The sequence below is a fragment of the Rutilus rutilus genome (genome assembly GCF_951802725.1).
Source record: "Rutilus rutilus genome assembly, chromosome: 2".
NCBI classification, from domain to species: domain Eukaryota; kingdom Metazoa; phylum Chordata; class Actinopteri; order Cypriniformes; family Leuciscidae; genus Rutilus; species Rutilus rutilus.
This window is the reverse complement of record NC_140210.1, coordinates 17,639,937-17,920,348: the sequence shown is the minus strand read 5'-3', so window position 1 is coordinate 17,920,348 and position 280,412 is coordinate 17,639,937. Positions and strand designations below refer to the sequence as shown.

The following is a 280,412-nucleotide window of genomic DNA, read 5'->3' as shown; positions in this document are numbered from 1 at the left end:
GGGTGCTCGAGCACCTGCCCCTTTGCCCCTTGGTGCCCAAAGTGCCCTTTTGTCAAGGCAAAATTTCCTCTCCTTTTTTTGTAATTAAAGGCCCTTTTGTGGATGCCTGCCCAACCTAACTATTAGTAAAATTAATAAATAATAATTTAGCCGTAAATGAAATGATCAACATGATGACCTTTCACCTGACGAACTCATCCAGAACGATTCCTCACGCTGCACGCACATTCTTTAATTTCGCGCGGCTACGCGCACTACCAGAAGATATCTTAAAATCTGCGGCTGCTGGTAAGTGGCATTTCATTTTCAGCGAAGTGATTTTGATGTTTGTTTACTTATTATTATTATTTTACAAGGACGACGTGAAGAGAGCATGCAGAGATGTTGTTTATATTGCAGTGTGTACTGTAGGCTGTAGAAGTAACTGTTTTCCTGAATGCCATCAAGATTAAAACCGAGACTGATTTCATAACAGGTCAATAAACAAATAGTTAAAATTAAGTCACTTACATTTTAGACGCAATGACTGTTTTTGTTCTGTTTCAGCAGCGAAAATAGTTCCAAACAAATATCACCGCAGAACCATAGCGCATCTCACAGCAACACTTGTTGCATTACTGAATGATTCAGCATTTTGAACGAATCGGTTGAGTCAAAGATTCAATTACCCATTCACAAACTGCCTCATTCTGAATAAATCAGCCGATTGAACGAATCGTTTGAATTAATGACTCAATGACTCGCTCATTAAAACGGTCGCCTGCCGCCTCCTACTGGCGGTTTAGTTTCATAAAGTATCATCTTTTCAACACTCCTTATTTTTGTATATTCAAAAATATTTAAAATAATCTAATTTAATACAGTTATAATTTTTCAATGTAAATTATTTAATGTGATTGGTAACTATAATATAATAACTATAATATATTGATCAAATTTAAGAATTTGAAATGAAAGTTGGAGCATACATTTAATAAAATTAGGGGAAAGATGCCCTTTATAAAAGATACAAAAAATTAGAGATTTCAAACAGTGATGTAATGAAACATTGACATTTTAAGTTTGAAGGGAGAAAAGCCTCTGTTTAGGCTATTAAGGAAATGTAATTTTGCCAAAAGAAGAACTTTTATTGTATATAAATGTTCATTTTAAATCAGCCTACTTCAGTGTGATATGTTACCATACTATCATGCTTAACACTAAGAATTTGAATAATTGTAATGTGACGATCAGATGCAGATATCTAAATCAAAGAATATGGGCGGTTTGCGGATGGATTATTTATTTTTAACAGTGGATTCGGGCAGATTTGGGTGACTCAAAGTGCACCAGATTAATGAATTTATCTTTAAAATGTACAAAATTTTCTTACGGGGGGGCATGCCCCCGGACCCCCCTAGAGGTACCAAGCTCCACCCACAAAAATGATGTGGGAAACACATTAGGCTATATGATGATCTACAAAAAAATACACATTTTATTATCTTATTATTAAAATACATTATTAGGATTTTACCACCTCCGCCTCATTTTAAGACAGGAAAAACACAGCCCCATTTAAAGCCTTGTTCCATGTGCCCCCCTTTTATACATTGAGCACCTGCCCCTCCAGAGGTCTCTGCACGGCCCTGCTCATTTGATTGGCTGAGTGTTCCAGTGAGGTGTTTTAGAGTCAGTGCATTGCTTGGCTACATATAAAGCAGTGGTTTGTTTTCATTGCTAGTGTGTGAGTGTGTGTGTGTGTGTGTGTGTGTGTGTGTGTGTGTGTGTGTGTGTGTGTGTGTGTGTGTGTGTGTGTGTGTGTGTGTGTGTGTGTGTGTGTGTGTGTGTGTGTGTGTATATATATATATATATATATATATATATATATACATATATATATATATATATATATATATATATATATATATATATATAAACCTTACGTTTTGTTAAAGTATACCTTAAGCTGTCATAAGTAAAACATACGCAATGTACAGTAGGTCTACTAATAGCATATCCCAGCAAATGTACTAATACATTTTTTACTAAGGAATATTTCAAAAGTTATAATAGAAAAGTTTGTGAATTTGCCATGCAGAATATGGATAATATAAATATCACCGTATAATCCAATCTTGCTTCTGTATAGGAATATCTTTTAAAGATAACTTATTGTGAAGTATTTTAAAGTGTAGGCTACATCTTTTACTTTGTACTTTTGAAATAAACATTTAGATCTGTAAATCCCATTTTTAAGTTGTGATGTATTGAATACTTTTTCCGGGTCCAAGCATCTACTCTGTTTAAAAAATATATATATATCTCAACAGCCATTTATGAGCATTATTCATTTAAGCTAAGCTTTTAAAAACTCACATCACATTACGTTACAATCACCCTTCAAGTTTTAGATCATTCAAATTATGTAAATGATAACGTTCAATGAATAGGAAAGCCTATTTTCAGACGTATCTACTGTAATCTAGTATCAGACACTGATTTGTCAGGAAATCTTTACTGGGGTACAGCAAAACATTACTGGGGCTCATGCCCCAGAAGAAAAGTGTCTAGCGTCGCCCCTGGTAGGCATTCTATAATGACACTCATACAGTCTAATTCCCTTTTGTGACTGCAACCTAAAAACTTAAAACGTCTCAAGGAGTACATGCTGTCTCCTCGCCTTTAGTTCAAAAACGTGAGCTTGTGATGTCCCATCAGCACTCTACTCCCAGCAGAACTCGGATGTATCCTCTGTTCAAGCAGCCTGTCTGCCTCCAGCCATTACGATGCAATTTTAATGCAGCGCCGTGTTCCTAATGGCTCCAGTCGTGAAAGCAGTTAATTACTGTGATACTGTCTCTCACTCGCACGGTCTCTCTTCCAACAGTCAGGCGGTCTAAAGGGAGACTTAACTGTAAAAGATTTTTACATTTACAATGAATACTCATGCTATATGTGATCCTGTAATGTGGAGCATGAGACGTTCCTGACAAGGGAAAGTAAAGGCGAGGGGAAAGAGAGATGAAATGTTGTTGCGCAATGTAACCATGTAAATACATGGAAACAGCATCACTGTTTCAAACATTACTGTCCCATTGTACTTTGAGATTGTATGTTTGAAAATGGGAAGAAAGAAAGTCATACAAGTTTTTTTTTAGGGGTTGGGGGGACTGTATCCCCAAATTGGGGGACTGTATCCCCAAATGTACACTTTCAACCTGCAACAATTTTTATGAAATCCTCTATATAAAAAGTTAACATTAAATCAAAATTGACGAAACTCAATTGTGTAATTGTTTATAAGGAGCCAAACGTATCAGTGAAGAGACTGAGATGAAAATTTGAATATTTAATTAAATAATTTCCAAACATGCTGAATTAGATTTTCTGGCACAATTAGATAGTAGAAATCTGAAGAAACTAATGTTGCTAATCTTTCTAGAATATTAGCTTCTGTTATTATTTCTCTGTAATGTGAATGTGTTTAGTGTTGTTTGTAAGAGAGCAATATTTCGATGACTAATGTTGTTTCTATGAATGTCTGTTTTATTTTAATCTCTAAAACAGACCATGTGGAAGACAGCAAGGCAGCACTGTGAACTCAAAAGCCTTCACCCACCTGTCACAGCCACAGGACACCATCACCCATTTGTGCCCGTGTGTGTGTGTGTGTGAGACTCCAGGAGGAACACATGAGAGTCACATTAATAAATAATGACATACCTTATGCTCAAAACCACAAGACAATAAAATAATCTGATCTTGGCCTCACTCCAGGTTAAATATGAGCTTCAAATCCACATGTGCAAAGTCTGCAAACATCTGAGCCAGTGCTCTTATCAGGAGCTGCTGTTGTTGACCTGACCTCCAATTTAGTTCTGATTATTGTAGCGCACTACATTTTGCCATCTACTGGTGAATGACTGGCATAAGAATGCTAACACATTTAGCGCAGTGCCAATGTACTATCAATCAAGACAAAAAAGAAATAGTGAATATATGTTGTAGCCTATACAATACAACAAACGATTATTTGATTAAAGAATGACATTTGCAGAAATACATTTTGACAAGAAACTAAAATAGAAAATAACCTTTTCTCTCTACTGCTGTTTTCCACTGCACTTCAAGTTTTGACAACTATGATGCAATGACGCCCTCTGCTGTATATCACCTGGCAGTACATCCCCTTCACCTCAGAACGGAAACTGCTTAGACTTACAAGTCTTACTTTTTTTTTCTTCAAGATTGCTCATTTTATTTATTTATTTATTTTTAAAGTCAGGTACATAAAAAAAGTTAATTGGTCTAAGTTAAATCCAAAATGTAGGACTGATTAGCCCTAACTAATTGCTAATTGGTCAGACTAGTTCTTAAAACGCCGTCTTAACATAGCAGCAATGTTTATGCAACTGGTCCCAGGTCAGTGCAGAATGGATCAGGAAGCTGTGTTGAATGGGCAGTGTTTCAGCAAAATAGTATTTCATTAGTCTGACAAATAAATGTACACATTTAGGTTAGCAGGGGTCTCAAACTTTCTTTCTTTTTTGTCAGCCAAACAAATCCCTTAGACATAAAATATTTACTTGAAGTACCCCCTACGATTTTAAGTTCACATTTCAATAATTTAACAAGACATTTACATTTTCATGGCTCTATGATGTCAGTTAATGGTCACATGACGTGCAAGTAAACCAAAATTATGCTGTGGTTATTTTGTCATATAGCCTATGCTATTTGAAATCTGTATGATATGATATTTTATTTCATATTAAAAATGTCTTCATATTGCTACTGCTTCTTCATATAGACATGCACAAAGACACACAGAACAAACCTGAATTGTTCTATGTACGCAAAAGGCCTATTTCTCTCAAATATTGTTCTCAAATCTGTCTAAATCTGTGTTCGTGAGCAGTTCTCCTTTGCCGAGATAATCCATCCACCTCACAGGTGTGGCATATCAAGATGCTGATTAGACAGCATGATTATTGCACAGGTGTTCCTTAGGCTGGCCACAATAAAAGGCCAATCACACAGCACAATCCCACAGATGTCGCAAGTTTTGAGGGAGCGTGCAATTGGCATGCTGACTGCAGGAATGTCCACCAGAGCTTAATTGAATGTTCATTTCTCTACCACAAGCCGTCTCCAAAGGCGTTTCAGAGAATTTGGCAGTACATCCAACCGGCCTCACAATAAAATTAAATATTTTGGGGATATTTAATTTTATCAATCAATAAATTCCACTAGAAACAAACCTTGTTGTATTATTTTAATTTAACACTGTGAAGCTGCTTTGATACAATCTGTATTGTGAAAAGCGCTATACAAATATACTTTACTTGACTTGACTTGACTTGACTTGACTTGACTTGACTTGACTTGACAACCGCAGACCACGTGTAACCACACCAGCCCAGGACCTCCACATCCACCATCTTCACCTCCAAGATCGTCTGAGACCAGCCACCCGGACAGCTGCTGCAATAATCGGTTTGCATAACCAAAGAATTTCTGCACAAACTGTCAGAAACCGTCTCAGGGAAGCTCATCTGCATGCTCGTCGTCCTCATCGGGGTCTCGACCTGACTGCAGTTCGTCGTCGTAACCGACTTGAGTGGGCAAATGCTCACATTCGATTGCGTCTGGCACTTTGGAGAGGTGTTCTCTTCACGAATGAATCCCGGTTTTCACTGTACAGGGCCGATGGCAGACAGCGTGTATGGCATTGTGTGGGTGAGCGGTTTGCTGATGTCAACGTTGTGGATCGAGTGGCCCATGGTGGCGGTGGGGTTATGGTATGGGCAGGCGTATGTTATGGACAATGAACACAGGTGCATTTTATTGATGGCATTTTGAATGCACAGAGATACTGTGACGAGATCCTGAGGCCCATTGTTGTGCCATTCATCCACGACCATCACCTCATGTTGCAGCATGATAATGCACGGCCCCATGTAGCAAGGATCTGTACACAATTCCTGGAAGCTGAAAACATCCCAGTTCTTGCATGGCCAGCATACTCACTGGACATGTCGCCCATTGAGCATGTTTGGGATGCTCTGGATCGGCGTATACGACAGCGTGTTCCAGGTCCTGCCAATATCCAGCAACTTCACACAGCCATTGAAGAGGAGTGGACCAACATTCCACAGGCCACAATCAACAACCTGATCAACTCTATGTGAAGGAGATGTGTTGCACTGCGTGAGGCAAATGGTGGTAGCACCAGATACGGACACCCCCGGAGCCCCCGAACACCCCCCAATACAGTAAAACTGTACATTTTAGAGTGGCCTTTTATTGTGGCCAGCCTAAGGAACACCTGTGCAATAATCATGCTGTCTAATCAGCATCTTGATATGCCACACTTGTGAGGTGGATGGATTATCTCAGCAAAGGAGAAGTGCTCACTAACACAGATTTAGACAGATTTGTGAACAATATTTGAGATAAATAGGCCGTTTGTGTACATAGAAAAAGTCTTAGATCTTCGAGTTCAGTTCATGAAAAATGGAGACAAAAACAAAAGTGTTGCATTTAGATCCATAAACTGTAAACTTCCATCACCACAAAGGAAGGCCCACCACTCCATTCATTCGATTGGACAATGGAAAAAAAGGCGAAAGACATTGGGCGCTTTTCTGCTCAGAGTTTATATATTTTTTCAACTTCAGGCGCTCAGATTGCTCCTACAAAACGCGAGGCGCAGCAGGCGGCTAAAATGTGAGGCGCCCGGGGTCCATAAACAATTTAAAAAAGGCACCTCTCACTGCAAAAAAATGTCTAATAGGATTCTGCCTTAGGATGCCATCTGGGACAGGGCCTAATTCACCCTTCACCGGGAGTTTGATTGACAGGTTGATTGACCGAATCCGCCATTTTGTCCGACAAAGTAGTCAGGAGAGTTAGTAGATTAAAGTCGGTGGACTTGAACTTTGTGTACACATTGTGTATTGACGTCTTTCTGCGGTTGAAACAACATTCCTTCTGATGTTCATTCATGTTTATTTTATGCTATAAATGAACTAGAAGGAAGAAGTGATCGGTTCACGAGTACCTTTAACTGAGGCGCTACAGCGATCTGTCACGACACCTTAAAGAGCCACAAAATGGTATTTATTGTTTAATTTTTTTATAGAAAAGACAAAATTTGAAAGTTGAGACTTTGTTTCATATTAAAAGTAACCTGCTCTGTCCTGTCCTGTCTGTTGGCGCGTTGTCAGTGTCCTCTCTGCTCCGTATTTATGTAATTTTCACTGCGTGCACATAATGGCCCTGTCCCAAATGGCACACTTCAGATGCACTTTCGGTCTTGTGGACTTACAATGGCATATTGTGATTCCCAACCACCAGAGGGCATCACTAACCCAAATGACCCGGTTTAGGAGATAGTGATAGCTGCAGGTCGTAATGGGTGTGTCGAAAGGTTGGGTCATGTCAAAAGGTAGACAATGCTACAACAGAATTGTACCCCTAACTCTAACCCACACCCTAACAGGCAACACAAAGCATATCACTCTATGTAATTGTACAGGAAACAGGAAACAGTAAACATGAACTATACTGCAGGAAGACTACAGGAAGACTACAGATAAAAATAAACATAAAATCCTGACTCATTAGGTAATGTTTACTTATTGAAATCAAATGATATCCTATTAATTCAATAGAATGTATTGGAAAATGTACATTTATGTATGAAGTAATGTACAATTTATGCATGTCCCATATACAGTATTTACATATTTTTATCTGTAGTCTTCCTGTGTGTGAAGCGGATGCTGGTCATAGACATTGAGAAATAAGATTCATGCGTCACAACTGTTTTCTTACGGTTGCGAATGGACTTAAAAACTATTTTTTCAAAAGCTTTTTATATACAATATATATATATATATATATATATATATATATATATATATATATATATCTATCTATCTATCTATCTATCTATCTATCTATATACACTCACCTCAATGATTATTAGGAACACCTGTTCAATTTCTCATTAATGCAATTATCTAATCAACCAATCACATGGCAGTTGCTTCAATGGGTTTATTTAGAGGTGTGGTCCTGGTCAAGACAATCTCCTGAACTCCAAACTGAATGTCAGAATGGGAAAGAAAGGTGATTTAAGCAATTTTGAGCGTGGCATGGTTGTTGGTGCCAGACGGGCCGGTCTGAGTATTTCACAATCTGCTCAGTTACTGGGATTTTCACGCACAACCATTTCTAGGGTTTACAAAGAATGGTGTGAAAAGGGAAAAACATCCAGTATGCGGCAGTCCTGTGAGCAAAAATGCCTTGTTGATGCTAGAGGTCAGAGGAGAATGGGCCGACTGATTCAAGCTGATAGAAGAGCAACTTTGACTGAAATAACCACTCGTTACAACCGAGGTATGCAGCAAAGCATTTGTGAAGCCACAACACGCACAACCTTGAGGCGGATGGGCTACAACAGCAGAAGACCCCACCGGGTACCACTCATCTCCACTACAAATAGGAAAAAGAGGCTACAATTTGCACGAGCTCACCAAAATTGGACAGTTGAAGACTGGAAAAATGTTGCCTGGTCTGATGAGTCTCGATTTCTGTTGAGACATTCAGATGGTAGAGTCAGAATTTGGCGTAAACAGAATGAGAACATGGATCCATCATGCCTTGTTACCACTGTGCAGGCTGGTGGTGGTGGTGTAATGGTGTGGGGGATGTTTTCTTGGCACACTTTAGGCCCCTTAGTGCCAATTGGCCATCGTTTAAATACCACGGCCTACCTGAGCATTGTTTCTGACCATGTCCATCCCTTTATGACCACCATGTACCCATCCTCTGATGGCTACTTCCAGCAGGATAATGCACCATGTCACAAAGCTCGAATCATTTCAAATTGGTTTCTTGAACATGACAATGAGTTCACTGTACTAAAATGGCCCCCACAGTCAACAGATCTCAACCCAATAGAGCATCTTTGGGATGTGGTGGAACGGGAGCTTCGTGCCCTGGATGTGCATCCCACAAATCTCCATCAACTGCAAGATGCTATCCTATCAATATGGGCCAACATTTCTAAAGAATGCTTTCAGCACCTTGTTGAATCAATGCCACGTAGAATTAAGGCAGTTCTGAAGGCGAAAGGGGGTCAAACACAGTATTAGTCTGGTGTTCCTAATAATCCTTTAGGTGAGTGTATATATATATATATATTATATATATTCTAGTAATGTAACTGTATATATAATCTATGTATATGTATATAAATGTTATAGAATATATTCTATAAAGTAATGTAACTGATTACATTTGATTACTTTTTGATTACTTTTCTAATTTCCAGCACTGGTATGCATTTTTATCACTCACCATGTTGGCAACAGATTGTAGCCTAAAGAACCAATCAAAAGCATCAGAATAGCATCGCTTTACTAAATGGGCTTTAAATGACAGGAAGCATCATGCACATCAAAAACAGGTAAAGCAACAAATTAATATTACGATATTCAACATATCCTAGTTTTTTTATATTTAACCTAGCTTTGTAATCGTTAACATTTTCATAACTAGCTGTATTACAGTTACATTTATTTTGTAATTAAATTGCGTAACTCAGTTACATGTAACTAGTTAGCTACTCCCCAACACTGCATATACATGGAGTGGTGGCTATGATGTCACAAGCAATGGCTATCTGCAATGACGCGTTCTAATACAGAATCTTCACTTTTGTCCATCATAGAGAAAAGGATGGTGTGTGTTGCAATTTGCAAAGTGTTGATTTGGGAGAAAGGAGAGAAAGAGAGTGTTTCAGCAACTGTTACTGAGTTGGAGTTTTGATATCATCTTCTATCAGAGAGAAACATCCTGCAGCAGTACAGTAACTATAGTAGAATTTTTCTACTTAATTAGTACAGCTGGAGCCATTTGCCCTGCAATGAAGTTTATGAGGTTTCAACTACCTGAGCAGTCTGCCTTTAGACAGCGCACAGGCAAGGTTTTCTTTGGCCAGACTGCTGCTTTTGGTCAGAATGGTAGGTTACCTGTGCACCTATCATCCTCCATTGATAGACTGACCACAGCCTTCCAGAAGTAGCCTGGCAAGCCAGACCTACATCAAGATGTTAGGTCTGGCAACTCACCATAGACACGGCTCAATCCGAGGGGCGGGATAAACGGCTGTCTTTCAAATTCCCTCTGCACGCAATACGACAGCGCTTCAACCAACCAGAGCGTTTTCCCAACAGTGGAGCTAACGTTAGTTGATAGATTCAACTTTTGTCATATCTGGCCGGCAAAACTACAAACACATCTTCCTTTTTTAAGAATGACTTAAGTGCCGTTCTTTGCTCTTTTCTCAAAGAAAAACTTAACTCCAAATCCTCCAGAGTCGCGGCCAAAGCCGATTCGAAAGTCTATTTGCCAGCAGCAGCAGCCATTCTTTGTTTTCAAGTAGCAGGGAACCGTCGCAACTCTGTCATCATTATGTTAAGCCCGCCCCGCTTACTCTATACACGATGTGATTGGCCTGACCTAATTTTGGTTTTTCCAGCTCGAAAGTCAACGGAGAGTTGCTAGACTACCCTGGCTGCAAAATAAATTTTGCTGCCGCTAGGGTGCGTCTAGATTTCTAGGCTATTCCAGAAGATGAATTTTGGGAAAGGAAGTAAAAGATTTGGAGCAGCATCACCGTCGTACTTTAAATCCCAGACGTACACCCCAACTGTTGAGCAAACCCCTGCTCATGCTTTTGAGGGTGCTAAGACTGGAGCAAACAGCTTTAGGCAGCCAACTAAAGACCTGTTCATTCCAGCTTGTCAGAGAGAGGAGCCTATGGAAGTAAAGGCTTTGTATTCTCCTCCTCTTGAATTGCCATCTCTGCCGATCATGATCCGCTCCCACAAGCGCTCTGCTTCTGACGCCTTCTGCAGAATGGTACAGTTACACCACAGTCCTGAGCTTAACTAGAGTTAAGGGCATTTTTTAAAAGTAGAGTTCATTCTAATTCATTAAAGCTCTATTTGTGTTCATTTGAAGGGAATGGATACAGATGATATTGTGAAGATGGAACCACCCTATAAGAGACCTAGATGCTTCTTGGCCCCCACTGCAACTCCTCTATGTTATTGTTTATTAAAAGAATGTGCATATTATTAATTTCATGAATTCAAGTTCATTTATTTATGACAGTCTCTAGGTATGTAATGTCTGTGCGTAGCAAAAAAAAAAAATAGAAGAAAAAAAATATTCAGCAAAATTTTAATATATTTTCTTAAACCTTAAAATGCCAAAATATATAATAAAATGTACTTCAAGAGTAAATTTTATTTTCAGTCTTTACATTTGGGGTGAATGCAAAATGTTTTGTTTTTTTATGTTTTTTTGAAAATATAAATGCTTTTTTATTTTACGTAGAAAATGTATCAAAAATATGCATAAGGAGATATTTCAAGTTTATTTGTGCAGCAAATTTCACAATACATATTGTTTCAAAGCAGATTTACAGAAAATGCTTGTTTCAGTGTTACAATTTAGGAAGTAATCTGTTATCAGCCAGAGATAAGTGAATCAAAGTAATGTCCATATGGCAGTAATATACATCTACAATGTAGTGCATGAGTTATGCTTTGAAAGGGCAACAAAGTTTACACTCTTTCACCAGGGACATATACTGCATGTAAATGGCTTACTAAATTATTTTTGCAGGTCAAATTTAGATTTTACCATTGCATTCTATAATAAATGACACGCATACTGTTATGAAGGCCTATTCAATCAGGCTTTGTTGGTACCATGACACTGTTCTTCAACTTTCTTTGTCAGCTCAGCCTTTTGATCCTTATTTTATGGAGCGCATGCACATGAAAGTGTGATATTAGTAGCAAACAGCCAATCACATACCTTTTCACTTCTCGTGGGAGAATAAGCAAGATTATTTTCTCTCTTTTGCCAAATATTAAAAGATTAAAGAATATGAAGTACATAAATGCATTTCTTGCTATATCACTGCAAGTGAAAGTTATATAGTTGATGGTACTGTATACAGAGCTAATTTTTAAAGCTTTATCTACCGATTCCACGATCACAAATTATCTATATATTTATGTTCATTCAAACTAAATATTTAGTAATAATTGTTAAACTAAAATGTATCATGTGTAATGGGTTAGGGGTAGCTATAATAATTATTTAAAACCTATAAAATAATTATAATCATTATTCATCTCTTAAAGCCAGAAAAGTTTGTATTTTGTATATATATACTTTTACTATATAGTGACCTTTAATTTGGAGCAAGAGAAATTGGGGGAGTGACTTTACTGCGTCAGACATTCATCACATCGGTTTGCAATCTCTTACCTAGAACATAACCTGCCATGTGGAGCCGTGGAGCACAAGTTACTATGGCGAGGAACACCACTAAAAGGCGAGCCACTTTCATGGTGCCTCAAACCCAAACTAAACTGAAACATACCTGGCTATCCACCTATATATATATATATATATATATATATATATATATATATATATATATATATATATGTATGTATATGTATATGTATGTGTATATATATGTATATATGTACATACAGTGAAGAAAAGAAGTATTTGAACACCCTGCTATTTTGCAAGTTCTCCCACTTAGAAATCATGGAGGGGTCTGAAATTGTCATCGTAGGTGCATGTCCACTGTGAGAGACATAATCTAAAAAAAAAAATCCAGAAATCACAATGTATGATTTTTTTAACTATTTATTTGTATGATACAGCTGCAAATAAGTATTTGAACACCTGAGAAAATCAATGTTAATATTTGGTACAGTAGCCTTTGTTTGCAATTACAGAGGTCAAACGTTTCCTGTAGTTTTTCACCAGGTTTGCACACACTGCAGGAGGGCTTTTGGCCCACTCCTCCACACAGATCTTCTCTAGATCAGTCAGGTTTCTGGGCTGTCGCTGAGAAACACGGAGTTTGAGCTCCCTCCAAAGATTCTCTATTGGGTTTAGGTCTGGAGACTGGCTAGGCCACGCCAGAACCTTGATATGCTTCTTACAGAGCCACTCCTTGGTTATCCTGACTGTGTGCTTCAGGTCATTGTCATGTTGGAAGTAGGGTTGTGCCGATGGACGATATCATCGTCCATCGTGATGGTGAACCACCATCGTGATGCCACGCCCCCCACCCTGTCAGACCAGCCCAGTCTCACGGCAGTTCGTGTTCGTGTGTACACCAGTGGTTGGGAACCTGGCTCTTAGGCAAAAATCATGTGGCTCGCAAGGTCTCTCACCCTTTACCAACGAACGATAAAAAAATTAAGACGTGCGTGTTCAGTGCTGTTCGCGAGTGTCACGCGTCACCACAGCAATCAACTAACCGCTTACGTTTCTGTGGTAACCTAACAGCTCCTGCACTGGGATTCAAGCAGCCGCTGCTTGTTTAAGGTGATGGCGAAAATAATTTTAGAACAGCACCGAAAATGTAAAAGTAGGCTATATAAACTTGAATATATCCTTTTATTGAAACGGGTGCTTTACTGTTCAAACTTCAAAGAGACATTTCGAAACATTTCACCCGCTGGCCGCTGGTACTTTCACTTTAGCCGCAGAGACCCTTTATGTCCTATAAATGTGTCGTATTGTTGATAATCCGCGCAGATTTCAGTTGACGATTCTGTTTAAAGTTATTAATAATAAAACATGAATGAATGAGAAAGAAAAGAGCAGGATGTGCTTTATATTGAAAAGAAATATTAAAAGCGCGATAAGTCGCGAAAGAGAACTGAATTGTACTGACAGGATGCTGTGCGCGCGCTCCGAGCGCAACACGGACAAGAATATAGTCTTTGTCTTCGGTTGCGAGCCTAAACGGCCAAATAAACATATAAATATTTCAAAATGCTAAGCCGAGTATTCCCCCCCCCCGACGATATCATCGTCCATCGCGATGTTTTACTGTAAACATCGTCAACTGCCAATTTAGGGGACATCGCCCAACCCTAGTTGGAAGACCCAGCCTCGACCCATCTTCAATGCTCTAACTGAGGGAAGGAGGTTGTTCCCCAAAATCTCGCAATACATGGCCCCGGTCATCCTCTCCTTAATACAGTGCAGTCGCCCCGTCCCATGTGCAGAAAAACTCCCCCAAAGCATGATGCTACCACCCCCATGCTTCACAGTAGGGATGGTGTTCTTGGGATGGTACTCATCATTCTTCTTCCTCCAAACACGTTTAGTGGAATTATGACCAAAAAGTTCTATTTGGACCACATGACTTTCTCCCATGACTCCTCTGGATCATCCAAATGGTCATTGGCAAACTTAAGACGGGCCTTGACATGTGCTGGTTTAAGCAGGGGAACCTTCCGTGCCATGCATGATTTCAAACCATGACGTCTTAGTGTATTACCAACAGTAACCTTGGAAACGGTGGTCCCAGCTCTTTTCAGGTCATTGACCAGCTCCTCCCGAGTAGTTCTGGGCTGATTTCTCACCTTTCTTAGGATCACTGAGACCCCACGAGGTGAGATCTTGCATGGAGCCCCAGTCCGAGGGAGATTGACAGTCATGTTTAGCTTCTTCCATTTTCTAATGATTGCTCCAACAGTGGACCTTTTTTCACCAAGCTGCTTGGCAATTTCCCCGTAGCCCTTTCCAGCCTTGTGGAGGTGTACAATTTTGTCTCTAGTGTCTTTGGACAGCTCTTTGGTCTTGGCCATGTTAGTAGTTGGATTCTTACTGATTGTATGAGGTGGACAGGTGTCTTTATGCAGCTAACAACCTCAAACAGGTGCATCTAATTTAGGATAATAAATGGAGTGGAGGTGGACATTTTAAAGGCAGACTAACAGGTCTTTGAGGGTCAGAATTCTAGCTGATAGACAGGTGTTCAAATACTTATTTGCAGCTGTATCATACAAATAAATAGTAAAAAAAATCATATATTGTGATTTCTGGATTTATTTTTTTTAGATTATGTCTCTCAGTGGACATGCACCTACGATGACAATTTCAGACCCCTCCATGATTTCTAAGTGGGAGAACTTGCAAAATAGCAGGGTGTTCAAATACTTATTATTTCCTCACTGTATATATATATATATATATATATATATATATATATATATATATATATATATATATATATATAGGGTGTTCAAATACTTATTTTCCTCACTGTATATATATATATATATATATATATATATATATATATATATATATATATATATACACATACACACACACACACACCCATATATATATATATATATATATATACATCTGTATATACATATGTATGTATATATGTATATATGTGTGTGTATATATATATATATATATAACTCGGATATAGCCTACGTCACAAAAGATGACCGCAACTTCCATTTGTGCCCACTATAATTAATATAATGAATAAAATAAAATGTGCTGTGAATGTGATTGCATAACATATTATTGACTGAATGCATCAACTTGCATATAAATGGGTTAATGTACAATTTACCCTGAAAATGATATATATTTAATATATTGTTAACTGTAGTCTACTGTAGAGAATGGTGTTTTGCGTAGTGCTTGCATCAGACTTGGCCTGAGGATTAGGTATAGGAGTGAATGGTTTCACTGAGTGGGCCTCAAGTACCACTTTGACATTCTTGAAACTGTTATGTCCTGTTCCTAGACCACTAGGGGGCAGTATAAGATGCTGTAAAATTTCAGATGTATAGATTTGACAGTGAACTGGGTGTAGAAGTCAATTTTAATAAGACACATACCCCAATTACATCAGCTTGATATTACACTGCTTCAGCCAATGTCCCTTAACTCTCAACATGAGTCACTATATCTGATTTACATTTATCAAAAATAACGTTACTGCCTGATTGTAGCTGCCTGAAACATAAATATACTACCAGGCCCTAATATAGGCTTTCTCCTCCACTCCTCTCTGCCAGTTTGATCTGCCCAATAATAATAATAATAATAATAATAATAATAACAAGAGTGGAAGATTAATTTACAGTCCTCTGTTTTGGGTCATCAAGTTGTGGGGAAAAAATTATTGTTTTAACTATTTTTGCCCGTACAATTTAAGTCAATGGGGTTCAAAACTGAAACTCACAGATTTTTATTAAATGTAAAACAACAATTATAACAACAACAACAACAAAACCTTCTTTTATGTTCCACAAAATACTGGCTTAGCAGTGTTATTTTAGCATTTAACCTTTAATAAATATATATAGATACATATAATTTTTGTTTAGCTTTAATTTATTTCTATTTCAGTTTTAGTTTTATTCATTTAGTAATGGCAACATTTCTCTGTTTTTCGTCTAATATTTATATTTTATTTTATTTAAATTAACTTTTTTTTTTTTCTTTTTTTTTTTAGTTAACAATAACATTGAGTTTTGGAGGGAGTATGGTGAAAAAGTTTTTGGGTGAACTTTCCCTTTAAGTCCAGTCCACCTTAAAAACAACGACTGCACCGAGGGGAATGAGGGATGGATAATTTGAAGTTCAGCTGCGGCACTGACCCATCTTTAACTCTTTTCTTTTTCTAGTCACAGAGTGATGCATGAGGGCATGACCTCAGATGTTTATCAGACCCAATGGTGAAGCTGCCCACCTCTCCCCGTCAGGTCTAATTTAGTTCCTCTGCAACCTGTATCACAGTTAAAATCAATGGGCCGTTGAGCCATTGTCCCAGGAGACCTGCCGCACACTAAAGCACAAACACAGGCCAAAATGACATTCTTTTACAGTTTAATAACCAAAAATATTCATAAATCAAACAAGTGTGAAATGTAAGAAAAACAGTTGCGTGGACAGCAATTCATATTACAATAAAAAAAATGGTGTGCCTTCCATCTGCACAAGTGAGAAATGCATCCATGATCATGACTACAACATATACATAACAATATGCAACAATATGCATAACATTAAGTAAGATTTCCTCGTGAGGTCAGTCACTCTTTTCACTGATACAGCTCCTAATATTTAAGATGCAAAAGATGACAAATACAAAAAACAGTAGTGTATTCAGTGAGAAGATGTAATGCCGCCTCATGAATATATAAATATTCTTATCCTATATGTGTGTGGGTGTTAAGCCAGAGGTATTTACAATAAAATCAATGGAATTTTCTCATAACGGAATGAAACGGCATCCTTTTTTAAAAACAAACTGTTTACATTTTCCATAAGATTAAATTTAACATCGTATAGAATAAGTATGTGCTCTATGTACACTGTACATGTTCACATGTTTTTGTTTTCTAGATACTGTGGTATCTTCTTATGATATATGTTCCCAATATGTATGGTACCCAAAGCAAATGAAGTATATCTGTGATTAGCCAATCAAACTATAAACTATTAAAATATATTTAACATCAACAAAAAAAACTACTTAACCTCACAAAGGCTCTGCTTTGGCTGAATATGATTATGCTACAAGATCATATTTTAATATATGATGACCTGTCAATAACAGAACACATATAAAGGGACCATGACACTTTTGAAATATGCAATAAAATATAAATAACTCTGACCGATATGATTTTTAGAGATGTAACGTGGATATTACCCCATCCTGTTCGCTCCCAACGAATCAAACCAATGCAACCCTTCCTTTGGAAGCCTTTCATGTACTCATATCGCATAAAATATCATAGCTGCACAAGTATGATAAAATAATGTACATATATTACAGCTTAATGAAGAAATATAATAACAACAGCATGATGTAGAAAAAAGGCATTACAGCAACAATGGTGTTATAGTTTCTAATATCGACTGAATGAAGAGAATCTAATGTGAATATCCTAAATGATATGTGGTGATCTCTGATCTCAACTGTTCCCTTATTTTGATTCTGTTTCTCTTTATATGCAAATCTGTACACTTCTCGTTCTTCGTTTAAAACACTGAAAAGGATCTTGGGATTTAGAAAACTAGATCAAAATACCAAAACTGCTTTCTCCAACTTCTCAAGCTGCACTTTGTACTCAGTATGGGGTTTAAGAGTGTGCCACTAACAAACACACACACACACACACATACGTTTTATCGGGACATTCCATAGAGACAATGATTTTTATACTGTCCAGACTGTATTCTGTCCTCTAACCTACCCATCATAGAAAATGATATGCATTTTCACATTTTCAAAAAATATCACTTAGTATGATTTATAAGCTGTCTCCAAAAGGACAAGGATTTTGGATATTGTTCCCATAATGTAGGGTTTACCAGGACCACACACAACACATGATGCTTTCTCTTTTCATATAAGACAAACCCAGAGATTCACAGGGAGTTATACACACACACCTGACCGAAAACGAGAGGAAAAAATGACCAAACAGGAACAGATACCCTGGAAACCAGACATGCCGTAGTTTTTAAAAACAAACGGGTGCACTGAAGCGATCAAAGGAGTTGGTTTAAAACTCAGTTCGCTTCTGATTCTGCATCTAACAGCACAAACGCACGCACACAAAAACAAACATTTTATCTCACCATCAAAGAAAATGCTCTGGGTATACTGCAGAAAAAATAGATTTTCTTAAATCAATATTTTTGTTTTACACCATCCTTTGAACATTTTAAATTGACTTGGGAAGCAAACCAGTCCAATCTATTTTCTTAAACCCATTGGAAAATAGTTTTTCATTGTTTAATGCATTGTTTAACCATGCTATATTTGGCTACATTTACACTTAAAAAAACCTGAACCATGACATTTATTCCAGATACATTCTCTGAAAGCAAGCCTTGATTTCTTATACAATTTTGCTTTCCAAATCAAGTTATTATGTACGAATGTTCAGATAATTTTACTAAAAAACAGTGACAAAAATACTGTTTAGGAAAATGATTTTGCAGTGCACACAAGGGAGGAAATGTTAGAAAAATCATTAAATGTGTCAAAATAATATCCCAAGACTGCACTTTAAAAGGTCTCTCAAAACCTTTTAACTTGATATTTCCCAGGTATCTGTGGTGCATTGAAAGATGGAAATTGGGATGTAAATTTAAATCGTGATTAATCTGGTATTTTTGCCTCCCCAGCAGAATTTATTTCTATTAAATGGACAGTGACCTAGAATCCAGCTGTAATTGTGGAGATAAAATAGAAACACTATAAATAAAGCATTGTGTAAGCCATGAGGAAAAACCCCACATTAATGATTATTTACAAAGATCTGTTTTAATCTTTTGCTAAAGCCTTCCTTTACTCAGCAGGGGACCAGCTATAGAAATCTCAGTTTGTCTGGTTAACTTCCTCCGCTGAGTAATGGGATGCGTTTCTAAATTCAAAAACTAGAAAGAATGATTCAGAGTTCTGAATATGCATTAGACCTTGTTATGATGTTCTTTCTCTGAGCTTGAAGCAAGTTGGGAATAAGGGCACAGTATAATGAAGGATTGTGTTACTCCCTTGTAGGTATAATTACCATATTCGCATGCAATATTGCTGATATGCTCTAACTGTGGGCAGGTGAATTAAATATAAATAGAAAACATACTCGCTCACAATGGGCTGATAATGTCAAAGTGATCTCCACTCTCAGCATGCGGCCTGATTTCCATCTCTCGTCTTCCTTCCCAATTGTGGTCCTATCCATAGCTTCCTCTCTCTTATCTTTTCTCCTCATACTTTCCATTGTATTTGCCTGTCTAATATAGACACATTTGCTAGATTTAATGTGATTCGATCAGTGCTGTTTGATCAAATCTCAAAATCTCTTTTCTGCTACAGGACTGTTGTTCTGACCTGTTCTGTAAGAAAATCAGCATGCTTAGTGAATACAACTAAATCTAATCAAGAACCGCGGTCACCCTTGATTTCACTGTTAAAACAGTAATAATAATGCTTGATTTTAAAATAGATGGAAGGAAATACACACACACACACACACATACATACATACACAGTACAATCCTTGTCTGGTTCTCTCTCCCGCACTGTTTTTCCCTAGAGACACTTTACTGCACTCCGGCTATTCTTAGACGACAGACCATTTCTACAGAGAAAATATGGCTGTGCACATTACAGTTATGTTTTAATTGACTCTCTCTTAATAATTCTTTATCATTACCACTCTGTTTCTTCTCTTTGATGTATTAAATATTGTAGTTTTAAATCCGGCTATTAATAAAGCCACCAAAGTAACTATCTAGATGTAATAATTATTTGCAAATTGCCGTTCAAAAGTTTGGGATCAGTACGATTTTTTTATATATTTATATATATTTTTTAAAGAAGTCTTTTATTCTCACCAAGACTGCATTAATTTGTTTTGTTTTTTTAAAACACAGTAATATTGTAAATATCCTTACAATTTAAAATAACCGTTTTCTATTTGAATATGTTTTAAAGTGTAATGGCTTCCTCTGCTGAACAATTTTTTTTAAAGAATATGGGTAACCAAAACAGTTGATGGGCCCCATTGACTTCCATGGTATAGAGAGAGTAAATTATGACAGAATTTAAATTTTGGTTGAACTATCCCTTTAATGCATCTTTGCTGAATAAAAGAGAATAAATAAATAAAAAAAATCTTTTTATATAGCTACATATACTATATAGCTATATTTACCATATATAGTACCAGAAGGCATAAAGGAAGACCACAGTTGAGTATTCAGCTGTATGTCAGTAAGTGTGATATTCTCTGCTCTGGTCAGCAGAAGCTCAGATCTGTCTGACTCTGGAAACACTACAACAAGAGCACTGGAGGCTTGTACTGCAGAATGGTCACCATGGAGATGATTGACAGCAGGAGGCATTTCAAAGCTTTACAGCAACCACACAAGCTCCGGCTCGACCCAAACACAACGGCGCCACCTGGAACAAAAACACAAATCCCGATTAGAGAGAATGGATTCGACTTCACAAACGGTCTCTTTGGCGGTGCATTTATGGGATTGATCTTCTCTCTGTCAACACACACTGCTTTTTTTGCTCCCTCTCCCGCTCACATACACTTATATGTAAACATACATCGTCACCCACACACATCCCGAGGCTTGTTTTTTTTACAAACGAAACAATGTGAACTCTCAGCATGTGGCCGAAGGAAATGTCGCCTAAAAACATAATGAGAAATGAAGCCCAGGAGACATCAGGCGGTTGCTATAGCGCGAGGTAATAACAGACGCTGTGATGCAGAGAAGAGCTGTGCTTCTGTCAAAATGATGGAGGCCCTGCATTTACATAATGAACAAACAGCACCGTAAACAAACAGCGGCAGGAGGAACGAGGCAGAATCAAACCGTAACAGAAACCGGAGCTGTTTCTTGCACGTGCGACATGAAGGGAACAGAAGTTGGATGAATAATGTAAATGTGCAGATATTAGAAGAAAGTCAGGCAGATGGACAAACACAAAGCGCTTACCTGCGTCCACTCATTGGTTTGAGGATCGTAGGCTTCCACTGTGTTCAGGTACACCTGCCCATCATAACCACCGACAGCATAAAGACGGTCCCCGAGAAGACACACGCCAACAGCGTCTCTGCTGAGGCTCATGGGAGCTACCGCTGTCCACATGTCCGTCTTCGGGTCGTACCTGAAAGAAGTCGTAAAATAGTAATTATATAGACAGGAGAAATCAGCCATGTTGATTTATAAATATATTCTCTAGATTTATATTTCGCTAGACCTTGCCATCTCTATAATACAAAAAAAGTTATAGCGTCACAGTCCAGCTTAAGTAAGTTCAGTGATGTTTCATTTTTGTTTTAAAAAAGTTATCAATTTAGTTCATTTATATAATATATATATATATATATATAGCTAGCTGCTCTGGAGTAAAGCGTGATGTCATCGTCCAGCTCAGTTCAGTTCTTGTATAATAGAGTCAATGCAGGCAGATCGATATTATTGTTGAATATTAAATTAAATGTTACATTTAATGTCCCCAACTAAGCAAGCCATGCCAATGGCAACAAAGGTGGAAAAATGCGACAGTGGCAAGGAACCAAAACTCCATCAGCATATGGAGTTATGGAGCTCATGTCATATAATTTCCTTTTGTCTCTTTCTATAGTCATCAGTAAAGTACCCATATTAGACTTGCACACAAATACTTTAATATTTCAAATCTTAAATTTAAATATAACAAATCAATCGTAGCTGTGAAGACATCTTCAAATTGAATTGTACAATTAAACCCTGACATGCCATCATTTTCACCACCCCGAATAATTTTGACCCAATAAAGTATAAAAACTTTATTAATCCTACAAGGGGCAATAACAATAGGGCTTAAAACACACATAACAGACTTATCTTAGACATATCCAAACACATAACCATATTAAAACAAATGGACCATATTAAAATATGAATAAATCACAATACGTATTACTTAATATAAAATAAATTATAAAAAGTTGTTGTACTCGTTTAGGAGAAAACAGCGTTGGTGAAAAGTGCTTAAAACGAAGCATGAGAAATGTTATGCGTGAAGAAAAAAAATCAGTTTGGGAATATTTTTATCGTGCGTTATTTACGTGCAGTCTGTTATGTTCTCACATTATTAATAATATGTGAAAATATTTTTAATTGTATTTAGGATACATAAAATGCTAGTTATGAAATAAGAAAAAAAATTGCCATTTTATTTAAAAAATGTCATTTTTACAAAAAAAAAAAAAATATTTCTGTCATTTCCACAACAGAATTCTATTGAATACAATATAAGAGTTCATCTAGCAAAAGTTCACAGTCCACAAGAAAGACCCATACAGCATGCAGTATATGGGGTGAGTTGATAAATATTTGATAATTTTTTCTCAGAAGGATATACTACCATTCAAAATTTGCGTTCAGTATTTTTTTTAATTAAATTATTACATTTATTCAGTAAAATTCAGTTAAAATTATTAACATACCTGCCCCGCCCCAAATCTACGTAGTTCATCTTAGATTGCATAATTGATTGGTGACGAACATGAAGCAGGGCAACAAGCCTAAAACTTTATGTGTAATAATTCGTTCATGATGTTGAATAAAAAAATAATAATTCTAAAGCTACTTTTTGCAATGTATATTTGATGCTTTTTTCATTTAACACAATAATGACTTTAAATGATCTTTTGGGGGTAATTTCAGAGCCAAATTTGATGTGTGATTATATTAATTAATCACCACATCGTGTAAAAATATATTACAAAATGTTTATTTCAAATAAATGGTGTTATTTTGAAATTTCTATTCATCAAATCCTGGAAAACAAGCATCACGGTTTCCACAAAAATATTGAGCACCAATCAGCACATTAGAAATGAGAATCATTTTTGAAGGACCATGTGACACTGAAGACTGGAGTAATGATGCTGAAAATTCACAGGAATAAATTACATTTTAAAATATATAAAAATAAATAGTTATTTTAAATTGTATAAATATTTCACAATTGTACTGTTACTACCATATTGTACTGTTATTACTGTATTTGACTAAATAAATACAGCCTTGGTGAGCATAAGAGACTTCCTTCAAAAACATAAGAAATCTGTTATGAGAAAAACTGTGCAGCTAAACAGGCGAGAAAGATACGCAGGAAGGAAACGTGTGTCTGTTCAGTCTCCTTTATGTCAGAAGTCCCGTCGAGCAAACTTTGACTGACAGAGACTGAGAGCAGTCAGGGTGCAAGAAGTGTTCAGCAGACAGACAGCTCTTTTAAACAAAGATGCAGCAGGGGCAGAGAGACAGACAGATGAGAGAAGACGATGAGCACGAGTCAGTCACACTAAAGACCAAATACATTCTAAGTCAACATAGTGTTTCCAAGACATGGCCAAGAGGAAATCACGCTCAGAGGCCACTAACCACCCAGAAAAATCATCCTGGCAGGCTTAAAAGTACATAAAAAGCAGCTCATAAAATCTAAATGTTGTGGAGCATGGTGTTCCTTCTCCTGGAAAAGAGCTTTTATCTGTTCATTTATTTGGAAACTCACTAGGATAAAACCACCCTTTCTTCACAAGTTCATGCATAAATCACAAGTGGGATTTTACCTACGCTGCTGTTCAAATGGATTCTCTCAATTTTTCATTAATACCCAAGCTCCCGTGTCATGTGGTGCTCAGACAGTGTGATGAAGGAATAAATGGCACTTCACACACGGGCTTCACTCATCATGAACTTGCTGCTGTCCGAATCAATAGACTCAAACACATAACACGCTGGCACATTTCAGAAGTGCAACTTAAGCAACGTGATCAATTACTAGAATGTGTCAAAGACTAGTCTGATGCTAATAAAAACTCTATATAAGAACAATACAATAATAATACATAGTAAATGATGTTCCATCTCTTACGTAGGATCGCATTTAATACTTTCTGTAATCAAGGGATAACCAATGAGGTTCATTCTCACGTGTCACGGCAGCACATCTGAGCTTCCGTTAACCAGATTTACTCAAGGTTCTCACGCGTCAAGTAAGTACGGTTGAGCTTGCATGTACAATATTTGAATATGCATTATCGATTTTGATGGCGTAATTATGACATCCAAACTCAAAAGTAGGACCCAGGCAACATAAGATTTGTTCATATCTATGCCAGTGGTACAGTACATCTCCATATTATTCATTAGAAGGTATGACCTAATGCTTTTTTTTGTCTTTCTAGCTCAAAACAGTGAGAATGAAGCTGTGCTAAAATGGTTGTTTTTATGACACTTTAAGGACATTTTAATGGTCTCTAAATGATACACACAAAAAAAATAACTCTACAGAGATCATGTGGCAATGAATTTCAGAATACGTTATCAGAGTTTGCACATTCCCCGACTTTCAACTATGAAACAATTACAAAGGAAATATCTCATACCCTTCAGTAACCTGCACTACCCTAAGTTTGTACTGTGCTCATTGAGTCAGTTTCTCTTTAGGGACTCATCTGTAGCACTTTGATGTAAACACATTTGTTCTGGGATTGCTATATTGTCTTCTTCATCTTCGCCTTGGGTTTACTAACCACAGTATATGACTGTTTGTAGTGACATATACTGGTATTTGCCACCTACACAAGAATGAGAAACTTCTTGTCTTTCTTTGGAGGTCTGCAAAAATCATAAATATTGAGTTTAAGACTAGCAGAGTTTCTCAACTGGTGAGTTGTGAGACAAAAATAGGTCTCAAGCCTGTGACTAAACCATTTAATTGCCCCAAAAAAAGAACTCCATCTCAGTTGTTGAACTCCATCTCATAGGGCTGCACAATTAGCAATTTTTCTGATAAAAATTGTGATTTAGGGGTCGCTAACCTCTTACAATAACCAAGGCGTAGGTTGATGACGCATAAGTGGAATTATGGACCTTGTCGCATTGCTGATGGATCTAAAAATGTTTATGGATGAGTGAATACAGAGATGTTTTTAACATGACTGTGGTATGAAGCAGGGCGCGATTGCTAATGAGAGACAGATATCAGCGCCACATGCGAGTCCCGCGGATATAAAAGAATAAGGACATTTCATTCTACCGAACTACCCGCAAGTGCTGAATTACTACTCACACAGGTCAGTTTATTAGACGAATGACACTTGTGAGGTAACGCAGCGCTTTTTCACTTGGTCTACACTATCACACTAAACTGCATTTGAGTGTGTTGAAAGTTATAATGTTATTCTATGTGTTAGTTTGTTGGCTATATGAGACTAGCAGTAAGCTAGATCAACATTAGAATAACATACTGATCATATTCTAACATTTCACCATGTTGAGCTATATAACATTGATTTGTTTTATGTACATTTGCTCACCTGTCTAATAAAGTAGATGCAAGAGTGGCCTGAAGTCCAAGTTAGTTGCGGATGTGGAGCTCTCGAAAACGCCACTCTGATATTGATCCTCGTTTTAGTTCTCCTTTTGTCCAAAATATACAGGGTTCGTACACCTTTTCCAAGGTCAAATTCAAGCACTTTTCAAGCACTTGCAAGGTCCATTTTAAAACTTTTTCCAGCACCTTACACCACCGTAAATTACATACAATACATAGTCAAAATTATTATTTAGTGTTTTTATCACATTAAAAGAGATAATGCTATAAACAGCCAAAATTGTGTTTCGTAATAACAGAAGGATCAAATATTTAAGCAAATCACAAGTTTTTTTTTTTTTTTTTTTTAAATGCATCACTGTCTAAGTAGATAATGCCTATGAATAATACTTTTCATTATATTAATGTCCAAATATTGCTTCCCAGATAATGTGATTTTCAGGCTGTAAAACTGAAGTAATTTCAAGGGCTGAAAATATGAAGACATAGGATTTGAACAGAAATATAGGTTTTGGGACACATTCTTGATATAGACAAGGTTTGAACAAAATCTGAGACAGTGCGACCACAACCTGTAATTCCATTTTAACCCAGAAGACTCTGACAGTGCACAGACACCTGCCTGATAAATAGCCTATATTAATTGAAAAAAAAAATTATATAAAAAAAAAAAATTCCTTGCCAAGACATATACTGGAATAGAGCAGTGCAAATATTGCATAAGGCCATCCTCAAGCTTACAGTCGGCTACTTGTATGACACTCCATCTGACACAATTTCTGTTCAGCAATCAGCGATTGTTGTTATGCACTGGGATAACGTTTGCAGGTTTTAATTTGCGGGTAGTTAACGTTACAGTTACTGTGCTATTATGTCTGTTTTGTTACTACCTGTGCTTAAAGACAAGGCTGGTAAGCTCAACAGTATTGACAATTATCGACCAATTGCATTAGCCAGTATCTTGTCTAAAGTACTGGAGAGAATACTGCTAACAAAGTTAGAAATGTATGTTCTTACTACTGACAATCAGTTTGGGTTTAAAAGAAAGCATGGAACCGATTTGTGTATCTATGCTCTTAAAGGAGAACTCCGGTCAATTTTAACATTGAGCTCATTTTTTTGTACATTTGGAGTGCTGTCAATACAGAGAACAACGACAAAAATCGGTGTTGCCTACACCGAGTTATTCTATTTTTAAAATTTGCACCCTGTTGACTTCAATGGGGCAAGTAGTAAACCTGCTTTTAGCCTCTTAACATCCTTGATGTGTCATTACAAGTGCACAGAAAATGTGAGTGATTCCTTCTGAGTGAACACGAGTGAATCTGACTGCAGTAGATGTGAAAGATATGTATAAAAATGATGTTATTTAAGCCAGCGCAAATACCTGTGTTTACATCCTGTTTTCGGTTGAAGTCCAAAGTAGTCGATTGCCGAGTTCACGCGCGTGATCATAGCAACTAAACCTATGCGCGTGAACTCGGCAATCGACTACTTTGGACTTCAACCGAAAAACAGGATGTAAACACAGGTATTTGCGCTGGCTTAAATAACATCATTTTTATACATATCTTTCACATCTTCTGCAGTCAGATTCACTCGTGTTCACTCAGAAGGAATCACTCACATTTTCTGTGCACTTGTAATGACACATCAAGGATGTCAAGAGGCTAAAAGCAGGTTTACTACTTGCCCCATTGAAGTCAACAGGGTGCAAATTTTAAAAATAGAATAACTCGGTGTAGGCAACCCCGATTTTTGTCGTTGTTCTCTGTATTGACAGCACTCCAAATGTACAAAAAAATGAGCTCAATGTTAAAATTGACCGGAGTTCTCCTTTAAAGAGATTGTGTCCAGGTATAATAGCCTGAATTCGCCCATGTTTTGATGTTTTATTGATGCGTCTAAGGCATTTGATAGAATCAATCATGAAAGACTGTTTGTAAAATTGCTTGATAGAGGTGCCCCTAGTGAGAATTTTTGTGTTTTGGTATGCCCATCAAACGTTTCAGGTTAAATGGGACAATGTTGTATCTGCTCCATTTCATGTCAGTAACGGAGTGAGACAAGGAGGAATTATGTCTCCTATTTTATTTAATGTTTATATGGATGAACTGTCAGACCAGTTAAATAGGTTAAAAACTGGCTGTCTTGTGGGCAACACTGTTGTTAATCATCTAATGTATGCAGACGATCTTGTCCTGCTCTGTCCTTACAGCGTTGGGCTGCAGCAGATGCTGAAAGTCTGCTCGCAATATGGCTTTGATTATGATATTAAATATAACACTAAGAAAAGCCACATAATGGTAGTTAGAAGCAATGAGGACAATAAATCAACTTTTCCGACTTTTTATTTGTCAGACAGCCCTCTTGCTGTGTGTGAGGAAGTTAAATACTTAGGTCACGTGATATCTAATGACTGGATGGATGACAAAGACCTATACCGTCAGCGCTGTAAAATTTATGCTCAAGCCAATATGCTCATAAGGAAGTTTTATATGTGTTCTGACTCTGTGAAGTGCTCTTTGTTTAGAACCTACATCACACCGCTATATACTGCTCAATTGTGGTCTAACTATAAGAAAAAGAGTATGCAGCAGCTAAAGGTAGCATACAATGATGCAATGAGGTTGCTGCTCCGTGTCCCTAGGTGGCATAGTGCCAGTCATTTGTTTGTGTCTAATAGAGTGCCAACCTGTGAGGCACTCTTAAGGCAACTGATGTTTGGTTTTATGTGTCGACTGGACAATTCAGTGAACCATATAATCGAAGCCCTAGTCAGTCCTCTAAAAAGCTGTTATAGATACACTTCGAAAAATACACATTATTTTTGTATCTCCTTTTTTATGCTGTATGTTGTGTTATATGGACCTGTGTCTGCGATAAAGCTTTATATATATATATATATATATATATATATATATATATATAACTTTGGCTTTGTTCAATGCATATTCCACAAATGAACGTGCCATAACGGACATGCAATACTAACATTACATTATCACACCAAGTACTCTCAGTCACTAATGGCCCTTTCAGACAGGACGCGCTATGACACCCATTTATTTCAATGGCTTGCGCCGCGTGAGGACGTTTTGTTGCTGCGTCGACCAAAGCGGAGCGCAGCATTGGTGAGCTTGCACGCACACCGCGCAGTCAAAGTTAAAAATAGTTCAACGACGCAACGCTCTGTGACGATTACCCGCGAGACCAATAAAAACGGGGCATCCAAACAAGCGCGGAAATCAAAATGAAAACTCCACCTCTTTTTGCTCTGGCCAGCATAGCGCAAATCGCTTTGTATCTGAAGGGCTACATTTGATTTCTCTATTTAATAAACAAACGATTCAGTCAGATAGTTTTTTTTTTTTGTGAAAGAAATACATTTACAATTTCAAGCAATTTCAAGCATTTAATCCAAAATTTAAGCACTTTTCAAACCCTGAAAACACAACATCAAAATTCAAGCATTTTCAAGGATTTCAAGCACCCGTACGAACCCTGTATATAACATTGATTAGTTTTAAGTACATTTGCTCACCTGTCTAATAAAGTACATGCAAGAGTGGCGTCAAGTCCAAGTTAGTCGCAGACGTGGAGCTCTCAGCATCTCGAAAACGCCACGCTGATATTGATCCTCGTTTTATTTCTCCTTTTGTCCTAAAGTCTGCTTGCCATGATTCATAATATTTGAACGAAACAACAACAGCGTGAGCTGTTTTTTTTTAGACGTAACGCAGTTGTCCACGTCTGTCGCCATGGTTACTGTGACAGTACAAGCAGAAACCAGGGATAACGCGGATATTATGTCATTGACAGACGACAAGTGAACAGGGACAGGCACTTTTTAAAATTGTGAATTTCTCTGAATTTACAAATTCTTGGAAACATTTAGGATAATGGAAGTACACAATTGAAAGAAATATATAACACCGTGCAAGTGGTTTTGGGATATTTTGATACAAAATTATTACATATTGTACCTTTAAAGCTTCTCTTTTGTTGACAACATACGGTTTATAAGAACATTGACCCCCGTTTCTGTCCCTTTGATTTCGGCCCTTTTTACCTTTCGACACAGTCTGACAGTCGAGATGCTAAGCTTGAGGCTGGGGCATCATGTCCACCAATCGCATACAGAAAGCCATTCCACGTCGCTACGCCAACACCGCCTCTGCGTTTGGACATGGGAGCGCAGCTGCTCCATTTGTTGGTGTGAGGATCGAAACACTCCACTGATTTCAGACATGAACTTCCATCCCGGCCACCCACAGCATACAGCCTTAAAAAAGAGAGACAGATGATGAGAATTATAGATTAAACAGACAGACAACAATGGCATACATGGACTCTGTTCAATTAGAAATTTTTCGCTTTCTATGCTTACTTGCTGTTTAAAACTGCAACTCCCACAGTGCTTCGAGGTGTTGCCATGGATGCAACAAAGCTCCATTGGCGAGCTTGAGGGTCCCAACGTTCCACTGTGCTGAGATAACTCCAACCATCATGACCTCCTACTGCATACATGGGGCCTTCTAACACTGCAACACCTACAAACACATGATCACAGATCGTATAAGCTTTCATTTGTCTTTCAAGCAAAATTCAAGTGTGCAATATGCTTGAAAATATCATGAAGGGTCCAATGATTTCTACAATGCGGAAAACATGGATGGATAGAATTTATGGTATAACATGGAATGTCATGAAATTTGGTCAAATTTGTATGAATAAATCAAAAGTAGGGCTATAGTCTTCAAATTGTGATATGGACTAGTATCTGTGAATAGAAAACCACAAAAAGACTGCCAAGTCTCCATGTTCTGCGTGTATTTGTGTGAATGAACGGCACAGTCTCATCTACTATAACATACTCAAGCATGTGTGATGCTCGTGGTGTTTTCAGCGTCTGCAGTCTCACTATATGAGGACATGAACACACAAACTTCATCACCAGAGATGCTGTGGGAGTCACTTCACCAGCATTTCACAATTTAATTTGACAAAACTATTGTCAAATACACATTAAAACTCAAAGATCTTCACTACTGTCACAGAGAGAGGAACTCCGTAATCCCCTCCTCGGGCGGCCAGAGGGCACCTTCGCCCGAGTATTGACTCTCTCCCCTGTATTCACTACAAATCCCAGCAGCCCCGTAATTGATGCTAATCATCAGTTCCAGCTGTAACTCATCAATAAGGCTTTTTAAGCACAGCTCTCGCTGTGCTCAGTGCGAAGTATTGCTTTCCCTGTGAACAATTCTGAGCGTGTTACGACCTTATCTGGACCCTACTTTCGCTGTCTGCCGCCTGCCTGTTATACTCTCTGCCTGGACTCTGTTTTCTGATTGTATCGCCGCCTGCCTCGACCCATTGCCTGTTCCTGGACTCCGATTGTGTGTATATCCTGCTCTGCTGTTTTGCTGGTATTTGACTTTTGCCTGTCTGACCCTGTTTATTAATAAAGCCTGCATATGGATCCCACATCGAGTGACTCATCATTACAACTACAAACTGCCAAACAAAAAGTTCAGTTTAACTTGAAGAAATTATGACAGAAATATCAGTAGAAAAAGTACTAATAACAACAACAAAATAGTTACAGTTTATTAAAACATCACTTTTAAAGAATCACAGCACTTTGTTCACCCCAAATTGAAAGGTATTGGTCAAATTTCAAATTACACATTTATAAATATGAATTAAATTGTTAAAATTTTAGGCATTCATTTGATTACCATCATTTCTGATAACAGATTTTTATTAAATCATAAAACACAGGATCCAGAAAAATAAAAATGGACAGAATTTCTGAAAAAGTAAAACATTTCATAGTAGACTTGTTAAAATTGCACGAATTATTAACAAAGAACCGTAAATTTGGTTAAAAAAAGGATTTTATAGGGCCAAAAATATTGTGTCAAGCAATCAAGAAACATAATTCAAGTGAATGACAATAAAAACTACAATGTCGACACTAAATGCAAATGTTATTCCTCACCTAGGCCATGTCTATGGGTGGACATGGGGGGCATGACACTCCAGCTCTTGCTGCGGGGGTTGTAACATTCCACTGTGTTGAGAGTCTTGAGGCCATCTCGTCCTCCAACCACATACAGGCGGTCGCCAAGAACCGCCACGCCGAACTGCAGCCTTCTTCCACTCATAACAGCCACCTGCCGCCATGTGTCCCTCCGCAAACAATACTGCTCAATACTAGTGGCCCCTTTAAAAACAATTAAAATCATTTATGAAGACATCTGTACATCAGCAGGGCCCATCTGAATTCCCAAACATATACAAGAATTCAGATACCTGCCCTCTTGATATAGAGAACAAAAAATACATTTATAAAGGCAGGGTAGGTGATTTGTTCCTGAAAAATAATGTGTTATGCTGGTTGAAAGTATCTTCACATCCTGATAGCAATCACTAAGTTAAGTGGTCTAAATGTATTTATATATATATATCATCTGTTGGAGGTGTAGGACCATAAAATGTTCATCCAATTATTGTATTCGATCTCTGCCTGTCAACGTATATATGTTCATACCTCCGCATCAGTCACAGAGCACCGCAGCCAAAAAAGCAGCCACCTTTTACAGTTCCTCCTGAACCAAAACAACAAGCTTATGCTGCGTTCACGCCATAACTACTGTAATTTGGAAGAGATGGAAACCCGTGACGTTATACTCGGAGCGGTTCGTGACTCAAATTTATGCGTTTCAATGGCAACACTATTAACGCCGAAATGAATCTGCAGCAGTTGTTTATGCTCTTTAAGTTGTTTATGTCCATTATTATTTGTTATGTTATGTGCCTCGAGACATGAGGAAGTTTAATGCCCTCTCTCAAAGCGCTTTTGTTTGTTCTCTGCTGTACGCGTTCATGTGTTTTGAAGGAGATGTGGCTTTGGAGACGCTCTGAAGGGAGGGTGGGATCTTATGCTTTCAAGGCTACCTCGTTGAGGAAGTTGAGGCATTTTTACTGGGTAAAATAAAATAAGAAACAGGAAGTTTAAAGCCCTGAGGACCAAACTGTGGAAGCAGAAGTCACCATGATTCTATTCTAGACATTTGGCTAGACAATTGGCTAGTTACTATGTAAAATGTACAGTAATTGCATGGAATGAGTAAGATTCAAAAAACTTGTGAACCTAGTTTTACAGACAGCAAAAACTCCCATTTGGTTTCTCCATAAAGAACTTTTTTTTTTTTACATAAGCTGTGAGGTTAATATATTATAATATATGTGTTTAATAGCCAAATTCCTGGCAAAGTGTTTTACATTATATGATTATGTAATTTGCGGTGCTTCATGGACTGCGAAGTTCCAATGGACTTCCTCTGATTTTTAAACAAGTTTTTTGCTTCAAATCCAAGTTTGTAATGTTGTGATTCATCTCAGAGCTGGGTGATCTGGTTAATGCCTTGGAACTCTTTATTGAAAAATATTATGAAATCCCAATGGAGAACATGAATGGAACCAAGTGGGCGGTCACTGTGGCACTCTATACACCACTCATTACAAACTATGAATCATGTGAATCACCTATTGACCATGATTGACCATCTCTATGAATTCAGCCAAGACTATTCACCTTTAGCCTCATTAAACATAATACATACTTCAGGTCTTGCTACTGAAAAATATTTTCTGCAAGTGTGTAACAGATCAGACCGTTCACCATAAAGAGGACACACCACTAATTTAAATACAAACTTCTGTCTCATTTTTGGCCTATTTAAATGTAAAACACTTACTGTTTAAAGCACCATTAATTCAAATTACTCGACTATCCTGTTAAAATGGAAATGTCTCAGCAGTCTACTGCACTAATGGAGAAAATCTGACAGGTAGAGTGAATGAGGGAGAAATGAAGAGGAGGGGTTACCTTGTTATCAGCCCAGATAACATTTAAAACAAAAGAATTGCAGGAACTATAGGAACAACATAAAAATGATATGAAAAGAATACCTTTTGTGGCATCCATGCCACCCACGGCGAAAAGTGCCCCTACGGTGGCCTTGCGTGGACGTGTTCTCGGGCTCTGGAGGAGAGGCCGTCTCTCTGGCAACAAATGATACTTCATGGCCTCCATCACCAGCCGCTGACACTCCACGCTGTCCCTTAGCAATGGATTCGCCTCCATATCGGCTAAAAACTGCATCAAGAAAAGACAATAACTGTATGACCCAAAACCTACAGATTAAACATATTATAAAATCTATTAGAATTATAATCTATTATAAATAGTAAAATCTTTATGTTTAGTGGAGGAGGTTAATACCTTGCTATTCATAACATGCTATTCCAGTTTTGCCATGTACAAACTGAAGGCTATGACAACAAATGTTTATATACAATGTGAGCAAAAAATGTCTTAAAATAAGCTTTATATTATAAAAACAAATGGCTTGTCTGAAGTTTTGAATCAGAAAGGTGATTTAATTCACTATATTAAAAACAATAACAAAGAAAAGCAGGAGCACAAACTAAGTGTTAACTGGTAAAAAGTAAAATGTACAGCAAAATTTGTTCTTTTTCACGTCGTATTGCGGTTAAATGGACAAATACACACAGCATTATGTCAAAATGCCTGTCAAGGCGCAGTCGTTTATGTCTTAAGTGAACATAAACAGCTGAGAAAGAAATCGGATGTGTATCATTATACTGGATCCGTGCGATAGGTCTTAAAGTGACAGCAGCCTAATAGTGCTCTGTTTTCATCAAACAACTAATGAAAAAGAGAAAATTATTCACTGCTCTTGACTGAATAACTTTTGTAGCTTTCACAAGAATTAATCTACATTTAATTTATACAGTGAAGACTATACATAGTCATTTTACTTTTAATTATTCTATTTATGTTCTTATTTTATACCTGACTGTTCACTTTTCTTTAGTAAAGTTTGAACTTTATATTAGTTAGGCTAGTAGTCTTTGCTGTGGTATCACAATCGGACTCAAGAATTGTGAAATTTCACTGGTATCTAAAATGTAGGTGTCATAACAAGCTTATTAATTAGAGTACAAGTTTACGTCATAAGTCTACAAAAAATTACTTTTGGTAACACTTTATAATAAGTATACAGTAATAAAGTACTAACAAATAATTTACAAACTATTAGTTTATAGTTAATTCATAGTTAATATATTAAACCAAATAGTGAGTTTTTTCAAGTAGATAAAATCCCTGGATTTATATCAAATTACATATTACAAATTACCCTTTACAGTCACTGCTCTAAAAAAAAACATAACTTGTTACATGTGGAATTCTAAACGCAAAGACCCAATTAATCATTAATGGATTTTGTTGTTGATTATTTTCAATATCAATCATTAACAATTTTATCAATTAGTTATTGCAACACTAATATTCCCATTAAAGGTGAACTAAGTAACTTTTTTACCTTAACTGAACAGCTTCGGAGTCATTGGAATGGTTATATTACTTATTTCGGGTTGAATGGTGGTCGTTTCGCACCCCCCTGGTGCCCGTGAGCGGAAAACACGCACTTGCAACTTTGAGATGGCGGGCCGCCGGCCGCCGCGTCAGGAAGTCTCGCGTGATATCAGGTCTCGCGATGTAAACAATTGCTTTACGGCCAAAAGAAATCTGCTAAAATGCCGTCATTATTGCGCTCCCTCACGCTGTTCGAACCCGAATGAAGAAGACGTTTTAAAGAATGTCCCATCTGCTTTGATGTCGTTGATTTAATAGCCTCTGGTGTCCGAGAATCGCCTACGAGTTTTTACAACAGTGTTGTCAAATATCTATTCCGAAGCTGTGGGGGGAGCTCTAGAGAGAAACCTGCGAGCAAAAAGCGAGAATACAGCGAAGAAATCCCGAAGTTACTGAGCCCCGCTTTAAAAATAAAGTGTGAAAAAAATGACATCCCAAAATCAAATGCCAAACACTCTGTCTGCCACTGATTGGGCGAAACAGACTCAAGCCTTAAATGCCCTGCCCTAAACTCACGTGATTGGTTATGCTAATGTTGCAAAATGTATTATGCTTATTTTTTACTTGGTTTCCTTGATTTTATCCCTGCATAATAAACTAGGATAAAAAAAATACACTTCAGCTCACTTCAGGGCACCTTGGTGTTTACTGTAAACCCACTGCTGTTCAATTGCTTCTCTAAAAACTGAAATCACATCAGTCATGCTGTCATAAAGACCAAGGAGCTGCTTGCCAACTTCAAGATGTTGATTTATGCTGGAGAAGATTAGTTTTAAGATTAGCTAAAAGCTTTAAACCTTCCAGACAGGAAGGGTATTTATAAGAGTGACCAAGACACCAGTCACAACACTGACAGTTTGGAGAGTTCTTTTGTCTGAAATGAACAAAACATCAGAGATTTGGCATCTGCAAGGGAGTGGTAAGAAGAAAACGTCAGCGTAACCATGATAGAAATGATCATCCAAAATCTACCGATCTTTTGGATTTATCTATCCAAAAAAAAACCCTGACATATAGGAACTCTTTATCCAATTAGGTAGAGTTGGGGCAAATTTGCATTAAAAAATGGTCAAAGATTTCACAAACTTAAGTGCAAAGCTACTCCAGGCATAGAAAAGAATCAAAAAGAATGAAAATCTAAGGCCTTCATCCTCGATAAATGAATAAAACATTTACAAATAAATTATGACAAACGACAAATTATGTTTTCAGATGCTAAATCCATTGTACTTGTAAACACTACCATTCTAAAGATTGGGGTCAGTTGGATTTTACATTTTTGAAAGAAGTCTCTTATGCTCACCAAGGCTGCATTTATTTAACCAAAAATATTTTCATACTGTGAAATATTATTACAATTTAAATAATTTATCTATTTTAATATATTTTCCAATTCCAGTGATGGCAAAGTGTCACAAGGATGAAGACGGACGACAGGATTATAAAACATAAACAAGGTTTTATTAAACTAGAAGGTAGCAAATGTAACAGCATGTGTACAATACGCGAACAATAACCGACAACTAAAGACTGAACACAGAGGAACTAAATACACAGAGGTAACAAACTAAATGATGTGCATCAGTGGTGGAAGATTAGGGTCCATGGAAACAAAGACAAAGAAACATGTGACTGATGATAACAAACTGAAAGTCCATGAAAGTGAAACTAAAGATGAGTTAGTCCAGATATCCGTGACAGAACACCCCCTCCCAGTAGACGCGACCTTGCGCTGTAGTAGCAGAGGTGAAGGAGGGGTGGATGGGGCTTTGGAGGTGTCCGAGGCAATGACACAGTGAAGACAGAAGATGATGAGGGGATGGTGCAATACGGACGACAATACCCAAGCGGCGATGAAGGGCGTCCAACGCCACAGACCCAGAGACAACAGCCCATGGCGGAGTCGAGGGAGGGAGGAGAGAAGTGACTTGGAGGCTGACGTCAACTAGGGGACGACTGACGGAAGCGGGGCCGATGGATCCCAGGGCGCAGACCGATGACTGAGGCGATGCCAGTGTGATGGAGAACTGAGGCGTACCCGAAGGGTGGGAGGAGCCCGCTGCAGCCGTAAGGGTGGATGAACGGAGTGTAGCGGAAGGTCTGCAAGTCTGTGGTGGAGGTGGGTGGTGTGACAACTGACCAAGGGGGAGTCGGTGGGACGAGAGAACCCGGTGGAGCTGTAAGGCCGATGGTATCTGCTGGAGCCGAAGGTATCTGCTGGAGCCGAAGGTGGGAGGAGACAAGGTGGAGCTGACAGGTTGTCCGGCCGAGAGACGGAGCGAGATGATCTGAGGCTGGACATGAGTGCTTGGCATTGCAGGAGATAGTGAAGGGCTGCAAACCTCCAGCAGAGGCAGGGCTGGAGGACTGGCTGAGCAGGGCGGTGACGGAAGGCAGATGAAGGCTAGACAGGGTTGAAGGTAATAATATTGTTCATGCAGGTGTCTCTGAAACAGAGATGGGATAGGGTGGGATAGGGTGGGAGATGATACCTCCACGCTGAAGTCCATCAGCCAGTCCTCAGTCTCTGCCTCACCACAGATGTCGTGGGCTCACACCCCTGGTCAGACGAGGGTGCGAGGGTCGGCACAAAATCCAGGGTTTCAAGAGCGATCGCAGCGAATTTGGCTGTGTAATCCATTTGGTCAGTTATTCTGTCACAAGGATGAAGATGAAGACGGATGACAGGATTATAAAACATAAACAAGGTTTTGGAAGTTTCTTTCTATAACGCACACACAAATAACTGACAACTAAAGACTGAACACAGAGGAACTACACAGAGATAACAAACTAAATGATGTGCAGCAGTGGTGGAAGATTAGGGTCCATGGGAACAGATGAGTGGCGGGAAACAAAGACAAAGAAACATGTGACTGATGACAACAAAAACTGAAAGTCCATGAAATTGAAACTAAAGATGAGTCCAAATAACCGTGACAGAAGAATTTCAGCAGTCAGCAATGAATTTTCAGCAGTCATTGCTCTAGTCTTTACTCCTTGAATGCTAGTGTATTCACCTTATTCCGCCCCGCCCACTTTTACTTCTGTCCAGTACTTCCGTTGTAAACCAACTTCCGGTTTAGCGGACCCTCATTCAATTTCGAGGGGAACTGCAGAGAAATCTCACTGATAAAATGTGCCAAATGTGCTATGTACGTGTGTACCAACAGCACAGCAATGCACTGTTTCTCGGGGTAATTTTTAAACGACTTTTAGGTGTTTATATGACCCGTCTGCCTGTCTGATCGCAGCCCGGCCGATGTGTAGTGTTTAGCCTACATTAGCCACAAACATCTAATGTTGTAATGGTCTCACTACAGGACACATACACATGCTATACCTTGTTTGAAAGCTATGGTCCTCTAGAATTCAGTCGCTGGATTTATTTTACAGCCATTACTTGTGTTAGAGATCAAACCATAAGAAATTGCAGCTAGCAGTTAGCTAAGCTAACGTTACCCTCTTGTTCATCTAGTTGAGGCTCTACTTTCTTTCTACACCAGTTCGTGGCCATTTTTTTCTCATCTGTTGGCTATACACTGCAAATGTATCTGGTGATTAAGCAAACAAACTGTGGTGTAATAATGTTTCAAACTTTACATGTAGTAGTGTTTGTGCACATCTTCATAACTAAGTAATAGCTATTAGAAAGACACAGCTATTAAATAATTTGATTGTGGCATTGTTTCAAAAGCTTCAAGTGAAATGTACTTTAGTACGTTGCAGCAGTTGTTAATAAACATAGGCCAACGCATTTGGCTATAATATTATAGTCTATCTACTTATATCAAGACAGATAACAGATTGGACCAGGGCAAACAAAGCGCTAAGTAGCTAAACCAGGAAGTGAGATTACGCGGATGGCGCCACCCAGTGCTACTTCCGGAATAAGGTGAATATAACATGGAACTCAATGAATGATTATCAATGACTCCAAAGTATTGACAGTTTGTTTAAATTTTTTGTGAAATAAAACAAAAAACAAAATAGTCACTATAAATGGGCAAGTGTCTCCCAATCACCCATTGTTCACTGACCATCTGATTTCTCAGAGGATCAAAAGAATATTCTTTTGGCATTCAAATAACATAATACATTTTTTTCTGATTACCTATAATACAACACATTTCTGACTGGAGATCTTTAAACACCATAGCCACAAAGAGCTACAGAATAGGTTCCAAATTGAACCCTTACCCTCACCCACTTAAAGATACACTTTGATAACCTGACAGTAGTGAATCCTTCCCAGCTTCTCAGACCTTGAGGGGAGGACTCTGGGGACAGAATGAAGAGAGGAAACAAGCTTCTGATGAAACTTCTGACAAAAGGTCCAACCTACATTCCTTTTTTTTTTAAATAGGGAATCCCAGTAGGAGACAGAGCTAGTGTCCCTCTGGGTCTCTAACAGAGTTCAGATACTCTTATATAGGCAACAACTCCTGAGCAAACAAGCTTTTAAGAAGCTAAAACACACACACACACACATACAAAACCTGTTTCCTGCTGCAAGTTCTAAGAAACTCTAAATCATTACCGGCTCATACATAAACACCACACAGGACATTCTTTATTCTTTTTGCTCTTGTGTTTCTCTTTTTCTCGTAATCCTTTTCAAATTACACCTCTCGTGGCCGTTAACGATTGTTTGTTCATCACATTCATCCTCTCATCTGCCCTGTTTATCTCCTCTCTCAGCTCGGCTAGTGAATAGAGAAGGTTTTAATTAGAGGAGCGTCTTGGATAGTCACAATAATAATAGTGGCTTAATGAATTCTGCTGTAGTGATATGGCCCTACAGAGACACTCAATAAGTACAACATACCCTGGGTCCAAACTTAGCTTCTCACCACACCTGCTAAGGGCAAGAGAATTGGGAAAATTTAGCATCCATAATTATTTATTTTTATGTTAGATATAAAAATGTATGGAACAAAATCATTATATATATTTATATATATATGTATATATATTTTATATATATATATATATATATATATATATATATATATATATATATATATGAAGAGTTCAGATGCAAAAACCTCTAAATGCCATTTGAAATTTTCATCTAGAATGATCATTTTTATCAAGCTTGTATATTTAATTTCAATAATTTTACTTAAATGGCAATTAATAGGTCATTTTCATTGCCATTTAAGTGAAATTACTGAACTTAAATATACAAGCTTGATAAAAATGATAATTTTAGGAGGAAATTTCAGATGGCATTTAGAGGTTTTTGCATCTGAACTCTTCATATATATATATATATATATATATATATTATTATTATTATTATTATTATTTTTTTTTTTTTTTTTTTTTTTTTTATGTGACATAATGTGATAAATTCTACGAACTGTATGTGTCATCACACAGAGACAATTTCTTAAGTAGACATTTGTATGTTTTTGATTACAATCGTGCAGGTCAGACAATCATTCTTAGTGATGCACCAAAATTTTGGCAAACAAAAAAACTGAATTTTCTGTTGAGGCTGAAATGGTTTTGGAGGGCTGAAATCATTGACTGAAACAGTAGCGCTTCTCTGATGGTGCGTTTTTACTGTGTCATTGTCTGTGCACAAAATGTGGATAAGCTACAACAGGCAAACATGTCAGCCTGTGTTGATGCTAGGGCTGAGTTAACAATATCAATTTCAAAATTTTAATCGATCTCTTTATTTTGATGAACTGAGATCGTTAGTCTATACTGTTCTCAGCTGAGGCATAAACAAAAATATTGTAGCGTGCATACCATACAATAATCGCAATAAGCTTTTGGCTTTGTTACTTTTGATATAAAACAATTAAAGTAGTTGATGCTCTTTAAGGTGGCGTGATAGATCGCTGTAGCCAGCTCACGCACATAAACGGATAATTTCTTCCTCTTCATTAGTTATAGCACGAAATAAACATGAATGAACATCAGAAGGTATATCAGAAATGTATTGTGTCTAATGTAATCGCTAATAGAATTGTTCCCTAACTTTCGCAACTAACTGAAATAAATCAGTTGTAGTTAAAGTAATAAAATTACTAAACCTGAAATAAAAATACTATAAATGACCAAAGCACATAAAATGACTCAAATTAAATTTATTAAAAAATATAAAAAAAATAGTAATAAATAATAGAACATGAAGAAGTACTAAAATATCACTGGTATATTCATATACATATACATAAACAACATTTATACACATACAGATTTGCAAAAACATTCACATGCATACACTATCAGTCAGTACCATCTCACTGAATCCATAATCACCTCCATCACTGCGCTCAGAGTTTTCTTGTTAGAGCTCCAATATCCCACCCATTCAGCACCACCTCCACCTCCTCAGTCTCTGCTTTCACCTCCCTCCAACTCTCCATTTATCTCCACTCCACCCTTTCTCTTCTCCTCTTTGTGCTAAAAACAAAAGCTAATCATTGCCACCTCTTTCATAAAAGTGCACGTCACATACAGTGAACAATCACATCTGTCATGGAACAAAATCGATCATCTCCACTGAACGTGAATACTGAGGATACGTGTGGAAGAGAAATGAATGTTCTTGAGTTAGGACGGCGGCTTAGAAAGGCCTTTTTTTTTTCTTCACTGGGAAGCACAGAACAACCTGCAATTTACATTTAGATGGAACTGAACGAACTCAGCTCAGCCAGCCACGAGTGGGAGAACGCTCATCTGGAATTTTTTTAATATTTCTCTTTTTTTCACCTTAGAAAAAGGGGGGGGGAGAGAGAAATAGAAAGGTAGAAGGAGAGAAATAGAAAGGTAGAAGGAGAGAAAAAGCGAGAAGAGGGACCCTCGTTCAGTGGAATTCATCATGCATTAAGATGAAAAAAGTGCAAAGCTTTGAATCTTGAAGAGAGAGAAGGCAAGGTCAATTAAACTGTATATCAATTTAAATATCATGTTCTGAGGCCACAGACTGAGCGCTTGACAATAACATTAAAACCCTGCAGTAGGGCTGCACAATCACATACATAACCAAGATTAAAAATTGTGAAAATTGTCTAGTTCTTTGGCATCAAAATATCTATTTACAGTATAATGTGTTTTTAATGACAACCAATGCTATTGCACTTATGAGTAAGTGGTCTAACTCATAAATGTTTGTTTTATTTTACATTTATGCATTTGGCAGAAGTTTTTACCTAAAGCAACTTGCATTCAAGGTATATATTTTTATCAGTTTATGCATTCCCTGGGAATTGAACCCATGACCTTAGTGTTGAAAGTGCCATGCCATGTACAGTAGTTGTACTTCTAATTTATGCTTTACTTCTAATAGCTTTACAACCAAAGCAAAAACCATTTATTTGCAAATTATTTGGATTCACTAGAGCATTTGTAGTTTAAAACATTTAAAACATTCAAACTACAATATGCACTGCCAGAGAGCAATGCAACAAAACTGCAACTCTCCTAATATAATCACAGTGTAAATAAGGCAACATATGAATAACATTGTTGTGCAGTAAATTCTGTTAAAGTTGAGCGGTTAACAACTTTCTTGATTTACAGCAATATATAAAAAGCAATTAAGTAATTCAGGAACACAGTTCTCAGCTTTGAGATATATAGCATAAAGAAGGCATGCTAAATAAAACAATGCTCCATACAACATAACACAAAAAGTATTTCTATTCTATCAATCACAATGAATAATCATGATTATAATATCAAGGTAAATAATCAACACCTATAATTTTTGCCACACAGCCCTGCACTGCAACATTTAAAAAACAAAAAAACATTTAAATTAATTTTAAAGATGTAGAAGGCAACAACAACAAACCATTTCTGTGGAGTGTGTGTACGTGTGTAAGAAGTGAAGAATGTGATAAGAGAAAAAAGACACAACAACATCCTCCTTATCACACTCTCCAGGCTCCAAAAGCATCTCATCATTGAATACACAGCCTCATAGCAGAACAGCACTGACCTTCACACACACATAAAGACCAGAGATACTATAAGGGCCAAATAGCAATGCTCTAAGCAAAGGCATAAATGCAAAGGCTTCTAGCTTACACATTAACACATTTCAAAATGCGTCAGAATGCCACTATGTGAGGGGTTCCATAATAGGAATTGGAGTGATCTGAATTATTGGTAACACTTTGCAATGAGGTTGTTACTTAATGCATTAGTTAACATGAACAAAACCTGAACAACAGCTCTGTTCAGTATTATTTAATCTTTATTAATGTTACCTTGTATATATACTATTGCATCTATTGCTGTGTAACACAGCAATAAACCTTATTGGTTCTTGTGAAAGCTCAAACGTGCTGCGTAACATAAGAATGAACCACATTGGTTCCTGCACGTCAAGCGAACATGCTTGAGCTTCCGTTTATCATAACTGATGTGTAAGTTAACGAATGTTTATATGTGAATAAAAGCCTAAATTATATCTGTTCATCTTTTATAGCGATCGAGTCTTGTCAGAAAATTTGGACTAAACCGCTCCATATGGATTAGTTTTACGATCTCTTTATGAACTTTTTGAAACGTCAAAGTGGTAGTTGCGTAGCTGTCAATGGAGGGGAAGAAAGCTCTCAGATTTCATCAAAAATATCTTTTGCGATTGATAATCTTATCCGAAGATCAAGGAAAGTTTTACAGGTTTGGAACGACATGAGGTTGAGTAATTAATGATTAATTTCCTTTAACTTCAGTTAATGCATTAGTTAACATGAACTAACAATGAACAACACCTCTATACAGCATTACTTTATTAATGTTAACTTGTGCATAGACTAATGCATCTTTACATTAAATGCTTAAATTGTTAATATTTGTTAATGCATTAGTGCATGGAACTTACAATAAACAACACCTCTGTCTTTACAACATTAATTAATCTTGGTTTATGTTCATTTCTACTTTTAGATTTCTTAACATTTAAGGTGCATGCTACTTAAAGCATTATTTACCATGAACTAACAATGAACAACACTTACGCACAGCACTTTATTAAAGTTACTTAAAAACAATAAAGCACTTTTGTGAAGCTCACTGATAAAGTAGAAGCCATTCGAACATCAGTTAATGTGTTTTTAATGTTTGTAGGCTCTTTACTAAAATGATTTATCTTTAATAAAGTATTTATTATGCATTTTTGTAAACCTTATTATCAATTTTGAGAGCCATTCGGGCGGGGGGATACCAAGATGATGGTCACAAAGTGGGCCGACTTGCCTAAAAAAAGGACTTTGACAAAGCTAAAAGGCTGTTTAGAATTCTACTGCCAAACGTCAAGAAGCATGTGAGCATTAATCACCGTGACTGACCGACTTACTGACTGATCACTCAATTAACTGATTAGCTGATAAATGAATAAATGCAGATTAATGATTTTCTGATGTGGCTTCATGGGTCTACTGATCAAGCTGACTGAACAAGTAACAGCCCAGCAGAATAAAAGACTTGCTGACTGATGGATGGATGGATGGATGACTGACCTGTGGTTTAAGCAGGGGTAAGCGGATGTGAGCGAGAAGAACAGGAAGCTGTGACTGACGGGTGGTTACGTCATGGCGGACCCAGCTGAGCAGGGCTGTTACCACGGTTTCCTCTTCTGGAACATTCATGTCATCAGAAGCTAAAAGCTTCTCTACCTCACATGCAGGCAAGAGCAGAAACTCCTGATGCCTCATGACCTCCATGAAGTGCTCCTAGGGAGAGGGAGAGGGAGAGGGAGAGGGAGAGGGAGAGGGAGAGGGAGAGGGAGAGGGAGAGGGAGAGGGAGAGAGAGAGAGAGAGAGAGAGAGAGAGAGAGAGAGAGAGGGGGAGAAAGAGAGTATTTAAATTGGTTGATGGAACCAAGGATGTGGTTGTCACAAAGTAGAGCATCACAGTATGTGTGTGTGTGACTAATGGCCTTTCAGCATAGCAACGTAAAAAAAAAAAAGGTGAATGAGCACTCTCCTATAAGTCGATTTGACAGATGCCATCTACCAAGAGAATAAATGGAAATACAAATTTGAATGGTGGATCAGTGGTACGTGATGTTTAGATCAGGTTCGGGATTGAAAACAATTTTTGCAGTGCAGCCCTGTACAATAACTCAATCAAAATTCTAAACACATGATACAGGCTACATGATGTGTATATATAAAAACACACATACTATATATGCACACATAAAAAAATCATATTAAAAGATTACTACTTTTATTCAGCAAAGGGGCAGTAATAGCATTTATGAAGTTACAAATTGCTATAAATGCTCATTTCTGTTCTTTTTATCAAAACAAAAACAAACAAACGAAGTGTCATGGTTTCCACTCAAATATTAAGCGGCACAACTCTTTTTACCATTGATAATAAATGTTTCTTGAGCATCAAATCGGCATATTAGAACGATTTCTGAAGGATCATGTGACACTGAAGCCTGGAGTAATGATGCTGAAAATTCAGCTTTGCCATCACAGAAATAAATCACGTTAAAATATATTAAAATAGAAAACCATTTTAAATTGCAATAATTTTCACAATATTACTGTTTTACTTCTTTTACTGCAGTCTTGGTAAGCACAAACAACCGCTCACACACACACGCAAACACACACACACACACACACACACACACACACATATGTCGTGTTTTCATGTTTTATGGGGATTTTCCATAGACATAATGATTTTTTACTGTACAAACTGTATATTCTATCCCCCACAGAAAACTCTCTGCATTTCTACATTTTCAAAAAACAAAAAACTTAGTATGATTTATAAGCTGTTTTCCTCATGGGGACCAAAACATGTCCCCACAAGGACAAGGATTTCAGATATTGCCATCTTTGTTGGCATTTTGTCCCCATAACGTAGGATTTACCAGACCACACACACTAAAATGTTTTTTTTTTTTATTGTTAATAATCATAACATTTAATCCAAGCTATTATTGATGTTTTTAGCAACTATATATAACACGGGTATTGTATATTTGTATATATGTGATGTGTATATGCTACTGTAGTAGCATAACGCTACTAGCAATTACACAGCACAGACTAGTAGTTATCAACTGGTTTTGCTTCAGGACCCAGACTTTTCAAGTGTATTCTCTTCCCTTTTAAAAGCTGATAATATTAACAATGCATAATTATATTGTTATTTGCATTTTAGTATTTGAAATTGGCATAGATTTCTCTGCTTTTCCTGTAGAACAGACCTGCTACCCAACATGGACATCCCTGGCATTACAAAGTGGACAAGAGAACTGGACATCATCGCATTGTTGGGGAATGGGGGGATTGAATAAAAACAAGGGAAGGAAAGCCAGATAGGAAACAGAGGCACTGATGGAAAATGTAAAACAAGTTTTCACTGCAGTCTCCATGACAACCCCCCCTGTTGTGAACTGTGGGCGGGCTATTATGGGTTATATTTTCTTGAATGAGTTTCCCTCAGGAGCAGTGAAACATCAAACGCTGAGCGGAAAATTCGCGAAGAGGAACAGTAGCATGTCCAATTAAACACACTCGCCTTGTTCAGGGAACTTTTTCGGCACCAGTGCTTCCACGCCTGTTAAAATGGGCTCAATTGCTCACTCATAAACCCACAAAAACGGGCACAGACAGCCAGATGGACACAGACGCCTATAGATGAATACAAATACACACACTCACTGAGGCAGCCGCCCACATAGATGCAACAGAGAACGCTGAAGGACGAACAAAAAAAATACACAGTGTGTCTGTAACTTTAAGCATATCATATGCTGTTGCGTGCACACGCTCGATAGTGTCCTTTAATTCACTTCCAAGTTTTAACTCGGTGAACTGCGGATGATAAATCCTTCAGTATGCGTTTGGTTGGGAGGCGGAAAAACAAAGAAGAACGAAAGAAAAGTGATAAAAGAAGAAAAATGAGGCTGAGAGAGAGGGGTGCTCATTGAAGATAAAAAAAAACCAAGAGGTTTAGTATCCACTTTCCAGGAGCAGGAACTCCTTTTGACTTTGCCAGCCTATCTTTTGCACTGATTAAGTGAGTGTGTAACTCTTCTCAATGTGTGTGTGCTCACCATGGTGTAGTTGTGTGCCACCTTATGGAGGTCCAGGCAGCCCTGAGCATCTGCAAAGGACCGAATGCCCAGACAGTTGGAGGGATGGAGTTGTTTCATTAGATAACTGCAGCAGGCCTGAACCACCGCAGAGAGCTGCAGAAGACATGAAGCCGACAACAAACTCTCTATAGTGTCCTCTCTCAACTCCAAACACCCTGTAGAAAGAAAGACTGAGATTAGGTGTGTAAATCTGTTGATGAGTGCTTATTGGTTTATTTATTTAGTAAGTATACTACCATTCAAAGGTGTGGAGTTTTTTATTTTATTTTTTTAAAGAATTTAATACTTTAATTAGCAAGGACACATTCATTTGATCAAAAGAGACAGAATATTTTTGTAACATGAATATATTTACTATTTCAAACACTATTTCACAATTTGCTCTTGTTTTGAACATTGGTGATAAGAAATGTTTCTTGAGCACCAAATCTCCATATGTATGATACACTGAAGACTGGAGTAAAGATTCTGAAAATTCAGCTTTGCCATCACAGGAATAAATGACATTTTAAAATATATTACAATAGAAAACAGTTATTTTGAATTATAATAATATGTCACAATATTACTATTTTTACTGTAATTTTCCTCAAATAAATGCAGCCTTGGTGAGCATATAGAATCTTACAGACCCCAAACTTTTAAACAGTGGTGTATCAGCTAATACTGAATATATACTGTATAACAGCTGAAATTGAATATTTAATTGCGCGTGGTAATTTTCCATTTTATAATGTGCATCCTTAGTATGTGTGCATGTGAATATATCTAACCAAACATCTCTTCCAGATAAACACATACCTGTGTAAGCGTACTGGACCAAGACCCATAATGCATCTGGGTCCACACCCTCCATTTTGATCTCGTCTTGCTTTGCCTCTCGGACATCACTGGTGAACATGGCCGCAAAGTAATCGGACACTGATGAGAGAACCAGTCTAAGAGAGAAAGACAGAGAGAGAAACTGAGATGACATTATACTCACTGAGTGTCCACATGTTTTACATGCTCTCGTTTTTTCACAGCATACAGTATGTCTCCAACACAGTAGCTCGTGGCCTGATTGGAGGTAGCTCGCCAAGATGTACTTTTCATCAGAGTGAGCTAATATAATCTGCGTCCCAATTCAGAGACTTCATCCTTCGAAGGCCGCATTCAAAGGCCGATTGCGTCACCATGACACTACGAATCCTGTCCCAATTCGAAGGCTCTTTCAAATGCATTTCCCGGGCAATGAAGTATACAACAGATGGGTCCTTCGTGGCCTAGCCTACCACAGAATTTTGGGGTTTTGGGTTTCAACTTACTCAAATAACAATTGATACAAATGTAAAAATAAAAAGGCAGTTATAATGTCTTACTAAGATGCAATTTTCTATAGTTTATACTCTTTATTGTACAGAAATGGACCACGGTGAACATATTTAGACAGGTTGTGAAGTGAACCCTGTTTTGTTTTCAGACAGTTGAATATAACTTTCAATAAAGTTCAGTACAAACGTCACAGCTGTCACAGTTGCTAGGCGACAAGAACAATCCTCCGTAGGCTAGACCGTCCCATTTACCAAAGCTCGGTCCGAATATCTCTGCCTTCGAAGGCGTGGCGAAGGCGTCCTTCGAAGGACGCAGCCTCTGAATTAGTAATGTCTCGCCCCCTCCAATGTAAATCAAGTATTTATTTGACATATCGGCATTACGTTTTTTTTTATTTAATTTTTTTTATGAGCATGTAATTACAATATAACAGAATAACAACCAACAATAAAAAATAAAAATAAACTATCATGACATTGAAGTTTCAGTCAAGCACATCCTCACGCTTTTACAGCTACAAGGCAGTATTAGCTTCAGGATGAGTAAAGATAGCATTAAAGCAAAGAAAAGGAAACAAAAACATTATTTTCATGAGGAATTTGAGAGTGAGTTTTTCTTTACAAATGTAGGCGAAAGAACAAGTATTACCGGAACACGTATTACCGTTTCAAATTTTAATCATCATTAAAAACGTATTTGATTATTGCGATCTGAAAAACTCACAGTATATATTGTCCAGCATTAAGCAAAGTTAGCAACCTTCTCACGCATACAGGCGCAGCATGAAGCGTAGGTTTCGCTTTGTGTGAAAACATGACGGAAGGCAGATTGCTGAGAGAAATATATGAAAGAATATATGAATGAATGAATTATATGAATGTATCTCAAAGGGGGAACCGACTGTCTTCAAAAAGCCACAAGACCTCACGCTCGTGTGGCAGTACCGACAAGTCTCGGAAATTATATTCGTTTTGTCCCAAGAAGTTGCTAGATTTGTCACGAGGTGCTTTCTTGAAAAAAAAAGTCACTAAACGGGTCTGAAAAGAGTTTACACTGGGGGAAACAGCTCTATTTCTGCTGTTCCATAAGCACTACCTGCCAGTGAGTGGATTTACATTTTCATTCAGCCAACCAATGCAAAAATCGGACCAAATTTGTATTTTTGTAGGTGGAAAATTAGCTAATGTGCATTCTAAAAATCTCAACACTTCAGATAATAAGGTAGCCTATGTAGAATTGTTTGCGTTTATGAATGGTTTATGAAGCAGATAAGCAGATGCCTATAATTTATCATTTTGACTCATCCATTGAAATGGATGAAATGTGAGGTTTATCATTTTATATATTTTTGGTCAAAACTTTATTTGAACATGCAGTACATGTTAGTAGATAACACGTTATGTTGTAAGGCACCCATATGTTAATATTGTAATGTTTATTCAACCCAAAAGTGCATAGCGCTGCTAATTTTATTTGTTGTTTGTTTGGTTTCGACATTCAAACGAAACGACGTTAAAAATGATTTCAGTGTGTAGTATCAGTACTTTCTGAACATTTCCAGCACATTCTAACAATACGTGATAACCGTGATAATTTGAGTCACTTTAATCGTGATATGAAATTTTCATACCGTTTCATCTCTAGTTATGATGCACTATAATAACAACTTTATTAAAAACTACAGTGTAATAAATATGCAAAGTACTGTTTTCCATAAAGAACTGTATTCTGTGATTCTGTTATTTTCTCTAACATTAAAGGGTGACGTGTATAACTCTTTCAGGTGTATATCAGTTTGGATTGTTGTTCGTTTGAGAGTTATGACACAGTATTGTATAAAATGAGTAGCTCTCAGCCACTCTCATTTTTAAAAAGTGAAATAAGTTTGGAGACCCCTGGAAATAGACACTTGTGTTCTGTACGTTACAGTATGATAAAATAAAAAAAAGGGGGAGAGGAGAGAAAATAGACAGAAATGAGAAACAGAGAGAGAGTGAGAGAAAGAGATTACTGTAAGAGACCTGAGGATCTGTTAACTGAAGCATGGTAAAATGAGGATTTCCTATTCAAATCCAGCTCTGCAGACAAAGATATTCACAAGCACACACACTCATTCAAAGCTTGCGGCTTTAAATCTATTAGACTCATAGCCAAAATGCTAATTACTATATCAAAGAACAGAGAGTGTGTGCGTGCTTGTATTACAGCTTGAAAGGAAGGCAAACTCTGTGAGGTTTGTTTTTGTTTGCTTTACGTATTAAGTTACTAAGCAATTTTATTGTTCTGCTTGCATGAATGCTGGTTGTTTAATAAGATTAATAAATATTTGATGAGTTATTTCCATTATATACACATCAAACCAGATTACCAACTGACAACCACTAAACTTTATAAATGCAACATCAACATTCAACTAAAAATGAATAAAATATGATTATAACAGAACACCACTGATATAATCTAGGGCTGCCCTCGACTAAAGATTTTTCTAAATTGTTGACTATAGTAGTCATTAGTCGGCTAATCGCGCGCTTATATTAATAAGCCATAAATCATAATAACGAGCCTTTAATTGCCTATATTACATAGCCTAATCAGCGATCAAACGCACGTATAAAGCTTGCCACAGCGCACCGACAAACGTAATGATTATGAGTGTGTCGTGAAAAAACAGAAGGAGACTGTCTAAACATTTTAATAATTTTGATAATGTTTCCTGTGTTATTGGCTGCAGAGATTAAGTCACGATGCTGACTCGTCATCGCAATATAGCTTGTGGACGCGCCTAGCTGCCTATATGCCCGTTTCATATGGATCACTCATACGGTCACTCATTTACACACCCTCATGTTGTTCCGAACCTGTATGAATTTCTCTCCTCTGTTGAACACAAAAGAAGATATTTTGAAGAATGTTGGTAACTAAACAGTTTCTGGTCCCCGTTGACTTCCATAGTAGGAAAAAAATACTATGGAAGTCAATGGTGCCCCAAAAATGTTTGGTTACCAACATTCTTCAAAATATATTATTTTGTGTTCAACAGAGGAAAGAAATTCAAACAGGTTTGCAACAACATAAGGGTGAGTAAATGATGACAGAATTTTCATCTTTGGGTGAACTATCCCTTTAATTACTCACCCTAATGTAATTCCAACCCCGTAAGATTTTCGTTCATCTTCGGAAAACAAATGAAGATCTTTTTGGTGAAATCTAAGAGCTTTCTGTCACTCCGTTGACAGCAACACAGCTACCACTTTGAGGCTTCATGAAAAAGTTCATAAAGAGATCGTAAAATCCCTAATCCATATAAATTGAGCGGTTTAGTCCAAATATTCTGAAGAGACTCGATCGCTTTATATGTGGAACGGACTTAATTTACAATAGGCTTTTATTTCACATATAAACATGATAAACCGTGAGAGAACCAATGAGATACATTCTCGTGTGTTACGCATCATGTTTGAGCTTCTGAAGGAACCAATGAGGTTTGTTCTCACGAGTCAAGCAGGTTCAGTTGAGATTAGGGCTGGGTACCGAGTTCGATACTTTTTAGGTACCGACCGAATTGCCTCGATACTATCGAGTATCGAAAAATGACTTGTTTTTCGGTACCAGATTTCGATACCTAAGGGGTTAACTCGTCAACGTCAGTGCTCAAACAAATACATATGAAATGCACAACGACACGCCTAAAGTCGCTCACGCACATACACGCAAACTCTACACACACGAGACGCGCGGAACTCTCTGCGCACATACTCAATGAGACGCGAGCACACACACTCACAATACCCTAAAGATGTGGAAAAGTCGATCAAAAGTGTGGCTACATTTCTCCAGGCTCGATGCCAACAGCGCGCGATGCAGTATTTGCGGTAAAATAATTGCTGCAAAGACCGGTGTCGTGCCGAATTTTGACTCCTGCCAAATTATTACCCCCCTAGTATTGGTAGGTTTAGGATTAGTTGTGGGGGTGGGGTTAGGATTAGGATTAGGCAATCAGGTAGGCTACTGACTTCAACGAGGGGGGTAATAATTTGGCAGGGGGTCGAAATTCGGCACAACACCGGTACCGCGACAGATATGATGAAGCCCTTGACAGTGCATGGAGTAAACATAAGAGCAGAAAGTTGCTCCGTCTTTGTCTGGTAAATGAAGAGATACCTTGTTGATCACTCTGATAGTGCTTATATTGCAATTTACTGAATGTACACTGCCGTTCAAAAATGTGTTGGTCAGAATTTTTTTAACAATACCCAGCCTTAGTTGAGATTCTGTTTATGTTCACTGATCAATGTTTCTGTTTCTAAATTAAATCCATTCATTATATAAAGCGATCATGTCTCTTCAGAAAATTTAGACTAAATCGCTCAATTCACATGGATTAGTTTCACTATCTCTTTATGAACTTTTTGAAGCGTCGAAGTGGTAGTTGCGTAGACTTTCAGTGGAGGGACAGAAAGCTCTCAGATTTCTTAAAAAAAAGATCTTCATTTATTCCGAAGATGAACGAAAGTCTTACGGGTTTGGAACGACATGAGGGCGAGAAATTATTGGTTGATTCATTTTCATGTTTGGGTGAACTATCCCTTAAAGTTGTGTAAGTGAAGTGAAGTAATCCTGAAAGATTATTGTGAAAAATATTTGATTCCATCAAACATTTTTGAAAAATGATTGGAGGGATTAGAATGTTATTACTAAGTTACCTGCATTTAAAAATAACGTTTTCAATTTGGAATGGAAAGGGATTTTGTTCCCGATTTCAGTTTTGTGAGGATTTTTATTAGTTATTTTTTTCCAGTCATTTCTAATTGCCATTAGAAATATTCATTAATTTTCTAGTTTCCTTTCTAATTAATATTAATGAAATAAGCCATCATTATGTTGTAATGTCACAAAAAGGCCCTGCCCACAACCCGATCTCAGGAGAAAATGTAATTACTTTACAAATAGGCAATTTTGTATAAATGTATACATCTTAGTTTGTATGGAAACATACAGAAAAAAGGTAAGCTGGTCCACACATAAAACTAACATTCAGTGAAGCATATGCAGATTGTACGAAAACGTATACACATGAGATCATACGAACTGATATGAATTAGGGCTGCGCAATTTTGAAGAACTCGTTAAATAATGTGATATTCGATACGCAATACGATAATGCTTTAAGTGTGTAAAATAAATTTCAATTATTTAAAAACTGAAAATTATATTGCCAACACATTTTCACATTCTTTTTGTGAGAATAATTTTGTTTTACTGTAGCATTACATAAAAAGTAAGTGTCATTTTAACGTCAATGTAAACCAGTGTCTGGGTCGACCTAAAACCTATCTTTTGGAGTATTGATATCGTGCAGTTATCGCAAGCCATTGCAAAATGCATACCACAATATGTACATTTGCGATATTTCGATACATCGTGCAGCCATAATATGAATTCATCGTATTCAAAGTAAAATAATTGCCTCGAGAGGGTGTTGCACCTCACACTTCAAAACTTGCTCCTGCACCACTTTAAGCAACATGCAAACGCAGAGATATGGAAACACATGACGCTGGTAATGATGGACACTCATGCAAGAATTATGATGAAAGAAAAGTAATGAGGCGAGAGAATAAAAGAGAAAGAAAGGGAACACAAATGAGGCTTCAGGAGTGAAAGTACATTAGAGCCTGTGAGACTCATTTAGCAGCAGGAGTAACACTCAGCATTTGCCCGCTGCCACTTTTCCCTAACTAACTGAGCAGACTGCTTTAAAACCTTCCACTTTACACACAATAATCTAGCGGTTCTCTGCTGTTTTTGCTCACATTAAAGTGTCACTGGATAACCGATTCAGCTTTTTTGAATGCTCTTTCTCATAGCAGCCTGAAAGTCAGTGTGCTAAAGCAAGATTTTAGGCAAGCACTTTAGGTTGCAGATGGCGTTCTAGTTAGAAAAAGTACAAAGGCTATTCACTATACAGTGCATGAGTGTGCATTTGTGCATCATTATAAATAAACCACCAGCAAAATCTTCCAGCTGCCTGAGGCAGCCTTGCAATCAGCAGAACTACGCCATCAACAAACATGTGGAAACGACACAAGAAGAGGGTCAAATAATGAAGGACAAAATAGGATGAACAGATTAGAGAAGATTAAAGAAGATTAGAGTGATGGAATGCCAAAGTGCTGCTGTTTAAGGGTGATCCTTCAATTAGAGGAATTTGGTAACACTTTATAATAACGTTCAGTTGTAAGTCATTTATAAGTGGTTAGCTAATGATGAACTAATCATTTACAAAACATTCATAAATGATTAGCAAGTGATATACTAACATTTTATGTATGTTTTGTAGATTCAGTTATAAGTCATTTACATTTGATTAGTTAACGATTAACTAATCATTTACAAAACATGACTATGCGTTTCATGAAGTGCACAGTGGTTAAAGACTCCATGCGTTTCAGAGAAGACAGCTGTCTATACCCTCATCAGTCAGCACTTACACTACAGTGTTCAACACCTGTTATAGATGTGTAAACGCATGAATAAATCATTTACCACACTTTCTGCATCCCCTAATCTAAAGTGTAAACTATTCATCACTTGTAAATGTGTTACACATCATTCGTAGATACGATTCGTTGATCTTATGCCTTATTGATTCTTGAAGGGGTTATCTACGAATGATGTGTAACACATTTACAAGTGATGAATAGTTTTCACTTTAGATTAGGGGATGCAGAAAGTGTTGTAAATGATTTATTCATGCATTTACATATCATTGTGTTGAACACTGTTACTTACCTGTTACAAATGATCTGTACGTGTATACAAGGCATTTACAACACTTTCTGCACCCTCTAATTTCTATACATACATACAAAAAACAAAATTTATTAAACATTTATGAACCGCATATTTATGTTTTGTTAATCATTAACTAATCAATTGTAAATGACTTACAAATGAATATACAAAACATACATACAATAATGAACATATCACTTATATAATCATTCATGAATGCATAGTCATGTTTCGTAAATAATTAGTTAATCATTTACTAATCACTTGTAAATGACTTGTAACAGAATTTACAAAACATACATAAAATGTTAGTACATCACTTGCTAATCATTTATGAATGTTTTGTAAATGATTAGTTCATCATTAACTAACCACTTATAAATGACTTACAACTGAACGTTATTATAAAGTGTAAATCATGTCCGTTTCTATGATTTTGAAGTAGTGCTGTCATAACACATGTGATTAATAAATTTTAAAGCTACAGTATTAATGCATTTATTCAATTTGACAATATAATGGCTACATTTTGTTTCATGTGTTTTCCAAAAACTGTGTGGATCGGAACTGACGCACACAAGTCCCTATAGCAAAGCCTGCATTTAACAGTAAATGATAGAGACAGACCATCTATATGGGTAATTTATTTATAAATCAATAACAAATGGGACGTTTAACAGAGGTAAAGCCATTTGCACTCTTTGCATGGCGGAACTGAATCATCAACAAAGTTCCTCCCACGAGTGAAATACTGTCATGCATAAAGATGTTAATGTGAAAATTATAAGTTAAAAAATGTTGTGAAAGTTGTTTTATTGAATTACAGCAAATTCCGTGATTGCATTTCCTGGTTGTTCTGATGCAGATTGAGAAATACAGAATCTGCCATTTTCTGTACGTGTGAAAATTTTTTATTGCAGAATCTAATTATTACATATAGGCCTATTATTTTAGTTTACTTTGAATCTATTGCATTAACGTGTTAACTAAAAAAAAAAAAAAACATAAAGATAAAGATAAAGATAACATTAAGAACTTTTGTCTCTATAATTACATTTTCATAAATCTGCCAATCTGAAAATATGCCAGATATGTGAGTTTGAGGATCGTGTAATTTCCTGTAAGAATTTTATATCATGATTTATTGGGTGTCATTATTCTAAACCAGTGAGTTTTTGATTCAGAAACAATCGTTTCCTTTTTACAAGTTCAGAATTAACTGACAGCTAGCTAACTTGTGTTATGTAGTACTGTAGTACTGTAAATACAACGTTTTCACATAAAAACGGAAGCATTTTTATTTAAAATAACAATATAAAAATACATATAAAATAAACAAATCTTAGGGTGTGCATAATTTGTGCATGGAGGACAGACCTTTGATGTACTTGATGCACTGAAATGACATACTTAAAAAATATTACAAACTCTCTAAGCTGGATTTAGACCCTAAGAAACTAAGCTGGAAAAACATTTTGGAAAAATGCAAACACAGCATGAGTGGAAATCTGTGGAACGGCGGGGGGGAAGAATACAACAACTGTGTCTGAATCAGTCCATTTTATTTCACTTTAAAAACAGTTAACAGTATAAAATATTCTCAAATGCAACAAAAGGCAAAAACATATAACTTTTGTAATCTATGTTTTGTACGTTCACAATACATTACACAAATACACACACAGATCATTTTATTTCTTTATTGTACTCAAACTAGCCCGAGTCCACCTCTCCATAAATCTAGAAACACTCAGGCCCTGTTTGCATCTGATATTAAGATACGTTTTGGTCGATTGGATCACAAGTAGACAAGGGAGACACATTCCTGTTTACACCTGGTGTTTTATTCTGTCTCTTTTATCCACTTCCAAAGACTTCTGCCCTGATTTCTTCGAGGGTGACATGAACGTTTACACTACGAACGCAATCCGGTCTTAATGCATTTTTGACTACCTCTGGAAATGGTCAAAGTGGACAAGCTCAAAAGATTTTAGAGTCTGTTTACACCTATTTAGCGTCATCCACTTGTGATCCGATCGACCAAAACTCATCTTAATACCAGGTGTAAACAGGGCCTCACATGATAAATGGTTTTTGAACACCTGTCTCTCCCTATCAGCATCACAGGGGAATCATGAATAATATCACCAAAGTCTCATGAATAATATCAAGATCTGATGTATGTGTTCAGTGCAGTCTATCTCTAAAACATGAATGTCACAAACACATGACATCCTCTCAATGTTGAACCCTTAAACTAAACCTTTCCCCTTAAAATTATATACAGGGTTCCTGCAGGTTTCAGTTAGTCAAATTTAAGACCTTTTTAAGACATTTTAAGACCATAAAGATTGAAATTTAAGACCTACACGACGCATTGCCAAAAAAATATTCAAATCAAAGAATTCATTTTATTTCAATGAATTCAGTAATTGAAAAAGCATTAACTTAATTTACAGATAAAGCAATCACATTAGTAACCTTCCAGACCCAACAACGCATGTCAGAGAAAATAACAGAATCAGATTTCTGTTTTTTTTATAGAAAATTGTACTTTGCATATTATAGGCCTATACTGTAAAAAACACATAATTAGTTGATTTTAGTTGATCATAACTAGAGATGAAATGGCATGAATATTTCATTTAATTATTATAGTGCCAAAAAATGATCACTGTTATCACAGAATCCTGTTCAAAAAGTACTAATACTACACAATGAAATCAATTCACCAAGTTTTTTGTCGAAAAACAGCAAATAACAAATAAAATTAGCATCAATACGCACTAACATAAACATTAAAATAATACTATTAAAAATGCTAGCCAGATTTTAAGTGTCTTGCAACATGTTATATACTAACATGTACAAGTTCAAATAGTTGACAAAAAGTCAAGTATCTTTTTTTATAAAAAGATAAACCTCACATATTTCAGACTTTAATTTATCTTTTTTGACTCATTCTTTTTATAAAAAATGATTTAGTGACATTTACAATACACTTTAGCTTATCTTTTATTATTAATAGTAAAATTCGGTCCGATTTTCCCGTGGCGTCTGTCGTTGCTATGCAACTCCACAATGACAAAAAAGTTTTAGTGGCTAATGGATTTCCGCCGCCGAAAAACGCTTGCTGTAGCTCTGTTACAAGATTTATTTACGGAGAAGAGAAAAACACCCGTAGTGTTTGGGTGCACCCGCATCCTTCATGTCTTTTTTCATGTCGCTGTGCCTGGAAAAAAAAACGAGCGCGTCGCTTCAATTATAAGCGCGCTTACCGCGCGCCTACATTTGAATGAGCTTGAGCGCGAAAAAGACGCGATATGTGAACTGCCTCTTGGCTAGCGACTTCGATACTTTTTTGCTACTTTGTAATAACTTTCTGCGGCCAGCGTTTCTGGAAATGAACGAGGGTAAAATCTTTTTTAAGACCTGACTAAATGAAATTTAAGACCGCGGATGAAAATCTGGCTGTTTTTAAGACGTTTTAAGGCCTTAAATTTAAAGTTCAGAATTTAAGACATTTTAAGACTTTTTAAGACCCCGCGGGAACCCTGTATATAATTGTTGTAAGATCTCAAAAAAAGATATTATGTAAAGTTAAATTATGTTTTTGGTCCAAGAAACATTGACTAACATTATAAAGAGAGACCCTTTATGAATTGGTCAAACCTCGGCCAACATTTACATCCTCATTTGCATGTACTGTTATATTTGCAATACAATGCAGTTTACAACAAAGACACACATCTACTCAACTCTTCAACTGCCTGTTAAACCGATCTTGCTTTGAGTTTTGAAAATGTCGATTGGTTTAATTTAGTATTTTGATTTTCAATTTAGTTAGGTAGTTTAAATTGGGCATAAATAGTGATTTTAGGTATAATTTTAGTTTTCATATGTGGTAATCATACCTTGTTCCATCTCTATAACAGACACTCCACATTATCAGAAGCCATACTCAAAATAATACCATCAGAGTTTTGAAAGTCCAAAGTTGTATTTGTCAAATTCAGAAACTGCAATACTTGCTGACAATGAAATGTGCTATAAATGTGCCACTGCTGCTACGTTCAGCAGTAAAATTTAACTACCATCACTCATCTCCAGCCTCTCCAGGGCATTTGTGATTCAGCAGCATGAACTGGATCCACTCAGATCTTGTGTCAGAGGCCCAACACTGGAGAAAAACTTATCATTGGACTTACTAAAGTTTGCGCGATTTAGTTTGAGGACATTTGGTTCAACATTTGGTTTGGTTGTATGAATCATTTGAATCACGTGTACAGTTTTTTTGTTACCTGTGTGCCGGTATCCTGCGGTCTCCGGCGAGAAGGACGACATCACAGAGTTTCCTGGTCCTCAGGTAGGCCTCCATGCGTCTGAAGGTGTGTTCAGCGTGACTGTGTGCCTGGAAATGTTCATCTGACACACACGGCTCCATCGACGCACATGAGGACAAAGTCGCACTGCTGTTAGACGTCCTGAAAACAAATATGCACTGTGTTAGAAAATTCACATTGAAAATCTGAGTCAATCAGAATCAGACTTAATGTGTTCATTACAGTATTTGTTCACATTCGTTTCATTAAGTATTATTAATAAAATATGTTTCATATATTGTAAACAAGGAATTCACCTATTATGACTCTTTTCACAAGATGTAAAATAAGCCTCTGATGTCCCCAGAGTATATATGTGAAGTTTTAGCTCAAAATACCCAACAGATCATTTTTTACAGCATGTTTAAATTGTCATTTTTTGGGGGCTCAGAAAAAAGTGCTGTTTTAGTGTGTGCCCTTTAAATGCAAATTAACTGCTGCTGCACGGCACAGGGGGCGGAGCCTCACGAGCTCGCGCTCAGAACCAGGACAATCTGATCTGATAATATCAGAACAGAAACTCTCAGTTGCGGTGTTCATTTCGACTCGGAGTCTGACAATAATGCCCACAGACTAGAATATATGCTGCATGGAGATAGAACAGGTATAGTTTAGTTTAATTATGGTTATAATTTACTTGTCACCGGCTTTGATCCACTATAAATACAAGCCTGCTGTAGCAGACCCCGTCCGAATGATGACCAAAATATACTGACGAGTTCAGTGAAGTTTATTGTACATCACACAAAAGATGAAGCGTTAAAGGAGCCGTATGTAAGATTGTGGCCAAAACTGGTACTACAATCACTTTCAAATTACTGTAGAGCGGTGTATCCCCTCCCCCTCCCCCCTGACTCGAGGTTGCCAGATAGGCTGCAGGAACTAGCACGAACGTTTGTAGCTGCAGCTGTGGTAACTAGAGCTGAGCTGGAAACACTACTGACTTCGTGATTGGTAGATAGGTGGAGGGTGGCGCTTCAGGCCAAAACACAGAGGGAAGGCAGAGGGACCGGACGCGAGGCAGAGGGACCGGACGCGATCCCAGGAAGAGTGCTCAGAGAATGCGCCTACCAGCTCGCAGATGTCTTTGCAGACATATTTAATATGTCTCTGGCCACATCAACCGTACCGACCTGCTTTAAAACAGCAACTATCATTCCAGTGCCTAAACAAAGCCACATCAGCACCCTGAATGATTACAGACCTGTAGCGCTCACCCCCATTGCTGCAAAGTGCTTTGAGAGGCTGGTGATGAAGCATGTTAAATCTGTCCTTCCCATTAACCTGGACCAGTATGCCTATAGGGAAAATAGGTCCACAGAAGATGCAATCGTTACAGCCCTCCATAAAGCGCTGACACACCTTGACAAGGGGAAGACATACGTGAGACTGCTTTTCATCGATTATAGCTCAGCATTTAATACTATTATTCCTAACCAGCTGGTCACTAAACTTCTTGACTTGGGCCTTAGCAGCAGCCTGTGTATGTGGATAAAGGATTTCCTGACAGATCGCCCACAGACAGTGAGACTGGGCCCATATCAATCTTCAAGCCTGTTCGTCAGCACTGGAGCACCGCAAGGCTGCGTGTTGAGCCCGTTGCTATATTCCATCTACACGTATGACTGCATCTCCACCCACCCCTCGAATACAATGATAAAATTTGCGGATGATACAACTGTGGTGGGAGAAATCTCAAACGACGACGAGAATGCATACAGAGATGAAGTTGACAGACTGACAGGATGGTGCAAAAACAACAATTTGACCATGAATGTTAAGAAAACAAAGGAGATAATAGTGGACTTCAGAAGGTGTAAGGAGGACCCTCAACCCCTCATAATTAATGGTGAGGAAGTGGAAAAGGTATTATGTTTTAAATTCTTGGGGATCATGATCTCAGAGGACCTCAAATGGGAGATAAATACTACCGCTATGGTTAAAAAGGCGCAACAGCGACTTTACTTTTTAAGAACACTTAAAAGGAGCCATTTGCCTGCTGAGCTTCTTATGATTTTTTACCAATGTGCTATCGAGAGTGTCATAACATACGGGATGACTGCATGGTATGCCAATAGCACAGGGAAGGACAGGAACTCTCTTGATCGAGTTATAAGATCTGCTGAAAAAATCATTGGACTTCCCCTGCACCGACTGGATGATATTTTTAAGATCCGCTGCCTCCGCCGAGCACGTAACATTCTACAGGATGAGACACACCCCTCAAACCATCTTTTCTCCCTGCTTCCATCTGGCAGACGGTACCGGGCTCTTAGAGCACGCACTTCTAGGCTGCAGAACAGTTTTATCTCAAGGGCTATCGCAGAACTGAACAATTATGCACCCCTACCTCTCAGTCAGCACAGTTGCACTTTATAGAAATGGACTTTATGCAATGGAACTTAAGTGTAATGTTGGATGCCCTGTTATTTTAACTTTATTTATTGTGCGAATGTGTATATGAATGTGAGCATCGTTTTTTAGAGGATGCACAAGCAAATTTCATTGTATGGTACTACTGCACAATGACAATAAAAATCTATTACTACTACTACTACTACTCTACTACACAACATGAGAACATCAACATCAGTTGAGAGCTGCAACTTCACTTTTTAAATGACAATATCCTGGCCGGACTACTGTTGTCAGTGATATAAGTATTTGAAATGAACATGATTTCTTAATGTCTAGTGACATATCAGGGCCATTTTATGATTAATTGAAATACATTTCTTACATACAGCTCCTTTAATTTTACTCCAGAGAATCACTGTAAGAGCTGAATAAACACAGTAAAAGAAGTGCGCATTAAAGTCTTATCCATAAACTCTCTCTCTCTCTCTCCCTTTCATTATCAACAACATACACAGCGAAGTACACAAAACACTCGTTACAACTAACAGTAAACAAATATATACACACCTTTTCAGTGGGTGCTTAATAAACTGGTAAACCTTACATCTGTAAAATGACTCGATGAGCTGTCATAAAGTGCGCGCTCTCACTTTCATTTCTGCCGTGGTCAGTAACGTTAGGCCTGTCGCTCTGAAGACCGTAAGCTGAATCACGAACAGTACAGAGCCATCCTCGAGTAACAACGAGAGTAAATGAAGACTGCTAAGTTCATTCTTATGCTGCGTTCCAGGCAGGTTTTTGAGCACGTAAATCACGACTCACGACTTTGTAGCGTTCCAGGCCAGTCACGCCAAACTACCTGAGCGCAAGGAATTGTGGTAGCTAGATGTAAACAAACCAGCACGGCGGACCTTACGGGGCTTATGCGCATTTGTAATAATTTCTGTCGCCAAAGGTGCTTACTCCTTGTTTATTTATTATTATTATATTATTATTAATTTGACTGCAACGTTATATTGTCCTAAAGTGTATTCTCATCGTGTACCGCCTGCAGAAATACTGCATCCATAGGGGCTGCCATTGTTGTTTTGTATGGTTTCGCGGGCTATGTGACGTCAGAGCGGGAGTACATCGATCTAGTACGAGTTCACGGGTGGGAAGTCACGGGTTTGACTGCTGTTCCAGTGCACTTTCACGGGTATAAGGTTGGAAAAACACGGGTTACAGGTTGCCTGGAACGCACCATTACATCCAACAACAACACACCTCAATCGCTTAGGAGACATTCTTGTCTACAGCTGCTCAAGCGTCGAACAATGGCGGACTCTGTGTCCAGCTCACTCAGGGCGGGTCTATGCTCAAACTGCAGTGTCAATCAACCGTCGAGGGAGGGGCCTGTGCAATTCTACATCACATTGCATAGAATCTTAGAACAGCTCATTCTGAGACAGTGCTTATGATTTATAGGGATTATAAAAAAAACACTGGGTGGATTTTTATCATTCTAGGGTGGTTTTGCTCACACACTGCCAACACACATTTATGTTCAAACACCATGTAAAAGTGAATTTTGCATAATAGGTGCCCTTTAAAAAGCCCTAATTAAAATATTCAAATTGTAAAAAAATATATTTATATATATATATATATATATATATATAAATAATATATATATATAAATACAATAACAAAATGACAAAAGCTAATTCAAAATATCAATAAAAGTATAATAAAAATATAATAAAAATATGAAAGATTCAAAAAAAAAGTATTTAAACTGGAAATCTAAAATATTGATTGGTCATTTTTGTAATGAATTATTTTTTATTTTGTAACTTTACAGCAGAAATCCCAGAAATATCTAACAATATAATCATTTTAAATATTGTGTTAGACAATAGGGGGCCTTTGAGTAAAAGGTTGAGAACCTTTACAAAAATATTTGAGGACCCCCAAGTCTACCACAGAACAGTAACATATTTCATTTTACAAAAAAATCTAAATCATTTTAAAAGGAGGCATGAGCTTTCCTTGCAAAATTAATGCTACACGCTTAAAATTACACACACATGCACACGATCAATGGATGGATAAATATAGAGGGCTTTAGAGAGCTGTTAGTAATTAGCTTTGATGATAAAGCTGCCATGAAATACACAAAGCAATTTAGCCGGTTCCCAAACGGCTGTCGTCTCTACTGCCTCTCGCTCTCTCCATTTATCACTCGCTTCCTGTCATTCTTGTCTCGCTCTCTCCATTTCTGCAGATTGCCTTGCAATCCCCATTTCCCATGTTCACACTTATTTTCTCTCCTAATGTTGCTCTTGTGAACACATCTCTATAGTAAAAATTCTCTCCACATTTAAGGCCGCTGAGCTTCTGACTCATCCAGGATCCTTGATAATGAATAGTTCTTGCTGTCATTAATCACAATAGCCAGCAAGTGAGCCTGCTGAGAAGACGATAGTAAACTCTAACTGCTCGTTCTTTTCAATGAATCACAAGTTAACAGGCTAACACTCTCAAGCACTGAAATGCAAGTCATTTTCAGTCATATCCGTTACTGAGAACCAGAACTTCAGGTTTGTGAGAATGATATATCAGCTAAATCATTCTAATAACCCGATGTGTGCTCATATTACAGGTGAAATTAAATTCTGGATACACATCCAAAACAGATCTTTGTTGTAATAAAATATACACTACAGAAAATTGTATTAGTTATTGTTTAACACACTTGATTGAAAGATTCCTCAGTTTGGAAGAAAAGCTGTGTGTGGGTGACATGTTAGAACCATAATTAAACTTTGTTTGTTTGTGATGGTGATTGACATGGTGAAATGGTGATTATTTGTGAAATGCATCAATTGATATTGGTATAATGACACAAGTTGAATCCATTTCTAGAGTCTTGGTCATGCTATTGGCAAATATCGGTCCAGGGAAGAGCAACGTGTCCCAGTAATGATCTCTGGGGTTTCAATGTTCTCTGCAGCAGGAGATAAAAGCAGTTAGACTACAACCTTTTATAAGCCAAGACCTCTCAGCCTCACAGATCATGATCAAATGGAAAATCTATTTCATTCAAGCAGAAAGTTCAAAACAGAGCTCATTCACACACACAGCTTTCAATCACACCATTTGAAAAGAAGACAGATGGGGAAATGATGAGAAAGAGTATGAGTATATTTGATCTCTCAGCTCCGAATCTCTAAACGCAATTAAAGACTTGCAGTCAGACGAGAGTCAAAACCTAGTCTATCAAGTACCTTAGGGGAAGGTTGAGAGAGAGGAGGAAGAAAAATTCATGGAGAAGAAGAGGCTTCATGGAGATTTGAGATTTGCTATATGGCAGAGGGCCAGATATTTACATCATTCTTCAAATTTGTCTCTTAAAAGTATCGTATGGTTTCAGAAAATCTGGAACATTGTGATCAAGTTGTATGGACTAATTTTATGGTGCTTTTAGTCCTTTTTGTTCCTGATCACTTCCGTTGTATGGAAAAGAGCAGTGTAGTAGTCAAGACCAGCTCATTTAAGTCCAGGTCGAGACCTGATTCAATCGGATTCAAGACCAAAAGAGGGTCAAGTCAAGACAAGTCACAATTCAGACAGTGTAAACATGCTTTCCTTTGCAGTTAATGAAGCCAGGTTTCGGGTCAGTGTCACGTACAGTGTGCTCTGGTCCAAAGACATAATAGTACAGAACAGATCATATATGTGCAAGATGGCATAAACCACAAAAAAGTTCAGCAGTGTTGTAGTTCTCGAGAATTACTGCAGATGACTGATGTTAATCAAGCAGTTAAAAAAAAGTTCAATCCACCGATTTATGAACCATATGATGACCCGAGCATGAAATAGCATTTCGTTTTAGTTAATCAGTTCATTTGGAGAGGTAAATATGGAGTCCAAAACAAGACGGAAAACTAAGGATGCACAATATATCGGCCACCATATCGGTATCGGCCGATATTATGTTCATTTTTAATGTCATTGTTATCGGCCCAAATAAAATATTAAAGCCGATAATTAATGGATTATTTACTTCAGCTGAGACACTTCAGATGCTGTTCAGACCCTGTTCGTCATGGTTTTGAATTGCTTGAAATATGATTGAAAAAAAGGAAAATACAGGTAAGTGACGTGTAACACAAGTCTGTCATATAGGCTATTTAAAATTATAATGAGAACATCATTATAATTGACCGTTCGCAAAGACCCGCCCCCTTTGGTTACTGTTGCTATGTCCGACAAGCCATGCCGCTCTCACGCCTCACCATGTTCTCACGCAGTGAAAAATACATCGCGGAGCAGAGAGGACACTGACAACGCGCAGACATACAGGACAGACCAGGTTACTTTTGATTTGAAACAAATTTGGTCATTTTTAAAGAAATTTAAACAATTAATAGCCTACCATTTTGTGGCTCTTTAAGGTGTCGTGACAGATCGCTGTGGCGCCTGCAGTTAAAGCTTCTCATGAACCGACCATCTCTTCCTTCTAGTTAATTTACCGCAGAAAAGACGTCAGTACACTCCGTTTTTCAAGTTCAAATCCTCCAATGTTAATCTACTAACTCTCCTGACTGCTTTGTCGGACAAAAATGGTGGATTCTGCGGATGGCGGATTATGATTGGTCAGATCGCCTGTCAATCAAACTCCCTACGAAGGGTCAATTGTGTGCTTGGGACATGGATTTTAAATGGTGAGACTTTTGTTTTTGTAATCAAGCTCTCAAAAATGATATAAAAACTTGGATTTAGAAGTATAAAGAATTATTGGTCAAAATTTTCACATCGGTGCATCTCTAACGAAAACCATGTAAATAGGGTCTTAGACTCATTTCCAGGACCGGTCTCAAGTACTACAACACTGGACGAGAGCAGTAACAGTTTTCTTTAAAATCCCTCATTCACAGAAGAAAGTAATCCATGTGGGTTTGAATTTTTACGTTTGGGTTAACTGTTCCTTTAAGACAGGGATTTTGAAAGTAAGAGAAGCAGACAGGAAGAAGAGTGCAGATGCCGAGACGAACTGCAGAGATTCTCTCTCTTAAGCGCTTTAGTAAGTTATGGGTAGCAGGTTTTCACCCTCTGGCTCTTCTCAATGCCAAAATTATTTAGTCTCAAATGAAAACAGAGACTAGAGGCAACATAAAACACATACACAAATATACTCACAGCAAACACACAGGCAAACGAACAATCCTCCAAACACGACCTACCTAAGTAAACATCACACACACCCCTGCATGAGCGCAAACACACAGGAGAGAGGCAGCAAGTTATCTCAAAAAGCCAGATAAACACCTGCCAGTTCCTGAACATCCCCAGTGGACACTCGTCCATTCATATTTGCACTCTTTTTCTTACTCCCTTTTCACAGAACATTCTCTTTATTTCCTGTCTTCCTCCTCTGTTCTTTCTGTCAAACATTGGGGTGTAACAGTAACTGAAAGTAGTGACACTAACATTCAGTATCCTTTACAGTATCCACAGTAATGATTTTTCAGTAATAAACTTCTTTTTCTAACAAATAAAAGTGTGAAAACGCTACACTGCTGTTTTTATTTCACATAGTTAGAACATGCAGCACTGCCAAGTGCCAACAAAACTAAAGCAATAATTAAACAAGCATTTCTAAAAAAGTTCAAAGTTATGAGTAGCATTTAGCTTGGAAATCTACAATTTCAAAGCAGCCTCTTCAACACTGTTGGAGACACTGCTGTCTTTCACTCTTTACTTTGTTAACTTCATTTTCTACCTTTCAGAATTCCCTTTCTCTCGCCCTTTGGCTCTTTTCCCTAATCACTCAATTTTTTCAGTCTATGCTATTGTTAGTTTCCATTTGGCTACAAGCATAAGGCTCTCTCTCTCTCTCTCTACTCCATCTCCTTCTCATTTTATGAATATTTTAAACCATCATGCTGTCAAAAGATCTGACATTCAGTCCTCCAAAATGAAAAGTTAAAATATGCATATTCATGTCTGATCACTTCAGTTGAGGGTAAAGAGAAGTGAGGTGGTTTCCAGGCGATAATGAGCTCCATTGATATCTGCTGTCATTTCAGAATGGATTTGAGCTGGGATTACGACACCATTTGGAGATCTGGATCAGATTTAAGCCTCTGTAGGCCAATTCTGAAGGGAATGAGGGAATATATCAGATAGAGAGGGCAAAAAAGAGATTTTACATTTTAAAAAGTTCTGGTGAACATTATGAAGCATATCAAACAGCATCTTACAAGACTCCGAGTCTTATTCTACAAATGGATACACATAACCAAACATTAATATATTGACGACTTGTGCAGTTGAGACATGCACATAGAAAGCCATAAAAAAAGGAGAAGGAAAAGGGTGAAAAAAGAGGAACAGGAAAGAGGGGGAGGAAATGGAACTAAAAGGGGAAAATGGTGTCATGTGGGAAATTAAAGACAAGCAGTCCAAAATATCAATTCAACACTTCCAAATCAGCAAACAAGAAACGAGTTTTAACCTGCCTGATAAAGCAGATATAAAAAAAATAATCTTTATAAATCCTTCTGGGGACATTCTGCATCTCTTGATCACTTGACTTTATCCATAAAGCCAGAAGCTCTTTTCTAGCTCTCACAAGAAACTTTTTAAACTTTAAAACAGTTTTCAGGGTTCGAATTGAGGGAGGAATAAGGAGTCCAGGACTACACATTTGAGTTAAAGAAATCTGTTAAATGATTGCCCCTGACATAACATTTGATTGTTTTTCATGTGTTAAATTTTTCATCAGAGAACTGCAAGTTATAGACATGCCCAAGTGTGAAGCATTTTATGTTCCGAAGACGACTGAAAGTCTTAAAGGGTTAGGAATGACATAAGGCTGAGTAAATGATGACAGAACAGCCTAATTTATTAGGTAATAATGTGTACTTTTTTTTTCTACGAAAAAAATTGAGCACCATTTGATCACTGAAAGTGTTCTCCTGCCCAGGCTTTACTCATCCCTCTAGACATAAAAAAAACGTAGCCTACACTATAAATTGAAGACCAAAATAAAACCCATCTTTCTCTAATCACAGACAAAAAAATGGAGAATTTAACCACAAAATAAAGGATTCCTCCCACACTCTCCATTGCTCTATAGTTGACTGTAGAGTAAAATCTACGCATGTCCACATAAATGGAAGTGTGAGCCGGAGGCAAAGAGAAAGGAAGAGCTCTGGTTTGAATGCTCAACAGATATCAGATGCTTTGCCCCACTATCTCAAGATCGTAATTGCAGTTTTCAGTTGGCTAGACGGTTTTCTTCATCTTCCTCTCTCTCTCTCCATCACTCTCTCACTTTCCTGTAAGTCATAAACAGCCCGAGGGCCTGGAGTCATCCTTGAATTCCCAAATAGTCACTACTTATTTGTGCTTCTACTATAACAAACCTTGTGTTTGAAAAAACAAAGATGTGGCAGTAAAAGGCACATGCATATGTGGTTTGTGAACCCATATGACGAGGGCCATTTTCACTAAAGTGCATTTGGAGGATGAAAAAAATAATAATAATTCACACACTACGTTTACATGTGCACCAATAATGTGATTATTTCCAACTTAAGATGTTTACATGACACAAGCAAACCTCTCCCGTTCACAATAAATTTCCATTGTTCTGATTATTCGCTAAGAATTATGGTTATTTTTACCGCCATTATTCACATACCCCACAGCACAAGTGATGGAACTCACATACAGTAGGTGTGTTACTGGCCATTGTTTTAGTCTATTTACGTCAAATTCAAAGCGCATTTCTATTGGCGAAACTTTTTTTTACCTTTTTTCGGTGACACGCCTACATGTCTTCATTCATGTCACACAACATTGTCAACATAAGCTCAGTTTCTTTAGCAACCCAAAAATGTGATGCCTTCTTTACCGCCATGATTGCGAATCTGCGCATGACAACGTCAGAAGCACGTGCACACTTTGATCAGAGTGGAATAAATGCAATTTAAGTGTTTACCTACTGTTTTTTTATTTTATTAAATTTGGCATACGCCACATATTTTACACAGGTTAATGTTTGTCTTGCTGAAAAATCCAGCACTACTGGTCATCATTTTTCTATGCTGGGACAAGCATGGGATACTGATTGCTGGTTTGCTGGTCACCAGCATAGGAAACAGGAGTGGTGGACCGGCTACCAGTTAAATTCTGCTTTAGAACAGCATGACTACGCTGGTCCACCAACTAGACCATTTCCAGCACTATACCAGCTCTAACCAGCATAAACCATCAAAGCAACGGGGAATTCATGTTGGCTTATGCTAGATTTTTCAATTGATTATGAGCTTAATCCCATCAATTTGATCGAAACATTGTTTTTACATGGGGTTAAGTTCAATCCCAATATTGCCTAAATCTTATTATAATTGCATTATGATGGTGCATGTAATTGTGTGCATCTGCATGCATCTGACATTGGAGGTAAATAGCAAGGTAGTGAGAGTCAGTTCTCACAGTTTTCAGATTCAGTCTCTTACGTGTGTGTTTCTGCGGTTATCTCTTCCTGGTATGAACTCTAAGGAGCAGCAGCAATAGGTTCAATCTACCGTCTCCAAGGTGATGAGTGACTAAGTGCCTTTCAGAGCTACACCACACTGACAGACCCACATCCTTTGCTCTCTCATATAAAAAACCCTTGTAAACATACCCACCCACACAGGCTAGTACCAAAGTATGAAGTCAAACAAGGAACAAAGCTGATGGCACATATTTATAGGTCATTAATAAGAGACGACCACAGAATGAATCGTCAAACCCAAGAATGGGTATCAGATCAGGAAGACAGACACCCTTGTATACAAAGGATGTACAGTAACATTCTGCAATCCCATAAAGCATTGTAACGCCTAACATACTGTAGAACTGAAGTCTGTTTTCATCTTTTGAACTCTCGCATAAAAGATTCACAGCTGTTCATCACACTAAGGATCTGTGAGGGAACATTAAGCACAATTGATGTACACATTAGTTCCTTACTGAAACAAAAGTGTTTATTGGACGTTAGCCTACATCATATTCGCTCTACTACACACAAGTGAGCTAATGCATCAAAGGTGAGATAAGAGCTTTTCATGTCACAAAAGGAGTATAAATTTCTTAAAAAAATAAAAAAAAATCTCTTTCTCTCACATCGATAGTTCACCAAACAATGAAAATTCTGTCATTATTTGTGAAACTTCGTGTTGTTCCAAGGCTTACTTTTTTCTGTGGAACAACAAATGAAGAAATTGTCTTTTTCATGAAATAAAACAAAATATGATGACTGATTATTGTAGATGTCAAGCTTCATAATGGATGTAAAACATTATCAAATATAACAAGTCATGTATTGTATTGTAGTGATTGTGTGAGAAACAGATCCCGACAAACTTGACATCTGCCCTTGTCTACTCTTGTATGAAGCGATCATAAGAGATATGGATGTCTAATTAGTGAACAAATTATGTGTTTCAGTCTAATCTTTTCAATGAATCGGTTGATCTAATTCACAAAACTGCTCTGGGCTGCATTCCTCTAAATCATTGTGAGTTAAGTTAATCATAGAGGCCAGTGATGCCAAGTCTACAGGTTTCCCACGAAATTGGGCTACTTTTAAGTTGTTGCTTGTTGGGTTAAAAAAAAAAATTTCCCCGTGGGTTGATTTCTACCCCTGTATGTACTATTTTGGCGCTCCAACACCCCCCAAAACATCCCCCAGACATACAAATTTACAGAGGAAATTTTGGCCGCCCAACGGAGAAAATCGCATTGGGCTATATTTCGGGCTACTTTGACTGGCCATTGGGCTACTTTTGTTGCAAAGACCTGACAACTATGGTAAAGAGACCATTGGTGGCAATGGTTCTACAATCGAATTAATCTTACGATTTTCGGAATCGCATCCCAGGGCTGCATTTCCCAAAAGCACTGTAAGCATATTGGTGCCATTGATTTCTATGATCTAGGCTTACGATACTTTTGGGAAACAGCCCTAAATGATTCATTCATGATTCAAACTGACCGAGTGAATTTAGCTCACTGACTCGATCTGCTGTTAATAACTCACAGGTAAGAAGATTAGCAGTGAATTACAACTTAAATGTGGGTCGTTACTCACAAAATTACTGTATGGCTTCTCAAGGCCTGGAATATATAGCACAGAACAGTTATACTTGTATGGTACTTTTATATCCTTTTTGAGATTTGACATCAGTCACTTATTCATCGTCAGTGCATGAAAAAGATATCAGGACATTCTTCAAAAATAATATTTTTTGATCTGCAGAGGTCTAACAAAGTCTTATAGGTTTGGAACAACACAATGAGTGAGTAAATGACGACAAAATTGGCATGCTTAGGTGAAGTAACACCACACCCAACACATTATAACAGCCATGCAGAACACTTTCGATAAGACATTTGCCAAAATCTATGAAAAATACGACTGCTGTTGTTATTCAACCTCCTAAACAAGAGGTGGGGTGCGGTTCTTCTCATAACTGGTCAAGATTTTTTTATTTTTTGCACCATTTCTAATCATCCTTTTTGCCTTCACTAGATCATTTTAAATGTTCCTGCGGTGTGTCAAATTCATTTTTATACATACAAACATTCAATGCAATGTCTCAGTTAACACGAGGTCATAAAAGCATCATGCTTAATCATTTCTAAATGATTATTTCACTGCAGATTCCCCCAAAAATATCAACTTCATATCAACTGCCCAGTTATATCTGCATTAAATAATTTAGTGCATTGTACTCAACATCATCACGACATTAAGGTGTGAATGTATTTTCTTTTCTTTTCACCAACCTTCACAGCCTAATATAAATAAATTCCACAAATACACTTTACACAAAAAGGACGCACCAAAAGAAAATTCCAAAGATTTCATATTTAAGGAAAAATAAATGCAAGCACATTTTACTGTCTGTCAAATGTTTTTGACATCCAGTTAATTATTTGAATATACCATATGCACTACTTATCACACAGAGAAAGTGTGAGGAAACAAAAAGGAGAGCTCGTGGTAACAGTTTAATCTTAATAGAGAACAGCTGGCGATGCATCTGTTGTGAAGTGGTACCAGTTCGGTACAAGCGCCCTGCTGTGCTCGACACCACACCAGTAATACTTCCCATACCTGCACGAGCTGGAGTCAGACTCCACGTTATTATTGTTCTCCTCGTCTCCAGGGCCAGGGGCGTCTGATACACGCGTGGACTGCTGCTTCTGCGGCTTCTGCTGCTGCTGCTGCTTTTGCTGTTGCTGGAGCGGCTCCAGGCTCTCGCTGGAGCGCGAGTGAGCCGGGAAGACCCAAGGCGCCGGCGGGGAGCTCCGGCACTCCTGCTGGCTCATGGACCGAGGACACGCGGAGGCATTAACCACCACTGTCGCCGCTGAGTGCCCGCTGTTTGGACCAGAATCCGCAAACTTTCGATTGTTGTTGATGTTGGAGGAAGAGTTGCCGTTACTCGAGCCGGCACCGGCAGCAGCGTTGGGGCTATTGCAGCCGCCGAGGGAGGGCTGCTCACCGCCGGATGAGGTCCCCCGGTTGCTACCACCGCTGCTGCTGCTGAAGAGATCTCCCGAAGGCTGGTTACCGGGAGAAGGAGGAGATACAGGGTGGCCGAACCATCGCCAGCGGATGCGCAAGATCTGTTTCACGTCAAAGTCTTTCCTGGGATTCGACATGCCCGAGACTCCGGTAACGGGAGACGCGGGGAAGGAAGGACGAGCCTCGTGATCCGTGATTGTCTTGGTAACGGAGCACGCGAGCGCTGCTGGCGAAGATCACGGAGGCGACGTGTAGAGTGAGGCTGAGACTGAGTACGGAGGGGAAAGGAAAATACACACCTCTCTCTCTCTCTCTCTCTCTCTCTCTCACGGAAGAGTAAAACACTCGTCTGTGCGGTAAACCACATATGGCACTTTTCAATGACCTATACGTACATCAATAGAAAGAAAAAATATTCAAGGTAACATCTGTCAGCCAAATGTCAATTCAATGAACCTTACTGGCATGCCTATTTCATTGGCATGATAAGATCATTATGCGTGATGATGAATTCATAAAATGACATTTGGAGTCTATAGCCTACTGATGTTGGAGAATCAATAGCCTTAAAAGGTGCACTCTATATTATTTTTCTAATTAAAAAGTTTTACAAATAAGTCAATTAAAACCACTTTTGAAAAATATAAATAGTATGGCGTTCTCTCACATGAGATTATTCTTCTTTTTGGAGAGGAATTCACTAACTATTTTGTCAGCCGAACTCCAGATTTGTCTATTTATTTGAAGTAGAGATTTTAAGTTAATATTTCCAACATTTAAAAACACATTTGCATGTTCATGATTCTCCTATGTCGGATCACGGTCATATTACAAGTTACATGCAGGAAAAACAAATAAAATATTTCTAATATATATTTCTAAAAAAAAAAATATATATATATATAGCCTATATATTAGCTTTTCATCAACTCACAAACTCCAATTTGGGAATTATTCTACCCCTATTCTAGAAAAAGCAGTTTTAATTGGAGCAGGTCACCTCATGGGTGGAGCCATGGGTATTTACTGTAGTTTAGAGGCTGCTCATTGCAGAGCCAGTGGGTGGAGCTTGACGTCCAGCTCCCCCTCACTGTATGTAATGGGTGGAGCTAGATGGTCCAACCACACCCATAACCTTATTGCTACATAACTCCACCCATTAGGTCCACAGAGGTGGATCTGGACTAGGTCAAGCTCCACCCATTACATCCAGAGAGGGGGAGCCGTTGTTTGGCTCTGCAGTGAGCACCACTTGATTTGAGGCGTTCACACCATGGCGTAATTACCATAATTTGTGATGACAACACATGACGTTCTACCTACGTTTTTATGGCAACACTATTAACGCCTAAATGAATCTGCAGCGGTCAGGTTGTACAGCTGTCAAGTGGTACAAGAAGGAGCTCTCAGAAAATTCCCAGTTTACCAGTTGTATTTACGAGAGGACGTGAGCGCTTTTTACAAGCTGGAATCTCGTAATTACGGTAATTACGACATGACATAAATGCACCTTTTGTTCGGAATCGCATACTCACCTCTCCATTTTAATAGGTACTTAATTCATGACCATTAAAAAGTAGGTTCTTAATGTGTGTAGTATAATTGTAATCTGGACACATTCGTCATGTTGTCATTGTCCTGTGACCTATCATATTCAGTTGCGCTGTTTCACTGCAATTCACAAATCCTCTCCTATGGCCTCATGGGATGGTAAAGTGTCCATCGGATGAGCACTTCTGAATATGAGCGGAAGTGGTATAGGTCATCTGTCTGGGGACTCGCCCAGTATAGGAAAGTATGCATACTTGGATGCAACCAAGCTGTCTTGCTGCAGATCAAGAAAGAACAGTAAAGGGCTTGATGTACAAAACCGATGGTGCAGTGTACCCTAAAATACCATAAAAAAAAAAAAGTAACACCTCATCTCTGTATGAATGGCAATGTGGGTATTGTATTAGTCATTAAAAAATCCTCATCTAAGGAAATTAATATTTAAGCCTACAATAAGCCTAAAACACTGTACCTTTGCACATCAGCAAAGATTCCAGCAAAACCCCCAGAGTCTCAAGGTAACCTTTATTTTCACCACACTTAAAAAATTAGTACCATGACAAATGCACCACTTTGCTGTTTTTAGCACAAGCATCCCTCTCAAATTTTACACTTGTTGATTCCTTGACCTTTTCTACTTAGAACTCACTTAGTCAATGGAAATACAAACCAGACAACCACTCTACACAATCAATACCACACATTAAGTTCAATATCGCTTACACACACATTTGTCAATACCACAACAGTACACACAGACAAGAAATGCAAAAAGATGATGGGAGAAATTAGGCCTAATGGCAGGAAAATGTGAGAGAAATTAATGCGAACAAGAGAAGCTGAGCTATGAAGTGTGAAAGAGATTTAACAGGTCAATAGATGTTTGTTGTATTTCATTTTAACAGACAACGATGCAAAAGGAGATGTCCATCTGCCACACAGAGATAGTCCATAAACGACTGTATTGTTTTCTAAATACTGTCCCACACATGCTAGAAGAAAGAAAGAAAGAAAGAAAGAAAGAAAGAAAGAAAGAAAGAAAGAAAGAAAGAAAGAAAGAAAGAAAGAAAGAAAGAAAGAAAGAAAGAAAGAAAGAAAAGTTTTGGTTCTGCAGCTTAAGTATTTTCCTTGCCACAAACCTGTCTTTAATTTATGTTCTGTGCAAGAGTGAATGTGATGCCACCACAGCAAACTGCAGTCTGTGAGAGAGAGAGAGAGAGACAGACAAAGGGTAAATCGTTCACAGTAGGATCAGCGGTGAGTTTGGTCTCAATTCTGGCCATGCAAACCACAACAGAGAGCTGGAATTTCTGCCTGCTTTTGTAACATTATTCACAGATGTTGGCTCTAAGGGCGCATTAAATAAACACAGCCAGACCCACGTGCCCCAAGTGCCACTGACAAGCAGCACAACATATACTAGTGGAATGGAGACCAGGATTCTTTCATTTTATCATCATGTCCCAGAAAATTACTGGTTTAGAGCTGATTCATTCTCATCGGGCAACCAAATACAAACCACATAATGCAAAAGAGGCAGATTTTAGAGCATCTTACCCATAATGCTTCCCAAATATAGCCTATGCCTGAAATAAGCGCTGTCCTTAAAAAATCTGCAGTGCATAGGAATAGATCCCCTAAAAATAAAAACAATGGAGGGGGGGAGGGGAGGGGGATCTGTCATTATTTACTCATACTCGTGTTGTTCTACTTTTTTATGGAAGTCTTTCACAGATGTTTTGAAGAATATTTACACAGCTTTTTTCTATACAATTAGAGCATGGCCTCCCTTACGAAAAATAAGTATACTTCAAATTCATTTTATTAAGTATCCTTAAGTAACGTTCAAGTATATTTTTAAGTATACTTTATGTAAGTATATTAATATACTTGTAGTCTACAATGTACTTGTAGTAAACTTGTGTACTATTTCAATACTACTTGGGACTAAATTGGCCCACTTTTTAGTATATACTAAATGTACTATAAGTGTAACAGTAGTAAACTTTAAGTGTACAAGTTCACAACTATGTTTCTCGTTTGTATTGCATCTGTACTACAAGTGAACTTATAGGTATACTAGTAGTTTACAATTTTAATACTTGTAGCACATTTTTTTAGTGAAAGTATACTCTCAGTAAACTACTAGTTTATACACCAAGTATACTTGTGAGTTTTCTTTTAGTGACCATAACATCATACTTAAAGTTTACTATATTATTTTTGCACATCAATTATACTACTATGTTCCTATTTAGGTATTCATTTTTTTTACATGAAATATACCTTTAACTTTATTTAACTCTTTCCATTTTAAAAACAATTTATTGTAGCTTAATGCATCCTTTTTATCAACAATTGAATGTGGGTAAGTTTAATAAAATTTAATTTTTTTATAAAAAAAAGTCTTTGTAAAGTTAATCTTCCCCTGTATAAGCATCAGTAGCCATGAGTCGCATTGGTGTGATGTCAACTCCCCTCTTCGATTGATTGGCTAGAGGAGGAGCTGTCAATCTAGGACCAATGGTGCACTGTAAAAAATGTTACTGCTATTTACTTAAAAAAATTATGGTAACAATATTACACATAATATTTTTGAGTAGTTAAAGCTTGATTGCATTCATGGAATCTACCTGAATAAATCAAGTAAAATGCCCTAATTTATTTAGTCTATGACACACAATTTTTTAGTGAAATGTGCTTTTTTATTTGAAGTATTTTTTATTCTCAAAAATTGTGTGAAGTCAAGTGAATGGATATGCCCTGTTTATATTTAACTTTGAGATATATTGTTTTATAAAAAGACTGTATACTGCTAGAACAGCACAAAATCAAACTTGTTACTGCACTATCATTAGCAGAGTTATTGCTACATGTATATAACAATATGCTTCATAATATTAAATAAATGCAGTTATTCACAACCTAACCATAAGCCCTACTCTTCTGCACAATGGTAACGATCAAAACTTTAACATAATAGAAACTCTTTCAAATGTCAAACATACCTGAACATTAAACATTAACAGATGTTTCCCTTTACTCAAAAACACATGAAATAACACTTAATTTCAAGATTTACTCTCCATTTCCAGCCATGTGCAAAGCATGCTGGGAACAAACAATGGTGTCTCTAAATAAAACCACATAAATGAGCTAATTCTCTTAAAATAAATAGGTAGCCCATTTTCCTTAATTTTATGAGGTTTATCAGTTCCTCAATTCAAGCCTTAAAATTGTGTTTGTTTCCTTAAAAAAAAATAGGAAAATGCATCTCTTGGTGTTATTAGTGAAATTTTCTCAATATTTTCAATAAAACCCTAACCACAATTTTCTTAATAAAATATACATAATATTTTTAATGATCACCTCAATTTTTTTAATGAAAATTACAAGACTCATGATTCATTTTTTACAGTGTGCAGTAAGTGGACCAATGGTGACGCTTAAGCCCAAGCGCAGAACGTGGAAAGAGGAGCGAAGAGAAAAACAGCACAAGCGTACAAAAGAGTAAAATATGAGCAGAAAATGCAAGAGAGCACAAAGTACAGAGTAATAAAACCAATGAAAACATACTTTTTAAGAAAGCATGACCATAAGTTTAAGTTTTGTGCAAAATAACTTTTAATGCGTTTAAAGTTTTTATTCATGCTTGTTATTTCTTGATTCACGCAATATGTGTTTGTGTAATATATTTTTACATGTGTTTTAAAATTTTTGATTCACACTTATTATTTTTGGATCCGTGGTTGCAATACTTTAGGCGGGAAATTGATCCCATACTATCCCTTTAATTATACTTTTAAGTATATCTTGATCAAAATATTGAGTATAGGCCAAATATACTTACACTTTTACTTATACTTCACTGCAAGTCAAGTATACTTGTGCAATTTTAAATATATTTCTGAGAAGACTGAAAGTATACTTTCATATTTTTAGTTTAAAAGAAGTAAACTAATAGCACGCGTGAATAAACGTCTTTTTCGTAAGGGTTGATAAGCAATAAAGCACCTTAAAAGTGATCTATACATGTTATCTTAATCGCATTGTGAACAACTGTGCATGTTTGTTTTGATTTTTTTGGACCTCGTAATTTTTTATCAAAATGTCATAACTTGATCTTCTGGTGACGTATACCACCAGATTCCTCCAAAAATCATTTAATCTGCTTAAACGCCGCCCCTTTCTTGAGGATGGTCACATTTACTGTTGTTTGGTGAATTTTCTCAGTCAATAATAATCCAATTTCAACAAATTTTGTGTGAGGGTGAAGGATCAGTTTCAATTCGGAAGAAAAGATCTGTCACTACAGTAACATCTCATCTCAAATCTCATTCACGCACAATCAATCTTGCTGTGTCACAATCAGTGACATGAGACATGAGTGCCAATGGCATTTGACATTTGGTTTGACTGCATGATCGAAAAACTTTACTTTCTGGCTTCAAAAAGGCTTGGAATATTGCACACTATAGTCATATTTTATTTAGCTTTATATTTCCTGGTCAATATATGCTTTAGTATGAAAAAAAAAAATGCACTATGCATATTCTGCAAAACATCTCCTTTTGTGTTCCAGAGAAGGAAGCAAGGGGTTTACATCAACATGAGAGTGAGAAAATAATGACAGAATTTTAATTATTGGGCGAGCGGTCACTTTAAAGGAATGCATGTGGCAGTTGTGTATGTGGGAGGAGATTAATTCCAAGGAGGAATTTAATGCTGTCCCAGAGTGCTTTGTTCCCTGACAGCAATGCTGCACTCCTGTCAGTTGGAACGGAGACTGCAGTGCGTGAAAACACAGGTCTCAGGCCAGTAGTCATACTAGCTTCGAGGAGAGAGTCAATGGTGACCCTGTGATGGTCAAAGCTTTATTTCACACTGATTCAGGTCTGGAGGAAGCAAGCCTGACAGGAGGGTTAACCTCTGTATGTGTGATCATAAATACGCGTGCACACACACACACTCACATTCATTCATACACCCTGTTGTCACAAAGCTTTATGGCTAGCGCGACTGCACGAAACATCATTGAGTGATTGGAAGGATGATTAAGCAATTTATTCTTTATGGCCCCTACTTATTTTCTCAAGGTTAATCCAATCCGTCTCTCCTTCTCTCCCTCTCCTTCTTTCCACCCCTTGATTTCATTTTTCATCTTTCCTGCATGTAAATCAAAACCGTCCAGCAAATATATCAAACAAATGGGCATATGGAGGAGACGCTGGGGAGACTAATTAAACTATCGCATGATTCAGCATTTCTTGTGTTGTGAAAAGAAGGATTGCTGTAGGACTACAAACCTGCACACATGCAACATACACAGGTGAGATAGGCTACTATGTGCGGTAAACAAAAACACTTTTAACAGTATTTTATATTAAATGAATTTAACCATGATTCATTGTGTGATTCCAGAAGTTTCAAGAACTGTGTTCTTAAAAAGCTATTGATAAAATCTAAAAAGAAATATGATTTTAGTTTACATCCTTGGTTGTGTGTTATTTTTAGCGTTTTAGATGATAATAATTTATTAAATTTACATACTTTTGTTTCCCGGCTCCCTATTTGAGAACCACTGCTGTAGAACATTGTTTCTAATTACTACAAAACATTTTTAAATTGTCACATAAATGTAATGTAAATGTAAACATAATTGTTTTCTGGCAACTCTAAACTTCATTTTTAAAACATTTAAAGTTGATTACATTGTATGTCATGGGAGGAACTGCATTGTTTTCATTTGTTTGTTGCATACAAGCAACATTTGTACAGTAGTGAATGGATATGTGCGGATATAAATGGATGCAATGAATACAGCCACTACAGAGAATATATTACAGTTACGGTATCATACGTTTTATCTATATTTTAGATATATTTATAACATTTCGAAAGTGAATTCAATCAATTGAATATATTTAACCTAGGAGCCAATTCTAGTGTCATGTAGCAGCTTTTGCAGCCTCATCCCTGAATTTTATTTTATTTTTATTTTTTTATGTAATCAAATGTCCATCCTATAAAAGAAACAAAACTGAATCAATTATATTTTCAGCACTGCTTTCATAACATGTCCAATAGATGGTTAAACAGTGAGACTGCAAACGTGTGTATGGACAAAAGACAGAAGGGCTGGGTTTTACAGCAGAGTCCTCATTTTCTGTCTTTCAATTAACACGCACACACACACACACACACACACACAGTAATGTCTGTATTGTCTCATCAGGTTATGCTATACAGATTTCCACACTTCAGTTCAGCTGCATCCATCATTAAAGTCACACACTCAAACACACACACACACACACACACACACACACACACCACCTACTTACACTCACATACCATGTAATCTCATCCCTGAAACCCCAAGCTGAACCGGGCTGAGAGGTTAGAAATCTAATTTCTTTGATTCATGTCTGCAACAGTCGTGGGAGGAAATATGTTTCATTCCTTAAGAGAAAAGAACTACACACATCTGACACACATTTCCCTGAAACTATGGGTATATGTATAGTCATACAACAGTATGAATTACTCACAGCATGACGATAATGTGTGCACATTTCTGTTTAACTAAAAGCCACACATACACACAAACATCTTACTATTCAGAGTGTGTTCGTTTTCAAATAGTATTCTTCCTGCTCTGGTGCATTCATATTTCCTCTGCTGCCAATGGATGAAATTATAAGACAGATCCGGATGCACAGTGCACACACACACACACACACACACACACACACACACACACACACACACTCTATTCACTCCAAACTCATCAGCCAGGCCATATCTCCAGGCCCATTTAGCACATAGCAATGACATTTCCATCCTTCCTTTTACTGATTCTCATATAGGTCTCCTTAAGCTGAGCAGAAAGCAGTGCGGGAATTGAATGCAGATGGAGGTGATACAGGGGCAAGCCAGCAGGGTTTAGATGCCAGAGGAGATGGACGGAGGAATGGATTTAAAAAAAAAGAAAAAGAATTTCCTTCTGAAAAAAACCCATTGCAGGCCCGTGGTTAAGAGAAACGAACACATCTGGCTGGCAGACCACCTCCAGAAACAATATCCCTCTTCTTTTTCTTTATATACTGAAGAGCCTGAAAATCCTCAGGATGTCTGTTGTAACTCAGCCCAGGACGTACATTTAAAGACACACTAAACCAATTCAGCCCTACATGCCGCTGACAAAAATCTACCATGAAATTACCATAGTTTCTTTTAAATACCTTGTTTTTTTTCAGACCTGTACCAAGGTAAAATTATAATATGGTATTCTATCACCATGGTACATTTAAGTGTCATTCAGAGATGTTCCCATGACAATACCATGTTTTTCTGCAAATGTACCATGGTAATACTATGGTATTCCCAGTCAGAGTATCATTATATTATTGCTTTTTGGACATGTTCAATGATACTACCATGGTTTCTGGGCACATACCATGTTTTTAGGCATACCTGTTTGATCATATGGTATTCTACCTAAGAGTTAATACCGTGGTACATGTAATATGGTAATGGGTCAATGACAAATAATTTTTCAGCATCATTACTGCAGTCTTCTGTGTCACATGATCCTTCAGAAATCATTCTAACATGCTGATTTGGTGCTCAAGAAACCTTTCTTATAATCAATATTGAAAACAGTTGTGCTTCTAAATAGTTTTGTGGAAACCGCAATACTTTTCAGAATTCTTTGATTAATAGAGTGTCTAAAAGAACAGCGTTCATTTGAAATAGAAATCTTTTGTCAAATTATACGTAAATGTCTTTACTGCCACCTTTGATCAATTTAATGTGTCTTTGCTGAATAAAATCATTCATTTATTTTCAACTTTTGAACAGTAGCGTTCCATAACACCTTGCTATGCTTGGTATTCATATTCTACCTAAAAATAAATGCCATGGTACATTGAATATGGTAATGCAGACATGTTACCATAGTAACATCATAATATGTGGATATACAGTATGTCTACAAAACCATGATGTTACAGTGGTACATGTCTCATGGAAATATAATGATATTCTTGTAAGGTGTGAACAGTGTGTTTGAGTGTACAAGTATGTGTTTGTGTTTGTGTTTGCTATAGGCATATGTTTTCTAGGAGACAGATTTGTCCTCGATGAGACTCATAATATTTCATAGCTTATTTTTATGGTGTTGATAAACCGTACAGCAGCAAAGCTGAACACACACAGACTGAGACCCTAGAGATAAATGCTGAAGATCAGGAGTTCTTGACACCGTTTGCTTTCCATCAAAGAGGGAATAAACAGAAAGGTCTTAAAATGAAATGAATACACAAGCTTAAAACCTCTAGACCCTAAAGATCTAGAGCATCTTCAAGAGATCATAAAGCACATCCTGAATTATTGAACTCCAACAACGCCTCACTCTCTCTCTCTTTCTCTCTCTCTCTCTCTCTCTCTCTCAAACATAAACAAAGAAATAAATATCCCTGTCCCTAGTCTTGCTTTACTTGAGTCAAGCCCCACTCACTCACACACAAACACACACATCTCCTTTACGAGTCTCCCGAAGGCTTATCGTTTAAGGATCATAAATACTGCTGCAACCTCACACTGTAAATATACAGATCATTTAGGTTTCCCCTCTTCTACCGGCCACGAGGGAAACACACGTGCACATGCAGGAGAGCTAGAACGAGATTGTGAACACCTGGGGTCTGACCTGCATAAACACTGAACACACTGATGCGGCACTACAACGCTGAGCACAAATGATCTGTGTGAGAGAGAGAGAAGAGAGAGAAAGAGGGAGAGACAGTCAGGTAAGTGCTGATTTAGCAGTTCAGTTTCTCTGCTCTCATTTCCATTGCTCACTGTCTTCAACTTACTTGTTCTATTCATCTCTATCTATTGCTCTTTCAGTCTGTATGGCTGCAGATTATTTAAATCCATTCTTATGCATTTCTTTATAGCATATATATTTAGCAAATTTATATATATACAATTTCTGAAAATTCTAATCTAAGATTAACTAAAAAAAGTTATATAATGTTATAATTTATTATAAATTATCATTTAAAAATTAGTGCTGGGCAACGATTAACCGTATCCAATTATCCAATTAGCGATTAACCGTATCCAAAATAAAAGTTTGTGTTTACATATGTGTCTGTACTGTGTTTAGTTATTTTGTATAAATACACACATATGCATGTATATATTTCAGAAAAATGTGTTATTTATATATAAAATATTTATATTTGTATATATATATATATATATTATAAAGATATATACAGTACATACATGTAAATATTTCTTAAATATATAGGCCTACATGCATATGTTTATTTATATATACAAAATAATTATACACAGTACACACATATTATGTAAACGCAAACTTTATTTTGGATACGATTAATCGCGATTAATCATTGCCCAGCACTATTAAAAATGTTAGGATACTACGAGCAGTTTAATATTTTATTGTCAAAGGCCACATATTACTTGCATTTGGTGCACCGCAAGTGTTCATTTTAATGCAGTATCATAAATGTACTTGCACATTAATCAAAATAACTAGAAAAAATTCCTTACATGCTCAAAAGCTAATTATCAAATAGGGCTGTAGCTATCGATTATTTTAGTAATCGAGTATTCTACGGATTATTCCATCGATTAATCGGATAAACTAATGTTAACTAATGAACCTTATTGTTAAGTGTTACCTAAATACATAATAACGAGCAATAATTATTTGTTCAAATAAAGTATCAAAGTAATCATATGGGTTTTATTGAACAACGCTGTTAAAATACTTCATGTAAAATAAATGATGTAAACTAATATAAACATAACTTGTAGCTATATTACGTTTAAAAAAAAATGTCAGCAGAGAGCGCCAACGGCCTGGTTACACTAAGGCATGATCAAATCCTTGTTTAATATTGAAAAAACAAAAATGTATTCAAATGTAAACTTAATCTTTCATATTTGGTCACTTCTATACGATAGAAATGCAACAGTTGCTGTAATTTCTAGAACAAGAACATGTGCACATCGAAACATCCAAACTCAGTGCAAGGGTTAAACTTTTATTTTGAAATCGCGATGAACAACAATTCGCATATATTTCAGAAAGATATTTATGTATTATCCTGTGTTGGAGTAGATTTACAAATTAGTTGCGTTACGAATCTTGTGAAACGGCGCACACTGCGTGCAGATGAACGTTATAAGCCACACAAACTATAAATTGCAATCGAGGATTTTTTTCAATCGAGTAGCCTACTCGACTTTACTCGAGGAATCGTTACAGCCCTATTATCAAACAGCATATCAAACCAAATTAAAGTATTCATAAAACAGTAGCAAGTAACCAGATGTCCTATTACTTTTCTCTGAGACTACGAAGTGCACATTTGATTAACACTTTACTATCCCACAAGGCCACAGGAGTGTTGTTGCAACTGATGCCATAAGTCCCATGAAAAATGACAACATGTCCCATTAAAGTAACAGATGTAGAAAATGTCTAAATAGTTTGGTCAAAAATGTACCTGCTAAATTACTGTAAGACATAATTCAGCAGAAGCTGATTTTATAGTTGATACCTGAATATATAAATCACATCCATGTTCGCACTCAAGTCAAGTTTGTCTTCATCAGGATTAATGACCATAGTTGTAGTCATTCATCCTTGACTGATCCAAATGACTTGCCTCAATAAGGCATACAAAAATATTTTAATAAGGACAGATTTATATCACAATGACCATAGAAATATATACTCTGTGCAATCTAAATTAACTAAAACTATTTCAATTGAGTAAAAAATTAAATCAGTTACTTAAGTATATGAAGTACTTATACTTTAGCCCCATGATAATAGTGTCAGCTGGGACGTCACGTCTCTCTGCTGTGAGTTATATATACAGTACCAGTCAAAAGTTTGGAAACACTACTATTTTTAATGCTTTTGAAAGAAGTCTCTTATGCTCATCAAGCCTGCAGTTAAAAACTAAAAAAAAACTAAAAAAAACAGTAATATTATGAAATATTATTACAATTTAAAATAATGGTTCTCTTTTTTAATATACTTTAAAATGTAATTTATTTTTGTGATGCAAAGCTGAATTTTCATCAGCAAGTACTCCAGTCTTTGGTGTCTTATGATCCTTCAGAAATCATTCTAATATGATGATTTATGATCAATGTTGGAAACAGTTGTGCTGCTTAATATTTTTTTATAACCTGAGATACTTTTTTCAGGATTATTTGATGAATAAAAAGTTAAAAAGAACTGTATTTATTTAGAATAGAAATCTTTTGTAACAATATACACTACCGTTCAAAAGTTTGGGAACAATAACTATTTATTTTTTAAGAAATTAGTACTTTAATTCAACAAGAATGCGTTAAATTGATAAAAGGTGATGGTAACAATTTATATTGTTAGAAATGTTTTTATTTTGAATAAATGCTGTTTTTATGAATAAATGCTGTTAACGTTTTACTCATCAATGAATCCTGAAAAAAGTATTCCAAAAAAATATATTAAACAGCACAACTGTTTCCATCATTGATAATAACTGAGTATCAAATCAATCATCATATTAGAATGATTTCTGAAGGATCATAAGACACCAAAGACTGGAGTACTTGCTGATGAAAATTCAGCTTTGCATCACAAAAATAAATTACATTTTAAAATATATTAAAAAAGAGAACCATTATTTTAAATTGTAATAATATTTCATAATATTACTGGGTTTTTTGGTTTTTTTTTGTTTTTAACTGCAGGCTTGATGAGCATAAGAGACTTCTTGCAAAAGCATTAAAAATAGTAGTGTTTCCAAACTTTTGACTGGTACTGTATATATATATAAAGATAGTATAAGTGTGCAAAAATAGTGTAAAAAAAAACAGTGTCATAGTGTCATCTACAAATCTGACACAAGGCCTTTCGTATGCTCACCGTGTGTGTGTGTGTGTGTGTGTGTGTGTGTGTGTGTGTGTGTGTGTGTGTGTGTGTGTGTGTGTGTGTGTGTGTGTGTGTGTGTGTGTGTGTGTGTGTGTGTGTGTGTGTATTCATGCTCTGCTCCATCTCAATATGTTCACATGCAGAATGCAGTGACAGCGTCAGCACTTTTTCCAAACATACTCAGAAGGTCAAAATTTTGTAGCGCGAGGTCGTCTTACATGACAGTACAGGAGTAATTTTGACAGACACTTACGTAATTCCCACTCGATAACAAGATAAGCTAACTAACATTTACTGGCAAACAAGGGAGGAGAGAGAAAGGAGGGGCGAAATTCAACGGTGTACCAAAAACTTTTGGACTGTGCGTGTGTGTGTGTGTGTGTGCAGACTGAGCCTTAGACCATCTGTGAGTCTGAGAAGCCAATTTTCCGCCCATGGACCTTCACAACCAGCAAAGAGAGAGCTCTGCCAAGAAAAGAAAGATCTTAATGCCAAGAAAATCCCTTTCCTCTTTCAGTCTGCCATTCAGCCTCCATCTGCGCTGACAGGGACTGGTGTGTTTAGACAGCTCCCTGCCATCTTTCATCATCTGTCCCTTGTCTGCGATTCAGTCCACAATCCACTGAGACGTGGCAATTAACAAATGAACACACCAACCACAATATTATGATTCGTAAATCGTAACACTGGAATTACTGAACTCGGTGAGCCTTTACTTAGGTACATGTAAGTAAAACAGGGTTGAATATGAGACAAGGAACTCTAAAACATGCCATATGCTGGATGTGGTGCTGGAAAATGGCTTTCATGTAAAGTCATTTTGACAGAGCATATGTTTTCTTTTTGCTTGTGGTCTTTCTGCCTCAATTTAGTCACACAACAGTTCAATGTGTCGGAGCCTTTTTGCCACCTTTATGATGCAGTATGTGAAGAGAGGACAGGAAATGACACAACAAGAGAAGTGGGTGGTGGATAATAATGGAAACTGAGTAGGACTGCCCGATTTAGCAATTTTTCTGTTAAAAGTGACTGCAAATTAAAATAAAATAAAACCTCCTGGGGCTTCATTTATAAAGATGTGTATAATGATCCTAAATGTGAATGCACGAAATGTTCCTGAATTGATCAAATGTCCATTTGCACAAAAAAGCATCCCTAAATGCATGCCTCTTTGAAAATCACAGTTCATCTCAAATTCAAGCGCAATGTGTACAAGCGCATTAACTAGGCTACATTTTTATAATTGTGTGGTAGACATTTGTTATTATTATTTTCAGGAATTCATTAATACAAATGAATTCATTTTAGTGATTCAATTTTCACAGAGCAGTTATGCTCATGTGCACATATAATTATATTAATACATATTGTGAATGTGATAGCTTATTTATCTTTAGATTTTCATAAACTATGCTGACTTAATTAAATTAGTGCGAGAGTGCCAAAATGTTTGTATGCATGCTCTTTGATTGGCTAAGCCGGCATAAGAACATTTTCACATCAGTTTCTGCCTTTATAAATCCCTATTTATAAAGGGATTTTGCTGCACAATTTGGCCAAAAATGTTGTTATTATTTATTAATATGACTATAAATAATAATAATAATAATAACAACAAGTGAAAGAATCATAAGAAGAATATTAAACTAATATAATGCTGTAAAATTATAAAACTAATCAATTTATTTTCAAACGTTATACCAATGAGCTTTTATTTTGGTAGAAAGCTTCTCTGTTGTTGATAAGTGTTTCTCATTTCAAGTTTGGGAAGACGGTTGGTGCATAGTGTTCCCAAATGCACATTAAAAGGGACACAAACTCACAGCACTGCAGACACAGAGTTCACATGGAGCAGCATTCACTGAGAATGGAGTTACTCTGAGAAACTGAAAACAACTGATCATGCATGAGCTGCTCACGTGTAAATGAACACGGTGATGTTTCACTCTGAAACATGCAGCTCATCGCAGCTTCTAGCCATATGATAACGACTGATTGTGCTTCCCTATGTACAAGCCAGATCTGAACCCACGTTGCTCACAATGAGAACCAAAGCTCAATGTTTTGGAGTACATGCACTTACTGACAAATCAACACTTTTATGTACTAATATGCACTAACCACAAGGCCACAGTTCTGAGAAGGAAAAAAAAAAAGATTTCTTTTTAGACAAAAACCTGACAAGGAAAAAATCCATAAGGATATTTCATAAAGAAAGCCACAGTCCCAGATTACCCTGTGAAATACAATGCAAAGAGGGTCTATTGAGCGACTGTCTGCTTTATTGAACCACCTTTTTGATGACTGAACAAATGCAGAGGGCCAAACACACCAACATTCCCTCACAAAGGTCACCTTAAAGCCTGCTGAATTGATCAGAAAGAGAGAGAGAATGTGTGAGGGAGAGAGAGAATCTGACTCCAGAGGACGAAGTACATGTCAACTACTGCTGCAGTGACCTACTGAATAAAACCACTCAAGCAAATTATGTGTGCATGGGGTAAAAACTGCATTACAAACCACTTTCCACTTCTAAGATGGGAGCGAAACTTTAGGGAACAATACCTTAAAGGGTTAGTTCACCCAAAAATGAAAATTCTGTCAGTAATTACTCACCCTCATGTTGTTCCAAACTCGTAAGACCTTCGTTCATTTTCGGAACACAAATTAAGATATTTTTTCTTAAATCTGAGAGCTGGATCACTCCTCCATAGGCTTCTAAGACACTATAACTTGCTGGCCCAGAAAATGTATTAAAGACATCGTTAATATCGTCACCACGTAGGCTCACTATTGGGCGACGCTGGTCATGTGTGTGATACGTGGTGACGTGCAACACAGACGCGCTGCGCTTAAACACTACGTGAAAAGACTCGAGGCCCAGAGAGAAGGAAATGAAAAGTGGAATAAAGTCGTTATTTTTGTTTGTTTTTGCGCACAAAAAGTATTCTTGTCGCTTGATAAACTTAAGATTGAGCCACTGTAGTCACTTGGACTATATTAACGATGTCTTTAATACATTTTCTGGGCCAGCAAGTTATAATGTCTTAGAAGCCTATGGAGGAGTGGGACTGCTCTCAGATTTCATCAAAAATATCTTAATTTGTGTTCCGAAGATGAATGAAGGTCTTACGGGGTTGGAACAACATGAGGGTGAGTAATTACTGACAGAATTTTCATTTTTGGGTGAACTAACCCTTTAACTTACCAAAATACTAGCATGAACGCTGTATCTAAACAACAAGCACTGAAACAGGCAGTTGCGCCAATTAATGATGCATACATTATCGTTTTGTATATAACATGGTAAAGAGCAGTCCCTGCTGGGCCAGATTAGTCATGAGCTCTCATGGAGGAAAACATGAACCATAATGGCTGCACATCTGTCCAGTGTTAGCGACAGCGGTACTGGAGACAGGGTTAACAGTAAACTAGAAGAGCAGTGCTAGTTTGAGTTATGATACTGTCTGTGGGGTGGGGTGGGGTGGGGGGCAGTATCATAATTCATTTTCATCAAAAGTTTTCATAAGTTTTCATCTTTTGCTTTGTCAATTCTTTCTTTAAACTGCCACAAAGCTTATGCATGCAGTGTGAATGCTGTAACCTGTTAATGTGGGTGACAAAATACATATCCCTTAAAAAGTCATATCTGAAAAATGAATAAATACATTACCGTTCAAAAGAAATCAATACTTTTATTTAGCACGTATTCATTAAATTGATCAAAAGTGACAGTAAAGACATTTATAAAGTTACAAAAGTTGTATTTTTTAAGTTACTATTTAACTTTCTATTCATCAAGGAATCCTGAAAAAAAGTATTGTAATTGTGAAATAAAGAGGTGATGATATAATAATAATAAAACATGTTACTTTGAGCACCAAATTAGAATATCATTTAGAGATCATGAGACACTGAAGACTGGAGTAATGGCATCTTAAATATATTAAAATATATATTATTTTTTAAATAATTGTAAATAATAATTTCACAATATTACTGTTTTTACTGTATTTCTAATCAAATAAATGCAGCCTTAGTGAGAAAGAGACTTCTTTTAAAAATATACGCACCGACCTCAAACTTTGCACATTTCAAGATATTTGGATGACAAATTCAAATACTCAAAACATACAGGCAGATTAAACTGCATTGTGATCACAGACTTATGATTCTTAGAAGCATTCTGAGCTATATTTTTTATTTGATTGTAGAGATGCACCAATGTATTGGCCAATAAAATCTATTATTGTCACTTTTGCCGGTTTAAAAACAGTTGATTATATCCTGTCAATCAAAAGGGTGCGGAAAAACCATAGACTGGAAAAACGTGTCAAACAATAAATGGAGTTTTAACGCTCTTAAATGTGACGTGCTGTAGCGCCTCAAGCGGAAGTGCGGAACGCAAGTCTTTTATTTCACTTTAATTCAAGTTATATCATGAAGGATCCATATCATGTCTCATAATCACTCAATCTGTTTCAGAAAGATGTTAATAAAACATCTTGAGAATAATGTCACTTAACATTGCATTTACCTAAGGAAAGCTATCCGATGTTCACCGTTTGTTAGTTAGCTATAAATAAATAAAAAACACTAGAGGAGCTTATTTACTCTTAATCATTAAAAAATAAATTTGCCATGAAGACAAGTGCTTATAAAAACTACCTTATGTTTAACTGAGATGTATACAAACATTTAATTTTTTTATTTGAGTGCAATTATCTGAAAATAAATAGCAGTTAAATATAAAACCTCTTTATATTATTTGTATTATATAATATTATTTGTAGCTAATGAGATGGTTCCCTGTATAGTTTGCAGCATTTCTGAGATTTTTTTTCCTAAAAAAAAAACAAAAAAAAAACACATAATCAGCTATCGTTATCGGCAGAGAGATTTAGTATCGGTGCATCTCTATTTGATAATACCTTTTTTTTTATGTCCCCACATGCCATTTAGACTTCAAATATTTGTCCATGCACATATTTTTTCATGTTCATGTGTTCTACAATTACAATGATATAATCCAGCAGTCCATCCTTTATATAAACTTCCCAAGCTGAATTCGCCTCAATCCATAATTCATCTGCTATGACTTATTAATGTCTCTTTTCACAGAGAGAGACAGAGAGAAATCAACAAATCTCAGAGCAGAGGATGGATCAAAGAACAGTTTTTGAAAACCCATTGATTAGATTAACACCCTACATATAGCTAAAAGTACGTGAACACCCGAGCACTGTGTCCACATGCTTGACATTTCATTTTAAAAACACTGGCATCGATATGAAGTTCTCTCTTCCTTTGCTGCTACAGCTCCCACTCTTCTGGGAAGGCTTTCCACAATGTTGGAACACGGCAGCTGGGATTTGCTCCCATTCAGACACAGTAAAGTCAGGCACTGATGTTGGGTGATGGGCCTTGGCTTGCAGTCTGCATTCCAATTAATCTCAAAGGTGTTCGGTGAGGTCCAGGTCTGGGCTTTGTGAGGACTAGTCAAGCTTCTACTTCAGATTCAGTAAACCATTTCTGTATACTCGTCTCCACTATAGACAGTAAAAAAACGGCTAACAGACAGCAGACATACGGCTAGTAGTGATAGCAGCGGCAATCCACCTTTCACTCAAGGCCACGTCCTTAATTATACAGAACTTTAAGGCTTAATATAATTTAAACAGATTGTACCAGGCTGTTAAAATATTTTTTTACTGCTGTAAAGTTGGGCATTTTAGCATGGGATTGACTGTCTTTTGGAGCATGTCTCTAGCGGTCAGTCGATGAATTTATGGGCGTCGGAAGAGAAAAAAAAAGTGGGTGGGTCCTCCCCCAGAAAAATGTTACTGGAGTACATACCATTTCATGTATTCTGGTGCCTTTTAATTAAACAAGTAACTAAACTCCACTTCACGTCGGGCGGTTCTTTGCCTCCACGTCATGCATTAAATGCACTATCCGTGGATTATCCCCCCCGTAATACTATGGTCATTTGCCAGCAATGACAACTTAAAGCTGTTATTGATGTTTGCAACGCAATATTTGACTGGAAGGGTACAACGGGCGGTTACTTTCGTCAGTTGCGGCTCGTTGAGAAATATAATGTAGCGATTCAGCGGAAATGGAGTTTAATTTATTAGGGAATTCCTCAAGTGGAATGGATTTGACTCTGAAAAGCGAACAGACAAATACGCTGAATTAGAGACAGTTAAAATGAGTGGGTATAATATCATTGGTCTTAAAAAGTGGGTGGGTCTTGTCCCACCCATATACAATGGTTCCGACGCCCATGGATGAATTGTAGTTTAAAGCCCCATTATGTAGGATTTCCGTTTTGGTCAAACAACGACCCCAAGAGTCGCTGTGGACTACTTGTATTTAACGTTACTGTCGTAAATACCACTCACGCAGCAGTCTCTTCACTCACTGATCCTGAGCCTGATGCCCCTGTATACCGGTCCCTGTTCAGTCGGATAGAAGCTGTAATGAGTGGCAATAAGGTGTGTCCCCTTTAAGAGCTGCGCGCGCCCTGTTTAACTGACTCGGCACAGTCTGTATTGTATGTGCGCCTCGAACACACCGTAAGCGGATTGTTTCTGTTTGATGCTCATTCTTGTCCTATTTTTGTCTATCAAGTAATGCTGTGGACGGTAGAACGTGGTGTGACAGACAGTTACACGAGTTCGATTGGGGAATAAACACAACGCAAATCGTCGGACATCGAACAAGCACAGCTAGCCTCCGAAGATGTCTCCTAATCCATCAACAAGAACGCCAGGTGCTTTTTAGCTCACACCAACGAGTAAAAAGCTTGTCCGAGTGATATACAGTATAAGCAATATACTTACAAGTCCAACAGCATGCAAGGACGTGTTGGGGGAAGTGAGGTAGCCTATGCCGTAAAGCAGTCGAATTTTGTAGTTCTTTTTGTGCGCGGGTGTTACTACCCGAACCCCGAAGTTTAAAAGTACGATTAAAAACTATACAAACCCCATCAGGCTATGGCAGACGCGTCATTCAACCTATTTTAAGTCGATGTACCATCACAAGCGTTTTGGAAATATATTATGAAGGTTGAAAAGTTACTTAGTGTTACTTTAAGTACTTTCGTGTTGGATTCAAGAGAGAGCCCGGATGGGTGCCGCTTGGTCTCCACCTATTGGCGTACCGATGTAGTCAGAGAAGTGACATCAAGTGACATCACTGGGGGAGGGGAATTGTCTATTTTGATTTCATGGTGACTTTAAGCTAAATCCCCAGCACTGATGTGTAAACAAGCTCAAACTAATTTGTTTGTTTACTCACAACGCACATGGATGAAACAGGAGAAAATCATTACAGCTTTAACAAGACGCACAAAAAAGGACAGAAAAATGCTGGGACATGCTGCACATCTCCTTTCTCGTTGTTTCTCTGTTCTAGTGATGGGTCATAGTCAGACACTAATTAAAAATACAACAACGAGGATGGGCGTCAGTAGGTCTATCTTTAGAATGCATCTCTTCCTTTTGACTCCGGCTAGAACCTAAAATGCAACATCTGCCCACAGTGACCCTTCTTATTGACAAATACCCGAGACGTTTTGCCTCTAAAACATCTCTATTTATAACATCTATAAGCTAGAAAAATCTTTCCAATAATCCAGAGCTTAACAAACGGCACAACAGAAGATTTGCCTTATGTCTTATAAGGAATCCATGGATTTAGATTATACGAAAACAGACGGAACCTTTACCCCTTTTTTAGAAACATTTCTGTGAAATTCTAAAATCTATATTTCAACTAAGTGTTGACGTTTCATTACTGACGTAGCCTATGTGCGTGGAGTTGTGCTCCACCACGCGCTGCAATTGTGATAAATTAGTTTGCCTGACATTGTGAGCATATCTGCGCGAGACCGTTTACGATAAATATTATATTAATATATTTTCCAATGATAGCCTACTTTCTTTCCCAGAGCAAAACACTTTAGTTTCCTGTTGGGTAGGCTATATCAACACACTCCACCTCTCTGCACTTCCTTTGTCAGAAGAGCTAACCCAAGCTGGAAATATATGAAACAACTTTTAGTTAGAGAATAGATCTTCCTTCTATCAAAACTATCGGAACTCACAGGCCAGTCTGAACCCCGTGCTTTCCTGATGAATGAGTCCGCACATTAAAAGCGTTTATGGGCTTATTCATTTCCCTTTTACCGCATAACTATCCGCGAACTTGTAGCTGCACGTATTTCTAATGGGCTTCAGATGTCAACCGAAATAACCCCACATCACAACGCGTAAAATAAGTTATCTTACCTGGCGGGTTAATATCGCTTGCTTCGGATGTAATTTGCACATTTAGTAGTTGAACAGAGATCGGATCTTTAAACTCAGGTTATAATCGCGTGATTCACTTTTAGGTGAAAAGGCGTGGAGTTGGAGGAGGCTTTGACTATAGACTTTACTTTATTGTCATTCTCACAACAAGGATGAGGGGAACGAAATAAGAACTCAGGTCTCGGTGTTGACAATGCTAACGTTACTTAAGTGATTAATAAATACTCTTTTTTTTTTTCTTTTTTTTTTTACATTAAAAAAAAACATTTCCTTTATAAACCCTATCATACAAGATATTTCCAATTAAAATAAAATAATTTAAAATAGAGCCCTAAAACTGAAGCAGAGGTAGCCAATTCAAAGTATTGTTTCCCCTTGATATAGCCATGCGCACACACACACACACACACACACACATAAATCTCCACTCTCACTTGAAATCGTGGACTTTCACTAACGTTACATTGTAACTTTACTTAATGGGGAGTTAGTTATTTTATGGGTTTACTTATGTATTATTGTGTGACAGTACAGTTCATAAATAATGTGAAGTTCTCAGGGGGCTTATGACTGTTCATTATCATTCCAATAATTGATCTTCTAGTCTTTACTAAAGATTTTTAGGGGGGAGGGGTTGTGAAAAGACAGTGTCTCCACCTAGTGGGTATTGCACAGATGAGTACGAAGATTGACAGTTGACAAGGTCTATATAGTTTTAATACAGTAGCTTTAAATATTTTATTATAACTGTTGTAAAAAAAGAAAAAAATCCAAATCCTCACACAATAAATTAGGTAGAAAGTGAGAAATTGGTAACATTAAGAATTGTGACTTCTCTGAATTTTTATTTTATTTTAAAAATATTCTTCACATGCATAATACATTCTTAGATGCAGCAGTCAAGATGAAACACCATTAGATAGGTGACAGAGAGAGTATTGTGATCTTGAAAGTAAAGTGAAAGCAAATATGTTATGATTAAAGTCATCCTGCGTGAAACCAAATTACACAGATTTCTCTTATATATGACCTACATATAGTTAGTTCAGTCATAACTCTTGAGTGTCAGATTTAAAACACTTTATTACACCGCTAGCCAAATGGGAGGAAAGGAAATTTTGAGATTTGGTTAGGCCACCTTTTCTAGGACCTTCTAGTGCAGAGAAAGTAGTGCTATCCCTAAGGAAAGCTGCTTGGTTGTTCAGTGTGCTGCCGAATGGTGTCGTCATTTCCTGGATTGTGTACAGGTTTTTGAGGTTGTGGTCAACTAAGTACTTTGACAGATTTTGTATATCTTTTGGAATAAATAAATATTGATAGGTAATTGATACCTGAATTATATGTATTATTATATATTATCTGCATATTTATTACATATTAGCACTCATCTCCATGAAAAGCGTTCTGCAAAAGAGAAAAACTTTACAACACATCTAATTTACAAACATTACCCATCATAAACATCTTAAAGATAATTCATAAATGTCTGTAATAACAAACAGCAAAGTTCTTAATACGTATTGTAAATGAGAAAATTCTCGAAAAAAGGTACAAAATTCAACAAAATCATGCACATCATAGATGTCTATACTGTATGTGTGCTATATTAATCTGTCTATTCTATTTATCTTGTTGAGTTGAGTTGTTCGCTCGTGGGCCAGGGAAAGGTTGTCAAAAACACTTTTAAATGACCTAGCATCGGCACCAAGAGCCACTGCAACTTCATCCCATGCTTTTTACTTTGCCTGCAAGTCTTTTTAAAGTACATTATGTGGATCATAAATAACTTTATGCTTAACAACCTCCATGAGTGTCATCCATTATTGTCGTCTTTTCAGGTGCACTCTGAAGACCACCGCCTGTGACCCCACGTGCTTTTGTTTATGATTGTCAGCATGATGTCATATGCCAATATATGCTACACACATAATTTAATTAATCTGTAACACAAGCTAAATTGGCAGTAATCGGGCAAAAAGTTTGTTTTTGGACATTTGTTTTCTTTTTAAATTGCTGAAGGTCATTTGATTGACTGTTTAAAACACAATAAATATAATCAATGCGCTTTTTGGGAAAAACTGCTGTGTATTTTGGCCACAAACTATGCATTGTCACTTTAAAGGTGCTCTAAGCGATGTCGCATTTTTAGGCCAAAAATGTTTTTGTCTCATACAGCAAACATGTCCTCACTATCCGCTAGCTGCCTACCCCCTGAACACACTAAAAAAACGCGATCTCTGTAGACAGCCCAGGCTCCACAAACTGGCCCAGCCTGGACCATGAAACATAAACAGTGTTCCAGCCAATAACTGACAAGAATGATTTGGGGGTGGGTGTTGGGGGGTTAGTGCGTGTGCACATGAAGAGGGGTGTGGGGAGTGGAGGAGAGAGAAACATGAAGAGGTAAGTTAGCTAGAAAAGCTAGTTTCTCGCGCGAAAAGGAGTGTTTTCACGCACATCAACAACCACAACAAATCATGCGAATTTTCCACTTGAGTTGAAATTTTTCAACTTGCGTGGAAGACACGATTGAGGCGAATATCGAGCGTTCGCGGCAAACGCGTCAACCAATTCGCGTCATTCACACCGCCAGATAAGTATTTCTGATTAAATAAATGTAGCCTTGGTGAGCATTGAGATACTTTTTTCAAAAACATTAAAAACTAGGGTACAATATACTACAATATATCAGCCACCATATCGGTATCGGCCGATATAATGTTTAATGTTACCGTTATGGCTCGAGGCTCGATAAGAAAATTTGGCCAATATATTAAAGCCAATAAATAATGGATTATTTCTTTCAGCTGAGACACTTCAGATGAGCACTGTTCATCATGATGGTTTTGAATTGTTTGAAATATGATTGAAATCACTTTAAAAAAAAGGAAAATAGAGTGTCATAGGCTACATAAAATGATAAGAAGAACATTATAATTGTGTGCTTGGGACATGGTTTTTAATGGCGAGACTTTTGTTTTTGTAATCAGGTTCTCAAAATTTATATAAAAATTTTAATTAAGTTTTATCGGCCAATATATCGGTTATCGGCTTTCAATATAAATATTATCAGGTATTGTATTGGCCAAATTTTTCATATCAGTGCATCCCTATTAAAAACCCAAACTTTTAAGTGGTATAGTGTTAACTGATATTTTGGTGTGACAGCAGACAGCTCAAAGGGTTTAAATGCAGCAGTAGTCCTCTCACTGGATGATGCTGATAAGGTGCTTGGTGCTGAGAACTCTCCTAATCCCAGTGTGGGTCCTGATGAGAACCTTCCTCCTGCCCTGCCATGATAACCAAATATCCCTGTTCAAAAAAGAAAAAAGAAACGACAACCTTAAGGAAATAAAAAATTATAACATGTGAAAAAATAATAATATGTAGATATTTTAATAATAATATGCAAGAGATGACTGGCTATTTGTTTCAAATTACACTTATATAATTCCTAATATTATATTACCATAAATGTGTGTGTTGTATTGTTGTTAAGAAAAGTAGTGAAATATAAGTCACAAATACAGAAAATACTCTTTACATATATATGTGTAATATAAATATATATAAATAAAATAATTAAACACAAAGAGAAACAATTAACTGAAAGGAAGCTACTTGGTGAGTTTGATTATCACCCATTGTTTTTATTTTATTTTTTAAGTGCGTGCATCATTTTAATTATGGCCACTTTAAAATAATGTCAATAAAAACAGTAATTTAGCCCCACTGATGAAGAAGTATGGGTGCATTAAACAAAACAGGTTGGTAAACACTAATATAGCTCTAGATTAATTATTTGAATCCTTGTGAGACAAGCAAATACATTACCTAAAATGTCTTTCTTTCTTTTTCTTTCTTTTTCAAAATTACACAAAACAGGAAGACAAGTAGGAAGTGGTAAAACGTTTCATCTATGTAATCAAGAAAGTGTTGTGGAGACATGCTGAAAATATCTGTAGGTTAAGTACGTAGGATTATTTGAAACTAAATGTGGGACTAGATAAGATAATGGGTGAGATGTGAGAGTGTGTGAGATTTCCAATGTATGGTCAACAAGTTGAGAGGTTGGCAACCTTACAGTGGCGCAGTCATCACCGTCTTTTACCATGACGAGATCAGGTGCTTTCAAACTCTGCATCGTCTTATTTCTCACCTTCATCTTGTGCCTGCCAGAGTTTTTTCGAAGTAAGTAAAAATTGGATAATTTAAACAAAGTAAGATGTTTTGGGGTCCTCGAGCAGGCGTGAGTGTGGGAAATGTGGCAGTGGGGTGGGTATTTGTTAGCATGTGTGTTTCAGAGAAAAGTGTGGTCAGAAAGAAAATGTTTGTATGATTGACAGCATGAGTAAACTTCAGTATTGTCCATGTCTTTTAGGCATTGTTACATTACCTTCTGTATGTCTAAATTTTAGTAGTATTAAACTTTAAAACAGTTGGCTCTCTGTCGCAGGTCATTACACCACTGTGGTCTGGACATGTGCTGTTTTTAAAAACCACTGAGTTTGCACGTGTATGACACGTGTATGTGTGTGAGGTAAAACTTTGGATTCTAACTGTCACAGTAACAATACACATTTGTTTTCACAATGTCTCTAAGCACAAAACTGTTAGGTCGGTATGGTTTGTTAGGTTTCTAACTTTTAGACAGGAAGTGTCATGCACTCTAGCTTCCAAACAGAAACAGAAAACCACGCTGGTGTTTGAGAAAACAGGAAGAACAGCTTGTCAAAACATTACAGTTTACATGATAAAGGAGTCAGATGAAGAGTACAAAAATGAGCAAATGATAATAGCTTACATTTTTGCTGTAGCTTATAAAAATGATTCTGTTGGTGTTTGTAGAGTTTAAGTAATGCTTTATTGTGAATATTGGTGTGTGTGTGTGTGTGATTGGTGTGATTTTCTGTACAGCATCATGGGTAATATAGTATTTCACAAGGAATTCCACAGTTAAACATTATTAAACTCAGCTGAACGATGACATCACTGTTTTTCTGCAGAACTGCTTTATAGATTAAATGAACTAATTTATGATCTTGTTTGATGCCCTTTTTTCTTTTAGAGAAATGAATTCTATTTGCATCTTTGAATCATTTTCCTGTTATCACTGTAAAGCTGCTTTGAAACAATCTGTATTGGATAAAGCGTTATATAAATAATAAGTGGAATGCCACAATAGAGCTATAGACTATAGCACCTTCCGTTTCATGCCGACTTTAAGATTTTTTTTTCCCAGACAACTTTATCCCCGGTTTAACAAGGCTTAAAGGAAAGTTGTTGTAAAAATAAACTAATTGCATTACTATATATATATATATATATAGTATCATTTATAAGTGGTGTGCGATGGTGTTTTAAAATGAAGAGGCAAAGTCCTCACTGTATCAAATGTAAATTTAGGTCTGTTACACTTAATTTTCCTGCTTAAATAAACATTACATAAAAAGAGTGACCAAATACAATTCTATTTTGTATTTTTTGCAATAACTAATGTTCTATTTATTAAAACCAAGTATAAATTTCAAGTTAGTGGAATCAGTGAGTGAAATCAAATTTCAGCGTCTGTTCCAATAAGATAAATTCCCAAGCCTGTTACAGTAAGTGAAATTCCAGAGGAATTCCGCTCCAGAGGAAGCAGTTCCAGAGCCGTCTCTTCCTGTCAGTTCTGGTGTCATCGAAGAGGTGGTCCTTTCCTGGGCCACACACACATCTACATCAGCCCCTGAGCACAGTCCAGTGTCTGCTCCAGCCCCAGAGTACGCTCCAGCATCGGGTTCAGCCCCTGAGTCCGCAAAGCTGACCATGGTGGTCATGGCTATCACACCCCCAAGGCTCCTCCCAAGAATGTTTTTTTGGGGGGGTGGGCGATGTCCCAGAGCCGTCTGCTCTCCCAGACACTGTCACAGAGGCCGTCTCTGAGACACCCGCTCTCCCACACACGGCCATGGAGGCCGACCCTGCACTGCCGGTACCACCCTGGCTCCCTGAACTGCCGGCATCTCCCTGGCTTACTGTATTGCCTGTACCGTCCAGGAGGCTTCCTGTCCCGCCAACGCCACCTTTTGTAATGTGTAGTTTTATATTTCTCCTTTGTTTTTAATTTGATTGGGCTGTTCGCAATGCTTCATGGGATGAGCCGTTAAGTTCACAGTCTGAGTACCTTTGTCTTTTTATCTGATTTTCCGAATCAAAGTTTGTAATGTTGTGATTCACCTTGTAGCTGGTTGGCTTGGTTCATAATGTTTTAACAAAGACTCTTTTTAAATCCTTATGGGAAAACGAATGGAAAAAAATACTTCCAGCAACAGCGCTACTGAAAAAAGGGCACAGTTGCACTCTATTGCTATGATCTCATGTGAGTGACAGGTTGTCCCGCTCTCCCACAGGGAAACACATCATCAGAGAAGAGATGTTGCTGCAAGAGGGAGGGGAAGTTATTTTGACTAAAGATTACAAGGGCACAAATATAAAAAAATGATGTGCACAGATAAATTATTTATAATAAATACAGCAATATTCCATATAAAATAATAATTTTGATTTCATGGTGACTAAGTAAATAAAAAAATAAAAAAAAATCTTAATATGCTATAAAACCAACATGAATACAAAGAAAACTTTAAGAACAATTGGCACATGGGTTCTTAACTCCATTAACTCCATTAACTCACACTTAACTCCATTAACTCACTGAATGTGGGTATTGCACATGACTTAAAATATGAAGTAAGAGAGTTTTCTTCTTCTTTTTTTCTTTTTTTTGGGGGGGTTCACAGATGTATCACCAATTCAGTTTTGCTGTGAGCCTTTTGACCCTTGCAGACCTGAAAATGATGCAAAGCTTTGTGGTCAGGCTGACCCTCCATGTGTGACAGAACTTATAAATGCCAGCAGTCAACACAAACGTGATGAAGGATGGTATCTGTGTAAGGCTGAAATTGATCTGCGGCTTCTCTACAACAATACCTCACAGTCAGGTGGGATAGTTGTTTTATTATTATTTTATTTGTGAAATTGACTGCTGCTTGTTGTTTATTGTCTACAATAAGAACCAATAATAATAACTGTGTGCGTGTTGTACATTTCATAGAAGAGGATGTGATGGTGCTTCTGACAATGAAGGCAGGCAATCTCACTGGATGGAATATTAGCGTATCTGCGTTTCTCAACAACACTGAACTCTACACTGGACCCCAAAATGACCAGAGACTATTCTACTGCTACCTCCCACCAGACAACAGCAAATGTCCAGATCTGAACATGTCCACAGAAGAACCCACACAACAAAACACCAGTCATCCAAGACAAAACACCTCCATTTTAAAAACCACTTCTTCTGCCAAACCAATCACCTCTTCCCTTAAAACAACTACAATATCTTCGCAAGTAACAGCTTCTACACATGAGCTTAAGTGCCAAACGACTAGCAGCAGTTTCCTCTTTTACTACCAGGAGGACCACAATGAAACAGCAAGATCTGCGGCGTTACCAGTTATGCAAACAAAAAAAGGTGAGAAACCGTCAGAAACCGTTATCTTTCACAATGCCATGCTATGCACAACACTGTAACACTTTTTTTCATGTTAAGTAGTTGAATAAACTTTAAAAACTGAATTTGTCATACAAAACGTAAGTTGAATTTTTTACAGTGAAGACAAACGATAATAAACCAGCTTTTAAGAGGCCGATATAATTAAAGTCCATATCCCTTAAAACTTATCTTTGATCACCATATTTAAATGTTGTTTTTTTTCCTTGAAAATAATTCTACATGCCTCAAAATAGCTTGAATGTAACTCTACCCCCTTGCCTCATTTAGTATACACGGTTCTATGAATATGCCCCTATGAATTTGCCCCGCCTCCACTCACTCACACCAGTTCAGAGATCCACTTGTTAATGATCGTTGTTGTGATGATCGTTAATGATGAAGTTGACATGACTGGTTACAAGGTTGTTTGTGACATCAGGAACACCAGCGATTTCAAACCGCGTTTTTGAGACAGTCTTTGATTCACTGCAGTTTTAGGGAGAAAATACTCAGCAATGGTGTTGACTTATGAATTTGCACATGGTTTGTCTTAAAGCATATTAAAAACACCACATGGGTCGGCGCCGATAACCTTGTGGGCAAGTGCGCCGATATGTAGCACCGTTGTGCTTCGGGCGACCCGAGTTCGAGTCCTGGCTCATGGACCTTTCCTGATCCCGTTTCCCCTCTCTCTCCCACCTCACTTCCTGTCTAGTTACTGTCCTATCCTAATAAAAGGCAAAAACGCCAAAACATAGACATATAAACAACATTAAAAGCTTGTTTTTCACCACAGGGGGTACTTTAGAACTACATTTCGTGACACAACAACGGTAGTCTTTTTTTTTTAAATATGGTGGATTTGCTTGACCGCTATGACAGTCGCCGCAAGCGGAGTGATACAAACAGTGAAGCGGTTAGAGTGCTGTTATTGGGTGAATATCGCGTGGCTGAAAAAGGCTCTCAGCCAATTAGATTCGAGAACCAGAAAGAACTGTTGTATATATATATATATATATACACACACACACACACACACACATACATACATACATACATACATATATATATATATATATGTGTGTGTGTGTGTGTGAAGCATATTTATATAAATGCTTTTTCTTTTCTTGAAAAAAAAAAGATTTCTCAGCAAAAAGAGAAAATAGTTGCTTTATACCAAACTTTGGACATTTTAGCACATTTTAAAAATAAAATACAAATAATACAATAATATATATTTCTTTCAGCCATGCTGATTACATCGTATCAAATATGTTTTTACAAATACACAGTGAATCGTTCTCACCCAAGCATCTCTACCTCTCTCATAAATTCCCTCTGAAGGAGAGCTGAGACTCTTTTATCCTGTCTATTGATTCAGGCATGGAAGGAGACAGCAGGACTTCATAATTCAACCTAACTTTTGATAAATATATTATAGCAATACATCAAGCAGTCTATTCAGTGTTTGACATGTCCAAAACCACAAATCCTTTCAGACGGTACATTGCCAGACTCACACGAGGTCATTTGGGTTAATGTAAGTGTAAAATAAACTTGGAGCTTCTGATGTTTAAAGGGATAGTTCACCCAAAAATGAAAATTCTGTCATCATTTACTCACCCTCAAGTTGTTCCAAACCTGTATGAGTTTCTTTGTTCTGCTGAACACAAAGGAAGATATTTGGAAGAATGTTTGTAATCAACAGATCTCGGTCCCCATTGACTTCCATAGTAGGAAAAAAAATATACTATTGTAGTCAAAGGGGACCGAGATCTGTTTGGTTACAAACATTCTTCCAAATATCTTCCTTTGTGTTCAGCAGAACAAAGAAACTCATACAGGTTTGGAACAACTTGAGGGTGAGTAAACATTTTTGGGTGAACTATCCCTTTAAGCATTTATATATTATATGCTGTTTTGTTTTTCATGTTTCATTCAAGTATTATGCTTTGCTGTACTCTTGTTAAAGTTTCTGTTGCTATATACTTCATTTCCTTGTTCCTAGAGGGCTGGGGTGTGATCACTTCAGTGTGGTTGGCACTGGTACTGACTGTGGTTGTGGTAACTCTATTGAGTGTGGGCTGCCTGATCTTCAAGAGCAAACATAGTGAGTATCACTTCTACAAATCAATCAACAGTCCTTTGACACTGGGGTGTTTTTAGTTTGGGATCCATAATGATAATATAATTGACAAAATGAACATCACATTTGATTAATCTATTTGGATCAATCTTGTTTTTGGTCTTTTCACTTTAGGAAAGTCCCAGTTGTTCACAGTTGTGCCGGTTTCAGCCAGCCGACATCAGCTCAGCAAGCCAACAGAAAATTGTGAGTGACACTAACAAGTTTACATAGTCGCAAAGCTTTTCTATGATTGTGCTAATTGCACTTCTCAGGGTAACATGAAACAAAAACGAGAACAGGACAACCACAATAGCGACGTGATCACTGCATCCGAAAACGACTTGTTGTCTCGCTGCCCTATCAGGCAATGACTTTGCAGGCAGCATTTACGCAGGAAGGTTCCTCACAAAACTGATTTCGGACTGACTTCTTAGGCAGTGTTACGGTTTAATGATCTACAGCAAAATAGAGAGAGCTTTGGTGAAAACTAAGTGAATAATTTAATGACCACAATAGTGATTTTTCGCTAGAAATGACATCATAAGTGGAAAATATTGATAAAAAATGTACATTTACATACAAACTGATGACCAACCGCAACTTTCAGACGCCATCTAGCTCAACTGTCACAGAATGGAAAGCACAGGATTGTGGGATATCAAAGGCAGCTAAGGATACATCTATGCTGCCTGAAAAAATAGATCGGATGAAGGTATCTCAGGAGACAGGAAGTGAAACTAACATTGTATTCGGACGTGTCTTGATGCCTTCCTACCTTGGAATGCGTCCTCCAAAGTCGGCACGTATCAGTTTTCGGACGCAGCCAAAGACTGAACCCAAAACAGCGATATAAATACACTGGGACTAAAGAAGATAATTAACAAGACACAGGTGGGGAAATCAAAAATCATTGTAACAAAATAGCACGAACAAAGAAAACAAAGGAAACTGAACCGAGAACCAAAAACTAACTGAAATCGGAAAACTTTTTATGCATTTTGGCCATTTATTTACATGACAATGGCGTTTTGGGGGCCTGAAAAAGCAAGCTTTTGAAAATGGGTATCAAAGTTCAGGGTTTTGAAACCGATGCCTTTACCGCCTCCACGTAAACAGCAAAAACGTATTACATGTTCACGCATGCATATTATGTGTTCGCTGGATATTGACAAGTCCTGTTTGACAAAGTGACATCTCCAACTACTGTCCTGGCATTCATAATGCAGCCTTAATTGTCATTTTTGCAGATCCGTGTGAACGGGGATCATTTTGACAATGTTGTCTTCTGTTTTTAGTACATTGTTGTCGTGTAAACATATCCTTACTGAAAGTCCAACTCAAGCAAAACACAAACACAGATCAGATCAGATGTGACAACTAATTAATTTTCTAATTTTTGCTTTCAGTGATGAGCAATGCCCCTGATGTGTCCATAGCAATGTACAGCATGAGTGGTAAGCAAGTGTTTATCTTGTGATTGTTTGGCTAATGTGTCCTTGTTAAATTTGTGTAAATAAACCATGGCAGTACTATGGTACAGGAATGGTATCAGTGGTATTTGAAATATACTATATATACAAAATAACATTTGATATTTACATGCTCCTCTTAGGAAGAATACCATGATATTACCATTGGCATAGGCCTAATTAAAATAGGGTAATACCATATTTAAAAAAAAAATTCTTGTAAAATAATTATTTGTATTTTTAGTTTTAGTAATAAAGAAATTATGTTAAATAAGTGTTAAAGGTCTTAGTTTATTTACAAGGCACTATAAATGTAGAGATTGCTAATAGACTTATGTGTTCTATTTTTATATAGTTTTATATGATTTACATTTAAAGTCCCCCTGTGGTGAAAATCAAGTTTTTAATGTTTATATGTCTGTGGTGTTTTTAATATGCTTTAAAGTTCCCCTATGATCCCCCTTTTAATGTGCTTTAAAGGGGTGGCATAATGCCCTTCTCACAAGATGTAAAATATGTCTTTGATGTCCCCAGAGTGTGTATGTGAAGTTTTAGCTCAAAATACCCCACATATATGTTTTTTATACAGCATGTTAAAATTGTCACTTTTTGAGGGTGGGCAAAAACGCACCTTTTTGTGTCTGTTCCTTTAAATGCAAATGAGCTGCTGCTCCCAGCACAGAGGGCGGAGCTCCAACAGCTTGTGTCCTTTTACCTCACACAGACATGCACTGAAAATTTCAAAAACGTTTAGCCTTTTATGTTCAAACCGGAGTCGGGCAATGATGGAGAGACTCAAGAAGAAGTGACAACATGTAGAATGCAACAGGACATTTCTGAATAGTTGATGAATTTATGTGGCTTATGTGTAGTTATCTTCTAGTCATTGATTAGCATATTCTGTCTTGATAATCTATAAATCGTGTTCCGGGGGCGGGGTTTATGTAAATTATAGGGTTGGTGATGTCACTAACCCGGGAGGAATGTCGTGTAGTCCCTACCAGCCGTTTGTTGTAGTGCTTAAAAAGCGATTTCTTTAAAAGCAAATATCTTCCTTTGCTTTGAACTTTGAGCATTGTAACTTAGTTTGCAGATGTTGTTTATGCTCAAACAGCAACATTACACACTAGCTAAAGTTAGAAAAGTGAAATCATAATCAACCACCCCTTTAAGACAAAGCATGTGCAAATTCACAAGTCAACACCATTACTGAGTATATTCTCCTTAAAACTGCAGTGAAAAAAAGACAGCCTCAAAAACTGTTTTTTCTGGTGTTTCTGACGTCACAAACTGCCTTGCCTAACCAATCACGTCAACGTGTGATCGTCAACGAGTGGATCTCTGAACTGGTGTGAGTGAGTGGGGACGGGGACAATTTGCATATTCATAGAACCGTGTATACTAAATTAAGCGAGGGTGTATAGTTACATTCAAGCTATTTGGAGCTATAAGGAAAAAAAACGTTTAAAATGTGTCATTTTGGTGATCAAAGGTAAGTTTTAAGTGATATAATTATTGACTACAGGGGGACAATCATTTAGCAGACGCTTTTATCCAAAGCAACTCACAAATGTGGAGAGCAATAGAAGCAATCAAACCAACAACAGGGCAACAATATGCAAGTGCCGTGACCAGTCCGTTAGTACAGCAGTACACGCAGCAAGGTTTTTTTTTTTTATATATATATATATATCATTTATACTTGCTTCATTGTTCGTTATTAAAGGTTGATGTATTTCTGTTTCTCTAATATAGATGATGATGTATTCTTTGAGATCTCTTCAACTGAGAACAGAACCGAAGGTAAACAAACCTCCTGCTCTACTGCACTCTTTTTACCCAGAAGAGATTTGTGCTTTATCAAAATGCTGTAAAGTAACCTTGTATGTTTTTACCAGCACTGACTAACTCCAAACCAACCTAACTCTCAATTTATACTTTCACAGAAAACCTGCTCGGGGTAGCTGACCTTATGTACAAGAGAAGTAAGTGATTGTTTGGATATTTCTTTTTATGCAGAGAGAGGCATAAGTTGTGTCCCAAATGACGCACTATACACTATGCACTCACACTATGTACTCAGCCATGTAGAGTATGACTTTTATACAGTTATGTCACTCAGCATCTGTGTCTGATAGTCCCTCCTCCTCCACTATGTAAATAAAGTTGTGACAGTTGAGTGCATGAAGTGTCCAGGATTCCACACTTCGTTTTTCGGTTAATTAAGGGCATCATCTGGGAATTTAAAGTGGATTTTTTCAGTGTGAACACACTAATTACACTGTTTAAACTACAAAATGGCACAGAATAGTGGATAAGTACGCAAATTGGGACGCACCTATAGGGTACAGTAATTACAACAGAAATGTCCTTGGAGCAATTTAAAGGGATAGTTCACCCAAAAATGAAAATTCTGTCATCATTTACTCACCCTCAAGTTGTTCCAAACCTGTATGAGTTTCTTTGTTCTGCTGAACACAAAGGAAGATATTTGGAAGAATGTTTGTAATCAACAGATCTCGGTCCCCATTGACTACAATAGTAGGAAAAAAATATACTATGGTAGTCAATGGGGACCGAGATCTGTTTGGTTACAAACATTCTTCCAAATATCTTCCTTTATGTTCAGCAGAACAAAGAAACTCATACAGGTTTGGAACAACTTGAGGGTGAGTAAACAATGATAGAATTTTCATTTTTGGGTGAATTATCCCTTTAAGGGACACTAATGATTATAATTCTATCATCATTTACTCCCCTCAAGTTGTTACAAACCCATATGACAGAGAGAGCATATTCTTTTGTGGAAAATCAGTTTTGAGAATGTTCACGTTGCTCATTACCATATAGTCACATATTATAGTGGATGGGGACCAGAAAACGCCAAGTTCCAAAAAGGACATAAAAGCACCATATGCGACTCTTCCAAATCTTCTGAAGCCATATGATAGCTTTGTATGCCATTTTGTGAGCCGAAGTCACCATCTACTTTTATTGCATTCTTCTACAGTATATAACTCCTTTGTTGAGAATGAAACTCATTTAAAATTTCATTTTGGATGGGTTATTCCTTAAAACCTGCAGGAGTATGCTACTGTACAGCCTACATCAATCAAAATGTGTGTGTGTGTGTGTGTGTGTGTGGATGACAACCACATCCAATATATATATGAGGTTGTATACTGTATTGAAGAACTGGTCTCCTTTACAGTGTATTCATGTATTCCTATTAATGGTGGCTATGTGTGTTTATTTTTTTTATAATGGTCTCTCATGTTCTAGGATTGTCACCAATCTTTGAGATTTCAGGTATGAATGAGACATTTAACACATTTACATATTCTTTCAAGAAACACATAAAAAAAACACAGTAGCATTGAATAGCATTAAATACACATATAGACCTATAGAATATGCACATCACATAAACAGCATAACTGAAACAACTGCTTGATTCTTTATATTGTCACAAAATGTAAACTATATTATCACCCAGCAATATTATATTTCAAATTGGATATATAGTACATCCAACCTTATCAGCAGTGATGGGAATAACGGCGTTATAAATAAACGGCGTTACTAACGGCGTTATTTTTTTCAGTAACGAGTAATCAAACTAATTACTGCTTCCTCCATTACAACGCCGTTACCGTTACTGTCAATAAAAATGCGGCGTTACTATAGTTGAGCTCACTGAAGCGGTTTTCATCCGAGTAGGCTCTCTCTCAGCCATAGGAGCTGCAAAAATTTTTTCTCTGGTGTGTGAGTGTTTATGAGGCGCCGGACTGGACAAAAGCGAGGCGAATGTCGCGAGAGCGCTCGACCGTGCGCGAGAGAGACCGAGTGTGTCTGAGAACGCGTTTGACAGTGTGCGGCAGAGACCGAATGTGTCCGAGAACGCGCTCGATAGTGCGCGAGAGAGACCGAGTGTGTCCGAGAACGCGTTTGACAGTGCGCGGCAGAGACCGAATGTGTCCAAGAACGCGCTCGATAGTGCGCGAGATAGACCGAGTGTGTCCGAGAACGCGTTTGACAGTGTGCGGCAGAGACCGAATGTGTCCGAGAACGCGCTCGACATTGCGCGAGAGAGACCGAATGTGTCCGAGAACGCGCTCGACAGTGCGCGAGAGAGACCGAATGTGTCTGAGCATAAATACTTTATTTATAAATAAATTACACATTTTAGCATTAGAATAATATATGTAGCATATTGGTATCATATGCAATGTTTTAATTAGTTTATATAACATAAACTCCAAAATAACCTGCAGGGAACGTTCAAACATATTTGTTTGGCGGTTGTGAACACGTGCGGCAAACATGACTAGAATTTGGCTAAAATAAATAACCTCTGATGATGACGTTCTCTGTAGGTTATAAAAATAAACCCACAAAAGATTAGATTGTATTATTATTATTTATGTTCATACATTGTTCAGTATTATATTGAGAGCACTTTTTGTTAAACTTACTATTGTGAGGAAGAAAAAACTAACTAAAACTAAAAGCTATACAGAATGTCTACCAGTTGTAAAGGTGTGTGAGTTTTATTTTAATTATATGCACTAGTGTATGTGTATGAATATTTTTATAAGGCTACTATTTATTTATTTTTGGTACATTTCTTAAGAAGCATGATTTATTTTTAGACTTATTTGTTGGCCAGTTGTGGACTGTGCAATAAATATTAAAAGTTCCAACCCATCTATTATTTTGTTGTTCCACTATAGTAATGATAATATTTTAATATTTAAGTTAATAGGTGTCTCTCACATTGTCCCACAGCAACATTAAAATAGTGTAGATTAGTGTACAATGTTTAATAATAATAAGATGTTCTATTTAGTGTCCATTTCATTCATTTAACATTTCACATTGGGGGTATCCAAGAAATTTCTTGTATTTAAACTATTTTTTAAGTAACGCAATAGTTACTTTCGCTAGTAATTAGTTACTTTTGTAATGATGTAATTCAGTTACTAACGCAGTTACTTTTTGTGAGAAGTAACTAGTAACTATAACTAATTACTTTTTTTAAGTAACGTTCCCAACACTGCTTATCAGCAATATGTACTGTATAGCAAATCTCAATGCTTGATTGTTTGCAAAATATTAAATATATTTTTGCCCAGCTCGGCTAAATGCAACTACAAGTCATGAAGACAATAAAGCGGTCGTATTCTGCTTTCTTACATTTTCAACTTTCTTTAGTGTGTAATGTTGACGTTTGAGCATGAAAGAGGTCTGCAATGTTACAAAGCACAAGATTCCACTCTAAAAAAGGGAGTTATTCCCGATATGAGTAAGCGGTTTCTGAACTCCCTGAAACGCCTCGTCTCGTTTTCTTCCGGGAACATACGTCACTATATCCCTTTAAATAATTCATGTGCAAAAAAAGGGACAAGGCCTGGATGAGTTTCATCCGAAAGCTTAAAAATGCTGCCTTTGGAGGATGCATTCCAAGGTAGGAAGGCATCAGGGCACGTCCTAATCCAATGTTAGCCTCACTTCTTTAGATACCTTCATCTGATACATTGCATAGATGCATCCTTAGCTGCCTTTATCCCACAATCCTGTGCTTTCCATTCCGTGACAGTTAAGCTAAAAAAAAAAAAAAAAAGCTGCTTTGATTGAAACAATGTGTATTGTGAAAAGACCTTTTTTTTTTTTTCCTATTTATAAAACTGACTTCAAAATTGACTTGATTCCAGATGAAAATGAGGAAGAGGAGCAATGTAATGCCCCAGAAACAAAGGAAGGTAAATATAAATGGATGAGGATGAGTCTAGCTTTTCTCTGTATAATGTGATCATTTATAGTTTGGATATAAAAATGCCTCAAAAGTCCAAACCCTCAAGCATTTCATGTGTTTGGAATATTAAACAGCATTTGTATGCTTTAAATTCAATCTAAGTGGAGACTTTACAAAGCAGATTAATACTTCAAAAAGATGTCCACATTAATTTCCTCATCCATCAGCTGATGTAAAACAGTCTGATGATGGTATACTCTCTTGTCACTACTAGTTCCTATCCAGTATAGCCTGAAACAGTGTTTTACACTCTTTGAATCTTGCATGATGTCTCATCCGGTCACAGTGATGATGACACAAGCTAGTGATCGGTAGATCTTTGATGCCAGTATGGTGCTTGGGGCAAAATAAATTGCACTACAGATGGACTCCTGGCAAGACTAATGTTGTCATGCATAGAATTCTACAAGACACATTTTTGATAAATATTATTTTTACAGAGTTTAAAAAATCAGATCAGCTCCAACATCTGGCAGCACAAGGCAACTGTGAACCATCAAGTAAGTGACGTTTCCAGCCTCTCAATCTTCATTAACCATCAAGAAGCAGAATTATTAATTTGATATATATCTCTTTTTCCATCTCCAGCTTACCTGCATCATCGAAACAACTTTTCTTGTTCCGGTCATTAAGAAAATGGGGAGCTTTAACCCTTTAAATCAACGAGAAACGGCAGAGGCACTTTTTAAAATTGAACGTTTTATTTATTTAAACTAAAGAACATGTGACGTACTGAGAACAGTGAGAACTGGACATTTTCACACGCTAAAAAAACATTACTGTACTTATAATTTCAGTCTTTAGTTTCATATAATTTATATTACTGATTATGTTCTTGGTAAATTTTATTCAAAATAAAAACTGGTAATTGTGTAACTGCTCATTATTTTAAGCGAATGTCGGTTGGACCTCCAAATCTGCTCAGACAATGCAACACATGATTAATAATCTTCATTTTTAGTAAAGTCACTTAAAAAAGAACAAACAACACTTTATATATAAAGTGGACAAGCAGCTTTCTAAATAAGTTAGGAGTTTCAATCTTATTTTATTAATTATGTCTTTGTAAGAGTCTATATATAGACTAGAATTGCACTTTTTTGGTTTAAGCTCTCATATTGAAGCAACATACCTAAACACAAAACACAGAATGAGGGCACTATTCTTTGGATGCTGGTTCAGGGACTGGCTTGACTGTGGTTCTGCTGGTCTGAATATGTGAGACCTGAAGAACAGGCAACAGCAGCTGGAATGCATTATGGATGTAAGTAGTGCTATTACAACCCTGGGGAAACAAGACACAGTGCAGTGATGAAGGGTCGTCATTATCATAACTAGTCATTCTAATCATCATCGTCATCATCAAAACCCCTATAGCCGTCTCCTCATTTGTTAGCTGTGCATTATGAAAATGATCATATTCAGTTTTACCTCCAGCATCACACTGTCCACTAGAGGATTTAGTTCTTCTGCCTTTCTCTGATTCTATAGGGACAAAAAACAGCAGGATATAAATAGTTTTATTTAACAATAACAACACTGACATGCAACAGCATATGCAACCTGTTTTACTTCCATAATGTGATGCATTTCAAAGTGATACAGTGGCCCACAGTGCATCACCACAAAATCACAGGGCAACACTGGGAAATCAAGACTATACAAATTCTTACTAGCATTAAATAACAAAAGATTCTCAATGTGAGTAAAACAACGTGTTATAAATGTAAGTTTATGTGCTGGAAACACATGCAGATACTACTGTCCAATTTTGAAGAGCAACTGCTCCTACTGTGTTGTGACTTAATTCCAGCACAGCAAAGCCAAACAGCTTTTTCAACTAGAAAAAAACAAGACCTGATTGGATCATGAAATATGCCATGTGATTGGAAGGGAGGGGCTGAAAAATAAGAGGGCATCAACTGAAGGAAACCGAACCGAAGTCAAACTGAAAAGGGAAGTCACTTCAGAGGTGGAGGTATTAGTTATAATATTTGAACATTTTTAGCAATAACATCCACTGATAAATAGTTCAAAATAAGACCAGGAACATACGTTAGGGTCAGTCAGACTCACCCCTACAGCCAGTAATGTGTCCGAGAACTTTCGGGCCAGGCATCCGACCTCCTTACACATGGCACTGGTTAACCTGGGGATACAGAACAGTCACTATACAGCTGATAAAAGGACTCGTCCAATACTGTCTGTTGGAAACGGCTGAGGAACTCACCTGACCAGTATACTGGCCTGTTGGCAGGCTGGCTTCTCCAGCTCTTGTCCGTGTAAAATCAGCTCAGCCACTTTGTGTAGCTGTTCTATACTACGAGCGGTCACCTCAGCAAGACTGCCCACTGATGACAGATACACCTTCTACATTCACAAACGTACACATTAAAATAAAGGTTTATACATGTTTTTTGTTTTTTTTAAGAAAGCAATACTTTTCTTCGGCAAGGAAGCATTAAATTGATCAAAAGTGACAGTCAAGACACTTATAATGCTACAAAAGGTTTGTATTTTAAATAAATGCTCTTCAAAATTCTATTCATCATGAAATCCTGAAAAGAAAGATGTATCTACAGTTTACACAAAAATATTAAAGGGATAGCTCACCCAAAAATTTGTTATCATTTACTCACCCTCATGTTGTTACAAACCTGTATGAGATTCTTTCTTCTGTTGAACACAAAAGAAGACATCTTAAAGAATCTTGGTAATCAAACTGTTGATGATAGCCATTGACTTACAAAGTAGGAAAAAAAATGATATTGAAGTCAATGGCTACCGTCAACTGTCTGATGACCAACATTCTTTAAAATATCTTCTTTTGTGTTCAACAGAAGAAAGAAAACATGAGGGTGAGTAAATGATGACAAACAATCTTAGGGGAACTATTTCTTTAAATAGACACTAGTAACTGGAGTTAACTGAAGGCTTTGCCATCACAGGAATAAATGACCAAAATATATTAACCATTATTTCAAATAAATACAGTCTAAGGGCCGGTTCACACAGAATGTGTTTTTGCATTTAAAAACGTGAGACGCAGGTCAGTGGAACAAGAAAAAAAAAGGTCTAAAGACTTTTTAAAAATTGAACTTCTTTAAACGTGAGTGTCGTGAGAAAATGGACATGGCATGAGAATTGGCAGCCTTGCTTATTCTAATCTCACATAATATTTAGGATGGATAGTATGCACATTGTGACGACAGTCTATAAGTAAAACAATGGAAAAATAGTGCAGAACACATTCTGTGTGTACGGAGAATAAGAAACTTATATGCATTCAGGACATATAGTTCAGACACAACGACACATTTCATCATTTTCTCAAAACATTGCTCACCTCAACATCATCCGAGTTTCCGTCTTTTGTATTATTTGTATCGTTTTGTCCTCCTTCTCCCTTTTCTTCTTCTTTTTGTTCCCCCTTTTCTGGATCGGGGCAAGGGGTGGAGCACTCTTCCTTTAATTCCTCTGTTACATTCTTGACAACTTCCCGGGATTGCTCCACTTCTCGCACCCAATCATGAGCTTTTATTCGGGCCTGCAGGGCACACGGTTTGATTAGTATTTGTGAATAACATGTGTGTGTGTGTGTCTGTGTGTCTGTGTGTGTGGCTGTACTTTGCTCAGTTTGTCTGGAGTTGCTGCAACATGGAGCTCAAAGAGTAGCTCAGTAAGAACACTGACAAACTCCTCTCCATCAGCAGCTGAAACACAGATCACATAAATGTTATACCCATGGGCAAAAATGAGGAGGACTGAAATATTTATAGTGCTCTGACTCTGAGTCACCTGTCATATCAAATCAATGTCTGTTCATTGAGATTCGCTAATACTGGGTTTTCCAATACTTGTGGTATGGTGATTTCAACCAGAATTATAAATTATAATAATTTCACAGCTTTAATAATCATGTAGATTACATAACTAATCATTTTAACTCTAAATTTAAAATTTAAAAGTGTGAACTTGACCATTTAACCTGATTAAAATCCATTAATGCAGAAATTGTAATAAAGATTTATCCCTCACAGGATCTTGATTGTGGTCTTGGATTTGTTCACACCAGATTGTGATCTGGATTTGTCTAATTATGTTTTAGCAATTAAAGACTCACAGAGAGGAGTGGAACACTGAATTTGGGAATTAAGATCACCGTTTTCCCCAGAGGCGGCATCAGCTTCCTCCGCCTCACGAGTGATGAAGATCTCTTTAATCGCAATCAGCTCCTTCTTCAGAACTTCCAAATCTTCCTCTTCCAAAGAGGACAAGAACTCCTGCACCTGAAATAGAGAGAAACACAATGAAAAGAGGAAAATATAAGGACTTTTTTTGTATTACACAGCTCATTTCAGCTTAGTAACAGGTACTATATGGGTGAATGTACAGTATGTAGTGAGTGTTACTAACCCTTCCTTCACTCTCATTGGAAAGAATCTCCAGTGCCTCGAGATGAGACAAGCCTTGGTAATCATCAAACAAGATCCCATAGTGGGCGGTTGGTTCTGAAACCATCTGACTGCTCAGTCTCTCTCTCTCCTTTTCCTTTGCTTCTTTTAACATCTGCAGACAGACACAACAAGGACATACATCAGGCTGGCAAACATACTAAAAAAAATATGGCAGGATTTTCCCACAAAACCACTGTTAAAGTCAATAATGCAAGAATCTTCTATGGTATGACAGTTGTAGGACTATATTCACAATATAGCACAGCCTCTGTACTGTACCTTATTGCAAAGTAACAGTAGGCTAGGGTTTTACATCATGTAAGAAATATTTGAAGCATTTGTTGACCATCTTACCTGAGACAGAGACACAGTTCTCTGCATCAGTATTTTAGTCTTTTTAAAGCCTGGATCACTCTCTGCCAAGACAATCATGGTCTTCTTTCCAATGAACTCCAAAGCATCCAGACCTCCTGTTATTACTGACTTTCCCTGCGAGAGGGAGAAAAAAATGGTGCATGAAAATGTGTCCAAGATGGAGGGACAAGAAAGATTCATTCATCTTGGGTGATTCAATCACAAGTTGTCAGCCGAAACTTGTGCTCTCTTAAATGCACCATCAAGTGTAGCTTCTGTGATCATGGTAAGTCATGTTAAAACTAATGAAGTGTGTTATATCCTTGTACTGACTCACAGTGTTCTGAACAGCGCTGCTGATGGTTGACAGTACTCCTCTGTGCACCTCCTCTGAATGAACGTGTTCTGCCATCTCTGTCCCGGAATGCTCGTGGGCCTCTTCTGCCTCCTCACACGATGAGCTCTGACGCATTCGGAGCGCCACACCTGCTTTCTCTTTTACAGAGCTTAACCCTTGACCTAAGAACAATCAAAAGATTGAAGGATATTATTAAACTTTAGGGCTGAATTAACTCTGCAAGGCCTGATGCAAAGAACAAATAATCTGATATTTTGGGCCAAAAGTTTACATTCACACAACTGCGTTTACTATAATACCTACTAAGACGCATTAGGCTAAGATAGTTTTTTTTTGTATTATGTCTCACATTCGCATATAGCAGAAAATAGACTGGGCACGCGACTGTTCCTTACGTGTGATTGGTTGATGTTAAAAAGTGCAATAAACTGCGGAAAACAACTCACTGCGGTTCTTGTGCTGTCTGATACACACACGAAGGGCGCACAGAAAGCCGCCTCTCGGAAATTCAACTGACCCTTCGCAGGGAGTTTGATTGACAGGTGATCTGACCAATCATAATCCGCCAAATCAGCCATTTTTGTCCGACAGTCAGGAGAGTTAGTGGATTAACGGAGGATTTGAACTTGAAAAACAGTGTGTACTGACGTCTTTCCGCAGTTAAAACAACATTCCTTATTATGTTAATTCATGTTTATTTGATGCTATAAATTAGAGATGACTGGTTCACGAGCAGCTTTAAAGGGTTAGTTCACCCAAAAATGAAAATTCTGTCAGTAATTACTCACCCTCATGTTGTTCCAACCCCGTAAGACCTTAGTTCATCTTCGGAACACAAATTAAGATATTTTTGATTAAATCTGAGTGCAGTCTCACTCCTCCATAGGCTTCTAAGACATTATAACTTGCTGGCCCAGAAAATGTATTACAGACATCGTTAATATAGTCCAAGTGACTACAGTGGCTCAATCTTAAGTTTATAAAGCGACGAGAATACTTTTTGTGCGCAAAAACAAACAAAAATAACGACTTTATTTCCTTCTCTCTGGGCCTCCAGTCTTTTCACATAGTGTTTTAGCGCAGCGCGTCTGTGTTGCACGTCACCACGTAGACTCACTATTGCCCGACGCTTGTCATGTGATGCGTGTGACGTACAACACAGACGCGCTGCGCTAAAACACTACGTGAAAAGACTCGAGGCCCAGAGAGAAGGAAATGAAAAGTGGAATAAAGTCGTTATTTTTGTTTGTTTTTGCGCACAAAAAGTATTCTCGTCGCTTGATATACTTAAGATTGAGCCACTGTAGTCACTTGGACTATATTAACGATGTCTTTAATACATTTTCTGGGCCAGCAAGTTATAATGTCTTAGAAGCCTATGGAGGAGTGAGACTGCTCTCAGATTTCATCAAAAATATCTTAATTTGTGTTCCGAAGATGAACGAAGGTCTTACAGGTTTGGAACAACATGAGGGTGAGTAATTACTGACAGAATTTTCATTTTTGGGTGAACTAACCCTTTAACTGAGGCTCTACAGCGATCTGTCAGACACATTAAAGAGCCACAAAACAGTATTAATTGTTTACATTTTTGTTTCATATCAAAAGTAACCTGGTCTGCGCGGTGTCAGTGTCCTCTCTGCTCCGCGATGTATTTTTCACTGCGTGAGAACATGGTGTGGCGTGAGAGCGGTGTGGCTTGTCGGACATAGCAACAGTAACTAAAGGGGGCGGGTCTTTGCAAACGGTCAATTCTCTTTCGCGGCTTATTGCACTTGAATGGTCAAATACACACAGTTATGTCAAAATGCCTGTCTTGGCGAATATTCACATAAACACAGTCGGTTATGCCTTAAGTGAAAGTAAACAGTTGGGAAAGAAATCGGATGCGTGTCAATAGGATCCGTGCGTTAGGTCTTAAAGCGATAGCAGCCTAAAAAAACTATACCTGCTGCTGTCTGTCAAACAACAAAAGAAAAAGAGAAAAATCACTCTTGACTGAATACATTTTTTCTAGCTTCAATATGAATCAATGTATATTTAATACATGTGAAGGCTACGCAGTGTTTTATTTTTACATTTGATTATTCAGGTCTAATGTATTGTATTTGTACTATTGTTTGCAATTTGCCTCTTTGTTTTTTATTTTTAATAACAGAGATAAAATAAAATAACAAAAGAATAACTAATCGTCCACCCCTAGTTTCAGGTATTTCTGTTTACCTGGATGCTCTTGATGTCAGGTTTTCATGTTTATATAACTATATACTGTAATACCAAGTTGAGTTGTTGGTATTTAAACAGTTTTTGTTTGTTTACATTGATGATGATCAAATTTTAGAGAAAATAATAGAATGTGAAACATATATTGGTTATATCATTTTAGGTTTTTAAATATATTTAAATATAATTTCAATCATATTTTACACACTTAAAGCATTATCATATCGTGCAGCCCTTCTCATATGTATAATTTCTTTGCTATTGTGACTGTGTTATCTAACAGTTAACTGTGGAAGGATCTACTGTAAGGTTAACTATGGCAATCTCACTGTAGTGACAGGTTGCTATGGCGACTTACCCACAGTGGATGTAGCAGTGGTCAGAAGTGACTTCCCCCAGGAGCCCCAACTACTCCAGCCTTTCGATTTAGACTCATCCAGGGGCTGATAACATGCATTGGCACAGCCGAAGGATACAGTCACAAAATATACACAAAAAATTGTGTTATGGATTTGCTATCATGGCACAAAATATTACTTTGACCAAACACAGCTCAACACTATTGAATGTACCTCTGTTCCCTCTGCTTCTTCCTGCGTAACATCTGGGTCTAAGCTCACCGACTCCACACATTCAGTCACCTGACCCTCAGGTTTTTCTTCTGATTGGTGTACCTGCTTCTCTTCAGTAGCTTTGGGCGTACCGTGCTCTTCCGCTGCCACATTAATTGGGTCAGGGGTCGATGTGCCTAGTGAAAGTTGTGATAAAGATGGGACCTCATCTGTGTTGACTGCAGCTATGGGGCCAGCTTCATCAGAGGCAGTCGGGTGGAGGGAAGGGGGAGATTTTGCAGTGAGGTCTTCCACGTTCTCATCTTGCGACATGGTGCTCTGATAAAAACAGATCAACAAACAAAGTGTAATGAGAGGCCATGTAAGCAGCTGGCCATGATTACACAAACTAACTTCCGGCTTGACGCTGAGACAGCAGAGCTCTGACTAAGGTGTGCAAAATAACTAGCCTACTATTGATAAGCAGTAGGAGTTTATTGAAGCAAAAGTCATGGTTAATAGTTAAAAATGAGATTTAGACCCTAATCTAAAGTGTGACTATATTTTTTCTTTTTTATCTAATTATGTCAGCAGGTTTGTGTTTTGGTTAGGTCCTGAATTTAGGATTTGGGTTTAGCAACTATCTTCATATCTATATAAAAAGTGCTATATTATTGATATTATTATTATTACTATTATCATTATTATTGTGAAACCAGTATGTATGTGTAGGTGTGTGTGAAAAGAAAAGCATTCACACAGAACTGCATTCACACACAGTACTGTCCCTGAATGGTGCCGCACTGTCAAGCGCCTTTGTTTGATGCGGATTGCGGCGCCATCTAGCGGTTGTTTTTTACACGTACACGCAACATTCAAACATTAGTTTGTAAATATACGTTCAGTAAATGACTAAGCAACATTCAAACATTAGTTTGTACACATACGTTCAGAAAATGAATACACAGACTGCATATAAGGCAGTTTATGAACTTCAGGTTACAAGTTACAGTTTCTATACAAAAATATGCATGCAGATTTATGATGCCTCCAAGGCTCCATTTCTACTAGCTGAAATCAAACGTCTATGTTTGACCATAAATCATTTACTCGTTTCCCTATTATTTGCATTTTTTATTGTCTCTTCTTTATGTAATGAAAGGTCAACTATTTCAAATATTCTGCGAGCACATCAAAAGCGAACGCAAAAGCGAATTTGACTTAAATATCATCCATAAAACAACAACAAACGCGACATCTGGAAGTACTCTATGGAGAAGAGCATAACGCTAAAACGCAAGATACATATATGCAAAATAAACATTTGTAGTACTATTTCTTCTGAAGTAAAGTTAAATTATGGAGTCATCCCTTCTTACCAGTTCTGCTGACAGTCGCGCTCGCGCAACCCTTCCGCTCGAGCTCGCGCCACGTCGGCAGCAGGGTCGCGTGCGGCTGTGACCGGTGACGTCACCTGAACTTTTGGCACTCTGTTGATAGGGAAATAGATAAGAGACAAACTATCACATCTTGCGTTAACATTTTAGTAAAATGTTGTGTAGTACTAACTCCTGTTTGGGACTGACAGAGTGAGGTATTAATCTATTCGATCTCGGCTTTTAAGATGGCGATGCGTTTCAGAGTTGGTTGGGAAAGCTGGGAATGTGAAGTAATGAAGTAAATGAAGTAAAGTAATTTATTTCTGAATCATTAGAAAATTAGAGAAACACATTTTCCTATCACTAAGAAAATACATAAGTCACTGTAAATCTGTTTATAATAATACAAATTAATGAGTAAATTACCGTTCTACCTTAAACTTTTGTGAGTTGTCGTATGACTCACGTGTTGCGGACTGGCTCGTTGGTCTAGGGGTATGATTCTCGCTTAGGGTGCGAGAGGTCCCGGGTTCAAATCCCGGACGAGCCCTCTCTTTTGACAAATGCAACAGGTAGGGAATTATAAACCACACGTTATAGTTTCTATACAAAAATATGCATGCATGCAGTTTAGTGATTCCTCCAATGCTGCATTTCATCTGAAATCATGTTCAAAACATCAATATTTGATTAAATAGTTTATTTTCACTGTCACTTTTGATCAATTTAATGCATGCTTGATGAATAAAAGTGTTCATTTCTCTCTCTTTTTCAATCGTTTGAATGGTATCATGGTTTCCACAAAAATATGAAGCAGCAGCACAACTGTTTTCAACATAGATAATAATAATAAATGTTTCTTGAATGGCAAATTAGCATAGTAGAATGATTTTTGAAGGATCATGTGACACTGAAGACTGGAGTAATATAATCAGGAGTAAATACATTTAATTTGACAATATATTCACATAGAAAATGGCTATTTTAAATTGTAATGTATTTCACAATATTACTGTTTTTGCTGCATTTTTTATTGAATAAAAGCAGCATTGGTGAGCAGAAGAGACTTATTTCAAAAACATTAAACAATTGTAATGTTTCACTGTATATTTTCTCCCTTGTTCGGTGATAGTTTTTTTTTTTTTTTACTTTTAAAATACATGAGGGCTTAAAGTGTTTGTAGTTCATAAACCAATCATAAAATTGTCATAAAATATAGGGGAAAATATATATAATAGTGGTTATTGTTTAGTAGTGTATTTAATATCTTACCAAATCAAAAATAATACAAAAATAAATAAAAAAAATCTGTCAATTAGACAAAGGTCAGATAAACGCTAGTATTAGACCTGACATTTCTGTTCCCCTCACTTCTGAAATGATGGCTACGCCCCTGAAATCAAACACAATGACAACACATTTATACAAAATATTCACCATAAAAAGTTTATTGAATGATACATATTTAAATCTACATAATACAAAAAAAGTGTCTGAACAATTTGTATTTAAATTCACAGTTTGATATAATGACACAGCATAATATTCCCCTTGAACTGTGAAAAATAAAAAGTAAATAAAAAAAAGACAGAAGATTCACATCTTTATAAAAATGTATAATATTTGTTTTGGATTAAAAATACATCGTAATCATGCTTTCTATAAATTGCCCATTCAGTCATATTATTGCTTTAAAAATATACACTATATATATTAATATTTCCATTATCCTATCTGATTAGTTCATTTCTGTGAACTGTTTATTAATTTTATATTACAGTTTATATTAGACCGAGAAACAAACGCTTCGTCCTTTTTCTCTGTAATTCTTTTTTTCGTCTCATTAAGGACTTTTTCCTTTCTTATGTAAGTGCCCCCTTGTTCTTTCCCTCCTTCGAAATGTCAAAAATGTCCTTCAGTTGATAAAAGAAATCAGAAAACTGGTCTATTACAAACTGTTAAACTACTATAAGACAGAGAAAAACAAGGAGATGTAGCCCAAAGCTTCAAACTATTCATAACCCCCCCGTTTATAGATATTTGCCATTTCAAATCTATTTTTAAAGTGCACTGTTTCTGTTTACACATTGCCCTTTACAAACATTTGTTCACGTAAAAATGATTCGCAAAACCTACAAACAGAAAAACAAGAGTAGGCTACACTCCTCCCTGCACGTATCCATGACTGTCTCACGCGTTAAACATATCTCTCACAAACAAATTTTTAGCAGTAAGACAATCTCACCCATAACCTAGATGAACTCACTCTAATAAAATAATGCCCTTTATTGAATGGTTCACATTTATCAAACTTCTCCACCTAAACACCCCTCAGTGAAATAAAGAGTTTACCCTTTTGAGCCTCAGACACTGGACGAAACAAAATATTTAGGATTATATGACTATTCATGATTACAGAAATTATTCAAATATGAATAACGGTGAGATTAAGCAAACAGAAGCATTCTATAAGTCCTTGCAACTAATATGTATGTGTTGGAGGATCAAGCGAGCCTATTCGTGTTTTAAGTCACTATTTTGACCTCTCAAACATAATTAACCTGTATTTTTAGAATGTATGTGGGGTAAAATCATTACTATAATTTCATTACTAAATCTAAAATTGTGCATGTTGCACACAGTACATAGTACTTACGGTAATAAACTACAGTATTAATTCACGATTACAATGAATAAAACATGTCACTGTTTTACTAGGTTAGTAATAGGTCAGGTGCTCGGAAGCTACTTTTGGGACCAAAAACTATTTCTCTGTCAAAACTTAACTCTTAAGAGTCAAAGTATAATGACCGACAGACCCAATCAAATAGTCAATCAGCTTTGGTCCTTTTCATGGAAACATGAAACACACATGCTGAATACATATACAGGATCTGCGTATACACATTTATTTACCAAGTAATATTTAAAAAAAAAAAAACTGAGAAAAATTCACATTGTGCAGGTTTGACCCGAGTTGCAAACTAAAACAACGTTATAAGTGAGGCGGTGTGAAACTGTCTGAGTTGTGTGTGTGACTGGCTACTGACATACTGCATGTGCATTTGCTTGTTTGTGTAGTGCTGTAACTGGCACAACGGGCCCTCTGACCTGCAGAGGGCAAAACAAAACGAGAAAGAGACGTGTATAGAGAGATAAGGGAGAGAGAGAGTGCTTGGTATCAAGAAAAAGACTTAAAGGTGCCTACTGCTTTGAATTTAAATGCCATTCGATTTTGTATTGATAAGGGTCATATCCACAGCACTATCAGCATTTCTCCATATCCATAGTAACGCTGAACCTGGACAATAATTATTTTCCTGTAGTAAGAGCTAACATGGTATAATCCATCAGTTCCACTCTTTCTGCCTATACGCATCGTTTCCAGGACAGGGAGTAGACGGGATACACAAAACGGTCCTTAACATCACGAAGATGAAACTCCTGTTGAGCAACGGCTTAAAAGAAGGTGCGAGTTCTGCTCCGTTCACGTGCTGCAGTACTGAGCTCACACCAGCAGGTGACGCTTCTTGTGCAGAGCGAGGTGATCGGAGCGAGAGAAGGTGCGATCACAGTCAGGGCACTGGAATGGCTTTACTCCCGTGTGCTTCCGAAAGTGACGGGTCAGCTCATCAGAGCGGGCGAACTTCCACGTACAGCCTTCCCACATGCACTTATAGGGCTTCTCTCCTAAACGGCCACACAAAGAGATGGGAAAGAACGTTTAGAAGAGCATTTAATAGTATCAGTGTAAGAGTAAATTAGTATTTTTATCTGTATACGGGTCAATAATAATCTCTAAGATTATTAAAAAATACATGTGTAAGTCTTTGCAACTGTTTTGGTTTCATGCATTTATGAAAAATATTGATATCATTTTCTACAGTTAAAGAATTTTAACCATCAAGTCTAAATAAGTATTTTTTGCGCCTTGAATACAGATGAGTGTAAACAAGTGTAATAGATAATAATAATAAAAATTCAAATATTATATGGATGAATGGATGGACGGATAGATAGATGTGCATATATATTTACCTGTATGCGTACGTCTATGAGCTTTCAGGTGGGAGCTTTTGGTATAAACTTTATTGCAGCCGTTGAAGTCACAGCGATGAATTCGACGCTTCTTCGATGGATCTGGAGATTCTACCTTTCGACGTACAATCACAGAGTGTGTGTTTACCCTGTTAAAGACAAAAAAAAAGAAGAATGTATTTATTAATGGTCTTTGTTTGGAGTGCAGCTCTTTCTTTAACCACCAGGGGTCAGAGTCATAACATTCAGTCGACCTCAAAGCATTGACTATTGTATGTATTGATGACCTTTGCTCTACATTAGATTTTGTTTAATTACAGTATATGATTTTTGGTGCTGTTATGTGCTTCCTTCGTGATTTTTATTAGTAGTGCATGGCTTGCTGAGCCAAGACTCATTGCTACTGCTCACACTTAGGCCTTAACCACATGGCACTTAACCACATAACTCGTTCTGAACCATTTGTGCCTCAGACATGTTGTGCAACTTGTTAAGGAAAGGCTGTGACTGGACATTCTGACTGGAAGACAAAACATTTTTTCGTGCATTTTCTTAACAGAAATACCTCTTACTGTAAGTTCTGCCTAAATACGTCCTGTAATTAAATACATCCTGCTTCTCTCTCTCGTCTCTCCATACACCTTACCCTCCCCGTCGGATTATGCTACATCGTCTACAGTACACCACTTATTCTCCCACTTACTGACATTTGTTCCTAAAAGTAGTTGTTTTTTGGCTCCGTACCCATTATAAAATTATCACTCCACCTTACTCCTCCCTTCCTCTCTCCATCAAGTGCTCTCTCCACCCTTCCTCGTAAACATTGCTCCATTTTCTTTATTTCACCACTTATTTTTCTTTCAGTATGTGTCCATAACTGATGATAACACCACACCCATTAGAAGACATCACACATAAACATCCACCGTAAAAGTGCACTTATACACACACAAAAAAAAAAAAGAGAGAAAAAAAAAACACTGTCTACACAACTCTAAAGCACACGTTGTACACGTTCACGTACAGATACGTTCCCACCCCATGTGGGTTTGAAGAATACTTGGAGACACACTGTCTGAAGTGCATACTTGGGGGATTTTATCAGACCCACAGCAAGAAATATGAGATATAGAAACACACATACTTTCAGGACTGAAAGAGAATTGTAGGCCAAACCCACTATAAATGAGATCCCATTTTTTAAAAGGTCATGTAGTTTCTTCCTGTATTTAAATGCAGAGAAGAAATGTTTATACTTCTACTGTAAAGATAGATAGATAGATAGATAGATAGATAGATAGATAGATAGATAGATAGATAGATAGATAGATAGATAGATAGATAGATAGATAGATAGATAGATAGATAGATAGATAGATAGATAGATAGATAGATAGATAGTGTTTGAGGACTCAGCACTCACTCATTATAACTTGGTGGGCCAGTAATGACGGATGAGGTTATTTCCTGGCTGCTGGGATCCTGAGCGTGTTCAGAGTGGGGCTCAGATTTGATTGGCTTGAGGAGCTCATGGTTGTTTGGGGGATTCTCTGACTTCATTACATGGACTGAAGACAAGACACAAGAGAGAAATCAATCAAACACACAAAAAATATGTAAGGCTATATTAATACAACTGTTACCCATTAAAACTCATGATTGTTTGCTTAAGAATCAAATGTGATTATGCCTGTGTGTGATACTGTATGTCATCCCCTTACACTGTTTGTGGTGAGCAGGATCCTCAGGTGTGATGGGTGAAATCATGATGGAGGGAGGCAGGTGTAGGGAGGAGGGGTAGAGCACAGATACACAGGACTGCAGCATTGGAATTACTGGAATGATGCCAGGATTCGATACAATGGGTGTCAAGACCTGCGTCAACTGTAAACCAGAAAACCCAGACGGATAAATATATGACATCAGATATGTCTGTTAGCCTCTAAGGTTTAGACAAGAAGCCACAAAGACTATTTCATAGTTGTTGATATGCCTTCATTAATTGTTAATACATGGGTCAGTGCATTACAGGGGTCCTCTCTATGATATACAATAAAGTTCAAAAGTTTTGGTTTTTTTAGCAAGGATGCATTAAACTGTTCATAACCTGAAAAAAAAATATCAGTTTCGACAAAAATATTAAGCAGCACAACTGTTTTCAACATAGAAATTAATAAGAAATATTTCTTAAGCACCAAATCACCATAGAATGATTTCTGAAGGATCATGTGACACTGATGATGCTGAAAATTCAGCTTTGCCATCAGGAATGAATTACATTTTGAAATATATTAAAAAAAGAAAACCATTATTAATTAATTGTTCAGCCTTGGTGAGAATAAGAAAAAAATCATTTTAATTATAATGACCCCAATTTTTTTTATTTGTATGCATGTTTTTCTACATAGTCACAACACAAAACCTTTATTTGGTGGATAATAAGCAGTGAAGCAGTTTTGTTTAGATATTAAATAATAATAATAATAACATCTATTTTAAATCAGAAATTAAGAACGTGCTTAGAAGATGTGTATTCAAGTAAATGTATGTATGAATTGTATTTTTTATGTTTTTTTAAACGAGTATCATATCATGTGAACTAGCAAATAAAACGAGACATTTATAGACTGTTTTCATGTATGGTAATACCATGTTTTTTTTACACATGTTGTATTATCATGTAAATAATCAAATAATCATGGCACCAACGGTAAAGCATCACCCCTATTCTTACCGCTGGCATGGAAAGGGACAGTGGTGGGGACAGCTGCCTTGTCTGAGATGACCCGCAAGTGCTTCCTGTTCCAGAGCCGGAGCTGAAGAGAGGATGTGTGACTGGACTGGCGCGCTCATAAAAGGATGGAGGAGTGGCTCTAGGTGATGACGATGCCAGAGATGAGGAAGGCGACGAAACGGAGGATCTTTTGCTGACGGTCAAGTCGACAGGTTCGTTCTGGGAGTAATGGACATCCTGGGACTGAGGGTGCGTGTGAGGGGGGCTCCCGTAGGTGTAGTGCTGATAGCTGGGGAAGAAGGGATGGTACAGCTGGGCTGCGGAATTGACCACGGATGATACGACTCCAAATGCCTCAGATGGGGGTTTAATCTGGTATAATGACTGCGAGAGAAAGAGAAAGAGAGACTTTCAACACGCTGTGAACTTGCTAGCATATTTACACATTCACATGTACATAATTACACAAGCACTCATAAAAAGCAGCTGTGCTGAGCAGCAGTTGAGTCTGGGGACTATAAACTGACAAAAAAGACTACTTTGAATGACTGAGTATGAGCCAAATTCAACTTCCCACCCCATATAAACTCCTAACCTAATAAGAAAGGAATGCATGTCCATCTGCAGTTAGAGAAAAATAGAGAAAATGAGAAAGCAAGCAAGTACGAGATGAGTTTTAGAGATACGTTTTGAATAATATCTTAAAATAATGTACTCATGCAATTCAACAATATCCTTTTAAGTCTCTATAAATGAGTCTCGTGCTATTCCCCAGAATTCAAAGATTGCGTGGGGATTCTGCACTTGGACAAACATTCCGATGTCCCAAGACCAGGGGTGTTCAGATGGCCATGTGCCAGGCAGCCCATTGTGCGTTAGTTGGTAAGGCAGGTTTGTTATTGGAAACGGAAAGAGACGCATTGTTTTCTTTAAAATCACGTAAACCGGATGCAAAGAACTAGACAAGCATCAGGAAGTGAAGAAACGTTTCAGATCAGTTAAAAAAAAAAAAGGTATTTTGGCTAATACACTAAAAAAAAAATGGTTTCTATAGAAACAAGTGTCACTCAGAAATAAGTAAATTTTACACTTTGAATTAAACGTGAAATTTTGAAGTCATTTTCAAGTAGTTTCCTTGTCAAACATACTCCAGTATGTTCCTTTTTAACACTGTAGAAGAGACCTCTATAAAACTTATACCAACCATTTCTTTACAACTAATTTATTTACAGATATTTACCCTAACAACTGTACTCACCATGTCTGTATTTATTGAGTCACACATGAGCATGGCTGCTGCCACTGGAATTCTGGGAAATACAGAAAACAAACAGTAGTATATCAGTTAGTGGCAAAAGAATCCTGCATCAGAGACGTGTCGTGAGCCATCAGGAAATCATTCTTCATTCCAAGCACACGGAAGCAGCGAAGCATGAGAGAAGTGCTGAAACACTAATCACTTAAAAGTACAGGGGAAGTTCAAATGCCCGGGGCAATGAACACTGTTTGTGTGTGGTTGTACATAAGATTGCAACACTATTAGAAAGCTTTTTCCACCTGACCCACTTACCCAGTATGGTCTTGGGGAACAGAGAGGCCACATCATAGAATTGCTACTAAATGCTACAATTTCATCCTTAGATAATGATTCATTCCCTGATCTTACCACATCTTAGGGTGTTTCTTCAACTTCGGGGTCTTTGTTTTGAATGAACTAATTAATAACTTTTTTCCCCTTTTGTGTTAAGTGAGGTTTGCGTTAAAACTGTCCTGGAAGTTGATGTCTTTAGGTATTTTATTGAGATACTAATGTATCAGACCCAGATTTTCAGTCTTGAAATATGATCATTCATCATAAAGATATTAATAATAAACTTTAGCCTAAATACACACTACTGTTCAAAAGTTTGGGGTCAGAAAGATATTAATGTTTTTGGAAGAAATCTCTTATGCTCAACAGTGCTGCTTTTATTTGATCAAAAATACAGTAAAAACGGTAATATGGGGAAATATTATTACAAATTAAAATCACTGGTTTTTATTTTATTATATTTTAAAATGTAATTTATACCTGTAATGGCAAAGCTGAATTTTCAGCAGACGTTACATAGTGTCACATGATCCTTCAGACATTTATTTGCATTTATTTAAAATAGAAATCTTTGAGGTCATTATAAATATCTTTACTGACACTTTTAATACACCCTTTCACTCTCTCTCAAAAAAAGGAGAAATCTTACAGACCCCAAACATTTAAACGGTATAGTGGATATAAATAAATAAATAAATAAATAAATCACATAAATAAAATATAAATTAATGATAACTTGATAAAAAGGTTTAATATTAATATTACTATAATTTGTGAAAATATATCAATTTTACAAGTGAATCAGATAAAATAAACAATTTTACACAACATATTACTGTCTCTCGGTTCATCATTTCCACCACAATCTACAGTTAGTGTATTCAAAGCTGAAAATGGTTGAAATTAAAAAGATAAAGCCATCTCTTAAATGAATCTTAGCAAGACAAAAAAGTCTGTTTTGACTATTTTATTCCAAATATGTTAAAATGTCATTTACACCACAGAATGCTATTAAATAAGATAGGCCTACATGTTTTGAGATGTGATGGAAAAGATAAAAAAAAAAATGATGTGATGCCTGATTTGATGTTGTAAGCTGAAATTAAATGACCTAGTGAGAGTGTGAAAAGTGTATTTTAAGAAAGTTTATTTTGTAAAAGTCCACAGGGTAAAAAGTACCCATAGTAGAAGAGAAATAAAGCTAAGAAGTCTACAATGCACAAAGGAAAGAGATGAAAGGTCTATAGCAACACCAGCACATCAGACATCTTACATATGAGCATGAGTTCTTGTGAACACAAAAGAGACAAATATACTTAGCTGAACTTTCTGTGCGTTTTGTCTGAGCGCACAAAGACCGACACAAAAACGCAGGTGCTAAAGTCTACAGGTATAGGTACTGGCTACCCTTTCTATTTCCAAAAGTTAAAGTAAAATGACCCACAGGACTTGTTTTCATTGGAATTCAGTGGAGTGCGTGGACTCAGTAAGGCAGAAACGGGATGTGGGACACTTCATCAGTGAGCCGTGAGACTGACTTAATGATATGTGAGTGCTTTTACAGTCCAAAGTCAGAGAGAGAGAGAGAGAGAGAGGGGTGAATGTAAAGTCTCTTTTTACAATCATTAACCCAGGGTGGTGCTGGTAACACACATGCACATGCACGCACACACATGCAGAACAATTCGGACAAGGTCTACTGAGTTCAGATACACTCCCAGCAAATTCAGTCTTTCTGAGATTTCAGACACACATATACCTGTAAACAGGTCTACTATTGCAAGAGACAGTGGCGCTCACACAAGCACACAGGCTTGGGAAGCACTCCCAATGGCCCCAGGGTCAGGTGTGGGTTAAGAAAACAACATACAGTAACATACACACAACAGACATACTCATCCAAACCTCAAATCAACAGTATATAGCTAAATAGATACCAAAATAAAAGACAAGACACAAAAGATGAGTTAAACTTAAACGCTAACATCAGTTTGAAAACTTAACTAAGAGGACGATTTTGTAACTAGACACTGTTGTGTTTTAAATGAATAGATCAGCCAATAATGAAAGTTCTGCCATTACTGATTCACTCTCATGTTAAGGCTGTATGGCTTTCTTTCTTCCATTAGACACAGTAGAACAATGTACTGTTCTTTTCCATACAATGAAAGTGAATGGGGACAGATGCTACCAAGCTGCAAAAATGACAAAAAAAGCATTACAGTCCTCTCATATTTCATTTATAATTCCGCATACCGTATGTGACCCTAAAGGACGTCACATATATACCCGCGACCCTACACAGGACAAACGGTTTGAAAAATGGATGGATGGATCGATGGGGGAAAAACTAAAGTTACATATAGGTTTTGCCAAAATAATTGGTTGAACTAACCTCACATTTTTAAAACTGCATGAGCTGAACCATCTTAAGGAATCTGATGTTAGTCAAGCTCCTGTAAGAAAGAACTGTTTGAAAGTTTGGGTTCAGTAAGATTTGTTAAAGTCTCTTATGCTCATCAAAGGTGCATTTATTTGACCAAAACCATAAAAACTATTTAAAATAACGGTTTTCTATATTCCTTTCTTTTCAAATGTAATTTATTCCTGATTGCCAGTCTTCAGTGTCACATGATCCTGAAGAAATCATTCTAATATGCTGATTTGCTGCTCAAGAAAGATTTCTTATTATTATCAATGTTGAAAACAGTTGTGCTGCTTAATATTTTTGTGGAAACCGTGAGACATTTTTTTTTTCAGCATTATTTGATGAAAAGAACATTCAAAAAGAACAGCATTTATTGGAAAAATGTAAAATTTCGACTCAATGCATTTCATTCAATGCAATGAAAAAAAGTATTAATTTCCTTTTTTTTTTAAAGGCATCTTATTGAACCCAAAGTTTTATATGATATACACTTATCAAAGCACTGCTTTTCTTTTCAACTCATCTGCAGAAGCATCAACGCCTGCTAAGCTCATTCTTAGGAAATCTTAAGTCAAACAAACAGTCCTTTTCCAAGAGAAACAGTTTTTATATCGCCATCGTTGTTGAACGAGGACAGTTTTTATGTATGAGTTTTTCTATATGGATTTTGTTATGTTTTTCTCAAAGGGGTGAAGAAGTTCTTTATAAGACAATGATAAAGTGAGGTAGAGAGAGAGCTGTCACAATCACAATGTCCTCCAGGCTTGGCAGAGTTTAAGTGAACCCGTTACACTGCTAACAACAATACACACACACAGATAAACTCACGCAACCGGCAATTAAACTTAACAGACTCATAAAATGCAGAGGTTGATACACGCTCCACTTGATGCAGTTAATACGGTGTGCCAACTTGCGCAAGACTTCATAACACATCAAAAACCAATAATTATAATTCTCTACAACCCATTAAATTAAGTTGTTTAAATACTTAATTTTACTATAATTATAGTTTTTGTAAGTTTATAACCCAATCTGTTTCTACCCTCTGCTCTGTCATATCACATTATCACTTTAACTTCACATTTCCAGTCTCTTTAGAGTTTAGTGTGACTATAAATTATTTTTCTTGACCTCAAATCTACCATGTGTGATACTCTATAAATCACACACGCTCTTCACTCAACATTGCAGACCAGTGAAAAAGTAGGCAAATCCATTAAGGCACACACACACTCAAAACCACAAAACGGCAGTGTTACGCTCTAATGCAGTTTCCTAGTGGTGAGGAATGGTCCAGCTTGCTGACATGGAGAAAATACGAAAACCAAAATTACAAAGTGCAGAATCTAATAGCAAGCCCATGTAAAACCCAAAACCGAACTAAACAGCACTGGTTCAATGCACACAACCCGTCAATAACCACCGCTCTCAGATAACAGATAGCTCTTTCTGCCAGGTGTCTGAGAAATGCTTGCCCTAACAGGGAATGTTCTCAGAACTTTTGGACGTTCTGGCAAGGTTCTCTCAAAGTTATGAACAAACTTTCCTCCAGTAACGTTAACAGAACGCTCTTTCAAAGTTATCTGGTCTTTAAGGGGGCTATATGTAAGATTTTCATGTATTAATAGCTTTTTTTATTGCCAGTGAACAGCTTGTAATGAAACTTAAAAAGCGAGACCTTCCCCAACTTCCTAGGTTGTCTATTAAACTGATTTTTATGTGAAGGACTCTGGCCGCTTTTGCCGGGAAAATCAAAACGATGTGATGTTCACGCGAGCTCCCGAGAGCCTCTCTTCCAGCGTTGCCAAGTTCGCTTGCCAAGTGCCAACACTTGGCAACTAACTCTTGTAAGTTTTCCCGCGTAACTTGGCAACTTTTAAATTGTTGCTGAGGGTTGATCTTTTTCTGCGGGTTAAAGGTTGGCGCTTCAGTCTCTTGTAAGTTGTCGCTAATAACAAGGGTTTCTGAAAAACTGGAATTTAAAGAACATTCAAAAATAATGTTTTTATAACTTAATGGAAATGTGAGCAAAACATTCTTAGAACATTTTTGTAAGCTAGATAAGATCTGAGATTGAAAGAGATCCCAATGTGGAAAACTTTATAGGGCAGGCTTCTATCTGACTGAAAGATTAGATCAGATTAGACTGAAATTTAGACCGAAGACCAAATTTAGCAAGAAGGCCACAGTGTGTCTGTTATTGTTTCCATAGTGAGATTAACACATAGAGGAGCTCTGCTACATGGGGGCCATATTTTCCTTTCTTGCCTTTTCTCAAACTAAAGAAAAAGAGAAAGAGAGAGAGACAGAGAGGAGAGAGAGAGAGAGAGAGAGAGAGAGAGAGAGAGAGAGCATTTTAACAATGGAATGCGGCTCTGAAAACGATCCTCTTTTGTAGTGGATTGTGTGTGTGTGCATTGCGATAACATCAGAGTATTGATCTAAGGAAAGAGTCGTGTAAGTGGGTGGAGTTTCCAGTCATGTGTGTGTTAGTGTGTGTGTGTGTGTGTGTTCACTCCCCCTAGGCAGCCTCCCCTCAAATGCTGAAAACAGGAAAAGAGGCTCCATATGCCAGATGGAATGTCTGACGCAAACCTCAGCCTTGAAACAAAGCTCAGAATACAGTTGACCATGGGACTTGGACTATGAGTTTTATTGTATTTGATTTTTACATCTAAAATGTTACGTCAACCATGCAGTGCAGCTAATCTTCATACAGTCCAAATTGTGGATGCAGGCTGGCCTATTATGAATAGCTGAACATACACACACACTCTAAATATAGCCCATCAAAACCCAAATTAATTACTGCATAAGCCAGAATGGGGCTTGAAGCCATGGTAAATAATATTTTTTACTTTAATAAAGTTGGATGGTACCACATTAAGACCTGTGAATGTATATTCAGCAAAAATCTTGCCAAATGAATTGAGAGTATATTCAAAAATCTATATATAGATCTAATAAAACATATGAATCAAGGTGTCATGACATGTAGGCTACATAAACTGAAGACCTGACAAGTATTAATGCAATACTGTTATTGTTAATATTTAAACTTATTATAAGGAGTCGCAGAGAAATTCTCTTCACTTCCTAACACAGAAATGTGACAAAATAAATGTTTAGTTAAAAAATCCAACTGAGCCATCAACATGATCCTGCACACAAGTTGCTATGGCTGTACAGTGCATTTAATATGCCTGAATATTACATTTGCATACCGCTCTGGCACTGATCATAAATGGACTGAGTGACTGTAAATTGTGTTAATTAATTTTGCTGATACAAGATTAAAGTCCAGCCAAGAACACAGTCTCAGTACAACTACATCAGTGACAGTAGGTACAGCTTGGTCTGAGCAATCAAACAATAAGTGCCAAAAGAGCAATATTATAACTCACAATAATCAAAACAAACAAATGAGATGTCTACATGTCAATGACTTGGCCCTCATTATTTTGAAGTTGTTCAAAAATGCAATTCATTCAATAAAAAAATGTAAATGACTTCTTTGCCGGACAAATTCTCAATTCAAGTAATTTTGACTTTGTGATATTGTTAAAGTAAAAATGTTTAGGCGGTGTTAACTGTCCGAAGATTGTAAAAAGAAAAGTATAGCCTGCTGTAAAATAGAAAGGACCCCTTTCTTGGTCATTAAATATCACATATTTTAACGTTTTACGAATATGTTGTCGGGTCAAATGGAGTAGCCCCACTTAAACTTCTTACTATTAAAGACTTAATGTCAGAATGTTTATAAAACGTTTATTGAATAATGATAAAGTTGTGTACACGCGTTTTTTCAATGGAAAAAACAATGTTTTGATACTTTTTTTACACGACATTTCAGAGTTATTATTATTTTGACAATTTGTGTGTGTGCGTGTGTGTAGAAAATTGTCTAAAAAAATTCTCCATCCAAACATGAAAACAAAGATGACATTTCTGAGAGATTGGCACATATGTAAAACAAAGATTTCTCGTTGCCATCATCTCGGACATCATCCTTATTTCACACATACTCTCTATGATTTCACATTGACCCATTTGTCAGAACTATTGTAGAAAAGTCCACTTTCTATAAAAGGACAGAAGACATGTAGCCTAGGTCTGTTTTACTTATACACACGTGTGTTAGTAGCTAGGCTATTTTGTTTTAATTTATTAAATATTAATTTATTTTAAAAGTAAGAGTTTAAGATGGACTGAAATGTTAGTTTACAACAGCAGGAGCAGGAGAATGCTTTGTTTTTACTTATTTGAAGACAGTTAATGTTATTTAATAAAGATATAGTAACATAGCCTTTACTTACATGTCAGTAAATATTCCTCAAGTTAAAAGTGCGCCGTTATGAAAGACCACAGACGACAGACGACCCGAATCACGATAGCATGAAACACATCCAAATGACACACTTGCATTAAGGCAGAGGCCGAAAACTTTCCAGAGTGTTACGAAACAACTTCTTCTCCAAGCGTTTAAAGTGTCCTGAGTGAATTTAGCGTCTATCACATGATTAAGGCCGGGCGGGAGGGCGCTCGCGGGAGGTGAGGGTGGGGCGCGCTCACGGGCGCGCTCTTGGCTTCAGATACGCTCAGCACGGAGACAGGAGGGGCAGAAGAGAAAGGGCTGGGTGTGAGTGTGTGTGTGTGTGTGTGTGTGTGTGTGTGTGTGTGCCTGCCTCTCCCTCTACGCCCTTTCCTTCCTTCTATGTTTGTCTCTCTCTATCTCTCCTCTTTCCCTTCCTGACAAGACACGCCTCACAGAGTTTCAAAGATCTAACGAGCATGGATAAAGGTCGCCTGGTTCTGCAACAATGAAAGAATACTTACATAATTTATTAATTATACACTCTTTATTGTTAAATGTTTGATCATGTTAATAAAAGGTAAAGAATGCAGGGGGCCAGGTTAGAGGCTCACTCACTCACTCACTCACTCACTCTCATACACACATGCATTTTCATGTTTTATGGGGACTTTTAATAGACAAAATGATTTTTACACTGTACAAACTGTATATTCTATCCCCTACACTAACTCTACACCTAAACCTACCCATCACAGAAAACTTTCTGCATTTTTACATTTTCAAAAAACATAATTTAGTTCATTATAAGCTGTTTTCCTTATTTGGGACCAAAAAAAAATCCACACAAGGACCTTGGATAGTGTGATCTTTGTGGGGACATTTTGTCCCCATAATGTAGGGGTTCACCAGGCCGCACACCGACAGACAGACACACATACACACACACACAAATACTGTATATATAATACCATGATATAGTGAAAGTATATTAACACACATTGAGATTATTGAACCTGTCAGTCAATCAAAGGTGTGTATAGTTATTAAAGATAATAATAATGGACTGGAGTTATGCCAAGTCATCAGCAACAATAGCAAACCTGATGACGCCAGTGCACATAAACCCAACCTGTGTCTATTACCCGTAATAATAAAGCAAACATTTCAGATTACCAGACCTTTGCCAGAATTACTCTCGTCCCCGACACTCTCACCTTCTCACCCACCCACATCTCTCTCTATGTGTTCTTCGCAAATACCTGCCATACCAATACTGCACAACTATGAATTTATTTTCTTTTTTCTTTTGACAGTTAGGGGTGTGGAACTGGAACTGGCAAAACTCCAAGCAAACAAGTTTGTTTGTATGCATGTAACTATTCATTATTGTACAAAAGTCTGTGCTTTTGCCTACTTTCATCTAATTCAAGAGGGTGTGAAATGATTATGAAATCATTGTGTGTGTGCGTGTGTGTGTGTGTGTGTGTGTGTGTGTACTCGTGTCATGAGGAAACAAGCTTATAAATCATACAGGATGGGGGGGGGGGGGTAGTAAGGGCAGATAATATACAGTTTGTACAGTATAAAAACCATTACGTCTATGGAGAAGCTACAGCTATAGGCAGGATTATCATTGATATTTGTGTGACAGCCTGTTTTTCAATTATTAAACAATGGTGAATGGCGTCATTTTGCTTTGTAAACACCTTGGCCAAAATATTTTCAGGTTAATCGAGTTGGGCAAAAATCTGTTATAGAAAAGATGCTCCGGAAACTCTGTGCTTTCATCTGGTTTACACCATCAAATAAATGTAATAAAGTAAAAGTTAAACACTCTTGAATTGAGTTAGCTAATAACTTTACAACTTCTGTGAGCCTAAAATAGAATGCAAAAATATGTTTAGACTGTTATTTTAAGTATGATCTCATAAAGGACATGATGTCATCATAGACTCATTTCTTCCAGCGAATGATCATTTATCTCATGGTGTCATGGAGGATGGAACATTTACACTTATCTTATCTCATTCAGGGCTTTGTGAACAATAAAACTGGCCTCCTCAATAGCCAATAACAATACAATAAAATGCCTTCAACAAGAAAGATTCCAATGATTTTCAATAATCAATAAGTAATTTTTCTGTAGTGTCAATTTACAGAGCTGTTTTCTATGAAGGACTAAAAATGACAGAAGGAAAAATCAATAAATAAATAAAAGTAGAAATAAATAAATAAATGCAGAAATAATAGTGAAAATAAATACATTTTGGTAATATAAATGGCTATTTCTGTATTTTTACATGTATTTATTTATTTATTTATCCAGTTCGGTACTATACGGTTATCCGGACCACACGTGACCACACGTGACCACAACCGCTCTTGGTTGGTCGTATTAGGTGTGTTCGACATCGGCTGCGGCTGGATGCAACCGATCGGCGAGAGTAGCCGCGTGCAGGCGGGGAGGAGCTGCAAACGGAGACGTGAAGTCGGACACTTTCTGGTTCCCGTTGTGACCGCTCTGTCCGCTCACGTGGTGTTTGCATACTTTACCACAGCTGAAGTCAAATATTTGCCAAATAATACACAGATGTTTCAGAGACATTTTCATTCAATACTTTATGTACAGCTTTATACAGCGTCTGTTGAACAAGAATAAAGTTCAACATAAGCTACTATCAATGAAGTAGAGTCTACGTTTTTTAAGCAGTTTTAATTTGATAAACATGACACAATATAACATGACAACGACATGAAAAGAGTTTTCACTGTTATAATAAACTGATTTGAGAGCTTTAGAGGAACTAAAGGTGTTCGAAATAAACACGAAACACACGTGATCGTTGTCATGCGGTGAATCCGGCCAATCGTGGAACAGCAGTGTCGTCATCAGAGCTCCTGCAGCCCAGTGCAGCCGCTCTTGAGAAGCTGCGCTGGCTGAGTTCTCCGGCTACTCTCGAATTGCTCGCGCGGTACTTTGATGGCATACGTCACAGTCACGTGGCGTTGGCGCTGTATCAAGTCGGACAAAATTTCTAACCGGCATGCACTGCTTCAAGTCAGCCGCCGATCGGTCTGCGCAGAGCTGCATGAAGTCGAACAAGCCTATTTTTTTACAGTCTATGGTCGTAACCCCAGTGACGGGTAGGTTTAGGGGCGGGGTTGGGGTAGGTCATCACATGTGGTCCGGATAACCAGGTACCATTTTGACTATTATTTCTGCATTTATTTATTTATTTCTACTTTTATTTTTTTATTTATTAATTTATTTTTCCTTCTGTAATTTTTAGTCCTTCATACTTATCGACCTTCTCAACAATAAAATTATTAATATAACCCTCCAATGCATATAAGGCCCCTTTGGTAGGGTGACCATATTCCAGGTCATGTCCGGCCGGGATTTCGAGATCGCCCAAAATATCCGCGATTCGGCTTTTGCTTTCTCGTCGCCATTCATTTTGTTTACATGTACACCTTTTGATTCAGCAGTACTGAATTAATTCCGATTGGTTAATCTGAATGTAGTGTTTACATGAACGCTAAACAAGTGATCGGTTGATGTGCGTGTAGCATTGCTAAGAAAATTCCTGTGTTTTCGTCTCGATCGGGATCCGTGTGAATCGGAATGCATGACCTGCAAAGCTGGCACGTACGTGTCAGTGTCAAATAACGTAATAATGTAAACATAATGAATGGTGACTATAGAAAGCAAAAGACGAATCCCGGGCATTTTGGGCGATCTCGAAATCCTGGCCAGATATGTCCTGGTTAAACAGGACGTATGGTCACCCTACCTTTGGTGACTTCGAGATGATACTGTATATAATCTTTCTGTCTCCAAAAATCATCAATTGCCTCCTGTGAAATGTCTCCTACTGTGACAGCTGCCATAGGCCTGTTACCGAATGTTGACTGTTTGTCCGAGTGAGTGGAGGGGGCGTGTCTTAGCCATAGGTCAATTAGCATACAGGGGCAGGGAAAAATAAACGTAGAAATGTGGAAATACAGAAATAAATAAATGTAGAAATACAGAAATAAATAAATGTGAAATGTCTCCTACTGTGACTGTTGACTGTTTGTCCGAGTGAGTGGAGGGGGCGTGGCTTAGCCATAGGTCAATTAGCATACAGGCGCAGGGAAAAATAAACGTAGAAATGTGGAAATACAGAAATAAATAAATGTAGAAATGTGGAAATACATAAATAAATAAATGTAGAAATAAATAAATGTAGAAATAAATACATATATAAATATAGGTACTATACGGTTATCCGGACCACATGTGATGACCTACCCCAACACACGTGAATCCACAAGCACATACACGTTTAGCATATATATATACAGTGTGAAACCAAACACCCACATTATTTTCTCTGAAAAACATGCACACAATGGAATGTTCTGTTGAAACTTACAAACCCCCAAGGCTGAGATGATGTTGGAAAAAAAAAAAAAGAAGAAAATGAGATGGTGACAAAAATGCAAATATCTGAAATGTGACCATAAGCCAGTTAACAGTGCAGTTTTTACTTTGTATTATTATGATTGCTGTTTTTTGTTTGATTGTTAATAGTTAAGTCAAATTTATTTGTATAAATATTTCAAAGAGCTTTACAGAAATTGACTGGATTTGTTTTTTAATTAGAAAAGGAAACATAGAAATGGATGAATTGTTGACAATAAAACGAATAGATTCGAAACAACACATTAACAATCAATGGAAAGTTCACAATGTACAGCCAATGAATGTTTTCATGGATTCTTATGTAATTTACGAAGACCACAAGTGATTGGAGAAAATAAGTACAACAGTTGAATCACAATGTGTCAAACAAAAGCTAGTTCTGTCTCCCAAAACAATGGGCAAAAAGTATTTGGCAGTGATGCTTGGTTAAGGGAAATGTTTTTCCTCTTTTGGTTCTCTGCTGTGAGACAATGCAAGATTCACTTTATGCTTAACAAGCTGCTGTATTCTTCTGCACATTCTACAGTTGTGCTGGCAGCAACTATCACTTACTTTCACAGAGCAAGAAAGATTGAAGAATATTATCTATGAATATGACTGCATCATTTTAAATATCATATAACTCAAATAGATGTCGAATAGTGTTTCCCATGAGGAAAACAGCTTATAAATAATACTAAGTGATGTTTTTTTTATAGGGTTATAGGGTTAGGGTTAGAGGATAGAATACAGTTTGTACAGTATACAAATCATTATGTCTATGTAAAGTCCCCATAAAACATGAAACTCAAAATGCATGTGTGTGGTCCTCCCTACAGATAATAAAACCTGCATTTTTTTGAGTGAAAATTGTTTCAAAGTAAAAAAAAAAAATCACTTTTTTTACACTTTTTACACTTTTACACTTGTTACACTTTTTTCAGTGTTTAAACACTTTAGTTTCTGAATGGAAATGTTCAAATAGCATATGTTACCACATATATGTTTGATTTACAGTATAGATAAAACAGATATCAACTGTTCGAATTTAATGAAAGAAATGGATTGGTCTGCACCTCTAACATCAACCCCTTTACAGTGACTTGATTGTTATTCCACAGCAACACATGGCTTATTAAAATGATTAATTGCACCCATTACTGTCACATAAGAGGGTTTGGTGGCAAAGTGATGCCCCCGGGAGAGAACGACATTGTTTAGAGTTTGTTTATAAACCCTGACATGAAACTTACATCTTACGTCTGCATTTTAGTTTGCCTGCAGTGAGAATTTATGCAAATCATTTATGCAACGATTTATGTAATACATATGGAGTTAGATACAAAATGCTTTCAGTTGCCCTCATTTGATTCAGAGATTCAGGTCAGAGTGAGGGAATTAACTCTGGTTGGGTGTGCTGTTTTGTGTAAATATGTAAAAAAAAAAATATATATATATATATAATATTTTCTGACAGTTTCCGTGTTCCAGCAAACATTAACCAAGTGCTTTACAAACTCTCCTCCTGGTTTAACATGTTCTGCAAGTATTCTATAAATTCTGCTGAACTTCTCAACTTTCTGTTCACAGGTTCTCCTTGGGACAGATACAACTTCAGAGGGTCGCTCTTGGCGAAATGCAGGTGAAAAAGTTACATCTGTCACTCACATGCAAGTACATACACAAAAGGTTAAACAGGCCATTATGACAAAGTGAGCATTGGGAATGACAGTTGAAATGTGTTATGTTGAAATATTTCACAAAGACAGCTGTGATTTCATGTATATTGCTACGCGTGGCCAAGACCTGACCAAAACCCATCCCTTAAGCAATACTTACCCTTTAAAAGGTTATTGAAGAGCCTGGACCACACCCAAAACCATTTCTGAAGAATAAGAACCTCCTGGGAAGAGAAGAGGAGGTATCTGTCTATCTCAAGTCAATTGCCTGTGTAAACATGAGCTCCTGCTTAACATATTTTAGGACTGCCTGACACATTCAAATTGATTTGTCACTCAACATGCAGGGATGAAAAGGCATGAGTCATTCCATGAAACCAAATCAACATCAACACCAAAATATGCTTCGATAGAACTGTTTTGATTAATCGCATTTATGAAAACATTAATTTTAATTAGAAAAGGATGATTTATCTCTCTATCCGACTCAAAATAAATTATATAATCAATAAGTGACATCATTTGACATCAATTTCTCCTACCATGTATCACTTTTTTTTAGTATTGCAAATTTTAACAAACATAAGATATAAAGAAAGACAACCTTTCAAACGATAAACAAGTTATAGTTCAATAGTCAGCAAGAAAAGAATATAAAGAAGCCTAATTTATCTATTGAAAATTATTTGCCAGGAGATGTAAAGGAAAGAAAAGAAGAAGAAAAATACAAGCATATTATGAAAGAATATTAAACATGGCACACCATTTATCACTTACTATTTGTTTTTTGTACTTTATTTATTATTTTTCATATTATTGACTCCTCAGTAGGGTAGACTGAGTACAGTAGGCTAGAGACACAATTCTTTTTTCATCACTACAAAAACTAGATGTTGAAACAAAGTGATTTTTCATGTATTTCCTTTGATTGTGTCCTTAAATATCACAAATCAATAATATCTATAAGTAGTTTATATTTTCCACAACACCCCAACACCTATTCCTAGTTCTGAAGCTGGCTAACCGTTTGTTGCAAATGTAATTAACTTTTAAAAATGGCAGTTGTGCAAAATGTTTTATAATTCAAATTCATTCATTCCCTTTGTTTCAGTCAGATACAAATACAACAAAAACAAAAGTGGTCACTCAAAGTTGGGGCATCTGTGGCCACCAGGAGTAAGTTACATTCTATTGTGTCTCAACCGTCCCACGCTGACCTACTCACACATTTCTCTAAATTATGTAATGACCCTCCATGACACAATTGTCATATGTCCGTTTTAAGAGCATACGTTTGCAATGGTATAAATTAGCTTAACAGTTATAAAATTATAATAAGCTGTTTATTGTGGAAGGGACATGGTGAAGTGAACACCTGACCTTGAAGAAAAAAAAAAAAAAAAAAACTTTTGCCGATATCTTCGGAACGTGGAGATCACGTCTTCCAAATTTTTCACTATCAAAGGTCCTGTTTACACCTGTCCACTTCATGAGTTTTCTGTAATCGGATAGCAATCCGACCGTGAAAAGACCATGCAGCCTAATTGCCCACCGAAACCGATTTAAATCCGATAACTCAAACCACTTCAGGAGGGGATCTGGAACGCATTCCAGACGAAACTGAACATGTGGTTGTTGAAACCACATGTGTAAATTTTACTCCCCCCAACAAATGCTAAAAAAAAATAAACGTGTGAGAGCGTGTTGTAGGCTATAAGACATGTTATAGACGGATATGACAGCGCTACTGTACAGCAACACATCAACCCAGATGAGCAGCTGAATCTCTTCATCAAGTCAATGCGCAAATATAGGCTAAGGCAAATTAAACTGAAAGTAGGCCTAAGTCGCAAATGCTCAACACACAACCATCTTTATTTAAAGTATAGAAACTAAATGATCTTATCAGTGTTACTGCACTCTTAGATTTTGAAATTAGCTAATCAATAAAATGCAGCTCACATAGGCTATCTGTTGCTTTCGGTGACGTGAACTCACTTCTTTAACTTAGTAGGCCTAGCCTAAATCAGCATATAGCGCACATGTGACCATGTGTAAATGGAATCGTTTTGATTAATCATATAGCTATCTGATCAGTAAAAACACATTGGCTATACGCATGTGCGGAGCAAATATCACGGCTCATTTATAGAATCCATTTACATTTTGAATATTATTTATGTTGGGTGTGTCTTACTTTCACAGTGGATGATAAAATAAATTTCAAACCTGGGTTTAGAATAACATTTCAGGTAGAATATGCATTGTGTATTTGCATGGCATGCACACACACACGCACACATAGGCTATAGGCTAGGTTTTCCATGTTTTATGGGGACTTCCATAGACATAATGATTTTTATACAAACTGTAACCTATGTTCTATCCCCTAACCCTAAGCATACATCACAGAAAACTTTCAGAATTTTTACATAAAAAAAAAAAAATTCACTTAATATGATTTATAAGCTGTTTTCCTCATGGGGACCAAAATATGTTCAAACAAGGTCAAGGATTTCAGATATTGCCATCTTTGTGGGGACATTTTGTCCCCCTAATGTTCACCAGGACCACACACACACACTTGCATGTGTTTTACAAGGACTTTTCATGGATTATATTTTTTATAGCCCATTGAACTTTAAGTAAAATCTCCTAAACATAAACTCACAGAAATCTTTTGGCATTTTGAATAAAAAAAAAAAAAAACACTATTTTGCATATTTGAAGCTTTTTACGAGAACATGGGAAGTTCCATAAGTTGTGTGTGTCAGCTTAATTGATAGCCTGAAGGACCAGTCATAACATGCCATTCATGTGTCATTATCATGTGTGTACAGTAGCCAATGTGATATTTTACTTCATCTTCTCCAAAACATTTTATCTTTTGCAGTAAATTTAGTTTTATATTTACAATTTCTATTGTTTACAAACAGAGCCGATCAGCCCTATACATACACTACGCAAGTTACGTAGGGCCCCTAAACAAATCGGTGAGAAAATTAAGCGGAACTATCCTTCTGCCACGAAAAGAGAGAGAGAGAGAGAGAAAAACACACCATGAGAGTGAATTGCAAGAACAGCTATCAGGTAGACTTGTGTTCTCTCCTCTCCAAGTTTGATGTCAGCAAAGAACAGTAAAGTTAAGTTGATGTGCATCTAGTCTGTCTGTCTGTCTCACCCAGCTGGGCAATGCACCTTTTGGTATTTGGTATAGGCCTATGTCTTGCTTGCTAATGCCGGCCACTTCCAGGGCTTCTTTGACTTTGTGCCTGACAAAAAAAAAAAAAAATTGCGAGTGAAATATTACGTTTGATAAACTACAAAGGGCAACGGTGTTTGTTTATAAACTGCAGCTCGGAAACCGCGTCGCGCGTTAACATCCGTTCACATGCGCGTGCACGAAATGAAACGCGCACTTTCCAGCAACACATCTGTGGGGACCAATACAATATGGGCGTGATGCCACTCCTCATTAGGCGCACATATTTTAAAACAAGACAATGATTATAGTCTCCAAGTCAGTTTAGTTACAACTCTGCAATAAAGCAAAATGGAAAGCAATATATTTACAATGACTATTGATTTATAGGCTATATTGCATTTAAAATGTTGATTGGCTGGACATACTGGTCAATATGGATGCACATCCTGCAGTAAATAATAACCACCAAGTATTGCTTTTATCATTTAAAACACAGTGACATGCTATGACAAGCCATTTTAGCTTTTATTCATTCACAGGATGCATTTTTTATATCAATAATTAAATTTGTACTATTAAAATGTGAATTCTTGATATTAAGAATGTACTTTTTCTAGTAACAATGTCTATTTCTGATATCAGAAATTACATTTTCATTAGTACTAGTTGAAGGAGGGAGGATTGTAGTGGGAGCACTGGGGTGTCAGGTGTGACTGTGTGGCAATGGCAAATGGTTGACATGGCTCACGGTGTCACGGGTGTGTGCAGGCGGAAGAAGGTGAGGAAGGCAGATCGCTTCAATGCAAGAGTTTAATTCCAAGAGTTTAATTCCAAATTAAACCGGAGTGCTTAATAATTCCTCCCCGGAGTGCTACTAGGGACCGATGACTCTAGGACGGTACCGGGACCTCGGCGGACCAGGGCGGAGCCGGCTGTGCAGGCAGCCAGGGCGGAGAGGACCCCTCGTGCGGTCAATGGCGGAGAGGTATAGCCCCCCTCAATTTACAAAACATACTTTGGCGATATCTATAGAGACATGCCAAACCAAGGAAACAAAATGAATGAATTAGACCTGTAGTGAAGAAAGAACGTTTTGACAGTAATGAGTTATAATCACCTTGGTGATTGATGTGATATAAACAGACAATAAAAAAGGTGTGACTTCCAGAGAAAGTATCAATAGGTTTGTGTGTGTGTGTGTGTGTGTGTGGACTTCAGAGTTTGTCTTTGCCCCTTACATCAGCTCACATGTAGTTCAATTCTCCAATATTTCACTTATTTTTAATATGTTTTAGGGTGTGCATTATCAAAGATTTTTGGCCATATGGTTAAAACATTGTCTTTATTAGTATGCCATTATAGTTGCATTAATTTTAACTCATAAAGCACATCATCGGTTATACTTAGTCTATTTTGAATGAAACAGGGCTGAAAAGTTGTTGCATTAAACATGTTTTGAAAGAGATATGGATTATTGAGCTTTTATCCATTCTAACATGATTTAAATCAAGGCATATTGAAACTGATTGATACCAGAAATAATCTGCTACCTCATTGAATTTATTTCAAGCTATACTATGGAACTCAAAATTGTAATTAATATTATAGGGTCACAATAGCAAATTGTGATTAATAAAGAAAATAAAGGTAAACACAGATTTGTAGGTTCTGACTGAATAATTAAATTTAGCTTATTTTTTAACCAAAAATCATCTAGTGCAGGTTGAAGTATGAATTTCGGTTCTAAGTTAAATTAAGATTCTGTAACTATGTACTAATCATTTGATACAATGCACTTATTGTGTACATACATGTTTTTATATTGTTCTTATATTTTTGAACAAATACTTGCGTGTAATTACATTTGTTATTAACTTCTGCAATATAAATACCTTTCCCTTACAACTTTAACTCTCTGTTTGAACACGCTCCAGTCCCTGACGAGCAAAGAAAGTATCTTGTGGTAAAGCAATCATTCCTGAGGTGTGATTATTGGGAACTGTATCTTCATTGTATGAACGGCATTTATTCTGTTAAAATGAACTCATCAGTCTGCGGGCTATAGCACAAACATTTAATGAAGCTATACATGCGCTGTATACACTTTAGCAAGACAGACGAGAAAGAGTCTTGTATCATCTGGTTGCCATTGCCAATCACAAAAACAGAGCAAAAACAATAGGAAAGGGAAACAGACAGAAATGGTGACTTGGTTGGCTGTTACCCAAAGATTCAAAATGTGGTTCCTGTGGTAAAAATGTGGTCACTTTGTCACCTTGGATCAGTCTGAATCGGCAAATTAAGCTACAGATTCCAATTATGCATGCACGCTGATTTCCAAAAGCAGATTATGCCAGGTTTACTATAAATACGGGCATATGCCTGCATTCTTGAGAATTTTGAGTTACTGTAATAAATACATTTTAAAGCTGTGAAATCAATTAAATATACTGTATGAATTGAGTAAATGCAAGTAAAAAAAAATAAGTAAATCTGAGTAACTGCATCTGGTACATTAACAAATAAAATTGAGTAGAAATAATTTAACATTTAAACATTTACAAAACAATATTTATGAGTAATATTAACTTTTTTTTATTTCCTCTAAACCTTTGTAAAATAGTAGCCTATTCCTACAACCACCAGTATACATGACATTGGCCTTTATTGTCGATGAGTACAGCAATACAGCACATTTTACACTGTTTTTAACATGTATACAATATTGCCTACATTTAAACTCATTTAACAAACATTTTAGAAGTAAAAATGAAACATTTAAACATTCAGGTAGCCTAATTCAAGTGTAATCAATCGGTCTGTTATCCAATATCCACCGGATCAGCGCTGGTTCTCGTGCCGGAGACGGACTCACGCTCTGCGGGTGAACTTCTAACTTCATACCGCTTTCCTGCATTTCACTCATAGCTGAAAGATACTGCGAGCGACTGACTCCATAACCTGCCAATAAACAAACAGTAACAGTTCTGAGGACATTTTATCATCCAAATGAATTATATTCATTATCATTAGGAATAAAGTCGTGTGTTTATGCAAGGTGTTTCAATCACGCGAAATAACAGGCGCGACTCTCCTTTAGATGTCGAATTAAGGCCCCGATCACACCTAACGCGTTTTTTGCAGTGAGAGGCGCCTGTTTTCAATTGGTTTCCTATGGCAGCGAGCGTTCTGCGCGCTGTTTATGCGCCTGCTGCGCCTCGCGTTTTACCGCCCGCTGCGCCTCGCGTTTTTGAAGTTGAAAAAAAAGCAACTCCGAGCAGAAAAAGCGCCCGACGTCATCGCGTTTTTTTTCACTGTCCAATTGAATGAAGTGAGAGGCGGGCCTTCCGTTTTAGTTATAAAAGCTACAGTTGCTTGAACGCCAGGAGAGTGCGATGATGGAGGATAAACTTGTGGTGCTCTCGCAGGTTACCAGGAACTTAACGACTTCACGACCGTAACTACCACAATGTTAACAGAAAGTAAATATATTTAATAAAAGGCTGATTTGACGTTTACTTGACTGACAGGATAGTTGTTTCAGTGGTTGCCTAGCAACATAAAAAACGCAGCGCACTGCTCGTTCTGTGTGATGGTAACGGCGCTGATCCACTTGTCCGACACGACTGTCGCGTGGTGTCGCGACGCCTCCCCACATTGGTACGTTGATGGGGGTTTACCGCTATGGGCGTGGTTTTGACCCAGCGGGAAATGTAGCGTATCAGAACAGAGGACCTGCGAGAGACTTCCCTCCGTCTCCATATGCTCTACTTCTATTGGATAGACGCATCGCGTCTGACGGAATTCATTTGCATAAAGATGGGCATCGGCCAGCTTTTTGACGCGCAGCATTTTTTCAAATGAAGCGCCGCCTTCCCGGAATGCTTTGCGGGCGCGACAAAGTCGCTTGACGTCACCCATAGGAATATAGTGGAGCGCGGCGCGACAGAAGTGTCGCACGGACAAGTGGATCAGCGCCGTAAGGCCCCGATCACACCTAACGCGTTTTTCAGGTTCGAAAACGCGAGGTGCACAGCTTTTACCATCACACAGAACGAGCAGTGCGCTGCGTTTTTTATGTTGCTAGGCAACCACTGAAACAACTATCCTGTCAGTCAAGTAAACGTCAAATCAGCCTTTTATTAAATATATTTACTTTCTGTTAACATTGTGGTAGTTACGGTCGTGAAGTCGTTAAGCTCCTGGTAACCTGCGAGAGCACCTCAAGTTTATCCTCCATCATCGCACTCTCCTGGCGTTCAAGCAACTGTAGCTTTTATCACTAAAACGGAAGGCCCGCCTCTCACTTCATTCAATTGGACAGTGAAAAAAAACGCGATGACGTCGGGTGCTTTTTCTGCTCGGAGTTGCTTTTTTTTCAACTTCAAAAACGCGAGGCGCAGCGGGCGGTAAAACGCGAGGCGCAGCAGGCGCATAAACAGCGCGCAGAACGCTCGCTGCCATAGGAAACCAATTGAAAACAGGCGCCTCTCACTGCAAAAAACGCGTTAGGTGTGATCGGGGCCTAATAAGGCCGTGTGTCCACCAAAGCGTTTTTACTCGCGGCTGGCGTGTTTTTTCAATTGTTTTCAATGGGAGCGCCGCGTTTTTAAAACGCCATGAGCGTAACGAGGCGCTGTCAGTGTGGTATTAGTCCCGCCCCTCCTCCACTGTGATTGGACGGTTGGGTAAAAAGTGACAGTGATGAGCGCTGCGTTTTACCAAAAGTTGAACATTTTTCAACTCTCGGCGACCAGTAAAAAACGCCAAACGCTCAGCGCTTCAGCGTGAAAAAGACGCTCAGCGCCTGGTTACGCTCATGGCGTTTTAAAAACGCGGCGCTCCCATTGAAAACAATTGAAAAAACACGCCAGCCGCGAGTAAAAACGCTTTGGTGGACACACGGCCTTAGGTGTGATCGGGGCCTTACGCCTCTGTATGTTGTTTTGCATTAAATAAAATTATTTAAAGCAACAGTAATGATTTTTTATAGATAAAATAAAATATACACAAACCTGAATTTCACAGAGGAAATGCACCAAATCTGCGACTGAGAAGAGAACTGTAGTTCTGGAGACTGGAGAGTTGTTCAAACAGCGCGTGCTCACTCAACCAATCGTCGAGTTGTCATCATGTCAGAGGGTGAGGGAGGGGTGCATTGTTTAAATTGAGTAAACTTACTCAATTTCTTAAGAGTGTTAAATATATTAATAATATTGATTTGAATTAAGTAATATTTTTGTTTTTTGAAACAGATCAGTTTAATTCAACATTCTCAAATATTTTGAGAGAAATTTCACAAATATATTAAGTGTATTATAAAGAAATAATTGGTTTGTCAAATACTAAATCATTTTATTGAAAAAAAACTTAAATATATCTGTAAATTTTAGATAAAATTAACTGTTGGATTTTTACTCAATTATTTTGGTATGTTTAACTCAAACAATCAAGAAAACGATATTCAGAGATTTTATTAAGTTAATAAAGTTAAATATTTCTGTAATATTTACTAAGCCACAGAATTATTTTTTAGAGTGTAAGCACCTCATTTGGAATATCCACTACTGATTTTATTATTCAGCTCATTTCTGGATGAGTGAATCCTTCAGTTCACTCAAGGCATGAAGGTTACTATGGGCACAAATGTGTACTAAACATAGTGAATCAGTTGATTCAGGGAGGTCTTAAGGTGATCTTTCACTTCAACAATCTCAAAAAGCTGTGTGTGTGTGTGTGTGTGTGTGCGCGTACTGTACATCTACTTAATAAAGGTACAATGGTGGCTCATCCACAATTAAATAACATACAGTGAATTAAATTCAATTTCACATTCATTTGTATAGAACTATTCACAATATTGTTTCAAAGCAGCTTTACAGAAAACTACATTTTAAATTACATTACTATTTAGAGTAATCTGTTATCAGAGGTGACTGTGTCCATGTGTCAGAAATGTACATTTCTAAGATAATACAAATGCAGTTTGCGAACATCATTTATTCATTAAGGCATGAAACAATGATCTCATTAAAGCAATTATTACAAGTTGTGATCGTAATGATTGCAATGTAAAATTTGGCAGTTGTGTTTGTTGATTCAGAGTTGGTGTCATTTCTTCACAGGTCTTGGGGTCATCTAAAGTCTTCCTAAGAGGCTGGATCCAAACCGGAGCTGACGTAATCTGGGATGCCCATCCCGAGGTAGAAACAGAAAGAAAATAGAAAATAATTGGCGTAGCTGCGGTTCATAATATTCAAGCAATAGATCGTCATTCGCAATTGATCAGATATAATTGGAGTGAAAGGTTATGAGATGCATTATGAGATGCTTGGCTAAAGAGATGTCTTTAGTCTAGATTTAAACTGGGAGAGAGTGTCTAAGCCTCAAACATGATCAGGAAGGCTATTCCAGAGTTTAGGAGCCAACACTCTCCCTCCTTTAGTGGACTTAGATGTCCTAGGTACAACCAAGAGTCCAGAGTTTGGAGACCTTAAAGCAGGGTTTCTCAAACACTGTCCTGCACAGTTTAGCTCCAACCCTGATCAAACACACCTAGCTTTGAGTTTCAAGTGATCCTGAAGACATTGATTAGCTTGCTCAAGTGTGTTTGATCAGGGTTGGAGCTAAACTGTGCAGGACCGAGTTTGAGAAACCCTGCCTTAAAGGGACAGTTCACCCAAAAATTAACATTTTGTCATCATTTACTCATCCTCATGTTGTTCCAAACCTGTATGAGTTTCTTTCTTCTGTTGAATGCAAAATAAGATATTTTAAAGAATGTTGGTAATCAAACAGACAGTTGACAGTAGTCATTGACTTCCACAGTAGGAAAAAATACTAAGTCAATGGCTACCGTCAACTGTCTGGTTACCAGCATTCTGCTAAATGTCTTCTTTTGTGTTCAACTTTTGTTGGGTTGGAACCCAGGTTGGAACAACTTGAGGCCGAGTAAATGATGACAGAATGTTCATTTTTGTGTGAACTATCCCTTTAAAGAGCGTGCTGGATTGTAGCGTGATAGAAGATCAGTCAAATACACAGGAGCTGAACCTGGGGCTTTATTGGCCAGTAGCAATACTTTGTAATCAATAACTTAATAGCTAACCAGTTTAGAGATGATAAAATTGGAGTTATATGGTGCTATTTTCTTGACCTGGTAAGAACTCTAGCAGCTGCGTTATCTATTTAAAATAAAGAAATAAGAAATAAAAAAATACACTACCATTGGAAAGTTTGGGGTCAGTTCGTAAGTTTTTTTTTTTTAAGAAATGTATACTTTCATTCAGCAAGGATGCATTAAATTAATGATCAAAAAGTGACAGAATTTTTTTTTTTTACATATTTTAAAATAAATGCTGTTCTTTTCAGCTTTTTCTTCATCAAAAAACAAAACAAACAAAAAACATTGATGATAATAATAAATGTTTCTTGATTTCTGAAGGATCGTGTGACACTGAAGACTGGAGTAATAATGCTGAAAATGCAGTTTTGTCAAATATAAAAAAAACAGTTTAAATTTTTTTTTTTTTATGATAGTATCATAACATGGTTTTGGTGTACATGTTTCAGAAAGTGTTTGGAGGAAGAACATCCCTCTCATGTCTTCACAGGTCCTGTTACTCTTCCAGCTGCAACTCCACCCATGCCTAACTTGCATATAAGAGAAGAAAATGCATGGTGTCATGCAGAAACCTCGAGAATAGCAGTTATATAAACATATGGCATCTGTCCAGTTAAGACAGGTAATTTATTCCGTTTGCACTTGCCTGTCATTTATCTTATCTGTGTTATGTGCTTAAAGGCTTATTCAGTACTAGATTTAGAGGTCTTATCAAAACACAATGTAAGGGCTTTTTTTATACATAACAAGCCAGATAAAAATATAAATCACAGCCAGTATTGATCTGTTCCAGTTTCAGGATTTTCATGGTTGTAACTTGTGACAAGAAATTCTACATTCCAGTAACAAAAAAAACAAAAACAAAACAAAAAACGTGCCAATTTCCAATGAAAATTGTAGAATTTATTTTCAGTTTGAATTCAATAGAGTTCTTCTCAGAGACGGTTTCAGATTCTGCTTTGCCGAGTGAGTCACATCATAGTCACTCAGTTTAGCTGGCTCAACCAAGAGCAACACATTCAACATTCATTAGGTCTCTGTTAACCAAATCATCACTCTGAAAATCATAAATCACTAATGACACAAAGCACTCATTTAAACCGTCATAATGGAATGTACTGAACAAAGACTTCTCAAAAACATTTTGTATCGAAGGTGTCAAATTTTGTAATTGTTGCAAATTATGTTTTCAAATAGTAAAAAAAAAAGAAAGAAAGAAAGCACAGTCTATTGTCTAATTTATCGCAATGGAATGTGTGTGTGCGTGTGTGTGTGTGTGTGTGTGTGTGAATGTATATATATATATATATATATGTGTGTGTGTATGTATAATACATAAATATATACATACATACATAGATTGATATATAGATAGATATATAAGATAAAACTCTAAATAATTAATACAATTTATCCAATGTCTATCCAAGCGCAAACAGGCATTTACTAAATGTAACTTTTGTCTTTGAAATGCGTTTTTACTGAGAAATTTCCCTCAGAACTACTTTTGTCAGATGAGGTTTAGAAACGTTAATCTTGATCAAAACCCATATGCAAAGCAATTTTCTTTTGAATAGAAAAGAATCAAATTAAACTTGATTAACACTCTCTGCTGTGACACCACACCCTGAGATATTTGCATAAACGAGGTGTGGTGCTTAATAACAAGGAATATAGCAACTCATTTAGGCCAACAAACTGAAGCGATGTACACTAACTACATTCCATACAACTCCCACAATCGTTTTACTGTGTACACTTGCACTTTCAGTTTTTGTGACAATATAAGCTCTATACAAAAAGATGACTTAAAGAAGCTTTTAAGAATGAACAACCTATACATTGAGGGAAAAGATTAATGAGGCGTTTCAAGCGGCATGTATGAAAGTGGTGAAATATTTGCATTTGTATGACTTTCATCCGTCTTTTGCCAGGAACCTTTTGTATCAGTGTTGCAGTAGAAACAACAGATGAACATGAACATTTGGGGTTGGAACCAATGAACATCGCATTGCATCAGACACAGGAGAATAGAAAAAAAGAAGGAAAGGGAGAAAGAAAAGGGAGGGATGGGTCACCAAATGGGTCATTTGCCACATTTTCGGATGTGACCTCAATGTCCTGAACCGCCATACAGTGTTTTTCACTACAGGGCCTTCTCAGGATAGGCTGAAATAAGACCAGGGAGGTTTGGGTGTGTCTCTAAGAGCAAAGTTGGTGTGTGTGTGTGTGTGTGTGTGTTGTGTATGTTTTCAGATGCTGTCCTGGGCTACATTTCCTCTGTGCACATGAAGCTTATATAGGCAGGGCAGATTGTTTCCTGACCATCCCATCTGAGTGTACGTGTTCCTCTGCCCTCTGCATGTGCTCCTAAGATAAACTTGTCTAGTAGTTTTTACACTTTTAAAGCAGAAAACATAGAGGTGCTTGCTAAGGCATGTTTTTCTATTACTATCCTCTTAAAACAAGCCCTTTACATTGTTTTTTAAACGCACCCTAAATTATAAAGATTAAATGTTGCTGTATAACACATCATATATACATCAAATCAACCAAGTATGATAAAATATTAAATGTATAGCAGTAATATATTATGTAGAAAAACCCATTTATACTCTGTGTAAAAAATGTGATGTAATATTGTACAGACAAGTTAATTCAATTCAAAATATAGAAGTGTGTATCGGCCCACTTCGAGCACAGCCCATCGCCCCAGTCTTGGTAACACTTTATTTTACAATGTCATTGTTACTTGTAGTTACTAGTAATAACTATAAAGTATGCATAATTACATACAACCAACCCTAAACCAAACCCTAATATTACTCAGTAGTTAAATGTATAATTACAGTGCAAAGACACCAAGTATTACCAAATAAAGTGTAACCGAAATCTTACGCAACCAGAGTAACCGCTGATATGCTGTGCCGTTCCAAACTGCTTACAGACAGTGTGGTGTGGCTGAAGCATGACGGGTGTAGCAAAACCACAAGTTGGCAAAAACTACAAATCACTCTAGTGTTGCCAAGTGGAAGAATAGGTGTGAAAGGTGTACGTGAATGAAAGGTGAGGAGGAAGCAGAACAACGGAACGATAACTATTTCGACACCTCTTTTGCGAAAAGATGTGTTGATAAAAAAAAAAAAAAAAAAAAAAAAACATTTCAGCTATTACACACAGAGCCGATCCTGACCTTCCTGGGGCCCTAAGCAAAATTCCTGACCCGTGAGCCATGTCAACCATTTGCCATTGCCACACAGTCACACCTGACACCCCAGTGCTCCCACTACAATCCTCCCTCCTTCAACTATAGTAGGCTAATGAAAATGTCATTTCTGATATCAGAAATAGACATTGTTGCTAGAAAAAGAACATTCTTAATATCAAGAGTTCACATTTTAATAGTACAAATGTAATTATTAATATAAAAAATGCATCCTGTGAATGAATAAAAGCTAAAATGGCTTGTCATAGCATGTCACTGTGTTTTAAATGATAAAAGCAATACTTGGTGGTTATTATTTACTGCGGGATGTGCATCCATATTGACCAGTATGTCCAGCCAATCAACATTTTAAATGCAATATAGCCTATAAATCAATAGTCACTGTCAATGCTTTCCATTTAGCTTTATGGCAGAGTTGTAACTAAACTGACTTGGAGACTATAATCATTGTCTTGTTTTAAAAAATGTGCGCCTAATGAGGAGTGGCATCACGTCCATATTGTACTGGTCCCCACTCCCCACAGATGTGTTGCTGGAAAGTGCGCGTTTCATTTCGTGCACGCGCGCATGTTAACGCGCGACACGGTTTCCGAGCTGCAGTTTATAAACAAACACCGTTGCCCTTTGTCGTTTATCAAACGTTATATTTCGCTCGCACTTTTTTATTTATTTTTGTCAGGCACAAAGTCACAGAAGCCCTGGAAGTGGCCGGCATTAGCAAGCAAGACAGAAATACCAAAAGGTGCACTGCCCAGCTGGGTGAGACAGACAGACAGACAGACAGACTAGAGAGAGATGCGTCATCAACTTAACTTTACTATTCTTTGCTGACATCAAACGTGGACTGTTTCCGCAATTCACTCCCATGGTGTGTTTTTTTCTCTCTTTTCGTGACACGAGGGATAGTTCCGCTTAATTTTCTCATCGATTTTTTTCAACTTTGATTCCCGCGCTTTGACACGAGGGGGAGTCGGGGCCTTGAGTAATTTGCGGGGCCCTACGTAACTTGCGTAGTGTGCGTATAGAGCTGATCGGCTCTGATTACACAAAACAACAGAGCTAGATTTAAGTGAAATTAAAGATGGGTGAGAAAATGAGTGGGAGGATGTGTGTGTGTGCATTTTGTTCCGAATGTATTGTAGATGGTTAAAACTGAGCTTAACTGGCACTTAGCCTACCTGGAATATTTGGGCACTCACAAACACAGAACATTCAGTTTGTGAAACATGACAGCTGAGGAACAGGCTCTACAGCAGTTGATCAGAGAAAGTCTTTGTTCTAGTTAACATGATTGTGGAAAATAAAGTTATATTGCTACATTTATCATCACACACAAAAGGTTAGTTTAGTCGTAAATCAACTTATAAAACGGCTCAGATAAGTAGCTTCCTCCTATCTAAACACCCACCTGTTATTAAGTAATGTGTGTGTCGGCTGTCGTTTGACTTTGATCATTGGTTTTGAAAGTTGTGGGCTATTACACATCACACAGATTCCAGGGCTTAAGTTAAAACACACTGTATTTGTTCGTGGTTTAAGAAATGTTTAAGAAAAGCACTGATTAATGTTGTGTAGCAGTTAGGCAATCAATAAGACCAACACATGGTGACATCATTCACATCCAAAACAAACACCTGATGAAAGCACTTTCTTAGGTTTTAAGTTATTAATGGCCTATAACAGGATTCGGAAACTTCTTTTGGCTCAGGACTCAAATAAGAGCCAATATACCATATTTGTTAAATCTTCCAATTTATCTTATGTCTACAGACATTTCAATTTATACAGGTTTATATTATTAATCTGTTTACATTTATATTATACAGATTTTTTTTTAATTACAATTAAACACATGAACATCAAAAACAAGCACACAATGATATCCAGGGGTTTGAAGTGAAATCATATCACTTTGGTTTCTGCTTATCCACAATGTTAAAGGAGAACTCCGGTCAATTTTAACATTGAGCTAATTTTTTGGTACATTTGGAGTGCTATCAGTACAGAGAACAACGACAAAAATCGGTGTTGCCTACACCGTGTTATCCTCTTTTTAAAATTTGCACCCTGTTGACTTCAATGGGGCAAGTTTTAAACCTGCTTTTAGCCTCTTAACATCCTTGATGTGTCATTACAAGTGCACAGGTCATGTGAGTGATTCCTTCGGAGGTACTAAACCTATGCGCGTGAACTCGACAATCGATTACTGTGGACTTCAACTGAAAACAGGATGTAAATACAGGTATGTGCGCTGGCTGAATAAACATAATTTTTTATATATTTCTTTCACATCTACTGCAGTCAGATTCACCCGCGTTCACTCCGAAGGAATGACCTGTGCACTTGTAATGACACATCAAGGATGTTAAGAGGCTAAAAGCAGGTTTAAAACTTGCCCCATTGAAGTAAACAGGGTGCAAATTTTAAAAAGAGGATAACACGGTGTAGGCAACACCGATTTTTGTCGTTGTTCTCTGTACTGATAGCACTCCAAATGTACCAAAAAATGAGCTCAATGTTAAAATTTACCGGAGTTCACACTAATCTAAAGTGATCACTGATGTAGCAGTTTATTGTTGACAATTCTGATATAATGTATTACTTGTCAACATCTTAATAATAAAAAGTTCTAAATATATTCATTAGAATTGTATATTCATTCAAACAGTAGAGCATGGCATTAATGAATTCTAAAGTCAATTTGAATAAAAGCACGTCAAAGTGCATAAATGTAAACAAATCCTTAAATAATTTGAATACATATTAATACCATTCAATATGATCATATATATATATATATATATATATATATATATATATATATATATATATATATACACATATACACACACACACACACATACACATAAACACATACATACATACATACATACATACATACATATACACATATACACACATACATACACACGCACACAGTTGCAATCAAAATTATTCACCATGAATTATTTGAAGTATCAAGGCATTTTGGTAAAGATGGTGATGTCTTCGGTGCCGAGACTGAAGCTTGATGACCAATGGACGGATCAGCCATCCCAAAGAATACATCCAAATCCACTGAAGCTTGGATCAGAGATCAGTCGTACAATGTTCTTGAGTGGCCTTCAGATTTTAATGTCATTGTAAAAATTTGGTGGAATTTGAAGAAAGCAGTGGTAACTTGACAACCAAAGATTATCAGTGACCTGGACGCTTTTTCAAGTGAACAATGGAGAAAGATTGCAGCAGAGAGGTGACAGAAACTTCCAAGCTCTTACAGGAAGAATTTATTGGAGGTTATAAAGAATAAAAAAAAATTGGGGTGTTCAATTTTGTACATGAATGCATTTTTTAATCACTCAAATTTGTATGAATAAACCTTTTATAATAGTTTACCAATTCCTGTCTAATTGTTTTCATAAAGTGTTGTTCTCTGCAGCAAAATGTCTTCCAGGTCGAGGGGGTTGAATAATTTTGATTGGAACTATACACAGACATACACAAACTCACCTCTTCAAGTGTCTTACAGGCATTGAAAGAAATCCAGCTTCGCCGAACTGTAAACTTGACCTCACTTTAACAAGTCGAAGCATGTGGAGCATTTAATTTACAGAAAAGCTTCTACAGACGCTTTCCTGAAGAAATGCATCTCAGTATTCACTGTGGATCATTAAAACCAGGTGCAATGTTGTTTAATGAAATGATTCAACAGAACATCCGATTCAAGGTATTACATGGAATTGCTCTTTGGAGCGAGAAACACACAAACAACCGAAATGAAACCAAAGCTGTATATCAAGTAAATCAACGCAACTCACATCAAACTATTTCAAATGTATTTAATGCATATAATAAGAATAATACTCTCAATAAAAACCAATAAAAATAAAGCACTTCATCAAGAATGATGTTTTAACAGTGTCCCTGTCTTTCCAACACGGAGAAAAAAAACGAATGGAATTCTCTAGAAAAGCACAAGAGGTCAAAGGGTAAGCGCATATTGTCACGCGAATGAATCAAGATTATCTGTTTTCTTTCCTCACTCACTCACAACCCTTTTTCCAATGCATTTCCTACTGCCAAAATATATCACGCTAAAACACAGAGGTGACAACTCGTTTAAAACAGACATTGCGTACAGTGTGCTCAGACAAACACACTAATCACAAATAAAAGCACCTGAAGTTTTTTTTAAGTTGAGAAAGTGTTAAAATACTTTCCGCCAAGTAGCTAAAAACGCCATCACTGGAAACCTCAAAGTCCAAATTATCCAAAAGACGTGTAGAAGCTGATGGATACGGAGTTTAGACGTGAAGTTTGTGAGGAATAATGAAAGGAACCGAATGTCGCTTAAATGGTTTTAATCTTATTTAGGCAAATGTGTCAGTCAGGATTTTCTGCTGAGTGCAAGTGATTTCTGGGTAATCTGAGTAAATCCGCAGCATTCGGTCTGAGCCTCAGATGAAAAAAAATATATATAATAAAAATGAAACATTTCTCTGTTTATGGAAGTGCACTCAGATTTTGAAGCTCCTCTTTGGTTTCTGTTAGAACAGAAGATTGTGCAGGTTTAGAGTGTTCAAGAGGGTTTTCTTTTTTTAGTTTATATTGCACTGGAATATAATGGTTGATGGCCACATCCATACATGCTCACACACAAACACAAACAATCACACGAAATAAGAACGGTGCAAAATTACACTGCACAGCAAGAGTGCATTTATAGCCTTTCAGAGGGCTGTTCAGTGCTTTCTTGGGAACTGTCAATCTAATGTATGAATGCCAATCAAATCTGCCATGGAGAGGCTTTGTTGGGGTCATTGCCATGTTAAAAACACAGAAACAACAGCAGGGAGTGTCTAGTAAAAAAAACAGTGATCCAAACCCTCTCTGTCCATAAAGTAAAAGCCAGTCACGAAAGCTGTAAGAGGCATCTCAGCTATTTTGAGCTGTTTAATGCTTTGATCTTTTAGATTGTTTGATCAGTTCTGGCGAGAAAGACCAAGATAAGATCTCCAAGATCATCTCAGTTGAAGGAACGTCAGTGCCCTGAAAACCCTCCACTAAGATGGCTTGTTTAAAGAACGACAGAGCCAATAGGATTATGACATATGTTTACAAGAGGAACTTGATAGCAGAACTGGTGATGACAGTTGAGTGTTTATAAAGACTTGAGTCTGTATCCTCACTGGCAATAGTTATTGGTTGTCGCTTGTGTTGGTGAGGTTGTCCTGCTCAGGAGAGGGGCTGTTTATACCCAGACTCCTGAGGAGATCTCTGAGATTGGATACAGTCTGCTGCTGCTCTGTCTGTTCCTGCTGGAGAGTCTTTACCTCCGACTGTAGCTCTGACTCTCGATTCATCAGGCCGTCCACACGAGTCTCCAGCCACCTGATCTTAGCGTGGGCAACCTGATGGAAGACGATAACGTCAAAGTCAAATGCAATGAAATCAGGAAGAATTTTTGCAGGGAAACTATTCACAGAACATCTGATACTGTGCTTAATTGAAACAGCTGAATAAATGATACTAATGAAAAAAAGATCCATTCCAATTTAAAATCTTGTTAATGCTGAAAATCCAGATAACATGTGAATAAGCCTGTAATCTATCTAAATGCATATGTTAAAAAATGATTCTGCTTGTGTTAAAATGAGCCACCTGTAGCTCCTCTAGGAGGTCTAAGTTTTGCTGTCGGAGGCTTCCATTGGTCTTCTCCAACTGGGCCACTCGCTGTGATTGGCTGAGAGTGGAGGGACCATCCAAGAGCTCGTCCTGAAGAACATGATACTCCACCTCATAGGCCTGCAGCTGCTTACTGATATCCATCTCAGACACCTACATGGAGACAAGTACAAATATACAAGATGAGCATGTCAAAGATGGGCAAGTCAAAGCATGTTTCTTTGTGTGTGTGTGTGACCATGTCAAACTTCAGTTATATGATGAGGGGGGTCTAAATAACTCCATCCAACATCCAAAAACAACAAAATGAAATCATACATCCTGTGTTCATCCCAATTATTTTGTGTTCACAACTGCCATTTTAGAGTCTCATAAATTCCTAAAAGTGTAGGGTGCTCATTCACACTTCCTTGACATCAAACAGAGACATCTTCAATGAAATTGTTATCCTGGTGATCCTATAATGAGTCATGTTTATGGCAGTGGAACTACATGCACAGATACTACTTTTTATATTTATATAATTTAAGAAGAGTAGACATTTTAAATATGAAGCAAATAGATAAATTGTAGCATGTTTAAAAAGATTCTCATTCTAGACTGTCCAATAAATTGAATAGATACAATTAAAATTAAATTGTCATCATTTATCATTATCCTACATCACGGTCTACTTGACAGGAAACGATATTCTTTGGATAAAGGTATACATTTTAGTCTGTTCCTCACACAGCAATCATATGGCTTTGAAAGACGTAATACACAGGTCACCGTCACATTAACCACTTTTACAGATTGTTTCATTTGTATGTGTCTACTACTCTAAAATGTATTTACCAATCCCAAGAAGAACTCCCAAAAATGTAAAAACGTGCTTAATTTTATTGCTGCTGTATCTATTCATTGTGTGTGGTTGGGCATCATTTTAAATATTCAAGAGAAAGAAGAGTGCTCTTGGTAATAGTCTTGCATGAAACACTTTTTCATGCAAGAATCATTTGAGACACACACACACATACACACACATACACACACACACACACACTGAGCAACACCCATACTTTACTAACTCCATCTATTATTTGTGCCGAGTTCATGATGAAACTAGTACTTATACCAAACCACATTTGAAGATGAACACGGACACACCCAAGCACGAGTATGCGTTGATTGTGTAGGGAAAGACACATATATTGGTGTCACCACAAAAGCACAAAAAGAATCCACACCCAAATGTGCCACTGCCTTGTCACTTAGCGAAAGTAAATGCGTATGTGTTGATGTGAGTCGCACGTCTATTTGGAATTCAGGTTAACTCTGACACATATATTACCTGATTGATTGTTTTTTCCATTTGCACAAGGCCCAGATTGGGTAAGGTTGTTTTGATGAACTCGACAATTGACTCTAAATTGTCATGCTGGAGAATCAGAGGCTTGTGGCTACCAAGTAGACTCAAGGCCACCTTGAAGATGACCTCTGATCCCTGAAGGAACAGCATGTCTGGAAGATATAAAATAAATAAATACTGTTCAGTTTACATCAAGGAATCCATTTGAAGGCATCTATGTTCGATTGCAATATGCAAAATTACATTGCAATATAATATATTACAGTTAATATAATATAATATAATATATGCTCACAACTGAAGTTCAATAGTCTATTAGCAGCATGCGTGATAATAAATATATTAGGGACGCACCAATACCAAAAATGTTTACCATAAAAAAAAAAAAAAAAAAATTATATATATATATATATATATATATATATATATATATATATATATATATATATATATATAATTGCTAAACAGTTTTATTAAATTATCTGCATTTATAAACTAACTTAAAGTGAGTGTTAAAGGGCAACGGTAAAATAAAACAGAAAATAAAGCATATACAATTAAATATCCAATATGCAGAGGGCAATTTTTTTGCCTCAACATCATTCATTAAAATTGTTTAATGCACACCTTGCTGTGGATTATTCCTTATATATAGAATATTTAAGTTACTAACTACTACATTTTTTATTTAGTACTGCCCTGAATACGCCATGTTTATTAGTCCCTTGCTTGCATCTCATGACTACACAACTGCACAAAATATACAACATAGTCGTTGATCATCCATTTAATGACAGTAGTAAGAATGTGTATGTGTATGTAAAGTTTTGAATTAGGGCGTTTGTGTAAATTCCATAATTATTTTGTCATGTGGACTATATGTAAACATCTGTTATGTGAAATAGCTTTGCCTAAGACTAAAGGAAAAATCTGCAACTGAAAATCTCCAGTAGATTTGTTGAGAGTTGTGCGTTTGCATTGTATGTGTGTGAAGACAAAAGATTGCAAACAGAAATGCTTACGTGTGTAAGTTAGTGTGTGATGAGTATAAAATGAGAGGTTCCAAGATGGTTCAACTGATTAACCTTGGAAAGAGACACGGGAGTTCGTGTGTCACAAGGTCAATGACATTCAACCTTATAATCACACCACACACAGTGTCACGGAACCATGGTTAGGCAAAACAAAGTTAGCGCCAGTCGCCATGCATCAGCGATTGTGATTATCATGCATAATTAACTTCAGCGTTCCCATAGAAGATAAAAGAGATTGCAAAGTAGGATAAAGAGAGACAATGAATTTTCAGCTCTCTAAAAAATGATAAATGGATTGTCAGTTGAAACCTCAGAATAATTTTATTCAGCAACAAATGTAAAAATTCATATATATAAAAAAACTCTTACTAGTAACACTATGCCATTTGTAGATCAGGTGTTCTCAACTCTGGCCTTTGAGATCCACTTTTCTGATGAGTTTTGCCCCAACCCTAATCAAACACACCTGAACAAGTTAATCAAGGTCTTTAGGATTACTAGAAATTTACAGGCAGGTTAGTTTGATCAAGGTTGAACCTAAACTCTGCAGGAAAGCGAGAACCCCTGATGTAGACAGTAATTTTACTATAGCAAAACAGTTCTAAAACTATATTTTAGATTTTTAAAAATTTTAGATTAAATCTCATTTTTCATACAGCAAATTATACAGAGGGAATAAAAACAAATATACCGTTTTTTTCTGTTCAGATTGCGGTTGCCTTTTCAAATGTAATATATATAAAAATACATCATAAAAACAAATTATTACATGGTTAAAACTGTGATGATGTAAATAAGTAAATAAATAAACAAAGAAATGTGTTAAAGTTGTTAAGTTTGTTAAGTTGTGAAAATCGCAACCGTGATTCCGAACATAACGGCACAATAAGCCGCAAGATTTAAGATATCATCCATGTCTGTAGCACAAACAGTGCAGAGCGTGTTATGCACCAAAGTTTAAGATTTATGGGTTTTGAGAAAGTATGTGCAATAGCAGGCACCACTTAATAACAGAGACAAATAACAAAGAAAGCGAAAAACCCAAATGCAAAAATTCTTCCCCAACCTGTAAAACCACCCCGGCACCCGGTGCCAGCTTGCAACATTTCGTTAATATCTCTGTAGTCAGGGTGTGTTTGTGTACATGCAGATATGTGTGTGCCCCTGAATGTATTTGGTAACGACAAAAGAGAGAATGCGCTGTTGTGTACAGTATGTGTTCCACAGTATCCTACGAGACAACAAAAGTATGGCAAACATGCAGGCCATCTTCATAAACACTTCTGTGGAAATTGAGAGAATCACTATCTGACCTGCCTGCTCATATCTCCTAACATGCTTTCGTTTTTACTTCAGTAAAAGATGCCTTTTATCTCTGGCTGGTGTGGCTTGGTGGTTAAACATCTGAGCTGGTAACAAAACCCTTAGGATTATAGGTTGTATGCAATTAATGAACTACAACCATAGTGCCCTTGAGCAAGGAACTTGTCCAAAGGGACTGTCCCCGTTTTAAACAAATACTTCTGCTAAATGTATAATTGTAAAAAGCACTGTGGTACTGGGTAATCTCAGGAACTCATTTAGATTGGGAAAGCCTGTATTGCGAGTGTGTGCGCGTATGAAAGTGAGGGTGAGGGTGTGCGCATTCACCGAACACTCGCGCCACGAATCCAAGTGGGAAATGTGAGGCAAAGGCAGTGAGGAACCAAGGAGCGGCGTACAGACTGGGGCCGATCTCGTACTGCTCCAGATGAGTGTACAGCTCTCTGTGATAGTCGTGCAACAGACGAGACAGCTGATACATCTGAATCTGAGAAAGAGAGAACACACAAGACAGAAGTCAGCAAGTCTATATATGAATAAAAAACATATCTCTCATCTGATGAACATGCAAAAAAATGTTAACATGAACATGAACATCTCTTACAGTTATCTGATCAAATTCTTCTTACATGCTTAGCTGTGGAATTTTTTTTTTTTTTGGGGGGGGGGGGGGGGGGGGGGTGGGTTATGGACTTCTGATCCTAATTTATTTCATTCATAATTTATTCGACATGTTGTTCCACATCGTATGACTTAGAGACCGAAAAATAATGTACTGCTTGCTACTAACACTGCAGCCACTGTGAAGGAAATAGAGGCCAATGATATGTATGTAGAATTAAAGGCCACTGTTATGACTGCAGTCTTCAGCTCATGTGAGTGTACATCAATGGAAAAAATACCATTTGATAATGTTACTGTACCTGCAGTATGATCATATCAGGTCTGTACTGTTTCCGTAGCCCCATGTCGTACATGAGGAATCTGAGCATGTGGAATGCGTCCTCCTCACTCAAATGGAGCAGCAACACGCCGGCCACAAAACTCAAGCCCTGGCAGTAACCCACCTCTGGGTCCAGTAGAGAATATGCCTTCAGTAGATTATAGAGGGACAGCTGGCCAGCCCCCAGCTGAGCGCTGAAATACGGATGAGTGGGAAATGTACGTCCTGGGAGAGGAAGAAGAATCATTTTTTTCAGTACAGTTTGAGTGAAACAATGCTGCTGCTGTTATTCATGTTGGCAGAGACATATGACCCCCCACATATGATTCGCAGTACTGCATAGAATAAGAGTTATGATCCCATCTCCCTAGAAACAATATACATTCCTATAAGATTAGGTGATTGTAAAGATATACATCTCTCTTTCTTCCTGCTGTCACTGTGCTGAGAGCCAGTGACACCTCCCTTTCTTTGTCTGAGCCTCCCCATTAATCTCTCCATCTTCACATCTGTCCATCTCCGTTAGTGTCTCAACCATTCATTCAGCCTGAGGTTCTGCAGAAGTTGTTCTCTATAATAACTGAAGTACTGATCATTTTGCCAAGAATGGAGACTTTTGTGTAAACTCAAATGACAATTTTTGAAAACATTCCAGGGCAAGAACGAACAAGTTAGTGTGTTTTTGAGACAGAACAGCAGAATAGTTGTTTTTCGGCATGCTAGAGCATAACAGTAAGCAAGCCCAACAATTAACTGTTGAGCCATCTAATCAAATGGACAAGTTTCTATCTTTCTCAAGACATTTCTGAGAGGCAAAACATCTTGAGCAACAGCGAGACACATCCAGTTGACTAGAATAAATCTGATAGATATTCAACAAAGACCTGGATAACTGACGACCTTCAAAGGCAACAAACAACTACAGACTATACAAAAGGTTAACAGTAACTCTGTTCCAAAACCTAGTGAACTGCCTACCAAGACAGGTTAATTTGATCAAACTATTGCAAAAGTTTGGGGTCAGTAAGATCTTTTGATGTTTTTGAAAGAAGTCTATTATGCTCACCAAGGCTGCATTTATTTGATCAAAAATACAGTCAAATATTATACAGTACAATATTATTGCGACTTAAAATAGCTGTTTCTATTTTAATACATTTAAAATGTCATTTATTCCTGTGATGGTAAAGCTTAAATTTTAGCATCATTACTCCAGTCTTCAGTGTCACATGGTCCTTCAGAAATCATTCTGATTTGTTGCTCACAAAACATTTCTTATTATTATCAAAGTTAGAAACAGTTGTGCTGCTTAATATTTGTGTGGAAACCATGATACTTTTTTCAGGATTCTTTGATGAATAGAAAGCATTTATATGAAATAATTTTTTGTAACATTATCAAATGTATTCACTATCACTTGATAAATTTAATGCATCCTTGAACTAAATTTAATGACCCAAAAATGTTTTAACACAGTAGTGTATATTAATATAATAAATAATGAAATAACTACTTTTATAAATAACTACATTTAATTTATTTAATTTTATTTACAATTTAACCCGACATTTGAGAATTCTATATATTTTTTTTTAGAACAGTCAACCTTTTTAACCTGACGGTCCTACTATGTCCAAGACAATATTTGAAGGCTCTCCCTTCTTAAGCTGTTATAATAAAAAAATAAAATAATAATAATAAAAAAATACCCGTTTAATGATGTACATCTTTATTTTAGCATCTAAATAAAGATTATGTTAATATAACTAAATATAAATAATTGTAAGTCTTATTGTGGCCCCACTGTAAGTTTGCGGAGGCCCCTAGTGGATACCGGCTCCCTGGTTGAGAAGCACTGTTTTAAAAAAATACTGAATTGTTAGCATAACAACATGCTAATGTATAATTCTATCAGAATCAGTTGTGGGCCCAGTCTTCTGTGTGCTTCATGAGAGGAGCATTATTTGTGCATCAAGCACAGTTGTTGCCTATCAAGAATGTCCCAAATTGGTCACTCATGAGGTTCCAATTTTAGTTAGATGATGCCTATGTAAGCTGTAGGCAGCAATGCAGTTCACTAGGTTTTGGCACAGACCCACTGTGTTTGTAATACTAACCCAAGTCTATTAGGATGGCATGCTGTTGAGATGTGAGCTGCTTTAGAAGCTCTTTGTAAGGAGCGTTATTGTTAGGAGGTTTGGCGCTGGGCCCCTCCTTCCTCAGCAAATACTGCTCTGAAAGCAACTTCCAGATCTCTCCTCGATGCTGACGAGGAACGCCTGAGAGAGAAAAAAAACAGAGCGAAGAGGAGAAAGAGTTTAATTGATGGAGCTTTGAATGTTCACATGCCTTGAGCAGAACACCACACATTACTGAAGAAAACACTCACAGACTGTGATCTCATCTGACATGTAGATGGACGTCCATTCAATCACTTTAAGAGGACAAAGTCAACATTGACAAGGACTGACGTAAAACGGTAACACGCATCCCCATTCACACGCATCTGATGACATTTACAAACATCACAAATCCAAAAACCAACTACAAGCTTAAAACATGGTTCCTTGTGAAAAGTCTGTCCCACTAGCGTGACCAAAAAGAATTGCAAACACTCGTCGTTTTGTCTCCACCGCAGTATACCATACATAAATCAGTATGATTAATCACTGTGTGAAGAACTACACCAGATCTGTCGTGATAGCATGGTAAACTACGTGTAACATTTTTTGTATGCGAACATTTCACGTAAATGCCACAGTTCCACTGAACTTGAACAGGTGTGTGTGTGCGCGTTAGTGCATGCAAGCTCACCATTCACAATACTGTTCTGCAGAACTACCACTATAAAAAGCTGACTATCAACGAGACAGCTATTTCTATTCTATTTACACAAATCAAACACTCTCACGCACATATTTTGAATACACCATCAAATATGAAAAACAATAATAAACTTTTTTTTTTTCAGGAAAAGTCAATTAAAGGCTTCAAAAAGAGAAATGTACAGTTATCACAATGTACACTTCTCTAAACTGAAAACTGATAAACTGTCTAAAACATCATATTACATACTCCTCACTCAGTTATCGGTTTTAGTTCAGTTAATCCAGGTGTCAAAATATTCATTGAATAGGCCACACCTCAAATCAACTTCAACATTCTTATGTCTCCGTGCGTGTGTGTGTGTATGCATTTTAGTTACCTTGTCCCACAGCTGTGTGGATCTCCTCTGTGTCGAATCTGACCTTTGACCTCCCAGTGGTGCTGAGCATTCTCTCCCAGACCAGAGTGACATCTTTCAGACATGGAGTGATCTCTTCATAGTCCAGCTTCAGTCGTCTGCACTGCAGATCACTCTCTGATGCTGTACACACATCGAATAAAAGGTTAAGAAACTGAATTATGTGCAGAATAAAGATAGTCGAGCTAAAGAATAGCACATTAACAACCGCATGACAGCATAGAGCATTTAATTGAATTACTTTTTCAGTACCATCAGAAAATGTCTAATAAGGGGAGAACTTCCACTCTCAGTAAACTTCCGACTTTTGAACTGGTTGCAGTTCCACTCTGGTTCCATATGAGGGCGCTCACAGGACGAGTGCAGAATGAATGGAGGTCTATGGAGCTATACCCCTCAAAATCAACTTTTCTCAGGATATACTTTTTTGTCTAGTAATTTGAATGTTGTATTCGAAAGGAGATGCAAAGAAATAACACATTGCTGGGTGTTAGATTTTTTTATTTGCTTTAAAAAGTCTTTTAAAATGTCAATGACGTCATACACATCGTACGACCAGAGATACTGCTTTACGGCAATCCTTCAGTCACTTTGGTGCTTTCGCGCTCTGCACTTTCTTTTCTCTCGAGGCATCGACAACACAGCGGACACAGGTAAATACACGTGCTAGACGAGTTTTTGTTTTGTTGTTTTAAAAGATCACACCGAAAATACACACACACGATGCCATCGAGCGGTATCTCTGGTCGTAATCAGTCCTTCACTGACCAATCAGCGTTCATTAGCAGAATGCTAGCGTGTTATGGGCAACAACAACTCAACCTGTAAGAAATCGAAAGGACACAAGTACTCGTTCATTCAACTTTCGACCTATAACCCATGTTGAACTTGCAAAACCTACTATCGAATCTGAGTTTTCTCAACGGCAATCGGGTGAAAGAGACAAATTTAGCAGTCTAGCCCCATAGACTCCCATTCATTCTGCACTCATGGGCGATCGCCCCCAGTGGAACTCTGGTGGAACTACAACCAAAATTCAGTACAATAGGGCTTAATAGGGAGTGGCCAGGCTCTCGTAGACGGGCTCTGGTACCATTTATGGACTCTGATGTGATAAACTAAGCTTAAGTCACATTGCCCAAAATTAACAAGAAAATTAATTGGAAACATTTATATCTAAAACCAATAGGATTTGTTGCTATTATGAAATTATTATTTATGAGATACATTACATTTTTATTGCCATAATCAAGCTGTTTATTTCTCCATCAAAAATTAAAAATTGGTTTTACATATTGGTTATCGAACACAAACATATATACTACGGTTTAAAAGTTTGGGGTCTGTAAGATTTGATAATATTTTTGAAGTCTGTTATGCTCAGTATTTTTGTGCTTAATATTTTTTGTTTAAACTGATACTTTAAAAGAAATAGAAATCTTTTGCAACATTATAAATGTTTTTACTATCACTTTTGATTTAATGAATGCTTGATAAAAATAAAAAAATCTTACTAACTCCATACTTTTGAACATTAACGTCCATATTAAAAGTTTGAACTAGTTCGTATAACCCATTGTCATGAAATCCTGCTCCTAGTGCTACACAGAATGGGCTTTATGCACAGCTGCACTACTTCCTGAACTTCAGGCAGGTCCTTTGTTTCCTGTCTGCCATTATTGGACAAACTGATTAATTCAGGTGGTCAGGCACACCTGGATTAATCAGTTTGTCCAATCATGGCAGACAGGAAACAAAGGACCTGCCTGAAGTTCAGGAAGTAGTGCAGCTGTGCATAAAGCCCATTGGGAAAAAGTTTATAAAGTGTGAAGTCCATATTTGTTATCGTTTACATTTACATTTATTCATTTACCAGACGCTTTTAGCCAAAGCAACTTACAAAATAAGGAATACAACAAGCGATTCGTCATATCGAGCCAATAAACACAAGAAGTGCAGGTAATGCAGGCATCGTTTAGAATAGTACAAGCTAAAACAGGGAGAGATTAAAGAATAGTTAAAGCACAGTTGAAGATTTTTTTTCAGCGGGATGCAGTCAAGTGCTGCTGGAATTCAGGGATTCAACGGGTAGCGTTGCAAAGATCATTCCACCAGCAAGGAACCTTGAACAAAAACATCCAGGAAAGTGATTTTGTGCCTCTCAATGAAGGTACCACGAGGCATTGTTGCTCGCTTACTGACCTCAGGCTTCTGGAGGGGATGTAGACTCATAAGAGCGAGTGGAGGTAGGAGGGTGCATTGAAGACCAGTCATGCTGCAGCGTTCAGGATACATTTTAGAAGTTTGGTTAAACATGATGGAAGTCCAGCCAGAAGAACATTGCAATAGTCCAGCCTAGAAATGACAAGGGCCTGGACCAGAATTTGTGGAGGATGCTCTGTTAGGAAGGTTCTTCCTGATGTTGTGCAGTGCAAACCTGCAAGATTGTGCTGTCCTTGCAATGTGTTCTTTGATTTGTATCTGTTTTATCGTCGTTTGTTGTTATGTTACTAATAGCTAGCCTAGTAAGTCTAATCGCACTTATTGCACCAGTGAGAATTCTCATTCAGACACACACACACAAACACAGGAAGAGACATAACAGCAAGAAGGGAAATTTCAGGAACAGGAGAATAATACCCTCCCCTCCCCACCCATCCTTACCCATGGGAAAAAATTAAACCATAAAAAAAAAAAGAAAGAAACAGAAATAGAAGTCTCCAAAGTGCCACACATCAAATGTCTTGTGATTGAGAAGAAACGTGGTAATAAAAACAGGCAAGAAGTAGGGCAGACAGTCTTCCCAGTACACTCCTTCTGACCCACTTTTATATGCACACACCCTATTCAATAGGTCTGGCTGCTTTCTTCCCAAGCTTCTGTTCTTTCTTTTCAGGTAATAAGAAGCATGACTGAGCATGGCATGGCAGGACGTGACAATCTGCCGATCATGAACACGCCCAAATCAGAACACATCTGTGCCAGAAAACTTCTTTACCTTTCATAATTATCTCATAACCTGCAGCAGGGACTTCCAGGTAAGGCTGCGCATGGGTGCGCCAGGTTTTGCAGATGTGTGTGTGTGCTACTATTTATGGGAGATGCTTTTGTGTATGCCGGCTGAATGTAAACCAGACAAATCATCCATCTAACAGCAACCTAAAACGGCTCTGAATTCCAAAGGACCACAGAAGGGAAATCATTTTTAATGCTGAATAGCATTCATTGAATAAATCAATAATTGATAATTGATTTCATTTTTGTTAATTGAGTCTGCAAAAGGCATCCTAATGTTAGATGGATTACTTGCCCATTTGTATGCTGAATGAAAGTGTTCACAATGATATGAGTCACTGCATATGTGTTTGTGTTTTACCTTGTAGTTTCTGATTCTCTTTCTCCATCCGCAGGAGGAGGATCTGTTGAAGAATGGCTTTTCTCCATAACTCTCTTAGCTCCGCCCCACTCGTCTTTCTCCTCTCCTCTGGCACCGCCCCCAGGGTGCTGTCCCCGCCCCCCAATGCCATTCTGCTGCCAACCTCTAAAGCTGATTCTGAAAAATAAAAGAAAAAAACGTAAACAGATTGTCATAAGACAAAAATCAACCTGCATGAACTACCAACGTTTGCCTAGATAAATACATAACATCTACATAAACTACCAATATCATCATGTCTACGTTTGTCATTATATCATAATTTCAGCAGGTAATACCAAAACCAATGATTCTGCATTCTGGTATGCAGTCTGTAAAAGACTGTAAAATGCTACAGTAAAAAGCACTGTCTATATGAGTATTGGCCATATTTTATGATCAATTATCAGTATTTTTTGTTACTGTGCATGTCTCCAAGTAAATATTATTGCAAGGTATTAAATAAACTAATAAAATACAGACAGGCAGAAATTACAAATAAGACAAATAACATGAGAAAAGCTATATAGAAGGATCAAGTATTCAAATAAACACTCAAAACATAAGTAATAAAAGGTTTTAAAAAAAATACTACTTAAATTTAAATATAGGTTAATTTTTTAATCGCCGATTACAATCATTTAAGACAAACATGATTGTGTTTACTTTAATGTCTTGCCAAGACAAGCAATTTCACCTATAGTAGCTACCAATAAAAAATAAAAAATAAAAACAGCAACTGTCATCTCTCTAAATCAACAACATCTATATCAATTACCAACATCACCATCACTTATCACCTATATAAAATCAGAAAAGCATTCATGTATTTTCCGATAGGTTAATAAGCCTACACAAAATAAATGTTTAAATTCCTATCTATAACTACTAAAACCATGCACAGTTAACAGTCACAGTAAGCAGCTCAAAAGGCGATACTAAAAGAACCTGAAATGAGTTTGTAATTTCACCACATTTTAATAAACGGCAGGTGTATTGATAACACAGGTTCTCCACAAGATTTTGTAGCTTCCCCTCATGTTTGTAAAAATTAACACTAAACAAAAGAGACAAACCACAACACACACACAGAAAGACAAACTCGCATCACACTCATATACACGTGTCCATGCGTACAGGCGGAGGTGTAAAACGCCACCCAAACTGTAGGGTGGATCCGAGACCACAAAATACCTCTTTTGTTTACAAAGTGAGAAAATGCGCAAAAATAAAGTGTACTGTTATTCATGGTATAAACATAATGTGAGAAGGTGCATATTACAGGGGGAAGAAAAATCAAATCAGTGTTGAAATAAAACGACATTCAGCAACGGAATTGCTGAACGGTACACATGTTTCTTTCATCTCACTCCTGTAATATATGCAACTAGATCTTGTCTAAACCTGCTGTAGTTTAGCTGTCTTCCCACCCAGTAAAAAAAAAAAAAAAAAGATAAATATAGACCGGATTTAAATGTACAGTTCAGACAGCACCAGCAATAAGGCTCATTTGCATAAATACAAATGTTGCCGAAAGGTCTATTGCAGTGTGACCAGCTTTTAAGGCTCATAAGATTACAGGATTTTCAAACCCCTGTGTTCGATTTTCAAAATGTAAGTGAGTTTTTTCCCCCACTTTCTTTATTCCAGTGGTCACAAAACAAGTCAAGTCAAGTCAAGTCAAGTATATTTGTATAGCGCTTTTCACAATACAGATTGTATCAAAGCAGCTTCACAGTTTTAAATTAAAATAATACAACAAGGTTTGTTTCTAGTGGAATTTATTGATTGATAAAATTAAATATCCCCAAAATATCCCCAACTGAGCAAGCCAAAGGCAACAGTGGCAAGGAACCGAAAAAACTCCATCAAGTGACCTAATGGTGACCTAAACCTCCATCAGGTGACCTAATGGAGAAAAAAAAAAAAAAACCTTGGGAGAACCCAGGCTCAGTCGGGGGCCAGTTCTCCAGAAACACTTAAGATTCACTGAATTATTGTGACATTTTTTAATTCCAAATATGTATGGCTGTATATATTAGCAACAGACAGCAAATGTAACTGTAAATGTCATGTGTACTCATCATTATTCATTGCAAAATTGTACAGGAAACCTACCATAACGTTGGAAACTAAAAATCTTAACTGTTCGCCAAACAACAACTGTGTAAAGAGAAAGTTTACAGTTTAGCTAAGTGGATAAAAAAAAAAAAAAAAAAACGTTCACTTGCAAAGAGAACTAGGTTCTTTTTTTGTCATTAAAAAGTTCACACGTAAAGAAATAAATAGAACAAAGTAAAAAACTTTCTACTTTAAAAATATGTTACACTGATATGATTGTAGACTCCAGTCAAACAGTATCAGTAGAATACAAGCAGTTTTATTTCACATGGAGCAGGTCGCTGCATGGGGGCCGCCATCTTGAGATCACATGACCAGCCAAATATGGCTTAATCTTTTTTGGATACATTCACTTAGAATAAATAACTCTCCATTACACTTGGCCTCATTTACAAAACAATCTGTGGTCAAATTCGCTGAATAAACATAATCCTCCGACGCGATCCAGGGTGCCATTAAAAATAAACCATCCACTTGTTCCTGAAAAAAAACATCCAACTGCCAGCCTGCATGGAGAGGGTTTGAGACTCCAGAGACACCAGCAGCTTCAAATACCTGTTTGCTGCTCAGTGGCTTTTTTATAGCTGACCTTCTAATACAATTCATTAGTTTGACAGAAACTTTCCCTAATAAGCCTTTACCTGACCGAGTTCGTCTGTGTTTTAAATCACTCACAAATCTTTTGTTAATTCGATAATCTCTATTCAATTTTCACAAAATATAAGTTGTTTTCGTGCAAGACATTTCATCATATCATGCTTTCCATCTTCAGAAAGATCTTTCTTCCTCCTCATATTGCATGAGAACCACAAATTGCTTAATAATGTGGAACAACCTCTTTATAGTAAATAGGTTTTCCATTTACCTAAAAAGACCAGGCAAACTACTTAACAAACCTGTCTGAGACTGATACCAGTTATCTAAAAAGATATGAGTAATCAAAAAAAAAAAAAAAAAACACTTTGTTTGAAAAATTTTAATCTGAATGTTTATGTACTGATATGTCACTTGCATAATAATTTGGAACACTGTGTATATATATATATATATAGTGAAATTATAGTAAAATTAGCGGGTGGACAAAGAACTTAATTCCCACCCAATCCTTGATTCCTGCATACACACAGTAACATACTGTATACAAGTCAAGTGCGCTATGAACAAACTTCAAGACACTGAGAGAACTGAAGTGCCTCCATACACACAAAATCACATTTGGTCTTGGTCAGTCAATGTCTCTACATCACATAATTCATAGCTTTTAGCAGAAGGGCCATAAAACGTCTGTCAAAACAGCAATTTCTTATGTGAAGGATCATGCGCACACACATCTGACCCAGTTCCAGTGGGGTGGAGTAGCACATGTGTTTGAGTGTATGTGTGGAGATTTCTACAGCGGACACTGACGCACTCGGACATTTGGGCGCCGGTCACTCCCTCTGCAAACACACACGCGTGCACACACGCACACTGGCCACACCCTCTGCAAATAAGTGGTGTTTCTGCCCAGACCAACGCCTTGCGAGTGTGCAAACACACATATGTAAGTGGGTCAATAAGGCCGGTACTTTCCTGTAGATGTCTGTCAACATGACCTCCTGCAAAACACCACACCCAACTCACTCACTCACACACACACACACACACACATATATATATTACCTCATTAACACGAACATTACTTCATTCAGCACAGACACACACTTGTCAAGACACACCCAAATATACTAGAGAAACACACACATACAACAGCAGCCCTCTTGGCACGCATTTTACTTTAAGGAAGTGTACTCATATTACTGCACTTACATTAAACAAACACTTTTCTGTAAATGACAGTATTTAAAATCTGTCCAGTTCCCCAGAATCAGATACTAAAAACCTTTTAACTGAGCACACAAACACAGCCGCCATAACTATGGATTAAGTCAATGTACGTCCGATGTAGACATGTGTAAGATGGGGGTGGACCCCAGATTGGGAACCACTGCCATTTTGGGCCCACCAAACCGGGGCCACAATAATGAATTCATTGTTCCAAGTTTGAATATTTTTTTGATCGTTAGTTTGACAAGGACGACAACCGATTAATGACCATTGCGATCAAATTTTATTCTAGAAGTGTCCGAAGATCTGATGCACAGTCCTGCAGTGTGGCTTCTCCTATGACAACGTTAAATAAAAAACCAATAGGAGCGCAGGACCTGATGCCACCACCTGCTCAACACACATAGCACTCGTTTTTCTTTTTTTTTCTTCTTTTTTTCAGATTTATTTTCAAGAGAAGCCATGATCAAAATTAATGCTAGTCTTCTAGCCACCATTTCTAAACCACACGTAAATGCAGCTCACGTAACTGAACGGGTCACGGATTGAACGGGTGGTCTTGCGCGTTTAATGGCCTTGCCTTGACTGCCGTACAGCCTGACATTAATGATAACCGAGATCGCACAGTGTGACGTGGCTTACAGCGGGGATCATTTTCGTACAGTCTGACAAGCAACAGTCGTAAAGGACTATTATAAATCGAACAGTGTGTACCCAGCTTCAATGTTCACATCCTTTCATAAACAGTTATGTGTCTGTGTTCAGAATTAATAAATCATCAAGCTCATGTGAAATAGTACACACCAGACTTCACCTGAAGAGACACTGATTAGCCACGGGCCACAAAGAGCTTGTAAAGCATATCATTGTTGAAAGATTGGAAAAACATTTCCAAGGCATTAGATTGCATTAGATGAAGCCTTTCCTGACAAAAAAAAAACAAACAAAAAAACATTCCAAGCCCGGTTAAACTTTGCAAAAACATATCCAGTCTCCCCAAACCATTTGGAAAAATGAGACCAAGATTTAACTTTTTGGACAAAATTTTGAAAGGTATGTTAGCCGTGAAAAACGACACAGCACCTCCATGGTGAAGCATAGTGGTAGCAGTCTCATTTTTTGGCTGCTCTTCTTCAGCTGGAAATGGGGCTTTAGTGAAGGTAATCACTTTCCGCATGACAATGATCCAAAACACACATCTAAATCAACAAAAGAATGGCTTCCGCAAAGAAAGAATAATACGTTTTGGCATGGCCCAGCCAGAGCCCAGACCTGAATCCTATAGAAGATCTGCGTGGGGACCTGAAGCGGGCCGTGCACAATAAATGCTCTCGCAATTTAACAGATATGGAAAAAAAAAAATTGCAAAGAAGATGTGCCAAGCTGATAGGCTCCTATCCAAACAAACTGAGTGCTGTAATAAAAGCAAAGGGTGCTTCAATTAAGTAGTAGGTCAGGTGTGTGCATCCTTATGCAGTTACTTATTCCAAGGTTTTTTTTTTTTTTTTTTTTTAATGTGTCACTCTGAAATGGTATTGCATAGATTATAATGTTTAAAATAAACATGCAAATGTTCTGATTTGATATATCTGGTATGATTTATCTTATCTGATATTATTTAACTTGTAATAATTCATTTGAACTCATTGTTTCTGCCTAAAATGTATACATGAAGTTAGCTAACTGAATAACCTCTGAAATACATTACTTGGTCACAGTCACCTCTGATAACAGATTACTCTAAATTATAACGTAGACACGTGCATTTTCTGTAAAGCTGCTTTGAAACAGTATGTATTGTGAAAAATCGCAACACAAATGTAATTTTTGTTAAAAAAAATTTACATCACAAAAATCAGCTGTTTTCACAGGGGTGTGTAGATTTTTTTATATCCACTTTACTTGTTTATTACATACACTTTTAAAAGATGGACAAAAATGATAAGAGAATATTAAAAATAGCTTTATTTTTGTTCCGAAGATGAACAAAAGTCTTACGGCTTTGGAACAATATGAAGGTGAGCAAATGATGACAGAATTTTTATATTTGGATAAGCCATTTCTTTAAGGGCGTTTTCACACCTATAGATTGTTTGTTTTGTTCCGAAGCAGAGACTTAGTTCGTTACAAAGTTTCATTTTCACAAGGCATCCTTTCAAAACATACCAAAATGTGTCCACGCAAGTCACATGCAAGTACAAGTGTCCTCTTATTGGTCAGAGTTCCTCTGCGTCATCTAGCAAGATGCAAGATCCAGCAAGATCCAGCAAGACGACAAGTTTGCTCTACAAGCTTATTGTGGCTTTATTTGTAACTCTCAAGACACAGGCAAACACTACACGAATGTAGTTTTGTGTTATCTAATTTGTGTGTATTAGGACCTCCTCGAAAACGAGATGATGCATCTCAAGGGGTTTATCCTTACTATTACTACACGAATGTTATAATGCAGCTAGAGCAGGACTCAAGGCTTCATTGGGACAGCATTCTCGCATAGAGAAGTGCAATTACTCAACATTTTAAGATGAAGAGGTGCTCTTTTGGTTTTCAACTGTGGTAACTAATGTGCTCACTCACAGAATCAGACACTACTGCTATTTATATAGCACATTTCCCGTTATGAATTATAATACTACTTGGTTCATTGGTGCTTTGGGTCGGATTGCTTTCACACTTCAAGCGAACCGTCCCAGTGTTCATTTGCAATCCGTCCGTGTTTTTGGAGCGATTGTTTTGGTGCGGATCCGAGCATGATTGTCTTATTCACATGCCTAAATGAACCGAACCAAGGGAGAAAACGCACTAGTTTCCGAAACAAACACTCTGGTGTGAAAGCACCCTAAGATATCCCCATTAAGTTCTACACTGATGGCCATTCAAACAGATGGGTCATTTTGCACAGAAATAACACACTTGGCCTTTTTTAGCAAAAGCACTGGGTTTTAACAACTGTTAAACCCGTGGTTTACATCGCCATAACTTGCAGGCATTTAATGTTTTGGGCCTAAGATGTACAGCAACAGTGTTTATAATCAATGATCGTTTCTCTCATTCACACTCACACAGACCTGAGGGGTGTTTTGACATCCGTATCAACATTGACTGTGAAGTACTGCCAAGTGTAACGAGCTATCAACTTCATAATAGCAGACTCGATATGCTGTTTTGGCAGTTAAAGAAAGACAAAACAGGTCAAGAAAAGAAGAAAAGCGAGACACTGACAGAGTCATGTCTGAGTGGGGGGGGGGAATGAACAGAGTCATAATCAATGTAATTCTGTTTCTCTGCCAAAAGAAACATCAAGTCCAAGAAGGCTGTCAGCTGTCAAACTCACCCAATGAGTTCTTTATCGAGTCATTAAGAGCAAGAGCGCCACCTGGAGGACACCAACAGTAACCGCAGCATGTAGAGGCACTTGATGCACTTGTGTGTAGTTGATATAGGTGATGTTTTGTATTGATGTAACCTACATGATGTACATAAGTAGGGTATTACCTTTGGTGTCTGTGCCCTTCTGTGGTGTGGCGACTCTTAAGAAAATCTGTTGTCTCCAGGAGTGTCTCCGGCTACGTAATGGACTGTCATCCCCAACGAAACACACTGCACCAGGACTGGACAGGGCTGCCACGTCACTACACACACACATAAAAATACATCAGCATAGGCATTCATTCACAAATATACACAAACACTGACAGACAGCAGTAAAAGGGAGTCACAGACTTCTGTCAGAGTAGACAGACAGCATATTTAATTTGATACGAAAGCCCCCTTCACAAGACCAGTCATAGGCATTTTGAGCAACTTTGTAATTATTGTCTTAAAAAAAAAAAATACATGAACAAAAACTTAGTTGCAGAACAAGTACTCGATTAGTTGATTTCCTGTGCGCATCCTGATTTATTATAAGAAAATGTATTCACTCCCATGAGTCTTTATTCACATCTGGCTCTGTGGCAGGTGCTGAAAAAGAAGAGAGATGGAAGACAGAAAAATGGAAAGACGGATTGGCAGAATGTGAAAAAGAAACAGAATACCTCTTCCTCTGAGAGTCACAGGTATCATCACTCTCCACTACAGGGGCCAGAAATTTGAGGAAATTTGGAACAGAGGAGGAGGAGTGTAATCTCGCTCTAAAGCCACTCAGCCCTGATGGACTGAGAGATAGAGCGTGAGAAAGAGAGAGAGAGAGAGGCCACAGAGTAAAGGAGTGAGACACAGAGAGTCACTGAAACCAGAACAAAAGCGAACTCTAGCTTGCACTTGTTGGAGCAGAATTAAGAACACACTGGGGTGATTTCACATTTGTGCAAAACCCTGTGGTTTATTCATATAATAATTAATACTTATAATATACTTCTGTAATAATTCTGAACATTTTTTATTATTGTTAACTACAACTCAAAACTGTGTTCGATAATTCAAATAAAGTTGAAATAAAATAAAATAATATTATATGAGAAACTTAAAAATGAGAAATTCTGCCATGGCAACTAACTGAAATAAGTTTAGATAAATTAAAGCTAAAAAACAAATAGTAATAAAAATGCACATAAAATTATAAAAAGCAAAAAATAAAAGCAAAATAACAATAAATACTGTAAAAGTATATAAATACTACTTAAACAAGACTGTAATAATGCTGTTTTTGAATTAAAAATTATATTCGCAGTACTGGGACTTTATTTCATTCACCAGGAATTTTTGTGTTTTATTTTTTATGTTTAGACAAAATAGAATCACATTTTAATCTTGGCCATTTATTGGTTATTGGCCATAACATGAAAATAATAAATGACTTATCGATATCAGTCAGAATATTTATATCGATGCAAGCCTAATCTTTTGGAGAAAGTTTATAAAGACAAACATAAACTGATCAAATATTGAAAGTACACTAAAATAAATAAGGGGTCATTTTTTCATTATGTTGACTTTGAGCCATTTAAATTGATGTTATTTTTTTGGGCCAAAACTTGCTCTATGCACCAGATTCAGAAACAACAGCAATTTTTTGCCTGACGCAATTAATGCCCACAGAAAACTGACAGCATTTTATTTGTTTTATTTATTTATATTGATCGAGGCCGCGGTACTGACGTAGAAGAGAGGACTAACAGGCCACATCATGGTAGTCTCCTGCATCCTCAATAGAGATGCGCGGATGGGCTATTATTTCATCCGCAACCGCATCACAAAAATCATCATCCGTCCGCCATCCAGCCGCACCAACATTTTTGACCAATTTTCAAAACCGCACCCGCCCGCCATCCGTTGATTTGTGTATACATATATTTTTCATTTGATTGGTTCAACCGCCCGCCACCCGCCCGAATTTAATTAAAATATTATTTTTCGTCACGTCATCCGCCCAATCCGCGGTTTATCCGCGGCTGTAACCGCCAACCGCGCATCTCTAGTCCTCAATAACCCAGCACTCAAAACCAGCCTGTTAGTGCATTTCATTTTGAGTGAAATTCCCCATTGTGCTTTCACAAACTTTTACACAAAAAGCACAGAAAATTCAGAGAAAGACAGACAATAAAGCAATTTTATGGGGAAAAAAGTACCCAGACCTGTTTGTGAATGACAGTAGAGATGACATAGACACACACACACACACACACACACACCTCACCTCCGCTTGAGGGGCCGGGTGGAAAGATCATGAACAAAAGTATGAGGCCTCAACGGCCGTTGACACACGGGAGAGGAAGAAGCCGGAGGGGAGGAAGGACTGATGAAAATACAGAAAGGATGGAAAAGATAAAGGAGGGTGCAAAGGAATACAAAAGCAGAGAAGCACAGAGTGAAAAGTGGAGCACAGTGAACTAAATTCACATTACAGACTAAGAAATGTGATGTAAAAAGAGGAAACTTCAACACACCCCCCTCCAAAAATACCACCCACAGTAACTGATTGACAAAAGTCTGTCACTGTGATGAACAAACAAACAGACTTTGAATTTAACAAATGTTGTACATACCTGTAAATGTAAAAAATTATAAACATTCAACTTTTAATTCTGTTTGAATTATGTCACAGATTGGATGCACAACTCGAAAACACAACTTAAAGTTGGCTGGGATAAAGTCTATGCTTCATATAGAAAAATATCATAATATAGATACTTTCAGTATCACACTTTCAGTTTGCAATGTTTTTTTTTTTTTTATTGGGCCTGTTTACACTTGGTCACGATGCATTTTGACTGATCGAATAGCCATCCGTTTTGTTAAATCTCTTCAATTTACACTTGACCACATAAACGTGTCTCCGCACAACAAACATAAATCCGATCTTCAATTCCCGCAGTATATGCGAATTTCGACGATGCGAGTTCACGTCAACGAAAGCAACAAATACGAGCTTTAATTTATTTATCATCAGCTAATTTCAAGATCAAAGACCGCAATATGAGAGAAAGCTGCACCAGCACTGGTAAGATAATTTAGTCTCATTACTTTTAATGAAGACGATTGTTTGTTGAGCTCCAGGACACAACACTAAAGTTTCATTTTCATTTGCGGCAGTTTGTGCGTCGGTTTGCTGAAGAGATAGAGTAGAGAAGAGAAGTAACACTTTAGTTTAAGATCCAATTCTCACTATTAACTAGTTGCTTATTAGCATGCCTATTAGTAGGATATTGGCTGTTTATTAGTACTTATGAAGCACATATTAATGCCTTATTCTGAATGACCATGTTCTACATCCCTTATCCTACCTACCTAATTCAACAACTACCTTACTAACTATTAATAAGTAGTAATTAGGATTTTATTGAGGCACAAGTCGTAGTTAATAGTGAGAATTGGACCCTAAACTAAAGTGCGACCGAGATAGGCTACTCATCTGCAGCGGGTCATATTGCTGTAGCGCTATCAAATGTGACCACTAAGAGCCGGTAGCCTATAACGCGCTCTCACACGTTTATTTTTTTTTATAATTTTGGGAGGAGTAAAATTGACATATGTGGCTTCAATAACCAGATGCACTTGTCCAGTTTCATCTGGAATGTGTATAAAACCACCTCCTAAAATGGTTTGAGAGATCAGATTTAAATCAGTCTCTAATGCGTTTTGGGGGGCATTTACACCTGGTCTTTTTACGATCTGATAGCTATCCGATGCATGAGGAGACCAGGTGTAAACAGGCCTATTGATGACACTTTATTCATTCCCGAAGGGAACTTTTGTCTGTATGGTGATTAGATTTACTGTTTGTGCTGCCGCCTTGACCTAAGAGTACAGAATAACGCATCAAGTGCGTGACACCAGTGATTTTTCCTGGCGCTCGGATGAGAGTAAAATAATAGCAAGTTAAAAAGCATGGTATAATACAAACTTTTTAATGAAAAAAAAAAATCAGCTCTGCATTAACACTAGCAGCTGTTCTTCCACATAAATCACTGCCTATTCCCCTCATTAAAGTTCAACAGGCAATATTGTCAGATATCACCAGCATAAAATAAGCAATCCCCCAAACCAACTGTCTCACTTGCTCTGGTGTGGGGAGTCTGTGCTGACGGAGTAGTGTCGGACAAGTTTGGGCTTGGTGGCGGCAGTTGGTTGTAGAGGGGGGAGACTTGGCTCAGAGGACGACAGCATGGGAGAGTGACTAATCGTGCTTGCGCGTCTCCTGAAACCCTGCGGCGGGCTCTCAGGATCCTCCTGACATCTCGCTGAGCCTTCTAGATGCTTCAGATCCCCTGTGGAATTGTGAGAGCGGAGTGGACTGGAGGTTAGGAGAGAGCAGAGGGGCTCCTCCAGTGATGTTTCCTTAAAAAACAAAATAGAAAATGTCAACAACTCTGATGGAATAAATCATTCTTGAAACAAAAGAGCCTGTATCATGTGAGTGATTATAACTGTTAGAGGAAAAGACATCTTATATGACAGATAGTTCTAGCTCTAAAATCACAAATACAAAGTTGTAAAACAGTAAATAGCTAACAGCAATATGATTTATAAGTGCTAATAATCACAATAAGCATTGTTATTTATTAGCGTAAAGGGATAGTCCACCTAAAAAAAAAAAATAATAATATTGTATTCTGTCATAATTTACTCACCCTCAAAACTATGCATTTTTTTTCTGCTGTACACAAAATATTATATTTTTGTCTATGCAATGGAGGTCAATGGGAAACAAAACTGTTACGTTATCAACATACTTCAAAATATCTTCTCTTGTATTCCACAGAAGAAATAAAGTCATACATGTATGGAACGACACGAGGGTGAATAAATGATGACAGAATTGATGTTTTTGGGTTAACTATCCCTTAAAGTATGGACTAATAAGGTGCTGACCATAAAATAATCTGAATAATAGACTAAAAGGTCATTTTATCATACACATTTTGCACTACCATTCACAAGTTTGGGGTCAGTAATTTTTTTTTTAATTATTCAGAAATTCTGAAAAGATTCATTAAATTGATTATTAAATCCTTATTTAAAACCTGTAATCCGGGTTTACATGCAAACCAATAAGATGACGACGCAATTAAACCACTTTTACAAGACTTTATAAATAAATCAGGTAATTTCCCAGCAGTGATGTCAAACCGTCATAATATGCATATCTGACCCTGAGTATTTCATTTGTTATGTCGGTTGTTGTGATGCATTATAAATAAAACATTAAAAACCAAAGAAGAGTATTAGCTACAACATGTCAGCGACTCATATATTATCCTCTCATGCAGTCACAGATGCAGCATTTTGACTGAACCACTTCTTCTGCTGCTGCTGCTGCTGCATGAGATGAGCACTTTTATAATTTTTTTGGGTCAACAAAGAATCTGAGTTTGCGATATATTTCTTCCTCCCTTACTGCAAAACGCTTGTTCTGCCTGGATGTGCTTAAATCCACAGTAAGGACGCATTCCTGTCCTGTCACATATCACACATGTGCACTTCAATAAGCAGACAGAAAGCAGGTTAATGTGTTTAAATGCTGGGTTTAAATGCAAAAATCTAGCTGTGACTATCGGTTTACGGTTTATTAAACCGTTTATGACCTTACCCCGATAAAGTAAAACGGGTTAACACGTTTACATGATCACATGTATTGTCGGCTTTTTAAGCATAATGGGTTTAGAACGTGCATGTAAACGCACTCACTGAAGACTGGAGTTATGAATAAATTGAATAATGAATAAATTAAATTTTTAAATATATAAAAAAAAAATTGTAATAATATTTCACAATGTTACTGTTTTACTGTAGTTTTATCATAGATGCAAGTCATGAAACAAGGATTGCAAATTTTATCCTTTTGCAAAGTAAATGGCCAAATCTTATTATATTTTACTACAAACAAAATCATCCCAAATTTATTGTGAATATTCAAAATATAGTCCAGTCCTAAATAACAATGTGACAGAAAACATATTGATGATGTGAGCGTTGTGCAGACCTGATATGTGCCGTTCAGTGTGGTGGAGCTGGAGGAGTTGCTCTCTCCTTCACTGTTCTCCCTCTGGGATTTGGACTTACTGCTGCCCTATTACATGGAGACATCAAATATTCCATAAATTATGTTTATATAGATAAACAGTATCATAGTCAAGTTATTTTTGTTCATTTGGACCTACAGTATTGACCCTGCAGCACATATCGTGCCACACATTCAAGGTCTGCATTCTTTGAATGTTAGATGCACAAAAAATGTAAAGGGGAATCCAAAATGTTCAAAATGCATAAAATGTTTGCATACCTTCCAGATCCCCTCCAGTGATTCGGTGAGAGACCTTTTGGCTCTAGTCTTGAACTCCTCCAGACGCACACGACTGGAACTCGTGCTGCTTTCAGCATTCACAGCAACCTCCTGAGAAGTCAAACACATTCATGTATACAGTATTGTATACGAACAGGCATCCACACCCAATACTCCAAGATCCCAGCTGTAATATTTACGTTTGTAACAGACTAACAAAATGGAAACATTCATATGTCCAAAGGATTTTAATTAATTAAATGGTGGTATACCTTTTTTGTTTGTCCGTTGTGTGTGTGTGTCTTTTGTCTGTCCTCATACAGTCGTCTAAGAAATGACACAACCAACTCATTCTCTTCCTGATCTGACTTGGGCCTGGCTTTCTGTTCAAACACACAAACAAAGATTTTATTTCTCCAAACTTCCACAAGATGGCATCAGCGACCTTACAAACCACTCACGGTTAGTGGGAAACGTGAACAACACAGAGCAGAAGGAATTTACTCCGAAAATTACTCATCTATTACACCATTTACACAAAAGCTCAAATTTCAACTAGTCAACGAGCATTTTAAGGTGATCAAAACTTTTAAAAGATATATAAAAGTTATGTGAAAACGGGGGCATATTTAAATCAATTATATTATAATCAATATTGTAAAGACAAGTTTCTGTTTGTTGCACCCTTAAAGCTGATATTCAATTTTAAACAATCATCAAGTAAAAAAGAAAAACAGTTGACGCTCTGAGGATATCTGTCCATTCATCAGGTTGATAAATGTTCAGTCGTTCAGGTTGACTATGGTTTCAGGATGCTAGACTAGTGGACAAACTGGTTTAATTTATACCAGTCACACCCTCTGAACAGAAAAGCACACATTCCTTGAATGCCACACTTAAAGGATTTGGCACACACTGGTAATCCAGGGAACCGGGGAGCTAAAGCGTATTTGTGTAACGTGTTATAGCGGTTTTAAAATTGAAATAACTCACCATGGTGCTCTCAAACGCAGCTGCCTGCTCCTGATTATCCAGACCTGCCAAATACTTCTGCAGTTCCAGCTTAGCTTTGGATGGATGTAGACCTGCACATAAATACAGTGTCATGCCAAGCACAAAGTATGCACTGTTGCAGCCCGCAGAACTCTGATATGAAATCTGGGAACTAAAAATCTGTTGTAACCTCCTAATTCATGTTCTGAATAAACAATTGATCAATTCTGCCAACCTTATGGTTAAGTTGGGGTGTTTATAATGATAAATTCACATAAACGTAAAAATTCTGTCATAACCCAAATTTAATTCCAAACTGGTATGATTTTCTTTCTTCAATGGAGCACAAAAGGGAATACTGTATTTAAAATAAAATAAAAATACTTGACTGCTATTTCCATAAAATGAAAGCATATAGTAGTGACCAAGCACCAAAAAGCCTCATAGTTCTATAAAGATACTATATACAGATTTATTTGATTTTTTTAATTGAAAGAAATTCAGCAAGGACACAATCAATTGATCAAAAGTGACAGTAAAGACCTACACATTGTTGCAAAAAAATAACTTTCTTCTATTCATAAAATAAATCACCATTTCCACAAAATATAAAGCAGCACAACTGTTATGAAAACTGATAATAAGATAATTGAGCAGCAAATCAGCATATTAAAATGATTTCTTCAGGACCATGTGACATTGAAGACTGGAGTAATAATGCTGAAAACTCAGCTTTTTGTCACAGGAATAAATTACATTTAAAAATATATTCAATAGAAACCAGTTAATTTTAAGTCATAATTTAAAATATTACTCTTTTAACTGTATTTTTGATCAGCCTTAGTGAGCATAAAATACTTATTGACCACAAACCTTTGATCAATAGTGTGTTTTCAATGTATGGAAAAAAGAAATGGGGACTCTTTCAAAATATCTCTTTTTATGATCCAAAGGAAAAAAAGAAGTGCTGGTAGAATTTTACTGTTTAGATGAACTATCCCTTTAGAGTACAGGGAACCAATAAATCCACCCCAAATAAATATGAGAGTGTGCACTAGAACATTTGTTACTCTGGGCCTTTGACAGGTGCAAAACATGAAGAGATACAAAAAGAAAGAGAAATGGGCTGATACAGAGATAAAAAATGATAGACTTGAGTGATATGACAAACAGTAGACATCTCACCCTCTATTCTGTCACACAGTCTGTGCAGCTGCTGCAGGGGACAGCTGTCACACTGCTGAGTCTGGGTCCTACTGTTCTGCTGAAGGGCGGCCACAGAGAACGCCTGCTTCAAAGTTAACATGATCTCATCCACCTGAACATGAAAGAGTGACATTCACACAGAGCAGCTCTGAGCATCTAACTTGACAGTTTGGAAACAGTTTAAAAAAAACAATAACTGCATCCTGTGGAAATATTCGGACTATTTATAGTTATAAATCTCATGAAGGGGTTGAAATAATTCATTGACATTTGCAAAATGTCATTTCCATTTGGCTAGACAAGTAGACCTTGTACTCAATCCTGAGTGAGACAGGAAGCCAGTGAAGTGATTTGAGGATGGGGGTGATGGGAGGATGGGAGCTTTTCCACATCTGCAAGAGTAAGTGTGGGACGAAGTTTGGTGGAATAAGGAGGAATATCAAAGTTCAGATGAGAATCCATTTTTACACCCAGGTTGGTGACTGATGTTAAAAGTGGAATATCCTGGCCAGAGAAATGAACGCTGGTAATGTCAGATGTCTGGACCTGATGTGGGGTACCGACTAGAATAGCTTCTGTCTTTAAGCAGGACATTTAGCTTCATCCACGCCTTTATCTCCTCCAGGCAGGTGGTCATAGTGGATGATGCAGCAGAGGGGGTTGAATTTGTCCTGAGATAGAGTTGAGTGTCATCAGTATAGCAGTGAAATGAAATTCAATGCCGGCAGATGACGCTGCCAAGGGGGAGCATATAGAGGATGAACAGGGTGGGGCCGAACACCAAGCCTTGAGTGACACCAGAGGTGACGTTGTGTCAAGGATTTAGCCTCTCCCAAGGCAACATGCTCAGTTCTCCAAGTGAGGTAGGATGAAAACCAGTTATAAACAGAGTCAGATAGACCAGGGGTGTCCAAACTCAGTCCTGGAGGGCCACTGTCCTGCAGAGTTTAGCTCCAACCCCAATTAAACACACCTGAACCAGATAATCAAGGTCTGATTATCTGGTTCAGGTGTGTTTAATTGGGGTTGGAGCTAAACTCTGCAGGACAGTGGCCCTCCAGGACTGAGTTTGGACAACCCTGAGATAGACCGATAGTGGAGTGTAGACGATGGAGGAGAATGTTATGATCCACAGTGTCAAACGCTGCAGTCAAGTCCAGAAGGATCGGAAGAGATGGGGAGCCAGCGTCTGCTGTCATCAGCAGGTAATTTATGACTCTGACCAGAGCGGTTTCCGTGCAGTGGCCAAAGCGGAAACCAGACTGGAATTTCTCAAACAAATTGTTTTGTTTTAAATGGACCTGAAGCTGTGCAGCAACTACTTTTTCCAGCACTTTGGAAATGAAAGGAAGGTTGGAGATCCAGGGCAAATGTTTCATCTTTCTGATGATGTCCTGAACCTCTCATTGTGAGATGTCAGAAAAACAACAGAACGGTCGGAAGGTCCCAGGATGTGGATCAACAGTCGGGACAGGTAAGGCAGAGGAGCTAGAAAGGAGAGAGCGGATGGTGTTTACTTTTTGTCTGAAAAAAGGGATACAATTATTGCACCTCTCTTCTGTGGGCTTCTGAAAAAAAGGCTTGTAGTTTAATGATGTGATTTAAAGTGGAGAAAAGTTGTTTGGAATTTCCAGGGTTATTGTTGATGATTTTAGAGTAGAACTGTGATCGCGCATCTCTCCAGGACTTTGCATAGGCCTTCTGATGTTCTCTAGAAGCTTGTTCTCAGACACCACTCAAGGACACGCCCAGCTGTCGCCCATCTTCCACAGTGCACAGGTGTAAGGGACTGAGCGCGAAAAGATGACAGTTCTAGTTCTGACAGGGGTGTGGAGATCTAGGAGACCGCTCAGAGATCGATTGTAGAAGTCAACCGACTCAGTGTGACTGAAGAGAAATCAGCAGGGGAGAGATGCTGGAGATCTATGGTCAAGGTGTCAAGGCTAATATTTCAGGTCCCTTTAGCAGATTCAAAGAATGTTTTTGGTGTGAGCAAAGGGGGAGTGGCAGCTCCATGAGATGCCGTTGTGGTCAGACACACCCAGATCATACACCAGAAAGTTGCAAATGGGGGTGGAGTTTGAAATGTCAAGAGTATGCCCCCTGGAGTATGTGGGGACATCAACATGTTGTTGGAGGTTAAGACAGTCCAATAGTTGCAGAAACTTGGCTGCAAAATGACAAGAGGGGGTGTCTACATGAATATTATAATCTCAAAGTATTATAATGTTGGCAGAAGTGGTTGTAAGAAGATCATGCATCTCTGAAATAAAAACTGAGTTTGGTTTGGGTGGCCAGTAGATAAGAAGAATTGTCATGCGAAAAGGGGGTTTACATTTAAATGCAAGGCATTCAAATGAGGACAGTGTAGGCAGAGAGAGGGGGGACAGCTCCAATTTCTGCCAGTGTATTACAGCTAAGCTGCCACCACGACCAGTACTGCAGGCTTTCTCAAGATGGCTATAATCGGGGGGACAGGCTTCATTTAATGCTGAATAAACCTCTGGCTGGTGCCATGTTTCTGTTATGCACATAAGGTCTAATCCCTTGTCCTGTCTGTGATGTGATTTTGTATAAAATATGATTTATTTCTGAGGGATTGTGTATAAAAAAGTTCTATTTTATGCGTTGATGAGATAGTGAATCTCTTTAAAGGCCGTAATACACATTGGATTCCACTCCACGTTTTCTGTCCTGCTTGGTGTGCAGATTTCTTGCGATATATATCCCGTGCCTCCCAGCAGAGCGTGCAAAGATCTCGAGGTGTTTCCCGTGTTACTAACACCGAGAGCGACACTGCCCTGATGACACGGCAGACGTGCGACAGTGGTCCAGATGGATGGAATGGCTGAAGCAGAGTGGCCAGGCTGATGGTAAATAAACTTTCCACGGGAACTTCTGTGGATATATCGCGGTCGGCTCAGACGTCCATGTTCTTTAATGGCTGCAACGCACGTTGGAATGGTGCAGTTGTTAAGATTCAGCAGCTGCGAGATGGAATACTTGAGCTTCACGCCGGTCGCTGAAAGGTTTAGCCTGGAGCTAGCCATTGGACAAACATAGATGGAAAGTTATCAAGCACAGCGAGAAAAATGGCATAACATAGCAGTGAGGTGCATGAGTCATGGGGGACTAGCTGGAAGCAGCTGACAGAGGAAGCGGTCCTATGCTCAAGGCTAAACTGCATCAGGACAGCTGATTGGCTGCCCCAGGAATATGCCTCGAAGTAGCAGCACTGAACGACGAGTTCAGTAAAGTAAAGTCCAACGGAAGATAACCAACAATCAGCCGATGTTAGAAAAGATAGCGATAGGAGAGAAGACAGCCTTCAATTTAAAAACAATCCGTGCAAAATAATCTCCTGCATACTTATAGTTTCCTTCTGATGTTTCATAGCACTTTGTATTTTCAACCTCACTTGACTGAAAAAGACCATTATCAAATATCCTAATTTTTCTGTCCTCTCTAAAGGAACTATTCTGAATACGTTCATCAGATGGAATTAACAACGTTTTCCATCCCACCATCTATTAATCCATGGTTCTCACCAGAGCTTCGTTAGCACACTGGAAAACATAACAAACAAACTGGCAGCCTCCGCATTCCACCGACTCCCTGCATATGAAGCCAAAGTGGTCCACGTGACGAATTCCCTAAAGAAAGAAAAAGAAACTCATGAGGAAGAAAAAGAGACAAGGAGCCACTTGTAAAGGGTCATTTTTTTATGTTTTTGAAAGAACTGCATTTATTAGATCAAAAATACAATAAAAATTTACTGTTTCCAAATATATTTTCAAATGTAATCTATTCCTGTGATGGCAAATCAGAATTTTCAGCCATTACTTGTCTTCAGTGTCACATGATCCTTTAGAAATCATTCTAATATGCTGATTTGCTGCTCTATAAACATTTCTTATTTATTATCAATTACTGACCCCAAACTTTGGAATAAGTATATAAATACTTTTAACATTGTACAACTTTTCATATTGTTTACCACCAACTAACAGGCAACAATACCTGATTTGGAAAATGTTTAGATACTATGATGCAGCATATGGATAATAATATTTAGAAAACAGGTTTAGACAAGTGCAAAGACAAAGGGGTGATTTCTTTACAGCTATGCTAATTACACTAGGAATTCAGCTAGCTTGAGGTCTTGCTCAATCATGCCCGATTGTTGATCAGATCTCTCTATTTAACTATAAAGTCATTATGTAGGCATAATATAATTAACTGGCCACAACAACATCTTAGCATCAACATGATGAAACAGACCTGAGAACAGAAGGAAATCTCTTTGAAGCTCTTCTCTATGGCCACTTTCTTAGTGTCGGGACTCACAAGAAAGATCTGAGAGCGCCCAATCTGCAACAGACAGACATACATTAATAAATGAATGCATGTGTAGATAAAAATGAGGGAGAGAGTGAAAATCTCCTTTCAAAGAGTAAATATATGCATGTACGCTCAAAGCCATTAATGATGGCTCTTCCTGGGATGCTGACCAAATTATGTAATTTGAGCCGTTTTACACAGCTGAGGCTGTTTTACATGAAAGCATATGGGTAGCAATATTCAATATGAAATGTAATATGCAAAATGACAATGCAATATGTAAAATGGCAATGCATTTCTGTATTTTAATTTAAATTTTCCATTACATTTGTGCAACGTTTGGTGCAAAATGAAAATGATTATATTTTATAATTTACATTTGCCATTTCATACACTAGTTTTAATATGTAAATTGAATACATATTTTAACGCTTTATAAGTTGCAAAATTAAAATGAAAATGTATTACAGAAATTATTACACGTTTAATATGTTCAAGCAAAAACTGTAGCAAAATGATAATTTAAATGTTATTTTTCTTAATTGTTTACACTCACAGCTAAGACACTTGCGATTGCATTTTCAATAAATGTCCCGCAATGAATGTAGCAAAATTCAATTTGCAAACTGAGAATGCATTCCGAGCCGATCTCCGCCTCACGTCTCCGCCTCACGTCTCCTACCACCCTGTCAATCAGTGCGTTAAGTTGGCCCCGCCAATAGTCTCGTTTCTTTGTGCTGTTTTGTGCCGTTAAAAAATTTGTTTGTGCTGCTTCGTTTTTTTAAATATTAGACACTGAATTATAGACGATGACGTCACCAGCCCCCGACCTGCTACACATTCACCCAAAAAAGGCTAGTCTTCTATGAATTTGACCCGTCAGATTCCATGACCCTACTGTACCTATAGATTTATCAATATCTGATCAATATGCTACATAAAATAGAAATGGGAGATGGTCATGCATCACATGAGTCACTTTATTGAACATTACAGTCAGTTATGAAAAAATAAAGAGCGGGTCACAATTTTCGGTAGCTATGAATTTGACCCGTCATATTCTGTAATCTCAGATTAATAGGCCTATGCATTTGTAAGGAAAAACTGTATGATCTCCAACATTATTGGGTAATTATAGTTAATAGTAATAAGAATATGTGTATCAGACAATGAGAATATTTTATACAAAACGAAACCATCATTAACACAGTCCAGCACAGCAGACGACAACAGCAACGTATCATAATGTTGACACCAAACGGGTGTCGACGCCTGATAAGGCAGAAAATGATCCCAGACGTTCCAACATCGTACTGGTTACATCACCGGGACATTTAATGAAAATGCAATCGCAAGGGTCTTAAATGTGAGTGTAAATGCAATTAGGAAAAATAACAATTTAAATGATCATTTTGCTACAGTTTTTGCTTGAACATGTTAAACATATCTAATCATTTCTGTAATACATTTTCATTTTGCAACTTATAAAGCGTTAAATACATATTCAATTTACATATTAAAACTATTGTATGAAATGGCAAATGTAAATTATATAATTGATTTTTCATCTTCATTTTGCACCAACGTTGCACAAATGTAATGGAAAATGTACATTTAAAAACAGAAATGCATTGTCATTTTGCATATTACATTTCAAATTGAATTCCATAGTTTTACAGTGTAAACAACATGTTTGAAATTCAAATCAGTGTGTGTGTGTGTGTGTGTGTGTGTGTGTGTGTGTGTGTGTGTGTGTGTGTGTGTGTGTGTGTGTGTGTGTGTGTGTGTGTGTGTGTGTGTGTGTGTGTGTGTGTGTGTGTGTGTGTGTGTGTGTGTGTGTGTGTGTGTGTGTGTGTGTGTGTGTGTGTGTGTGTGTGTGTGTGTGTGTGTGTGTGTGTGTGTGTGTGTTTCATCCAGGACATTCATTGAAGAGCTGGATGAGGTAGAGAACTTAAAATAAAACGTTGTGTTGTTGCTTATTTTCTCTGTTCACCCTTTTAAGTTTATTTTGCTTTAATAAATGGCTGGCTACACATAAAAAAAAAACAATAATACTTTAGGTACTGTTCTAATTAAAAATACCATTTACTGAATCAAAATTCATTGCCATATGAACAAGTCAGCAAGTGCCGTATGTTCATTCAGAAACAACTTTGATTTAGAACTGAAATCATTTGTTCATAAAACACTTGTCACACTGTATGTTTGCTTTCTGCGTGCAGCCAGGAAACTTGTGTTGTTTTTGTGACGCGAGAGACTGGGTCCTTTATAATAATACATCCAATTCAGACTTCAAACTCACAACTCAGCTAAAATATAATTTATTTTACAGCACAGCCACTGAATGTACAGGAAACACTGCTTTGATTTATGGGCAAATGCTATCCTGTTACCATAGATAGGATAACTGACTTCACAACTTTAGAGAGCATTAAAAACATAAGTGCACACTGTGGCCATCGCTTCCCCTGTGGATGATCCCCTTTGCTTTCTAAAAAACAAAATTACACAATAGCAAACACATCACCACACATTAGATGTGACTTCCTTGTTAAGAAAAGAACAAACAAATAAAACCGGAACAGATTGCCCACAATGTAATTTCATAATACCGGGGCTGCTGCTGCAGGCAATTCAGTCATTTTTTTAAAAAATGGCTCAATGTTGCCATGTCATTTCCTGCTGAGGAGCTGACAGCTTCCTGTCAGTCAGCGAAACAGGAAGTGCTGATTGGATCTTGCAGTGTGCATCTTTTAACAATATATTACTCAGCACAATCCCCATTTTAACTCTGTGTGCCTTTGAAACAAATCGACAACAATATAAAAGTGAGCAACCCCTATGAATCGCCATATAAATACAAACCTGTTCATGTGCACTAATCAAACTACATCAAACCGATCATTAATTAATTGGTCTAACTAGCTAATTAGAAACACCATGAAATGGGTTCCATTTTGGGACCTCTTTTGTTTTCCATTTATATAAATGATTTGGGTAAGGACATTAAAGCTCATTTTTATGCTGGCGATACTATTATTTACACACACTTGCTCTATCCATAACACAGGCGGTGCAAGAGCTTCAGACTGCATTTCAGTCATTGCAAGGTGCTCTGGTGAGCTTAAAATTGGCTTTATATTCACAAAAAAAAAAAAAAAAAACATTCAGATTCATAAGTACCTTAGCATTTTTACATATGATGGTAAAACTATTGAAAGGGAACCATCTTACAAGTACTTGGGCATTTGGATAGACGATAAACTTTTTGCTAATTGACTATATTGCTAATCTAATCAGGAAACTAATTTTACTTTTGATACCAACAAGAAACTTGTAGAAGCTACTTTCCTAACTGTGATTGACTATGGTGAGATATTATACATGCATGCAGCCTCCTCCATCTTAACAAGCCTTTATTCAGTGTAACATGCTTCTTTATGCTTTATTACAAATGCAAAATCCTGTACTCATCATTGCATTCTTTATGAGATGGTGGGTTGGCCATCACTAACCACCATACGTAGAAAATAGCACTGGTAAAAAAAATTATCTATAAAGCAATGCTAGGTCAACTCCCAGCTTATCTCTGTACCCTTCTTTGTCTTAGTTCTGACAGTTTTACCAGCTACACTCTTCCAAGTGTTTGCTTTTTAATGTACCTTGAGTTCACGTAAAAGTCCTGGCAGAAAGCGATGCATTAGGATGTAGTGTAACGACGCCCGGTTCCAGAAATGCACTAATATTTTGTTGGTAGTACCAGTTTGCAACAATTATTAGTTAACACTAAGTTGTTAACACTTAAAAAAAGTTTGGCTCGAGGTCATGGTGCAAAGGACCCTAGGTTGATTTTACTCTGAACCATCCCTTTAACACAAATGGGGAAAACTGCATTTTCCTACCACGCACCCTGGGCTGGGCATGGAATAATTTGCAAAAATATCTAATACTAGACAAATTTGTCTATTGGTGAATTTAAAGGCATCATAAAAAGAATTGAGGGATAATGAAGGCTTGCGATTGTTTTTGTTGAGAGGATACATGGTGGTTCTATTGTGTACTTGTATTTAAAAATGTTGTCTTTCTGTCTGGCTGATACCTTGGTCAGGTCTCTCTTGTAAAATAGATTTTAATCTCATTAAGACTTCCTGGTAAAATAAAGGTAAATAAATAAATAAAATGAAGGTACCATACAATTTGATTTAATTGTGGTAAAAATCAAGTTTTTAAAGCGGTTCATGTCTATGTAGTGTTTTTAATATGCTTTAAGACAAACCATGTGCAAACTCATAAGTCAACACCATTGCTGAGTATTTTCTCATCAAAACTGCAGTGAACCAAAGACAGTCTCAAAACCACGGTTTGAAATCACTGGTGTTTCTTACGTCACAAACTACCTTGAACTAATCATGTCAACGTGCAGGCGGGCACTAGCATATCATTAACTATTCTGCGAAGCAGGGGAGTCTCAAGAGAAGCCATCTATCTCTGTACATTTTTCTGCTGGTATGAAGTATAGACGGTGAATTATGTATATGATGTAAATTACGATGTTATGATGAACTATATGCTTTTCTCCACTGACGTTCTATGATGTTCAAAGTGTTTCTATGCTGATTTTTTAGAAGGCAGCCTGCAAACGGGAACAAAATCTAATCATATTAATTACAGTTATGTGTCCACCGTTGTAAAGAGCAATACCATTGTGCAGCATTTACTACAGTAACTTGAGTAAAGTTGAGTGAGTGGATCTCTGAGCTGGTGAGAGTGAGTGGAGGTGGGGATAATTTGCATATTCATGGTTCTGCTTTTACTAAAAGCAAGGATGTTGAGTTACATTCAAGCTATTTTAAGGCACGAAGAAATGTATTTTTATTTATTTTTTTCACAGAAAACATTTTTAAATATGTCATTTTGGTGATCAAAAATGAGTTTTAAGGGATAAAATGAATGACTGCAGGGGGACTTTAAACAGTGTATTGTTGCTCTGCCTAATAAAAGCACCGGCCAGCTAAACGTATCTATTTTAGAGGTCTGCTACCCGACCCAGGCCCGACGGGTCCCGAAAAACTCATGGGTTTCAGGTCGGGTTTGTGGTTTGTGTTTTATAAATAGCCTTCGGGTTCAGAACTAAACAAAAACTATAGGTTTGCGTGGCGTCTGCAGTGTTGTGACCGGAAGACTAAGCGAGAAAAGAGCACATGCGTAAAATAGTTTTAAAGAAAAAAAAAAAAGAGTTCCAGAGGAATGAATGTTCACCCAAAAAAGTTTCAAAATGGGTAAGTATGTGCTTTTTCTCTTTTGCTTCGGTGTTAAATTATAATGGGTTAAATGATCTCGGATACGGCCCGGGTTCGGGCTACAGTTTAAAACCGGGGCAATACTCTATTTTAAACACTACAGTTCAATAGTTTGGGGTCAGTTTGATTTTTCTTATTTTTATTCAGTAAGGACGCATCAAATTGTACAAAAGTGACAGTCAAGACATTTATAATATTACAAAACATTTATATTTCACAGGAATACATTATATTTTAAAATATATATAAACAGTTATTTTAATTTGTTACAATATTTAACAATATTATTGTTTTTATTTTTGAATAAATAAATGCAGCCTTTGTGGAGCATAAGACTTCTTTCAAATAACATCAAATCTTACAGACTAAATTTTTTTTTTTTTTTTAAGTGTTCTATATTTCATTAAACCATATGCCAATTGGTTTGATATTTTGTGATGTAATGCAATGACAACCATACATTTTTAAGTGTGATTTATGCGACCAAATACTTTCAGGCCACTGCAGGAGTGAAGATTTGTGTGAATCGAAGCAGTGATGATTTTAGCAGAGACTCGTTTAATGAGAATCTATATGTGCTTCAGGCTACAATATGTGCTTCAGGCAACACTGACATACCATCTCACACTCCACTTGGGGGAGAGGAACATGGAATTTAAATTAGAGACAGAGAGGTAAAATGAGAGTAAGAGCGGAAGAGACAGAGGAATTGGCTCATAGTGTGACTCAAAAATGACCATAAAAGGGCCACATAAAGAGACACACCTGCACAAATGTCCATGCATGCACATGCATGCATGCACATAGGCGTAAGGCATGCTGACCTCTCACACACTTACAAGCGTCACAATTACTACAACCCATGTTGAAAACACCACAGAACACACACTTCAAAATGTTTAATTGTGTGTCTTATCTCTACAGAGAGAGAAATACTAAGACAAAGAGAGCTTCTTTGAAAGCCTTTAGCAGATGTCCAAACAGGTTTCTGCATGGCTTCAGAGATAATGTGGTGTTTATGTGTTATACATGTTCATGTAACATTTCAATGCAATTATTGGGAGAATCATCATATAATCTTGGATTGCAAGTTTCTCATGAACAAAGACAGCATTTCAACTAAAATCCGGTTTGTGGATTATGTTAGGAAAGCAGATTTTATGTGAAAAGGTCAATGTGAAATGGATCTAGATGTGATTCACATAAGAACAAACAAAAGGGCCTGGGCTAAACAAAGGCGTAAGATCTGTTGTTCTTTGTGACCCTGTGAATGCTTAGTAACCTCAGTGAAGGACTGTGTATTAGTGGTCGGCCGATATTGGTTTTTGATGGCCGATACGAATATCTTAGAGAGCAGGGCGGGCGATATAAAGCCGATAGTATGTATGTGTAATTTATATATATATATATATATATATATATAAATAAAATAAATATTATATATATATATATATATATATATATATATATATATATCAAATAAATTGTTTGTTTATATATATATAAAAATGTATTAACATTTAATTAATTAGAAATAAATAATTTGAAAATGAATAAAATAAAATAAAATCTCTAAATTAAATAGACTTACTTTACATGGCAACTTCTTGATTCTGTAATTACTAATAGAGAAATAGTTTGAAAAAATATGAATAAAAAGGAAGTATGCACTGTAACCAACAGGGCACTCAGTAATCTGGTACGTTTGTGCGCACTGGAAATCATGTTTTTTCAAATATAGACATTTATTTTGAGCAGACAGTATTGCAAATTGCGGTTTGTTCCACCTAGCGACATTTAGTCCCCCCTGAAGTAGTTGTACTTTGTACGTTTGACTGAATTGTTTGTATGTCTTTATTGTTTTTTTGTATAGCTTCTTATCCTCTATATTTATACCTTTATAATGGATATTCATAAGATTGTAAATATACATACAGATAACCAGAGTAGCGAGGCGAGGTGAGTGACGTTATCAAAAACGCTGCTGTTTCCATTTGCAGAATCACAGAAAATGCGTACTCCCGTCCTTGTGAGTTCGTACTCCAAACTACCAAGGACACAAGTCCAAACTTTGTGAACTTGGTATTGAGAAAAGCCCTTGTTTGGGGTTAGTGCATAGATTGTCTCTTCTTCTGCTGCTCTTTTTCCTGTTGTGGCGATTAGCAAACGTCAACACACAGTCCTACCTCTGGTTCTGATGTTTACATTTGCATGTGTGAGGGAGTGTGTGTGTGGCACTCACTGTGAACAACATGGTTCTGTTCTCCTGTAGGCTGGTGGGTTGGACCCCGGTGGCTCCATCTGCTGCTCGTCGCTGGAGCTCCGGTGATAGGCCATTCTCATCCAATCCTTGCAGAAACGGAAAACTCTGATCTCTTTTGAAAAATAGAGGTCGTTTTCCACCTCCATCTGCTCCATCGTTTGTTCCATTGACCATCTGGAAGTGAAACACAATTATCAGTTAAGGACAAAACGTACTTAAAAAAATATTACAAATTTTAAAGATGGTCACGAGAATGGTGCTATGAAAATAGATAGAATATACAGATTAAAAGTAGACATTTAATATTATATAAAAAATATTATATTGCATTCAATAATATAATATAATATAATATAATATAATATAATATAATATAATATAATATAATATAATATAATATAATATAATATAAATATAATATAATATAATATAATAATATAATAATATAATATAATATAATATAATATAATATAATAACTAGAAAAGTAAGTCCATAAAGTGTGGGGAGGGATGTTTTATTTAATTATTGCAGATTTTGATTGAGTTTTGATTGAAAAATTACAAGATTCTAACATGGAAAGCCATAATATTAAAAATAAGAAAAAGAAAAAAAAATGACATTTTTATAAGCTTATGCTAAATCATATTCACATAACAAAAGGATTTTCTACATCAGTAAAAAACCCTGGTGCAGAAAGTTTAATCTAGTATTATAACCACAATCTAGTATTGTGTTCAGCAATTTCGAAATAGGAAATTTGAGTGTAACCTGATTGAGCGAGAACGCCCGCCTGATGCCTGCTGCAAGTGAGCCTGTGACGCTGACACGTCCAAACTTCTCAATACACTCATCTATCAGTGCAGGTGGAGCTTTCTTGTGGGCCACCACCACTCGCCCACAGAACAACACCTCAAACTTCTTAGCAAAGGCTGTTGCTGCATCGACCGTCATTGCTGTGGAGCAGGAGGCATCTGGCTGATCGTTGCTGGGTAGAGGAGAGGTAGTGTCTTCTTGTCGGGCAGAACTTTTGCCGGCCTGCCTGAGTGTGCTGATGATCTCTGGAACCTGGAGGACAGAGGTGAAAGAGAAAAACAATGAGGTCAAGTAAACAGTGTAAACTAGTCACTCTGACCAATATGCATCACAAATGTTTTCAGTTACCAGTGCAACTGTATGCTCTATTCTCAGTCAGCCATACTCTAAAAAAAGGCTGGCATTGGCATCAATGGTTCCATGAATTATCCATTGAATCTTTCCATTGCACATCATTACAATCGTGGAGGGAATATGATTTCCATTAGCTTTCAGTTACATTACCATAATAAAATTGAGTCTAAATGTCACTCCAGGAGCAGAGGGTTCAGAACTACTGTATGAACCTCAATTTCTGTGATGTGACAGACACTTAAGCACACCTGCCCGAAACCTAGGACTATTATAAAGATAACACTTTGTTATATTACAAGAACTGCGCTCTCTCTTAGAAGTCTTACATGGTGTATTTTTGCATTGTGAATTACTATAGTTTTATCTGTTATGAATATGAGATTATCTAGAGAATAATTTAAATGCTCATCTGAAGGGTCAAAGAATACGGTGGTCAAAAAAAATGTAACAATGTACAACAATTAACTACATTATGATGATATGGCTTGGGTCCATGATCCATCAGTTGTTTTTTTCTGCTTTATCAGATTCTTCTTCACCACAAAAATACACACAATTTCATGCATAATTCCTATGTCCATAAGACAAATGGTGGGACAAGTTGTTTAAGCATTCATAAAAGTAACAAAGCTACAAATTTAAATTCCTTTGCGGAAATGCTATTCCACACTTACAAAGCAATACCACTCTATAGCTATTTCCTGTGATACTAAAAAGTGTGAAACTACTGGAGCATTTACCACTAACCCAGATAATTCTCTACAGTGGGCATTTTCCACAAATCCTTTTTTAAAAGGGTGAAAAAACAGAGGGGATCTATTCAATTGCAAAGGCTGAGCATTCTGTTATTCTCAGCAAACACAGGTTGAGTTAATTTAAGTCAGGTGTACTTATGTATGTTAATTTGATGACATGTTTACACTGCATTTATCCCACCACGCCTATGTACTTATATTTATAAAGACAAATCATGGTATAAAAAACATGTTATTTCACATCTAATTCACTGAATGACTACAGCAAAAATGTTCACCACTTCTGTAAAGGGCAAAAGAGTGTGTCTGCTGCCTCAGACAGCTGCAGAATTTAGATACAGTTTATTTTTCTGCTAATCAAATCTTAATTCACTGGTATGCAGAACTAAGTTAAAGTCTATTTCAGCAACATCCATAGAAAAAACTAAAAAGTCAAACAGGCTGGCCCAGGAGAAAACAGCGAACATTGGGAAAATACCTCAGGCTATAGTACAAGCTCAATTTGGAGTTGTTTCATAAGCACTGAATGGGACAGGCATGTGACCAGAAATTCAATGCAGTTCCAACACAATCTAGTGATTCTTGTATTGTCTATGAAACTATAACTATGAAAATATAATATTGCCACCACTTTGGATAGTCTTTCATGGGCAATAAACATTATTAAGGGGTCAAAAACAGTGTACTAAGTAGTAGGCTTCTGGAAGGCTGCACTGCACTGTATGTGCAGTGGCACCAAAACTTGGACAGGTCCCAGATAAAGATGCTGTAACCGATTTTGTTGATTTTTTCACATGCTCTCTGTAAAGAGAAAAACAAAAACAAAAACTTTGGGGAATGGCCTAGGCTACACTTTTCTTGCATATCAGAAAACAATCAGGGGTGCATTTCCCAAAAGCATCGACAGCCATCTATGGTCGCAAGTTCTGTCGTTATCAACATTGTTTAACGAGTCTCTGTTTCCCGAAACCATAGTTTCAACGAATATTCGCAAACAGCATCTCAAAGTTGCTTGATGGGAACGACATCTCTCGACCTGTGGTTGGAAATAGCTTTGTGTGCTGACATTCAGTACAATTTATATATCTTTCATTTTGAATAGGCCAAATATAAAAAAAATTATTTACACACATGTGCGTACATGCTCTAGTAGGCCTATGTAAGAAAAAGACTATGATTGAATCTGGAAATAAAGCAAAATAACTGAGAAAAAAAAAGAATTAGCCCTCAGATGCCATGTCTGTAATGTTAGCAAAAAAAAAATTGGTAGTTAAGCAGTGAGTTGTATTGTCGTTATATGGGAAATGTATAATACCAGCCCATTATCTGCCTGTGAATTATTTTACATGCTCGGGTTTGCAAGAATCGGATTGGTGGACATGTCGCTAACAGTGTAAAAACACACGAATGACAGCATTAAAGATATTAAAGCAAGATGCATGGGATCAGCAAAATTACATATTTTCTGGTTAGTCTATGGGTTGTCTGAACAACTAGTCGACTATCAAAGCAATAAGAACGCCTGAAGACAACATCTAAAGCTAGTTGGGTCATTCCGTGTCAAATCAACCAAATTTTAGAAACTTTCCTGACTAAATTTTTTTTATTTGATACTTATTTTCACCATTGGCATATAATGAAACCAAGATTGCTAAAGTCAACAGTTTTTACTAATAGACCAACAAATCTCTGTGTTAAAAAAAAAAATAAAAAATGCTGCTGCCATTTTTCTAAAGTCATTTTTACACCCCTCTAATTTAGCTCCAAATCTCAGGTGAAAATTGCCATTATGACCCACCTCTACAAAATAGTGGATTACTCCTGATTACAACAGAAAAAAATATTAACAAAATCAAAAATGTAAGCCTTGGACCTCTGGTTGAGTTGACCCAGTTGCATTTTCAAGCAAAACATTTGTTACATTTTGAATCACAAAACAAGTTATTCCGTTCAAAATGAACACACAAATTGGATACTTTCTGCTTCTCAAATGTTACAACAAATGACCTTGGGTGAAACTGGTTAAAAGTGAAATTAGTTCTGAGAAAAGCTCTTGCAACATTTGTTTGCAGATGCAACTTAGTTTGATATTTTAATTATGGCTTAAAGTGTGCAAATATGTTTTGTGGCCAAAGTGCGTGCGTGCGTGCGTGCGTGTATTTATCTCTCTATATCCATCTCTCTATATCCATCTCTACAGTGGGGAGAACAAGTATTTGATACACTGCCGATTTTGGCAGCATGTAGAAGTCTGTAATTTTTATCATAGGTACTCTTCAACTGTGAGTGACAGAATCTAAAACAAAAATCCAGAAAATCACATTGTATGATTTTTAAGTAATTAATTTGCCTGACATAAGTATTTGATACATCAGAAAAGCAGAACTTAATTACAGAGATCATACGTTTCCTGTAGTTCTTGACCAGGTTTGCACACACTGCAGCAGGGATTTTGGCCCACTCCTCCATACAGACCTTCTCCAGATCCTTCAGGTTTCGGGGCTGTCGCTGGGCAATACGGACTTTCAGCTCCCTCCAAAGATTTTCTATTGGGTTCAGGTCTGGAGACTGGCTAGGCCACTCCAGGATCTTGAGATGCTTCTTACGGAGCCACTCCTTAGTTGCCCTGGCTGTGTGTTTCGGGTCGTTGTCATGCTAGAAGACCCAGCCACGACCCATCTTCAATGCTCTGACTGAGGGAAGGAGGTTGTTGGCCAAGATCTCGCAATACATGGCCCCATCCATCCTCCCCTCAATACGGTGCAGTTGTCCTGTCCCCTTTGCAGAAAAGCATCCCCAAAGAATGATGTTTCCACCTCCATGCTTCACGGTTGGGATGGTATTCTTGGGGTTGTACTCATCCTTCTTCCTCCAAACACGGTGAGTGGAGTTTAGACCAAAAAGCTCTATTTTTGTCTCATCAGACCACATGACCTTCTCCCATTCCTCCTCTGGATCATCCAGATGGTCATTGGCAAACTTCAGACGGGCCTGGACATGCGCTGGCTTGAGCAGGGGGACCTTGCGTACGCTACAGGATTTTAATCCATGATGGCGTAGTGTGTTACTAATGGTTTTCTTTGAGACTGTGGTCCCAGCTCTCTTCAGGTCATTGACCAGGTCCTGCCGTGTAGTTCTGGGCTGATCCCTCACCTTCCTCATGATCACTGATGCCCCACAAGGTGAGATCTTGCATGGTGCCCCAGACCGAGGGAGATTGACCGTCATCTTGAACTTCTTCCATTTTATAATAATTGCGCCAACAGTTGTTGCCTTCTCACCAAACTGCTTGTCTATTGTCCTGTAGCCCATCCCAGCCTTGTGCAGGTCTACAATTGTATCCCTGATGTCCTTACACAGCTCTCTGGTCTTGGCCAGTGTGGAGAGGTTGGAGTCTGTTTGATTGAGTGTGTGGACAGGTGTCTTTTATACAGGTAATAAGTTCAAACAGGTGCAGTTAATACAGGTAATGAGTGGAGAACAGGAGGGCTTCTTAAAGAAAAACTAACAGGTCTGTGAGAGCCAGAATTCTTACTGGTGATCAAATACTTATGTCATGCAATAAAATGCAAATTAATTATTTAAAACTCATACATTGTGATTTTCTGGATTTTTGTTTTAGATTCCGTCACTCACAGTTGTACCAAGTGTACCTATGATAAAAATTACAGACCTCTACATGCTTTGTAAGTGGGAAAACCTGCAAAATCGGCAGTGTATCAAATACTTGTTTTCCCCACTGTTTATTATATATTATATATACACAGGGAGAGAGGGTGACTAGTCAATTAGAAAAGAAAGTGCTGGTTTGAACAGAAGTTGGTCAGCTATCTGATGTAGATGTGGAGATGTTGCCCAGTCATGCGATCAGCTAAAGAACTCTTCAAAAGGCCTCTATGTGGGCAGTCCAGTACAAACCCTTTAGGTAATCAAAGCAAATCGCACAGCTGAATGTTTCTAAATGAGTGCTTTTCATTAGAGCACTGGTCAGAAACCAATCCAGTGCACATGGTACCTTAAGATAGATATCAAAGCATTTTCTTTTTGTATGTGCCTGGGTCTGATTCTAATGTGTGAGTCAAAGTGTGTGCATGTTTATGTAAAGACGGTTAGGCCTGATCATCAGAATTTCAGGATACGAGAACAGGATACTGTGATGAATACTGACTCATCATGATCAACACATTTCAAGTCTTACTGTGAATCCAAAAGTACAATCAACCATTGTCTAATGCTTTCAGATCCAAAATATAATATCTTATTACCAATTTAACTTTCACAAATTTCATATTGAAATAAAACATTCAATGTAAGATAAAATCATGATTTTATCCATCAATTCATGATAATAATTAGATAATAAGTGGGCGTTTCATTTCTTTTTTCTTGGGGGGGACCCTCAAGTCGTTGATGAAAGAATTTTTGGGTGAACTATAAGTAGGTAAAAAATTACCACGTTTTACTTCATGTTGACTTCAAACGCCATCCAGATCCAGTCTGAAACCAGAGCAGGCCTACAGTTTAACACTTATATCTGTCATTGCCCATTGAGTAAATCGGAACTTGGATTCGTAAGCTTTTACCAATTGTAACCAGTCAAAATAACCCGAATAGCCTTTATCTTAGGCCTGGGTATTGACACACATTTCACAATTCAATTCGATTTCAATTCACAAGCTTGCAATTCAATTCGATTTTGATTTGATTCGATTCAATATTGATTATTTTTGGATATCAGGTACAATACATGGCAAATTTTCTCAAGGAAAACAAATCTCTTAACTAATGCTGTAAACTATGGGAGTCAGTTGTAGCCTACTAGGCTTCATTAGCCTATTGAAGGTAAAAATGAACTGATTTGTATTCAAACACTTAAATTACAGTTTTATTTATTTTTATGAAATATAAACATTTAAATGGTGGCTGTCATAAAAACCTGCCAGATTTATTCAAACATGCATTAAAAATTGAAGAACATTAAAAATTATAATGAATATGGTGCATATATTTGACAAAATGCTCCTCTCCAGAGTTAATTTTTCTAGCTGACTAACGAGTTTATGGTCACTGGATAGGCTTGGGCGGTATTCAAATTTTTATACCGTCAAACCTCCTCCCTATTTTACGGTATACGGTATTACCGTGACTAATTAAAAATTATGACATAATGGGCTCAGACGGCGTCACCAAACTTTTGGCTTGTGCCTACACCGTTCAGAAACTGAATGCCAGATCGGGCAAAAAAAAAAAGAAAAAAAAAAAAGAAAAGCCCACCGTTGTGTCTGAGTTCGGCCGACGGCATTAACTGTTATTATGAACCCGAGCCCACCATTATTCAACATAATATCTGTGTGCGTGCAACAAGCAAGAAGTGCCTTTGTAATCCGGTGACGCGTGTCCATTGATTTTTATTAATAAAAATGTTCTGCAAAGATGGAAGTTGACGATCATGGCGATCTATAATAGTCACTCTGTAGTGAACGCGCATATAGAGAGAAATGCACATCATTACACAATCAGAGAGTGGCCTTTTTCTTTTCGTTTTGAATTGTTTCGTTTAAAGAAATTGACGATCGCCATCTCTGTAGTGAACGCTATAGAAAGAAATGCACACCATTGATTAATCAGACTATTTCATTTCGTTTTGAATTGTTTCGTTTAATGAAATTGACGATCGCCATCTCTAGTCAACGATAGAGAGAAATGCACATCATGGATTACAGAGAGTAGGCTAGTCTATTTCTTTTCGTTTTGAATGGTTTCGTTTACTGAAATTGATGATCGCATCTCCGTATGAACGCGCCTAGAGAGAAATGCACATCGTGGATTACTTAGCCTAATCAGTGAGTAGCCTATTTCTTTCGTTTTTAATTGTTTCGTTTAAAGAAATTTCAAGCTTTATTTATATATATTTGTCATGTCTGTGAGGCATAGCCTACACTGAGTTTCGGTTAATTTATGAGATTTCAATGCAAGTGACCGCGGCATGCCAGCGCCATGTCGTGATTATATTAAATCCAGGCAATTGGTTGATGAAGAATTAATAAAAAATAAGATACTATTTATACAAAACGAAATTCGTTTTAAAGAGGCCTTTTACAAAACGAAATTTATTGAAGTGGTCAAATCGTCTGACTCCCGATGCATCCCATCTTATTTGTGCTGTTCGCTTTTCATAATCAACAAAGATGGAAAAAATAACATTATAATATTTTAACAAATACGAAACTTAATGCGCTTATTTAATGAACTCGAGAACAAAATGCATCCTGGCAGCAGTGAGTGGGCGGTTGTTTCGGAGATGCGACATTAGGTTAGAGGTGTTTCCATCTCTCGCGGTCACCTTTTTATTGCACAATTTACAAATTGCCTCGTCAGTATTTACCGCCTCTCCCTTCTCATTCGGTTGGAACCAGAAATATTTCCAAACTGCAACCACACATAAGCATTTTTAGGCAATAAATAAATTATATATATTATAGGCTATATAAGTGCCGGTAATGACGGTACTGAAACTGATACCGGTGCTATTTTAAGATCCCGCGGTATCCGATATTACCGTAATACCGCCCAACCCTAACACTGGATATGGTTTTTCTGAGGTAAATGTAAATTTACTGACGTCTTTCCACGGTTGAAACACTGATTGAGCGATTCCATGTCACATGATACGGATTTCGATAAGTTGTACTCTACCTTTTAACATACTTTCAGATGCTCGTTCATGTTTATTTTGTGCGGTAACTTATTATTAAGGCGGAAGAGAAGATCATGTGCGCTCCGCGCTGCTGCTTCTCTTGAGCTGAGCTGCGCCAGAGCGATCTCACGCGACAGCGTCAAAACGGTATTTATGTTTTTGAATTTCGTAAGAAAATGGACGTCATTTGAAATCTGACACTTTGTTTCATATCAATAGTAACAAAGCACAAAGATTATTGTGATTTATTGGATGGGAAGCGCGCTATACATTCATTCATCAACTGAAAACAGGATGACTAATCGATTCTTGGGATTTAAATGAGTCAGCTCTATCGATATCAAATGAGATATAAAAAATATATATAAAAATGAGAATCAATTAAAATCGAGAAATCGATATTTTTTTAGCCCTACTTTATCTGTATAATTGCATTTCATAAAGCTACAGTAGTAATGCCTCATCTAATTTTACGGTCTGCTTTTACCTTGCTTAAAGGGTTAGTTCACCCAAAAATTGGTTTAATCCATTTAGTGCAGCGTTATAATTTGATTGGCTACCACAGTGTGAGAGTAATTTCATTGGCCATCTTTTATGAGAAGAGGATGACAAGAAGAAAACAAATGAAAGGGAATAAATGTGACCAACAACTTAATTCTCACAGATCAGTCTGGCTGCAATGCTGGATTAACGGTGAAAATGACAGAACTCTAGATAATGATGTTCTGCAATGGAAAAAGCAGAAGATCATTAATGGTCTAATGATATTTACTGGACCTGAAAAAGGCTAGACTTTCAATCCGCTTCAAACAAGACACTTCTTTTTGTTAATAATCTCATTAAAAAAAAAAAGGTTGCAAGCGTTTGTGCCAAAGATGATGAACCTGTAGGCCTATATTCAAGTATCAACAAGACTTGTCTTGCATAACAGCCTGTTGCAAACAGGAATATCAGAAAGAAATTGGCTGCTAGCTAAAACTATGCATAAGCAGACTATAATGTCTGTTCAAAAGGCAAAAATAAACATCTAACTAACCACACAACACAGTTCAGAACTTCAGATGCTTCAAGGGTCAAAGTTTTGCTCTCAGCCTAATCGTTGAAGACGACACCAGTAGGAACCATGCTGTCAAGCATATGACCAGCAAACAGCAAAGCTTTAAAGACTCTTAATAACAAATCAAATGATACGGATATTACTTTACATTGGAAATGTTGTGATCATAAATGACAACAATGGACAAAATGACCTTGACACACTCACAATCACACTCATATAACTCGCCTGACTCAGCCATCTTCGCAGAGAAGGCATGTCCAAGCCTGATCGTCACCTTCCTGTGTTCTCCCTCATCCCTCAATCTCAGCTATATCTCTTTTCTTCACTTTCCTGCGTCCTCACCTTCACTTTTCTGTACCTTCAAATGCTAAGCGTAAGTCCCTCAAAGCTTTCTCTGTTCTCTTCTGTTACTCCCTCTCTTACTGCTCTTCTGTTCTGGGACCTAGAGCTGACTCTGGCTCCGCCTCCCATGCTGATTCAGAACAATGTGGTTCAGTCAAAGCGCCGCACCATGACATCTTTCTAGGAATATCACCTTCAGAAACACAGCGAAGTAACAATCTCTCATACCCTCCTCCTCCCTTCTCTTCTCTCTCTGGGATGGCTTTATCTCGGGTAACAGTGTTGGATTGTGTGGAGGTTTGCTTACAGCTTAAAGATACAAGCCTGCCAAAGACTGGAAATACTGGCATGTGTCTAATGGGTGAATCTCACGAAAACATGTCTAGGTCATATAAACCAAAAATGGGGAAAAAAATTTTTTAAATAAAAAAAAATGACAATTAGGATTGGTTTTTGCATTGTGACATTATACTAAGATATTTTCAAGGCAGTTAAGCACATTTTCCCTCAAAATTCTCATTACTGTAATGCATGCATCTGGATGGACTTGTGCTATGTGTCCCTCTCTGTCGTGAACAACCAGCCATGGTTTTCTGTGCCCAAGAACACTTAAGACAGACAAACACATGGTCTGTTCTTACTTAGTAACATACACACACACACACACTCACTCACATAGAGGAAGTCAGGAGGGCTGGAACAGTGAGTAATCCAAAAATAAAGAGAAGTCAGTACCCTTTCAGCTTGGCATGAACACCGAAGAGCAAAAAACACCCTAACAAACAGCTCCTGTCCCGCGATGGAAGAGTGAAAGTGGCGAGCAGCTTTGGTGAAGCTCAGGTCATTATCAGCACAGAGATCTGGACTCATACAACAACTTAAACCAGTCAACTAACAGTCAACCTTTTTAACTAAATATACAGTCACGTTGATGAAAAACTCTGTTACAAACAGCTTAAACGTCTTTACTGTTGGCATGATCATTTAAAAAAACATAGCTTGTCTGAAGACTTTGATGACACGCCAAACCCATTAACATCTAAACAAGTGAGGGGGAGAGAGATAGACAGAACACAAGGGAGTCTGGGAAATGCCACACAGCTCCAACCCGGAGGAAAAAACAGCTTTGACTTTGTCCAGACACACACACACACACACACCTATACACACACAATGGTGGAAAACTTTGGGAAAAGAGGGACAAACAAATGTCAAAGATAATTTACTTCAACATTCTTTAAATCTGTGACATTTTACAAATATTTAAATGAATGTATCTGTCATATTTACTTTGTTACAATACAGACTTTTAAAACAACTGTGTGCGAACACAAAAGGATTTTCAGCATACATTGCCCATTCCTCCTCCCATTGCCCATTCCTCCCAAGCACACCCACTCACAAGACCACAATCTCAAAGTTCAGGTTTTTGAGGTCAAGTCACAGGAAAAGAACGGAAATACTAGACGATGATGTAATCCAATCGCCACAACCGCCACTCAACTAAAACAGCACAATTAGTCATATGATAATGAGATGTCCGGATATTTGTGCTAAATGCTGTATTTATTTATAGAAAGGTTTTAAACATCATTACTGTATAATTACTAGTATACGTGCATTTTTATGACCTACAAATAGTTTTTTTTGTTTAAAAGTCAATAATAACATTTAGGCTATCAAAATAATAAACAACTTAAATAAAATAATGACAGAGTAATAGTTTTAATAGTTTAAAAGTTCAAAGGTTTGATTATTTTATGTGAATAATTTAGCCTAATAAAATGTTAGAATAAAATTAAATCATTTGAATAGTGTCATTAACATTAAAACTATAGGCTACTAAAAGTTAGTGCAAAAGTTTGATTCTTATGTGAATAATTGAATAAAAAGAAAAACTAATTAAAACCATTAGAATAGTTCCATTAAAAGTTAAAACCAACAACCCTAGAGAGTATAAAATGTTCCTGTAGCTCAAACAGTAGAGCGTTGGTGCTTGCAACACCAATGTCATGGGTTTGATTCCCAGGGAAAGCAAGAATTGATAAGAATGTAAATGTGTACCTTGGAAATGCAACATAAGTCGCTTTGGATAAAAGCGTCTGCCAAATGCATAAATGTAAATGTAAAACCTGGACTAGACTAGTGATTCATTTATGAATTGATTCATGATTCCGATTCAACCATTAAAGGGATAGTTCACTTTGAAATTAATTTTTGATATGTTTTAGCTTACCTCAAGGGCATCCAAGATGTAGGTGTCTTTGTTTCCGCAGTAGTTTCAATTTTGATATTTTTAGGTCAAACCGTTCTTGTCTGTCAGTCATATAATGCAGGTCTGTGGTCACTGTCTCAAAACACAAGCACAGAGTCCAAATTAAAACAATTCCCCATCGTCCAAATGAAACAATTCCCCATCATAAGTACACATTGATGGCCTAAGACACGAAACGAGCGGTTTGTGTGAGAAAACGAACAGTATTTATATAGTTTTTAGCTCTTGAAAACAGCACACGTCCAAATGTTCTGATGGCGCGGGCGAGTATAGATGTATACATAGATGTCGCCTTGGCTACTGCAGTTCATTGGAACGAAACCGTAGCAAAGCGACATCTAGTGTATATACCTATGCGGGTATAGATGTATACACAGAGATGTCGCCTTCGCTACTGCAGTTCATTGGAACGAAACCGTAGCCAAGGCGACATCTATGTATACATCTATACTCGCCCGCGCCGTCGGACCATTTGGACGTGTGCTGTTTTCAAGAGCTAAAAACTATATAAATACTGTTCGTTTTCTCACACAAACCGCTCGTTTCGTGTCTTAGGCCATCAATGTGTACTTATGATGGGGAATTGTTTCATTTGGACGATGGGGAATTGTTTTAATTTGGACTCTGTGCTTGTGTTTTGAGACAGTGACCACAGACCTGCATTATATGACTGACAGACAAGAACGGTTTGACCTAAAAATATCAAAATTGAAACTACTGCGGAAACAAAGACACCTACATCTTGGATGCCCTTGAGGTAAGCTAAAACATATCAAAAATTAATTTCAAAGTGAACTATCCCTTTAATATTACTGCTTTCTTATATTGCTGCATTTAAATGAAAATGACAAAAAAAAAAATTGCAACAATGACTGTATTTGCTCACATTTTGAAATGTAGCTATATCTATTGTCACAAAGCTGAAAATTATATTTGTTGCTACTGTCCTGTATATCACCCAGCCCTTCTCCACAGCAAGAACAACACACATGCACAACACTATAGGGTTTCAAGTTCAGTGTTAAAAATTAAAAGCTCAAAAAGTATGCATACACAGACACATAGGTAAAGTAATTCTTTGAAAGAAGGAAGGAGCACCGGTCACATGAGGTGGAACCGAGTGCGGGACATGTGACTGTGACACACACCTAAAAATGAGGTGGTTCCATTTAGGCTACTACTGAAGAATTATTGGCAGCACAAAAACACAAAGGAAAACCTAAAGAAACTACACTGAGCAACACACATCTAAAAAGTTAAAAGAGCTGGACAATCAAATGAACTCTACAAAAGTGAATACATTATGGCAGGCTGGGATTAAATGAAAATTATATTCATTGCCCTCTATCATTCATGAACAAAAACAGCTTTAAAGTCTACGTAAATGATTGACATTTCTCATGCACACTTCACCATTTTGTTCTTGATGTTTCTTCTGAGTTCTGACACACCATCAATCTTACTCCACAATGCCTTGAGTGTCATTAGTCTATAGGAACACTTACTGAACTGAACAAACTGCACCACCCTTTTATTCGCAACAGTAACTATCTCAGTTTGAGTCATTTTTCAGCATGTTTGATACAATGTTGAATTTAGTACATTGCAAAACTACTTTAAACAATCTCAGCAAATCCATTTCTACAAAGAGATAAATGATATACAGCTAACGTTACTGTTACAGTTGACCTATCAAATAACCGCCATCTACGGTCTATGTTTACCTAGATTTAGACCAGTAGCCCATTTAGACCATTTAATCGTACAAATAAACTTTTTGAATACAGCCTAATATTTGAATAGTATTTTATTTACAAACTGGCCGCATTGTGGGCTACCTTGACAGCATTGTGGGCATCACTATCTTCATGAACATTTGAATCAATGCCCAAAAATGCTGTCTTGATAGGCAGCTCGGTAGGTTTTGAAACACAGCCATTAAGACAACTTTACAAAGAAAAAGTTAATTATCTAGATGTACTTTAATGCTTTACATAAACAACTCGTTGTCTTTTCACGAGAGAGAAAACTATATAATTTAATTTAATAAAAAGGGAATAAATTATGCTGCAATGGGCTAACGTTCACTAAAATCTCTCATTAGTGGCTAACCGACTAGCTAAGTATGCTAACACACATACACTTTCCAACTAAACAAATTCCAAAGAAACTTTATAAAGGTAACTCACTGTCTCCTGCTCGCTTTTCACATCCCTCCGCAGTAAATGAAAGATGTGAAAGCGCGCTTTCATCGCTTCGGCCATCCAGATCTCATGGAGAAAGTGAAACTAGTGGGAGTTAGTAGTGTGTGTGAGTGAGTGTGACCGTTTGAGCGGCGCTCAGTGGGATGTGACGGTAACATTCACATGATGTTGAGAGAAAACTAAACAGAGGTAACGTTAGCAGATCATATCACATCAATGGGATTGGGAATACAAACGGCTTGTCAGTAGACAGTATCTTGTGTTTAGTGGTAAATGTTAATTTGTAAGCTTGAAAAAAAAATTCCGTTTAGATCCTATATGGGAAGGGAGATGACATTACTAGTTGCAATATAAATAAAACACAATTTAGTTTAGTTTAGACTGGGTTTAAGATTATTTATAAATAGTAAATAGTAAAAGGTGTTGACAGAAATAATAATTTACTCTCCATATATATTTCCCACGTTCAGGATTTGACCACCACCTGGTGGCAGATAGGATTTTACAGTCACAACATACACTGACAGAAATAGCTCTAAATAGCCTAGTAAAATAAAATACATTATCACAAATTATAACACCATATAATCTGACAAACTGTAGAAACATATAGCATTTTTCTCCTATTTAGTAAAATATTTTATCACATAGCTATTATATTATAAGCTTAATAATTTAAGTGAAAAGTTTAATTGAATATTAAATATAAATTTTTAGAATATTTTAGAATTTAACATATAATTTGCTTTAATGACAGAAGCTAACAATCATGTTATCCAGCATAATTGAAGAATGGTTCAAAGAGCATCTTGTGCTTAAATAAAAAAAATAAAAAAAACAGTGAGGAAAATAAGTATTTGAACACCCTGCTATTTTGCAAGTTCTCCCACTTGGAAATCATGGAGGGGTCTGAAATTGTCATCGTAGGTGCATGTCCACTGTGAGAGACATAATCTAAAAAAAAAAAATCCAGAAATCACAATATATGATTTTTTAACTATTTATTTGTATGATACAGCTGCAAATAAGTATTTGAACACCTGTCTATCAGCTAGAATTCTGACCCTCAAAGACCTGTTAGTCTGCCTTTAAAATGTCCACCTCCACTCCATTTATTATCCTAAATTAGATGCACCTGTTTGAGGTCGTTAGCTGCATAAAGACACCTGTCCACCCCATACAATCAGTAAGAATCCAACTACTAACATGGCCAAGACCAAAGAGCTGTCCAAAGACACTAGAGACAAAATTGTACACCTCCACAAGGCTGGAAAGGGCTACGGGGAAAATTGCCAAGCAGCTTGGTGAAAAAAGGTCCACTGTTGGAGCAATCATTAGAAAATGGAAGAAGCTAAACATGACTGTCAATCTCCCTCGGACTGGGGCTCCATGCAAGATCTCACCTCGTGGCGTCTCAATGATCCTAAGAAAGGTGAGAAATCAGCCCAGAACTACACGGGAGGAGCTGGTCAATGACCTGAAAAGAGCTGGGACCACCGTTTCCAAGGTTACTGTTGGTAATACACTAAGACGTCATGGTTTGAAATCATGCATGGCACGGAAGGTTCCCCTGCTTAAATCAGCACATGTCAAGGCCCGTCTTAAGCTTGCCCATGACCATTTGGATGATCCAGAGGAGTCATGGGAGAAAGTCATGTGGTCAGATGAGACCAAAATAGAACTTTTTGGTCATAATTCCACTAAACGTGTTTGGAGGATGAAGAATGATGAGTACCATCTCAAGAACACCATCCCTACTGTGAAGCATGGGGGTGGTAGCATCATGCTTTGGGGGTGTTTTTCTACACATGGGACAGGGCGACTGCACTGTATTAAGGAGAGGATGACCGGGGCCATGTATTGCGAGATTTTGGGGAACAACCTCCTTCCCTCAGTTAGAGCATTGAAGATGGGTCGAGACTGGGTCTTCCAACATGACAATGACCTGAAGCACACAGCCAGGATAACCAAGGAGTGGCTCTGTAAGAAGCATATCAAGGTTCTGGCGTGGCCTAGCCAGTCTCCAGACCTAAACCCAATAGAGAATCTTTGGAGGGAGCTCAAACTCTGTGTTTCTAAGCGACAGCCCAGAAACCTGACTGATCTAGAGAAGATCTGTGTGGAGGAGTGGGCCAAAATCCCTCCTGCAGTGTGTGCAAACCTGGTGAAAAACTACAGGAAACGTTTGACCTCTGTAATTGCAAACAAAGGCTACTGTACCAAATATTAACATTGATTTTCTCAGGTGTTCAAATACTTATTTGCAGCTAAATCATACAAATAAATAGTTTAAAAAAATCATACATTGTGATTTCTGGATTTTTTTTTTTTTAGATTATGTCTCTCACAGTGGACATGCACCTACGATGACAATTTCAGACCTCTCCATGATTTCTAAGTGGGAGAACCTGCAAAATAGCAGTGTGTTCAAATACTTATTTTCCTCACTGTACTTTAGACTTAAAGGGTTTTGCAAGCTTATTTTTTGCTTAGTTACCAAGAAATAGTGACCCATTCTAAATATTTCTTCATTTTACATCATAAATTTGGTTTAAATGAAATTATTTACAGGTTTAAATAAAATAAAATAAAATGAAAAAAAATAAATAAATAAAAAGTTTCAGGCAAGGATCAGGCTTTTGGACCCCACAAGTTAAACAAATGAAGGGACTTTTTTTTATAACATTCAATATAAAATTTTGATTTTTTTTTTTTTTACAACTGTACGTCATTAGTATGTCTTTTTGTTTAATCTAAATCTGATAAAATTGTTTTGTAGCACATTTTATTCAACATTCTGTTCCACACACCCACACACACACACCTCTGTCCTACCCCTTGACACTGTAACGGATATCCATCTAATATTTTTCCATTACAAGAAACAGCAAAAACATCTCCCTCATTATTTATACTTAAAGTATTATAAATATGATACATGAGCCATATAGGCTGCTCAAAATAGTTAGTATTATCTGGAATCATGTTAAATAATGAAATGTTAAAATACAGTTTTGAAAGTATAGCCACAAGACTTAAACATTATACATGTTGGCATGCAACTAGTTTGACAAAATCACTAACGAACTTTTTTTGTATAAAGTTACATCCAATTTTCTAATTATAACCCAGAATGATTAAGACAACTTTATAGCTCAAATAATGGAGACGATATGTGCTACAACATTTCTCAAATGTAAGCGCATAACTAACTTTATTTTTGGTTTTGTATATCAAAAAGATTTCCTATAGTAAAAGTTTATATGAAGTGAAAATTGACAATTGGCAATTCATCCATGAGTATGATTCTATTTTTAAAAACCTCTTTTTAATCGGATTCATTTTTAATCAAAATGTTATGACCCGATTTTCGGGTAAAACTACAGACTTCTCTCTGGTGATGTATTCTCCAATCATTTAATCTGCTCAAACCCTCCACAATCAACTGCAAGCTCCAACCCAATCTCATGGACAAACATACATTTTTATCAAGGTGGCAATTACTACTACTAATAATAATACATTTTATTTCATAGAGAGCCTTTAAAATAAGCTTCAAATCGCTGTGCACAAAATAAGCAGTACATAGCACAAAAAAAATAAATAAATAAAAATAAACATCGACAAGCAAATATGTCTTGAGTTGAGCTTTAAAGATGTCTAGGTCTGAGCTTTCGGAGTTCAAGAGGAAGGGTAGGAGCATAGACAGAAAAAGCCCTGTCACCCATAGATCTTAAGCGGGTTTGTGAAACAGTCAACAAATTAGACTGAGGAGCGCAGTCTGCGATTTGGGGTGTAAGGGATTTACAATGCAAATAATGAGGAGCCAAGCCATGTAATGCTTTGAATGTCAGCTCAGCATCATAATTTTAAAATCGACACCGAACCCGACCGGCAGCCAGTGCAAGGACTCCAAAACAGGAGTAATATAATTGCATGCATGTCCTGGTCCCCGTCGGGACTCTGGCGGCAGAGTTTTGTACATATTGGAGCTTATTAAGTGTGGATTTAGAAACTCTGGCTAAAGGGCATTACAGTAATCTCTCCGCGAGACAACAAATGAGTTTATCAGCTTTTCAGCTATAGAGAAATTTAGCATAGGGCGCTATATTTCTGAGGTGAAAAAAGGATGCTTTTTAAGTATACGCATAAATTGGTACAGTGTGAATCATACGGATATGTCCTTCCCTAACCCCACCCCTAAAACCTACCGTGACTGTGGCGCAAACAGATCATATGAAAACGTACCAGTGAGATCAGACGAACTCATACGAATTAGGGGCCGTTTAAACTACACCGTTTTCAACTAAAAACGTTTTATGCGTTTTGGCCGTTCATTTACATGACAACTGTGGTTTGGGGGCCTGAAAATGCAAACTTTTCAAAAAGGGATTCAAAGTGCAAGTTTTTGAAAACGATACCGTTACGGTCTCTGTGTAAACAACAATAACGCAAATTAGTGAAAACGGTGACATCGTACACGCACGTATTATGTGTTCAGTCTATAGGTGCGTGGTGTTTCTTTACAAAGTGATATCACCAACTACTGGCCAGGCATGAGTAATACAACGTTTTTAGTCATTTTCGTGGATCCGTGTGAGCAGGGAACATTTTGTCGTCTGTACGCAAAAAAACACAAAGGAAAAACGTTTACATTTTTAGTACATTTAGTACATTTAGTACACGTTGTCGTGTACCATTAGCCACCAACTGGCCAAAATGTAAAATAATAACAAATTGCCTGCGATTGTGTTGGCAAGCTAGCATTCTTATTTTTAAAGGGACACTCCACCCATTTGCATTAAGCTTTGCATTGTTAGAAACCCAGTCATACTATTGAATGGTCGTGCAACACTCTCTCATTTTCCCCTGAGACGGGAGAAATCCGTTATTTACCTCTTACACTTCCTCCTACAATGACGCAAAAATCGTCATTTTGCGTCATTGTAGGAGGAAGTGTAAGAGGGGGGCATTTCTGTTGAGACTACAAGCACTAGTTCCTCATCTTTCCCAGGGGGCGGGACCCGCTCACGCTACAGACCTATTACAGATCAGTGGGTGGGACTTTACTCTCTGAAACTGAAAGCAATATCCTCCATCTTGTTTGAAGCTAAGCTAACAGGCGCTGTGGAGACAGATGTAAAGTTATGACAATAGCGGAGGAGAGTGCTCAATATGATATAGAAGAAGATGATTTCGGAAGTCTGATGCTTGAATCAGGTGTATGTGGCTACCTTTACAAGCCGCATTATAGCGAAGAGCAGCCGAGGCAGAAGACCTGCCTGCCGCGGACGAGGAGCCCGGACTGGCTTGAGTTAGGGCGGACTGGTGGCGCCCGTGATCTCACTATGCAACTACGAACCGCTACGAACACAGAGATAGAGTCCGTCTGCGGCAAAGAATTTCAACGATGGCAATTTCTCCTGGACGAAATCTCTGAATCAGACGAGGACACGGACGTTTGTGTTGAGAACTATCCTAGTTTCGCACCGCATATGTTCTGACTGAACATCCAGGTACCATGCAATAATTCACCTTTTCGAAAGAAATACAAACGAGGAGTAATGCACTAATGAGTTCGCCAACTAACTAGACATTTTGTGTGAAATGAATTTCAAGCTCTGGTGGTAGCTATCCTTGTAGACGGAAGAGTGATTTCTCTTATAGGCAGATATGCGCTTTCTGGATTAGTGGGAGTGGCTTGCGGAGCTGTGCAATGTGGTGCATTGTGGGAGTTGTTGTCTTTCATACAAATGCGTCCTGAAGTTATTTTTTGTCTTTCCTCGGTCACAAAGGCACCAAATTAAAAATTAATTTTACATTTCGACTACATATATGACCCACTTTAAATAAAAAACAATGTTCAAATGGGTGGAATGCCCCTTTAACGCAACACCCACATCAAAATCCAATCCACTGCGGATGGATAGAACCAAGTCCCCACCCTGTAATCCATTACACTCGGATGTACATCACAACACAGAAAAATTTATCTGTCGCTTCTTCTGTTTCATCGTGACTTTGAGTTACCCATAACTACAATGTGACTTTCACAAACTTTCACAGCTTAAATGTGACTTTTCACAGCTGTCACCACATTACAAAGACATAACGAACAACAAGAAACAATACAAAGGTATTTGCTATATGCTAAGCTGTTGAGCTTAAGCACAGCTGTAGGGTCTCACATGAAAGACAGAGTAAATGGAATTAAGTTATCTTAAATTGTCTGGTGACATGAAAGCTGATAGAAAACATGTCTTAATAAGTTATGGTTGAAGAGGTCATTTAGTTGTTGTTTTTCAGTTTAAAAAAAGAACATGGAGCATGTGAAGTTGAGGGAACATCACTATGATCTGAATCTCAGTCATTCAGACATGCACTCACACACATATTTTGAGGAGTGGAAGCCCATGAGTGACAGGTGGTCAGAATACAGTGACATGAACACCTGTCTATCTCTCTTTCTATCTCACTGTCTTGTTTATCAAGTCAATAATAGACAGTCACAGGAGTCCGTAGCCACATTGCGGTTGGCTCACTGACACAGGAAATGGTTACTATGACAACTTCGATCTACATCCTGCTTAAACGCAGGTTTATGAAGGAAGCTTCACAATCTATATCTCAGACAATCCATCATTACGAGTCAATATTCAAAAACAATCAGTCCATTGTAATAAACCACCATTGTTTATCACTACAATAAAGACACCTTATATGCTACTCTTCACAAACCTGTTTCGATTTGTACTGGGTTTTAACTTTATTACAGACAGCTGAATGAATCTGTGCTACTGGCCATCATGTTACCCAATGATAACTAACACATTTAGAACAAGTTGTGTGAATCTGCCATCGGTGTGATGTCAAAAGAAGAAAGTAAAAGATCCCAAATCACAATCTGTCTCGTAAACGCACATACAAGCACATAAAGCGCTTTTTATAACCTTTTATGTCAGTGGCTAGCCACATGTGCTAAACTTTATGTGAAGAATACAGTACTTTCTCTGTCTTCCATTTCCTTATAACTTCGTGAAATGTGTACCTTTTCATTTACCTTTATGATTAAGGTTGCTTGTTAAGGCAAGAATCACAATTATTATTGCTCATACTTTAAGTTAATGTTAAACCTCAGTTTAAAAGTTTTAAACTTTGGAGACTGATCCAGTTGAGAAGATATGAGCCATTAAGACTTAAAAGGATGTTCAATCAGCGTTTGTCGGTGTCTGTTGTGGCAGTGTGAACATGAGAGTTATTTTTCCTAAAATTCTAAATGCAACAACCAACTTTTTTTGTTGGTGTTTGTCTGTGCGGTGTGAATTGGCCTTAAGACTTAAAAAGACATAAAAGTCTGTTGAAAAAAAATTCTGTTTGTCCATAAAATGGAAATTCAATAGATCAAAACGTTCTTCAAGATATCTGTCTTTTGTGTTCCGCAGAAGTTAGAGAGTCATTCAGGTCCGAAACCACATAAGGGTGAGTAAATGATGGAAGAGTTTTCATTTTGTGCTGGATTATCCCTTTAAGATTGGGGTGGGCCAATAAGAAGTCACCTAGCAACCACTAAAACACCTTAGCAACCGCATATCAATGGCATGGCATCGACCCGCAATGTGGCAGAATGTTATGCATGGGCATCACTCTGGTAAAAAAAAACAAAAACTGGTTGTTCTCTCTGATTGTCATTGTGATGTTATGGCACTATATCTTATTTACGCAAAACTCATACTTGCACAAATGCACACACCCATTAGGAGGGAGGATTGACATTTAAACCACTGAGCTTTCCCTCATCAAAAGAGATTCACTTCAAAGTCATGTGTGAGAATAACACCTACGGCAAACCCTCTAACAGTGCTAAGAGCCACAAACGCAACAACAATCTCAAAACTACCAACAATAACTTATTGTCATAGTCCACACAGAATTGTGTGACACTGGGAGTCCATTACATTTCAATATAGCTTAACTGAATTTGAAGTTCATATTAATCAGTCCATATTAATCAATCAATCCAGAGTTCAAATGCAGCTAATCCAAAAATGTCCCCTTACCTTCAGCTGGTCCTGGCAGCGGAATACATAGCAGGCAGCTTTTTTCTCCTCTCTGAGCAGACAGCCAAAATAGCTGGGCTCCTGGCTGTTGTGAATGAGTTTGGTGATACGATGAGGCCTGTGATCAAACAGAACCATATGTTGCAACGGGTCCCATGGCTTCCCCGGTCCTGCCGTGTCCAGAATGCAGCTCACTGAATTGGCTGAAATCTGCAGTACCACAGGCTGATCTCGAACCTTGGACCATCAGAGAGAAAAAGAAAAAATAGTGCTATGGTGCTACCATGGTATTCTTCTATGTGTCACAGTTTGTTTTCATTAGTCACATGGTTTCCTTTGATCAGTTTTCCCGCCACTCCTTTGTTTCCATGGTCACCATCATTGTGAGTTCATTAGGTTCAGCTGTGTTTGATTAATCATCCTCATTTGTGTTTGCTATATAAGTTGGTCCCTCACATCCATTCTCTGTCCGATCACTGTTGTAAGTGTGTGTGGATCAACCTGTTTGCCTGTCTTCTAGATTGAAATTAAAACTTTGTATTTGAAATAATTGTCTTCTTCCTGCAACCCACTGTGACACTATGTATGTACATGAATACTGTTATATACAGTGAATACTGTGCCATAGTATTCATCTAAATAATAAAAAAAACACTTTTGTGTCCCTGATTGTACTTAAAACGTCTTCAATAATTCTACTCTACTGTTTCATATACAGTTCAAAAGTTTGGGGTAAGTTTTTTTGAAAGAAATGAATCATTTTATTTAGCAAGGATGTATTAAATTATGACAGTTAATGTTATATAAAAATATTTCAAATAAATGCTGTTCTTTAGACCTTTCCATTCATCAAAAAACAAATATTAAGCAGTAGCCTACAACTATTTTCAACACTGATAATAAGAAATGTTTCTTTAGCACCAAAGCAGCATATTAAAATGACTTCTGTAGGATCATGTGAAACTGAAGACATTTTAATATCTGAAATTATAATCACTTTTTTACTGTGTTTTTATAGTGAGCATAAGAAACTACCGACACCAACGTTTAAACAGTAGTGTATATGTATTTACAATACATTTACAATTAGGCTTTACATTGCTGTGTTTTTCTGTAACATGTATTTTTTCCCAACATGTATAAATAAACTGACCTCTGGAGAGTAAGCGCCATTGAATTCATGGTTTCCGTTCTTCTCCCCCGCCCGGGGCCTCCGTATCTCAGCCACCACCCAGGGGAGCATGGTCATGGTGGTCTGTGGATGGATGGCCAAAGATCCAACCAGAGTTAGCCTGTATTTAATCTCCTCTTCCCCTTCCTCTTTCTTCCTCTTATCCACTGACCCAGGAGGTGTTTGTGTAAGGGCAGAGAGAGGATGATCTTTGATTGGGTCATCTCTGGGTTTGACCTCGAAACAAATTCCCTCCATGCTCCTAATCAAAAAATGAGGAACTAGGTATGACCTTGTCAAGAACATTAAAAAAAAAAACACCAATATAAATGAAGCAGGTGGTTCTGTGATAAGATACATTGAAGGTGTTTGATAAAACTTCTACAACATTTACAACCTCAACTTCGCCATTTGCAGGGGAATAAAACAGCTCACTCTGAAAGCCCCTTTCAGCTTTAAGCAAAATTGTCTAAAAATGATAAAATATTAAATTTCATAATAATACTTTTAAATTTGCATTAGAAATGATAGTCAAATATATAAAAAAATAAAAAAATAAACAAGGTTTATCACTGAAAAAAAAAAAGTCAGGAAGGCTAAAAACTGTTATTTTAGCATTTTATATATAGGCTACTATTATTATGTATTAATATTTTGAATTTGTCTTTTTTTATTTTCAGGTTTCATTTTAAGTTTTAGTCTTTTTTTTACCTTTTGTAATTTTATATTATTTTTTATTTTTTACTTATTTATCTTATAGTTGCCGAAGCAACATTTATAATTTCCCTTTCAGTTTTTCATCTAATATTTAATTAAATTTTATTTCATTATTTCAGGTTTTTTTTTTGTTTGTTTTTTTTGACAACAACACTGGCTAAAATCTAAAATGTGCTTTAATTAAATTAACTGGTTTAATTAAGTCTAGAATTTTATTTAATATACCCTAGAAATCATCTGACTGCATTATGTTACACTGACAAGAGTAATTTTTGCATTATGTTACACCAACAAAATTCACTGCAAATTCTGTACAGTGTGTCAAGGGATGCCATTCAGAACAGAGTTTGTAGTGATAATAACAACAACAAGGAACCTCATCCTCTACAAATAGAATTAAGCGTTATAAAATAAGATTATGTAAAGGTCATATTGTATCTCTGAACAGAAGTGTCTGAGGCATTGGAATAGAGTGTCCTCCTGCACGGTTTTGAGCTTTTACTGTCTATGGTTCTGAGACGGGGTCTTCATGCACTGAAGCCAACAGCGAGTATAAATAGCCAAGCATGTCTAATGAGACACAACTGCTATTTACAGAGAGGTCAACAGAAAGTTACTCTGATGATAACTAACAAGAAATAGCAAAATGTCACAACAAAAAATACAGGACCGGTCATGAACAAGTAGCCTACAAAATCGTAGGAGAGAGGCAAGTCACCTCAAAAAAAAAAAAAAAAGATTTTGAGGACATTTTGCAAGGTCATAGGTTTGTAGATTTTACTATAAGGTAATTTTCTATACTTTTATATACAAATAATGAGCTTTACAAAAGTTTTAACTTTCGCTTACCTTTACGCACGATGTACTGCCTATTTGAGGAAGTTCTTAAATAACGGTCCCGTTAGTTTTTGACAATACAGACTATAATGTCCCATCGGCAACTGATTTTCAGGTTGAACTTTCTCCGAAGTAGTCGATCGATCAATCACTGTATCGTTCTCTCGCCATAGCAATAACGCGACACGGAGTAGTGTGAGTAGCCTATAGCCTAGTGTGAGTGTGATTGAGGAAGTCTTCTTTTCTGACGTTTGAATGAACTTCTGACTGCGCAGATCACGGTGAGAGAAGGTCCTGCCAGCACTAAAATAAAACATAAATGAATAAAAACAAATCTTTTTTAATCCGGTTGTGCTTTGAAATCTACGTTGGTTTTAATAAAGCTGCGGAGTTTTTGTTTATAGTTTATGCTTTTCCGTAGGTAAAAAAAAAAAAAAAAAAAAAAATCTGTCATTACTCATCCTCGTGCTGTTTCCCGTATGACTTTGTTTCTTCTGAGGAACTCAAAAGGAGACGTTATATTTTGTGACTGACAGCCTCAGCCACCATTCTATTCCGGTACGGTTTTCCCTTATACCACAATAAAAGTGAATGGTGACCTTTGATGTCCAAAGAAGTCAGTGTCCACGTTCTGTTTACGTATGCACTGTCAAAGTACTGAACAACTAAAATGTAGGCATAATTGTGTTATAGTCTATTCTTGATAAGTATTATTGTACCTAATATTATCAACATGCGATATGTGTAATACATGTAGGCGGTAAAGCAAAAAGTTACCAAAAATCTGCCTTTATCCAGCGACGCACCTGCCGCGTCCACTGCCCGGATTGATATATATCCCGGTGCGCGCGCTCTGTGTTTGTGCGCGTGCTCACAGACAGCTCTTGCTCTTCATTTAAGACACACGTAATCTCTTCAGGTTTGTTTTACACAAACCGAAAGTAAAGACCACTACGAGCTACATACACACACGCTCACACACACTCAACTGTGCAAGACTATAAATAAAGAGGTGTAGAGTGACCAAGATTGCCTATGACTGAAAAGTTTAAAATAAAAAAATGACACAATTCTAAAATATAAACTTAGCCAAATAAAGATTCCCATGGACAAAAGAAATATCATATAATATTATGTCAAATATAGCCTATAAAAGTAATGCTGACATTTCTAACCATAATTTCTAATACAAGAGATCAGAAATTGTGTCTGTAAAAAGGCAATGCAAATAATAAACACCAACAAATATAGGAATACAAATATACAACAATATAAGGAATAAATATAAAGATATGTCAAAAAACAAATCTATCAAATGTTAAAAAATAAAATAAATGTTTTGAGATAAACAATACCCTCTGCTGGCCTTAAACAGATCATACATGCAATTTCCCCTTTTTGCAGTTGATTTCACACTAACTATTTTGATTAACACATTCAATCACAGCATGAAGTTTTTATTATTTGTGTCATTTGATATAATAGATCCATTTTATTTATTCCTACATCTTTAACGCACACTCACGGATAAAAGACCACTCTGTGGTTACCACTTGCTGTTTATTGATTCAAAATAGAGGGGGGGAGAGTATTTTGAGTTTAAAAGTATCAAACTGATAAGCACCTGCAATGTATGAAATCACTGTACATGAAAAAGAAATCAACAGGTATTTTTATGTGGCGGTTTGACAAGTCAGCCTTACATTAGATGGCATTGGATGACATACATATATGGATAGTCAACAATTAAGTTAGTATTAAGGCATTTTCTGTTAAATCTCAGTCATAACCATTGCAAAAATGAGATCAGATTTGCTTTAACACAAGAAATCTGGTTGATCACATACACTTATCTGCTTAAGGAAAAATATCCATCTGTTCAAATGTAAAACTTTCCAAACAGGTTCCAAGTCTCAACCTCACAGTTAACAGTTCTTAATGTACTATCAAACTGGTTGAGTTATGGTAATAAACATTTACAAAAATTAAACCACTTAATGTAGATGATGGAATGAGAATGGAATGGAATCATGTAAAAGTCGCAAAAAGGTTTTTAGGTCCCTCTTTTTTCTTTTAAGTGATTTTTGGTAAAACTATTCTAGATTTGTGTAATACTGGTATTAAATGACATCAGCTGGCATTTTGATTTCTGAGGTTATTTGGATGGCTGAATTTAACAGTAATTAGATATTGTCCACTGCTCCAGCAATATGGAATCATTTCTGTCAATCAACTCAACTAATATATCTGCTGAGATAAACAATCTTTATATTAATTCAAGCACACTTTATTTGCATTAGTACATTCATAGTTCACTACTGTAGGTCAAAAAAGGCAAATTAAAAATAACATCATATTATTTTATCGCATAACATTGTAGATTAGAAAACTGAGAGGTGGAAAAAGTGTAAATGAAAAAGGCAATTGTTATGTTCCTGTGGCACCTTCTTTGATCTACATAATGAGGAAACCTTCTTAGATTAAGACTCAGAATATGTAAACTTTAATAATAGTGTTTATATGTGGTAGGTTAAGACTAACAGCAGAATTAGATAAGATATGAATATCTTTGTAATCCTGTGTGACTGTATCTCTCACTGTGGTCGAGGAGTCAGGCTGTTTTTCTCAGGTTGGTAGAAGTGTTCCACAATGGCATCAACCAAGTTATCCAATTCAGTTTTCAACTGGTTAAGATCACTAGAGAAAAGAAACACAGAAAACCTGTTTATACATGATTATGAGTTATTCAAGTGGCACGTGCCACTACTAAATTATTTAGCAAGTGCCTAGACTATGATTATGTCTACTATACTGAGCTTACTATTCTTGCAGAGTACAGTGCGTATAATGTGCAAATGTGCATATATTTTCTGGATTCATAGAATACAATGATGACCAACTACTACCTTACAACATACCTTAATAAAATATGCTGTATGTGACAACATAGAAAACTACTGTTGGAAATGTTTATCACATCGTAATGTTAAAAAAATATTAGCATATTTTAATACATCATAATATGTAATTATTATTATTATTAATAATATTATTATGCAGTCATTTTGAATAATAATAACTGTATAGAATAATAATAATTCTAACAATATATTTTATACAATACATAAGTAATAATAATTATACTATTCTATTATTAAATTAATAGATAATTATATGTAATATATTATTATTGTTGTATTATTATAAAATATTTTTATTAATTTATAAAAATTAAACAAATTAACAAAGAATATTACTATTGCCATACTATTGTATTGTAAAATTAAAACTGTATTTAATAATAAATTATATATATATATATATATATATATATATATATATATATATATATATATATATAAAAACTATGCACAAGACAATGCCATCATTGCACGAGTACACCGAAGAAAATTCCTAGTCTGTGAAACCTTTCATTGACAATGGCAATAAAATCTATTCTGATTCATACTTGGATTCATACTCATATACTGTATATATATATATATAACATAGCACATCCTGTTTTTGATTTGAACATTCTCTAGAGTTTATCTTATTTTTTATTCAGTGTACATAAGAGTTGCCTATACAGTTTTATCGGTAGATGCTAAGAGACATTTATTTATATATTACCTGTTTGCAAACTTCTTTGATGGCACATTTTCCTGACCTTTTTGCTCCGCCCTGTGCTTTACAGCTTTACAGGGAGTATGGCTTATCTAAATGAGATGTAAATGAGCCCTATTGTCACTCCCAGCAGCAGAGAGAGGTGAGAACTGCACAATCTTTAGAGGCCGTTTTCTCCCTTTTGAGCTTTTTTGAGTGCCTTTCTTCAAATGGCCACAACTTCTCCAAATATTATCAGATTTCCATGTGTTACACATCGTTGGAAAGCTTGGAGACTACACTTTCAGAATCTGTGAATAACTCAAAATGCCCCAGAACCGACTTGTTCCGTGATCGGTCACATATTATATGTAATATATTACTGTTATTATTATTATTGTATAGTCAAATTGCATAATAATAGTAGTATTATATACTGTACAGAATAATAATGATTCTTATAATACATTATATATAAATAATACATAATAGTAATTCTATATAACTAAAGTCATATATTGTTATTTTATATATATATATATATATATATATATATATATATATTTATATATATATATAAACATTTTATTATATATATATATATATATATATATATATATAATAAAAAAATAATAATATATATATATATATATATATATATATATATATATATATATATATATATATATATATATATATATATTACTATTGCAATAATTATATTGTACTGTACCATACATTTATTTATTTATTTATTAATAATAATAAAATTTGGCCTATAAAGTGTGAAATGGTAACACTCTAAACCTGTTTCCTGGTGCAGCACAGAGCTCAGTGTAATATTTGATTTTAGGCTCCGTGCCGCTGGTCCTCATTGTAGCCACGCCCCCGTTAGCAAAAGTGAAGGTAATCATCTGACTGCTTTTACTGGTGGGCAGAACCTGTGAGTAATAGTAAGAGACACACAAATAGAAGATATAAGATAAGAAACATTTAAATAAGATCAGCTATCAAAATAATTCTAATCATTATGGGCTACGCACAGCCTTGTTGTCGGACTGGTGGCTGTCATAGCCGGTCGTGAGGTCTCTCACTGCTGTGATGGCAAAGCCCCCGCACTCTTTAGGGTACGAATTCTCCCCGTCGTAGTTCCGAAGACGCTCAAACAACCGCTTTATGGTGTCTTGGTTGTGGCAGATAAAGTAGGAATTCTTGGTAATGTGGTAACCATACCTGAAATCATTGAGAGACAGTATGACGATAAGGATTAACAAGAAGATACAAGAAAATGTATTAGAGATGTCAATGCTAAAGTTTTTATTACATACTCCTCATAAATGGATCTGAGTTGATGGGACAGAGTTATATTTTTAGAAGCCAGGTAAGAGACAAACTCGCCAGCAATGGCAGCCGCACTCACACCATCTTTGTCCAAAACTGCAGTATAACACATGTAACCTACAACAACAATGCAACCAAAGAAAATTTTTTAAAAGCATTGGAGGTAATGCACCACTGTGTATTTAAAAAAATATTCCAACAAAGACTGATGGAGAACCATCTCATGTAGAGGACAGTTAGTTTTATGTTTGTCTAAAACATAAGGGGTTCTTAAAGCAACACTAAGGAACTTTTCCTCTTCGGTCACCCTACAGGTTGGAAGCGGAATTGTCCATTACCGCTGTCGTAAATAATTTCGCCACCCGCAGCCTACTGTCGCACGCACACTCGCTGTTTATCTAGCACCGGCTTTGGAATGAACGATGTCCACTGACAAGGTAGAGTATGTTGCATGATTTCATGAAAGTATGATCAGACATCAGAAACGAAGGAAAACTTGTAGTTTTCTTACGTCTCATTCGAACTACAGAAACGCGACCCGGTTTGGCAAACTTGCATGGTGTGGTTATAGCAGATATAGGGCTGCAAAGCGAATCCAGAAGTGCCTTGCACCCTGTTACGACTTGATAAAATAATGTTTCCAAAATCGTATCAGTGGTTCAAGGTAAAAAATGTTCCTTAGTGTTGCTTTAATAATATTATGATATTGTGATGCATAAAAATTAATTGAATCATAACGATACATATTGTGATATGTATCATATTATGATACACAGCACTAGCTAGGACAAGGTGAAACTGATAAAGATTTAGGTTATGTGTTATATAGCAGAAAAATCTCCATGATTTCTGTTATTAAAGCTGCAGTCCGTAACTTTTGGCGCTCTAGCGGTTAATAAACAGAACTGCATGCGTCTTGTGGAAGAACATTGTAGCTGGAGCTACTTCTCTCTGTTTATGTCTATGACGAGTCACAAAGGTACTGGGTTACTCCACAGCGGTACGACCCTAACCAGTCTAAAGTAGTCAAAATATAAACACTTATTATAGGTGTACCGTAGTGATTCAGGATAAGACAAAAACATGGTTTGGAAAAAGGATTCATGATCCTCAGTACTCATGGTACTATCTTATCAATTTTGTGCATTTTGAACACAAAAAAAAAAGTTACGGACTGCAGCTTTAAGAGAGCTCTAGTGTCTTGAACTTTTGATCACTGGGTTACTAAAGCCAGAATGTTCCCAGAACTTCACAAATGCACATAAATTTGCATGTTTTTAGTGACTCGCGGTGTATGGATGTGAGTGTACCAATAGCTTCTTCAAAGGCAAACAGAACAGTTTTTCCCTGGTCCATGAGATCCCTGGCTCTGTTTCCCATCCATTTAAAGCCTGTTAGAGTCTCCTGTGTAAGAGACATGCAGAAATTCAGCAAACAAACAAAAAACGTAAAAGATAAACATTTTTTCAAACATGCAGAATTTTCTGAGCAAAGAATTTCCATGATTTTATCAACTTTTCTAGCTATTCTAAAAAACATTTTATGTGAGATCACATTCACAAAGAAGAGCCAAAGAAATACTTTAGAAGTGAGCATTAGGCTACAAAGATTTATGGTGCAAATAACTACTAGATTATATTTGCGCTAAGTGAAAATAGCAGTATTTTCTTAGTGATATGCTATTTACACTGAGTGACAACAGTGATAGATTCTATTTACACTGTAAAATAGCAGTATTTTCTTTGCAATAAGTGTAAATAGTAGTTAGATGCTATTTATAAATAGTGGCAGATACTATTTGCACCTCAGTGTTGTTGTACATTAAACCGGTATGCAATAATAACAGAGTAAACTATTATATTTATTTATATTATTAAATGGATACCACCTTATTGGGAAAATAAAGCCCTTCCTACACCTACCCCTAACCCTAACCGATAAACACCTTGTTTACACTTTTCGAATATTTTATTTATTTTTATTGAAAATAAATGCTTTTCCGGTCTGATATGTAATGGAAAAAGAGAGTAGAGCGATATTACCTTACCCCTACACTATTGCTACTGTTGACAAGTCAGTGTCTTCCATAGTTTTGTTTGGCCCAACCAGACATCAGTGGGCGGAGATAGTGTAAATAGCCTCTCCTTATAAGGCATGCTATTTGCACTTAATGTAAATACACACTCTGAAAATGTATATTGATTATAGAAATTTTCTTGACTATGTTACTTTTCCAGGCCTGAAAAATCACACTTTTGAAATTCCCTGATATTTCCAAGATTTCCAGGGCTGTGGCAACACACACTCTTAATGACCCATAGAACAATCAATTTGTCAATTTGCAACTAAATTCAGTTTATAATTTAGCAACATAAATAATATTCGCTGCTATCAGAAAAGAACATTTTCCATGGGATAGAGTAGAGTAGAGGGTCTGGGGCCTCTGTAAACTTTCAGGAGGGCCCAAAAAAGTCTTAAAATTCTTTAAACGTAGTTAGTTATATACACATAATAACCTTAATTAAAACGTAAAAAACATTAAACTGCAATCACATTTTTGAGTATATTTATTTTTATCACAATAGAAGTAGCAGAGGTATGCATCAGCTTAGTTAGGAAAAAATTGTCTTGGTGTTAAAAGGTTGAGAACCACTGTGGTTGAGGCACCACGAAACTAAGGAATCACTCATTATATCGTCACCTTCCTAAAATAATTGCCAAGTCATTTTTTAACAAATTTTTTTTTAAGTCAATAAGTCATCTCCTCATGATGCTGGCCACCTCTGGTAAAATCGCCCACATCCTCAGTTGAACAGATCATGCAATTCTACCCCTGTAGTATAATGGCCTATGTCAAGAGTCTGACTTAGGCTGTTTTATTTTGCCTAAGTCAAAAGACAATGAGACTTAGGCAATTTTACAAGCTTTTCAAGATGGCAGTTGCATCAAGAAGAGCGAAAATCTACTCGGCCTCTGAAGTTGGGTTCAGTTTTTTGTGTTTTCTGAGAAACCTGAAAAAATGATTTAGGCAATTATTTTAGGAAGGTGACGATATTACACATTATATGGGTAAAAAGCAGAGGTACCTCAAAGTGGAAGCCCTCTTTCACGGCAATGGCACGGAGGATTTTTGAGGAGACAGTGCTGGATAGCATGTATACATCCTTAATGGAGGCTTTTCCCTCTCCTTTCTGCTGCTTCCAGCATTGGAAAATCCACCAGCCGAGCAAAGCACCCAACTCATTACCAGAGAATACCCTCCACTGCCCACTACAAAAAGAATGATTGCTGTTCATAAAATTACTCACAAAATGAAAATCAACGCGAAATGTCAAATAACACGGACCTCTTCTGTTTCTCTGCAATAGCTAGTCGGTCAGCATCAGGGTCATTTGCCAGAATAACAGTTGCTCCCTCTTTATCTGCAAGTGCGAAGGACAGCGTCTACACACACAAACACATACAGATTACTGTCCATCTGGCATTGCATGTCAAGAGCACATTTTCCAAAGCATTAGTATGCTGTGCGTGTGTGTGTGTATTGTACCAGGACTCCCTCTCCCTCCTCAGGGTTGGGGTATTTGACAGTGGGGAATTCCGGGTCAGGATCTTTCTGCTCTTCCACAGCATATGGAGGTTGAAGGTCAAAGGCCTTAAAAGCAGCCTGGACAAAAAAATGGCCCACTCCATGAACTGATGTATGGACAATCTTCACTTCTGTATTCTTATTCAGCTCCCTGTGAGGACAAGAGAGATGTAAAAACCAGACTGATTAATTATTAGGGCTGGGTACTGGCACTAATGAAACTGTAGAGGGCGCAGGCTGATTAGTCCTTTACATGCAATTTGAAAGCAATCACATCATTACCGCATGGCACAAGCTGATTGGCCTCTGCTGATCCTGCAGCCAACGAGATTGCTTGCTCAACATTTAAATAGCCTGGTTCATTGTTTGCTGTATGCTAGTCCTGCAGAGTATCAGAGTTAATATGATACCCTCCACCTCCTCCAGCTCCACCTGCCTAGATCTGCTATGGGATGATTTATGCATGTCTACTTATGCAGCAGCAGCAGGATATCTTACATGCTCACAGCAGCGTGTCTGTGCATCTATTAGCAGTAGCAAGTCCATACTTACTCTGCAGAAGCAGTAGCACAGCAGATCTTGTCCGCCAAGACCAAATACATTAACATAGCCATATTCAATAACATGCTAAAACTACTCAGAGAGTTGTAATGATTGATATTTGATCTTTGCACATGACTTTCATTGTTCAGAAAAAAAAAAATATATATATATATATATATATATATATATATATATATATATATGTTTAATAGGTAATGTTTAAAGGCATCATTTCATAATCATAAATACAGTTTACTTTACCCATTCATTGATGAAAGCATTAATTTAGGAATTTATGAAAATTTAAATCAGATGGTTCAAATGAAATTGAATAAATCAACTTTTTGACCCAGTCCTAATTCTTCAGACATGTCTTTGTGAGTGTACCTGTGATAGCAGTGCTGCTGTATGGTTTGGCAGTATTCTTTGTGTATGTCCTGGTATGGGTCATTGAGAAGGGAACTCTGAAGAGCTCCATCTGTGTCCCATGATTCAGGCCACGGCTCAAGGTTTTGTTCTATAGCTGCAGCAATGCCCTTATCATGGGGAGGAATGATCTGAGCTCCATTTGCCCAGTACACCTTAAACACACACACACACATTGAAAAATGGATCATACCTAGAAGTCTAATCAAAACATGCTCAAAATATATTCTTCTAAATCAAACATCTAGCATATTTAGCTGGAGGGATATATGATACCTTGTATCCATTATCTTGTTTGGGATTGTGGGAGGCTGTTACCATGACACCAGCACACAGTTTTAGTTGTGACACAGTAAAAGGCTGAGAAGGAAAAGGAAGAAAAGAGGTGTTAATTTTTTTAACTTTACACAACCGTTCCAAAAGATCTATTAATGTCTTTGAAAGAAGTGTCTTATGCTCACCAAGCCTGCATTTATTTGATTAAAAAAAAAAAAAAAGATTTTAGAACAGTTAAATTCCCCCTGTAGTCAATAATTTTATCCCTTAAAAGTAATCTTTTTGAACACCAAAATGCCTTAAAATGGCTTGAATGCATCTACACCCTCTCTTCATTTAATATACACGGATCCATGAACATGCAAATTATCCCCGCCTCCACTCACTCACACCAGCTCAGAGATCCACTCTGTCAACTCGTTTACAAGTCGATGTATCAGAATGGTAATGCGTTTTATGTATCGCTCTACAACGTCGTACACATAACGGTGATTAACATGATTCACGTTTGGCTTGACTACGTTGTCAAACAGCTAATAATGTGAGTCAGACAGACTGCCTTCTAAAAATCAATATCCTTAGAAACGCTTTGAGCAACTCAGAACGTCAGTCGAGAAAGGCATATAGTACATCATAACGTTGTAATATACATCATATACATAATTCACCCACAATATTGTTAAATATACCAAATTTTTCATATCAACAGAAAAATATACCAGGATAACCTGGCTTCTCTCAAGACCCGGTTAACGACATGCTAAAGCCTGCCGCACGATGATGTGATTGGTTACAAGGTAGTCTGCGAAGTCAGAAACGCCGTGTTTTTAAGGAGTTTTAAGGAGAAAATACTCAGCAATGGTGCTGACTTATGAATTTGCACATGGTTTGTCTGAAAGCGCATTAAAAACACCACATAGAGATATAAATAACATTTAAAAACTTGATTTTCACCACAGTTGAAGGGGCTTCATTTCTTATTTCTAATTTCTAGAGTAACACAACTATGTATCATGTAACACTACCTTAAAAAGTAGCTACCTAAAATTGTAGAAAAAACATGTGCTCTGAGCATGCAAGGCTCACATGATCATGGTGTGGCAGATCTCTGACTGTGCACATTTGTACACAGACCCAGGCTGATAATTGAGAATATGACATTTAGATTCCCTCGTGGCCACCAAAAGATGAAGAATATGTCAAATTACAGTGGATGACATAACTGTTTCCCTCTTGAGTTTAAGAAATATGACATATTTGATTTTTTGTGGACTAATACTCCATTTTACATAACAGGGACTGAAATGTTTTTGGGCTAGAGGACACAGAGTGAGAGAAAGCTGTTTGAGGGCTCAAAGTGAAAGGTTGAGAGAGTGATAAGAGAATGAGTGAGAGTGTGTCCGTGTGCTCATGGGAACAGAAAAGTTGATGATTGGTGAAGAATCTTCATGAACCCTTCCAGTCTCTTGTGCAACAATCTCACAGTGTTTTCACGTGCAATTGTGTGTATCGGTCTTCTTTCTCATGCGTCTGGTTTTTGATTTGTAATTAGTTGTTTGTAGCCGGATGTAGTCAATTTTCAAAAAGATATTTGAACATAAACACAAACTACAATTGACAACCCTTCTAAATAATGGGGGGAAAAAACAAAGTTACAGTGTTACTACTTCATATTTTCAAACATGTTCCATAGAAGCATCTTGAAGTAGCAGGCAAATTAGTATGGTAATCATTCAGTACCATGGCATATGTACCACGGTGATACCATTACTGTACCATGGCACCAGCAAGTAAAGGAAATTAGTTAAATTTTTGCCTTTTTTTATGCCTTTTTTACTGTGGTAAATAGTAGTGGAACATGTCGCAGTCAGTATGCCATTATGCTGATTTGGTCCTCAAGAAACATTTCGTCTTATTACCAATGTTAAAAATAGTTGTGCTGCTTGATTAAAGCAATAAACCCCAAGAAGCTGTGGTTTACAGTGATTTTAGAACAGCTAAGGGGTATTGTTCACTCTCAGAAAAAATTTGCAAAAAATTTATCTTTAAGGGTACAACAGCTTGTCATTGGGGCAGTACCCTTAAAAGGACAACTTTATACCTTATCAACCCCTATAAAGGTTCATAGTAGTACCTTAAGGTAATAATATGCTACTTTTAAGGGGAAAAAAAGGGTACAAAGATGTCCTTTTAAGGGTACTGCCCCAATGACAAGCCGTTGCACCCCTAAAAGGCACATTGCAGAGCGCCGTATTAATCAAAGGTATTCATTTCTTTGAAAGTGAGTGGGTGCTAATGTGCCATGCTATACCACAGTGTAAGTCAGTGTAGCAGGTTCATACGTACCACGTATGGAGTGGGTGTGATGTCACTGAAGAGGTAGACTGGGACCCCTCGACTGATGAAGACAGAAGCAGCAAGGCAGGCGAATCTTTTACTGCTGCCGCCACTAGGGGGGTGAGCGCGAGCATCGAACCCAATCACCACCCCCCTCTGCTTCAGATCTGTAAAACACTGCTCCAGGTACGCACAGAAACCCTACCAGAAGCAAAAGAGTGGAATTAATATTAATATTGGTCCATTACCTTGATTATGCTTTGCAGAACATTTACCAGCGTTCTGAAAGTGTTTAAATTTATGTGAAAATAAGAAAAACTTCTTAATAAATTGGACTGTATACTGTACAAGTGCTTTGTTCCACTGATCAAAATAGAAGTTTAAGTCCTGTTCACACTAAGACGAGTGATCGGTGCAAATATTTGGTGCAATAAACATTTTAAACTTGCCTGAAAGAACATTTGCATACTGACAATGCGACAGATTTTTTTTTTATGGAAAGCCAGAAGAGGTTCTCGAATCTCTTTTCCATCATACTGCAAAGAAAACTGGCCAACCAATGAAATTCACACTCTTGGTCACATTCTACAGAGCCAATACATAAAAGTATGACTTGGTTGCACTCACAATTTGACTGTTTTGCTATGCGACAGAGAACAGCAAGTGAATACAAATGTCGGAATTAATTTCTTCTATGTGACAAGTGATGTCAGAAACTGAAAGTTGCGCACAGCTGCCCTTGTGCAACTTCCTCGTAAAGCTGGATGAATTGAGAATCACAATTTTATTGTTTTAAATAGACATCACGATTCTACCATGATTCTGAACGAAGAACTTAAAGGGATAGTACTGCTGTACTTCTTTTTTTTTAGCGCCATTCTGTCAGAGAATGAATCTATCTGCATTTTCACACAGTACATTAACTGTTATTTATGGAAGCTTGTTTCCGCCACAGAATAAAAAATTGCGACAATTCTGCCTTTTTCTCACAATTGCGAGTTTGTAGTTCACAATTCTGAATTATTTCTCGGTTATATTTTGCAATTGTAGGGGAAAAAAAATCTGCACAGATCTCGCAATGGGTTAAATTGGACCATGGGGATTCGCCACATTGACCAACAGGAAGTTACTTGGTTTGAAAGTGACTTTGGTGTCAGATGTGCTTCATACAAAATTTCACATAATTTCACACCTTAAGGTCATAATGAAACTGAAATAATGACCAATTTTTTCTTCCATATTGTGACGTACATCAGAGTTTTATGGTTTATTGAAAAGAAATGTAGGGCAGAGACTTTGTTCTATGCATAAGCTGTTGATTAGATCTTGAGATGTGGCTGTTGCTCTGAAAAGTCGAGGCAGATGAACGCGAGTTTGCAGAAGCGGGGTTTAAGTGGAGTAAATTAAGTCTTGCATATGTCACCAGAAAGAAGTCTGTCGTTCTGTGTGGAACCAAGAGCACTTCAATCTTTTTTGATCTGATGTCATAGCTTAGGATCTCCTGTATAGTTTTAATGATTCCGAGTGATAAGATAATAGATGACATGGGAAGCTACGTCACCTGAGTGGTCTGTATGATGGTGAGGTCATTCATGCAGGACACTCCAGGTCCCATGGCGGCTCTCAGTCCCGCTGTGCCGAACTCCATACGGGCCCCGAAACACTTCTGCAGCTCTGACATGGCTTTATCTTTAACCATAGACCGCACGGCAGCAACCGTCTTTGGATTCTGTAAACACACACAAAAAATAGGATCTATCATTTTAAAAATTCTTTCAAATAATGTGCACTCATGAAATCATTCCAGTATGAGCAGGAATGTGTATTAAGAAAGTAAATAAGGTCAATTTTGGTTGTATGTCGACTTTGCATATTGTATAGAAGTGACAATAAAAAAAAAAGGAATGGGGGGAAGAAAGGAGAGCCTTTGTCTCTAGGCACTTCGTCCTGATGATTTTGATTAGTGTTGTGAGTAGTGTGTGTGTGTGTGTGTGTGTGTGTGTGTGTGTGTGTGTGTGTTAGACACAAGTGAGGGACAATATGCTTTCATGCCCCTGATAAGTGAGACCATGTGAGGATGCTCTTATGATGCACTTACACTTATGATGACCTCTCTGAGCAGCACACAGGCCAATAGAATCATTTTGGTGACTACACTGCCAATATACTTAAATTAATCATATAGTGATACCTAATATAGATTCAAAAAGCTCCGTTACATTTTTTTGCACTGAAAAAGAGGATGAAATCTGCACATCCAATTTTACCTAATCCATGACCATAAACTTCTGAGTAAAACTTTTAACTACGTTTCATGTGACCCAGTTAAGCACCCGACTCCAATTACTGTAATGACATTAAACTGCATTCATGGAACTGTCCATTGACAATGATTCACATTCTATTTAATATCAGGAACAAATGAAAACTATTTCCCTCACACTAAACACATTAACAATATGATGTGTGCACTTGTTTTTCATATTAGTTAACATACAGAATATTAGTATATTAGAGAATACTCTGACTTTTTCAGGGTAACCGAACAATCTAGAAAAAATGTGCGGCTGTTCGTCAGTTTTTTAAGCATAGTGCTCATACGCTTTCAGTTCAGGCAGGTCATGTGTTTTTGTATTAAATTAATCAGACTCATTTGCCCAATTCAAAAACATTCATGATGAGAAATTACAGATTAGATCTTTATTATCTCAAAATGTTTCTCTTGGGATTAAAGGCTTATTATGATTTTTTTTTCTGATTTTTCTACTGAGAAATAGGCTAGACCCCAGTGATCTCATGTATGTATGTGTATATATATATATATATATATATATATATATATATATATATACACACACACACATATACATACATACATACATATATATATATATATATATATACACTTTTATTCAGCAAGGGTGCATTAAATTGATGCATGAAAAGTGACAGTAAAGACATTTATAATTTTATAAAAGATTTCCATATCTATTTATCAAAACATATCATGGTTTTCACAAAAATATTAGCCTAAGCAGCACAACTGTTTTCAGCATAGATAATAATAAGAAAAGTTTCTTGAGCATCAAATTAGCATATTAGAATAATTTCTGATCATGTGACACTGAAGACTGGAGTAATGATGCTGATAATTCAGCATTGCCATCACAGGAATAAATGACATTTTAACAAATATTCAAATCGTTATTAAAGTTATTTTTGATCAAATTCAGGCTTGGTGAACATAAGAGATTTATTTCCAAAAACAGTCAAAATGTTACCAAACTTTTGAACAGTAGTGTAATGTGTATTCATTTTATAGTTGGCTCTATGCTCTGATTTGTCTTTTAATTTCTCCAAAGGAATTTAAGGAGAAACGTCTTGGACAAAAGCTGATCAAAGTCTCCTGAACAACCTCTGAGCAAACTATTTTAATAGAATCCATATTCATGTCATATCAATAAGAAACTGACCGAATAACAATTCAGATGTAAAGAGCATTTTTAGGCTACAACTGAAAGTAACGTTAGATAACTGCCACATTATGGATGTTCCTCTTCGCTGTTTCCTAGCTGAGCTGTTATTGCGCCACTCAAAAGGACTTCAATTTCAGCACTAAAGATGTCAGATATCACATACTTAAAGCTACATAACAGCATGTGTTTGGTCTTACCTTGTCATACTGTAACCACTGCGTGATAGCCTGGTCCAGGCGACTGTCTCCTGTGCTATCCAGGTCGTTCTCCATGTTGATCTACTTCGGAACTAAATTGCAATTCAAACAATTAAGAGATTCAACTTCTGCTCTATTACACTGGCATATGAATGCTGTGGTCGCTCTGGATTAATTTAACGATAGCGTGACCAGTGACTTTAGCTGTCCGATTATAAATAATGTGTAGTAACGTTATATCCGCATTGCTGACTGAATGAAACGAAGTGGGCGGGGTTTTCCACGGGGCGGGCCACGTGATTCGCGCGTGCCATTGCGTAGCCTATCCGCTCATTGGTGGAGCGTTAATATCAACCTGTCCCCCAAGTTTCAGGAAACTCCTTCAGTGACCCGTTGTAATCTGTAATTACTTTTAGGAACTACTTTTAGATACGCTACTTATTGAAGGAGATCCCTGCAACTGCCATTTCCTTCAAAAAATCAACAAAGCGTAGGCTATGCAAAAAAAATTCAATAAATGTAGCCTATTATCGAAGACAGTTCCACATTTAATGGTGAAATAATGAAAGTGTTCGTTCATGTTAAAAGCTTGTTCATGTTATTATCCATGAGGATCCAAAGCTGTAGCCTACCTGTATATTATTTCTAAAAACTCCAAACTACTGCTATTAGTGACACTAACACTGAAGTCGTTTCAATATGAGAAACACCACCAAACTGATGTGCTGCAAGTAAATGTATCAGTATAAAATTGGTATTTGTTAGAAACATGAATAGAATTTCAGATTTCAGATGGTAGATTACATATGACTGAATACGAAGTATCAAAATCATGACAAGAAGTTTTCTCACTTACAATAAATTTGATCATTTCACAAGCAACATTCAGTGTGTGAAATCAAATGTGAATGTTTGTAGTTAATTAGGCCTACATATAGATCTTCGATATATAATGTAATATTATAAAACATTTAATGTCCAGACTACTGGACACCAGCTAACACACTCAGCTGGTAGCCACTGACTTCTTATACATCTCTGCTTTATATGAGGAATTGTTTAGTGATATTACTGTGCCAGTTTTATTGGAAACTGTAAAAAAGTGTGGAATATTAGGACTTTGTGAGGAATGCAAAGAATGAAGATATATACACAGGTTAAGGTCAATATTGGATCAAATGCAAGTCAAGTCACCTTCATTTATATAGCGCTTTTTACAATAGGCCTACAGACTGTTTCAAAGCAGTGATTTCTTTACATTGATAATAGGAAATGAATGCAACAAAGATTGTTTTGGCTGTGCAGCAGAAGAAAGTCATTGCTTAAGTTTTTGATTGATTCATTTCCGTTGTAAAAATCATTAGTCTGACTTATGGGCTGCTTACACGACACCGTTTTCAACTGAAACCAGAAAACTTTTAATGCATTCTAAATTGCATACTTTCCATTGATTGTGAGGTCATGCATTGTTCATGTCAAGTTCAGCTTAGCAAGGGATGTTTGTTTGTTCATCAGAAAGCTCAGTTCTGCTATATTTGCTCTTTTTTTAATGGAATACCATTTCATATCAGATAGAGCGCATGGACCTGAGAATGGAAAGGATGATAAATGGCTTCATAAACATACTAAACAATGATTGAATGAAAATCGAATAATGCAGAAAGTATCACTTTATGTTATTTGTGAAAGCCCTTATAAACATATGGTCCATTTGTTCAGTGGAAATATTTATAACAAAAAAATTATAAAAAAATAGCATTTTGGGGTGTAAGGCTAGAAGCTTACGCTGCTATTTTGAACCAATAATCGCAACAAAAGGCAGTTGAAGGATGACGTGTATAATTCAAATATGTATCTGACTCCAATATAATTAATCTGGAACAACATACTGTATAGAAAACTTAGTTGTAACAAATAATGCACAGTTGTGCAAACAAGGCCGTAAAAGCCTTCGCACTGGTGTGGCGGGGTTAAAGCCTTTCTCCTAGATCAACTGTTACTTTTCCTAATTACACCCTGAGCAAAGCATGTTTAAACATGAGTGGAATACCAACACCGAAACCAACTGACAGGAAACCAAAAGAAGAACATTAACATATTCTCCTCAATGCATGTTTAACCAATAGTATACCTAGATTGTACATTAGGATACTTTAATATCTCTATTAGGTTCACCACCATTCACTTCAGTTTATAAGCTGCCAGATGAGACCAAACATGACATAGTTATTAGAACACACTAGTAAATAAACAGTATGCAATTGAAAGCATAAGTCCTGTGAAGCAAATGGTACAGACGTGTCATTGAGGTGTAAATGACTCTGTCTCTCCCGACAGAACCATCCTGTGCCTGGAGTGTCCCAACAGTCCTCAGTCAGCATAGTGATGAAATCCCTTGCACTAGGTATTAGCATACTGTGATGAGAAAGGCCACTGTGACACGTTTAATTCACATGTATACCATTTCAAAAGGATTTCTGAAGTACTAGGGCAGTAAAGAGTTCTGCCCATATTTGCTCAGCCCTACAGGGGATGTAATGTTTTTGCTATGTCCGTTACACCTCGGTTGTCCTGCCCTGCAGGCAGTTTAGCAGCCTGTCCCTTAGTTATGCACCCAGCTACTGCAGGCCAGGCACTGTACTGGTGTGTCAGCACCACTTACAGTGGCGGTAAAACTCAGCAAAAAAAGAAACATCCTCTCGCTTTCAACTGCTTTTTTCGAACACGTCTGGGGCGACACCATGTTTGGCACTGCAAGGATGATCTGTCTTTCCTGTCTCAGCTGTCCACATCTGCAGTGCTCATGCCTCCCTGTGGCAGGTCTATGGCAGGTTTAACGCAGGTGATCAGGGACCCATGGGCATCTTTCTCCTAGTGTTTTTCAGTCAATAGAAAGGTCTCTTTAGTTATTGTAATTGTGACCTTAATTGTCTACCGCCTTTAAACTAGTGGCTTAATGACTGATCCACAGCATGTGCAATAATTTTTTATGGTTCTTTGTTTGTTTAAAAGTTTGTTTAAACTCTTTCCAATAAAGGTCTGCAAAGCTTATTTGGATTTCGAAAAATTATCTTAAAAATAAAGTATTCTGAAAAAGGGATGTTTATTTTTTCAGAGTTTTATAATATATATATACACTGCTCAAAAAAATTAAGGGAACACTTAAACAACACAATGTAACTCCAAGTCAATCACACTTCTGTGAAATCAAACTGTCCACTTAGGAAGCAACACTGATTGACAATCAATTTCACATGCTGTTGTGCGAATGGAATAGACGACCGGTGGAAATTATAGGCAATTAGCAAGACACCCCCAATAAAGGAGTGGTTCTGCAGGTGGTGACCACAGACCGCTTCTCAGTTCCTATGCTTTCTGGCTGATGTTTTGGTCACTTTTGAATGCTGGCGGTGCTTTCACTCCAGTGGTAGCATGAGACGAAGTCTACAACCCACACAAGTGGCTCAGGTAGTGCAGCTCATCCAGAATGGCACATCAATGCGAGCTGTGGCAAGAAGGTTTGCTGTGTCTGTCAGCGTAGTGTCCAGAGCATGGAGGCGCTACCAGGAGACAGGCCAGTACATCAGGAGACGTGGAGGAGGCCGTAGGAGGGCAACCATCCAGCAGCAGGACCGCTACTTCCGCCTTTGTGCAAGGAGGAGCAGGAGGAACACTGCCAGAGCCCTGCAAAATGACCTCCAGTAGGCCACAAATGTGCATGTGTCTGCTCAAACGGTCAGAAACAGACTCCATGAGGGTGGTATGAGGGCCCGACGTTCACAGGTGGGGGTTGTGCTTACAGCCCAACACCGTGCAGGACGTTTGGCATTTGCCAGAGAACACCAAGATTGGCAAATTCGCCACTGGCGCCCTGTGCTCTTCACAGATGAAAGCAGGTTCACACTGAGCACATGTGACAGACGTGACAGAGTCTGGAGACGCCATGGACAACGTTCTGCTGCCTGCTTTCATCTGTGAAGAGCACAGGGCGCCAGTGGCGAATTTGCCAATCACTACCACTAGAGTGAAAGCACCGCCAGCATTCAAAAGTGACCAAAACATCAGCCAGAAAGCATAGGAACTGAGAAGCGGTCTGTGGTCACCACCTGCAGAACCACTCCTTTATTGGGGGTGTCTTGCTAATTGCCTATAATTTCCACCGGTCGTCTATTCCATTCGCACAACAGCATGTGAAATTGATTGTCAATCAGTGTTGCTTCCTAAGTGGACAGTTTAATTTCACAGAAGTGTGATTGACTTGGAGTTACATTGTGTTGTTTAAGTGTTCCCTTAATTTTTTTTGAGCAGTGTATATATATATATATATATATATGAGTAGAAATCCCTAGATTTTCCCTTAATGTTCAGTCCTACTGTAAAAGAAAAACTATGATAATCAATAAAATAAAATAAAATAATCAATTAATGTATTGATTTCTGGCCTGCCTTTAGAAAGCTGAATAAAGCAATAACAATGTCAAATTCAGTAAATGTCAAAGTTTTTCTCTGAAGGTTTCTGCATTACCCTCTAGCGCCCCCTTGTTGTCCTCCAGGGGTCAGATGATCTCTACAGATTTTTTAGAAACCCCTGGCTTAACCACGAGTTAAAAGTAGCTTTATCTTAAAAAGTTGTTGTGTAGTGTGAAAAACCTTTTAATGGTGTAATAATATGATGACGTGGTTGGTCAAGGTCACAGTGATGGTGGTCGGATTGAAAGGAACAAGCTTTAAATGTGTGGTTGATTATGATGTAACTTTTTTAACTTTAGCTAGTGTGTAATGTTGCTGTTTGAGCATAAACAACATCTGCAAAGTTACAACGCTCAAAGTTCAAAGCAAAGGGAGATATCTGCTTTTAAAGGAATTGCTTTTTAAGGACTAACAAACAGCTGATTGGGACTACACAACATTCCTCCCGGGTTAGTGACATCACCAACCCTATAATTTACAAAAAACAGCTGTTTGTTAGTCCTTAAAAAGCAAAAAAGCTTAAAAAGCAATTTTCTAGCCCCCTGTACATGATTTATAGATTATCAACAGAATATGCTAATCAATGACTAAGATAATAAGCCACATAAATTCATCAGCTACCATTCAGAAACGTCCTGTTGCATTCTACATGTTTTCACCTCTTCTTGAGTCTCTCCATCATTGTCAAAATCTGGTTTGAACATAAAAGGTTAAAAGTTTTAGAAATTTTCAGTGCATGTCTGTGTCGGAGCGTTTTGTGAGTGCAAGCTCTTGAAGCTCCGCCCTGTGTGACAGGAGCAGCAGCTCATTTGCATTTAAAGAAACAGACACAAAACGGAGCGTTTTTGCTCACCCTCAAAAATTGACAATTTTAACATGCTATATAAAATTATCTGTGGGGTATTTTGAGCTAAAACTTCACATACAGACTCTGGAGACATCAGAGATTTATCTTACATCTTGTGAAAAGGGCATTATGCCACCCCTTTAACCCTACTGGACTGCAGCATTCTTATCTTCAGGATGGCGGGTGTTGATATGCCCTGGTTTCCCCTTAGATATTTCTCTGTACTTCTGAAGCTTGAACCGTTTTGGTGCACGTACCAGCTTTATCCTGGGGATGGTGCTTCATTACTTCCCTGGCAGTCGCACAGGCATCCATGTCCAGTTTTTTTGTTTACTGTATCTTCCTCATGATAATGACTGCGTCGACCATCTTGCTGGTATCAAACTTGACTTCGCAGATGTTCAGTTGTAATTGTGTTGTGTCTACAAAACAGGATCTGTTTAAAATTAAAGAGAGAGACCAGTGCTGAGGACAGCTGCGAGAAAGGCCGAAAAGTACAACACATGCCTGGCTAACTGATGCACATCTCAAGTTGCTGAATGATTCTGACAGGAAGTGGAGGACAGGTGCATTGTCATCACCTCAGCTGCAACTAACTAAATGCTCAAGAGATGTAATTTACTCCCTGCATAGATCTTTTTGGGGGATTTGGAGTAAGCAGGTCAGGAATGCAAGGAAAGAGATGAAAAAGTTTACACAGATGTTACTGCGTTTAAAAACACGAGATGCAGCATTAAGGAAAATAGAAAATAGAAGAGATGCAGTGTCTTGAAATTAGAAGTTCTTCAAAGTTCACATATCACTAATGAGCAACATGCTGAAAAGGTAACTAGATAGGGAGCAAAAAATATGTTGTGTGAACCGCTGTTGTACTGACTTCTGCCAGATTATTATTCTCATAGGTGTCCTACACAACATATTCTTTGGCTCTATGGTGCCCTATGCAGGCTGCATACTCCGCATATAGTGAAGGTGTTAAAAGATTAGGGGGCCGTTCACAGAAAATGCGAGACGCTGCACAATAGTATTCGACTGCAGAGGCACCATGCTGCTGGCTGCATCCAAAAATTGCATACACTCGGAGGACGTTGTACTTTTAACTATGGATGTACTTCTATGGTATATGTGTGCAATATGAATATAGTCCAGACGTACTACATTTTTATTTCCCTGTAGTCACTGGATAAATCCTCTCCCATAGCCTTATGGGATAAAGAGTCCATTAGATGAGTCGCTTTAGAATCTCACCAGAACCAGTGATGAGTTTAGACATACTGCTACATGGCCAGCAAGTGTGCATATTCTGATACAGCCACTGCATCTGAATGCTAACCAAAGACATTGAGAAACAATTAAACAGTGGATCAAACAAATTCAAATGCTGTGGCCAGTCAAAGTTGTTAAGCTCTGAAAGATGCAAACAACGAGTTAACGCCCTTGCAAACCTATAGTGGGCCTACGAGATCAAAGGCCTGAAAACCCAGAATTTAATAGAATCCAGGCCAGATTAAAATAACCCAAATATAAAGTGACAGGTTACATTTTTATAAAAGTCCCACAAAGCAAAACACAGCAATTCATTTTAAAGGTTTATTTCACCAAAGTTCAAAATGAGGGCAGATAACTCATTTTCTTACAGATGGATTTACATAGATCTTTCTGAGAGTTAGACATCCTCAGTGCAAAGTTGACTACGAACACATGGTCGTACTGTATGATTATCATGAAAAGCCTTACAGAAGTTAAGACTGTGAATATCCCACTCCAGCCTATGGCTGTAACGACTGGTGGTTGGGAGATGCCATCTTCTGACTAAAGTGATGTGACTTGCCATCTCACAGAGTCCTCTACATCTTGCCCTTGGTGAAGATCTGAAGTTGATAACTTAGGCCTCACTTTTTTTCTCCTGTTCAATGACTGCAGGAGGGAAAAACAAAAACCAACAAAGGTTTGAGACCAACAAAATAAACTAGCAAGTAGTGACAAAGAATGTTGCAAACAGGAACAAAAATATCAGAAGGCAACGAGTGCTTTGAACGGCTCAAACTTACCCTCTTTGGTGGGAAGTGTGTTCTTCTCCTGTGTCTCGGTCTTCTTCAGCTTGGTCTTGTCAAACTGAGAGATCTCACTGATATTTGGTTTGTCAGCCATTGTTTTACTTTAGTTTATCTATGGGGAAATAAATGAGATAAACTACAAGTACATGTATAAGGCATGCCATAAACAAATAAGTGCACTTATCCAAGATATAACAACAAATAAAATCCCAAACCTCTCACTTTACTGGAGATCAAACAAGGAGATATAAAACAGGGTTCCTGATTTGACTCTTATATTGGATTTAAACAATACAATCTGACTTCTAGATAACTGAGGCTGAACTGAATTAATGTTACAGGTGCAACTTGTTGACAATTTTGCTCCTTTATTTTCATTGGTTAATTGAGCAATTGATTGACGAGTTGTGTCTCTGTCAGTACACTTTCCTCTAAAAACACTGATGAAAATAAATATCTTGAATTTATACTATAATAAGCGTATTTTTCTTTTTGTTAGGCGTAAAAAGAAAAAGAAAAAAATAATAACCATGAAAATGTAGGCTATCATTTAATTTATTAATGACGATGCCACATTATCAAGTAGCCTACAATTATTATTGTGCTGTATGTTATCATATAGACCACTGTGTAATTTTGTTCTGGTAGAAATAAAGTTCTTAAAAGGAAAAGGCACACAAATCTCAGACAAGGCGTCGATGGCACTGTCAGGCACAGCAGATCTCAGATCAGCACATAAAGCGATGGCATTCTCGAGCCAATCAGAGCGCGAGATGCGCGCGAGCATGATGTGATACATGTGGGCGACGGAAGCGCGTGTATTTGCACGAATGAGATGAGGCGATGTTTCTATATTGATAAAATAGACACTTAATCATCAGATTGTCTATATCACGGATATTTTATCATCTCTTCACCCAGAGGTCATTCATAGCGGGTAAAACAATAACAATATGATCAATTGCTGCCTATCTGAACGTGATGTGGTGTTTTTGGATGATGTAGCTAGTTGTCAACGACTGAAGATGCTTCATTATCTTTATAGTCCGAAATAATCTTTCTACTGTATGAAATGATCTTATATCTATTCTGCATCGCTGAAATGAACGGGGACGGATAATTTAATTGGTCTTTCTTTGTCATAAACATTACTGGTCACGCCTTTATTGAAATTTCCATGACAACCATCATTTCTGCCAAAATGCCCTAGTTTCTTAAAATGTAGTGACTTAGTATATTAGTCACCGATGCATCAAAAGAAAAATAATAAGCCAAAATGGCAGAAATATTATGAAAGCTGTTGGTATGCAACCCCATATTAATTTATTCTGATTTTACCGTAACAGCAATAATTGTACTAAGTAGCCTATGGTGTTGTGATGAAGGTCACCATGGTCAATTTTAATCGGTAGGCCTACACCTATATGTAAATGTCTGGTCTCCTCTTTCTCTCTAAAAATGTGGAATTAATTGTTATACTGGATTTGCTGTGTTTAATTTTAGACTATAACCATTGAGTGAATGACCTGGATGATAAAACTGTTATATTAAAATCAACTAGGGATCAGGGGCCTGTTTCAGAAAGGAGGTTAAGTGAAAACTCTGAGTATGTTAACCCTGAAATGAGGGAAACTCTGGGTTTTCTGTTTCAGAATGGGAGGTATGTCAAACCTGAGAAAGCAGAGTAAGTCAAGCCCGTTTCTGAAAGAGAGGTAACTTATACTCAGAGTCAGTTACCATGGTAAACTTACTCTGTGAACCTAACCTGGTCAGGAGCAGGTTTTCTTCGGTAAACCCAGTGTCTTTCGGTCTCCTCCCCTTTTTTAAAGAGGAAGCGGTGTTTAAACACCTCATTCTTTCTTTCAGTACATTTATTCATTGCTGTTTTTACTGCTGTTTTTTTAATAAGATGAAGAAGTCTATATAACTCCTTAATTGGCAACTGAAAATACAGTAGTAGATTAGAGTTACATAATGTAGTTCTAAACAAATTCTACAGAATTAAACTGTGGCATTTACTGAAAATCACTGAACTGTGTTCATCTGTGCAACAGAAGTTGATGGGCCGTCCTCCTGCTGTTCTTCCACACTCTGGGGGCGCGGGGAGAGATAAGAATACCCGCTTATACTTAGATTTAAACTTAGATACTATAGGCTACTCCACATAAAAATGTGAAAAAAATCTGAATGTGTACATTAGACACATAATATTAACATTACCTCTGTAGGCCTCTCTGTGGCAGCAGAAACTCTTTATCCCCATCGTCCTGTGAAGATGAGCATTTGGTTGAGTGCACTTATAACACTATTTGTCATAATTTCTGGTGTATTACTACTTCAACTGCCTGGGGTTCTGTTGGGACAGGAGGCTCCAAAAGACAGATATTACCATCAGAATCTGTTGGGACCAACAAAAAACCCAACCCAAAGTAGGCCTACAATAAATGGAAATATCAAAAATAGCCTATATAAAAAAATAACACATATTTAAACCTATTACATTTTATGAAGGCTCTTGGATCTTCGGGAGTGACTGGCTCTGAAGTCCCTCTGGGAATTCCCTGAGCCAAAATTGCTGCTGCACTGCTAGACACTGGATGCTATTTAGTTATTTAATATGTCAAATGTTTGTAAAGTCAGGTAGCCTACACCCATGATATGCTCAAGCCTTACCTGATTGAATTCTGTTTTTATATTTCATTTTCAGCTGCTGCCATCTTTTAATACCTGCAGGATTGCACCTACATGAAAATTAAAATTAGGTTGAATTACTGTTCTTCCAGTTTCACCTCAGATATTATAACCGGCAGAGCTGCCAACTCTCACGCATTCACCGTGAGACACACGCAATTGACACTTTTCACACGCTCTCACACCACACATCCATTTTCTCACGCACAGAAAAATTGCGAAGCAAAGAGGACACGGAGACCGACAGACTAGACAGAGCAGGTTAGTGATGATATAAAAAAAAATCTCAGCTCTCAGATTCTGTCACTTTTATTACGAAATTCAAACAATAAATACCGTTTAAATGTGACGCGACAGATCCCTAGCGGCACGTGAACCGATCATCTCTACTAGCTAATAGTGAATGAACACTGAAAGATATATTACATATTTTTTATATTTTTACTTATATCATGAAATAAAGTTGCTATTATAATAAAAAAAAACGCATTATATTTAATTTAATTTTAACCTTAAATAATACTGCCAGCTGATAGGGTATGTTTACAGCATTAGGTGAGTTGTTTTTTTCTTGAGAAAAATTAATGCCTACCTTGTGTAGCCTACCTAATATTTATCCAAATGAGTCAATATTAAATCAAATCACAATAATTGAATTGAAATAATAAAAAAGCGTATAGCTTTCCAGAAATTGTAGCCTACCATGTAAACGTTGTAACATGTCACTAAACCTAATAAAATACAGTTTAGTTACTAAAATGTTTTGACAATCACAATACACTTATTGTGATGCAAAAAAAAAAAAAAAAGTACATACCCCCCCCCAGTTAACAGTTAGTTAATTACTAACTACAAATGACATCTTCAACAGTGTAATTAGATTAATGTAATAATGACTATCTTTAGAAAGTATTGGTCTAATGGTGCGTTCAAGTCATCTCGTATAGATCGTATTTACGAGTTGAACGCACTTGAACGCCACCACAATGTCGTAAATACCAGTGGGGAGCTCGGGATTTTCTCTAAGCTCCGATCTTTACGAGTTGGGGGCGTGTCAGTGATTAACATGGCGGAATACACAATACGTAAAGGTATTTAGCTGTGATATTGTCAGGCTTTTCTATTAACAGCTAATCGCCAACACAGAATATGATAGTATTATAATATAACAATGCAACATGTAACGATGTGTTGGCAGTGGCTTCATAAATTAATTCAAAACATAAAAATACAAAGTAGGGGACACCGGGGACAGTTGCAACATGGGGATGGTTGCAACATGTCATTTTTCTCCAATCAGAAACAAGCTAGAGTGATGACACTCATACTGCACATGCACAGTTAGACCCTCCCCCCACTAAGAAGACAGTAGACATATTCAACCTCTGCTGCTGCATTTATTGAACAAAACTTGTTTGGAGGTATGAAAGTAAATTTTTTCATGAGATATATTTTTGTCATACTGTCCTGACATTTTGTATGAATAAATCAAAACTTACTTAGTTTGAATTATTGTTTTGTTGACTTCTAAGTGACATGGTTAGCATGTCAAATTCAGTGTGTCTAGCAGGCACATGATGTTCTGTCATGGGTTGGGGACGGTTGCAACAAGTTATAAATTTCATGTTTAATAAAGGTTTGTTGCATTGCAAATTGTTCAATTCTTCCTGTCTGACACTGAAATATGGAGGGATTGAATAGCATCTGTAACACCTGCACACTGAATCTATGTAGGCCTATGTTCTACACATAAACAAAACAAAAAAAAAACCTCAATAACTGTTATTTGATCAATATGACTAAATAAATAAATTATAGGCTACAATAATATTATTGAAATAAATAATACTATAATATTATAGTAGGCCTAAAACAGTTAATATTTTCAGAATTATATGCTCATTGAGACAAAAAGCTAAAATTAATTAGAGAAATTTAAGGTATTTTTAACGTGTTGTAATCGTCCCTGGGTTGTGTTGCAACCGTCCCCTGGGTCGGGGTCAGTTGCAACATCTGGCTTCTTCCATTCAAATAAATGCTTTGAACGACATGTCATATATAATCATCTTTAAATGGTATGGGTAATTAGCAGACAGATGCAAGTTTAATATATACAAATTTGGTTGGTCTAGTCCAAACAGTCTCTGAGTAACTGAGAGAAATGCAAAAAGTGTTGCAACTGTCCCCGGTCTCCCCTACACCTGATGCACATTTCTTTGTTCTTCATTTTCTAGAACAAGAGTTTAAGAACCTTACTGTATTTTTGTGTAATTAATTAAGAGAAAGTACTCCGCCATTTTGCTCCGACGAAAGTGACTTGAACGCACATGCCGTTATAAGCACGACTTCCCACCTTGTGCGTACGAACTTCCCAGGAGGACTTGAACGCACCATTAATCCCATATCAACCTCAACCACTTGAACAATACAAGGAGAGACAAGAAACTGCACTTTTAATGCTTTCAAATAAACAATATACAATTGCATGAATTATTCTTGAATTGACCAAAGTGTGTAGAGGGAGAAGGTTACATTAAAAATATACCTTTTAAAAATGTATGTTAAATATACAGAATTGTTCTATAGTCTAATGCAATTACATCAGATTTTACTTTAAATTGCAGAAGAATTAAGAGTAATCCCTTTAATTAAATGACAGTATTAGATTACTTAATTGGTAATTAATTACACCCATCACTGTATAACAGTAATTAAAATGTAAACTTACGCATTGACTCGAGCAACTATTTTCTCCCTAGTTAACTCTCTGTCCTTCGCTGCTGCAGCCGATATTTAAAAAATGATAATAATGTGTGCTCGTACTCTCCATATGCTTGCAGAAGCTTATCCAGTTCTGCTGGTGAGAAATATGCAGACCTCTTTTTGTCTGGGGCCGTTGCCATGGTGATTCATAATATCTGCGCTCCATTGATAATGGCTTTTTATAGTTGTGGTGCACGTGCTTAACTCAGAGTTAGTCAACTCAGAGTTGATTGAACTAACTCATTTCAGCTGTTCTGATCTCAGGGTAAGTCAACTCAGAGTTCAAGTTTTAACTCAGAGTTGGTTGAACCTCCTTTCTGAAACAGGCCCCTGATGTCGGTATTACATCAACATACTAGTCCAGTGGTTGTCAACTAAAGGGCTGGAGCCCATTAGGGGGCCTCAGCGAGCTTCCAAAGGGGCTACATGATTTGAGAAAAAAAATCCCATGAGCAAAATCAATTAAGTATACATAAAGCTGTTTCAATTTATTTTGTTTTTGTATGTTTATTTATAAATTCTCGAATTAATTTTTTTTAAGGATGTTTACTTATATTTCAAATCCACTTTGAGAGTCAGAAATATACACTGCCGTTCAAAAGTTTGGGGTCGATAAGATTTTTTTAATGTTTTTGAAAGAAGTCTTTTATGTGCTCACACGGCTGCATTTATCTGACCAAAAATACAACAATAACAGTGATATTGTGAAATAGATTATTTTGTGTTCACTGTCACTTTTGATCAATTGAGTGCATTGTTTAAAAAAAGAAATTAATACTTTTATTCTGCAAACAAACTTTTTAACAGTAGTGTATGTCAGATATAACATAATTTATATATATATATGTATTATTTATTTTGAAGAAAAAAAAAAAACTGTGACCTGAGGCTAAAAGGTCTATGCAGAATAAAAAGCAATACGGGGTCAAATGATGAAGAATAATCCTCAGATTATCTTTAGGCATATGAATCACATTTAGCTTTTCTGATGTAGGCCTATGCATAGTCAGCTTATGTCCTTTCATATGCTCCCAAAATGAAGGAATGGCTTGAATTATCCAATTTTATAAAATATTTTTTAGGGGTGTAACAATATATCGTGTCACTATATCGCAATACAAAAATGCAACAATATGTATCGTGGATAGTTCACCCAAAATAAAAATTACCCTGTGAGAAAAAATTGAAGTTTTCAGAATCAGTACTACATTAAACTACAATATATTATGTTGAATATGATGTATAATAATGGGGGAATATTAGTGGGTCCTGATAATGCTTATGTCATAAGTCTTATGTTACCAGTAAAAAGTGTCCTACATTATTTTAAATATATCTAGCCAGTGACAGAGTTCAAGCATAAAATAATTCTGTATTTTCAGGTTCAGAATCATGAATATATTTATTCTGGTGTCACCACTGTCCAAGCCTATTCATTTACACCCACAATTTTATATCAAATTTAGCATTTAATCAACAGTAGATTTTTTCTTAACCTTTTATTATATGTCTTGGAGTATCGCAATAATATCGTATCGTGAGTTCAGTATCGTGATATGTATCGAATCGTGAAATTAGGGTATCGTTACACCCCTAATATGTTATATTTTTTTCATATGCATTATTGTATTGAAATTCATAGATCATGCAATGCAACATACTGTTTAAATTGTTACTTTTATGTAGGAAATATAGTTGTTTTACCAATTTTTGATGACTAATTGTTTCATTTTTTTTCCCCTCAGAAGCACATTATAGTTTATGCATCAGATGTTGTCATATCTGATCCTCATTTTCAACCTTTGATTGGGTATCAACGTGGACCATGGCCTCCGCCGACCAAGACCAGGAGTCACCGACTCAGAACCACTACTTGTGTGGTTCTGTAGCGGCGTTCGCCAACATCGTCATCACGTTTCCCATACACAAGGCGCTGTTCCGCCAGCAGTTGTTCGGAGTGCCGGCGTGGGAAGCTGTGCGACAGCTCCAGAGGGACGGTTTGCGCACGCTGTACCGAGGCATCCTCCCGCCGTTACTCCAGAAAAGCAGCACTATTGCAATTATGTTTGGACTCTATGAGGACTTCTCCAGGTTGCTGCGGCTAAAAGCTCCTCGTGCCCCCATCCTGTTGACGGACAGTATTGCAGCAGTCTTGGCGGGAACCGCTGAAGCAGTCTTGACGCCGTTCGAGAGGGTCCAAACTTTACTGCAGGATCCACGTCATCATGGAAACTTTCAGAACACTGCACATATTTTTCGTGCTTTGCTTCAGCAACATGGCATCCGAGAACTTTACCGTGGCCTTGTCCCGATCTTACTCCGCAATGGTCCCAGCAATGTTTTTTTCTTCGGCTTGCGTGGACCAATTAAGGAACTGCTCCCCGAGGCCGAGTCAAAGGCAGGGCATTTGGTTAATGACTTTGTATGTGGGGGGATTCTGGGAGCGGCTCTCGGGGTGGTGTTTTACCCTCTGAATGTAGTTAAGTCTCACGCACAAGTAAAGATTGGAGGGGAGTTTCAGTCCTGCAGGGTGATATTGGCGACTGTTTTGAGAGAGAGGGATGGGAAGGTGAGCCGTCTGTTCCGAGGTGTGCATTTGAACTTCCAGAGATCTGTTTTCTCATGGGGAATCATAAATGCTGCATATGAAGTATTATTGAAAATGGTCTGAGGTGAGAAAGAACAAAGGGGGAACTAAAGTGAAAAGCAATAATAGACAACATGTTAAAGGGATATTATGCTATATTAAAGGGATAGTTCACTCAAGAAATTAAAATATGTTTTCATTTTATTCATCCTCATGTCATTCCAAACCTGAATGAACCTAAGGCTAACTGAAAGGGAATTTTTTGGAAATTTTGATCATTTTTAGCTATATATAATTTTTAATTAAAAGAAAAACATGTTTCCTTAAATATCTGATTCATTAGTTCAAAAGTTGGGGTTGGCAAGATTTTTTTTTAATGTTTATAGTAAAAGGAGTCTCATGCACACCAAGGCTGTGTTTATTTGATCAAAAATATAGTAAAACCAGTAATATTGTGAAATATTATTACAATTTGAAATACATTTTAAACAGTCATGGTTAAAAAAAAACTGGATTCTTTGGTAGATATGAAGTTCAAAAGAACAGAATTTATTTGAAATATAAATCTTTTGTAACAATATACATGCATTTACTGTCCCTTTTGATCCATTTAATGCATCCTTGCTGAATAAAAATATAAAATTTCTTAAAAAAAAAAAAAAACTTTAACTTTCGAATAGTGGCGTATGTAATTTAAAAGACCTTATTTGACATATGTGACCCTGGACCACAAAACCAGTCACATGGGTAAATTTTTCGCAATTGAGATTTATACATCACATGAAAGCTGAATAAATGAGCTTTCCATTGATGTGTGGTTTGTCAGGATATGACAATATTTGGCAGAGATTTGAAAATTAACTTTTAATTAAAAAAACTATTTGAAAATCTGGAATCTTGAGGGTGCAAAAAAAATCTAAACATTAAGAAAATCGCCTTTAAAGTTGTCCATTTATGTTCGCGTTTGTGCTGCATTCACTCACAAAAATATTTTTTTATATATATTTATGGTAGGAAATGTACACATTTACAATTTTGGCATAAAAGAAAAATCGATAATTTTGACCCATGCAATGGCTATTGCCACAAATATACCCGTGCAACTTGTGACTGGTTTTGTGATCCAGGGTCACATATTTCCAAGATTAACTGCACAGAAAAAAGTGCTTTTTCATTATTTCTAATCAGGCAGTACCTATAAAAGTTGTCTTAGCCAATGGAATGGTTTTATTGAGGAAAGGGAAATAGAATTTCACCTCAGAAGGAACTTGCATGACATCGAACAACACATGAACGAATCTGATTTTGTGAACTGGATCAACTGATTAATTGACAGACGTAAAAGAACAGCTCATTCATGAACCAAACATCTATTTCATGAGTGCTCATAATGAATACAGTGCTCATATTCAGTGAATAATGTCTTTTAAATTTTTTCTGTTTGTTTTTGTTTTCATTTTGGAGCTTGACAGCCCAATCTTAATTCACTTTTGTTATATTGCAAAGAGTGGCCAGAATTCATCTTTTGCCTCATCCAGTTTTATGACTTGAGTAAAGATCAGATTGGATCAAACATGAGAAGAAGTGAGTGTTGAGAGAGAAATTGTTGACCTCAACTCTCCCAGATTCTCCTGTGATAAGCTCCCAGCATTCCTTTTTTCTAAACTGACTGTACTGTGGTCTCTTAACCACAAAGTATTCAAATCACTGTCATTACCAGGGTGGGAATGAGGGCATTTTTTTGCCGCCGGCTTTATATATAGTTTTGCTGAGTTAGCTTTGGTGACGCCAAATGCTGTAGACTTGTCACTAAGTCAGTTTGGTGTTTGTGGTCGCTGTAGCTTTCATGTGGTAATAGTGGTAATAGAATCATCCCATCCGAGCCTGTATTCTTCATGCTTTTAGCGCCCATTGAAACTATAATAGGTTATTTCAATGACATAAGCAATGATTTGGCCATGTTTGATTTGTGTTCCTTAATGCACTAAAAGCTTAATTGAATCCCTCCCAAATATATTTGGATTTTAAGAAGGTAAGACCACAAACCCCAGTTGACAATGGCAAAGTGCTATGGTGCAATTTGGATGAAATCGGCTGTGCTGTAAATGCAATTCGGTGGAGTTTTGGGGAATAAAGATTCGCCTCTCAATTTTCACACGCTATGTTGTCAATCTGTCATCAGTTCTGGTGTAAACAGCAGTGTGAATGGCTTGGTTTTGTAAAGGGCCAGTTGCTTACAGTAGATTTTGTGCTCTATTCACTTCCATTTACACTACTGTTCAAAAGTTTGGGGTCATTCTTTTTTTATATATATATATAATTTTGTTAGAAGTCTCATATTCTCACCTGCATTTACTTGATCATAAATAAAAACAGTACTTTTGTGAAAAAGTATTACTATTTAAAATAACTCTTTTCTGTTTTAATATATTTTAAAATGTGTCATTTATTCCTGTGATGATAACGCTGAATTTTCAGCAGCCATTACTCAGTGTTTTCAGTGTCACACAATCCATCAGAAATCATTCTAATATGCTCAGATAACATTTCTCATTATCATCAATGTTGAAAACAGTTGTACTGCATACTATTAAAAACATGAAATGCAAACTCCTGCAGTCACTTACTTATGACTGTAACTTTCAGCCAGGAGAAGACGTCATCAGGCGGCATCCAACTTTCTTTGGACGTTTCATTCGGCAGTTGCCAGTGAACTGCCCGTCTTCTCCTGGCTTCCAGATCAACTCTTCCCGCCTATTCCATTGCCAAAAAGAGGATATTTCTGCTGCCTTCCCCAACCTACGTGTTGCTGGCTTCATCTCCATTTTCTGCTATTCCCAAAGCTTTGAGCATCTTTCACACAGATTATGCAGGGAAACCCCTGAAACCAACCTCAATTGTAAATAGCCAGGCCTTCCTCCCTTTGTCCCTGCATTGCTGGACCTGGTCCTGATACTTGGTTGCTTTCCTCTCAAAGGCCTCTTTGCATCCATCTTCCCTTGGGATTGTCAGCTCAATCATTATGATCCTCCTTTCCTCCTCAGACCAGATGGCCATGTCTGGCCTTAGGGATGTTTGGACGACCAGGGGAAATATAGTTTCCTTCCCAGGTCCACCCTCATCTCCCATGATTGTGTTTCCTGCATAAGGCTGGACTTATCTCCCTCCCTGATGAACGGGATAGATGGCACTGGTGCTTTTTCCATCTCCCCTGCTCCAAGATGTCAGACATTATGTCAGTGCATTATCCCGATTCCATTCCAAGAGCAGCTTTACGTCCTGCCAGAATGTGCGCCAATATGCTTTTCCCTCCACATAACACACTGTGCCTTCCCTCATTCCCCACCTGTACAAGTTTGCTGGTGATGGATCAAACACTGATCGGAGCAGGAAAGAGATGCGAAAGGGCTCCAGTTTCTAAAGTTTAGGCTACATGGTCTTCTGCTTTGGCAGGTCCCACTTTGTTCCAGGGTCCTTGTACTCCCCAGTTCCACTGCCCTAGCCCTTTTTCCTTACTCCTCCAGGTATCGAACTTTGGCTTGGATAATTTCTCGCCTCTGCATTAGGTCCGACTTCCCTCGTTGCCGGAAATGGGTAGTTCTGAGTTCTTGACTCCCGCATGCACTACCTCCCAATGATGTCCTTCAACTTTAGCCTTCTTTCTGCCTGTGTCACTGCTGCATCTGCTGCCCACTTGTGTCCTGATCTTGTGGTGATGTCTGCGCCTCTGATCTTTCACCGCCGGAATCTCCGTACATCAGCACAGCCCTTCACTTTGCCACTTTGAACTCAACCACTATGGAGATCTGATGTAAAGCTCTACTGATGTGAAACTTGGTGGAATTTCGAGCCAGCTGCAAGGTGTTTATTCACTCGCCTCTTAAGTCCTTCTACTAATGTCATGGGAACATAAATTGCCAGTAGTCACATACGTCTTGGTAGCAGAGCATGCTGAAAGAGCGAGGCTTTGAACTTGCCTGGTCTTTCTCAACCATTCTTCTGCCTGTCTCTCTGTCCATATGCTGCTTCTGTCATTAAAGGGATACTTCACCGATTAGCATTAAGCTTTGTATCAGTAGAAACCCGGTAGTAGTTTCGAATGACCGTGATTCCCTCCCTCATGTCCCCCTGAGACGAGAGATTTCTGTATTGTGTATCTGGAAAAAAAACTCTGATGACGCAAAAATCGTAATTTTGCGTCATCGGTAGCTTTTTTGGCCAGAGGCTCGAGACTACAGCCAGTAGTAGGAGCTAGTTCCGCATGTTTTCAACCCGCCCATAGCGGGTGGGATCTCACGATAAAACGGCGTCTTTTCAGTTTCGAGTCAACTAGTAGTCTAGTTGTATCATTTCTTCTGATACTGCCCTCTGTAACTGGTAGGCGTGGCTTGGGAGTGGCCTCGTAGGGCAGCGAAACAAGTGCATTCTGGGAGTTGTTGTCTTTTATCCACGAGCCAAAAATACATTTTCTGGCTTTTCTCAGTCTAGAAGGCACCAACTTCTAAAATAATTTCACATTTGTACTATCATTCCTCAATCAATGGTATAACCTTCTCCTGGACTTGAATTTGGAACTTGCTAGTCACTTTCCCATTTCTAATCACCATACTTCTTGACTTCCTCGGTTTGAACTTCATTCTTGCCCATGCTGCCACGTCACCAAGGTTCTTTAGGATCCATCTAGCTTGTTTGAAGTGGTTATAGTTAGGTCATCCATAAAACCTCTTATTGGAGGTTGACGAATGCCGGACTCCATTAACGGCCCTCTGGATTCCTTCCCCAGTGCTGCGTTCCCATGGCTGTGTTAATAAGATCATGGGGGATTGATCCATACGCATTAGACAAAAGCGAGCCGGACTACTGTAAAATTGCCTCTGATCTCCTTGGCCTCACAAATTATCTGACTGGGGGCACCTGTATGTTCCAAACACCCAGAGAAGCCTGGAATGCTTCCCTTCTGAATTTATGTATCAACATACTTGATCTTCACCATGTAGGTTGTCATCCTTTGGTATGAAGCAGCCCTCTGCTCTTTTCCAGGACAGCGGGATGATGCCTTTTGCCCATATCCTACGCAATAGTTTCCATAACCTGCAGAGTAACATCAGACATCTCTTGTATACTTTACCACTTGGTCCTATAGCAGATGCATGTACATTTTTCTGGACTTCTCTCCATTTTGGTTCACTGGTTTTCAAACTCTTCCGTCAGTTCTGGTGACCTATGGGTGTGCGCATAATGCCTGGACCCCAAAAGTGTCACTGTTACTTTCTTTAAGGAACCCTTCCACAGCTTCCTTAAGGCTGGTCAAACCCCTGGATCCAACAATGTTTTAGTGAATTTATATGGGTCCTTCATAAACTGAGCTCGCTTGTCCTCCTCCTTTCTCAATCTTTGAAACCTTTCTACCCTTATCATGTTACTCAGGATAATATTTTTGTGTTTTTCATGATTTATTGATAAATAGAAAGCTCAAAAGAACAGCATTCTTTTGATATAGAAATCTTTTGTAACGTTATAAACATCTTTACTGTCACTTGCGATCAAATTATTGGTTTGTTGCTGAATATATTCATCAAAATATTCATTTATGTCAAAAACGAAAAGAAAAAAAAACCTTACTGACCCCAAACATTTGAACTGTATTCAAATGTGTGATAACGAATACAGAAGCTTTCCTGCATTCCATGAACTCTGACCTGCAAATTCATATACTTAAAACAGAGAATCAAAATATCAGTTTAACCTCACAAACTAAACATCAACATAAAGGAACACTTCACATCATCTTGTTCTATGTCATTCAAGTTTAAAATTCAAAAAAACACTTCTTGAGCACATATTTAGACTAAACTTCAGTTAAGAAGACATAACTGATATAAAAAGAAAAAAATGAGAATAAAAAAGCATTTAATTTTGAACTTGGCAACATTTAAGCTCAAAACACACTGTATAAAACAACTGCATGTGAACTGAGAGATAAATCTTTATAAACATTCATAATTAGCCTATACCTCTTTTATACCACAGGAGGTTAAATACAGTGAACATTATTGCAACTATCCCTTTAAGTCAAGTACATTTATAGATATAGATATTCTAAGTAGATCAAATGTTGTTTGTGTCAGACTGTTTACAGTGGTTGATAACTTTATTTTACTCACGTTTACAACTGAACATGTTTTAAGCTTTTCCCATGTATCTTCTGACCTCAGTTTGTTTATGTCTGATATTGTCATCTTATTCTAAATGTAAATCTGTTTACTGCAAATTTGTGTGTGTGTGTGTGTGTGACAAGTGTTAAGCAAAGACTTTGTATTGCTTTTTGTGTGTTTATAATTAAGAAAAAACTTTTAAAATGTAATTTTAACATAACTTATTGAACGAAATGAAGGCCTACTTATTCTGAGCATCCAATGTTATTCTGTAATAATAATGTCACCCTTGTTGTAAGTTTGTTGATATGCTCAAAGAGAGATGTGAGGTATATAATGCCCTTACTTCACATAAAAGGACATCCATTTTTGCATTTACATATTAAACAAGTACAGCAAGTAAACACATGCTTATTAGTTTAAAGACCATTATTTTTCTTTTCACTTTAGTCAGTAGGCTACTATGTGTACCAGACATTTACAGCATTTCGTTTCATTCGTCTTCGTTACAGTTGATGTTTGCATTTGCAGTGTGCTAACCCTTGTTTTGATGGAGAGTGCACAAACAACAGTCTCCAACAGGGGGCGACGATAGAATATCTGAAACAGCTCTCACACGCACGATGAGCTAGAAGGTAAGTTATTTTTATTTTAAAGATGAAAAGTGTCCTTCTTTTCGATCTTATATGCAGCGACAACTAGTCCTATAATAACATTTTTTGAATGCTGAATTGCCTAAAAACTATAAACACTGTTTTCTTTTTGTAGCACTATGAAAACATTATGTTTACGCCATGTTGCAATTACGAGATTTCAACTTGTAAAAAGTGTCCACGTACTCGCAGAGCTCGTAATTACAATTTGTAAGCTGGGAATTTTCTGAGATATCCTACTTGTACCACGTGACTGCTGTACCACTTGACTGTTGCAGCTCATTTAGGCTTTGATAGTGTTGCCAAAGAAACGCATACCTGTCCCGACTACGTTTCGTGGCAAATTTAAATTATTTTATTTTATTTTTTTACCACACATCTAGCTTCCGTAGTTGATAACTGTCATTTCTGCTATAGGGCCTACATATATCTTTATATTTACATCAGGGCCTTGTTCAATCTACTGCAAAGACAACATTTGATACAAATGATTTGTACTTTATCATCATAATCTATAAATTACCTGATATTCCCATGCAGTAATATCACACTACCCACTGTTGATACCGTCCTCACACATAGACCCACTCCCCTTTATCAAAGTACCTACATATCAATGAGATTTTCATATCAAACAAAAACATCTACATGTTAACCTTGCAGGGTTGAAAATACCCACAGGTCTTTGTGTTTGAGGATCTCACAATACATTGTTTGAAGTGCACAGTTCTCTCATGCAGACAGTGGTCTGTGGAGCTGCTGTCTCTGTAAAGATGAATGGACTGCTTCATCGCTCTTTTATAACATTAGCTATTAGCCCAGGCTTTGATTAGTACAATGACATTAGCCTCCTACATCCACATTGTCACCGATACGAGTGGGTGAATGTGAAACCTCCACCACAGAAGCACAAACCGAGACTTATGAAGTGCTTCAGGGTGCTTATTAACACATTTTTGAATGCAAGACAATAAAAGTTGGTAAAGACAATAATTAAGCACAATACTACTGCTATTAATAGCCAACAAGAACAATGAAGAATATGGTTCACAATGAAGAATAAAATGAATGAAAAATGTTCCATTTATGCATATTATGAATGCATTTGAGTCATTCTACAATTAAGGGTATATTTCTTGTCCATTGATGATAATTATATATATTTTTTCTAACTATTTTCTAGAGAAAAATATTTATTTCATCCATTAAGGAAAATCATATTATAATATGTTTGTTTGAAATTGCCTTGATGTCTCTTAAAATGACAGTTTTTGCAGTGTCCCAATTGAGTGGGTCTTCAGAATGACTTTCTTTTTTTTCTGCGGAACACAAAATTAGATATTTGATATTTTGAAGAATGTTAATAACAAAACAATTTAGGTTCTCATAGACTTCCATTGTATTTTTTGTCAGTATACAGTGGAAGTCAAGGAGGAACTGTTTCGGTTACCAACATTCTTCAAAATATTTTCGTTTACATTCTACATCAGAAAGAATGTCATACATTTTTAGAAGGACATGAGTCAATTATGACAGAATTTTCATTTTTGTGGACTATCCCTTTAAAGATAATTTTGGAAATTTTATGAGATGTTATGCAAAAAGGCAGATTTATAATGGATATCCGCAAAAAAATATGATTTTAAAAAACATTCACTGTATATATATATATGGCAAAATAGATACATGCTACTTGAAGTGCAGCACTTAAATGCCCATAGTTACATTTAATAAAACATCCTTTCTCTTAACATCCAAATGGTGATTAATGATAAAGCTTGGCAACAAGCAGATGTTACACTGATGAAATATAAAACTGAAACCAATAGTAATTTAATTTGAGTAAGCATATTGTTTTTGTATTTTGTCTTGATTTGAAAAGTACCCCAATTATAGAACGAGCCCTAGCATACTAGCGACATACCCATTGCATGCAATAACATGGACGATCCCTACTCTTCACCATGCACATATCAAATGAGCCTTCAGAGGGTGTGGTGGGCATCTAACAACCTCCACATCTCTGAAGCCCATAGGAATGAAGGCATCTCTCTCTTTCTTCATCAATCAGTTCTTCTACTGTGTCTGCAGCCCCTTTTTGTATCTCCGCCCCTTCTCTCTTTCTCTCTCCCTTTCTCTCCCAATTGATGGATTTGCGGTGTAGTTAAAACACATGCAAATGAGACAGCTGGCATCACACAAACCATGTGACCTGTCAAGGTGGGGGTGGGTTCAAAGACACGCTGCAGCAGGGAACCCTCTTTACACACATGCACACACACCCTCCCTCACTCGCTCCCTGGAATAATCCCTCCACCTCCTCCATGCCACCTTTTTGTGCTTTCATTTTTTTTTTCTTAATCTGAAAGAAAAAAAGGAGCGGTGATGATAACCGAACTAAGTCTGGGATCCTCACCTGATTTATGTTCTTCCTTAGTGCAAATGTTTGCTCATGCATGAAGCTAATCACATATGTGGCCTGGCTCACACGTGCACATATGCCTGCACAAACAGGCCCTGTGTGTGTGTGTGCATGTGTGTGTGCATGTGTGAGAGTTTGACAGGATCAACAGCAGGTATCCAGCAGTAGGTCTGCTCCAGAAAGGCTGCCAGCTCACTCACACTCACACAGACACATTCCAGCAGACTGCCCTGGCCTTGTGAAAATAGCCTTTTGCCAGGCTTCTTTCTCTCTCTGAGTCTGACTACAGATGATGGGTGTTTTTGTAATTTTTACTTAGTATGAATGCACGTGGATGCTTATGAATATGAGCAGATGTGATACATAAAAAAGTTAATTATGATTAATGTTAATAATTAATCATAATTATGTTTTTATCATTTATCTTTTTAAAATATGCAACTATTAAATCATCTATATTTCAGTTGTAGGCAGTTACATTTTGAGGTATACATTTTTAATTATTCAAATCCAATTTTCATCAGAAAATTTTTTGTTAAATTATAATTTTTTTACAGTTTATTTGAGGAGAAGAGGCATGAAATTATTATTGTGATTCAATATCAATATTCAATAATGAGTTGACAATACGCTAGCAGGCAGCTATATATATAATTATAAATAAAAATTATAGTTATATAATTTATATAAACAAACACACATATATATATATATATATATATTTTTTTTTTTTAAATATATATAATTAGAAGAAATAAAAAATTATATTTATATAATTTATATATTTATATAAACAAATATGTTAATATATATATATATATATATATATATATATATATATGAAGAGTTAAGATGCATCTGAGCTTATATATATATATATATATATATATATATACTTATATACTTATATATATATATATATATATATATATATTGTATATATACTTTAATAAGATATGCAACAATAAATTATTTATATTCCAGTTGTAGGCAGTTACATTTTGAGGTATAAATCTTTAATTATTCAAATCCAATTTTCATTAAAAAAAAACTGTGATCAATACAAACAATAATTATTAAATTATTAAAAAAAATTACAGTTTGTTTTATGGATTTGAGGATAAGAGACATGAATTATACTTCTGATTGAATGAGTTGACAATGCACTTGCTGGCAGCTCTCTGAGTGACACTTCTTTTCAATGAACTAATGAGAAAAAACCCAGATAAAATGATAAAATCAAATATGTATTCTTCCTGAATAACAAAAATGATAAAGCCATCACATATGCGCCATGAGGTTTGGGACGCAAGCTTCTGCTTCTAATTAAAAAGACACAATGATTAATTATTGTCATTTTTGCTTTGTAGATACATTTGCTGCCTCGTAAAAAAAAAAAAAAAAAAAAAAAAACTTTGTTTTATAGCCTCTGATCCTCAAAATCACAGAAAAAAAAGAACACACAATTATAGAGCACAAAAAAATTACATTGTGTTTCAAGTTAATCAATTAATTAATGGTATACATCTTTACTTTGTATTTTTAAACCAAAACCACATGATGTTTGTATAAGCCAACACTTTTCATAACTAGTTTTACTCTATGGTCTGATATTCTCACATCTCCCATTCTAAAGGCAAGGAAATGATGAAACAGGAAAGACACAACTTAATTCTAGAACAATGTTCATTGAAGTAGCTCAGTTCCCTGAGAAAATGCCAAATTGGATGGCTGTTGATTTGTTTCTGACAGTTTTTACGAGGAATGGAAACATAAGGGCGGAGTTATGTTTGATACTGTGGTAAAGAGAGATCGACTTGGCGGTATTTTCCACTGGTTTACTGTGGCAGTGTAAAGCAGATACAGTAGATGTGGTGTTGTTTGTAGATCTAGACGCTGTGTGTTTCTCAAGATTGCAAGATCTCTTTTAAGAAGTAGCTGTGTTAAAGGTCCGAGCAACAGGATTTCGGCTACCTGCACAAAGAAACATAGTTGATTATTTTTATATTATATTATATTGTATTATTAAAACACAATAAATACAGTCATTTGCTCTCACCTCTAGGTCCAAAATCTCTCATGTAGCAGTTAGTGCAGTATGGCTTCTCATCATGCTGTATAGATATGTAAAAAAAACAGTGCCAATCAAAATCTGGAGCTTTATTGCATTATGCATATTATCAGTGTAACACCTCAATGCATGTCTGCATGTCATTATCATCAGTTTACAGTGTTTGGTATTATTTATGCATTAAAAGACAATACAGCGTATGATAAAGTGCACATATGTATACCTCTGCATGCTGACCAGGTGTTAGCTGTCTTTTACACCTGTGACACTTCAAGCATAATGGGTGATAATCCCGTCCCAGTGACCTCTTCTTCTCACCTGGATGAATCAAAGGTCAAAGTTTAAAGCGATATTTCACCCAAAAATCAAACGGTTTCATTCAACCTAATGAATTAGTACATTAGAATCAGTGTTATTTTAGTATTATTCATATGTGACACAAAACCATATTTGTGGCAATAGCCAACAATACATTGTATGGGTCAAAATCATCGATTTTTATGCCAAAAATCATTAGGATATTACAGGTATAGCGGAGGATCTTTCCGAATTTTAGATAAGACCCGCCCTCTCCACTTTTTGAATAAGTTTGATTGATTCACCAGAATGATTGACAATTAGGAGGACCAATAGTATAGGTGATCCACCCGGAAGTAAAAAATCCTCCGCTATACCTTTAAGTAAAGATCATGTTCCATGAAGCTATTTTGCAAATTTCCTACCGTGAATATATAAAACATTTATTTTTGTCAGTGAATGCAGCACAATCGCGAACATAAATGGACAACTTTAAAGGCGATTTGTCCATTTTTTTGCACCCTCAGATTCCAGATTTTCAAATATTGTCCTATCCTTACAAACCGTACATCAATGGAAATCTTATTTATTCAGTTTTCAGATTATGTATAAATCTCAATTAAAAAAAATTGACCCATGTGACTGGTTTTGTGGTCCAGGGTCACATATGCTATTGATTATTAGTATTGATTAATATTTTGAATTAGTTCGAATTCCAACTTTAGTAATTTTATCGTGCTTTTTGTCGTTATCATTGTTTTTTAATCTGTGAAACTTTATTTTTAGTTTAGTTTTAGAAATAATATTTATGTAAAAAAAATGTCAGCCCTTACAGAAAAGGGTTTTTAATAGTTTTAGATTTAGTTAACATTAACAACACTGATTTGAAAATGTTATTTACTGTGATACCAACATATATGAACACAATAATGTATACTCAGTCAACATGACATCAAAATGTACATCCTTTATGCATTTTCCTGATCTTATTGTACATGGCTCATGTTGGTGCGTGTTGTTCTGAAGATAAAACATGGTTTGTGTTAGTAATTTTGAGTTTGCTCATCCTCTGAAACGACTCAAAGAAGAACAATTTAGACTTGCCCTTTAGTGTGGTTATAAAGTTTATTTGTTTATAGTGGTTTAGACTTGCCTCGTAGACGTCTATTGAAAAGTGCAATATTATAAATACATCTTTCTTTCTTTTTTTACATACTGAAGAATGAGTCAAAATAATTGCCTGTTATAAATAATAATAATTCTATTAGTTAGGGGATTCAGAGTGTGAATCTGAACTTAGATTCCACTCTTTGAATTCTTCCATCTTGGACTGATTTCACGTTCATTTTGGATCGCATTCACATTCTGATTTCTATGTAGATATACCCTTTTATAACCTTTTCATGCGGGCCTACAACGAGCCCTCCTACTGAAACCCTGACCTTAAAAGCGTAGGACATGAAACCTCTAGGTTGAACGAGGATCAGATTGAAAACTGAACCTCAGCTACCAACATCTTGGTCAGCTTTTCTCTTCCTGGCAGAATCAACAACCGCCTGCAGTCCACCTCAATAACTGAAGGAGCTTTATTCTTCAGTCTTGACGCTGAAAGCTGACTGGCAGCTACAGGATTTTTCTGTCCAAATTCTTCTCTTTCTTCAAGTGTCCATAGGTTTCTGCATTGCTATCTGCCAATTTAAGCAGTCAGGCCTCTTTCGCTCTGGCATATTCCACTTCCTGCCACAGGCAGACACTTCCTGTGCTCGTGTGACGCATGTCGTGAGGCGCTGATGGCGGTTAGGAGACTGCAGGCTGATTAACTCTACACAAATGCATACAGATAAAGGCCTACACACACTTAGTTACACAACAACTAGTTTGTTTCATCTAGCATAAAGGCAGAATCTATAGCTACTCAGAACTTAGCATTTAGCATGCTCTGCGATGACCTTTTTACAACGCTCTACTGTTCACATAAACGTTAACACACAATTAGACATGAAAACCCAAAACTTGGGCACAACATAATCCATATACTATTGAAACACCTCAACAGCAAGTCAAAATAATGAGCACTTTTAAGTCAAAACAGAAGCTAATGTGAAATGTTTGCATGTAAACACAATACATGCAGCACCTCAACACTTTATATTGACGTTTCTCACTGTTGATAACTACATATCATCTTAATCAGTATGTTTTAAGCATGTTAAAAAATGGATCCCTCCAACCCCCAGATGCCACTCACCAAAATAAACAGGTTTCCCACATATAGGACAGAAGCTCACCATGGTCTTAGCGGATCTGTAGTAGTTTTGATGCACAAGATGTTGAGATGCAGGAAATGTGTGAGCGTCTCAACTGTGACAGTCTCTCGGTACAGCAGAGGATGTGGCAAGAGGTGCAGGGACAGGAAGCAAGAAATGATTTCAAAAGAAAATATGCTCAACAATTCGAACAGTCAGAAGACAGAGAGAAGAAAAATGTTGGTCAGAAGTGTGTGTGTGGGTGCTGTGATATGACGAGTCCGTCATAGCAGGGTTGGACTCAAGTCAGGCTTGATGTTATAAAGAGACTTCATTCACACTTCTGCTGTGGCCAGTCATTGCGGTTTGAAATCAAAGATGATGTCTAGGGCCGTGTGAGGTCATCAGACTTGTCGGAGTCTGTTATGAAATGAAAGCTTGTGGGTTGTTTGCTGGACGCGAGTCAAAGAAACAACAGAGAGGGAGATTGAGAGGGACAGAGAGAACGAGAGAGACACAGATGTCAGGCGCTCAGATTTCATGTGTTGTCATGGTCGCCGCTTCTCAACCCCTCGATCTGTCCGCTCTGGCTTTTTCATCCTCTTTCTCTCCATCCGAGAGATTAAAAAGCTCCAGTGTGGGAGAACGGGAGTTTAGGAGAAACCCAAAACTGCTTCCGTGCGCACACACACACACATATACAGAGCGATGACATCACCAAAAGCCGCTCGATTGGATGGGCACAGAAAGCCGTGAGAAGGAGAATCATTGAAGCCGAGACTGAGACTGTGTTTTGTGTATGTGCGTGTTGAGATATAAAGGATGAATAAGAGTCTGGCTTAAGTTGCAATGCACTATTGCCCTCAGTTTAGCATTATTTATACACAAACACACAACTCCTCCACAATGCGTGCATTGGAAGGGAAAACACTTCATTTGAATAGCTTTGTTATGGTTAACAGTTCATTCTGTAATTCCTGCTAATGATTTATTCTATATAATAAATGGTAAATGCTCACCTGGGTGTTTAGCTGCAACTGATTTGCAGATTGCTGAAAGATTACTGTTTCTATGATTTCTGAAGGATCATGTGACACTGAAGACTGGAGTAATGATGTTGAAAATTCAGCTTTGCCATCACAGGAATAAATTACATTTGATATATATATATAATTTTTTTCACAATACAGTTTTGGGGATTTCTGATCAAATAAATACAGCCTAGGTGAGCATAAGAGACTTTTTTCAAAAACATAAAAAACTGCTGAATGGTAATTTATTTCATATTAATAACATGACACGTACCCATAGAGGGTTAAATAGTGGGTTTCTGTTGGGCAGGTAAGCATCAGGCATGAGTTTCTTCTCAGCATTTGGTCCAATGGTTACTCTATGCTGAACCAACTTCATTCAGTGAGGGATAAAAAAGCATTTCCCATCAAGCCTAACATGGGAACTCCACCAAACAGCAGAGTCAGAGCCCTGTCCACATGAGCGCTTGTTCACACACACACACACACACACACACACACACACACACACACACACACACACACACACACACACACACACACACACACACACGTCGACTGCCAAACTACACAGAGAAGAGCAAAACAGGGTTAGAGGAAGGGAGGGCTTCTCTTTCTGTCCTTTTTTCATGCTGGTTTGGTTTGGCTCTGAAAAACTAGCCTAAATCCTCTTCTTTCTGGCTGAGAAATGGAGGAGAGGGGATAGAATAAGAGTAGGGGAGAGTGGGGTAAGCTGTGTCGCCCTCTTAATCAAGGCAACTATATATATATATATATGTGACATTGGACCACAAAACCAGTCACACGGGTCAAGTTTTTGAAATTGAAGGCATTTTTGGAATTGAAGCTGAATTTTTGGAACTGGCATTGATGTGTGGTTTGTTAGGATAGGACAATATTTGGCCGAGATACAACTATTTGAAAATCTGGAATCTGAGGGTGCAAAAAAAAAACGAAACATTGAGAAAATCGCCTTTAAAATTGATCATTTATGTTCGCGATTGTGCTGCATTCACTCACAGAAATAAATATTTTATATATTTATGCTAGGAAATTTAAAAAATATCTTCATGGATCATGATCTTTACTTAATATCCTAATGATTTTTGGCATAAAAGAAAAATCAATATTTTTGACCCATACAATCGTTGGCTATTGCCACAAATATACCCGTGTGACTTATGACTGGTTTTCCAGGGTGTATATATATATATATATACATAATACATATTTAGAAAGTACTCACTATATACAGCTGCCAGTGACTGGGAGATGAACACAAGAAAAGTGGCAATCATTTTTTATTCAAAACTGTTGTTTGCATTTCAAAGTACATTTTCTACATGGCACATACAATTAATTTTAGGTCAAAGCAAATTTATTCAGGTCTGAAAATATACATTATACATGTTGGTGAATTGCCAATGAACATGTAAATTATTTGGCTAAAGATTAGCCATGAATTATTAAATGAAGCATCCTAATGGAAGCTGTGGGATAAAGTGAGTCCGATGCTTTGGGGTAAGTTGTGCCAGTGTCTCAGTGTAGTGAAAGCTTTGTTTCAAAAGTAGGAAAAATTATTACAAAATGTTGACAAAGTTTCTCTATATATTCAAATATTCTGAATAATACACATTTTTTTTATTAGACCTAGTTGGTTTATGAAAATGGTAATATAGTTTGCAGCAAAATAAGACTTTGGAAGTGTAAAAAAGTACAGGGGTTTTCACACTTTTTCATACTAGGACCAATTTATAGAACTATAATAATATGAAGTATAATAAGGGGAACCCCCCTTAATGAAATGAAATGAAAGTAATAATAATAAAATAAATATAAACATGAATCAATTACTTAATTAAAAATGTTCTATTTTAGTTGACATTTGTTTTATTGTCCTTGCCATATTATTATATCAGGCATACTTATTCATTTCATTACCATAATGCTAATGGTAGCTATAAAAAATGAGGTTTAAAGATAAATAGAGAATATATTTTTGCTTTCTTGCAGTGCAGGTCACTGCAGTGATAACCAGAGCCGGACAGTAACGGAGTACATTTACTTGAGTACAGTACTTAAGTACAATTTTGAGGGATCTGTACTTTACTCGAGTATCATTTTTGGGGAGTACTCATGACTTTACTCAAGTACATTTGAGAGGCAAATATTGTACTCTTTACTCCACTACATTTATATCCATAACTGTGAGTACCCGTTACTTCTTCAAAAAAATTAATTAAAAGGAAAAAAGAAAAATCTCGGAAACCCTTAATTTGTTGTTTCCCTCTCAAACGTGATTGGATTGTGCAGGCGCCACTGATTGGGACAGCCTATCAGCAATCACCTTCAGCTTTCCGCCAAAGTCAACTCCATGGTCAGATTTAGATAAGAGACGAAACCATGGACGAAACAATGGATGAAGACGCAGCAGGTCCATCCCGGGAATGTGCCAACCCGTGGCCCCACCTCGCCAGACTATTTCAATTTTCTGAACAAGTTAATGATAGTTTTCGCTTCAAGTGTTTACCAATGTAAGCACTGTGGCAGTAGTAATGCAATATTTAGAAAATGTACTCTTGTACTCTTGATACTCAAGTACTTTTAAAAACAAGTACTTCAGTACTTTTACTTAAGTAGACATCTGACTGTAATACTTTTACTTGTACTTGAGTAAAATTTAGCAAGGGGTATCTGTACTTTTACTCAAGTAATGAAGCTGTGTACTCTGTCCGCCTCTGGTGATAACATATTTTTGTAGGCCAACCCTGGTTCCCTCAACAAAAACCCAACAGGATTTGTCTGTGACCAACAAAAGTTTATGATTCCTACACGTTTTGTTCATCAAACTTTTATGAACTTAGAAGCCTAAAAACAACAGAATTAAAAAGCTAAACATAGGCTATAAAAAAAAAAACTACAACACGGTCAATTTACTTTGACGTCACCATCAGTAAGCTCCTGACAACTCTTTCAATCTTTATTTAAAAATACATTTTCCTTGATAGTTTAATAATAGTTTGATTATAAACACAGAAAGTCTGTGAAAGCAGACTAGTGAGCTTTCCAGTTCAGAGTGATGATGTTTAATGTTCCCTACAACCGCTGTAGTCCTACTTAGCCACATGCTAAACAATCATTAGTGGGGAAGGAGAGTTTATTTTGTCATAGAATAAAACATGAAAATATATTTTTGTGTTAAACACAGATCTTATTTCAGACATTTAACCAAAATCCCATTCAAATAAACCCACTGACTTCAGGATGATGGAACCAGCTAAAATGTGCACAAATGTTTTAACCTACAACAATCTTCCCTGCAGCGCTCTTTTGTCATGACACTTATAGTTTATATTATAAACTATATTAGTTTCTTATAGCCACTTTAACCGATTTGGTGGGTTCATTCAATGAAGAATTCGTCAGACTAATTCAACATGCGAATTCCATGGGTTTCCAATTTCTGAGTTTCATTAAAATAGCCGACTCAAATCTGAGAAAGTCACGATTCGTGATTATGCAGGTTTGGCTTTTATGGGACTTTATGTTTGAAAAACAGTGCATATGATAGTGACATGCGTTAGTAACATGTTTATGTGAACAGTATGTGGCATGTTAACTTACAGAGCCACAGGCCTGAGACAAGCTGGCATGATGTATATATGACTGTGTGTGTGTGTTATAATGTGTGTGTTGTAAGTCTCAGTAGGTTTTGGCATGACATCCATGGGCCATGTGACTTGAAAGCAGACAGAGAATCTACGCCCGACGCACTATAGAAAACTTGGCAAACACTCACAACCTCTGATGTTAGACACGTCATGGGACGCCTAGACCAGGATCCCATCACAGCGATTTCTAAATTCTCTGTCCCAGCCAAATGGTGATGTCTAACTTTTCAAAGACAGCTTAAAGACTTCCCAGCTGCCTGTACCAGAACGCACCATTTTTGAAGAACCTTTAGGTTTAGTAGGCATGCTTTATGTTTACGGGCCCACCAGGTCTTCAACTAATTAAGGCTGACTACCAACACACAAGTCGACGTGTCTTAATGAAAACCGGCTTTCAGCTTACAGTGTGAAAATGTGGTAGTTTATAATTGCATTCAGAAAAGAGAGCGAGTCAGCCAGCAGAACGAAAGACTCTTAAATGTGTTGATTCTTGCCTTTGCATTCTTGGCATTTCTCTTCAACCCTTTTCTGTCTTATAGTTTTTTCCTCTCGGTTCTCATGCGAAGCGGCCAATGCCAATTCCCTCAGATTTGGTTTGGCTTTAAACGCAAAGAGGCCGGGCACTCTCCTCCCTTCTCCCTCTCTCATTTCCTGTGTTTTTTTCCCCCCTTCTTTCTCTCGCTCATTCTCACCCAGTCTGCTCTCTTCCTCCTCGCTCGCTCTCTCTTTTTTGAGACTGGTTTTAGAGGGTTCCAGTAATTCCTTTGTCCTTTAAATAAATAATGCAAAGCACAGCTTCCTCTGGCTTATGTACGTATGCACATTTCACCGCATTACAAAGATCTCTTGATGAATAAAATCTGCCTGGTCAAGGTTAAGGAAAAAGAGTGCTGGGAATGGGCACTGGAGAAAAACCATTGAAAACATGAAGTTACTGTAAAATATTCCTCAAGTATTAATAAAAGAGTTCTATACTTAAAAGTTTTTTGTGTTTAATATTGAAACAGATCGGAATCTGGTTGCATGTTAATTTTTAATTTGAGCGTATCAGGATTTTAAATCATCTGCCCTGTCTGAATTTTAATTATCCCTGAATATTAGTGAGGAAATGCACGCTATGCCCCCCACCACCCCCCCCTCGCCATCTCACCCTTTGTTTCTCCTCTCTCTCCTCATACAGCTGGTGTATGCAGGGTGCCCCTCCCCCACCATTTGAACAAACCAATAAGAGGGCATATCAGCCGACCCCCCCTTACACACCTCCCTACCCCCATCCTCTCTCTCCCCATCCCCCTATCCCTCTCTCTATCACTCCCCCATATTTCCTTTCAAAGCAGCCCCTCTTGCTGCCATCTCTCGCCCAATCTTTAAATTATCACTTCAGAACACGCCTACTATATGTGTAGTATCTATTCTATGCGTTTCAATGTTACCAGGAAGGATCTTACTTTGGGCTCAGGGCTTACAAATTAAGAGATAACAGGACATCGTTAAATAGTGCATCATAAACGCATTCTGGGAAGCATATGATGTGCATGTGACTTTCAAAAGAAAGTGAGATAAATACAGTGTGTCAAGATGGGATTATAAAATGGAACTGTGTGACTGAAGACTTCTTTAAGAAATTGAAAAATGCTGATCTGTTTACTCATTAAATGTCGTGATGAACCCAGAACACATTTATTTCAGGGTTAAATCAGTTCATCTAAATGAAAGAAAGAAGAAGGAGCTAGGTTAAAAAGCAGCCCCTCTATCTCAGGACATAATAGCCTGCTACTAGGCTACATGTTCACATAAATTTGATACTTAATCTAAAATACACGAATCCAAAGACCAAGGGAAGTTAATCTAGAATCATGTCACTTAAAAGTAAACATCACACTTTTGTCAGTTTCATTAAATCTTCTTTTTTGCCTTGCCTTGGTCGACTTCTATGTCCACACACTATTGCTACTAGCCAAAAAGAGGCGTGATCAGGTTTAAATGTCCAACAACAAGCCCTAGCCTAGAGAATGGCCCATGTTTACCACTACAGACGAAGCAAATCAAACGTTTGCATAAATCGAAAAAGTGCAGGGGATATTTAAGTGAATAGAGGCAGTTTACACGTGTTGTCAAGATAAATTGGAGAAGCATCTAACATTTGTAAATTATTCACGCGTTTCCCCTTCAGCGGCGCATCTCTCTATTTTGCATTCCCTTCAGTGCTCCACCTAGACTAGAGCAATAGAAACACGATCGATTAAATAGGCATCATCTAGCTATTTAATATTAAATAATAATAACAATTATTGTTAAAATACATTTATAAATATATAAAATATATAATAAATAAATATATATAATAATTTTTATATTTGCTAATTTATTTCAGAACTTTATTTTAATTTGAACTTTATGCCATTAAAGTTGGCAATAATAAGAAACAAAACCAGCACAAGATAATAATATAAATAATATATAGTTTTTAATGGTCTACGGTTGGACAAAAAGGTAGGCTAAACTTAAAGACTAAAGAAATTTCAGTCTAAATATGGGGACATTTGAAGATGATGACTAGGCTATTTGATTGGCATATTTCGTGTTTTAATCATTCATCAAGCAAATCAATAAGTAGGCTATATGTTTAGTAGGCTAATGACGCCATGTTTACCTAATTAGAAATCATTATTAAGCCTATTAGTTTCGAATAAAATGTTGTAGGATAAATGAGTAATATTTTTCTGAACTACTTTAATTTGTAGCATATAGGCCTACATATTATTCAAGTCTTAGACACACAATGCTAAAAAAATATGTTAGATCTAATGATCCATAAATATAGCAATAGCTGAAGAAAACACACCATTTTGTACCTTTACAAAGGTCTGCCGAAATGTCAGATATAATAGGCCTGCGAGGCCTGAGAGTGCAGTTATGTATTTTCATTGTTTTAAGAATGGTTTCCCTTTTATAGTCTTTGGTTTCAGTTGAAAATTGTGGATTGTGAAATGGGCCTCGTTTGTGAACAATTTGGGTTAGAGAGCATTGTGTTTGCGCTTGACCGACTCTGTGCTCGGCTTCTCTGGTCTGCTGTGCTGTGGAGCTGTGAAATCGCGCTGATGGTCTGTCACATTATTTCTCACTGACACCGTCTGAGCGGAGGAGCGCCACGCCAAAAGATCAGCTCAAAAACACTTCATAACGCACAGCTCCACTCAGCTCCGGGTGAGTTCCGCTTTTCATTTTATAGATAGTATATACATGCGTTTGTTTGAGTGGGAGGAGTGGAAAAAAGAGCCCTTTTTAACCGTTTTTTCCACTGATGTAAATATAATTAGGGAGTTTAAAACGCTTCGCCTCTCACGGATCGCCACAAAACAGTTTATAAATATCAATGTGTGTCTCAACCCAAGCAGATTCATCAGCGATGAGCCGATGTTCAGGACGGGACATGTGGCCCTGAGGTTTTAAAGGACGACAAGGGCTTTATTTGTTGTAGTTTTGTGAGACTAAAGGCAGATGGTGGACTAAAGCCAGCGCGACGTTCACAGCTAACATAGGCTAATGCATCTACATGGCTTCACTCTAAATGTGATTCAAATCGGTTTAACACTGTGTGGATGAGCAAGGCGTGTTGTGATAGAGTGTGTTTGTGTGTTAGGTGTGTTAAAAACAGCGGTAGACAGGCAATATTATGTTTATTTGTGTGTTTTTGTGTAGCTGGGAGCTAACGCTAGCGCTTCACGGAAGTGTCTGATAACCAGCTGCTCCCTCTTACTTGTATACTTTTATTTACTTACTTTATTTAGCATAAACATAACGCACGTGCGTGCTGTGTTGTGTAGCGCGTCGCAGCTAGTTTTTGTGTTGTTTTTAGTTCTTATTTCTCCTTTGGTATGACTTGGCGTGGGTTTGAAAGTTTGGAAGTCTAAAA

The 280,412-nt window shown here is 37.2% G+C and overlaps 10 protein-coding genes across 18 annotated transcripts in view; 3 read left to right on the top strand and 7 right to left on the bottom strand.

The window, feature by feature from the left end:
* Window positions 1–20,499: 20,499 nt before the first annotated feature.
* klhl5 (kelch-like family member 5) lies at window positions 20,500–95,833 on the bottom strand. Of its 3 annotated transcripts, XM_084401756.1 has the most exons (12): window positions 95,614–95,777; window positions 76,482–76,541; window positions 59,778–59,960; window positions 48,166–48,302; window positions 47,323–47,519; window positions 44,756–44,968; window positions 33,776–33,962; window positions 31,800–32,024; window positions 30,186–30,348; window positions 29,868–30,080; window positions 21,400–21,571; window positions 20,500–20,848 (listed from the first exon to the last, which is right to left on the bottom strand). In XM_084401756.1, the coding sequence occupies exons 3-12, from the start codon at window positions 59,918–59,920 to the stop codon at window positions 20,792–20,794; spliced, it is 1,707 nt and encodes a 568-aa protein (XP_084257882.1). In that variant the 5' UTR covers window positions 59,921–59,960; window positions 76,482–76,541; window positions 95,614–95,777; the 3' UTR covers window positions 20,500–20,791. The 3 variants fall into 3 exon arrangements, with proteins under 3 accessions (XP_084257882.1, XP_084257881.1, XP_084257880.1); XM_084401755.1 differs by lacking the exon at window positions 76,482–76,541 and having other exon boundaries at window positions 95,614–95,833; XM_084401754.1 differs by lacking the exons at window positions 76,482–76,541; window positions 95,614–95,777 and adding an exon at window positions 73,378–74,075.
* A 3,692-nt stretch (window positions 95,834–99,525) lies between these two features.
* LOC311285765 (uncharacterized protein) lies at window positions 99,526–113,459 on the top strand. Its single transcript, XM_084401550.1, has 12 exons — window positions 99,526–99,825; window positions 102,417–102,617; window positions 102,731–103,150; window positions 105,180–105,281; window positions 105,432–105,503; window positions 106,706–106,753; window positions 108,524–108,571; window positions 108,715–108,753; window positions 110,051–110,077; window positions 112,483–112,530; window positions 113,024–113,083; window positions 113,172–113,459. The coding sequence occupies exons 1-12, from the start codon at window positions 99,747–99,749 to the stop codon at window positions 113,213–113,215; spliced, it is 1,188 nt and encodes a 395-aa protein (XP_084257676.1). The 5' UTR covers window positions 99,526–99,746; the 3' UTR covers window positions 113,216–113,459.
* fam114a1 (family with sequence similarity 114 member A1) lies at window positions 113,263–122,383 on the bottom strand. Of its 2 annotated transcripts, XM_084401548.1 has the most exons (14): window positions 122,340–122,383; window positions 121,906–122,016; window positions 120,548–120,865; window positions 120,334–120,418; window positions 117,732–117,913; window positions 117,395–117,529; window positions 117,000–117,152; window positions 116,707–116,872; window positions 116,211–116,296; window positions 115,930–116,130; window positions 114,814–114,953; window positions 114,660–114,732; window positions 114,015–114,068; window positions 113,263–113,868 (listed from the first exon to the last, which is right to left on the bottom strand). In XM_084401548.1, exons 3-14 carry the CDS (start codon window positions 120,857–120,859, stop codon window positions 113,743–113,745), a joined length of 1,713 nt encoding a protein of 570 aa, XP_084257674.1. In that variant the 5' UTR covers window positions 120,860–120,865; window positions 121,906–122,016; window positions 122,340–122,383; the 3' UTR covers window positions 113,263–113,742. The 2 variants fall into 2 exon arrangements, with proteins under 2 accessions (XP_084257674.1, XP_084257675.1); XM_084401549.1 differs by lacking the exon at window positions 122,340–122,383 and having other exon boundaries at window positions 116,746–116,872; window positions 121,906–122,117.
* Window positions 122,384–123,337: 954 nt separating this feature from the next.
* Window positions 123,338–137,277, bottom strand: klf3 (Kruppel like factor 3 (basic)). Its single transcript, XM_084392532.1, has 7 exons — window positions 137,016–137,277; window positions 129,936–129,987; window positions 128,678–129,061; window positions 127,665–127,827; window positions 127,367–127,511; window positions 125,944–126,092; window positions 123,338–125,595 (listed from the first exon to the last, which is right to left on the bottom strand). The coding sequence occupies exons 2-7, from the start codon at window positions 129,966–129,968 to the stop codon at window positions 125,414–125,416; spliced, it is 1,056 nt and encodes a 351-aa protein (XP_084248658.1). The 5' UTR covers window positions 129,969–129,987; window positions 137,016–137,277; the 3' UTR covers window positions 123,338–125,413.
* A 23,084-nt stretch (window positions 137,278–160,361) lies between these two features.
* On the bottom strand, window positions 160,362–227,739 carry tbc1d1 (TBC1 (tre-2/USP6, BUB2, cdc16) domain family, member 1). 5 transcript variants are annotated; one of them, XM_084402251.1, is made up of 22 exons: window positions 227,525–227,739; window positions 225,176–225,455; window positions 224,023–224,259; window positions 202,234–202,530; window positions 201,444–201,638; window positions 193,842–193,931; window positions 193,109–193,213; window positions 189,540–189,672; window positions 188,355–188,446; window positions 187,634–187,744; window positions 187,362–187,472; window positions 187,062–187,148; window positions 185,136–185,416; window positions 181,133–181,269; window positions 173,651–173,827; window positions 170,236–170,397; window positions 169,148–169,309; window positions 167,011–167,255; window positions 166,415–166,574; window positions 163,713–163,882; window positions 162,356–162,532; window positions 160,362–162,105 (listed from the first exon to the last, which is right to left on the bottom strand). In XM_084402251.1, exons 2-22 carry the CDS (start codon window positions 225,449–225,451, stop codon window positions 161,893–161,895), a joined length of 3,618 nt encoding a protein of 1,205 aa, XP_084258377.1. In that variant the 5' UTR covers window positions 225,452–225,455; window positions 227,525–227,739; the 3' UTR covers window positions 160,362–161,892. The 5 variants fall into 5 exon arrangements, with proteins under 5 accessions (XP_084258377.1, XP_084258376.1, XP_084258378.1 ...); XM_084402250.1 differs by lacking the exon at window positions 227,525–227,739 and adding an exon at window positions 226,760–227,050; XM_084402252.1 differs by lacking the exon at window positions 227,525–227,739 and having other exon boundaries at window positions 225,176–225,477.
* A 549-nt stretch (window positions 227,740–228,288) lies between these two features.
* pgm2 (phosphoglucomutase 2) lies at window positions 228,289–242,810 on the bottom strand. The gene is made up of 13 exons (XM_084400426.1): window positions 242,536–242,810; window positions 240,424–240,591; window positions 238,872–239,063; window positions 236,526–236,609; window positions 236,211–236,404; window positions 235,242–235,431; window positions 235,041–235,138; window positions 234,781–234,964; window positions 233,005–233,098; window positions 231,682–231,811; window positions 231,397–231,586; window positions 231,161–231,294; window positions 228,289–229,444 (listed from the first exon to the last, which is right to left on the bottom strand). Exons 1-13 carry the CDS (start codon window positions 242,608–242,610, stop codon window positions 229,342–229,344), a joined length of 1,836 nt encoding a protein of 611 aa, XP_084256552.1. The 5' UTR covers window positions 242,611–242,810; the 3' UTR covers window positions 228,289–229,341.
* A 6,902-nt stretch (window positions 242,811–249,712) lies between these two features.
* LOC311278261 (thymosin beta-b) lies at window positions 249,713–250,210 on the bottom strand. 2 transcript variants are annotated; one of them, XM_084388971.1, is made up of 3 exons: window positions 250,125–250,210; window positions 249,904–250,021; window positions 249,713–249,769 (listed from the first exon to the last, which is right to left on the bottom strand). In XM_084388971.1, exons 2-3 carry the CDS (start codon window positions 250,001–250,003, stop codon window positions 249,738–249,740), a joined length of 132 nt encoding a protein of 43 aa, XP_084245097.1. In that variant the 5' UTR covers window positions 250,004–250,021; window positions 250,125–250,210; the 3' UTR covers window positions 249,713–249,737. The 2 variants fall into 2 exon arrangements, with proteins under 2 accessions (XP_084245097.1, XP_084245098.1); XM_084388972.1 differs by having other exon boundaries at window positions 249,904–250,045; window positions 250,125–250,188.
* Window positions 250,211–250,717: 507 nt separating this feature from the next.
* slc25a51a (solute carrier family 25 member 51a) lies at window positions 250,718–258,149 on the top strand. The gene is made up of 2 exons (XM_084401978.1): window positions 250,718–250,846; window positions 257,109–258,149. Exon 2 carries the CDS (start codon window positions 257,189–257,191, stop codon window positions 258,032–258,034), a length of 846 nt encoding a protein of 281 aa, XP_084258104.1. The 5' UTR covers window positions 250,718–250,846; window positions 257,109–257,188; the 3' UTR covers window positions 258,035–258,149.
* Window positions 258,150–268,183: 10,034 nt separating this feature from the next.
* Window positions 268,184–271,933, bottom strand: LOC311280580 (cysteine-rich protein 2). Its single transcript, XM_084392827.1, has 4 exons — window positions 271,797–271,933; window positions 269,475–269,569; window positions 269,240–269,294; window positions 268,184–269,154 (listed from the first exon to the last, which is right to left on the bottom strand). Exons 1-4 carry the CDS (start codon window positions 271,837–271,839, stop codon window positions 269,108–269,110), a joined length of 240 nt encoding a protein of 79 aa, XP_084248953.1. The 5' UTR covers window positions 271,840–271,933; the 3' UTR covers window positions 268,184–269,107.
* Window positions 271,934–279,614: 7,681 nt separating this feature from the next.
* The window catches only part of rnf38 (ring finger protein 38), a 22,629-nt gene continuing 21,831 nt past the window's right edge, over window positions 279,615–280,412 (top strand). The window contains exon 1 of the mRNA XM_084401563.1: window positions 279,615–279,703. The gene's annotated coding sequence lies outside the window, so the exon portion shown is untranslated. The remainder of the gene's footprint in view (window positions 279,704–280,412) is intronic.

Bases quoted from the DNA above. Each gene is read 5' to 3' on its own strand.
- klhl5 (XM_084401754.1), bottom strand. From the start codon at position 73,928: ATGTCGAATCCCAGGAAAGACTTTGACGTGAAACAGATCTTGCGCATC. The intron at 30,081-30,185 runs GTAAGCATAGAA...CTCTTTTTTAAG, and splicing joins GTTGCAGTTTTAAACAGCAA to GCTGTATGCTGTGGGTGGCC. The intron at 20,849-21,399 runs GTAAGCGCTTTG...TTTTTGTTCCAG, and splicing joins AAACCAATGAGTGGACGCAG to GTGGCGCCGTTGTGTTTGGG.
- LOC311285765 (XM_084401550.1), top strand. From the start codon at position 99,747: ATGACGAGATCAGGTGCTTTCAAACTCTGCATCGTCTTATTTCTCACC. The intron at 102,618-102,730 runs GTGGGATAGTTG...TACATTTCATAG, and splicing joins CAACAATACCTCACAGTCAG to AAGAGGATGTGATGGTGCTT. The intron at 108,572-108,714 runs GTAAACAAACCT...ATACTTTCACAG, and splicing joins AACTGAGAACAGAACCGAAG to AAAACCTGCTCGGGGTAGCT.
- fam114a1 (XM_084401548.1), bottom strand. From the start codon at position 120,859: ATGTCGCAAGATGAGAACGTGGAAGACCTCACTGCAAAATCTCCCCCT. The intron at 117,530-117,731 runs GTGAGTCAGTAC...TCCCTCTCGCAG, and splicing joins GCAGCGCTGTTCAGAACACT to GGAAAGTCAGTAATAACAGG. The intron at 114,954-115,929 runs GTGAGCAATGTT...TTGTGAATGTAG, and splicing joins GAAACTCGGATGATGTTGAG to AAGGTGTATCTGTCATCAGT.
- klf3 (XM_084392532.1), bottom strand. From the start codon at position 129,968: ATGCTCATGTGTGACTCAATAAATACAGACATG. The intron at 129,062-129,935 runs GTGAGTACAGTT...TTTCTCTCGCAG, and splicing joins ACTCAATAAATACAGACATG to TCATTATACCAGATTAAACC. The intron at 126,093-127,366 runs GTGAGTGCTGAG...TGTCTTTAACAG, and splicing joins GGCCCACCAAGTTATAATGA to GGTAAACACACACTCTGTGA.
- tbc1d1 (XM_084402251.1), bottom strand. From the start codon at position 225,451: ATGGAGGGAATTTGTTTCGAGGTCAAACCCAGAGATGACCCAATCAAA. The intron at 189,673-193,108 runs GTGAGAACCATG...TTTCATGTTCAG, and splicing joins AGTGTGCTAACGAAGCTCTG to GTGGATGAGATCATGTTAAC. The intron at 187,473-187,633 runs GTATACCACCAT...TTGACTTCTCAG, and splicing joins ACAACGGACAAACAAAAAAG to GAGGTTGCTGTGAATGCTGA.
- pgm2 (XM_084400426.1), bottom strand. From the start codon at position 242,610: ATGGAGAACGACCTGGATAGCACAGGAGACAGTCGCCTGGACCAGGCT. The intron at 235,139-235,241 runs GTACAATACACA...TTGTGTGTGTAG, and splicing joins AGGAGGGAGAGGGAGTCCTG to ACGCTGTCCTTCGCACTTGC. The intron at 233,099-234,780 runs GTACCTCTGCTT...TCTCTTACACAG, and splicing joins AAGAGGGCTTCCACTTTGAG to GAGACTCTAACAGGCTTTAA.
- LOC311278261 (XM_084388971.1), bottom strand. From the start codon at position 250,003: ATGGCTGACAAACCAAATATCAGTGAGATCTCTCAGTTTGACAAGACC. The intron at 249,770-249,903 runs GTAAGTTTGAGC...TCCCTCCTGCAG, and splicing joins CACACTTCCCACCAAAGAGG to TCATTGAACAGGAGAAAAAA.
- slc25a51a (XM_084401978.1), top strand. From the start codon at position 257,189: ATGGCCTCCGCCGACCAAGACCAGGAGTCACCGACTCAGAACCACTAC.
- LOC311280580 (XM_084392827.1), bottom strand. From the start codon at position 271,839: ATGGTGAGCTTCTGTCCTATATGTGGGAAACCTGTTTATTTTG. The intron at 269,570-271,796 runs GTGAGTGGCATC...TGATTCATCCAG, and splicing joins TGGGAAACCTGTTTATTTTG to GTGAGAAGAAGAGGTCACTG. The intron at 269,295-269,474 runs GTATACATATGT...ATATCTATACAG, and splicing joins CACCTGGTCAGCATGCAGAG to CATGATGAGAAGCCATACTG.